The sequence below is a fragment of the Marmota monax genome, unplaced genomic scaffold (genome assembly GCF_021218885.2).
Source record: "Marmota monax isolate L192 unplaced genomic scaffold, Marmota_monax_Labrador192_F-V1.1 WCK01_AAM20220418_F8-fsc00011, whole genome shotgun sequence".
Taxonomy (NCBI): Eukaryota; Metazoa; Chordata; class Mammalia; order Rodentia; family Sciuridae; genus Marmota; species Marmota monax.
The window spans coordinates 24493616-24708791 of NW_026693082.1; the positions used below are offsets into that span (position 1 = coordinate 24493616).

Below are 215176 nucleotides of genomic sequence, written 5' to 3' on the forward strand. Positions count from 1 at the left end.
ACACCTGCATTAACCAAGTGAGCTATGACCAGAGATGAGGTGACTTGGGAATATATCATATGTGAAATTAAACACATTGTTATTTTTTAAAATTTGTTTAGATGTTGATTGGCCTTTTTTTATTCGTTTACTTATATACATTGCTAAGAATGAGACACAGTGCCTCATACATGCTAGACAAGTGCTGCGCCACTGAGCCACAACCCCAGGCCCAACCCATTGGTATTTAATCAAAAGAATGGAAGACTCAGAGTAACACCAAACTGAAATTCAAAGGCTTTCATATTTGAAATATTTTAGGACTCTCCCTTTATATTTCAGACGAAAGAGACACATTTTGGTTCAAATATAAGGGGGGAAATTAATAATTAGGATTGTCTTAAAATGTAATAGTTTTGTTGCAATACTGGAGACTAAACCCATGGGTACTCTACCACTGAGGTACCTCCCCAGCCTTTTAAATTAATTTACTTAGTTTTGAGATAGAGTGTTGCTAAATTGCTCAGGCTATCCTTGAATTTGGGATCCTCCTGCCACAGCTCCATCATCCAGTTGCTGGGATTGCAGACAAATACCATATACAGTTTATTTTAAAAATACCCTTTATTGATTGGCCTTATGGAGTCCAAATTTATAAGATCCTAATTTCTTATTCTGCTCTTATCTCTAAATTGATTTTATTTTTTTTCTTTTTAAGCATGCTCTTATCTTACTTTTATACAGGTTGCTATCCTCATCAGTTAGTATAAGATTCTTACAAAGTTCCTCTTATCTCCAAACATTAAGCCTGTAGCAGCGTATAATTGGTATAACATTATTCCTGCAGAGCTCTTCTTTAAGGTAAAATAGCCTGTAATTTTCTTTCTCCTTTTTAGATGGGTCAGTATCTATTCTGAAATTGCCATATAAACACCTGATGAAAGTGAGATCTGCAGTAAAATAAGGCCTGATAAAGTATCACACTAATTTTTATGTATGGTTGGAGAAAATGGCATTCTTTTATAGGAAAGAGAAATCACAAGATTTACAACATTTACAAGACTCCCTGCCCTTCAAACTTTAATGCTAGTCTATATTTTTTATAATTAAAAAAATTCTCACAAACATTTCTTGCTTACTTTACTCTTGATGTGATTCTAAGAATTGTCAACTATATTCCAGTGGGAAAATAAACTCCTCAATCACATTAGTCATACCGTTGTTACCTTTCCATATGTCATACGCTGAAATGCCTACATTTCTGCCTGTCTATAGCTAGACGGTTAGTGCTCCTTTCTGCTACAGCATCCACTCATTAACACATGACTAAATGATTCCATCTTACAGACAGGGAGTCCTTCCTGCAGAAATGACACTTGATTCTGAGATCCCATACTTAATCTATATGCCAGGTCCTTCTGCCAGGACATGCAAATTCTTTCTCTCCTGATTTCAATGATGTGATTTACCACCTCCATTGGGCACAAGGTTTTGTGACACCATAACGTTTATACTATGATTCAGCCTATATTGGACCTCTTGTCTCTCACCCAGGTATGGCAATAATATATTAAGAGACAAAGCTAATCCTCTGCTTGTCCTTGGAGAGAAGTCTTTTTCAAATAATCTATATGTCATAAAAGATTGTCATGAATCCTATTCTCTGTTCATTTGCTCACTTTGACCAATCTAAAGTCTACTTTCCTACTTTCCTTTGATAACTCCAGGTCGAAAACTGAAAGTAATGGAGTGTGATGATGTACAAGATATACACAAGAACAAACACCTGCTGGGAAAAGCCCCAGTTTTCTGTGCCCCCTGTCAAGCATCAAGTTTCACTACCTTCATAAGAGTCCTCACTAAGCTCCCTTCCCAGTGACATAACATTACCTTCACAGCTGTTCCGATAGCAAGTGGCTCACTGTCACTTATGCCAGAGAACCCCCACAGGAATCATTTGTATAGTCATTTGGACATCTTTTTAACTCCACAGAGATCAACATGATTACTCTGGTTTGAGGACCCCTCTATATTTATATTTTTGGTGACTTTACATCTTGTTTTGTCTGGTATGATCAGAATATTTTCCTATTGTGAGCACCCCTTTCTTTCTCAAAAGTATCTCAGTATGGAAAAAGATGTTTGCAGATGCCCTATTTATACTCTGCCTTAGGCAGAACCTCTTTGCCTGTCTGTCAAAATGTCCTTGGATACCACCCCCAGTCTGCTAATCAGACAGAAGTAACCAGTCAAACCCTAAAGCTGTATCTTCAGGGCCACCCTTCCTACCACCAAGATAACTAATTGATTATTTCTCCTTCCTACTATCAAAGTCACTTATTTAAAAATCACCCAACCTTATCTCCAATCACCAAATACCTATGAAATATATTTTCTAACCAAGAAATTTCATGGGCTAATTCTTCTGCTTTTAGCTATAGAATACTGTGAGGGATTCTAAGCCACAAAGGATAACTGAAAGGCATTTAAGACCTTCAAATGTCATGGTACCCAAAGCTAACCCTAAAGGCATGTTACTAGTCTCCATAACATCTTGATACTTCTCTCCCTTCAGCCCTTCACAAGGCTACACGGTAGGGTTCTCATCTTCTCATTATGACCTTCATATTGGTGATATACTTCTATAGCTCCTAATACTTTCAAATTCTACAGTGTACTTCATCAGTTGCTCCTTTATTCCAGACAATTCAACTCCAACTTTTCATACTAACAAAGGATATTTAGGAGTATGTAGTTACTATCATTCCAGATTATTGGCTCCACTGGAAACAAATTCAGTACTTCAACAAATGGTATAAAATACAAAGAACAATGCTGGGGACCTGCCTCCCCACCTCTGCTTGCTATTTAGGTCCTTGGCCACTGCCCTCCAGGGAAGATGCAGAGACCCATAGTACTGGGATTTCTACTGCATCTGGTCCCTAGAGAGCTCTTTAGTCTACTTGAAGAATAGCATCACCTCCTATCCTCAAGGGTCTAATTCTCCTTGAGAATGCCTGAAAAGATATTTGCCAGGAAGCCTACATGAGATAAATTTTCTGAGCCTGTGATTCTGGTCTGCCTCCTGCTTTACCCATTAGCTTTGCTTCTATGCTACCAATTCAATTTCTATGCCAGTTAAAGGCAGGCAGGGATTGTGCCTTAATTAGCAGATTCCCAATGGTCCATCACAAAATTGGGAATTGGGCAACAAGCATATCTTTTTACAATATCTTGTAACTCTCTCTTTTCATGTTTGCTTGAGGCTTGGCCTGAAAAATGTTGACAAATTGGGGTGGCAGTATGAGATTCAGAGTGAGGAGCCTTGAAGATAAGGAGTACTACAGGTTGGATGTGGTCTAGTTGCTAAAAAGGTTAAGTCATGTGGGTGTGAACTATCTCTTATAAGGCAATAAACAGAGGCATTTTGGAGAGAAGCAGGAAACTAGCCTAGTATAGAACCAGAGAGATATCTTCAGATAGCAAATCAGCCAAGTTGTTCAAATAAGAGCTCTTTAGGTGAAGGCAAAAGTGATGCTAAAAGATGCTGCATTTCATGAGGCAAAATTGGGGGCGTGCCTTAAAGGACATACATGCCCCTTTCATTTCAAGACAAAGGGTTATAGTTCCAAGAAGTATTTTAAGTCTGAAGAGTAAGGGAAGGTAGTGAAAGACAGCTGCGTCCTAATAAATTTTCTATTTTAAGGAACTGGCTCTCAAGAGTGATTCATTTGAAAGTCTGACACAGGTTAGGAAGGAAGTCAGAAAACTAAGCCAAGTGCTGAGAGCTATAAATTTTAATTACTCTTAACTGAGGCTCTCAATTTCACTCACATACTGGATTAGAACAAATCTTAGTCAACACAGCTAAGTAGAAATCCAGTCTGGAGCTCAAAGTTCCATATCCCAAAGATAGTTCATAAATGTAGCAAGTGTCAAAGGATTCAACATCTAGTATGGGAAGTGGTTCAAAAAGTAGTTTACCAAATTATTCATGCATGCATGAATATATCACAATTCATCCTAATTGTATGTATAACTATAATGCACCAATTTACAAAATAAATAAATAAATGGAAGACCAAAAGAGTAGAAGAAGAGGGTCAGGGGGAGGAAGGATGGGAGGGAAAGAGGAAGTACTGAAGATTGAACTGGAGCAAACTATGTTATATGCAGTTGTGAATGTCAAAATGAATCCCACTATTATGTATAACTATAATGCACTAATAAATATTTTTTAAATAATTTTTTTTTAAAAAAAGCAGACCGGGCTGGGGGTGTGGCTCAGTGGTAGAGCACTTGCCTGATGCATGCGAGGCCCTGGGTTCGATCCTCAGCACCACATAAAAATAAATAAAAATAAAGGCATTGTGTACAACTAAAAGAAATATATATATCAACTATAGCACCAGAGAATCTAGACTAAATAGATACTCAGAAATTCAGGCTGACAATCAGCAGGCACTTACAAAATATATCAACAAACAAAATGGCCTTGATTCTGGTGTGATGGCACAAATCTGTAATCCCTACAATTCAGGAGTATGAGGTAGGAGGGTCACAATTTCAAAGCCATCCTTATCAATTTATCAAGGCCCTAAGCAACCTAGCGAGATTCTATCTCAAAAAAATAAAAAAGGGCTGGGATGTAGCTCAACGGTTAAGCACCCCTGGGTTCAATCCCCCAAAATAAAATAAAATAGTCTCTATCCATATGAATACAGGAGGACACAACTGGGAAAAGTTATGACCAAAGCAAGGGAGGCCTGCAGTACTTGATCAACTCCTTAGTTCCAAGAAACTCAAGTTCAATGAAAAGAGCTACATGAAGTCTTATGAATCAGGGAAATGTATTATCAAATTAGAGGCATAAAATTAGAGACACTAGAATATTTTGTGTACCCTAATGAGTAAAGATAGGTCCTAGAGCCTGTCTCAGGGTTGTTTTGCAGGGAGAGATAGAGGCAGAAAGTGAAAACTAGGTAGGGTATCATTTTAAGTTATAAAATATATAAAATAAACTAAAAAAATAAGTTTTTTTTAAAAGAAGCAAAATGTTCCAGGTACTGTTAAAGCCCCATTCTCCAATCCCTTTTCCTTTCCTTTCTTTCCATGAGAAAGCACCATCTTGAAATTTACACACATCCTTACCATGAATATTTTTAGTTTTACTCTATGTGTATGAATCCTTGAACAATATATGCTATTGAGTGTTCAAATGTTTTACATAAACAGTATCATGTGGTACGTATTTGTAGAACCAGCTTATATTTTATTTAATATTGTTCTTGAGATTTAGCTATACTGATTTGTTATATTGATTTAATTCATCCAATTGAATTAATAAATAAGTTTATTTATTCTCCCTTCTATTAAATATTTCAATTTCATTAACACAATCTTAAGTATCCTTGCACATTATCTTTTTGCACCCACATATGTGTATACCACATACAAGTGGGATTCTTGGGTCATTGACTAGATGTGTCTTAAACTTATGAGGTATTACAAAATATGTCTCCAGATAGTTGTACTGATTTACAATCTCACCTCAGCATATATGAATTCCCATTTCCTCTCATCCCTGACAAAATCTATGTAGTTTTGACAGTGTGAGGAACAAAAACATCATTTTCCTTTATTTCCCTTGCTATGAGTACTATTAAGCATATTTTAGACATTTATTGACTATTCAGAATGCCACTACGGTTTATGTTTGTGCCTTCCAAAACATGTTGAAATTTAATTGCCATTTTAACAATGTTAAGAGGCAGGACCTTTGAGAGGTGATTAGGCCATGTGGAGTTCGTTCTCATTGGTGGGACTAATGATATTAAATAAGGATAAATTTTTCCCTTTTTCCTTTGTACCCTTCTGCTTTCTACCATGTAATGACGCAGCAGGAAGACCCTCTCTGGGTGACACCTTGACCTTCAATTTCCCATCCTCCAGAACAGCAAGAAAAAAGATTTCTATTCACTATAAATGACCCAGTCTCATATATCCTGTATAGCAGCACAAAATGGACTAAGACCATTCATTTTACAGGAATTGTTTATTCATATAATTTGTCCAGTTTTCTAATGGGTTGTTTTGTTTTAAAATATTTATTTTTAATAATATATAAAGATGGTAAAGAAGCACAAAAAATTATATTCAATGTCATTAGTCATTAAGGAAGAACAAAGTAAAACCTGAGGAAGATATCATTAATCTCCTATAAGAACAGCCTTAAAAAAAGAAAAAACGGACAGTACCAAGTGTTGTTGGCAAGGATGGGAGGAATGGAAACAAATACTCATACATCATTAGTGGTAATGCAAATTGCACAGTCACTTTGGAAAATAGTTTGACAGTTTATAAGAAACTGTACAGTACATACCTACCATATAATCTAGCAATCCCATGGTGTTTACTTTTGAGAAAGGAAAATAAATGGTCATACAAAATCTACACACAGCTGGCTACAGTGCTGCTACTCAGGAGGCTGAGCCAGGAGGTCCTAAGTTCAAGGTCAGCCTGGTCAATTTAGTGAGACCCTGTCCCAATAAAAATTAAAAGGGCTGGAGATATAGCTCGTGGTAGAATACTTGCCTAGCATGTGCAAGACTTTAGGCTCAGTTCTCAGTACTGCTAAAACAAACATAGAACAAACAAACAAAAAAACCTGCACACAAATTTTTATTGTGAAGTTTTTCATGATCACCCCAAATTGGGAACATCTCAATGTCCTTCAACTGATGAGTGAATAAGAAAACTAGTAGATCTATATAATTGAATACTATGCAACAACAAAGAGGAAAAACTACAGATATAAGCAATGATATGGATTATATCAAATTTTTTTATGCTAAGCTAAAGAAGCCAGACTCAAAAAGCTACATACACATAATTCCATGACATTTTAGAAAAGACAAAAATATACCAATAGTCAATAGAATGGTGATTGCCAGGGCCTGAGGCAAGGAGAGGAATTGATTATAATGAGGCCCCACAAAATTATTTTTAAATGAAATAAATATTTTATATATTAATTGTAGTGGTGTTTGTACAACTGAATGCATCCATCAGGATTAATTTATATACTAAAAAGAATTAGTTTTTGGTTTATAAATTGTACCTCAATAAACCTGACTTTAAAAATAAAAAGGCATTGTGTTGTATCCATCTACAAAACAGATTCTCTCTCTTTCTCTCTCCTTTAAAAAAAATCAAGTGAGTGGTTTGTATGAGATATGTGTATTTATTGAATACAAATCATGGTAACTTGTACATTTGACATTTTTTTCTAGTTTGTGGCCTGTAAACTTTCATATGTTGTTTATTATTACAGAGAAAATTTACATTTTTATTTAATCAAAATTACCAGTTTTCTCTTAAAATTGAGTGTGCTTTCTGTGTCTTACTTAAAATAATCCTTTCCTAGTCCAATGACATAAAAATATTCTATTGGTTTGGGGGGTATAGCTTAGCAGTAGAGTATGTGCTAAATAAGGTCAAGGCTAAGCTTAATCCTTAGCAGCCCCAAACATATTCTTTTGTGTTGTCTTCTGAAAGGTTTGAAGTTTTGCTTTTTACATGTTTTTTTTTATTTATCAGGAATTTGTTTGGTGTATTTTATGAGGAGGGACTTATTTTTTTTCTTTCTCTGAATATCTAATTATAGCAGCTTTTTTCTTTTTAAAAATTTATATATGACAGCAGAATGCATTACAATTCTTATTAAACATATAGAGCACAATTTTTCATATCTCTGGTTGTTTACAGCTTTTTTCCTTCCTTAATTTTTAAGCATCAGTTTTCTTAAAGCATAAGGAACATTCCTGAGATAACACTATCCAAATTTTTTTTTACCTTCATATTTGGTTCTCTAAACTAACATAATGACATTTTACAAGTCAAAAATCTTGTTACTTTACATCACAGAACACTTGACCAGATTAAGTGCAATGTTCTAATTCATTGTTTCTGCTACCTTCTGGGAAATAACATTTATAGCAAATCAATTGTTTATTATATGCTCTCTTTTGAAATAAAAATTCTAAACAGCAACTAGAATTTAAATCCCCCTGCAAGTTAGTTTTTAAAAGTTCTTATTCACTTGAAAACTAAAACCTCCATTCATACTCATAAAATATAAACAATTTAGTAAGCATTCTGTAATATATGTTGAGTATCCATAATGTAAAAAAGACTAATATCATGATTTTCAAAAGATACATTTCCAAAATAATATTCCACACAGGGTAATTTTGACCAGCATAGTCTGAAAGAAATACTGTGTAATGCAAGCCATGCATATGTTTTTTTTAAATTTGTAGTTGTGTATGGACATAATGCCTTTATTTTATTTGTTTATTTTTATGCAGTACTAATGATCGAGAACCTAGTACCTCACAATGCTAGGCAAGTGCTCTGCCATTGAGCTACAGCCCCCATGTGTATGCTTTTAAATTTTTTAATGGCTATATTAAAAAAGAGAAACATGCAAAAATAATGTTTTTTGCTACTAGGGATTGAACCCAGGGGCACTTAACCACTGAGCCACATCCCCAGCCCTTTTTGTATTTTATTTAGAGACAGGACCTGAGTTGCTTAAGTCCTCACCAAGTTGCTGAGGCTGGCTTTGAACTCATGATCCTCTTTGCCTCACCCTCCCAAGCTGATGGGATTACAGGCATGTACCACTACACCAGGCTCCAAATATAATATATTTTATTTCACCCAATACATATAAACTGTTTTAATTTTAGAAATATGTCAGTTTAAAAATTGAGACTTTTTATATTCTTTTTTCATACTGAGTTGCAAAGTTGAATGTGTATATTTAGAAAATTCAAACTAGTTACTTTTCAAATGTTCAGTAGCCATATGTAGTTAATGGCTACCATATTAAATAGTATAGATTTGGACCAACCTTCCTTTGTAAATAACTAAAAATGTCGGATAAATCTACATGAAGGCAAGAACCTAAGGAGTTAAGTTTATCACTAAATCAGATTTTATCTAAAGGACATTTCCCAAAAAAAGGCTCAGTTGAGTTGTGTTTTAATGACTCCTACCTAGGCTCTTAGGAGGAAGAGAGTCAAGCCAAGATCCACTCTAGGTGGGGAACATTACAGGAATCTACCACCACTCCTCTCTCCCAATAAAACACACAAAAGGGCAGCTCCCTAAGTGTCTTACTCCAGAGGCTATTGTAGCAAAATATTGGATGCCATAGACTGGGTAGCTAATAAACGAGAAACATTTCCCACAATTCTAGAGGTTGCAAAGTCCAAGATCAAGATCCTGGAAGATTTGTTGTCCAGTGAGGGTCTGCTTCCTGATTCATAAAAGGTCTCTTCTTGCTGTGTCTAATATGGTGGCAGGGTAAAGGAAGCTCTCTGAAACCTTTTAAGAGTACTGATCCAATTCGTGAGGACTTCATTCTCATGCACTAATCATATTCCAAAGTCCCTACTGCCAAATAACATCATTTTGGGTATTAGGTTTCAATAAATGAATTTGGTGTTACAAAATCATTTAGAGTATAACACACAGTGTAAAGATGAACCAGAAATTAGCCCATCACACACTTTCACCTCCAGGGAAAGAAGCTGTCTTTAATATATAGTTTTTTAATTTTGTAAATAAAAAATACACATCATTTTTCTTGCTAAGGATTGCTTTATCTATTCTGAGTCTCTTATTTTTCCAAATAAATTTCATGATGGCCTTTTCTATTTCTATGGATAATGTCATTGGGATTTTACTAGGAATTGCATTAAATCTGCATAATGCTTTTGGTAGTATGGCCATTTTGACAGTATTAATTCTGTCCAGGAGCATGGGAGATCTTTCCATTTTCTGAGGTTTTCTTCAGTTTCTTTCTTTAGTGTTCTGTAGTTTTCATTGTAGTGGTCTTTCACCTCTTTTGCTAGATTGATTACCAAGTATTCTTTTTTTTTGAGGCTATTGTGAATGGAGTAGTTTTCCTAATTTCTCTTTCAGTGGATTCAATGCTGATGTATAGGAATGTGTTTGATTTATGGGTGTTGATTTTATATCCTGCTACTTTGCTGAATTCATTTATTAGTTCTAGAAGTTTTCTGGTGGAATTCTTTGGATCTTCTACATATAGAATCATGTTATCAGCAAATAGTGCTGGTTTGAGTTCTTCTTTACCTATTTATATCCCTTTAATTTTTTTCTTTTGTCCAATTGCTCTGGCTAGAGTTTAAAGGATGACGTTTAATAGAAGTGATGAAAGAGGACATCCTTGTCTTGTTCCAGTTTTTAGCAGGAATGCTTTCAACTTTTCTCCATTTAGAATGATGTTGGCCTTGAGGTTAGCATATACAGCTTTTACAATGTTGAGGTATGTCCCTAATTTTTCTAATGTTTTGAACATGAAGTTGTGCTATATTTTGTAAAATGCTTTTTCTAAATCTATTGAGATGATCATATGATACTTGTTTTTAAGTCTATTAATATGATGAATTATGTTTATTGATTTCCGTATGTTGAACCAACCCTGCATTCCTGGGATGAATCCTACCATTTGACTCAGCTATCCCACACCTTGGTTTATACCCAAAGGACTTAAAACAAGCATAGCATAGTGAGGCAGCCACATCAATGTTTATAGCAGCTCAATTCACAACAGCTAGACTATGGAATCAACCTAGGTATCCCTCAATAGCGGAATGGATAAAGAAAATGTGGTATATATACTCAATGGAATATTGCTCATCTTTAAGGAAGAGAGAAATTATGGCATTTGCCAGTAAATGGTTGGTGTTGAAGAATATCATGCTAAGTGAAATATGCCAATCTCACAAAACCAAAGGCCAAATGTTTTCTCTAATATGTGGATGGTAATCCACAATAAGGAGGGGGGCACTAGGGAAGAATAGCATTACCTTAGATTAGGTAGAGGGAAGTGATGGGAGGGGAGGGGAGGGGATGTGGGGACAGAAAAGATAGTAGAATGAAACAGACATTATTACTGTATGTATATATGTGACTACATGACCAATATGATTCTGCAACATGTACACTCAGAAAAATGAGAAATTATATCCCATATATGTATGATATATCAAAGTGCATAAATGCTTTCTACTGTCATGTATAACTAATTAGAACAAATAAAAAATTTTAAATACACATCATAAAGGAAATTACTAAATGTTTAAAATGATATACTAATGAGACCACATATTAAAAGTTGTGGGGGACATGAGAACTTTTCTGAGAGGCTCACCCTCCACAAGGCTCTCTATCTAGGAGGTTAGCACATGTAATCGGTGTGTACTTGCAGATCTAGAAGGGCAGGGGGTGCTTTCAAGCCTGAACACCCAAGAAATCCCTGAACACTAACTCTGTCCTGATTCTACCATGCTAGTCTAGGATACCTGACCAGTTCTCTTGCTGGGATTAGAGGTGTGCAGAGTCTCAGTACATGGCCTTCACTTTAGTGACCGAACTTGGCTTTTGGATTCCTACACAAGCAGATGACTGTCTTGAAGTCATACATAGTTCCTAAAAAACAAAAACAAACAAACAAACAAAACAGAGAGCAAAAGCCTTGTGGGATGAAGCTAAAGTAGTTCTTGGAGGATAACTGATTATTTTCCCTATTTTACATCGGTAAAGATAAAATTTATATTAAGCATCCAACCCAAGAAGGTAGAAAGAAAAAAACCCAGATAATTCTATTCTTACACAATTTTTTTTCACTGATTAGAAAATGAGTAACTATTCTCTCAACTTAATTTATGAACTAAAATACCTAACTTCCAAACTAGGCAAAGGCAGTGTAATGTCACTCACAAGCATAGAGTTTCAAACAAAATATTCCAAATAAGATATTCTCTTTACCCGTCCAAAAGGCATTTATTGAAGATCAGTTAGGAGCCAAGTTCTGCAATATAATGGGGACAGGATGAATAATATATGCTCTCTACTCTCAAGTAAATGAAATTCAGTGGGAAGATAGCTATGCTAATAATTATGATGCAATATAATTGCTCTAGTGGAGGTGTATAATGGGAACAAAGTGTAATGGTAATAGAGATGAGAATATCTAACTTTTCAATGTTCTTGGTGAGTTTTAAAAGGTTCTACTGGAGGACCCCTTAAATGGAGACTTTGGATGAGCAGGTGGTAGTGGATGGAGGTGGAGAGTAGATTAGAGATGTTCAAATGTGCACATCTATGGGTAGTGAATACAGTGAAGAAGGAGAAGCAGACAAGGACGAGGAAAACCCCAGCTATTCAGAGGAGAATTTGGAAGGTTTGCTTTTCTTTTGACTCAATGCACAGAAGGAAGAAGTGAATGCAATTAATACTTAAAATATAAAGTTATCAGAGACTGAAGAATAAATGCATAGGTATAAAAGGAATGCAAAGTATGGATTTTTTTCTCTATCAAAACAAAAGAGAGATAAGTGGAGCTGAGGAAGGAAATTGAGGGAGAGAGGAGGGATGTGAAAAGGGAGGAACAGTGGAATGAAACTGACCAAATTATCTTAGGTACATATATGAAAATACCACAATGAATTTCACATTCAAAGAAAAAGGAATGCAGGTATGAAGTGTATATAAATATACAAATTCATAGAAATTTACAAAGAATTTTCATTAACCTCAGTTTTTAACTTTTCATTTTTGTGTCAATTTGTATGCATTTTGTGTTCACATTTTGAAATCTATATATAAAGTCTGTATAAAGATAAGTTCTATTCTGATGAAAACAGAGACGGGATTATACTTTTCAGAGTGCTTTATGCCAAAAAACATGAAACATATTTGTTAGGATTAATCACTTTCCAATCAGCTGGTATGCTTTAATAATTTGATTTCAAGTCGCAATTACATAGTTCTTTGAATCACAATTAAGCTATAAACATATTAGTGTTAATATATAAACATATTAGTGTTTTTTGTTAGTTGAAAATTGTCATCTTGGAGTAATGAACTTTTAGACATTCTAACTTTTTTGGCTGAATAACCTTTATAGTAGCTGCAGGATGCTAAATATTCTTATTATCAGTGTAGAGGGGATTGGCATCTGTTCTTTAATTGGTTAATCACTTTCTGCTGAACTGCTACAGGGATTCACATTGAATGAATGGTAAGAGGTGAGTTTTATGTTGTTTCTTGTTATTAATTCTAGTATAACTGCACTGTGTCAAAGTCTCCAGTTTGTATGTCCTAGGCTCTTAAACTTTTGGGACAATTGCTTATAACCTAGAATGCAGCCTTTCAGGGTCTCTGTTTATCTATAAAATGGGGGTCAGGGTTATTGAGGAGGTTAGATTAGTGATTTCCAAATGTAGCCACATGTAAGAATCACCAGGGTGTGTGTGGAGTGGGGGGAAAGAGTGATGAACATATTGGCATCCCAGACCTCCTCCCCAGAGATTCTAATTCCATAGGTTTATAGTAAGTCTTGAAAAATTTTAATGTCCTTTCAAAATGATTCTCAAATGGTTAGCTGAGCATTGGAAAACTATTGAACTGTGATTTAAATAGTACTGTGGGATAATGTGATAATGTATGCTTATCATGTTTGAGGCCCTAGGTATGAAACCCAGCACCCTACTACCACACACACACACACACACACACACACACACACTCTCACACACTAAGTTATTACTATGGGCTCCAATCTATTAGTGCAGAGGTTGTGTCAACATCTTGCTTTAAAAATAGTGCCCTTTGGTTTACACATTGTCTATGGCTGCTTTCCTGCCATAGGACAGACATTGAGTGATCCTAACAGAAAGCACATGGCCCACAGAACCAAAAGTATTTACTATCTGGCCCTTTACATAAAACATTTGCTGATCCTTTCGTTAGTGGGTTATAAAATCATTTTAAAAATTGCAATTGATATTTAAAAAAACCAGAAAATATTAAGGCATATTGCATGTAAATAAGTGCTATTATTAAACATGAATATGTAATCATGAATAAATATATGCTGTATATATGTGTCTGTATAGATACATAGACACACATAACCATATTTATGTACACTGAGGAAAAATGTATTTTTCACTATAGGTAGCAGTCAAAAAAGCCTGAAAAATTTGATGTAAGACCTCTTTCACTTGTGACTTCTCAGTTGCTGGGAGCTACCTGGCTGCAATTTGGGTGAGAGGGAGGCCTGTATGGAAGAAGAGATACACAGAGAACATTTTCTACCTGCTGTGGTTCTTAGGGCTGCTTGTTACTTGGTGAGTCATTATTGCTCTTCAAGGAAGGATAGTGCGCCAATGCCCACATTTATCAAAAATGTCATTGCTCGAAATGGAACCAATGCAAAGGGTATGAGGATGTTTCAAATGGGTCTAATACTGAACTCATGGCATCATGAAGGTTCACTGCAGAATATGGTGCCTTAAACTAAGAAATACTGTATACTGCTTGGATGCTATTTTTACTGTAGTGCCTCATTCTTGTGGCTAGTACAACCATATCAGTCTTGCTTTGAGATGAATGTTACTCACTATAGCACCAAGTGTCACATTTTGTGAATGCACCAGTGGTGGCACAAGGAGTAATAAACAGCAGGAGCAGAGCTAGGAAAGGAAAGTTCCTTGCACTCTTTGAAGGAGTCTCATTTTCCCACCTGAAAGCTCTAATGTATTTAGGTTTCCTGGTGAAAATTCCAGTCTGCTCGTGTGATAAACCATTTGCTGTCAAGATTAAGGGACTGGGCCTTATCAAGACTATAGCTAGGTAAACAGATTGCTACTTTAAGGAGAATTAGTATACAATAAAATATAATTTGCATTTTAAATTAAAAGTAATTTGATGATTCAGAAAGTCTGTCAGAATCAAGCAGTACTGAGTCATGATGTAAGTATATAAAAACATTGGTTAATAGCACTTTTGAAGGGAACTAGAGCTTAAATTTTGGTTCACTTATTTCTTAATACAGTTAGTACTGCATAGTTGGCCTTTATGTATGATCAGCTGCTGGACTGAGAGGTAATCTGGTCTTCTGATCTGATGCTTGGTTATTTCTGATTTATTCAACAAATACACATACCATATACATATGTTCGGCATATACATACATACCATATACATCCAACAGCCAAGCACTATTCCATGCACTGGGATACCATGGTGAAAACATTCTCTTTCCTCATGGAATTAATATTCTCATGGGAACCAGGTGATTGCCAGCTTCCGTTCTAACTCCTCTCTCAAGGGAACTCATTAGCCATCACATCTTTAGACATCGCAGTCTCTCCTGTCGATTTCACTTTCATATCTCATTTAGAATACAAACCCACTTTGTCACAACAGCCCCTTAAATATTTGAAGACAGTCCTTACATATATTACATATATCTAATCTCATTTCCTCTGGTCTACCTTCACTCCCCAACCCTGAGTGTTCTTTTCCAAGCTAAGACGCTGCCATTCCCTCAGCTATTCCTCCTGGGACAGCTTCTCGCCCCACTGTCCTCTGAATGTGATACAGGCTGTGTCTGATATAACTAATGAAGACTTGCTATTCTTATGATACTTAGTGGCCACTTAATAAACTTTTCTCTTATTTCCAAATAACATTTTTATACTCTGCTTTGTGATGCTGGGATTGGGACTCTGTAAGTGGCACTGGCTTTGGCAGCTGGTTTCCTGCCCAACAGAGATGTGAGAGGGAGACTAGAGGGCAGTAGAAGGAAGGTCCGGCTCTTCATGTTTTGCTGTAGTTACCAGTCTCCTGGTGGCATAAGTTCTCACTGTGGCTGAGGCACCTGGTTCTGTTCTCCACCTCCTTCCTTTGGCACTCCCCCAAGCACTATCAGGAGAACACCCTTTTCTCTGAGGTCTGAGTTCCAGATCTGTGGGATGACTTTTCCTTGTTCCTGAGGGTCTTTCAGAACAACTTCATCTTCTCTAGTGGCTTCAACCCATATAAGGATGACCTGTGAATCTATATTTCCTTCCCATACCTCTCTTCAATATTATGCATACAATGGACATCCTATACTTACCTTAAACCTGTGATATGAATCTGACCTTGATTTCCTTTTCAGTTAGTAGGAACGTGGGTTTCATCCAAAATCTCCAAGTTCAAGCCATTTACCCCTAACTATATGTCAGATTTGTTCCTTTCTTTCCATTTCCACTAAAATGCCCTTCAAAAGTTCCTCACTGTTCTATGCCCATCTGTAGCATAGTTCTTGCCCTCACCTACTCCAGGTCATCTTCTGTCTCTCCCTGCTCTCTTGCTGTTAGTCACACCCTCTCTGCTGCCTTGCTTCTTTTTCTTGCCATGTCCTTTCTGCCTTTCCCACACATTCACTTTGTCCAAGACACAACTTAAAGTCACCTATCCAGGAAGACACTCTTAAACCTCCTTGTTCTGTGTTCCACACATAACAGTTTGTGTGCTACACAGATCATTACCACTGCAGACACTTGCATATGTCAGGCTCTTAACTATATTTTGGTGAACTTCAAGGAAGCATGACTACAAAGGAAAGCTAGATTATAACTTTGCCATTAAGAATTCCAAGAGATGGAATACTACTCAGCAATGAAAAGACCCTAACCAATCAACCAAACAAAAAACTACTTATATATACAAAGATTTTGACAAATCTCCGTGGAATTATGCTGAGTGAAAAATTATGCTATATAATTCCATTAACATAACCTATTTGAAATAATATAATAATAAAAATAGAGATAGTAAGTGGTGGCCTAAGGTTAAGAAGTAGATTAGGACAGGAGGGTGGTAAATGTGCTCATAAAACAGCAAAATGAAGCTGGGCATGGTAGCACATGCCTGTAATCTAAGCAGGCCAGGAGGGGCAGACAAGAGGATCCCAGGTTGGAGGCAGCGTTGGCAACTCAGCAAGACCCTTCTCAAATAAAAATATAAAAAGGGCTGAGAATATAGGTCAGTGGTAAGGTACCTGCTGGGTTAAAAAAAAAAAAAAAGCAACATGGGTTGTGAGTCCTTATGGTGGTACAACTGTTCAGCATCTTGACCTTATCAATGTCAATACCATTCTGGGTTTGGTATTGTACACTGTACTGATCTTTTCCAAGATGTCACCACTGGGGGAAAATGGGCAAATGGTACAAAGAATCACTGTATATTATTTCTTACAACTGCATATGAATCTACAAAATAAAAAATTTAAAAATATTTCCCTCTAGGAATAAAATAAAACTCACACCTTCTTGAAATGCATTCTTTTATTGAGAAGAACAATCTCAAGGTAGTGCCCTTTGGGAAAGACATTTCTCATCATCATGTACATCAGGATCAACCATTACTCTCAGCAAAGTACAAAAATAAACACATCAGTGACTTCCATACAATAAATACATAATCATGCATCCCACAATAAAAGGCACCAAAAACTGGTCACTTAGTAGTCATAAAAATTACTAGCTACATTAACAAAGCCACCCAAATTATCTGTACAAGGAAATGTAACAATATATTCCAAAGGTGAAAACACATAAAACATCTTTAAAATAGTATGCAATAAATATCTCAATTGTTGAATATATTTTAAAAATTATGCCATTATAAACAGCATGTAAACAAACAAAACTCACGTTTTCTTATCATTATGAAAAGTAATAAGAGCCAAAGTTATAACCTCTGCTCTGTCAGGTATATTTCACTGGCAAGTGTGCTAAGCAGTTAAAAGTTTCACTCTTTTCTGCAGCAAACAGAGCCCACTGTGTAATAAATAGACATTACCTGAATCTTTCAGATATAAGTACTTAGTTTTAAAACAGACTACAAAAATGTAGTAAATGTTTACCAAGAAATAATATGGTAAGGCTAAATTAAAATTAACTTTTGCAATATAAGAAACAGAAGGAACTCTACTGTTAGGTTTTCGACCTGATGATAAATTGGAGGCAAATAATTTCATTTTATTTATTGAAAGGTGAAATGAATGTGCTGAACAGAAGGGCAAAGTGTCCAGCCTCCTGAGCCTCTTTCTTTTATAAATGTTTTAGAAAACCAAAGAGTAAATTTATTGAATTAAGGATTTTCTTTTGCTAGGGAACATAAAAAATAGCTGACATTTTATATTGATTAGAAACAGTGACTTAAAATATACCTATCAAAATGTGAATATACATAAAAGTAAGGTTTTTTCCATACTTCCTGACAGTAAAAATACAGTTTCTTTCTTCTCTAAAGGAACCTGATAGCTTAACCTTCAATAAATATTCAAAGATATTGTTTTATAACTCAAATATTTTTGGTTTTGTTTCATTTCTATCAGAGCTTTGTGGCACACACATACTAGTAGCACATTTACTATATGCTTAGATAAGTATGTTACCTGTTAAATATTATTATTCTCTACTCCCCACTAAAAACGACGGAGGTGAAAACATTAAACCACAACTTCAAATGAATCCTTTAATATCTATGGAAAAGCATTTACTATTTTTCTCCTGGGGTTTTATAACGTATGCCTCTTAGACATGTTGGTGTGTGTGTCACTAACACATGCCTTCCAAAAATGAACCTGAAGTTCAACTCATGTTCTACAAATATTTTAGTCACTTGGATCACATTTAGCACCTGCCATTCTACAGAATGATGAAACACATAATTGATTCAGATGGTCAAAATTACTTGTGGCTGACATGAAAATACAAAAATCATGGGCATAGGGCTGGGTTTTGTTTCAGCGGCAGAGCACTTGCCTAGCATGTACGAGGCACTGGGTTTGATTCTCAACACTGCACATAAATAAATTAATAAAATAAAGGCCCATCAACGTCTAAATTTTTGTTAATTATGGGCATAAAAATGAGATTACTTCTTTATGACAAACAATTTGATCAGTTGAAGAATACATCTCTGAAGTAAACTGGGAAACGTTTGGTTTAAAAAAGAATGTCCTCTGAATATCTTAAACAGACTCGAGAAAAATAATTGTGAAAACAAACTTGAACTAATCTATTGGACAGAAGCCATGTCTCATTTTAGTTGTATCCTTAACATCTAAATGAGTGCCAAGGATACAGCAGACAGAAAAACATCTATCAAGTGAGTGAAGGAAAAGAGCATTACATTTAATTAAATAAATTTTGACTAGTATTTGATTTTAGATTAACTCATCATTATTTGGGGACATGATAGAAAAGCTTTATAAAAGTCACAAAAGAAAAACAGGCCCATATTTAATGGTTTTAGTCTTTAGATTCTACCAAAGGTGATGACAGACACAAACCTACTTTACATTGATATTACAGTCATCATTAACTATTTGAAATCACACAAATCTTCCTGGTTAAATATATTAAAACATTTCACCTTCATTGCTTTTTTAAAAATTCCTTCTCAAGTCTCTTTTGTGTGTAGGTGATAAATGTATGTGTTTATGAAGATCATGTATACCTAATGTCTGTATGAGATAATCTTTAGGACATATTTATGAATCACAAACAAGAATTTCGCAGTTGTGTGATAAACCATAGGCTTACTTTAGAAATGAATATTCAGATTTGGTAGATCTTCCTGATGTACAGTCCTCAAGTAGTTACCCTTCATAAAACAACCACTTTTGCCTGTTCATCTCCTTTTGGTCTGACCTGAGTGCATGCACACTCATGAATGTATTCACCTTGTGGCTTTTCGGGGAGTTCTAATGTTTTATTTATAAAAGTACAAACATATAGAGATATTTGGATTTTATATCTCCTTCATCTAAAAACATTTCTCAGAGTTCAATTATGTGCTAGCAGACATTGCAACTACAAAGAGAAAAATTCAGGGGGAGAGGCAGGCATGTGTGTGTGTGTGTGTGTGTGTGTGTGTGTGGGTGTGTGTGTATGTTGTGTATTTCTAATTGAAATATAAATGTTTTTTAACATAAAAACTTTCAAAATACTATTGGCCATGGATGAAATAAATACATGCTTGGAGACATCAGGTAAGGCTTCACAGAAGATATGAACTGAGTCTTGAATAAATTGATCTATGGCATGGGATTATTCCAAAGCACTAAATTGTGAATATTTCCAAATGTCTGGATTACAAAAAGTCAATAGAGGGATGGTAGTGGAGGATGCTAAAAGTGTGGGGAGAAGAACAGTCACAGAGTATCTTATCTGTCCTGCTAAAGAGTTAGGCTGATATCCTATAAAGAAAAGGGTACTTAAGAATTTTAAGCAAAGAAATGAAAAAGCAAATTCAAGTCTTCTACTCTGGTGGGATAGAGTAAAATAGGAAAACGGGTTGTTGTAAAGCACAGGAAAGAAAAATGATGAGGCTTGTATTGATGAGGGCCTGAACCAAGGCAACAGAATTATCACTTTACTGCAACTAATTAGCAACAGAATAGAATGCCAATTCTGCTTTTGAGATGGTCAAAATGAAATATGCAATTGCCAAAATAATGAAAAAATATGATATATAAAATGCTTTTACTTGCACAATCCAAAACCAAGATTAGAATTATGCATTTGTTTTGTTCCATATTTTAGTTTATGAGTTTCTCAGCAGAAGAACATATCTACAAAATGTTGCCATAAAAACTGTGTCATCTTTCAAATGCCTTTCAAGTAAAAGGAAGAAAGGAAACAAAAGAACTATTTAAGTTCACAGCTTCCATTCTCATCATTATTTCTATTAAAACACTGCTACACAACTGAAATCTGCAAACAGGGCAGGTTCTAATTAAAATGAATTAGAATTAATTTCAATTATACTAAGTTCATCTGTATATATCAGGTCATTGAAGTAAAGCAAATTCCAGGGAAATAATTTTTTCCAGTCAACAAATCATTCTGGAATAATCATTTAGAGATCTGTTTTCATGAAAATTAAGTTGTATCATTAAGACAGATCAAAATACCATGTCGACAAATTCCAATCAGGTCTTTTCTTTTACGTCATACAGTTTATAGCCTCTTATAATCCCACATTTCTAGGGGAGAGGATTGCTACAGGAGCTTCAAGTTACCATATTGTGCTATAATAAATATTGTGCTATAATAAATATAATAATATACCAGATTTAGCAAAGAAAGCTTCACATTAAGAATCAGATAGTGACTGAATTCAAATGTCATGCAAAAATAAAGTCAGCATTCACTTATCCTTATATAATTACTTTAACCAAGTTATTTGAATTTTTCATTTATTTACCTTAAAATTGTGCACAGATTTCTATTGTGGCAATAATTAAGACAACCTCTGGCTTAGTTTCTCTATGGGAAGTTTAGGAGGTGTGCTGCATGAGAGAATACTATTCCACAGTCTGAGAATGCACTTAGTGACCTGTGCTATAGATCAAAGGCACCCTTCAGAATGGGCTTACCCTTGAGGAAGTAACATCACAGGAAAAAACCTAGGTAAGGAGACATTTCATTTTTTTAAACAACTAGTTTAAAGATAATTTTCTCCTTAAATAATTAAAGATAGGAAGATCTTAATTTTTTTAAAAAAATTATATTTACTCAAGTATGCCAGGTAAGTGCTCTACTACTGAGCTATGTGCCAGCCCTTTGCTTTCACATTTAAAAGACACACCAAGGGGTATAAATTTGACTTTTAATTTTCATGTTATATATCTTTCTTTAGATATAAACTATTTGTTTGGGGAAAGTATAGAAAAAATGAAATTACTCAAAATTTTTAAATTTTAGAAGTGAGTTTTTAGCCTATCCTAAAACGAATATGACCCTGTAGCATACAAATAAAAATTCCTACAACCCACAGATGGTACTAATTTAACTTTTTTCCCTTTAATCTTTTGCAGTACTGGGGACAGAATCCAGGACTCAAGTATGCCAGGTAAGTGCTCTACTACTGAGCTATGTGCCAGCCCTTTGCTTTCACATTTAAAAGACACACCAAGGGGTATAAATTTGACTTTTAATTTTCATGTTATATATCTTTCTTTAGATATAAATGATAGTGGAAAAGAAATGACAAATTTAAGTATGATTCACACTTAACATAGTTCCTTTTATAGCAGAAAAATTAACCAAGTACTTATAATTGGCAATATCATGTGGCATTTCTAATCGGGAAAACAGAGGCACCAAAACATATAGCTTATAGAAAAGGTCATGATGAGCCACTGCTGAAGTCAGTTATGGAATCAGGTAAACTGACAATATTCCCATCTCTAGAATTATAGAATGTAGATCTTTACAAAGATTTTAACTTTTAATGATTTTTTGCTCTTTTAAATGAAAACTCATTGCTAACAAATTTTAGGGCTTAACAACTGCATGAAAATCTCTTTGGTCTGCATGGTATAGGTCTGATTCACATTTACCCAGTGTTCTTTTATTAGGAAACAGCTAAGCCCTTTGGACTAGTTTCTCTGAGACTCTCACTAAGTTGAAAAAGCACAGACATCTGTCCCATGGAATAAACACTTGTGTGGACTATATCAAATGTCTTGAACAATTAGTCATCCTAACTACTTCCTTAAAAGTTCTAAATTTCACCAGTAAAATGGGATCCCTGAATTCACTAGCTATTTTGATAAAATCTAGATATAGTCTCTGATATCGTCAATGTGCCATTTTTTGGTTTTGTGGTATTATGCTCACCATACCATATATCTCTCATGTGCTTTGTGTTTCTATAAGCTGAAAAATAACTATATTCAAACTATTCCCAAATCTTTGTCAAACTATCAGCAGTTTCCTATCTCTTAAAATGTTTATATAATGTTTCTCACATATTTTCACTTTCCCACTTTTGATAATTGCTTGTGCAACTGTAAAATTAATATAAAACCCTGTCTTTAAAAATGATAATAAACTAATTCCTTAATCTTCTAATATAAATTCTTAAATATATCACAATTCATCTACCTTGCCCACTGTAAAATAGAATGAAACAGTGGAATTTAGGGGTTATTCAAGTGATTTCTTTGGCATACCACACGGCTTCACACTGAGGTTTTTTGGTTTTTCTTTTTCCCTTGTTTTTACTTCCTTGAAAACAGGTGATTTTATTCTGTGGGGTTAAGTTGTGCTATTGTGTTTTAAAAGTTGGATTTTTAAACAATGTAATTGAGAACACGTTTAAATAGAAATGATTCAAAACTCAATTAAAATCTCATTTATATATTTGACAGAAACAAATTAACCATTATCCATGGTTACTATTTGTAAAATAGTTCATAGTCCAATGCAAACATGTTAAAAAATATATACCAAGACCTGACTGCTAGAGGTATGTGATACTTTGGGGAATTCAAGATTCTCAATGTTCATTTAAATGTTGTATTGGCAGTATAATCTCTTATAACAAATACTGAAAATTCATCACAGGAAAAAAGTTATGAAGACGTATTATATATTGGTAAACTGTAGCATAATGAATCCCTTGGCTCTATTAAATTCTTAACATTGGTCATTTCCTTTGGCTTTATGCCCTTTGATATTTATTTTAGACATGAAAATCATTTTTTAAAAGTCCCTACTGTTCAATTATCTATTATGGTGAAGAATATCAGTTTTTACAAGAAAAAAATTGGGCATCTGTTTGACAGAAATGAGTACTTCAAGTATATAAGTAAATCATTAACAGAGCTATTACACTCTAGGCAACAGCACTAAAAAGGAAAAGAGCTAGAATATGCATTTTGTATAAAGATTACATTTCACAACATAATAAATAAATGCACTGATTTATACAACTTGTGAAAACCTTCCAATGGTTATAAGTAATACTGCCTATAATTGACGTTGCTATTGTCAGCACTGTCTCACATACAACAATTCAAAGGTAAAATTTTTGCCCTTAAAGCCACAAAATATACAGAGCTTTTATATTTGTTTATTATTAAATATCTTGTTTGCCAAAAGTCCTGCAAAATAAAATACACCCTGGCAGTTTGAATAACCAGCGTGATAATTATTTTGATATAAAAGGGTAAGAAACATTTTAGTATGAAAATTAATAACACCAGTAAAAGGAGGAACCTATTGTATAAATAGACGTGTTAACAAAAAGTAAGACTTTAACCTTGCATAAGAGAAAGAAAAAGTTTAATACAACTTATTAAAGATTTGAAAATAATTACCATATTTTACCAGCTCTAGATAAATATATTACTCCAATTAACTAGTCATCTTCAATATACAATATATAACTCACAAAACTGGGAATGTTACAATACCAAAACCTTTCATAGCACTAGTTACCAGTTACCAGAACTGCAAGCAATCTTTAGCTACATATTAGTTTAATACTTAGAGTATAGAAATAGATATGGCTAAGTTGTGTAAAACAATAGTGCAATCAAACATTAAGGGCCCCAAGATATAGTCTTTTTCCTTGTTAGCTTGTTTAATAGCATTATCAACTGAGTATGAAACCCCTTTATTTTAATGAATTTTAAAAGTAACTCTGTTCTGTTAAATTTGGTTAATTTACTCTTGAAATGCAGTTACTATGAAATACCCAGACTATAAATTCCTAAACAGTGAATAACTTGTTGCTAAAATGAAATATTTTATGTGTAGCTTTAAAAAGTTTTAAGTAGTGGTTTTGTTTTTATGTTTCCAACTAAAACTTGGAAGTGCGTAAGAAATTAGGAGAGTATATAAATAATGTAAATAGAATACTTAGTTACATAAAGGGAATTGTTAACTTACATACTGTAATATGGAGTTTATCTTAAACATTGTTACTGTTAATGCAGTCCCAGTTATTGTTAAACTTCTTTTCCTGAAATTGACAGAATTATACAAATAGGTACAGTCCAGCTGTCTTTAATCTCTCTTCTCTATAATGATAAACCTTTGTACTTCTTTTCTTCTGATATAAATATCTCTAAACAAAACTTGGAAAAATGAGAAAACAGTAATTAATAAAATTTAGGCTTTGCTTATTGTAGAAGCCAATAATCATCACCTTTTTAAAGTTTGGTTGCTTCCTTAGGGAGGCACCCTATTACTGATATGACATGGAGACTGTTATACAAAGGTCAGTCATGGGATGTCTCCTTGGCAACAGACAAGACATAGGCCTCATGGCACTTGGAGTGGAGCAGTGAGAGAAGTGTGGCAGCCACGTTATAGGAGCCACCAGGGAGGGTGAATCCAGTAGCTAATGGTTCTTACTGGAGGAATTTCTACGTCTCACTTTCCTCTTTCTGTCCTGGGGGAGAACTTGATGTTTTAAAACTGCCACTTGTATTATCCAACTCTAAATTCATTGTCTATCCAACTTCCATCTGAAAAAATGTAAAATTAGTTCATTGAGGTGGGGATGGTGGGAAGGATCCATGGCATCAAGGTGAAAGATGTATTGTTCTCATGGTTTAATTAAAAGATTCAAATCCTAACAACGTGAAAGTTCACTGCGTTGTTAGCCCAGGTGAATATAGTAGACTATTTACTTTAGAAGCATTGTATGGAGGGAGCTCCTATAATTGCTAAGTCATAACTTGTATTCCTGTCAAAAATAACCCATAGAGTCTAAAATAGTGCCATCATTATTTATAAAAAATTAGTTAAGAATCTCTAGGCAGTAGATGTATTTTGACATATTATTATACATTCTGTCATGTATATCTAAAAAAAAAAAAAACAAATAAAAAATAAAAAAAGTAATGACCAAAGACACACACACAAAAAGAATCTCTAGGCAGTTATGTTTTGTTAAGTTTTATGTGAATTATTAAGTGAAGGATTCCTGACAATAAGTCATTGGGAAAGATTTTATTTTAGAATTAAATAATTTGCATTTGGGGGCCGAGAATATATTATTTTCAGGCACCATTTTAAGAAATTATTAGCCATGTGAAAATCAAGATAAGTTAGCGTAAGAAAAACAGATCCAAATCTAGCAAGACATGCCTATTTTGAGGGAATAAATGACACATTTGTTTTACTTCTAATCATTTTGATCCTTTTTTTTTTTTTTGCATGCCTAATGATTCATTTAATGTGTGTGCTGCTATGTGTCTTCAAGCATGCACTATGGCAACAGGGTAATTTAATGATAAGAGAAAATGAAAATGTACAAGTTCAAGGACAGTGATCAGTGATCTTTACTTATCTCAGTACATATTCTTCTGAAATGTCCCTTGTGACTTGTCATGAATAAACAAACACGCCACAGGGGCAACAAACTAAGCAGATATGGATTGCTACTGGCTTACAGTACAGTGAGGGGCTGGAGAAAGTTCAGCTGTGCTGCTTAGCCAATCTCCTATGCTCCACCTTAGTTACCCAGATAAACCCATTAGGTAGGAAGACCCCATCTAGAACAGGGTTAAGAATAAGGATTGAGAAGAAAACTCTGCTATGGTGGTGAGAGAAAAGAGGTCATTTTGCATAGGGCAACTGACTGGCAAAGGATGGTGGGAAGGCAGTGAGACTTTGAGCAGCCATTACTATGTTAGGCATGGGAAAATGCAAAGCCAGAAAGTAGGAAAGAAACTGAGAAACGGAGGTGGAGAGACAATGAATGGGGAATACTGAGAAGTCTGGAATTTTACTTAGGACTGACCCTGTCCCTTTCCGTTTTGAAAAGCAATTTTCCTCAGAGAAAGTAAAAGTCAGAGAAAGTAGATTTGGGCTGTGATTCTCCCACCTACGCCCTAATTATCCAGGCGTGGGAGAACCTATGAGGAGGAGCAGTGACAGCTACAGCTGCAATCAGTGCACGGGTGAGCCTCTCAACGTAAGCGTGTGCATGGATCTAAGCAGAGAAGCCATCTGCACTCCTCAGGCTGTGATCCCAGGCTGTGATCCCAGGCTGTGATCCCATGCCAGGGAGAAGCAATTCCCACTTGATGGTTTTTAAACCCCAACTAGGATAAGAAGATGGTTTCTCTGTGATGTGACAGGAGGCTCTGACGGTGCCATGCTGGTGACAGGTGTCAGTGAAGTCATCTGAGTCCTGCATAGACATATGCAGACAAGCAGACTAACCTTACAGGGAAAATAGCTACCATTTAACAACAACAAAAAAAAAAAATAAAAAATCCAAATTGTCATTCTAAAGGATTTCCCTCATCCAAGAGCCATTTGCAGGAAAATTCTAGTTAATTAAAGATTCTAGTAACTGAGATTTTAAAGAAATTAAAAGATGTTACCTAAGCGAAATGGCCAAACAACAAGAAAAATTTCAATCCTTTACATCATACTCAAATTCAGAACATGTAATAGCTTATAAATCTTTTCTATTGGCAAAGAGGTATTCATTTTTTGGAGAGGGGATCAATAAAGATTTTTATATTTTATATTAGCACTGTCTTAATACTAGAGTTCCTCTCACCCCTCCTTTCTTGAGACCTGGACCAGGATCAGGGTCTCAAGAGAGTTCTGGGATCTGGCACCTGGTATTTTAGTTTCAAAGGGAGGAAGCACATGGAGCAGGGATAACATATGGGGGGGGGACTACAAAGAAGACTGGAAAAGGAGACCCCTGGCTTCAGAGGAGTGGATAAAATTAAAATTTAACCACCCCTCTGAACTACTTGACACAAATTCCCTTTGGAAAATTTCCATTTATCCACAACTTAGGTAAAAAGTCAGACATGGAACCCATTGGGTTTATTTATTTATTTGCAGTGATGGGGATTGAGCCTGCAGCCTGACACATGCTAGGCAAGTAAGTGTTCTACCACTGAGTTATGTTCCCAGCCCTCCCATTTTTTTTTTATTTCTAAGATATCCAAATTTTGTGACTTTACTACCAGTTAAATACCCAAGTTATAAATAAGTACAAACTATCACATAATTAAGTTCCTTTGAGATAAATTATATGTCTGTCAATAGTTCACTTTAAATACTCCTCAATCATTATTTCTCTTAAAACACTGGGCAATATTGTCTAGAAAATATCAATGATACTATGTCTCAAGATAATATGCATATGTGTGTAGGTGTATATACACAAATATGTGTATATGTACACTAGGGTGTATGTATAGCTATTGAGCACCTCCCAGGTTACTTTATGAAAACTGTCACACTGGGTCAGTACCCTGTTTATTTTTCTTACATAGAATATTAAAAATAGTATAATTAATTTCTTGGCATTATAATGGCTAAAGAAAGTTTATTTAAGAATATTTTTGTGGCTTCTTGATATGTATGCCTTTGGCTTTCAAATATTTGATAACTGTAATGTTGACTTCTAATGAGCAACTCTAATGTATAGTGGTTTAGAAAAAGGGAAAGAATATCAACCTGATAGGTTATATGAATTATGTGAAATAATAATAATTATTATTATTAATAAGAAGAATAAAGCCCTTAAGAAAAAATTTGAGTTTCTTCTGTTGGGAAGTTCATGTCATAAGTCACTGTAACTAGTGGGTGAGTCTGAGTGATCAAACAGTATAAAATTTCAGTTGAGACCTTGCAGAATTCCTAGATGTCAACAGTCTGCTATAAATTCAAACAAAATATTAGATGATTATTAAAATGAAATGAAAAAATAGGAACAAAATGTGGAAATTTTGCTTTGGAAAGTTGTAATAAGTTCTGTCAGATAACAGCATGTAAGTTTATAAAAATATCCAAACAATTTTCTTAATGTGCATACCTATGGTTTATGTATGATACGTTGAAATAAAATTGACTTGCATAAGATGTATATCATTTGTTGATTATGGCACAGACACATGTTCACAAAATCTTAGGTATAGAATATTTATATAAAATTCCACATTATAGAACAGAAAATTTCAGTCCCTTAACCAATAAAAAGGTACTTGGGTAGTCATAAATCAAATTCCACTAAAACTGAGATTAAGGCTACCAAAGTGTTACAATATGACATGCAAGAAAAAGAAAGACAATCCAGGCAGGAACTCCGTGCATTAAGATCTGCATTATTTGTAGTATTTGATAGGTTGGTTTAACCATATTCTTTGACCAGTGAATGCTATGAACCTATGGTAATACCAATCTAACATTCAAAACACAACTTAATGTATATCTTTGTCTCCTAACCAATGATTTGAAGAAAGAAGCCAATTCCTCCAACAATGAAACCCAAGAAGTTTTAGCCACACACCTTTATGTGATTGCACAGTAAGAACCCTCTATCAGACCAGATCTAAGGAAAGTAAGTGAGTAGCAATTCCACTTTTAGACAATGTAGCTATCTCGGATGCCTCCTACTTTTTTCCAACTATGAGCATATTTGAACATATCAGGTTTGCACAATAAGAAAATGGCTTAATGGAATGTATTTTTGGCACAAAAATATTTTCTAAAACCTCAAATCAAAAATTTCACCCATAATAAAATATCAAGCCATAGAGGTGCTTCAGTGGTGCTTACTTATCTATGCAGAAAACTACAAGAACAGCCAATTGCTTCCAAGAACTTTGTATTGAGTAGCAATTACTTCTCTTCCAAGGAATAGCACCAATATTACACCTCAGACTGGGAAGTGATCCTTCCAAGCTCTTTAATTCCCTGCAGAATTCGCTTCACATGGCCCACTTTCGGTATCCCCAGGTCCTATAAAAAAAAAAGAAGAAAAGAAAAGAAAGGAAAAAGGTAGAAAGAAAGAGTCAAGAAAGGAAGAAAGAAGACAGAGTTTATTGATGAAACTGTGGATAAAATTTTTAACCAGCAAGTAACATAATTAGCATTCAGTTCATCTATGTCAGTTTATATTCAATGATATAGGAAGTGATAGTTAGAAAAATAAGTTAATGAAACAAAAATAACAATGAAAAATGATCAATCAGTAAAAAAAAAAAAAAATCACATCCCATACAAACTCCTCTGAATTGCATACAAATTATATACAAGGGGGCAGTTCTTTAAGTGTCAAAATGATCATAGTTTTTCTTTCTCCCCTGCCTCCCAAACCTCTGTTTTTAAGACAGGCCCTTTTGGGATCTCTGGGGCGAATGAGGTAGGACACCAGAGCATCCACAATTAGTTCTAAGACAACTACACATTTCTTGTGTAACTTTTTTTTTTTTTTTTTTGAGCTGGGGTCTTGCTATGTTGCCCAGGCTAATGTTAAACTCCCAAGTTCAAGCCACCCTCCCACCTCAGCCTCCCAAGTACTCCAGGTGTGTACCACCACACCCAGCTCTTTCCAGTGAGGCCTAATCCTAGAGGAAGACAATAGTACCTGCTACCTATTTGGAATGCATTTGCAGTTGCATGGAGAGTCTTTGATTTGCATAGAATATCTAATTTAAATATTCTTTATTTTTTGTAATGTATATATGTGTAAAATTACTTAAATATAAGTATCTGTTGGTTGATGCTTTCCCTCAAAATACTAATAGTTTTGTATCTTGGAATTATTATTCTCCTTTCTTAAAGGACTGCCTTTCTATAAGTGCCAAGAATTGAATATTCATCTTTCAAGAATGAAGATGACTGATGGGTGCGTAGTAGGCACATGGCAAATGCTTATTGCAGGAGAAACATCCTAGAGACCCATAATATCTAGGATCCACAAAACTACAAGAGTTAAGGCCTCTAAACCCTACAGTTTCTGTAAGTGTAACATATAATCAGTTTGCTAATGTGTGAGGTCAAACAACCTCTTCACAAAATAGTGTGAGATGTCTGAAAATTAGTAAAAAGATGACTTACAAAGCAACTAAAAAACGGGATTACAAGGTACCACACATTGCTTGTCAGAAAAGGTGATTTCAAATACCCACCCTGTTCTGAAACTTAAGAGCATTATTTTTAAACGTTTAAATGGAGTAGATCAAACGTGTTTAAGTCTACACATGTACACATGCTCTCTCCCTACACTTGATGAGCTTTTTGAGCTCCATTGCTGCAAAGCTACTGGTGATTCTGATCCTTCTGGAAAACATTCTTTCTAAAGGTAGTGCTATTTTTGAGCTTGAGATAATTAAAAGGTGACATTTTTATCATATTTAATTGACCCAGAAAAAAATTTTTCATATGATATTAGGACATCCAAAAATTAGTCATAAGGTGACTATACATGTTCTGAGTATAAGATAAAGATCAGACTTAAAGCATGGCCATATCCTAGAGGAAGATACCAGTGTCTGTTATCTAGATTTAGAATGTAAGTGCATTTACAGTCTTAAGGGTTTTTTATTTGAATAGAATATTTAAGTATGCTTTATACTTGTGATAATGCAGATATCTACTTACAAAATATATTTAAATATTAATTAAATATTTTATTTTAGGCCATATACACACTGTATTCTCCAGAATAAAAACTTCTTTGTAATGAGGTAGACCGCTCTCAGAGTTAATCTTTTGGTATAATGAGATCAATGTTTTCCCTAATGTAACATAGAATGGCATAACCTTCTTAGCTATATTTTATTTCAGTTGGAATTCAGTACTTTAATGTCTCCTAGAAGCTAAACTGTGATAAAGTTATATTGTAACACTTCTTGTATTTTTTTATTTTTTTATATCACATATCATATATTGTTTGTCACATATTATTGTATGCTTTTTAAAAAATATTTGTTTTAGTTGTAGTTGGACACAATACTTTTGTTTTATTCATTCATTTTTATGTGGTGCTGAGGATCAAACCCAGAGCATCATACAAGCTAGGCGAATGCTCTACCGCTGAGCCACAAACTCAGCCCTTATTTTTTTATACTTATTTTTATACTTATTTTTATCATATTCTTTACTATTGGCTTTTTCATTCTTTGGATTAATAGTCCTAGTTTTGGAAAGCATATGTTTTCAGTTATCCTACATATACACAATTTACCAAGCAAAAAAATAAACAAAATTCCCTCTACCATTTTCTCTGACATTCCCCCACTTTCTCCTACTGTGTTCCAGCAGGGGAAATATTACAGCCAGTTTACTTCTTCATCTGTTAAAGCATTTTAGACATGTATTCTCTTTCCTAGCTTTCTTTTAATTATTTATTTATTCCTTATTATTCTTTACTTTTATATATTTTTTATTTTTTTGCAGTGCTAAGGAGAGAACCTAGGGCCTTGTGCATGCTAGGCAAGCAGGCTCCACTGAGCTACATCCCTGCCCGCTTTTCCCAACTTTAGATGGTCATACTGCCATCTCTAGTTGTTTTTGTTGATAAAGAAGTAACATTTAAGCCAGCCTCTCAGTAGGAGTTAGCCAAGTGGAGCGAAGGGGAGAAGCACAGCAAAAGAGGGTATCCCTAAGGTAAGAAGGCATGTTGCATTTTTAAGGCAGTGAGGGGTTACAGACTCTACAGGAGGTCATGTAAGTAGGAAGACTCTCAAAGGCCTCCATAACCATGTGAGTCTTTATTCTCATAGCAATGGAAAGTCACTGAAAGGTTTTAAACAGAGAACTCAATATACTAGATTGATGATATTAAAATATCACTCTGGTTGCAATGTGGATAATGGACTGGGGAGACAAAGTAGCAGTAAAAAAGCAAGTTAGGAAGCTACTGACTTTTCACAAACAACATGTGACAGTAGTGTGGAGCAGGATTATAAAAGATTAGAGTAAAGAATGCAGACTAGGATTAATGTGATGTGGTGAGAGGCTTGATAGGTTGTGAGGCGTGGATAAGGAAGAGAAAGGTGTTAACTTGGGACTCTGGATTTCTTGGCCTTTAGCACTTGGAGAGCCTGAGGCTTGATTTACTAAAATGCTCAACACTGACAAAGGGGCTCAATAGGAGTGGGATAGGAGATCAAGAGCCTGGTTTGGATGTGTCAAAATTATGTCCCTGTGTGATACTCAAGTATCAAGTGGACAGTTGGTGACATAATCCTGACGTTCACAAATGACATCAGGCAGGGATAGATATAACTTGTGTACCATTGATAAAATCACAAGTAGCATTTGAAGGAACGGGGATGGATGAGATAACTCAAGGGGCAGGTAATCCTTCACCAACATTGAGAGGCTGTTCTGTGCTCTGACAGCCACAACCATAGAATGTCAGGGGAGACTTCTCTAGCTTCATGGTTTTGTGCTACAGAAGGCTCTTTCTGTAAAAAAAAAAAAAAAAAAAAAAAAAAAATGTCCTTTCACCACCCCCCTACACCCTGTTTCACAACCAAAAGAGGTAAAAAGGCCAGTGTCAATACAAATTTCTAAAAAGTTTTCAGGGAGAAAATATAATTTGCATTAAAAATGAAAAACAAACAACATGAAAAGCTAAAGAGAAAGTTTACTAAAATAATTCTTAAACCATCTCTTTTCTACTCTTATTTTATTTTTTTCCTCAAACAGGTCCTATCACCCAAGTTTTCCTTAGTGTACATATGAGATTTGTTTTGTCATTCTGTAAATATGTGCTTCATTCAGTATGTGCATGTATGTTTCTCTGTGTTTTTGTGCCTGTATTTGTATAACATCTATGCATTTATATAGCACACAGCACACGCACATAGACCTATTTAAATATGTATTTTTTATATATACACAGAGGGTTTTCTTTGAATGTATGCTTACTTATGGTCAATGAGATGCAGGCCTCTAGAGGACACATATCACTTAGAGAAACTGCACAATACAGTAATACATTGAATAGCTACATTATAAGTACTGTAGCCTGCCCAGGGTAGCAGAAGCTATATGAATGTACTGAAAAGATCCCCTACGTTTATTATTTTTGTGCACTCACTCATTTCAAGTTTTGAAGTCAATCTTGGCTTCAACTCTACCATTGTATACTTTGTTCTGTTCCAGAATTAGATCTCTCAATCAAATTAATTACCTGTTATTTTATTATTATTCCAGCTAAAGATTTTTGGGTATAAATGGTATTCACCTTTTGATGTGCTAAACCATCTGACTACTCAATAAAGACCTATATTTTATACCACCATTATCTCTTCAAAGATTTCTGCTGACTTACACAGACAAAGCACAATAGCTTGTGGATGTGTTAGGAATTTACTGCCATAATTCTAGACATTGTAAAAATTGGTCTACGATAAAGGGATTGTTCCAACAATGTTACTTATTATAGTTTTTAAATGGCAGCATAGGGCAAGAAAATTTAACATGATAAAAATTTCACTCTTAGCAGACAAAACAGGCTACTTGGACGGTTTCTACTGTTGAGTTTCAACCCAAAGAAGAAAAGGGAATTGCTGCAGATAGTTGATAAATGATTTTCCTTCCCTGTCCCAAATAACAAATACACTCTGAACTGCTTTCTAGCATAGCTATATGTAATTTTTGCTTCAAGGGAGTTTGAATTAATTGGTCTAGTTGATGATGCGACCTATGAAAGGCCAATTTAGAATCAAACAAAATCACAGAACTCTAAGTAGCAATTGCTATAAGTCTCTCATAATATCCCACATAATAGAAAGGCTTTGTCTTTAGTTGTTAAGCTTATATTAGATTTTTTTGTTTTGTTTTTTCCCAGCAACAATTACCCACTTCCATGCTGATCCAGTCCAATGAGCTGATGGAAACATGACCCATTTGGAGATATTAGCACAGAAAGTCACAAAAGTGGATGCAGAGAAAAATAACTAAGCTCATGCAGTGTGTTAGCTATAATACAGAATGATTTTGACAAGAAAATATTGCTGACACGTTCTTGTTTAGAAAGCACACAAGGACCTCAGACCATAGGACAGGGAATATTAGATTACTGCACATTTGCATAACACAAGCCAAGCTGAAAGCACATAACATAAGAAGCACAGGAGAAAGAATTCTGTTTTGCAAGAAAAAATTTCAAGAGCAGAAGAATAGCACAAAGGAAATACCTTAAGATCTCGCCTTTCCAGATGCAAAAGTTCAGCCCCTCTGATGTCATGACGGATGAAGATTTCTTTGTACTCTCCCAAATTGAGCAGATCCAGCCAAGCAGCAACTTCCTCAGTGCCCCATTTCTGAACTACCAAAGTTAAGAGCAAAACCCCCTTAATTTCTACATGCTCAATGCATTACAAAGCAAAGGTTGGCCAAAGGAGATGCAAAACAGAGTGCAGCAGCAGTGCTAGCAAAGAAAAGGTCAAAGGTGTTGTTCAACAGAACTATAGTTCCATTTGTTTCCCATGCAGGTTACAGACTATCAATCAACACAAGGGTCTGACTATACAGACACTGGCTATCGTGCAGCACCATGCCTTCAGCTTTTGTTCAATTTCCTCATTAAAACTAACCACACCACACAACATACAGAAAATTTTATTTCGAATCATTAGGATTAGTGGTACAAGTCTGAATAAGCCCTGATAATTTCCTTAAGACAGTGGATGAAAACGGTTTTAGTTAGAAATGAGCTACAAATGCTAATTAGAATTTAAAATGTGTTATGGGGTACTCAATTTTACACTTTCATGTTTAAGGTCTTGCTGACTTCAAGTGTTGCCTTTATTGATTCTACTGCTATTGATAATTATGGCAATAAATGTGCTGTTAAATCAACTTCATGTCGTTTAAAAACTGTCAGTACTATTCTCTAAGATTAGTTGATCATGTTATTTTTCAGTATGTATAATCATTCTTGTACATGTTATTCAACATGGATTAGCTTAATAAAAGCCTACTTATTTGGTGTATTTTGTTTTTAAATGCCCTTCCTTAGCTGCTCTATGAATATCATAAGTAGGATTTTATATCATTATTTACAAATGAGATAGCTAACTCAGAAAAATTTATAAAATTCTTATAAGCTAAGGACTTATGAAAAAGATTTGCTCTCATGTGTACAGAACTTGAAGGTGCTTCAGACTAGAATAGCAGTAAGTTTCATCTTTAGAGAAGATGGAGAAGAAGCTAGAAAAACAGCAGCATAGAGAGGTTTAATTTTGCTTGAGAATGCAGATAGCACAGCTGATGGTCATTATCAACGGGTTAACATGATGTCCTTAAAACAGGAGAAAAGAAGATATAACTTTAGGTGGAAAAATACATTTAGCAACTTTATTTAGGAGTCAATGAAAGTTTCTGTGTTTCATTTATCACAGTGATCTCAATTTTGGGCTCTGAAGAAGAAAAACAAGTTACACACTGATAACTTGAGTTGCTGTTGAGAAAGATAAAGTCCCTTCTGGACAGACACAATGATATATACCAAACAGAGAAGCAAGCTAGCAGCCATTCATTTCCTTCTAAGCTTCATAACTACTTAGACATATTCTAGGTATGATGTGATTTTTATGGTAAAATTCACTATATCAACAATTTTAAAGTATACATTTCAATGATGTTTAGTACATTCATGACGGCAATGCTCATCACTATCTGGCTCTCAACATTTTCAACACTTCAATGATATTAATGTGTTATTTTTTTTCCCATCATGTGGACCACCTACCAGGCTGAGTACTTGTCTTCTGCTTTTGAACTTTTTCCTTTTTAAACTTTGGCACTATACGAAATACTGTGCTTCTGTTGTTCCTTTTGGTGCAATCCATTGGAGGCTCCTGTTCAAATAGAGCAAAAAGGAATTGCTGTAGGATATTAAGAGAAGAAAAGTCCACTTTTAACAGAGAGAATATAGGAACAGGTTATCAATACTACATATTGTAGAACAGTAGTGATTTCTTCAAAAAAAGCTCATGGCATAATGTATTTATGAAAATCTACCAATTCCCATATAATACTTGTGTTCACAAAAATACCTTTTCTTCCTTACTTAAGAACAGTACATTTGAGAATAGTGTTGGAAATCTATTTTCCCCTACATATCTTTTTCAAAGATAAGCTCGGATTCTATTGTCATATGGTCTATAATCATAAAGAAACAGACTGAATTTTACATACCTCCTCTTCATTGGGGTGTAAGATGTAATAAAGCCAGGGGATCTCTGTTAATTTCTGTAACTCCACCTCCACAGAATGTAAGGCACTAGCCACCCGTTCTTCATGTGGAGATTCCAACTGCTATTTACCAGCAGATTAAAAAGAAAACAAAACAGTACTCAGCAACCAACTTAAAAAGAACAACTAATTTATTTTGAAAGTGAACATCCTCATTTATTATGCTAATTTTTAAATGAGAGAACTTTTTAAAAAGAACAATTCTTTATATTTTCATTTAAAAATATCTGGATAGATTTATGCTAATTCTTAATTCCCAGAGATAATACATGTAGCTAATCTGACTTTAATAATATCACAGAGAAAGTACTGCTTTTAGTGTTTCTAAGTAAACCTTTCCCTCCCTCTGTTCCTCCTTCCTTCCTCCTTCCTCCATTCCAAGCATCTATCTACCCATTCTTAATGCTTATACTAGTGATCTGTTTCATTATTCTACTGATTTGTGCCACAAATTTTTCTGATTAATATAGATCGTCCTATGAATAAATAATATTTTTAACTAGTCATAAACTTATCATAAAAAGAAATGTATAAAAAATCTGCTCGAAAACTAAAAGAATGAGTTTAAGAGAAGAAAATAAATCTAAGAAAAATGTGTGATGAAAAGCTGTTGTAAAAATCAGGGCAAAACCAAAAAGCTAAGTGGTTATTAGTCTAGAATAGGGTTTGGATACATTTAGAGACTTTAACTGGTCACCTGTTATTCACCTTTAACCCATTCATAGCAGTTAGTGAAATGCATGTATGTAAATGACTAAAGATGAAGTAAACACTGCTATGCACAGAACAGGAGGGAAGCTGATTGGGTTCTAGTCCTGGCCTTGTGACTAATGAACTGTGCTACCAAGGGAGGGGTAATTGCTTTCAGGAGCCTTAGTTTTCTCTTTCAGAAATAGAACAAAAGGACATTATTTCTGAGGTCTCTTCTAGCTAACCAGTACTTTCAGAAATTACTTTAAAATTGTAGAGAACCTATATACATGCTCATATACTTTTAGAATTGAAAGTTCAGAGAGAATACTGCTATTATTTATTGTGAACATTCTTTTTTTGTTGTTTTTCCCCTAGGTTTTTAAAGGTGTCTACCTTTTCTAGTCATTCATAAAAATATGGAGATTCTCTACCCTAATGTATAACATTTAGCACTTTCATTTTAGTTTAAGGATATGTTTTATAAAATTGATTAAATGGCTAGTAAATATTCTTTCTAAAAGTAAAATAAAGAATAAACCTTAGTTATTTAAAATATGATCGAATATTTATTATGATTTCACTATTGTTAAGGGTGTTGGCAAAATTAACTACAATAAATTTTAAATCAAACATTTATATTTGACAATGACAGAAAATGAAATGTGTGTGTGCAAGTGTGTGTGTGTGGGGGGGTGGGGGGTGTGTTTCCATTTTCACATAATACAATTGATAGATAATTACAAAGTAGCACAAAGAGGGTACTTTTCGTATTGAGGACAAAGTCATGCTTCTAGTTCTTGTCAGAAATTATCTTAAATGTAATTCAAGTAAGAGAAAAAACACATATCCTCAAAATAAAAATTGGAACCCAAGTCACAACTCACAGGATTTCCTATAGGACTTATTTTAGAAAAGGAGAAGATTCTGTTTAACGGTAGGAGTGCCCAAAACAGCCAAGTGGATGTTTCCATTGATTTTATCAAGAGATAACTGAAGTTTCTCCCTAAGTTTTTCTGGAAGGCCATAGTAGAGACAGCTACCTTTTGTCCCATAGAAGCTGTATTTCTGTATCCCAAGGAGGATATAGAAAGGGCATTGGCCTTCATCCTGCCTTTAAGCTTCTCAGAGCAAAGGATGCTCCAAGAGTGGCACTTTTTTTTGGCCTACAGTTAAACAGAAATTTCAAGCATGATTACTTAGGCTGGCTATGGGAAGGACTTCCCATTCATACACTACCTAGCACAAATATTATGACTTTAATGATTTCTATGACTTTATTTAGGTGTATATTTACCCAAGCAGAGATGAAATTACTATCAAACAAAGTGTTCTGAGATCACCACTTATCAATTAGAACAGTTATGAGGCATGCCACATAGGGACCACAGCATATGTGAAAATGCCTCAAGTGAACTCTAGGTGGCGACAAGATCCAACATCCTAGAACATTTGACAATGGTGAGGTATTTTTAAAGAAAGACTGACTCTGGATTAGCATTTATGCTTTAGGTCAGTGGACTGTGTCAGATTTAGACTTACCTAAACTTGACTTACAGGATCAAACTGAGTTAAACTAGGGATATTTCCTGAAATTTAGTTCTTGAAATGCTGCATCTACACAGTGACTTCTTTAAATAAATCTGAAGAACCATGTCAATAATTTTTCAAATGTTAATTTGGGGCATTAAACCTATTATTCCCTCTACTTTTATGCATAAATGAGTGCTGAGGAATGACTACTACATTTTATAAAACTTGGGTCTTTCAAAGCTGACTGGGGGAGCGGGATGCTATATAAACACATAATGGCATCTATGAGGGGAATGTCTACTTCTGTTAGCCTAAATCATAACTTCCAAATTTAGCCCTATATTTTCTGGAAGGCAAAAGCCTGGCAAAAAGGAAGGTCCGAGAGTGAAGGCCGGAGGGCCTTAGGATCTACTGAATGCACATTCCCTAGTGAAGGTAAGGCCCAAATAATTATTTCATCATTGTGATATTATCAATCACTTCTTTTTCTTACCAAAGGAACCCTCCCAACTAGCAAAGATTCTGTTTCATTATACAACGCCTTCACATTGATGGCTATTTCAGTGGCAGTATCTCTTGTAAGATTCTAGAAAAGAAGAATATCAAAGACACATAATTCTGCATTAAACTAGGATTCCATTGTAAGTAAATACTTTAAATTACATTCATTCATGATTTAAATTCACATCACAGTTTTTAGAAAATCTATCAAAATTCTGTTATAGGCACAAATCTCCAATAAAAAGTTAAAATCCATCAAAAATGGAAACAAACCTTACATGATGCCATTCACTGTTGGGAGAAATGTAAACAGTATAAAATTAATCTTAGTAATACTGTCCTACTATAATAATTTCATAGCCACTTCCTATTGCAATTGCAGTAGGCTCAAGTGTTGATAATAGCCACTTAAAATGTCCCGTGACACTAATGACCTCCACCTGAGCATATATCTCTTCAGCAAATCATCACTCAAGTGATCTCTCATGGTTTGCATATTTCTAACTGTACACAATACATATAACATACAAATTATGGGTGAATTGGCTTTTGATGTAAGTCAACAGCAGGCTATTAAGAGGTAAGCTTTTAGGGAGTCAAAAATTAAACACAGAATTTTGACTGTGTATGGGAGTTGGTACCCTTCACCCTTCACCCATTTGCTGTTCAGTGTCAACTCTAGTTAGGTCTATTTACTGACTTTCACTTTCAATCAAATTGCTTTTTATATTTGTAATCTTGAGAACTAGCATTTACTTAAATGCTAATTTAAGAAATTTCAATTTACTTACAAGAATAACACTATCAGTTTTCTCTATACTATACCATTGTACTGTGTTTTACAATTTAAGATAGTTATGTTCTCTCTTCTATTATTTAACTTCTGCATTAAAAATTTTACATAAGTATCAACTTAAAATTCAGCAAAACAAAATGAAGTAGGAGTAATTTCAGTGCACAATTTCAAAAGTGAGCAAACATCTCTAACAGAATGCACACTGATTTTTAAGTCTGGCCTTGATTAAGGTGCAGGAGAGAAGATATGAAAGGACTAAGGAAAGATGATAGAAGTTAAAAGGAGAAACACTTGAAGGAAGGTGGCAAATGACTGAAAGTGAAATAGAAAAAAATGGGGAGAACTGAAGGACAGGAGTGAAAAACATGGGAGAAAAAGGAAAATAAAAAAATTTGTTGACAAATTTCCCAAAAGCTTCTGGTAGAAACTCATATGGACTACATCATTTTATTTCACAGGATGTGGCATATTTTACAGCATTAAGATCATATGTGTAATACCAAAAGAATCCATGGAATGAGAATTTACCATGAGATCCTCACCTCCGGGCACCTTGGGTTGGCTTTATTCAGTGCATGTGAGCATGCATTCACCGCATGGGCCAGTTCTTGTTCCAGAAGACAGTGAATTGTGGCTGCGTCACAAATCCTAAAAATGAAAACAAAACAAGTGAGCAAAAAACTTTGGGGGCATTGCTGATTTTTTTTTCCTGGAGTACAGAAGTAGTTGGGAAAAAAATAACCTATAAAGATCAGCAAGGAAAAAAAAAGTTTTAAATGGCTGCTTAATAATGAAGGGCACAGGATATATTTATAAAATGTAGACCTCATTGCAACAAAAAAATTAAAAACTCTTTATGTAAAATGTTAGGTTCATAATCAGAAATAAGCATTTTGAAGTGCTACTAACAAAATGGAGTGATACTTCATTTGGCAGTATCATTGGAAAGAGAGGAATCACAAATATAGAATAGAAACTTTTACTTATTGAAACTTCAAATTCAACATATATATCATCTGTATACAAATTAGGGGAACATATATATCATCTGTATACTAAGTGCTTTACAAGCATTATCTAATTTAATGTTCACAACTTTAAGGGGTAGCTATGGTTAGTTTTCTCCACTTCATGGATGAAGATGTTGAGGCTCAGAGAGATTGAGTGTATGTACAGAGCTAATAAGTGATAGAGCCAGGATCTACTTCCATTCAACTCCAAAGCCTGTTGTGCCACACTCCTCGAGTAGTCAAACCTCTAAGAATGGTTTCTGGAAAGCAAAAATCCTAGAAGTCCCCAAGGCAAAGAAAAGGAAGGAGGAAAAGTTTATCAGAAAATAATGCAAAGTTTGCAGATGAGAAAGAAGGCAAGAGTAGGCAAATACTTTTTGCTTCTGACATCTTCAAGGAGAAAGATCTTTAATCTAGAAAGAACAGAAAAATATCAGAAGTCCTACACACTTGAATCAGGAGTAAGAGAAGAATTTAATTCTTAAGGATCTTGCAATTGGTATACAAATTATAAAGGAACCTACAAATGAATCTCAGCATTATAGCATCAATAATGTTGAGCAACCATGGAGAATAGATAATTTATCAAAAGAACAGATTTGGGTAAATGTTTTCCTAATTTTCAAAGAATGGGAAAGAATTAATGTTCCGATGACCATTTCTACTTGGCAACTGAAATCTCTTCCTCAATATTTGTAATGTAATTTAAAATCTTTAGTCCAACTTGGAACCTGTCACATCCTCTAATTATATCATATTATAGATATCATATGATACCCCAAAAGTAGAGCTGGACATGATGTGCTTTACCTTTCAGGTATTATATAATCTTCACAGTAAAATAGCTCCATTTATATCCATGTGGTAGAGAAGATTTAGGTGAAGAGAAGTCAAGAAGTCTTTCTTCTCTGAAGCTCACTTCTGGTTCTAGTGATTTTCATGTATTTTATACTCAGTACCTATGTCTTATCTCTTCCCTTTCTGTCTACCAAAAATTAATTTTTGTGTGTTCTCTAAATTCTGTTGCATACTTGTTAGAAACTGGTTCTAGGGACTCTTTTCTTTTTATTTTAAATAATCTGACTCTCTTTGGGAATAGGGTTAATGTTTGGGCTTCTTTCTACGTTCCATGAACATTTAATTAATAATTATAAGGCAATATGCAAGTGAATAATAGAGTGTGAAGATCATATGTAAAAGAGAGTATTATGTGGCAGGGTAAATTAATCATGTTTTCAGAAGTATAAGATCTGGTCTGAGGACTTGATAAAGGAGAGTGGCAATTATAGAGGCAAACATGAGGCAGCAAATGCACCCCTTTTTGATTCTACAAGCAACTAAAACTACAAATTAAAAAACAAAACTTGCTAAGACTAGAGTTCTCATGGTCTGGAAAGCCGGCAGAACCTCCTACCTAGTAATAAGCTCTTCTGCAGCCTGGGAGCACAGCTGCATCTGCGACACCTCTTCTGTTGCCAGGTCAACGGCATGTTGGATGAACAAATGGGTTCGAAGAACTGTTTTACCAGTGTCACACTTCTGTTTATCTTCCCAAGATTTTAGAGTGCTTTCAAAGGCCTGTTTAAAAGTAGTATTGCAGTGAATGTTTTGTGTAACAGCCCTGAGACTCAGATAAATGTGTATTTAGACATTATATGAAAATCTTTGAAACTATGCTTTCTTTTTCTATAACACCTGACTCAATAAAACACAAACAGGAAACAAGACATTTTAAAGTTTTCCAATGTATCACACCAAAAAAAAGAGTAATGTGATCGATAAGGATAAATATATCACTGAACATAAAAAGACTTTAAGTTTCAATGTTTATTTCTTCAATTTATGCTTCAATCTTTACCATTTTATTTTACTTTGCTATTTTATCTTAACTATTTTACTAGATAGCATGAATATTGTCAGTCTTATTTGTTAAGGGTTGACCTTAATTAAAAATATATACTATAGGGAAGACAAAACTAATGGAGACAGTAAAAAGATCAGTGGTTTCCAGTAATAAGGGAGGACAGATGCATAGGTGGACCTAAGGGGTTTTAGGCTGTAAAACTATCTGCATGACACTATAATGGTGGATACAAGTCAAAACTCCTTGGTACACAACACAGAGTAATGTGAACTAGGATTTTAGTTAATAACATATTAATATTGGCTTATCAGTTGTAAAAAAAGTACCACACTAATGCAAAATATTAATAATAGGGGAATATGTGTGTAACAGGAAGAAAGATGTATGTGGGAATACAATTAGAGTCCTCTGTGTACTTTTGCTCAATATAAGCCTAAAGCTTTTAAAAAATATATTTAATTTAAAACAAAACTGAATATTTGTTCATATTTAAAATCACAATGATTTAAATGTCAGATTTAAGAGAATTTAAATCTTTCCCATTTCCTATTTTTCATGACAATTTAGAATTTAAAAAAAAAAACAATTTGATAAAATTCCAGAATAATTTTTTTTTTTTGTTACATACTCTGTCCCTTGTTAGCATCTGAGCTCTGTTTTTGTGCACAATTTTGATAATCCCTGGAGGCTGGACCCATGCTTCACCATCCACCTGCACTGGGACTCCCTCATCACCAAATATGGTGATTTTTACTGTGCGGCACTGAAATAAAACACATTGTTTTAGAATATAAGTCATCCTGAGAAATTGACCATCAATCTCTGCATGTGTTCAGGCTTGATATTTAGGCCATTCTGTGGGAATGGAATGCTATACTAAACCACTTATGATGACACAGTAAGAACTGACCTGACAGCAAAGTCAATATCATACAGAAGCATATTCAGGACAGCTGTCATTTGGAATAGCGGCCCCCAGCCCTCCATGGCCCAAGAAGCATAGTCAGAGAAACAAACCTGGGCTATTCGATGATGCTGCAGCTTAATAACCCTTGAAACTGCCATTTGCATGCTATCAAATATTGCAACAACTTCCAAGATCTTGTCATCAAATGATGGTGCAGTAAATATCTGAAAGGAAAAACTGTTTCATTTTCACTGAACATTTTGGTAAAGTGGTACATCAAATAACGTAAACCCTGCTATCTGTCTATATTTAGAAACATAAAAATAGTGAGCAACAAGCAAATAAACATTAGAAAATGATAATCCAAGAAAAAAAATCACTGAAGATGGCTTAAAATAAATGTAATTTTTAAAAAGGATTTTGCATAGGGATAGAAGACTCATTTACATAAAGCACTGTTTGGACTAATGCATTTTTAAATGATTCATCTTGGTATAAATGCAGCAAACATCTGCCATATATAATTCAGATGTTTTGCTAAGGTAATGTCTGTAATTTTTAGAAATCTAAGAAACCCAAAAGGTGAAACAGTTTCATCAGGTTAAAGCTAATGAACATGCAAATTATGATACAGTTCACTTGGTTATTCTAAGGGAGATCTTTCAAGGTATTATAAGCAGCATGCACGTGTGCCTTGTATCTTAATACAATAACTTTTTAGGGTATTGAACTATGGAAACAGAAACCTCAGGTGGTAAAATTCACGTAAACTTTCTTTTTCTTTATGTTAGATGCCTTTTCACAAAATTAATTACTTAAAAATTTAAATTTAGACTGTATGACTTTCCCTCTTTTGCCCCCTCTTTTTCTTTGTCATAAATAATTATTATTCTAAAAAAAAACAACATAAAGTAGTATCCAAATTGAGAACTTTCATTGAAAATATCAGGAAACAAACTTTCTTTTTTTTTTTTCATATTTCACACTTTTATTCAAGTGGGTTATGAGCTCCCATTTTTACCCCATATACAGATTGCAGAATTACATCAGTTACACATCCATTGATTTACATATTGCCATACTAGTGTCTGTTGTGTTCTGCTGCCTTTCCTATCCTCTACTATTCCCCCCTCCCCTCCCCTCCCCTCCCCTTTTCTCTCTCTGCCCCCTCTACTGGCATTCATTTGTCCCCCTTGTATTATTTTTCCCTTTCCCCTCACTTCCTCTTGTATGTACTTTTGTATAACTCTGAGGGTCTCCTTCCAAGGAAACAAACTTTCTAACTGATGATTAATTACGTGGCAAAAGTAATTTTGCTGATGTAATTAAATTATGGACCTTGAGATGGGGAAATTATCCTGATGCTCTGGGTAGACCCAAAGTCATCACAAGGCTCACTAAAAAATGGAAGAGGAAGGCAGAAAAGGTGACTAGAGTGAAGCAATGAAAATCCAACCTGAGGGAGGAACATGAGCAGCTTCTAAAAGCTGAAAGGACAGGAAACAGATTCTCCCTTACTGCTTCCAAAGTCACACAGCCCTCTGACATCTTGATTTTATTAGCCCAGGGAGACTTTGTCAGACTTATACCATATAGAAATGTAAGATGGTAAACCTGTGTTTTTACTAAATTGGTGTTAATTTGTTATAGCAGCAGTAGAAAACTAATACAGGTATAAAATTAAGAAGCAAGATCTTCCTTTCTTTATATCCTAAATTTACTTTCCTGAAGTAGATGCTTTTGCATTTACCCCCCAAATTGTAACCTACATCCCAGAATAAGGAATTTTAGAGTAAATCCATGAAAAATTATCTAAATAAAACCTTGAACAAATCTATTCTATCCCCATACCTTCTCTGTGTAAAACATTCTGACATTAAATTAATATTTAAAGTACATCTTTAAAATATATTACATGAATTGAATCATTGTTGAGGTAACAGACTCTATTTCTATTTTGCTACTTACATCATCCTCTTTGGTTCCACCCCAGAAGTTAGTGCCTCCTGCATAGCTAGGGATGTTTAACACTGCTATGCCTTGCAAACTGGGGAGAGGAATATACTGCCCATCGCACTGCAAAGTACAAAGCCTAGAGGTTAGACTTCAAGAGCAACACCATTAGTTTGGAGGATAGTAAAACACCAAAGTCAAAGAGTGAGGGAGCAAAATGTATTGGTTATGTTTGTTCTCTTGTAAGTACATTCCTACACATTACAAAGGCATTTATCTTATTTTTTTCTTAATTGAAAAAAAATTGAAAGTATAAATAAAAGCTGCTACAGAAAACTGCATTTAGAAATAAATGCTTTCCCTCTTCTTTCCCCTCAAATCAGGCAGTAACTTTCTTGAATCCTTTTCGGCCACTTGAGAGATTCTCACTTGCTTTATGAGTTTAGGCATCCTTTTGAAAGCAACTCTTTAAGGGCAGGTTCTGGTCCAGCCCACGTTGGTAACACCTCTCTAAAAGGAACTGGTTACTGGCTAAACTCTAAAGCTGAGTTTTTCAAGGAGTCAGAATCAAAGCCAAACAAAAAACATGCTTGTTGGAAAGCACCTGACACTCCTTGCCTTCTCATTACTCACTCAAATGAAAAGTACCACTTAAATGAAAACAACAATGACAAAAGTAATACCGTTGGTGAAGTAATTATATATGTGAATAAGTTTTACTGAGTAGAAACAGAATTGTTACCTTTTCACAAATGTTATTTATTAAATTAATGTTGTTTGCTTTACTCTATTAAGTCTTAGAGCCCAGCTATTAAGATGGAGATAATCAGTAAAGGGACTGAATGTTTTCACCACAAAGAAATGATACATGATTGAGGAAATCCATGTGCTTACCCTGTTTTGAACATTATTCAATATGTACATGTACCAAACTATAACATGGTACCCCATTAACATGTATAATTTTTATATATAAATTAAAAATATTTTAAATTACTCAAGAAAATGAGTATAATTATGTTACATAAATTTTATGATCACAATAATTTAATCAGTATTTGGGCTGGGGTTGCAGCTCAGTGGTAGAGCACCTGTCTAGCACATGTGAGGCACTGGGTTTGATGCTCAGTACCAAAAATAAATAAATAAAATAAAGGTATTGTGTCCATTTACAACTAAAAAAAAATTAATCAGTATTTAAACCGAGCCACCTAATGAAACTAAATGAACATTTGATTTAATGGAAAGATTTAAACCTTTTTTTTTTTTTTTATCTTTTAAGACTTCAAAATGGTTGGGCTGGGGATGTCGCTCAAGCAGTAATGCGCTCGCCTGGTATGCGCGGAGCGCTGGGTTCGATCCTCAGCACCACATAAAAGTAAAATAAAGATGGTGTGTCCAATCTCTCTTAAAAAAAAAATGGTGTGTGTGTGTGTGTGTGTGTGTGTGTGTGCGCGCGCGCGCGCGTGCCTACCTGCGCGTGCTCAGTTCTGGTAGTTGAACCCAGGGGCATTCTACCACCAAGGTACACCCACAGTCCATTTTATTTTGAGACAGAGCCTCACTTATTTTCCCAGATTGTCTTCAAACTTGCCACCTTCCTGCTTCAGTCTCCTGAGTTGCTAAGACTATAGGTCTGTGCCACCATGCCAGCTTAAGCTTTATTTAAAAAGAGAAGAGCTTACAAATGTCATATTTAAAATAGATTCTATACCTCCATTAAATAAGTCTCATATTAAAAATTATTAACATCATAAAAATGGCATTTTAATGCCCAATCAAAATTGCCTTTAACATTTAGAATAAATGAGAATCTAGTTTGAATCCATTTTCAACCACTGGTATAATTGAGACCTCATATGTTTTATTTACCTCTACATGAGATTTTCACAATTTCTTTTCCTTTCCCGAAGATACGGTGTTAACCAGTAGACAGGCTGAGTATTCAATATTTACAGGTCTACATTGTAACCCAGCACTCAGGGCCAATGCCTGGCATATAGCTAGTACTGAATATATACTTGTTAAATGAATATTAATTACTTAGTAGAATAATGAACTTTTTCTAAATTCAATACATTAAACTGGTATCTGTGTGCTTTAGAAAGAGCTGTTTTCATTAATATGACTAAGTTAAAGGAAATGGAAAAAATGCTGTCTCTGTAAATATAAAAGAAGTAATTTTAAAACTGTTTAATGGATGCACTTTATTTGCAAGCATGAATGGAATAAGATGAACATTTTCAGAAGGAAGTGCCATGTATACTGCCAAATGTAACCATTATGTATTAAGCAAAACACAAGTGAAGTACTTAATGTCTGTGTCATGGAGTCTCATAGGAAAAACACAAGCAGCACAGATTTGACAAATTAGCATCACATGACCGAAAACTTTCTTATATTCAGGAAGAACTTCGGGAGTATTATATCCTTTTATAATTGTCCCATTCATCCCACATTCCATTTGTGGTTCATGATGTTGCAAAATGCCATGAGACTCCAGATATACACATGCATATACATACCTGTCTCCATATGTGTGTGTATCTGCATATGTGTATATGCATGTGTGAATATATATATATATATATATATATATATATATATATGTATGTATATGTATAGAATAGGACAGATGTGTACGTGTGTGTGTGTGTGTGTGTGTTTGTCTGTAAATATATCTGTCCTGTTCTGTTACTCTGACCAAGCAATGTGAGATAGTGGAAAGATCCTGGGCTTGGTTTGAATTCTCTCACTGAGTATTTTGAGTAAGTCCCTTAAACTTTCAAAGCTTCATTTTGCTCAACTGTTAAATGGGTTAATAATTGCTAACACTTAGTGTGGCCAATGAAATGAGGTATAGGAAAGCACCTAGAACACATAATCAGAAGTCAGTGAATTTCCTTCTTTAGTCATGATTACATATTGTTTTATGGTAACAAAGCAGTGAATTTGAAGTGATGGCTCCTTCAGTTATCAGCTGTTTGACCTTAGGCAAGTTCCTCCTCTGAATTGAATAACAATACCTACCATGTAAAGTACCAGGATTGAACCCTGGGCACTTAACCATTGAGCCACATCCCCAGTCCTTTTTAAAATTTTTTCATTTTGAGACAGGGCCTTGCTAAGTTGCTGAAGCTGGCTCTGAACTTCTAATCCTCCTACCTCAGCCTCCCAAGTCACAGGGATTGCAGGCTTGGCCCTAACTCATAAAGTTCTAACAATTAAATGTGATGGTATAGGCAGAATTCAGTAAAATTCAACTAGTATAAAATAATTTAACCAGTAGTTATGACTAATTATTATTGAAGTAAACTAAACAAAGATAGAAATCACTATTTCTATCTAATAACCAAAATTTATTTAGGTTTTACAAAGTATAAACAGATTACAGAAATAGTTTAAGTAACCAAAAATGTGAAATAAACAAATATTTGTTCTCCAATACCTATTTCATTATAGCTTACAGATGGATCTTGTTTTTTAAAAATGACTTGTTTTTCTTCATTTTATCTTAGTATTTAAAGGATTCAAAACAGTATGCAATCATTATTTCAGTTAATAAATAGGAAAAGCTCCTTGACACATGTAAGTTAGGTATACTATAGGCAAAAAGTCAACCATTCTTAATCAAAATGTTTAAAAATTTAATGAGATTTTCCTATTTATAGCTGTAATCCCAACAGCTTGGGAGGCTGAGATAGGAATATCAAGGATTTCTCTATCATAAGAGTAGCAAGATGTGTTACTGTGATTTTATTTTATATTTTTGGCATTCCCAAAAGATTATAAATCTCAGTCAATGATTCTGAAAGTTGGGTGTATTTCAGAACCAAAATTGATGGCTTGGGAAACAAAATTTATACATGTAGAATTCTTTTCAGTTTACACTGTTATTTCTTATACCTTAGCTCACTGAATTATAATTTGCACAGAAGTATTATTTCATTTGTTGTGTAGACAGAGAAACCAAAGTCTTTCTTCCACACAAATTCAAAGTTGAGACTTGAAATCAGTCTCCTTTCATACCACAATATTCTGGACTGACACTGATGCAGAGATTTCTCTGGAAAGAGCTTCTAAAGATGGGGCTATCTCTTCGCCTTTATCTCAAGTGAACCATCATATCAGGGAAATTAATTTGTAGACAACAGGCCTTCCATGGTCTGTTATTTTTGGACACAGAAGGTGTTCCTTCATTTACTTTAAATGGCAAAGAATTCTCTACTTTTTTTTGGCGGGGGGGGGGGGTACTGAGGATTGAACTCAGAGGCATTTGATCACTGAGCCACATCCCCAGCACTATTTTGTATTTTATTTAGAGACAGGGACTGTGTTGCTCAGTGCCTCACCATTTGTGAGGCTGGTTTTGAACTTGTGATCCTCCTATCTCAGCCTCCTGAGCTGTTGGGATTACAGGCGTGTACCACTGGGCCCAGCGAATTCTCTACTTTTAATTTTTCTGTTTTTATATGTCTTGTTTTACTAATTTGTTTCTTCATGTATCATTTAACATACACTTCTATATCAAGGATCTTAACTTGAGGTACAGAAACCCAGGGTCCATGAATAGTTTCAGAGGGACTGTTAAACTTGATGATAAAAATAAAACTTTTATGTTCACTAACCTCTGGAATTTAGCATGGTCCTCAGTTATAAATGTAGACAATAAACAGGCATTAGCAATACCTGTAATTTCACTGTCAATAGAAATACAGTTTTTTTTTTGTATATTACAAATGTTTCAGATATCATTTATGTTCATCATTTCTTTAAAATTATAGTATTTATTAGACATGCCACTAGATTTTCACTTGATGTGGCAATGAAACATACATTACTTTTAAACAATTTAAAAATATTTTGGCCTGGCGTGGTGGTGCATGCCTGTAATCCCAGTGGCTCAGGAGGCTGAGACAGGAGGATCAAGAGTTCAAAGCCAGCCTCACAAATGGCGAGGTGCTAAGCAACTCAGTGAGACTCTATCTCTAAATAAAATACAAAATAGGGCTGGGATGTGACTCAGTGGTGGAGTGTCCCTGAGTTCAATCCCCAGTACTCCTCTTTCCAAATTTTTTTGTTAATTTATTTTAATATTATTGGTTTCTATGTATTTTATACAATGCACTTCAAAAAACATTTGTAGAAGGGGTCCAGAGTTTTACCAGAATGTCAAAGGGTCTACTGCTTCAGAACCTTTTTAAATGGAGTTCAAAAGCAGCTGTATAAGAGTAAGATATCCTGTTAATAACCTGGGCATCAAGTTGAAGTGGCAAATCTATGTTTGTAGAGCCAAGTTTCTTGCAGGAAATAAGACCCACCAGACATTCTGATTCCAGATAACTCTTTAAACTTTAAAGATGGTCAGTCATAGGGGTTGATCACAGAACAGTTTGTAAAAGTATACCTAATCATTCTGTTTTCCCCCTTTAGTATAGTACTGAATACATTACATCAGATAATCAACACTTTATATAAAGCAGGCTTTGTGCTATGTGATTTTGTCCAACTGTAGGTTAATGTAACATTTGAGGTAGGCAAACTTAAGCTATGATGCTTGGTAGGTTAGGGGTATTATATCATTTTTGAATTACAGTTTCAATTTATAATGAGTTTAATAACCCCATCTTATCAAATTACACTAAATCATCATTTACCTGTTCATTTACTCAAGAGAGGGCTAGGTGCTGTGCTAAGTACTGGAGAAAACAAACACAACTCCCTACCTGTTCTTATGGAGTGTGAACAACTAGAGACATAATTAGAAAAGGAAGGATTACAATACACAAGACACAGGAGGACATCTAAGTTGATCTGGTGATGAGGCTGTGAAAAATAGCATTTACAAAATGTGATCCTTCCTGATTTTTGCATCTTTTTTAAAAATTTTGATTTGTTAATATGACAGCCGAATATATAACAATTCATATTATACATAGAAAGCGCAATTTTTCATATCTCTGGTTGTACACAGCAGAATCACATCCTTTGTGTCTTCTTACATGTACTTAGGGTAATGATGACCATCACATTCCTCCATCTTTCCTACCCCTATTCCACCCCCCATTACCTCCCTCCCCCTTTCCCTTTTTGCCCTATGAAGAGTTCATTTAATCCCCCCACACACACTCACAGAATATTATAAATTAGCATCCTCAAATCAGAGAAATTATTCAGCATTTGGTTTTGGGGGATTGGCTAATTTCACTTAGCATTATATTCTCTAGCTTCATTCATTTACCTGCAAATGCCATGATTTTATTCTTTTAATGCTGAATAATATTCCATTATGTATATATACCACATTATTTTTATCCATTCATCTACTGAAGGGCATCTAGGTTGGTTCCACAGTTTAGCTATTGTGAATTGTGCTGCTATAAACATTGATATGGCTGTGTCCCTGTAGTATGCTGTTTTTATGTCCTTTGGGTATAAACCAAGGAGTGGGATAATTGAGTCAAATGGTGATTCCATACCCAGTTTTCCAAGGAATCTCCATACTGCTTTCCATATTGGCTGCACCAATTTGCAGTCCTACCAGCAATGTATGAGTGTGCCTTTTCATTTGGTTATCTCTACGTTAATTTAACAAGCATAGTTATAAGTTTAGAGTGGAAGTCTTTATCTTCACTATAACATTCAGTTGATAATAACTGAGCCATGTACCTCTTTAGTCCACATTCCAGTGTTAAGATAAACAACAACAACAAACCTCTCCTCCCCGCCCAAACCCAATGCTTTTAAAAGTATATCATACATACAGAAAAATATACAAATCTTAAGTATGAAATATTCTGATCAGTAAATCAAACCAAGCATTGTTATTTTAAGTGTTATCATAACAAGAATATGAACTAAAGAGGTGCCTGGCTCAATTGCTATCAACTAAATGATATATTTTAAAAATATCTGGTTATAAAAGGATACAAGATACAAAAGACACACCTGTCATCATAAACAGTGAGACTGAACCAAGGGTAGAAGAAAATGAAATTCACAGTTCAACTGACTTTGCTGAGCTATGTCCCCAACCTTTTTTATTTTTTTTCTGTGATCAAAGAAGACTTAAAATCTTTTAATTTCCTATTTAAATCAGTAAAAAATAGTGGAAAAAAAACCCTAATGCTCAAAATCTTTTTCTTTCACTGACTTGCTATTAGAAATAATTGGAACAAAAATAAATACATATTTTAAATTAAAAGACTGTACTTAGTATAAAAGTTATTTTAAGGGATTTGTGAAACTCTGGGTATTACAGAACTGAGTCAGAACTGGGAAACTGAAATGAGAAAGTCCACTAAAAACCCTATCCTATAAATGTACTCCCATGACTCCACATTTTCATGGGCACTGCGACTCCACTTTCAGGAGCTAATGACAACAATGGTGAAGTGTGGGTTCATGTCCAGTGTTTATACCTACGTTAGCAAAAAGTCACTCCCTTGATCTTTTTTCCTCCTGAACATTTAATCACTAATCAAGGGGAATTTAGGTCATATTAGCCCTACAGATGAAATTATTTTTCTAAATAAGATAATGTGAAATGTCTTTACTTTAACATGAACTTACCTCAAGTTGAACTCTTTGTTCTAAATTTTTGTATGATCTCTGTAATAATTCCCTGGTCCCAAGGACTCCATACCACATCAAGTTTTTAGTTCGGCTCCTAAAAATAAATATCCGTGGACATCTCAGGAAATTTTACTCCATGAAGGCAGAACAAGCAAAAGAAATGAATAAAATTAAAGTAAAAACCGCCTTCAGGTGATAACATTATTTTCAAAATTACCTGTATTTTTCAGGGTGCTCCTCTCTCTTATTATTAAATTCTAATGAAATTTTTGCATCCAATCCAATCCCAAAGTAATTGTTCATGACACATTTTTCTGAATATCCATCTCTGCGACAATAAGGAAAAGTACATAAAGGTTAATTTCAGGTTCATTACAACAATTAAATTTGTTCACAAAACAGCACTTAAAATCAGTTAAGCTTCTACTCCTTACAGAAGATTGTAAAGCTCGGTAGGAATTACTTCCTATATACATATGCCATGTGCATAGCCATAGTACATGTGTACAATTTTTGGTACATGTGATATAAAGGGCAAGGAAAAGCAGAGACAAAGTAATGGATTGTTTTCTATTAAATTTAACAAAGTCACAGTCCTTCTATTTTCTCTATAAGTCTCTTGCTACCAGATAGGTGAAGACGGTTATGGGAAGAGCCTGGTAGTTAGGTGGCCTTACTCCTCTTTTCAACCATTAGAAAGTCTTCTCCCCTTTGACTCTTAACAATGGGAAAATATTTGCATAAAAAGCTACTAGAGTCAATCCATTCTTCTAAGTACTGTTGGAAGTTCAAAATATGGTACTTTGAAGAATGTCATTATGGAGTGTGATATAACAAAGGCCAAATGGAAAGAAAAAATATATCTTTTGTAAAAAAATATTTTTTTAGTTGTATATGGACACAATACATTTATTTGTTTGTTTGTTTATTTATATGTGGTGCTGAGGATCAAACATGTGCCCCAGTGCCTCACACATGCCAGACGAGTGTGCTACCACTGAGTCACAACCCCCGCCCAAGAAAAGTATAACTTGAGTTGCTAAAAATATAGAAATGTTGAGAAGGGAAGAGGTCAGTATGTGATAAAAGCTCCCAAAATAAGAAAATCTAAGAGCTGGGTATGAAAAGATGGCAGATTTGGCAAGACTGAGAAGAAAGAAGGGAAAGGGAACAGCAGAAACACAGGTGTAAAGGCACCTGATAAGTGAGAGCCTCCAGAGAGAAGTGAGCAGACCTGTGCTTCCTCTGCCAGAACGTGCTCTGGAGGAGAACAGGTGGGAAAGTGACTGCCTCTGGACAGACCAGAGACATCACTGAATTTCCAAGGGCTTAATGTGCCTATTATTATCAACTTTCCAAATTTTCTGATCACTCTTTTTATATATGGAGCCACACATCACGATACATATATGCAATAATTCACATTATGAAGAAATAAGAAAAGCCAAAAGAAAAATAATTGCAAAAACATTTTCTTACACTGAATCTAGATCTGGGTCAATAAATGGCGTTGCACCAAAAGGATCGATATTTGCTAGTAACATTTTGTTGATAATGGAACTCCCAGCAATTGAAGCAGCTAGTCCTGCTCTTAAACCTGAACAGAAAATACATAAAGCATCACATGTTAAGGAAAAAGAGAAACAACCAGTCAATTCATGCCTAATCACAAACATCTTGCTCCTAGAATATGGTTTTCAGTGCCTATTCATCTTATTAACCCAAACTAAGAACTATGAAATTTATGACTATAAAGTTTTTGGTGCTTCCAAGTATCTATATGTTCTCATAAAGAATTGACGAGATGAGGATATTAACAAAAGTCTCTTCATGACATTTTCTCTTACCATCCTAGCAATTCTATAATTTCAACAAATAAATACATATTACTTCTCTATTATAGCAAATAATGTAATAAGTCTATGAGGAATTTAAAATAAAGCCTGAATTGCCCAAAATATCATGGAGTTACCACCTTTATACTCTCAAAAGTGTAGATAATAATAATTTAAAATGTTAGGAGGTGTATTAAAGTAAATAGTGTTACTGTCAAGAATAAGTAGTAAAATACGAAATGCAGGTATTTATGAATTTTAGAAGAATATAGTATTGAACATAAAAAATAAAGCACCTATCTTACCTCTGCATATTCAGAATATGCAAAAGCCCCAATTGATTTCAACATTCTTTCCACTAACTCATGGCATTCAAAGCTAATAAATTTTATGCTCTACTCAACCTAATATAAGGTTGGAAACACCAAAGTCTGCAGAGAAGACAAAGTAATATGGGCCAAGAGAACAAACAAGAAAGGACAGAAGGGTGAACAAAAACAAGAACCACTAGGAAATGAGAAAAACAAGTCCTTTCTTTGGCAAGCCTTCCTTCCCTCAACAGTGAGCTCTTCTTAGAGGATATTATTATTCATTATTTTAATTAGTAATTTTTTCCAGAGTATCAAATTATCAGGATGAGTTTTAATTTTCATAGTCTTGAATATTCTATGTGATGCTTTACTATATCATTTTCCTTTTATGTCTAAACATGGAAATAAAAAAACAACAAATATGGTGAGAGTAAAGAACAATCTAGAGAAGTTCTCACACCCCACAGGCAGGCGTAGTATTCTCTAAAATGTCTCAAGATAACATTAGAGCTCCAGCCCAGCAGGGCCATCCCTGTGTTCCTGGAGAGAATGAAAATATGACTTCTATGCCAAAGCCAGGCAAGTTCTGGAATTATCTTTCTTTCTTTCAATGTATTACGGTGATACAATTCATACATCATAAAATACACTCTTTGAAGTTTTTAAATAATTTAGCTGTTTGTAGCACATGCACAAAATCGTACAACCAACACTGCCATCTAGTTCTGTAACTTTTTTCATTATATGCAAAAGAAACCCTGTACCTTAGCCATCACTTTCCAGTTCCTAGACACCACTACTCTACTTTGTATACCTATGAGTTTGACTATTCTGCACATTTCATGTAAATAGAATCATGTAATATTTGGCCATGTTCATTTTTATTTTAAAGTCCAAATCCAGTGTATGACTTTACTACTTTTTGCTTATCCAATAACTGATGCTTTATATGTTGTTTCCAATTTGGGGATATTGTGAATGTGGCCAGAGGTAGTCATGTTCAAGTTTTTCAATTTTCTTAGGTATATGTACAGTAGTGGAATTGTTGGGTTATCTGGGTTATATATTAACTCAATGTTTAGTTTTAGGAGGAACTATCAAACTGTTTTTTGAAATGACTGCACTATCTTATGCATCTACCAGCAATGTACAAACATTTCAGTTTCTTTATATCTTTGCCGATATTCTTTATTGTCTGGTTTTTGTTGGTTTGTTTTCTGTTTTTAGGATATTTTCAGGAGTGGGGGACTGAACCCGGGGCCAAGCCAGGCAAGTGCTCCACAACTGAGTTTCACTATACTCCCTGCCCTTCAGCCTCTTTTGATCACAGCCACCTGAAGGGGATACCTCATTGTGGCATTTACTTACAATCCCCTGATGATTAATCACACTGAACATCCTCTCATGTGCTTATCGGTTATTCGTTATTTGTGTATTTTCTTTGGGAGACTATCTATTCAGATACCTGTCTCATTTTAAAATTGGGACATTTGTCTTTCATTGTTGAATTTTTAGATTTATTTATATATTGTGGATAATAGTCCCTTTTGATATATCATCTGTAAATGCCTGAGTTCTCACTTTACTCTCTTGGTAGTGTCCTTTGAATCACATTTTTTTTTTTCCTTTCTCCTCCCCCAGCTCTGTCCCAGGTCTGCAGAGTGAACCCAGGACCACTCTACCACTTAACTTCATCCTCAGCCCTTTTTATTTTAAGACAGGGTCTCATTAGTTGCCCAGGCTGGCCTTGAACGTGACCCTCATGCCTTAGCTTCCTGAGTCACTGGGATTACAGGTGACCAAAATACCTGACAAAAACAACTTAAAGATTACCTCTGCACCTGGCTAGCTTTTCCTTTTGCTACTTCTGCTTCTTGTTATATCCAAGAGACCATTATGTTATGAACATTTATGCCTTTGCTGTCTTTATCGTAGCTTTTTAGCCCTTGGGTCCAACTTCATCTTTACATGTAAAATCTAGTCATTCCCAATACCAATGGTGGAAAAGGCTATTCTTTCTCCATTGAATTGTCTTTCTACACTTGTTGAAATTAACATAAATATAGGAATTTATTTTTGGACTTTCAGATCTACTTCATTGATTTATATAATGCACTTATTCTAGTATGATGTAACTTTTTTTTAAAATTGGGAAATGTATCCCCTTCAACTTTGTTCTTTAAGATTATTTTGCCTAGTCTGGGTCTTTTACATTTCCATATGAATTTAAAAATTGGTTTGTCAGTTTCTTCAAATTAACAGTGGGGATTTTTGACAGCAATTGTGTTCAACCTGTAGTTGAACTGTGGTTGAACACAATATTGCCATCTCAATAATATTTAGTCTCCAACACATGAACTTAGATGTGAGTCCATTTAGTTAGGTCTTCTTTAAATTCTTTCAGCCATGCTTTCTAGCTTTCAGAGTTTGCGTCTTTTACTTTTTTGGTTAAATTTATTTTTGATGCAACTATAAATGAATTTTTCTTAATTTCATATTCAGGTTGCTCACTTACAGTATATAAAAATATAATTATAGAAATACAACTTTTGCATACTGATCTTTTTATCTTTTTATTGTTATATTTATTTATTAGCTTTCACTATTTTTTTGTGTGTGTGTATGTATGTGTGTGTTGTGTATCCCTTAGGATTTTCTATACGAAAGAGCAATTAATGAAGACATACAATTCTCCTTCTTCCTTTTAATCTGGATGCCTTGAATTCTTTTTATTTCGTCTAACTGCCAAGGCTAGAATCCCTGGTACGATATTGATGGCAGTGGCAAGACTGCACATTCTTATCTTATTCCTGATCTTTGGGAAGGCTTTCAGCTTTTCCCCATTAAGTAAGATGTCCATTGTGGGTTTTTCATAGATGCTACTTTACTAAGCTTTCGTGCTGTGACCAAAATACCTGACAAAAACAACTTAAAGGAGGAAAAGTTTTATTTAGAGCTCATGGTTTCAGAAGTCTCAGTCCACAGACTGCCAGCTCCATTGCTCTTGGCCTAAAATAAGGCAGAACATCATGGCAAAAGGGCTCAGCTGTGGAAAGCTTCTCTGGATCATGGCAGGGTGTGTGTGTGTGTGCGCGCGCAGAAGCAAAGATAGAAAGGGAGGAAGTGCTGCAGAGAAGAGGAACCCTTCCAAGGTATACCCCCCAGTGATCCACCTTCTCCAGGCACTTCCTACTTGCCTAGAGTCACCACCCAGTCATCCACCTAAACTAGGATGCACCAATTAGGTTACAGTTCTCACAGTCGAATCATTTTACACCTGAACTTTCCTGCATCAACACAAGCATAACAGATGCCCTTTACCATAAAGAAAGAAGTTTCCTCCTTTTCCTGGTTTTTCAAGCATTTTTACTTTGAGAGGATGTTGGATTTAAAAAAATTTTTTTCCAAGTCTATTGATATGACTATGTGGTTTTTGTCCTTTATTCCATTAATATGGTTTATTACATTTTATATTTTCATATATTGATTCGATCTCACATCAAAGGAATCATACTTGGTTATGGTGTATAAATCTTTTGATATGTTGTTGGATTTAGTTAGCTAGTATTTTTTTCAGATTTTTGTGTCAATATTCACAAGGGATATTGTTCTGCATTTTCTTGTGATGTCTTTGTTTTTTGGTATCAAGGTAATATGGGTCTCATAGAATGAGTTGGGAGGTATTCCTTTCTCTTCTATTTTTTGGAAGAGTTTGCAAAAGGCTGGTGTTTATTCATTTGAAAACATTTGGTAGGCTTCACCAGTGATGCAATTTGAGCTTGGCTTTTCTTTGTAGAATTTTTTTTTCCAAATTAGTACTGAGTAATTCATTATCTTGTTACGAGTTTAGTCAGATTTTCTATTTCATCTTAAATCAGTTTTGGTAGACATTTGTGTATTTCTATGCATTTATCTATTTTACCCAGGCTGTCTAATTTATAATCCTTTGGATTTCTACAATGTCTACTATGATGTTTCCTCTTTCATTCCTGATTTTTAGTAATTTCAATCTTGTCTCATTTTTGCTTTCACTTGGCTAAAGATATGTCTATTTTGTTGAACTTGTCACAGAACCAACTTTTAGTTTTGCTTATTTTCTGTACTGATTTTTCTATTTTCTAGTTTATTTCCACTATAGTCTTTATTACTTGCTGTCTCCTGTTTGCTTGGATTTAGTTTCCTCTTCTTTTTCCAAGTTATTAAGGTTATTGATTTGAGATAGTTCTACTTTTTCAATCTAGGCATATACAGCTCTAAATTTCACCTCTAAGTATGTTTAAGCTGTATCAAACAAGTTTTGGTATGGTATATTCTTGTTTTCACTCATCTAAAAAAATTTGGTCTAAATTTCCTTTGTAATTTTTTTTGACCTACATATTTCCACATATTAGTACATTTCCTAAATTTCATCTTCTCATCAATTTCCACTTTCATTTCATTGTGGCAGGAAAAATATTTTGTGTGTTTTAACCCTTTTTGTTTTATTGAGAAATATTTTATAGCCTAGTATGCAGTCTATCCTTGAGAATGTTCTACAAACACTTAAGAAGAATGTGTATTCTGCTGTAGTTAGGTAGAGTGTTCTTAGACATCTGTCAGGTCTATTTGTTTTATGTGTCAAGTATTCTATTTCCTTGTTGATCTTCTATCTAGTTCTACTCACTATTGGAAGTGAGGTGCCAAAGTCTTCAACTTTATTATTGAATTATGATTCATCTTTCAAAAGAACACGTTTGAGACTCTGGTTTTCAGAGTCTAACTTAGATTCCAACCTACTCTGAATGAAGCTGAAGAATGTTTATTAAGTCAAACAACTGGCATTTAAGGAGACCTTGGAAACACATATATTTTCCTCCATCTCTTACCTATAATCATTTGGTTTCTCTACTACTAGCCTAATCCAAGCAACTTTACTTCATCAGGGCTGAAATAGATGTTTCAGATGTTCAAAAACAAAGCAATTATCACTAGAATATATACTATAAACACTCTCCTAAAAGAACATTTACCTTTGAGAACACATTTCTATATTTCATGGAAATAAGTATTTACACAGCTTCACAGAAAAGCTTAAAAATGCACCACTTTCAGAATCTGTAATACCTGGGCAGATTATTCTAGTATTGAGCACAGGGAGATTTTCTTTGGTGGCTGTGACAGCTGGACCAGGGACAGAATCAGGTTGAGAATTGCCACGACATGCCCTGGCATCTGGAGACTGAGGTGAAGTTTTAACTGTTGGCAAGAAAGAAGTCCAGATTAAAAAGAGAAAATGACGAAGGCATAAAATTTAGCAAGACATGAAATAATCGAATCTCTCTTTAAATCAATCAGTGGAACAGAGAATATTAATTGTATTTAACTATTCTTTTACCATTTTAATTTTCTTGAAACAAAGAGGATATCTGTCAAGGTAGATGTCTTGATCTCTGATCTTAAATACATGGAGATCAATAGAAAATAGATATCTACTATAATTAAAATTCAGTAATACTCATAAATTGAATGTAACCTACACTTAAAGATAAGTAGAGAATTTGAAGACTGATGATTTTGAAAATGGAACATATGTGTTATAAAATAAGCTACCAACACCAACTTTTCTCATAAATACTGAGTATCTGATCACATTTAATTAATTTTCAGAACTAACGTGTGAAACACAAGTTAACATTGTCTTCTAAAAATGGAAGAAAAAATAGTAGTTTCAAATGAAATCAATATACTTTTTCCTGCCTCAATTATTTATTCAAAATGATGGATTTGTCCCAAATGGCTCTATTATATTCTCGTAAAAGCTCAAAACATTCCAAAAATTATTCCAAAACACAATTACTCTCAAAGAAAACAACAAAAGGGAAGATTTAATTCTATCTAAACTGAGGCAATTTAACAGAGAGCAAATGGTACCTTTAACTAATTTAGGGGCTTTTGGTTGGTATTTTTTCCTAAGGGGGGGGGAAACAGTACTCTGCAAATTCAATTTAAAAGTACTCTAAAACTTAATTATCTTCACTCTCTCTCAGACTAATTACAAATTAACTATATTAATCTTACACTCTATTCTATTCAAAACAGTCCAGCTGTACTAAAAGTAACAGAATAGTCACTCTTTTTTGTTTTAAACAGAACTCCTGAGGCTAATTTTTAATAAAAGAACTTTTTGATGTTCATTTCTGATAGAGAACAGACAGTGTACTAATGACTAAGACTGATGTTCCACTGCAGGTAATTAAATTAGTGATTCATAGTTCTTCTTAAATAAAGCATGTCATTGATTATATTAATATATTTCTTACATCTCAGACATATGAATTATTATATAATTTAATAACGATAAAATGAGAGTGCTTCAACAAAGATAATGATTACTGAATACAGAAACACTTCTCCTCCTGGGCTAGTTTCCAGTAAGTTGGGTCACTAGCCAAAATTAAGATCAAATGCTGCAACATTAAAGACTTTTCTAAATTTATGTTTATCTCAATATCAATATCTATAGCACTATAGTTGTATATTTTAGATTGCTTTAAGTACAATGAAAGTTTTGAGTTTATGATAATATGAAAAGGGGGGATGATGGCTGGCTAGAAGACCATTCATGACTGTTAACAAACCAATCCTCAGAGACAGATGTAATCTTGGGGAAAATTATTCAGTCTGACTGTCAATATGCCATTGCCAACCTGGCTTTAGTTGATACTTTTTAATAGATGATAATATCTATGGGCCTGCTTATCAAATTCACAGATGAGAAAAACCTGAGACGATAGAATCAACCTTCAAAACATTTTGACAGGATGAAATTATAGATCCAAAATAGGAATGAGTATAAACTACTATAATCTTTGTAAACACCCAAAGTGTACAGTTAGTAGTGTTTGAGTATCAACGTGCTATTACTTAACAGAAATTATCTAACATGCATCCATGTTAATGGATATAACCAAAAAAACAAGAGGATTGAAATTCTTAAGTTAAAATCTGGAAGAAAAACTTAGCACAGGTCATTTGCAAGAGGAAACATAAGATGTGACAAGGGGACATGGTGCCATAAAAGCTATTTTCAGTATCATTTAAGGGCTGCCACATGAAAGAAGAATAAGACATGGCTCTAGAAGGCAGATTCATCTCCAATACAGTGATATATCAAGTGTGATATTGCTTTTTAAAACAATCACAAAGCATTAGACAAATGCCAGTGGTTGTCATGGTCAACATCATCATACATAAAACCTAAGAACATCTATAATCATGGGTTGAAATTTAAGAGAGAAAACAGAAAGCTTCAAGTAAAGAATACAATTACAGCCAATCATAATCATAATTAAATAATTAACATGATTACATGATTTTTCTATTTAAGATAGAGTGATCCTCTGTCAAGAGAGTTCTAGAGTATGGATTGAGTTGTATATTCAACATCAGTGATTCAGAAAGTCAAATTTCAAAGTCCAAGTAGTTTAAGTACAATTAAAGAATGCTCTTTCAAAGTTAAAGTAATTAGCAGAAGCATCAATAAAAAATAAATAATAATGATGACAGCAAACATCCATACTGTGTACATAATGCTGGGCACTTTATATACAGTAACTTATTTAACCTTCACAACAACCCAATGAAACTGGCATGTTATTATCTTTATCTTACAGATGAAAAAGCGACAGAGAGGTTAATATGACCAAATTTATATATAAAGAAACTAAAATCAAAAAGTTAATAAATTTTTGAATGTAAATAGTTCTCACATAATTATGTTGACCTTTCATGAGTACATTAATATGTGCATCATCTTAATATCTTTATTATTATTATAATTTCTCTTTTGTATTATCTCAATAAATTAGAAACTTTTTGCTTTGGCAATGTAAAAGTATAAATTCATCCTCAATTAAATGCTAAAAGGCAGAGAAATTGTAATATTCTTAATTTCCTGGCAAAATGAATTTTGGTAAAGAAAGGGTTGTAACTAGATGTGCTGTGATTTTAAAGCTTAATTTAGTAATAAGGATTATCAAACTAGACGGTTGATCAATGATATTAGGAGACTGCTGAATAATTTAAAGGCTAAATTTTGTGCTTGTGAGGCCTGTGGCTTTCTTACAATTCTCAAAGGAATCTGAGAGCTAAAACAGCTTAAAGCTGAATGATTTAGGTGTTTCTTCCCTTTTCTTCAGGAAAACCAAGATATTTAATCATCTCTAGTTCTGTAATCCTTGGCTTATCTCTAGAATACATGATAAGAGAGGAATTTGGCAACAATTTAAGTAATCTATTACCTTTATTATTTTAGCATTCATGTATATCTAAGCTTAACTGCCAAAAAGCCTTTCAGAAATAAAAATGCAAATAGTTAAAAGAAAATTCACATATTATTTAATTCCAAATGATGTTATTGTTTTCTTACCAGTTAACAACTCTTTGGTATCATCATCAGTAGATTCACTTATTTCTGTATTGTTGCAGTCAGATAATTGATTAACTGGTTCACAGGAATGAACCATCTGCTCATCCATAACTAAGTAGAAAGAAGACAAACATGTTTGGATAATGAAAATAAAGTCTATCCTACATTAAAGATATGCATAGGAAAGTAAAACTGAAACATATACCAAAAGATACTTTGTACTCACAACTAAACACCATTTAGAAATAAGTTTGGGAGTGATGCCTGTAAGTACCAGAGATTATGAAACTAAATAAAGTTGCTAAAATTACATATTTACCAGAATTAAAAATATGTAAGAATTTCAGGGAAATACAAGTCCAATTACAAGTTACAACATGTAAATATGTAAATGGATTTTTGAACATTAATCATATTCAAATTAATTTTAATTAATTTTTAGTCTACTACTAAAATTCTAAAAGAATCGTATATATTAATATAAAAAATTGACGTATAGGCAGAGTTTTTATATATGCTTTATAAAGCAACAAACATTCAAACACTTAAGGAAATTAATGTTAAGAAGACATTTTCTACATATTCAAGTAGTTTACAGATTTGATTTTCTATAAGAATTTGATATATTCCAACTAAGTGAAAAATATTTAAAATTTTGGAAATGTTAATTAAATTATTTTTCTATTTAAGACAGTAATGTTTTAGCTTAATTTATTTCTGAGATTTTATGTTATACATCATTAATGTGCTGATCTTTATTACCAAAACAATAAACAGGACCAGTACAATTTCCTTTTAGTAGATTTATCTTCTATGGTGTCTTAAAAACATTTTTTTCAAAAAAAAATACAATTCTTTTTTCAAGTGCGTCCAATTTGACCGTTGTGAAAACTCCCTCACACATGCAATAGCTATGCTGCCAACTTCTTCTAATGCTAATTTTGTTATCATGTACCTTTTCCGGCTTCTTCAATGACTTGTCTCACTGCTTTCTTTAAACTGTTTGCCCGCAACATTATTTCCCTGGGTTTGATGGCTCCTTGTGAGGAAGGCTTTGTAATGTCATCTGAGAGCTGGTCCTTGCATTCGCCCAGGGATTCTTCACTTGAAGATTCCACAGTATCTTCTTCTATGACGACAGGGCTGACAGCGGAGAGGACAGGATCAGGCTGGGGCTCTGTGTGCAAAACTTGTAGCAGTTGTTCAAGCTTCTCATTTAGGACTGAACACTGAGAAAACAAAAAACAGGGAAAGGAGGGAGAAATTCAAATGGAAGTAACATCAGCAGACAAGATGGAAGAATTTTTTATGTAAGATGTTTTGAATGTTTAATCACTAGAGAGAAAAACTCTAAAATTCAATTGGCTATCATCTTTTATTCTGTAGATGTTTTGATTCAAGAAGCACCTAATTTAAATTTTAGTGGAGATGGAAAATAGATCAACAGACTGTAGCCATGAATGCTTTTCTCTCCACACAATTTCCAGTCCTTTTCCTCTCCATTGTTTATCTTTGGTGACATGCTGAGACAGAGCTCTGGTACAAAGAGTTTAGAGACAAAAATATGGCTAAGAAAGGATTCCCATTTTCTGAAACCCCATAGAGTAGGGAAAGTGGCTGAATGGTTCAAATGCATGTTTAGTTCCCTTTTCTTTTCCTTCTACCCAATTAAACTACCATCTAAAGCATGAATCTGGGAGAGTGAAGTCCTTTGCAAGCCCAAGATTTCCAATCCTTTTGTAAGAAGGTCCTCTGATGAACTTATAAAAGTAAAAACAGTGGCTTTTAAGATAATTAAACTATTGTTATTTTAGCATCAGAAAGCTAATGAAGCAGGGTGGAATCTGTAAAGAGAACAAGGTCTAGTGAATCCAAAGACCTGTGCTAGGAGAGTAATGGACCAGCCAAAGTTTGCTTGGAAATAGAAAACTGTTCCTCTACCCACTGGAACACCAGTTGTGCAGCATTCTTCCCTGTGGCCTGATTGCTGTACATCACCTGGCAAGATGTCAAACACTGGGAGAGGGATTTGAACTATAAAATTTGGTTTGATGATGGTTTGTTTCCAGGATGCAGCATTACAAGGTAACCATAAATTAGAGTATTTTAAAAATCCTCACAGCCTAATAAAAGTAATTTTTCTTTAGATGTTTTGGCAAAGAAACCATGGAATCCATTTAGTTTTAAAATACAATTCAATGTTAACATTGTCAGTAAATAACTTGCATGCCCTGATGTGTCCCTCTTACTTTACTGGCCACGGCGTCCGCTACAACTGCATTTTCCAATGATCTGTCATATGCCTTCTCTACTTTGGCAACGAAGTCCTTTACGGTTTCACATAATATCCTTTGAGGAAGAGAAATTATACAATACAATCAGAAAACTTAGTAGGTTTGTAATAGAAACTGTACAATTCAGTAAGTTTACTCTGATTTATAAACACATTTAAAAAGAAGCACAATTAAGCGAATTGTCAAAATATCCAGATAATTTGTATATAAATCCATACTTCTACCTACTGTGTAGTGTTTTAAATAACTCTAAAGCCTCCTACGTGGTAAATGGATACATTAACAAACCCTGTTCTCCATAATTTAGAGTACTGTTAAGGTTAGAGCACACCTTTCTCAAATACTCAAAGAAGAGTACTTTTAGGGTGAGGGATATGGCTCAGTGGTAGAGTGCTTGCTTAGCATGTGTGAAGCCTACGGTTTAATCCCTAGCACTGCTTTTCCCTCCCTGCCCCCCCCCCACAAAAAAAAGGAAAGTACTTTTAGATCTTCTTTAAACAATGCATTATCACCCACAGCTCATGTTTTCATAATGAAAACAGTGGTGTCAAACAAACTAGCATGGTTTGTCACTTGTGTTGTTCCTGTCCATCTAAAATTCATCACATGGGTATCTTGATACCACACTTTTCCTGCAGAGAAAAGATGTTGTGTATTACGTTGCAAACCAATCTGTCACTCGAATTGAGTTATATTCTCTGTAAATCTATTCATTTTTCCCCCTTAAGATAACCAATGCAATAACATACAAGACTAATTTAATTCAGGTCTCATTAGTGTTGGCGATATATGGTTTACTTGCTTATTTTAATTACATTTGGTTTCTTTGCAATAGAAATAAACTATAAGGAAAAATAACTTGAAACACAAAATCTGTCTTTCAGAAGCCTTTGGATATGGTATTGGATTAAAAACAACCACCAACAGAATGGTACATGATTAAGGTTTTTTGTTTTGTTTTGTTTTGTTTAATAAGAATTTATGCTGTTGGGAACATTATTTTAAAGCATGGTTTGCTTTCTATCATTGCTATACATTGAGGAATTTGAAGAAAATGAAAAAAAACCCAGAAGTTACTTTTTCTACTAAATTCACAATTTCTCTGTTAGGTGAGTGGCATTATAGATATTATGAAATTGACCCATTCAATGGATATAGAACACACATATATACGCCCACACGAACACACCAAATCTTCACATTTGTCATCTAGGAAATAAATACAGTATGCCTAATAATTTTTCTTTCATTTGTTGTTTTAGGGCAACCATTCCTATATTGACTTTGCTAGAAAATAATTATCTCCTAACCCCTTTAATCTGTTCGGTTGGCTTTTTCCTCCCAGTGCTGGGGATCAATTCCAGGGCCTTGTGCATATTAGACAAGCACTCTATTACTGAGCTACACCCCAGCTCCCTTGTTTGACTTTTTGAGCTCAAATTCTACAAAGAATCTAGCTTAACATTTACCAGAGATGGTTTTATGTCCTTCACATCAAATTTTTCTTCTTGATGTTTTATACTTTTATGACATTTCTTAAAATATTAAGTCAGACTATCATGATTTTCTTTTGGGGGCTTTACTGGCAATGTCTCTAAGTTGTGTTCCTTCTTGGGAGAGGAGATATTGGCATTCTCAACTCTTTTGTGTAACTCCAAAATGGAGGTTTGTTTTGCCATTATTCTAACACTGTCTTGATATATAATTTCTTATGGATTTAGGAAACTGCATATGCCAGAACATTATCATTGCTACTTTTGTTGTTATTTACTAACCCCTAGGGACAAGAGCCATCAGTCCACTAATCTAGGAGTGAAAGGGGCAGCAGAGTTCTCCTTCCTCAACTGCACCACATTCCCAAGGCAGACAGTAAGCAAAAGATGATCCTGTAATCATCACAGTATGAGCCCGTGAACCTGTGCCAAGAGAGGTAAGGAAGGGGAATATGAGTGAAGGTCAGAGGCTGCTTGCCACATAAATTGTGGGAAGAATCAGAAGAAAAACTCGGTCTTATGGTCCATAAGTTCCATATTCCAGAAGAAACAGAATATTTACATTTTGAATCATAGAGTTTTTAAAATAAAATGTACAATTAAAAATAGTGTGATTTCAAGGTCCTATCAAGTAGATATTTACAAATTGAGGAAAAAGAGTTTTAAGATGTGTTTACTATAGTAATGCAAAGACACTCTTTAACTATACCCACAGTTTTCTATTTTAATACCTAAAGTTCTCTAGAAAAAGTGCAAAAATTAAATCAATGAAAATGGAACATTGATTTTCTCAAAGAACAACAAAATTTTAATCCCTGCTTTTATCTTTAATGTTAGAACTTTAGATATTTCCAACATTTTGTTTCTTTAATTTTTTTGTCATCCTTCACAGTTAACTATGCTCCAAATAGTCACTTGAGGCTAATAACAGTCTACAATGATTATGCTTAATATTTTCCATCATTACCTCAATTCTGTTTTACAAGATGTATTGTCCTAATGAGTATCTGTGTCTTCATTTATCAGTTTTCAATTTACTTTTTAAAATAGGGGCAATGAACAATAAAATATTCAAATACTATATTAAGATAAATATGCCCATGATGCCCATATAGAATCACAGATCATAGAAAGGGACCTAAAAAATTTGTTTGTCATCTAATATAAAATGCTACAATCAGATATTAAAGGATATTTAGAAACATTAATGAATAATATCTAAAGACTCCTTGCAATCTATGTGCTTGAAGAAAGATGTTTAATAACTCTGCACCCCATCTCTTCATGCATGGAGGTTTACCTCAATTATCCTTAAAGTAGATTCCAAATCTAAATTCTACCATTCTATGACAATAGCTCCAATTCTATTGTTTTTTTTCCTGTCAGTTACCTCATTTTCTGAAAATTTCATATACAGACCAAATGCCATTCATTTTAATAATTAGGGTTAGTAGAGTTAGTCAACAAAAAACCCTAAGTAATGCCTACATACTGTTAACGTTAGTAAAGTTTAAAAACTACTGAGAATAAAACAAAACACATTTATGTTTCAGGTAAAGATTGTAATTTAATAACTTTTCTATTTTTAATTAATAAATGGCATCGATTGTTAATTAGAGCTTCTGGTTCTAAGATAACTCCTTATACTCTACTGAATTGATAAAATCCCAGGCAAAATCAAAGAAATAATGTTTGAGGTTCACCTATATTAGTTAACCTACACCTTAGCTATATCATTGAAATGTAGCTTCTCCATTAACATTTAAATATTTTTAAATAGTAAAAATAGCTATTTTATGAAATAACTATAATCACATAAGGAAGTTATTTTCCTTAATATTTATTCACTTTTTCATTTATTCAACACATACATGGTGTTAACATAAGAAGAATATTCTTTATTTTTGTCTAGGTGGTGGTTACATAGGTGCAGATATGTGAGGAATTTCTTTGTAATCATTGAGTTGTATCTTTGTGGTTTGGGTACTCTTTATATATCAAGAGTCAATAGGATTTTTTTGTTTTTGTTTTTTATAAGCAGAAGGAACTACTGCAGATTTATTTTATTGTATTTTTTATAGCTGGGGATTAAACCCAGGGCCTCATCCATGCTAAGCAAGCACTCTACCTCTCAGCTATATCTCCAGCCCCAATTATGGGTTTTTAAAGCCTTAAAGAAACATATAAACCAAATGAAACCTGTGAACCTTGTTTGGATTTTAATTTGAAGAAACTAACTATTTAAAACATTTTGAGGGGCTAGGGCTATAGCTCAGAGGCAAAGCACTTGCTAGCACATGTGAGGCACTGGGTTTGATTATTAACACCACATAAAAATAAACAAATAGAGGCATTATGTCCATCTACAACTGAGTAATAAATATAGAGCATATAAACTGTAACTGGAGGACATGGAAGATGGATCGAGTAATATTGATGGTACTAGAGAATTATTAAATTTATTGGATTTTTAAAAAAAGATTATATATATGTACATGTAATAAAAATAGAATAAAATTATTTCTCATATTTGCTTAAAGATACTATAGCAAAACTAGGGAGTAGATGGCAAAAATGCTGATAAACACTGAAGCTAAGTGATGGGCTTAGTGGGAAATTATCATACTTTTATGTAGTGTTTGAAAATGTCCATTAAAAAAACAAAATAAAAAATACATTGTATTAACTGGCATAATGTATTACATGTTGTCCTCTCTTTTCTCTCTTGAACTCTTTAGATCAAATCCACCCAATTTTAATCTGGGGTTGTGACAACAGGACAGTAGCAGGCCGCTGAGCACAGAGGAGTAACAAGGAGACCAGGGTGAAAATGGAATTGTTTAAAGGTAAGAGAGCTGTTTGGAGAGAAACCCCAAACTCAGGCTAGGAGCACAGCATAAACAAAGAGCCAGACCAAGGTCAGAAAACATTTGAAATGTAATTAGGGAAATGAGGTGATAATACCATAATTTAGTATACTATGATACTATAATTTAGTATATTTTTAGCACTCTGTAGTTTATATGCTCTATATTTATTACTCCACTTAATTCTCCTAAGAGTTCCATGAAGGGAAAATAATAGGCATTCCTTTCCCTTCTTACACTGGTAAAAACCAGACTCAGATCCCAAGGCTAGTGAATAAGTGTCAACTAGGACACAAATTTACTTGACCCATGATTTTCAAACTGTTCTCTAAATGCTTTCAGAATTCCATAAATGAGTGTTTCAAATTTCATTTAGAAATATAGCACATAGTATTTTTAAGGCCAAACGATTATTAGAAACATGACAGACAAATAAAATGTTAACATTTACTTTAGAATCAACTAGTTTTTGTGCAACTCTTGGACTAAAAAATTTTCTGCCATTTTTATTTAATCAAAGACAATGTCCTTATAACAGTATGAGCAAATTAGGTACAGAAATAATTGAAGGGCTGGGGATGTGGCTCAAGCGGTAGCACGCTCGCCTGGCATGCATGCAGCCTGGGTTCGATCCTCAGCACCACATACAAACAAGATGTTGTGTCCGCCGAGAACTAAAATAAACATTAAAAAAAAATTCTCTCTCTCTCTCTTTAAAAAGAAATAAATAAATAATTGAAAACTGCATCAAATATGAGATTATAACTCATCTATCACCTTATTGCTTACTCTTTCATAAATGTCTTTAATAATTTAAGCACATCCAATTAATATCAACAAAACAATTTTAATTTTTTAATACTGGAATGTTGTGTAAGATTTTATTTGAGAAAAGGTTTTCACTGATAAGAATGTTGTACTACACAGGTATTAAGATTAAGAATGATAAGGAAGAGCCAGGTGTGGTGGCACATGCCTATAATCCCAGCTGCTGAGGCTGAGGCAGGAGGATCACAAATTCAAAGCCAACCTCAGCAATTTAGCTAGGCCCTACACAACAGAGTGAGACCCTGTCTCAAAATAAAAAATAAAATGGGATGGGAATGTGATTCAGTGATTAAGCGCCTCTGGGTTCAATCCCTGGTATTAAAAAAAAAAAAAGAAGAAGAAGAAGAAGAAGAAGAAAGAGAAAGCAGTGGCCGCCATAATGATCATGTTTGTATATGTCCAAATTTCATGGCCTGAACTCCATTTAATTAAAAATACATAAAATGTATAGGACACAGTGATCAAACTTATCAAAACGTGAAGATCAATACAAAGGCTTTGCTAAAAGGTAGTCAGAGAAAATATTTAACTACAGTGGATTAAATAAGGAATCATTCTTTTATAATTTGTTACACCTTTTCAAAGCTTCCTTTCCAACTTGCCATCTTTTCTAGCAATGTTTTCTTAAATGTCCTATAAATAAGCATTTATTCATGAGACAAAGGTGGCAAAGTCAAATATCTATAGGGATCCAGATAGTAACAGATGTATGAATTGTGGCCAGAAAGAGAAAGGCATTAAGGAGTGTTGAGGCCTGGGACAAACTGGAAATTTACATATTTCACCATAAAGCAATACAATTCATTAAATAACAAATAAACATAAATCAACCAGCAGTACTGCCCACCAGTCTGCAGTCCTTTTCTGCTTACAACAACCACTTGCTTCCACTCCCTTAACCCACTGAGCTCTTTTTCTATTGTTCAGGGCTGTTTCCTGTTCCTGCATGAGATGTCATCAAAAGCAATTCTGACTACATTTGTACTTCTGTCACAAGTAAGTTTTCCCTAAAGATTTCTGTTCTCTTTCTTCTTCACTGCAAATGAAGTATGTGAGATACTAAAATTAGTGTATTTTTCCTTTACCTCTTTCCCACTCCCTTTCTCTCCTTCTACCCATTCTTTGTCTCCTCTCTTTCTGCATAATAGTAATGTCTGCTGCTAAGCTAGACTCTTTCAGCATTCTTTCACTTATCAGTTGAAAATTTGGGGTGGTTTCATCCCCTTCCTCTGGTCAGCCTTCCAGTTCTCATGACATCAGTATAGGATGCTTCCAAACTAAATTCTAAATTCCAGCCAGGCAGCATTTGGGATAATAACATCAAGTAGCTTTGGCTCCATGTATGCAATCAACTTAACTAAAATCTGATAACTTTGAATTAAAACATAATTATGCAATTTAAACATGCTGAGAAATGTCATTTTGAAAAATCTCATTGTTGTTTTCCTTTTACTGAGGTAAACAGTTCCTAAGCAGTAGTGTTTTTAGAAGTAAGAAGTTATAACAAAATGTGCTTTCCATGTTATAATTAATCATAATCTACCTTTAAATAGACATCAGATTGATTAACCTCTAAATACTTATTACAAGTTTTTGACAAAAAAATGTATCAAATTAAGCAGCAATATATATATCTAAATGTATTCCACTCCAAATAAAATGCTTAAGTGATTTTTTTAAAAAAATCAAATCAAATTCAGTACAGCTAATTTTGTGAATTTCATAGATATTTTTTGAAAAGAAAAATTTTCAAAAACGATATAAGCAGGAAGAAGCAGCTTTCCTTTAATTTTTACCATGTAACTATTTCATGACTCAAACTCCACAACTCACTTGGCAGATGATACAATCACCGTTTGTTCATCAGAATTGAGGATTTTTGTAAGATGAGCTGCAACGGAGTCTTCATAAATCGTCATCTGAAACAAGAAAATACCCTATGCTATATTATTATTGTTGGCATATATACAACTCCGTCATTACTGCTTCTAAAAGAGCTGTTCATGACACAAGCGAAACAGCAATTGCTACAATGAAAAAGGAGTCATGAAAAATAGATAAAAATTTCCTTTCTGTGACAGGCTTTCATCTTCTGGAATTCTTTAATGTATATTTTTAGAAGAGTCCATAAAAGGCTAGAAAGCAGGGGTGGCATGCCTATATTCCCAGTGACTCAGGAGGCTGAGGCAGGAGGATCACAAGTTCAAGACAGTCTCAAAAACTTAGTGTGACCCTGTTTTGAAATAAAAAATAAAAAGAGTTGGGGATGTAACTCAGGGGTAAAGTGCCCCTGGGGTTCAATCCCCATTACTAGGGAGCAAGTAGGAGAAAAACCCACAAAAAGCTCTTAAATTTAAAAAAAATATATTTTTTTTAATATGAGAAGAATTCTTAAAAGCCAGATAACCTAATTCAAATGGGCAAAAGTAATTTAAATAGGAGAGCTACTGATGATCCATAAACAGATGGAAAGGTGTTCAACCTCATCAGCCATCCACCAAGTGCAGACTAAGACCACAACACACTACCACCACATGTCTCCTGGAAAGGAGATGAAGACAGCAACAAGTGAAAACTGCCAGATGTTGGCAGGACAGTGGAGCTACAGAACTATCATAGGCTTCTGAGGAGAGTGCACATTGATACCAACACTCCAGAAAACTATTTGGTAATATCCATGAAAGCTGAATGTACGCTGGGCATTGTGGTGAATGCCTACAAACCCAGCGGCTCAGGAGGCTGAGGCAGGAGGATCACGAGTTCAAAGCCAGCCTCAGCAAAATCGAGGCACTAAGCAACTCAGTGAGACCCTGTCTCTAAATAAAATACAAAATAGGGCTGGGGATGTGGCTCAGTGGTCGAGCGCTCCTGAGTGCAATCCCTGGTACTCCAAAAAAAAAAAAAAAGCTGAATGTATGCACGATACCACAGGACTCAAGAGATTCAACTTCTACAACCAAAAAAAAAAAAAACCCAAAAAAACACAGGTGTGTGTTTAGCAAAAGACATGTACTAGAATTTTCATGCAGCATTCACCCAATAGTAGAGTGGATAACAAACTGTAGCATATCTGTGGAATGGGACACTGTGGAACAATGAGAGGGGAAGATGCTCAATTATCCCACAATGTGGCTGAATCTGACAAACATAATGTTGAGTGAAAGGATCCAGATACAAAAGGGAATATGCAACATGATTCTATTTTATAAAATACAAAAAAAGACGAAATGAATCTATGTTATTAGAAGCTAGGAGAGTGGTTACAGGGGGGAGGTGTGGGGTGGTAACTGAAAGAGCCGGGAGGGGAATTTGTGGGGTATTTGAATGTTGTCCTGTGATCTGAGTGCTGATTATATAAATTGGTTTAGTTTGTAAAAATGTACCAAGCTCTTTATCTATGATATGCATACTTTTCTACATGCCTGTTATGATCAAAAAAAAGTTTTAAAAAATGCGATCATGCAGTCGTATAGTCATGTATGTGATCAATCATGTAAACAAAGCTTTCTCTCAAATAACAACACACACACAAAAAAAATCAAAATGCCAAGTGCCCTATATCCCCTTTTCTATTTGACTCAAACTTTGACATCATGTTGAAAGAGCTCATCTTCCTGGTACATAAAAATATGCATAGTATTTAAACAATCTCACATTCACAGCCTCCCTTTAAATGTTTGCTTTAATATATTCCATAGCTCAAATTTTTTCAGTATAAACGACAGGTTCTATTCAAGCAGGCCTGATGCTGCCATACTCAGATCTTTTCATTGCTTTTCCCCAACCAGCATCAGTTTATTCAGACTTAACTGAAGATTAAGTTAATGCCTCTCCCCCTCCAAAAAAACTTCCTGACTAGCCTCTTCCCAAAGCAATGTCAGTTCTAATTTACAGTCAAGTGCACCGGTTACTCTTTTAAATTTCTATCTTAACCTACTTCAAAAGCAGGCCAAATAGAGAAAAGTTATTTTACATCAATGAAAAGGAGAAAGGGCAGGAACTTTAAATTTACACACATATTGTATTGACCGACCCACAAATCCACTTTACCAATCTCCTGATTTAAATGCCAGAAACTGCATTTTTAGAGATCAGAAAAACAGAAGTACCTCTTTTAAAACTATAAAATAAGGAAGCGCTTTTTAGAGATTAGTTTTCTCTTCCCTAATGGGTGGAAAATATTTTAAATGACCATTAATGCCACTGACTAATGAATTAATATCAGTTGATTAATTTATTGTCATTTGACAAATGACATTTGCAATTTACATCTTAAAAAAATCCAAGTTGTTATCCATTAGAGATATTCAAAGAAAACAATGCCAACCCTTTCAGAGTAAAATAAGATAAGCTTTATGTCCAAGGATAAAATTATATGTGTCACTCATTAATCACTTAGCATTAACAGTTAACATTGTGTGTGTGTATGTGTGTGTGTGTAGCAGGCATTAATGTTAAGTATTTTGTATACTTTTAGCCCTTTAACTATTCTATTTTACAGTCAAGGAACTTGAGAAAAAGGTAAGCTGAGTAACCAGCCTAATACCCATAGTCAATGAATTGCTCAGGAATTAAAAAACAAAGTATTTAGCTTACTTCTATTATAATTTTTAAGGTAAAAAATAAAATCACAGATAATAAAGTGTTTTCTTGATGTTAGCTGGAGGGTGTTCAGGCCTTGGTCTGAGCCAGACAGAATATCCACTTAATCTGTAATATTAAAGGATGCTATCTGTTTGTTAAGAAAATCAGTTTTAAAAAAAATTAGCTGAGCTTGGTGGCACAGGGCTATAGAGTGACTTGGGAGGCCAAAGCAGGAAGATCGCAAGTTAAAGGTCAGTCTGGGCAATTTAATGAGATCCTGTCTCAAAATAAAAAAGCACAAGGGCTAAAAAACAAAACAAAACAACAAAACAAAAAAAACCACAAGGGCTGAGGATGTAGCTCAGGGGTAGAGTATCCTCGGTTCAAACCCTAGTACTGCAAAAAAGTTTTAAAAAGATGACGTTTTCAAGCCCACCTGCACAAAAAAAAAAAAAAAAGGAAGAGATTTCCTTTATGTACTTAACACTTCATATTTAAGATATGATTACATAAAAATGATAGAAGGCAATTATCTATCTTTATTTTATATACTAGGAAACAGACATTTCTGAAGTAAGTAGAACAAAAGAATTTCCCTTTTTCTTTTTTTGGAAAGAAAACTAATAACATTTACAAAAATACTATTGAGAAAAGAATGGTTTCCATAAAAAACGTGTTTGATGGTTATAGCAGATGGAATAATATAACTAAAAATGTTCCTGGAAATGTGGTAGGACAATGAGTGACTTTTAGATTCTTTTTCATATAATTTTCTATTTAAAAATTTTTTAGATATAATGTTTTCTACTTTTATATCAGAAAATATTTTAAAAATACAATTAGCTTCTCTAAGGAATAGCCCTATTTTCCAGTTATCATCCCTTGCCCTAGTTTTGACAAGATCATAATTTTCTTAATGACAAAACAAAGGTTTCATTTGTAAAATAAACAGATAAATTTTCCTAGAGGGAAAAATAAGCTCTCGTAGATCAAATGGTCTTAATGAGTCAGAGAATAATCCTCTGAAAGTCAGGTTCTGTTTTAAATCTCTACTGCTTGGAGATTTAATCAGAATGCTGAGTCTTTTAAAATGTTGTCTAAAAACTTCAGGCAGTTGCGGTCTTTCTGGAATGAAGTGACCTATCTTAATTCCTTGGTTTTCTCTAGATCAACAGGCTTAACCCTGTCTTTTGCTCCCTTCAAAGAAGAGGCAAAGCTTAGGATCATTATACAATATTCTGGCTACAAGTACTGGTCTGTTTGGAGATTGTTTAAGGGAGCTGGGCTAATACCCGATAATCAAACGGGTGCTCATGAACAAGGCAGAAGATGAGTGGAAGCAAGCTGGAAGCTGGCCCCTTGAGCTCTGCTGGTAAAAAGGAAGCAGGAGGTAGAATAACCAGGGAGAACTACTGAGAGCTGAGAAAGGACCTTATATTCCTGGTGCAGATCACTGAATCCTCAACACTGCAGCCTCATGTCACAGTTAATGTTAATAAGGCCCACAGGGGCAAGTGACTCGGTCGGGTAAGGTCACACTCCCTATGGGGGTGGTCATGGAAGGAGTCTAACCTGGATCTTTAGGAATCTTTAATCTGAGGAAAGAACTAGAAGTAGTCAAGGAGGCAATAGTCCCCCAGATTAACATAAGATGAAGTAAGCATGCTACAGGTACCATTACGAGTAGGTTTTCTCTTTTCTCCCCAAGATGTCAACCCCCGTTTTAAATGATAAATAGGTAAAAGGTAAAGTCTTACATAAAATTCTTCAGGTGCTTCTGGAGGTCCTGGAAGTAGAGAAGCCTTTGGTGGCAATTTGAGTTCATATGTCATTATACTCCACCTGAAGGGAGAAAATCCTTTGGTCTAAAACGCCTTTAAAATTTAACAAACTGTTCTTATTTCATCATATATGTGTATTTGTGAACTTTGGCTTTATTGTATCTTAATCAAAAAAATGAGAAAGAGATATAATTTTGGTAATCTCATAAAATATTGGATTCATATTTATGATTTCAACATTTTACCATTTCTCCACAAAGTGACTTCTAAACGTTTTAAGAGCATGCCCATAGTAAGAAATGTTCAAACGTAACAAGACTTCTCATTCTTCATTAGGTGTAATGCATTGTGACTTTTTTATTCAGTTCTTTTAAAATTATGATTACTGTAAATTATTAAGTAGATTACAAGTTATTGATGCGTCGCAACCAAGAATTCCAAAACAATGTCCTAGATTAAATAAATGTATACCACCTATGAAAAACACAGTATATGTACCGACCATTCTTGCCCAAGCAACTTACACATACATACGTGAAACAAAATAGGTGAACTCCTAATTTAAGAAAGAATAAATTTAAGCATAGGATTGAGGGAGAAATGTTAATAGAAATGATACTTAATTCAAACAAATTTATTTCAACTAACTATTAATATTAATTTCAAAGCAAACATTGAATCATTGGTATTAGAGAAAATCAATCAACTTAGGATAATTCAAGCCTTCTAACTAAAATAATAATTTCCAAAACTGAAAAGAAATATTGGGTCATGGCATTATTGTAGACTACAAAATGTAAGATGAAGATTTTACACAGAAACAAAGCATTATAAAAATAGTGGTAAAATATATGACTTTTAAGAAAAATTGAATCCAATGATACAACTTAGAGGCAAATCCCAAGGTCAGTATTTAAACTGAGCTTGGTGTATCATTCAGACTAATGAGCATAAATCTTTGCATAAAAACCCAAATTCCCAGGAATTCCCCCAATAAACATATATTATGTGTTAGGATATATAAACTGAGTAGTTGTTTGAAGCTACTATTCTACTCTTAACATGAAAATATTATGAAGAAATGTAAATTTGAGTGCTGAAAGCCATTCATTCATTCATATAACCGTCTACCCATTCATTTGTGCAACAGATATATATTGAACATCTCAAAGTAACAGGGTCTAAAAACACAAGAGTGAAGAATGCTTTCCTAATATATATTCTACTTCAGAAAACAGGGATAGTATAAGTAAACAAAACAATTAAATTTGCAAGTATCTAACAGAGAAAACCACAATTGGAAACATAAAAGTCAAGTTCTGTATAGCTGGAAATACTTCTCTGGTCAAAAGAGCAATTAAAAAAAAGGGAAAGAAACCCATCCAGTGTCTACATCTTCCATGCCATACCTTCCTCCTACATAAGAAATGGTTGGAGCTGAAGAAGCAGGAGAAAGTGGCGGTAAGAGAGGAAAGAGTCAGGCAGAAGTAACAGCTAGCAGAGTCAGAGGCCAGAAAGCTAGAACTTCTCTGCTGACTATATGTTTAAGGACAGAAGAGTGCAATGTTGAAGAAAGACCCTAGGAACTACTGACGGAACTCTAAACTGCAAGTTCTAGTACTTTCTAGCTATGCAATTTTGATCATGTAAAAACCTTCGTTTTACCAGGAAAATGGAGATGACAATATTGGTTCTCTTTAGGAGCAGTGATGATTGAGGAGTAAAATGATTGGCAGTGCCAGGCAGACAGAAAATACTAGTTATTTTTATTACCATTGTCTGCAGAAGCCTCAATTTTACATTTTAATAAAATAGTCATCATAATGCTTCCCTAATCCATCCTATAAATTTATAATTGGAGCGAATAGATACATATGATTTGGAATACTAAACAGTGATTTTTTTTCTTTACATCTTTGCAAATAGTAAATTAGGGGAAAAAGGGAACAAAATATTCTTTTGTTTCTAGCAATAACATTGGATTCCATTTTTCTTATTTCCTAGGTTTTTGAGTCTCTTTTGATTTTTATTTTTTCCTTGTGTTTTCCCCAGGCTTGTTGGTATGAAGCAGGAGTTTCACTATAAAGATGCTATTTCTCAGCTAATTAAAAAGTGAATTTCTAGAATACCATGGAAAAGCACATATCCAGGGTAGAGGAAACACCCAATAACACTTCCTAGGATGCAACAGGAAGCAGTGCTCTTCAAATCTTTAACGAAGAAAGTATTTAAAATACTTCATGTTGTTTGGAAAGCACAGAATCAGACAGTTGTTCAGTAAATCACCTCCAAGCTCTTTTATAAATAATGGTGATTTTATTTATTTATTTATTTCCAATTCCCCCCAGGTATACCAACAAATAAAAACTATATGTATATATATTTAAGGTGTACAATTTGATATTTTGATTTATACATCAAGCCAATTAACTTTTCCATCTCCTCACATGGTTCCTATTATTATTTTTTTTAAAGAAAACCTCTAAGCTTTTTTAAGAATTGGAAACTGAATCCAGCTTCACCCTAGACTATGCAGTCAAACTATAGGAGTGTTTCTCATACAATTTTGGATAATATAGACAAATATTCTATTGTGCAGCTCTCTTTTCAAACAGTCTGTCAGCAAAAGAATCATGCATTACAGTATTACCTTATGACAGACAAGGTTACAATTAATTTGGTTACAGCTCATCTTAGAGTAATTACATTTTAGATTGGTGGCTCCCTGATGAGATTTGTTATTTTCGGGACGACTTCCACAGATGGCTAATCCTATCAATGTTGTTTTGAGTCATGCTACCTCACGTCTATAATGATATTTTGACATTTGTCTTCTACTCATGGGGGTGGGGTAATTGCTGCTTACTAAATCCTGTTATTCCCTATACCCAAATTCTAAACACCTTCTGCACACCACTCAGCTACATACTGTGATTTCTGTTTTACATGTGGTCTACTCAGAGAGAAAGTGGGTATGGGATATGAGCAGGGACAGCATAAATATAGTGATAAGCCCTTCATTCAAAGCTGTCTTCCTAACACTTCCCTGTTCCGGGGACAGGATGCTTTATCTTTTTTAAAAATTCAGTTCCTTGTTGGAACAATTTGTTTGTAATGTGTATAATTAAGAAGAGATATTCTAACAAACAAAAAGTTTGTCTTTGCTTTTCTGAAGTCACATGATGATGGGGGTCCTACTTTTCATACTCACCAACCCCCCACTACACACCAAATTAACTATTTTATTTATCCTACTTGAACAGTTATTAAAAGTAGTTATCATCCTATGTATCAATCTACTCTTTAGAACAATGGATTCATTGGAATGCGAGAAGAGGTGTTTCCCCTCAGTTTTACAAAAAATTCATTCATTCAGAAAATATCTTAATTGAGTGTCTACTCTGTTCAGGCCTGGTTCTCAATCTCAGGGAGCAAATGGTCGACAAGTCCAGGAAATCTCTGCCTTCATGGGTGTATAGTCAGTAAAATTTAAATTATCAAAAAAGTGATTTCTGTATGCCATTTTCAGTCTAAGATTAGTAGAGAATTTTCTCTTACCTGTCTAGCATTTTGGTACTGGCTCGTTCCAGTTTCTCTAGTATCTGAGGAAGTTGAGTGTCATCGTCATATGAACCTCCCCAGCCAAGAACTCGAGCCAGGTCATTGCCTGTTCCCAAGGGTAATACTCCCAGCTGACACTACGAGAGAGTGCAAGAGTGAGACTTTCAGAAAAGTTGAGAAATAAGGACCATTACATTTCTGCACCTCTCTGGAAAATAATGTTAGTATACATTCACGTCAACCAGCAAGGAAAAGAATTAGCACTTGCCTGTTTATTCAAGTTGAGCTTATCGATTTCTGACAAAACCCAACCTACACTTCCATCTCCTCCGCAGACAAGAATCCGGAAATTGTCAAACTTCTGAAATAATCTTAAACTAAAAGTAAAAATTATTTCATTTTAGTAAAAATAAATAAAAATCACTTTTTCTAATTCTTTGTCATTCTTGCATGCATTGGTATTCAAGTTCAGATAAAATATAAAAACTCGTATTTATCTACTAATTATACTATAAAAATTATTTTGAGTACAATTTTTAATTCAAGAAAATCTCCGAATCAAAAGAATGAAAGGGAATTACAAGCAGGAATGGAGGAAAAAGGAGCAAGAAATAAGGAAACAAAATCGAAGCAGAACCAGGAAAGAACTACAGGTAAACATGAAATTGTGAAAGTGGTGGCTTTTCTATTTTAACAAGAAGGATATATTATATCCTTAAGAATTATAAACCAGGGGAAATTGAGGATGGGATGCCAGTAAGTGGCACCGAAGCAATTCTTAAAGACACTTAGCAAACCTTGCCAACATGTGGCCATAAGTACAGTCAGCCCACCTTTTCTCCTCTCCTCTTAGTCTCAGGCCAATTCTTTCACTTCTATCTCCCTTCATCTCAACTTTTTTTTCCATTTGTGTGTGTGTGTGTGTGTGTGTGTCTGTCTGTCTGTCTGTAGATGGACAGAATGCCTTTATTTTATTTGTTTATTTATACGTGGTGCTGAGGATCAAACCCAGTGCCTCACACATGCTAGGCAAGCGCTCTGCCACTGAGCCACAACCCCAGCCTTTATATCAACTTTCCACACATTTCACCTCCTGAATGTACCTTTGTAAAACTCAAGTATAATGGGAAATCTGGAAAATATATCATAAGAACAACCCCAGGAAACTTCACAAAGAGAGATCCTTGGGGGCTTAAAGGATAAATGGGAAAAATAAATATCACGAGTATAAGAGAGCAGATGGAGCAGCAGTTTGGTGGTAGTGGACATGCTTCAAATGTATGAGGCCCTGGGCTCAATCCCTAGCACCAAAAATAAATATACACCTATACAAATTCCTAAATTAATTAATTAACAGAAGTATGGAGAGTTATAAAAAAACAGACATGTCAGAAAAGAGAATGAAATTATCAAAGAACAGAAGACACAAAGAAGGTGAGAGGACATCTGAGAAAATGCTGGGATCCAATCAGGGGCAAGAGAGAGATGTACAGTTAGGGAAGGGGTAGGGTATAAATGAAGATAACTAGTGTCCGTGTAGAACAGAGGAACTGAGACTCAGAAAGAGAAAGGCAGTGCAAAAAGGACAGAAGACCTTGAAGGGACAAATGTGACAAGAGACACAAAGAGAAACAGGAGAGAAACAGAGAAGACAGAGGAAAGTGTCAGTTTATATATGAGTGCTTCTCAGGCACTGGTATCTAAAATCCCAATTTCTGGCCTTGGGATCTAGCTTAATAGTAGAGTACTTGCCTAGTATGTACAAGGCCTTGGGTTCAATACCCAGGACTGCAGTAAAATAAAATAAAATTCCCATTGCTACTTCTGTGTTCATACTTAAAGGTCACAGGGAAATCCTCAGGAAAAGCTAAGTAACCTTTGCAAATCACATAGAGATTAAAGATCCCTCCATCAGAAGATACAGCATCCTCTTTAAGAAAAATCATATGCAAACACTGAAAATGTGTCTCAAGGCACATCGCCCCTCAGTAAAAATACTATTTAATTTTTTTCAGATTTTAAGTTGCATAACATACTAGAAAACTGGGAGGTGGGGGGGAGTCAGCCAAAGTATTTTGTTGTCATTTATGTGAAAGTCAAATTCTTTTTTTAAAAAATATTTTTAGTTGTAGATGAACACAATATATTTATTTTTGTTGATTTAGTTTTTTTATGTGGTGCTAGGGATTGAACCCAGTACCTCATTCATGCTAGGCAAGCACTCTACCACTGAGCCACCACCCTAGCCCCTAAGTCAAATTCTTGAGGAACTGTCCTTGAGATCCATGATAACATCTGTAACTTGGTGAAATCACTGATTATGTACATTATATATAAATTAATACTAGCCTTCCTTGAAAATAATTTTTCTAATATTAGCTTTTATTTTATATTTATGGAAATTGATCCTTCTTGGAGCTAAACAAATTGATAGTAGTGTTTGATATAAAATATATATAAAAATTTTTCTTAATAAATTTGAAATTTGGAAATTTTGGTAAAAAATAGGGAATTTATACAAGAGATTTATATAACTGTCAAAAAGCTTATATTAAAACTTTAAATAATGAAAGCTTTAAATAAGGGAGAAGGAGGGAAGACCAACACAGGAGATCAAGTGGAATCAATAATTTTCATGAGATGAAAAGCCAGGCACATTTCATGCCTAGTACTATATTTCATTCAAATAATATTTATCAATAACGAATTACCCCAAATGAGGACCTCCGTTCATTAAATCAAACACCTGAGCCGGATTTAGCAATTGTTTAAAACGACGAAGAAACTTGACTCCCTGATTATCTCCACTCTTAGAATTGACAAAAACCAATAAAGGACTAACACAGAATGAAAATGTTGCTCTACAGAAACCTGTAAAAAAAAAATACACATATAGCATAAGATCAATATGTATTATTTTCCTTTTTAAATTATACTGAACATTCACAGAAAGGAAGATAAATTCATAAAAATAAAAAATCTTGCTTATTACTAGAACATTCAGGTATAATGTAGACTCACAAGTGGAGGTTTACTATTTAAATACTAAGAATATAGGACTTCTCATTTAAAAATATGTTCTATAATGAAAAATGATAATAAAGACAAGAAAAGTATTAACCACAGATAATTTGAGATATACCATCTGTCTTAACAATATAATTATAAGAAAAACTAAGCAAAGTCCATAAATTCACATTTGTAAAGAATTCATATGATCATTTTTACTATTTTAAAATGATTTAACTGTTCTTTGATAAGATCTGAGAAAATATTAAAATTTATAATAAATAAAAGAACCTAGATATGTCAGAGATGGAGCAGGCAATCAATAGCACAAGTTTTAAAAATCATATTATTTAAGCTTTATATCTTTATATCTAAAATATTTATTGGCTTAATTTACTTAAAATTTCAGAAGGCATAAAGCACATTATAAATGCCAGACATTAACAACAGTACATAGTAAAAGCCTTTTATAATGTAACTTGCTTAGAAGGAAGTTATTAGTATGCTATCCTAAAACCAGTGTTGTGAAAAGTTTCCTCAGCACTTACAATTAAGTTGTAAGATTCTGGAAAAAGTGAATGCATTTATAGGATATAAATTTCTGCAATGAAATTATAAGAAAACAAATTTTAATAACAGCCATGCTAATGAGCAATTTCAATTATGGTGGAAAAACCACTTATAAAAATTAGCCTGTTCAGATTATGCTTCAGTACAGGATAATGATCTTATTTTATTTACTTAAATGTAAAATCTAAAAGTCTCATACATGGTAATTTTACCAATAAGATAATAGCTACGTTATAACTTTCATTTTAAAAGATTCTTTTACAAATTAAATATGCCATTCAGAAATTTAAATGGAATTATTATGTAAAAATTGACCAAAATAACCAACTTAAGTTCTATTTATTCTAGAAAAACAAATGTACATATAAATATTAAATATACCAGAAATACACATACTCACACTATTATTACATACCATCAGAATCAGTGCTATTTAGTGCAATTGGAGGTATGATAGATACTTTGCATTGGCCAAGTGGACATACAGGAAAATAATAATCTTTGCAGGCAGTATGTACCTAATGATAAACAAATAAAGCTTTGGGAATCATAAAAACAAAGCACTTTTCTATGTCATAAATTACATCTACAGAAATGATCATTTAGGATCAACATCATCACAAAATATTCAGTAATTCGCAAGTTACTTTAATGGCACAGTATTTATATTTCTTAAGGAATAGACCAAGCATCTTAGTGATGGGAATATAATTTTGGTCCATGTGGCCTATTTCTGTGATGGTCTCAAACAAGGGATATGGCCAATGAATGCTGAAGGCAAGGAGAGAGTAAGAAAAGGGAGGGAATGCAGAGGGAGAAAGGGAAGGAGGAAATGAAAAAGGGAAGAGAGGGAGAAAGGAGGAAAGAGTTCCAGTATGTCAATATTATACCCATAAAACAAATCGATGACCTCTACCATATAAAAATTCTTACAGACTTAATGAAAATGAAACCAGCCATGTGCCTGCTCTTCCTCCCGTGCTCCTACAACTTTCTATTCGCATTTCTTTTATCATGTGTTAAAATTATCATCACTATCAGCACATCCATGCCTACTTTCTCAGCTGGACTGCTAGCTAGATCTGCAAGGAAAAGGGAGAGGGATTCACATCACAAGCCTGTGGTAAATGCTTGCTGAAGAAACAAAGTTTCAAGGTCAGTCAAGATACTACTGAGAACAAAGCAGGCTAACTTAACAAGTAGGAGCCAGGCCACTTAGAATACTTTGTGTATTTAACCTAGGGACCCTTTAAAATATTTTGGCAGATGCTTCATAAACCATTTATTGAATGGGGCTTTATATCATTAGTGCTTTAAGAAAACTGGCACACTGACTAAACCTCTATGAACACTCTTGAGAAATAAGTGAGATTTAATAGCAGTTTTTAGCAAATTTAATAGCAACTGTTTTGGGACAGTTGATTAGGATTTATAATAATTAACAACCAAAATGCATTCTATAAAAACTAGTATACATGGATAGTTGTAAAAGGAATATAAAAATACATGAGAATCATGGAGCAAAACGGGAAGCTATTAATAATAATCTAAGTGAGAAAAGCAGGAGATAAAGTTGTATATTCACTGATTTTAAAATTATGACTTAAATCTTCAGGGTTATGGAACTATGGGCTTTGGGACTTGGCATGGTTTTGGGTTTTTTTTGCTTTGTTTTGTTCGCTTGTTTTCCCTACCTGATTATGTTTTCAGCCCTAGATAGCCTGCTGTTAGAAATTCACATTCTAGGGGCTGGGTTGTAGCTCGGTGGTAGAGCACTTGCCTAGCACATGTGAGACATTGGGTTCCATCCTCAGCATCACATAAAAATAAATAAAGGTATTGTGTCCATGTATAACTAAAAAATAGTTTTTTAAAAAAGAAAGAAATTCATATTTTACAGGTAAAGAAAAATATAAACAGATAAATGATAGTGCACAAGAAATTCGAGGCTAAGAGAGGCACTACAGAGGTGATGGTGCCAGAAACCAACAGGTGTAACTTACCCAGGGTGGGGCAGGAAAAAAGAAGAAAAAGACACTCTAGAATGGTTCCATTCCAGAATGGTCCCCATGCACCCCATTTAAAATTGCTATTAAATTTCAGTTGTTTTCCCAAGATAATGTTGCTCTTCTATTTGTGAAACTTTTTAAAGTTGGGGATGAGTAGAAGGAACAAGAATGAAACCTAATTAACTCCTACCATGAAGTAGGAAATTACTGACCAAATAAAAGTAAAGACATATATTCTGCAGGTAAAGACAATTTACACAAAACCCTTCTAAAATGATTCATCACACATGAGATGTGTTAGCAGGAAATACTATCAGTGATCATTCCCCCCAAAATAAATCTTATGTGGAATGATGATTTTAAATCTTTTTTATGGGTAGCACTCCTTTAAAATAAGGATGGCATAAGAGGGTCTTAGGGGGTCAGGGCTGTACTGAGAGTCCACAGAAAGGGACCCATCACAGTCTGTACGTTATATGAGAGTGAAGTAAGCGAAGTAAAAAAACAAAAATAAGCCTGTGGGCTGGGGATATATAGCTCAATTGGTAGAGTGCTTGCTTTGCACGCATAAGGCCCTGGGTTCGGTCCCCAGCACACACACACACACACACACACACACACACACACAAGCCTGTGGCTAATTAAAGAGGCAACTGATGAAAAATAACAAAAGGAAATGAGGACAAAGGAAATCTTAGTTGGTTTAAAAATTAAGAGGAATCACAGATTGCCTATGAGCCTGACTAAAAAGTCATAGGACTTTTTTTCCTCTGGGGCCTATGGAGTCAATCTCACAGGAAACCAGCACATATTATCACATCTTATGCTGATCTACACCAGACTTCCCAAAAGCAATGGATTTTCCACACTATAAAATTTGGGTCCAACTTCCAAATTTGGACCAGCAAGTTTTTTAAAAGACCATAAGAAGCAAATCACCAACAAATGAGTTAGCCCCAACACAAGGGACTATCATCCTGGGACAGCAGCACCCAGGGGTGAGAGAAGCATGCCCAGCTGTGGCTTCATGGTCCTGTGGTCTTTGAGCCCTATGTCGGCATGACTTCTCTTCTCTATGAATGTCCTCATTCAGTCCAGGAGCCCTGACTGTATGATATCTGGCATAAATGAGACTGTTCTTTGCTGATGATTCACACGATGCTGGGTGAACTTTTTACTTCTTTCCTGCACATGCAGAGAAGTTTAAAGCTATTTATTATATGACCTAAATTTATATCATTTAAATTACATCAGTGCATAGCCCATTGAACTTGGCATTCTGTCTTTCAGAGGACACACATGGTACTGCAGCAAAATCACACTTCGTATATTAACCCAAATCTGGCAGCACAGAAAAGGACTTTCTGTGTGCACCTGGTTATAACACAGAAAACAGCAGATCACTGTGCAGTGGAAGCAAAATGGAAAACAATAGATCTGCAGGAAAGAGATTCTGAGACATAGGAAATATATGAATAAGAGAAAATATTACAAATGGGGCATTTGAAAAATGACCAGGAATGGGGTTAGGGGGTGGAAAATATGGAACTGGAAGGAAAACACTATTTAACAAGCCATGAATGCCACAATGGGCTATGCTGTCAGGCTCTGCCATGAAGGTCTTTGCTTTGCTTCTGAACCACACAGATGTCCAAGGTAAGCAAATAAGACAGTGAAAAGGTATGAAATGTTTGCAAATCCTCACCATTGTTTTACACCAAAGACATTTCCAATCCTGTAGACGGAGAACACTGCCACACGTTTTGTCACAGACAGCACACTTGGCACTCACGGGCAAGTTGCCCTCAAGCCATTGGTGAGGCATAGCGAGCTGTGGGGCAGGAAGAAAGGGCAACCAAAAGTGAAGACTGTGGAGAACACTGTTCTTACCCTTGGGAAGGTACTGAATGATTTCTTACTCTATGGAGTCAATAACAGGCATCCTGCATGGCACTCATGTATCCCAGATTTATTGGGCATCTATTATGACTAAACCCTGTAGGGAGACAAAGTAAATAAGACAAAAGGCCTGCCGCTTTGGGATTCAGGTGCAAGTCTAGCTGAGGAGAAAAGACAAAGGGTCATGATACATGGCCCACTAAAGGCTGTCAGAGATTCACCTATGCGGTGCAATGCAGGAGACGTTTTTTAAGGGAGGGGTACTGCAAAGAGGAAACCCCAGAGTCTGCAGAACAAACCTCCTCTAAACCTTATAGATCACAGAGTGTGACCTTCTGTTACACCAGCCAGGTCCAGCAGTCATTCCTTAGCCCTAATCTTAACAGAGTTCCCTCAAAATCCAAGAGCGAGGGAAAGCTATAAAGCAATGAATTAAAAATAAAAACTCACAATCAACTAAAACCTATTTCATCCTGATAATTAAACACTCCCACTTAAACTATTAGTATTTCCCCCAAGACCAGAAAATAAGAGAGGAGGCACCAGGAAGAGACCAAGGGCAGACAGCGCTTACTCCGTCTTCGTCCTCTATGATGTCCTTTCCAATGGAGGCCAGGGTTGTCCATTTACAGTTATTAGTTGCCCTCACTGCACATCTTTTGTGAGCCTTGAATTTACACACTAAAAAGGAAAAGAAAATAAGTTAACCATTTTAAAGTACTTTTGCACCAGCACTAAAAGTCATCATAGCATGAAATTTTTAAAAGGGGTAGAAAGGAGAGAAAAAGAAAACAAAGATTTTTAAAAATTTAAACTAACCTCGAATGATACTAATTGTATTCTAAAAAACTAATACAGACTTGCATTTATGAATCACATATAGAATTACACATAGATTGCTACATGGATAAACAAAAATGAAATAAATAGAAAATAATTAGTTCTTGAGAAGGGAGACTGACACACACACATGCACAAGCAAATAAAATTCAGTAACAAGGATACTGATTACATCCTATTTCTTATTCGGAGTTCTAATTATATGAATGTATTTAAGAAAATTAATTGAGATGCACATTTCTGATATTTGCATTGTTCTGTGTACCTAATATATTTACTTATATTAATAGGTTTGAAAACATCAATAAGATCAAGAAAATTCAGAGGAGTTTTAAAATGCAAGTACAAGACAGGTGTGGTGGCACATGCCTGAAATCCCAGCAACTCAGGAGGCTGAAGCCGGAGGACCCCAACTTCAAGGCCAGCCTCAGCAACATAGTGAGACCCCATCTTGAAATTAAAAAAATAAACAAAAAAAGAACTGGGGGGGGGGTGGATGTGACTCAGTAGTAAAACATCCCTAAGTTCAATCCTTAGCGCACACACACACACACACACAAAAAAAATTGTAAGTACATCATGAAAATAAGAAGTCATCATGGGAAATAGGCTGAGAGGGTCATAAGATGTCACCATCTTTTAAAAATATTATGTTGGGATGACTATATTATAAATGTAGGAGAAAGGAATGATAAAATAATGTCACCACTACTCTTCATTAATTCTTCCCAGCTATATTATCATAAAGAAGTTTATAAAAGAAAATTAAGATAAAACAACTAGGAAAGAAGCAGCACATATTTGGTAAAACAAGTAAACCACAGGTTATTTGAAAAATGTGTTTGTGAAAATTGGAACTTGACTACTACAAAACACATTTATCTTTCCAGTAATACAAATTATCCAAGCACGTGTAGATGCCGATGGTATAACAGTTCCTAAGTTTTCAGATAACTAGTTAAAAGTAGAGATCATTTCAGTGGAAATTAATAAGGTGGCGGCCGCTAAATTTAAATGTAAGATGGCTTTTTCTCATATGATTTTTTCTTCACTTTCTATCAATCGTTAAACATTTGTAAATGTGTTACATACTACTTATTATCTTTGAACTGTCCTAATTTGATGTACATTGAAATGAAAGGTCCGGATAAAATACCCAAGATGTCTGTTATCAAATGTTCAACATGGAGCTGGGGTTATGGCTCAGAGGCAGAGTGCTCACCTAGCCCATGCAAGGCCCTGGGTTCAATTCTCAGCACCACATTTAAAAAATAAATAAATAAAATAAAGATATTGTGTCCAACTACAACTAAACAATAAATATTTTAAAACATGTTCAAAGTGATTCAGGCTTCAACAAGCCAATACATAAATGGCTACTTACTGATCTGTTCTTGAAAAACACTGGTCTACACATATTGGAGATGTTTCACTTACCTCCTCTTTTGTATACCCTGAAAAATTCTTTTTGGCAATAATACTATTATTGTTATAAGCGACTTCATATAGAATGCAATAATCTTTCAATTAAATTTTGTTGCTGATAGTAAGGGTGAAGACACAGAACCATAGGCAGTAACTACTTTGAACTAATTGTTTAGTACCTCCAGGTCTTTTCATCTGTAAGACTATTTCCCCAAAATGGGGTTCTAGCCAAGTGCAGCAGTACCCTTCTATCATGAATCCCTGCTATTTGGGAGCCTTCGGCAAGAGGATCAGAAGTCTTAGGTCAGCCTACGCAACTTAGTAAGACCTTGTCTCAAAATTAAAAAAAATAAAAAATAAAACAAAATAAAGTGAGGTCCTAAAATGGTCTATACCAGAGTCCTCAGGGTGCTTTATAAGCAAAAAACAGCACTTGATATTAATAGTCAATGCTTGCTTTTCAAGCAGGGAAAAGAAGAACATAAAAGAGAGTAATGGCACAACTTCATGGCTTTTTAAAATTTTTGCCATTAAAAATCAAGCAGTGGGGCTGAGGATGTGGCTCAAGTGGTAGTGCGCTCGCCTGGCATGCGCGGGGCACTGGGTTTGATCCTCAGCACCACATAAAAATAAAATAAAGATGTGGTGTCCACTGAAAACTAAAAAATAAATATTAAAAAAATTCTCTCTCTCTCTCTCTCTCTCTCTCTCTCTCTAAGAAAAATCAAGCAGTTCATTAAAAATAAAAATCAATGCCTGCCTTACACATGTGAGGCACTGGGTTCAATCCTCAGCACTACATAAAAATAAAATTGTGTCCATCTACAATTAAAAAACAATAAAAATCACACTTTTTATAATAACTGTTTCATACACTGAGCCTTGAGAATGACAAAGTTGCTTAATATAACATAGAACAATAGTAATAAACAAACCAGACTGTTGTTATGGTCACTAAGAAATGGAAATAATTAATGGGCACCTTAACTTTGTTAGGTGACAATTACATTTCTCCAAATTATTCTAGAATAAAGCACTTTCCCCTGACCTATAAAGCCATTCTTTAAAACCACAGAACTTAATAAATATACTGTCAGGTGGCAAAATTATTTTTACCGTAATATTTCATCTTTATCACACTGAATCTTTGTGGTAAACAATAGTTAAGATGAAATTTCATAAGTAGCCATGTTGACATATTTGATACTGTTGACTGAAAAGAAAATGACTGTTTAATATTTTTGGCCAAGTTACTATTGAAGTAACTATGAAGGACAATTATATTCTAAAATGATAATTTACACTTTCAAATAACTTAAGATTTTTTAATGAAAATTATTTGCTGTCTTCCATTTTTCATTCATATAGTATTTTACATGTGCAAGACTTTCAAACAATAAGTTTACTTATAATTCAATACAAGTCTAGAAGACAAATCAGTAGTCTCATTTTATGATGAAAAACAAGAACCTAAAGGTCAAGTGAATTTATTGATGGCTTCATACACCAAAAGCTGAATTTCACTCTAATACAAAGTTGTTAATCTTCACTATTAAACGAATTTTTATTGTATTTGCATCTCCATTATAACCTGTAAAGCCTGTTTATCCCTATGTTTTTAGGTTTAATATGTAAGTAGTATATTCACATTTAATGGGAGGAGGGGGTCTCAAAAGTTTAACTTTGAATATGCTAAAATATCCAGGATGGCCATATTCTCATAGAATAAAACATCTGGGATTTTGAAAGCTTCTCCTACGATTCTAAAAATATGAATAGACAAAATACTGCAGATTTAAATTTTTACCAGCAGAGAAAACGAATATTAATGCATAATCTTTTGAAGAAATTTTTAATCCAATAATTGAGACTTTTTTTGCTGGTTCTCTTTAGTTATAGCTGACAGTAGAATCCATTTTGACATAATTATATAAGCATGGAAGACTTTTTTTTTTAAAGGGTAGAAAGAGTGTGTCTTTTATAGAAGGATATAACAAATGTATTTAAAGACTTTAAAGTTTCTTATTCTCACCAACTGAAGTAATTTTCATTTTCTTTTAAAATGCTTAGAAAAATGTTCAATCATTCCATTATTGACTCAATTACTAAATAATCAATATGGGGTATCACAGAGTATCTTAAACCTGGTTATCGTTTTTAAGCCATTTGGGGAATAGAAACTTTCAGGTAACAGTTAAAGGATCTTCAGAACAGCACCACATAATATTACAGACCTAGTATGAGTTACTCAGACCCACATAAACCCTTCTGTATTAGTAAAGACAGAAAGGCCTATTATATCTTTGTCTGAAATTCTTTAAATCTAAAGAATAAAGTTTAATGGCTTCTCCAAATTTTTACCTTCATGAACTTGAATGTGTCAGTCCTCTGATCCAATCTGGAACTACTTACTGGATCAATTCATTATAGAGCACAGTGACAATTTCCTATGATGTATTTAATCAGAAAAGCAGTTTGCATGTATTCCCTCATTTAATCTTCACAGTGCTGAGGTATAAATGACTATTATCCCCATTTGACAGATGAGAACAATCTAACTGTGTTAAACTACTTCTGGTAACAGTTTGTAATGGTGGCTGTGGGAGGGGGTTTAATGGCTGAGCTCTATTCCTTACCATTATGTGTGTATTGCTATGCATCGTAGTAAATGGCTGAAACAAGAGTTATTGATATTTTTTAATATTTATTTATTTTAGTTGTAGTTGGACACAATATCTTTATTTTAATTATTTTATATGTGGGGCTGAGGATCAAACCCAGGGCCTCGCACGTGCTAGGCAAGCACTCTACCGCTGAGCCACCACCCAGCCCAAGAGTTATTGATCTTATTTATTTATTGTTAATCATAAATTTAACATCAATTAAAACTGTGGCTCTGTCATTATTTTATTATTTAATCATAATTAGCTATATTCAAAATTATCTGTGATAGTGTCTTATCAGAGAAAAACACTGGTATTGGCATTAGATATATTTCAAAAAGCAGTATAACACTTTTCATACCTCATCACTGAATTATGAAATTAAATCAGTCTAAAGATGTTATCAGTTCTCTCTTGGTAATGACTAAAATACTTGTTTCTGGTAATTGCTGTACTTAAATTAAAAATACTTCACATACTGCACTTGCCTAGCATGTGCGAAGCCCTGGTTCAATCCCCTGGCTCTGCAAACAACAATACCAAAAAGAGAACCTCACTAATCCTGTAATGAAAACAGTGGCATAGTCCTTATTTTTAGAAAACTTTAAAGAAGTTTAAAAAGATGACACAAACTACATGTATAAAGACATGTATTGGTGTGAACACACTTTATATACAAAGATATGAAAAATTGTGCTTTATATGTGTAATAAGAATTGTAATGCATCCCACTGTCGTGTATTTAAAAAATAAAATCAATTAAATTTTAAAAAAAAATGACATCGGGGTAACTGATGTAACTCAGAGGTAGAATGCTCACCTAGCATGCATGTGGCCCTGGGTTCAATCCCCAGCACCGCAAACATTAATCAATAAGTTAACTGAAAAATTAATTAACTAATAAAAATTAATTCCTAATAAATTACTTTAAAAATGTTTCATGGTACAGCACTTGCTTAACAATGCATGAAACCCTGGGTTCAATCCCTATTACTACAAATTTTTAAAAAAGTTTCAAGTAAGGCAATACTACTAACAATCAGGAATTCTGTCAAAGAATATATATTGTCCTGACAAAACGTTTTGTTTCATAATCAGAATTAAGAACACTAGAATGTTATACAAAGCTATGTTTTTAGATTCTAGTTCCTATATCCTTAAGAGTGAAATGCTATATTTTGATTTATGTTTCCTTTCAGACATTATTATGTTATCTTTTCCAGAGCAAGAATATTTCCCAAATTAGTACTATGAGTACAATGCTCAAGATTAAACTACAACCAACCTTAAACACTGTATTCCAGCTTAGATCTCCCCAGCTACAGCTTTCCCAGTGTGGTGTGTCTACTGTACCTTTACAATTGGGAGAGGACTGGGCTCAATGCTACAGTACCTTCACAGGACAGGCCATGGGAGGTAACTCCAGAAAGACTTTCTCTGCATACGTTACAGAAGGTGGGGCGGGCATGGGAGCAGGCGTACCAGTTATGCATCCCTGAGAAATGTTCCACGTTAAACTGGGCCACCTAGAAATGAGACATTTGAACAGATTTGCCAAATAAGAGAACAAGACTGCAGACACTGGACTACTTGGAAATGTACATACTGTAGTTCTGATCAAAATTTCAAATCTGTCACTTTTAACACTAAAGCACATTGCTTTAAGTTAAAAAAAAATCTGGCTTAAACAAGTTGCACAGCATAGCTTTAGCTCTTTAGTTAACATTCATGCTCTAAAAACACAAAATATCAGGGATGTGCTATTTTACCTCATAAGACTCTCTGGTTTGTACAGACTTCAGTGAACTGATCCAATCCTCCATCTCTTTTCTGTTCTCGGCACATAGCATTAGCCTTCTGAATGGAGTAATTATCTGAAAGGGATAATTCAATCTAATGATTGATAATAATCAACAAGAGGGATTATTGCAAAACCCAAATCTTAAGAGGCAATTCCATTTCTAAACTCAGTCTTTATTTCCATGATAAAGAAAATAAATCCCTGTAACACAGATGAGTTTTGTTCCCTGTGTATGACACAATGTGCCCCAGGACAAGACAATTCTCAGCAATCTTTTCTTGTCTTTGATCCTGCTGTTACATACTTATCAGACTTTTTTAGCACTTTTCTAAAGGCTATAAAATAAGCAATGAATTCTTATTTCTTATTTCACAGACTATATCTTAAAAACTGACTTTAAATATACTCCAAAGTAATTCAGAGTAAGTTTAGAACTAATAGATAGATGTTTTTCAATATGGAAAATATTTTTTAAATTAAAAATTGAAAAAATGTAATATTAAATGATTTCATCATTGATTCACTATGGTATCCAAAAAATTTTTGTTAACATTTAACAGAGTTTATATATCATTTCTACAGCCTGTTTGGATATCATTTATATGAGATATTTTTCCTGCCCATTGTGTAGAAATCCACTGTATTACTTTTTTGTCAGAGCAGAAAGGAAGAATTGGTATAAAAATCCATTAGTTGTCTTGAGGGAAAAAAATAAGTGACTTTCATCATCTTTTATGTCACTAAAAATAAAAGGCAATATTAATTGGCTGAGAATCTGATTCAAGTAGAATGAAAACTTCAAGCTGTTACATCATCAAAATGCTTCAAAGGAAGATTCTGAAATGATTGGGGGAAAAACCCTATTTGCACATGAATACAACATTATGGTTGCAATCTTAAAGCTACTAAATCCTAAGCATTTATTGCAAAGAAGGGACCACTTATGTACTTGCAGAAGAAGCAAAACACTGGAAACTATTTCTGAATAATATATTACAGATTTATTTGCATAGCAAATATGAAATTCTCCAGGTATAAATCTTTTGATTGAGTATTAAATCTAAAAGCAATACTGTATTATAGAACAGACTCCACAAGTAATAAAAAAAACATTATCTGAAAAGAAAAAAAAAAGGAATACTTCCCACAAGGAGGACACTAGTGAACCTAAATCATTATTACTGATTTTAGAAAACAAGCCTGTGATTCCAAACAATAGAGAGATCAACCCAATCTTAGCCACTCACCAGTCACTGTCTTCTCCTGTGTCACTGGCTTAAGCTACACTCTGCTTCCATAAGCCACAGAGTCTTTACTAGATCTGACAGGCACTCATATTTAAATACAGCCATCCAAGTCACATGGCACAAGGGCATCAACCACTCAGCTCTGGGTTTTTGTTAATTGCATATGAAATCGAAGAGAGCCTCACTTTTGCATTTTCTTCTGTTTTAAATGACCCTCTTTGGATAAAACTTATTAGCAGTTGGTCACTTCTCTTCCTGAATAAATAGTTAATGCAAAGAGCAATGCCTCCCTCATTACTTAGGAGCCAAATGGATGTGTTATTGCTTCAAAATGTTTTTCTAGGACAGCTCATCAAATGCAGCAGAGAGGTACCATTAAATCATAATATACTCTTGGCTCCAAAGGCCAGCACATTCCAGAAATCTCAGTTTCACTGACTTGCTGATGTTACCCAAATAAATATTATGTTGAGCATCTATTTATTCTTTTCTATTTGATTTATCTATAAAGATTCCTCTTTCATTATGATTTTACCGAGACAAGTATTATTCATACGAATAAAAATAAGCTTGCTATTTCATACTTTGATTTTGTTCTTTGTTGAATTCTCAGTAAAGAGACTGATGATGGTCGATTTTATCTATCTTTAATGCCTTTACATTAAAAGTGTTTAAAAGTCATCATGAATGCAACAAAAATGGGAGAATGAAGGATAGAGAATAGCATCTAATATTTCTTGGGGTTTTCGGAATCATACAAAAGCCTCAATTCTAAATTACAGAAAAACAATATAACATAGTTACACATGTACCTTATCCACTAATGAAGTTAAATGCATACATTAGCAATTTCTCCTAATAAAAACTTGTTTTAAAATTAACAATAGTGAGAAAGTAAAGATCACTAGCATATTTTTAATCAAAAGTTAAATTTATCAGAGGCTAAAAGAAATGGAAGTTATTTTGATGTTTGAACCTTATGATTAGTCACGATTAATATTTTACTGATTGTTAAGTCTGTAAGAAAAAAATCCTTCATAAGTCAATGCAAAGATGCCTGGCTTTGTAAGTACAGTGTCCAAAACACCTCTGGCTATCTGAACACAAGCCTCGCTCATCTAGAGAAACTTATGCAATTTCCCAAATTGGCCTTTTCCCTCCTAAGCCATCCCTGAGTAGGACTTTGGTGCTGAGTCCCCTCCTCATGACCTTTGTAGGAAAGAATCTGACATTCACAGTTGCTGACTGACAGACATACTCAACTGAACTCTGGCCATAAACAACTGAACTCCATTACACTACAGCAGTCTCTCATTCAAATTCTTATTAGGAAACAATTTGGGGAAGAGCAAATTCTGAAGATTCCTTGGTCCTTACTCTGAGAATATATCCGAAAATATATCTGAAAAAAATCTGCCTCTTTATTATTATGACATGAGTGGGGTGGAAAGATGAAAAGCTCAGATGAGTTTCTACACCAATATTGGGGGAGGGGAGGCTGATTCCCCAGGGAAAATGGAACCTTTTGGAGGCCAAGTCCAGGAAGTTTCTGAAACCAGAGGATTTGTTACCTTTCTTGAAGGATCTGAAGCTTACCGATGGTAAACTCCCTAGTCCCTGTCCATATCTAAACCCTCCTCTTACCTTCTTTTTCTATCATGCCAACAAATAATTTTTTTCAGGCACCTCTGAACTTACTTCAGTAGTTAATTTTTTTTTCAAACTATGTGTGTGCATGTGAATGCACACACACACCCCTCATTTCCTGGAATAAGCATTATTCAGACAAATAAGGGTCACCAACCATTCAGCTTTGGATCTTTGTTAATTGCACCTGAAATCTGTTCATGCATCCCAGCCTTTACTAAGCATCTGCTGAATGCCAGAGCTACAGGAAAACCATACTGGCTTTGCCTTAAGAATCTAAGGGGGCTGGGGATATGGCTCAAGAGGTAGTGCACTCGCCTGGCATGCGTGCGGCCTGGGTTCTATCCTCAGCACCACATACAAACAAAGATGTTGTGTCCGGCGAAAACTAAGAAATAAATATTTAAAAAATTCTCTCTCTCTCTGTCTTTAAAAAAAAAAGAATCTATAAGGGAGACAAGAAGCAGACCAAGAATTTACTTGTCTGGAAAACTGCCATATAAGACTAAGGTACAAAGAAGGGACATCCAACTCAGTTTCCTAATTCTAATGTCCAGGCTCCACATACCATGTACTCAGAACATCTGAGAACTCAGCCACAAATACTGTTGTTTTTTTTTTTTTAATCTACAGATGATTCCAAAGTGTAGCCAAGTTCAAGACCCAGTGTCAAATGATAATTTATTGCTACTCACAGCAATGTCAGAATTCAAAAAATAAAATGTTTCTAAAGAGAAGTCAATTTGAGAGAATTATCAGTCTAATAACAAAAGCAGAGTGATTCAGTGCCTAACTCTAGAGTCAAACTGACCTAGACCAAATCCCACCCTCATCCTTTGGTACCTACGCGATTGTGGACACATTTCCTAGGCTCTCTGAGCCTCAGTCTCTCCTCTGCTAAGGGGGGACAGAGCAATAATTCACAGCACTGTGAAGAGTGTTAATTTATAAGCCAGGTAAAGCAGTTAGCACAGTATGAAAGCTGGGTCAAAGCTTAGCCAGTATTAGCATCACAATTTTTCTTGGCCGTGACAGAAACTGCACATACATTTACACATTTCTTCTTTCATATATATACTTCTTATATAAAGTTGTGATCCAAGATGAAAGCATAATGAGCTAAAGTAAAAAACGGAGACAATTTGCCAAAAAAACAGTTAGTGACCAGGAAACTGCAAACAGAGGGATAATGATAATGACCTCCTGACTTCCTTCTTAAAAGATATTAGAAGAATATCAACCAACAAATTAGGAAACACAAATGACTCTCCCTAACTGGAAAGTTTCAGAGTCCCTGTACAGCTCTTGAAAGAATTCAGTGTGCCATTTCTTGTAGGCATGGTGCCTAAACTCTTCAAGATAGGGGGCTGTTTGTTTTAACTCAGATTTTTTGGTTGTGCAATGAAGGAAATTCTATAACTTTCTCTGGTTATTTTAAATGCCCAACAAGTTTTTCTATCAGGAGATTCTTATTTCTAACCTAAAGTTCTTTCTAACAAACCAATCACTTCTACCCCACTGCAGGACTCCCTGAGTCTTTAGTAAAAAGTCCTGAACTGCCCTCACTGAAGTAAAAATTCGTATGTAGTAAGAAGCCTTTATGGGAAAGTAGGATAAACAGGAAATATAATTGTGCTCTAGCAATTTGTATTACCTATGTTTATTAAAATTTAGGGTTCTAATTTGACTTTTATTATAAAAAGTATGAGTCTTTTTCATACTAACTTTGCTATTCCTTAAGTTGCCAACCGCTCAGTCTTAATCTACCTCTCCCATCTTTCCTTATAAAATCTATAGCCAACTCTTTAATTATGTATGTTGCTTTTTTCTCATTCTTTTTTTTTATGGAGTGAAATAATTCACTTTGACAACTTAAATGTGCCAAGCTGCAATGTAATCATGCATCTTAAGTGACTATTTGGGGAGCAGAGATACTCCCATACTTCAAAGAGTTAGCCGGGAACCTCTCCCACCCAAGAGCACAGATCTGCAACTGCACAAGCACACCCAAATCAAAACACTCCCAACAAAGCTCCAAACTGGACTTGCAAAACCCAAATCTTGGTTTTGGGGGAGGTGAGGATAATGTTGGATGTATTTTGGCAAAGTTACTCAGGGGATTCTGATGCACACTCCTGTTTATCAACCATAAAGGGTAATGTAAGTGTTTAACTACACTGTATATACAACGGAAGTATAATGTCACAACAAATGCATTTCTGGCACCATAACCAAAGAAAGCACCACAGATACTTTCAACAGATAGTATAATTTAAATGAATAGAAAAACAATTTTTTTTTTACTAAAAAGAGACTTTATCACGCTGTTGTAATACCATACATGTTCATTTTATAGATGCAAACTCTGTGGAATCTGCACTGAGTGCTCAAGAAGAAAGAAAGTGATAGTTCCATGAAGCCCTGGAATGCAAATTTTGCAATGACTAAGATGAGACAAAATAACTCATGTAATAGACTAATGATAAAACTGAAGTCATCCAGTAATTCACATACATACAAGGACTTCATTATTAATCTGAGCTGAAACTTACAAAGAAATTCTACTATGCAGACAGAATGCTAGGCAAACAGGATCCTTAATGGCATGGTCTGGTAGCTGGACTAATGTTTTTCCCATTCCTTTTACAAGATCTAAAAGTCTTCTGAAATGACTACATAGAATGTTTAGATTTGTACATAAACACACATACCCACCTTCCACTGAGAGTCAACTATGACTGTTAAAAGTCACCCTATGCTTTGGTTTTGGGCTGCCCATCCTTTTCACTGTTCAGCAACTTTGGCTGAATGACAACTTATTGACCTCAGGGGGCAACTGTGCATGTCAACTAGGAGGATCCAAACTTCAAAATGCCTGTCTAGGGACTCAAACTAATGAGGGAGGCAGTTGTCAGGAATATAAGGACAGTATACCAATGTTCTTGCCTATCAAAGCTATGTATTTGCTGAACATAACATTTACTTCAAAAATCAAATTACAAATCAAGTGTTACTTATATAAGTTGGCATAAATCATTGAGAAAATGAACTCCTTGCTCACTTGTGACAGGTTCTACAAAAGAGTCAAATATTCAAAAATATTTTCTGATGGAAAATTTGTGTAAGTACATAACACAATTTTTCTGAGAAATCAGTTAATGACAGAAAAGGAAGAGGAACTCTGGACAATAGGAGAACATCTCTGCCAAGAGAATGCCTTTCTCCTTTTCTGCAGGAATACTGGACCACTAACTTAGGACAAAAAGGCCATGCTCATTGATCCTTCCATTATCTCTATAAATTAAGAATGAGTTAATTTCATTACAACATATTGATGAGGAAAAAAAAACATAAACACTAAGTGACCTGTCTACAGTTTGTTAATACATTTCTTATATGATAAGTTAACAAAAACGTAATAGCATTGTTACAGAAAAGAAAAAAAAATATCATCCCTTCCCTGTAGTACACTGAGCTGCAACACTGCACTCAATTCAGTCAATCTTTCTCTTTCCCAGCTCACATGTACCTAAGCAGTATTTGAGAAGAGAGTGGGAAACAGAAAGAGTCAAAGCCTGGCCACTGTATTTTTTTAGGAATGCCTACTAAAGAATAAGGGATGAAGTGCAGTGATGTGAAAGATTTACTATCAAACACTGCAGATAAAATAGGGAAAAGAGAAAACAGGTAAAGCAAGAGTGACAAAATTTAGATAATACCAAGATCTGGGCAATGGGACTGTGGGGTCCATTACAGAGTTATCCTGAGTTTGTATATGCTTTAAATTTGTCCTAATTTTTTAAAAAAGGACCTACACATTTGAACCCATATTTTTTTTTTCTTTTTAACTTTCTGGGGTGCTGGGAATCAAACCCAAGGCCTCATGCATGCCAGAAAAGCACTCTACCACTGAGCCACATTCCCAACCTTTGACCTGTACATTTGAGAACCCTACCCAAGCAGGTGAGAGGCCTAGGTGTCCTAGTTTCCTTCTGCACAAGGACCAGTAAAGGGTTCAGCTCTTGGCACGGAACTCAGGTGGTTGAACACATCCACCAGGACCCAAGTCTCTGACCTCCCATCTCCCTCTCCCACATCCAACTCAAATTAGATAAATAATGCAATTTCCTTGCTCCCGTGGCCCATAATATCCACAGAAGTTAATGGATTTCTGATTGAGATGGGGTGGGATGGGCTGAGCTCAAGAGCTATCAGGTCTTACTTCCATCATTCTTGAGCCTCAAGCTTAAGATGAGGTCAGTTTAATTCCATACTCACAAAATTTGCTTCTGCACGAAGGGATCATAGCTTCATCACAATGTCATTTCCCACATTAATCTCACCCCTTTCTACACCCGAATGTTGGATTTTTTTTCACTGCCTTAAAATATATAACATAAATTTAAATTCTGTTGCCTGTTTCCATGAAAAAAAGAACCGTAGATTTCAGTGCTTACTACCAATATTCTCCCCACATATACAGTATTTCCACCAGACCTCAAATACTAAAAAGCAAATTTTTTCTTTAGTTAAAAAATTCAAATATACTATAAAATTAAAATTTTCTTGAAAAGCATTTAATAGAATAGTGCACTTTAATAAAATGAAGACATGTAAGATGGCAGAATCCAAAACTTTTCAAAGTAGCAATTGAATTTAATATGATTTATGTCTCTAAAAGAAAGCAGTCTATTTCACATCTTTCTGGGACTACCATGACTTTAAGGTTATGTTTCAGAGTCACAATCCTAACTGCTGCTTCCCAGAAGCCTCTGGTTCACCATAGAATCAAAAGTAGAAAGAGTAAAACTGTGGAGGTGAAGACAGTCTCTCTGCAGGGCATGCTCTATGCACTGCCCTCCCTGGGCAGGGGGCCTGGCAAGGGCCTCAGAGAATCAACCAAGAATACTGTTAAATGTTACTTGGTGGGATATCCTATTATATCACTTATATCTTCCTACCTACTTACCTAAATCACACATATAATAATAAAGACTAATTTGGGGGCTGGGGCTGTAGCTCAGTGGCAGAGCACTTGCCTAGCATGTGTGAGGCACTGGGTTTGATCCTCAGCACCACATTAAAAAATACATTAAATAAAGGCATACTGTCCATATTCAACTATAAAAAAAACTAATTCAGGTCAAAATCAGTATTAAAAGTCTCTCAGAATTCAAACAAATTGTAGTTAGTTATGTTTAGTCAATCCCCATTGTATTAGTTTCTTATGGTTGCTATAACAAATAGCACCATCTTAATGTTTTAGAATAACATGAATGTACTCAAGCAGTGATGGAGGTCAGAAGTTGAAAGTTAACTTGTTGGGAGAGCTGTGTTCCTTCTAGAGACTCCAAGGAGAGTCCATTTCCTTGCCTTTTTGTTTCCAAAGGCTGCTTGTATTCGTTGGCTCACAGCCACTTTATTATAACACTGAAGTCTCTTGCTTCCATAGCCACATCTTCTCTGATGCTGACTCCTTTTGTCTTCCTCTTACAAGGAGCCCAGTGATTATACTGGGTCCACACAAATAATCTCATTTCAAGATCACATGATCATAACCACAATATTCCTTTAGCAAGGTAAGGTTTCCTTCACAGGTTCCAGGGATTAGAATGTGAACAGCTTTGGAGGTCCCTACCACACTTCTCAAATAAACATAATTATAAATTTTGATACAATAATGAATTGTTAAATCAGAGATACCTGAAATCTATTTTCTTACTATAATCATAATCTTAGCTAATAGCTATGGATGCAAACAACTTTTCATGGAAGAAATTAATAATTAAATCATTTAAACATAGACCACTTAGGGAATTCTGATGTTGACAAATAAAAGGATTACTTCTGTAGCATCCTACATTTTCAAAGTGCTTTGCTGTCAGTAAGGATCCACCTATTATCTCATTTTAATCTTCCACATAACTGGCCTATGAGAGAGGTAAAAAGAAATTTGACCTTTTTTTTTTTTTTTAATCGTAAACTTTGTAAGTAGCAGATCCAGAGCATACAGTCAGGTTTTCTAGCTGAAGATCACAACCTCTTTATCCTGTTAGAACAGACAAGTAGGGTCTATGCCTGAAGTTCCTTTATATAGACTACAGAACACTGCCTACAGTACATTTTGCTATAATCTGATATATGTAGATATATGTAAGAAATTGAATGTTATCAAAACAATCATTTCAGTAGAAATGAACAGATTAAAAAGTTTCCAATTGCAATAACAACATTATTTTTCCTGTGAAAATTTTCAGAACACTTAAGCTATATTATATCTATATAAAAAATAGTTATAACTATGTCTTATTTTTAAAAATATACCTGGTTCACCAAAATTGGTAAAAAAAAAAGATACTAAAAATTACTTAACCTTCTAGAACAGGTAAAATCAATTAATATTTAGATTGCTAATATATAGTAAGCATATTCTACAACTATCAAAAGAAAATAAAAGAATTCAAACCGATACACAGATCAACTGTAAATTGTATGTAGTTTGCTTAGTGTTTGCAAACTTGCAAGCTTTCTTTGAGTTAAACACCCAGGTGGTAGAAAAACAGAATTTACTGGTTTCCCTAATAACCTTACCTAAGAAGAGGAGAGTCCATTTATTCTCTATCACAAAATGTTATTCTTAACTTTATAGCATTTTTCTCCAATTACATATTAACATATGATTATTGTCTGACTCTGTCCACTTTGTGTCTGTTTCATGAGTCCATTCTAAAAGCCAAACACAATTCTGGAATAAAAGTATATTAATGTTTCCAGTGATGGGCAAAGACGGTGGGTTAGATACGAGATTCTAAAGAACATACTGAAGGTGACCATTTATGATAGATTAAAACCTACTCTCTCCACTTGGATCCATCCTCTCATCCATTAGAATATAAAAAGCATACTTACTTTCTGCTAAGCAGTGTTGCAGCCCATGGTACAGAGAGGTGAAATACCCAGTCCTTTCACTGAAGGAGCTCAGAGTACAAGAGGAAATATAGGTACATAAACCTCATTTCTGGGCAGTAAGTTCCCATCACCTTCAATCACTTGGTACATCTTATATTTTGTGACATCCTTCAAGATGTGAACTTTGTCTATACTCTCAGTACTCTGGGTGCCAAGAGAACACAATGAACGTGCAACTAACCCAGACTAAAGGGTCAGGGGGTGCTTTGTAGGGGAAGATGAGATTCATGGAAGGACAAAGAGCAAGTATGATTTCAAACCAAAACTGAGGGGAAGGAGAAGGCATGGTTACTGCAAACTGAGAGACACACAATTGCATGGAAGAGAGGTTTAGAGGCAAGAGCTGGGTATCACAGAAAGTGCAATGTGACAACCACAGACTGAAAATGGAAAATAAAGCTATAGGGGAAATCATGAAAAACCTTTTAACTATGCCAAGGGGTATGGATTGACACGACTCTTTGAGAAAGAGTTAAGAACCAGATATCTGGCAGAGCATCAGTGTAGACAGCCTGAGGGAAGACCTGGTAGGAAACTCTTACTAAACTACAAGAATGCATGAGAGGACATGAAATGAGGTGTGGAGAGGCCACTGTGCATGGGGGCACTCAGTCCATGAGGATCTGAGCAGAAGACAGAGATGAAAAGGAATTAATAGCTTCATAGGAGGCAGATTCATGGGAACTGGTTGTGAGGAATTTAGATAACACCAGTATGCACCTTTGGAATTATAGTCATGTTAGAAGTTCAAATTCTATGAGCTACCATTTACGGAGTATTAGCAGACAGGGTATATAATCTCAATTTACCCATACAACTTTAAAAAGTAGTAATCTTATTTTTCCACAGAGGACCTTAAAGCTCAGAAATGTTTGTAACTTGTCCAAGGTCACAAAGCACAGTAGGATTTGGGATTAAAATTTTCCTGCCTTCCTAGCCATCAACTAGAGAAAATAATGTCAAAGAATTTCTGATATCATCCTGGAAGGGCAGGCAGAAAAGACTGCATGTGCTGCTCACTTAATTTTCCTTAAAAATAATAATTGGGTCCACTGCACAGTTATATCTCGATTCCATACCAACTTGTGTATTCTTTAAAGGTAAGAGAGGGAGGGGCTGCAAAGGTACTAATAAATAATAAAAATAATAATACTAACAATAATTTTATTTACTAACATGCATAGGTCTCAGCAAATCAGGCACCCTCAATGAACAAAATATTTATAAGCTGTACAACCATACATTGCATCAGATTGGAAGTATTACATTGTATACAAGAAATGGAGAAGTTTTTTAAAATTAATTAGAATAGCAAAAATCACAATGAGTTCAGAAATTATTTATGTAGGCTGTCACATACACTCCCACTGTAAATTAGCGGTATTAGTTAATGGACACATTAAAAGTTCTACCATTCATTTAATATTTCCAGGCTGTACCAGAGACTGCAACAATGCATTAGCCTCATTCCCTTGGCACAAGTGTGTTGGTTTATGACCGCAAATGCCTTTGTACAGGACACATATGTAATGAGAAACTTCAAAATAAAATATCTTGTTTTATATTGGTCTCTACGAAACTAAAATATTGCCAAAACCTAAATTTCCCACTATTCCATAGTCAAACATCAGGAGCAGAGAAAATACTTGAATATGCCCAAAACGTAGAGCTAAGAAAACACCACAAAAGTACTTTAAGCCATTTTTTAATAGTGAAAGCACCCCTCCCAATTGCCTGCTAACTATCCTCAGATTTTACCATCACTTTGCATTCCCAAGGTCCAGAAATGAAGTCTTGCCCTGCAGACCTGTTTTATTCCCATTTTTCTACCCTGAATTAAAGGCACCACTTGTATAACCCCCCTCCCAAACCAACAACTCTGCACTAGCTTCCTCTGCTCTTTCTCTCCTCCCCTTGGCCACAGTTCCCTGGTCTTTCTGGAGAAGGCCTCATATCCATTCCTTCCTTCCCTCTCATTGCACACAATCTCACTCCTTCCTTATTATGGTTTCCTGGGACACTGTGGCACTATCCAAGATGGTCTTCATGCCAAATCTGTCACTCTTGTCAAATGCATCTAATAAGAAGGTACCAGAAAGGGTTCCCATGGAGCATTTCAAAAATCTCTGAATAGGTAATACATATTTGTGATATGAAATTCAAAATGTATTTAGAGTTAAATGTATGTCTCCCTCTTAGACCTGCCCTCAGCTACCAACTTCCCTTCCTGAAGGCAAATTATCAGCTTCTTGTGTTCTCTCTAGAGATAGTCTACTTACATATAATAACTATGTGCATTCTTGAGGTTTAAAGACATAAAAATGTGTGTGCACACAGAGTAACATTTTATAAATGCAACTGTTCCACATATGAGTTTCCCACTAAATAAAACTTGAAGTCAAGTATGTATTGTCATACTTAGAACTGAATCATTCTTTTTCACGCCTGCATAGTATTACACTGTGTAATATATTTCATAATTCAGTCCAATTCAGCTGTAATTTGCACATTTGGGTTGTTTTGAATCATTTGCTATTATAATGTATACACAATACCCTTTTACATATGTCTTTGCACATATAAACAGGACATTTCAATACGCCCAACCCCAACTCTGGATCATGAGTGTAGTGAAGGCTCTGCTGAAGACTTGAAAATCTCTCTTTAAAACTTATTCTGTGAAGTGGGTAATTTGTTTACATTGTGTTAAGAGATTTTTTTCTATAATGGCTTTGAGGAGAGTAACATCAGTCCTTGCTGATGGGGATGCTTCTACGCATCCCCATAAGCCACTTATTCTCTAAAAACATATTTGTTTATATGAACACTTCATCTGGACAAACAAAACCAAACCACAATTCTTTCAAGGGCTCCAACGGAAGAAGCTGCTTTGACCTGACAGCTTTTCTCACACTGTAGGCCCAATAAACAGAGAAGATCTAGTAGTTTTGTTGAACAACTGGGAAAAATTATTAATTTTTATTTATTGGTAAGATTCCAGAAAAAAAAAGGGAATAAAAAGGCCTAACATTTGTGCAGAAACCAGATCACAGAGGCCAAAACCTCAGCCCATTATTCCTATAAACATGAGATCTACAATACATAGAGTGCTTTGACTCTTCCTGCTAAACATTAGTGGCAGGCCTATGTGACTTCTGGTTACTCATCCAGTAGTACCCACTGTCAGACCTTCGTACCAAATAGTACTATGCTAGATTATCATAGAGCATTAATAGAATGTGTAAAAAGGGTCCCGTCAGCAAAGGCAAGAATCCCTACCACCCAGACTATGTCACTGGGCAGTGCCTAGGGTCTGGAGCAATGCAAGCTATCACTCAGTCTTGCTGGAAGGGGTCATCAAGTCCTGATGTCAAGGGTCAGTGCCCTACCTTCTACTCACTACTCTCTTTAACCTCCGCATTGAGTTCCATACCAGTATGGGCAGCTTTCCAGATGCTTCTGAGAAAGATAGCTGGTTGACCCTCCTCTCAAACCCTGAGCTAACATAACCTGAGGTCCAGAACTGTCCAAAAGCCTTCATATCTGCTGCCAGCAAGTCTCAACCTGTGTAAACAGCTAGACTAAAAAGAAAATATATACAAATAAAAATATCCAACTGGATAACACTCAACTTACCTGCTGTCAATAAAAAGATCATGCTTCTGACTTCACCCATTTGCTGCAGACTACACTATAATTTGTTTTCTATAAGTACAAACCTAAATTTATCTTCATATATTGAGATTTGATCTAGGCCAAGTTTAAACTGGGTTCAGAGACTACAAAAATGTGTAAGACAGAAACTATTGAAATAAAAGCCTCTTTTTGCCAACAATTAACTTATAACTTTCTCATCAGGAAATTAAATTCTTACCTGACATCAAGGAAGACTACTGAGAAAGACTAAAATTGTTACATCTTTCTTGCTCCATAAAGATGATTAGCCTAATGACCATGAAAATCAATACTCTACAATAATCCTTGCTAGCTGTCACACTGTTCAACATAAACTTTCCTCTTGCTTGTAGGTAATGAGGATTCACCAGGATTGGCCAGACTACAACCCAACCTATTAAAAATGGTAGGCCCTCCCTTATCTGTTTACTGTGATTGTATTCTTAATCACGGGAGCCTGAAAATTCTAATATGCCACTCATTTTCATGGAAAGAGCACAGAGTTTAAAATATTAACTATGTTCCTTTACATAAGTTTACACAAATTAAGCTCTCTGAAAATCACCTCCTTCATCTGTTGAATGAAAGGAAAGATACTTCATTGGTTTATTGAGATAATGAAATAAGATATAAAATGTACTCATTACTCCTCATTATAGGCTATAACAAAGGATTTAGGAACAAATGAAGACTCATTTTTTTTCATCTAAATTTCAAGAACATCTTAATTCTTTAAAACCTTATAGAATAGTAGGCTTTCCTTGGTACTATTCTAATATTTATTAATATTCAAAGCTAACCTAAAATTATTTTAATGTCTTTTTTTAAGATGTTGATGCATTTACATTGCCCAATGAAGACAAAATCTGAGAGGTATAACAATGCATTCTCATTTTTAGAGTATCTCATATGGGAGGCAAGGCCCATATGAGAGTCACCAATGAGAACATGGTATGAGGGACACAGAGGCCCTTTCCTGGGAACACATAACTTAGGCCTCATCAGGTCATTTAAGACTCTACCAGGCTCAGATTGCTCACAAAACAGACGGTTGCAAACATCTTTGGGATTTTCTGGAGAATTTAAGCACTGTTGTTTTCTAATATTTCTAATTTCTTAACAGCGCACCAAAGATTCTGGCTTCTTAGAAGATTTGAAACTTCAAAATTCTTACGAAACAACACCATCATAGCTAATGCAGAATTCCAAGATACTAAACCCATTCTGAGCTTGTTCAGATGGTCGCTGGGATCAGATACTCTTTAGCTAATATTCATACAGTGTTTTATTTTAAAATTTTTTTATTATTGCCAGTAGCTCACTTTCATATATTAAGTCCCTATTCCAGGTACTTACGTAAGACAAGATTTTGTCTTTTATAGAGTCTGAAGCTTCAGTCTATACCACAAATGGTTATCAGAAATCAGGGTCACTCTAAATGAATGTGGGACTAAAAAGCCTTCACTAAAACTTCAACCATATAAAGACCACAATGAAGTTCAAGTAAATCCAGTAGGACTTCTTCAAGCGGTGCATGGTGCATCAGTGGATGAATCAGTCTGGTAATATGTGAATAAAATTTCACTATACTCTGCACAACTTAGAAGCCTGTGCCTGCCAGGATGGTTGGTGGGACTGGGGTTGCTGGTTCAAAATTTAAGACATGTTGGCCAGTTTTTCACATAGAATCTCTCAGGGACGAAATGGAAGTTTCAATGCCATATAGCTATAAGTACTGCAGGATCATGTTGACAGTGACAGCACCAGCTCAGAAATGTCTATTTGACACCTGTGAAAAGCCTTATACATTGAATCTATGCAGGAAATACAATTTATAACTTGTTCCAAGACCAGTAAGGCTGTGTGGCATGAGGCTGTTCATGTGGGAGTTGTAACATGCAGACGCACTAGAAAAGTCAATCCTCCAAGATACAAGGCTAACACTGGATCAACTTTTCATCTGGACAGCAGTTTTCCATTGGCCTTGCACAAGGGGCTTAAGGCTAAAAGTCTCGCAGGGAATCAACTCACCTCATCCAGGCCAGGGATAAGAAGTTCTGTCTGATTGCCATATTTTGGTCTCAGAAATACTGGTAAGGAGCATGTTTGTGAAGAACAGACAAAGAGGTCCCAAGGAGTCTGTCTATGGAGTCCTGAGTAGGCGGGGCCTCAGGTTTAGGAGACTATATAATTGCCTCTCTTTCCTATGGCATGAGTCCCTGTAATGTCAGTTTCCAGTACCAGTTGGGAGGTGACTCCTTGTCTATTGTATCCGAGGATACTTTATGGACAGGGACATGTTCCCAAAGGCAGGCACCATCTCCTTCTAAATTTATTTTCATTCAAGTTAAATCTTTTTTTAGAACTTGTTGCTCAATTGCCAGTTCTTTTTAATCACCACTGAATATTTAGAATCTAACACAATGTCTGAGACATACCGTAAATTCCCAATACATCTTTTCTAAACAAATGAGTTCTAAGAAAAGTCCTGAAAGTAGTGGAGGATGGGGTGGGAAATGCACCAGCCTGTGAAGATAGGAAAAGAGCTGGAGGCAGCAAGTTGAAGGTTCCTGATCAGGAGCACCATGTTCTTCCTTAGTCACAGACCTTTAGTGAGACCAGGCACAGCACAAGGGAAAAGTAATGCCAAGCAAAGCAACTTACAGTGATACCCTGCCCAGACCTCCAGTGACACAGCTCTTTAGCCCCCTCTGCCAACTTTTTCATAGTGTATAATCAGATCTGTCAGACCCTTTGATGAAGCTGATCTATATTCTGAGATTCATTACCATGATCTGACTTTTGCAAACAAGCCCAAGATTCCAAGAGCCCCAAAGTTGGCATAATTCTCAAGGCATGCTCATTGGGTCTTGCCTTACTTTACAGAAAGCCCATTTGGAAGATTTATGTTAGACTACTAGAGAGGTAGAGAATTCAGGAAATTACTGCCAAGATTTATGGATGGTTTCTAGTGAAGATGGAGACAAGGGCACTGTTCTTCCACCTATAACTTATCTTCACCCCAAAACTTCAGTCTAGCTAAAAAAGGACCAATGATTTCTTAATGCCCTGGGACTAAATGAAAAGACACATATGAGAAGCCCACAAAGAAAATGACAAGACATGTCATTTTTAAAAGTCCCTAATGTCTAAGATACAGAAATAGGAATACAAATTTCAAGTTAAACTCATAAATTATCAGCTTTCATAGTAGAAAGCCATCTGCATTGTATATAAATCAATTTTAAAAGGCAAAACAACAAGCACTTAAAATGCATCATATGGTATCATTTTAGGGTGTTATAAAATATTATAAGCAACATAGAGATAAAAATATGAGGTCTACTGCTACCAGGCATCTAATAAATATATAAGTAAAGGTGATGCCACAGCAATGATTAATGAGAGGCAGGAATGTGCTTTTTAAAGTCTTGTTGGCATAAAAATAGTCTGTGACATTATACAAAGACTTCAGGAGTATATTATGTAAAACCAATATCAAGGGAAAAGATGAGAAAACTGTGTTCTGGACTAAAACATGAAATGATACTGTTTGGTCCAAAGAAAAACTAGAGTTTACAAATATCACTCATTCACTCAACAAGAACTTCTTTCATTTATTCATCAAATAACAATTGGCTTTCTTCTGTGTTCCAAACACTGTGTTAGCCTTGGGGATCCGGTGAAGATACAGCCTTTGGATCTACAAGGAAATTTCAGTCTCTACCAACTCTTCTCACCATTCCCTCATACAAACCCCATGTCAAGATGTCTCTGACAGATCATGAAGAATGGTTATTTATCTCTTGCAAAGTAGTTTAGTGGGGCAGCCTGTGTAAAGTGTCTGGAATACTGCCCAGCAATCTCTAAACCTACTCCTCCTTGCCTACCCCAACAAACACCAAGAGCCTTCAATTTGGTATTAATTGTTCACAGCTATTAGCCATCCAACCTTGAGGAATTCATCTCAGCACTTTTGAACTTGAGCCTGCTCTCAGAGCTCTCCCGTGAAGTCCCTTTCAGCTGACAGAAAAGAAGATGACTAAAGATTTCTAATAATGGGCAGGGCCATTACCTCACAAGGGGCCTGTTCTATCAGATGGTGTAAGTTAGAAAGTTCTTTATGTTGAGCTGAAATTGTCCCTCTCGTGAATTCAACCACAGGTCTTTGTACTGCATGTGGCAGTAACACAAAACCAATCTACTGCTTCTCATACAAGGCAATTCCCCGAATATTAAAAAGATACTTGTCACATTTTCCCAAATCTTTAAAATAAAAAGTGTCCTATAATGCCAATGGATCCCATAATTCCCAGACCTTTTTATAATATTGGTTACCTTCCTCTGTGAGCTCTTTAGCCAATATTCTTCTATAAGATACAGTGCCAAGAATATAATATAATATTATAGATTTGTGGTCAGACCAGCGAGTGCTTTTGATACATCTGATAATGCAGTCTAAGATTATCATTGTTTTGAAGCAGAAAAGACAAAGAAGCCAGGAAAAAACAATTAATGCAATATTATCAGAACCACATTTATCTAAAGCTTCAGAATAAAGAGGCAGGGTTGCAAAGTGGTCAAAAATAAGGATTGAGGGCACATGACCTAGATTGGTCAGACTTCAGTTATTCCATATATTAGCTGTTAGCCTCTCTGTTTCAGAGTCCTCATCTACTGTTATGGTTTAGGTATTAGGTGTCCCTCAAAAACTCATGTGTAAGATAATGCAAGAACATTCAGAGGTGAAATGATTCGGTTATAAAAGCCTTCACCCAGTCAGTGAACTAATCCCCTAATGGGATTAACTGAAGGCAGGTAGAGTGTGGCTGGAGCAGGTGGGCACTGGAGGTGTGGCTTTGGGGTATATATTTTGTATTTGAGTGGAGTCTATGCTTCCTGGTGTGATGTCTTGAGCTGGTACCATCTGCCACACTCTTCCACCATGATGTTCTGTCTGACCTTGAGCCCCAAATGGAGACAGCTGTCTATTGATTGAGACCCCTGAAACTGCAAGCCCCCAAAGAAACTTTCCTCCTCTAAAATTGTTCTTGTCAGGTCTCTTGGTCACAACAGCAAAAACATCTATCAAATGGAAATTATAGTAGTTCTTACTTTATAGGACTGATAATAAAGCATTAGATTAATTATCAGGTATAAAGCAGTTAGAACAAGAACATGGTAGTTCCAACAAATATTACCAAATAAGATAGGCAACTTGTTATTCTAAGTAATTATTTATTTGGGTGACAAATACCTTTTGAGTGATGTGCAGTGACAAATAATATGAAAAGAAAATAACTTTTAGTTACTTCCTTTGAAACTAAATATTGAGCTATTAATGGATAAAAGCAAACTGACACTTTCTTGGGTTCAAAGGATTTGATGTCCCTCTTCAGAGAGATGAACTGAACTATGTCAACTGAGAGAAAACTAAAAGGAAAAATACAATAAACAGAAGTAACCATTAAAGAAACAAATTCTTAAGAACATTTTCTTCCCTCCCATTAATACCCAGCCTTTTCACTTAAACGATACTATGAATGCATGATTTCTGGCATGTTATGTGCGGGAAGAGTATGTTCTCTTTGCATTTTGGCTTCTTTTAAGTTCTTTTTAAAACCTCCCAGGAAGAATCATAATCAAATGCTAATCAATTTTCATTATATCTGTTGGGGCAAGTGACCCCTGAACTGAAATGGCTCTTGGTTCCAGTGCTCATTTAGATTTAAAAATAAGAACTCTCACATAGTGCCTGCATGTTACTGCACATCCCTCAGAGTGCAGATGTGCAGTAACTGTGAGATTTCACATATATACCCCTGCAGCCTGCACACTGAAAATACTAAGGATGGTTAAATAAATAAATGACCTATGATTCTTTCTTAGTTAAACAAACACACAAAATACATATGCTACTTTCTCTGCAAACTTCCATAAGAAGTTTTAACAATGCCAATACAATACTTCCTTTAAAATGACTCTTTTGTTTAAAGTTTAGTTTAATCTCCACTAAAAGTTAAGGGAAAAAATTTTTAAGGAAAACAGCTATTTGAATAGCAGGTTTTGAAGTTGAACACATAGCCTGTGGTGCCATTCAAATCATTGAAAAGCTCTTCTTTAACAAAAAACATTTACCTGATAAGGTACAATTATTTCACTCATTACTGAAGGATTGTTTTTCCCAATAATACTTTTTAAATAAGAGATGAACATGGAAATAGATCTTAACTGTGACTCTGAAAGACAGGCAAGATGAAATGTTTTCTCAAAAGGAAGTTCATCCAGTTTGCCTAGGTTGGTTCCACAATTTAGCTATTGTGAATCGTGCTGCTATAAACATTGATTGCCTGTGTCCCTGCTGTTTTTAAGTCCTTTGGGTATAGACCAAGGAGATGAATGGATTTTTTTAAATGTGGTATATATATACAATGGAATATTACTCAGCAATAAAAGAGAATAGAATCATGGCATTTGCAGGTAAATGGATAGAGTTGGAGAAGATAATGCTAAGTGAAGTTAGCCAATCCCGAAAAACCAAATGCTGAATATTTTCTCTGATATAAGGAGGCTCACTTATAGTGGGGTAGGGAGGGTGAGCATGGGAGGAATAGACAAACTCTAGATAGGGCAGAGGGGTGGGAGGGGAAGAGAGGGGGGATGGGTTAGAAATGATGGTGGAATGAGATGGACATTATTATCCAAAGTACATGTATGAAGACAGGAATGGTGTGAAGATACTTTGTATATAACCAGAGATATCAAAAATTGTGCTCTATATGTGTAATATGAATTGTAATGCATTCCGCTGTCATATATAACAAATTAGAATAAAAGAATTTTTAAAAAAGAAAGTTCATCCACACATTCCTTCAAAATTCCCAAACTTTTAGAATTTGGCAACATGGTGCCACTTGTGAAGGAAATAGAAGGATGACACAATCAGGATAGTAATAGCCACGAGCATTAGTTAAACTGCATGTGCTAATCACCGCACTAAGTAGTTTAGTGTGTTCTCACAACTGATTTGATCCTCATAACCCTAAGGAGCAGATACTATTGTTATCCTCAATACAGGTGAGAAACTTGAATTTAAAGTGCTACTAAATATGTACAAGGCCACAAAACTGGCTGAGCCAAGATCCAAATCGAGGTTATTTGACTTCATAATCTGAGCTCCTATCCTCTGCAATTTAATAAATTTAAAAAATGGGCATATACACTCCTGATTAGCAAGAAAAAGACAAAGAGAGCACAGGATATGGAAGGAAAGATGTTCAGTGGATTAAATAAAGGGTAATGAAAGGAAGAGATGGGGAACAGAATAGGAAAGATAGTGGAATGAATTGGACATAACTTTCCTATGTTCATATATGAATACACCACCAGTGAATCTCCACATCATGTACAACGACACGATGGGATCCTAAATAGAATAAGTTATACTCCATATATGTATACTATGTCAAAATATATTCTACCGTAATTGTATCTAAAAAGAACAAATAAAAATAAATAAAAGCCAATGAATTAAAAAGAGAGAGAGAGGAAGAAAAGAGAGAAAAAAGAAAAGCAGATGGTAAAAATCATAGTATAAGGTGGAAGGAATGCTGCGTGATAGGTAAGGGCCCTACATTGGCCATCGGGAAGTCTGGAGCCCTTTCCCAGGTGGCACCAGTGTGACCCAGGGGAAATCAATTCTTTTCAGGTGATTATAAAAGACAACATTCACATACAGCATAGAGGTGTTAATGAGAAAATGTTATAATGAAAACGAAAACTCCAAAACACCATATAGATATCATTCAACTAAAAGGAAAATAATTTGTAATGCGTAACAAAAAAGAATAATATATAAAGACCCTCACAATCATAGAAAATGTCATGGTAGAACTTAAACTACAAGTAAATTAATGAACATAAACCTAAATACTCGTAAAATGACCATAAGGAGAGTAGGGATTGTCCCTTTCTATTCCCTACTCCCATCAATGCCACCTAACTTCACAAATGCCTTAAATGTTAGCAGGTTTGTTGTTACCTACTGCAGAAGATCCTCAAAACCACAAAATTAAACTGTGATCAAAAGTAGCCCAATCGAAGACAATTAAAAACTGGTTTGTATTTGTGTGTGTGTGTACATGTTTGAATTTATTATATACAATTATTTCAATATTGTAAGATCTGGAGAAGAGAAACCTGACTATGCTGTGTAACCTACAGAAATTTTGAAATAAATGAGCTTTGTTATAAGCCACTATGTTTGTAGTAGTTTATTATAGTCATAGAAAACTAATACAATACCCAAGATGATTTAGACAACTGAAAAACAAGACAATTATTAACTCAAGTTGGGAGAGGGAGACTATGGAAGAAAGGAAAATAAGTCATGCTGTATATACATTTTAAATCATGCCTACAAATCCTGTGACACTACTGTCTTGTTGTCTAAGTCCCTTCCACTCGCAGTGGGACCAGCTTCAGTGATTTGCTCATACCAATCAAAAGCAGTAGATAATTCTGAGCAGCTACTGGGTTAGGCCAGTTGCTACCCTGCTCCCTGGAACCCATTTTATAGAGTTCAGCAGTGGATTTTCAGGCAAAACATAAGTTGTCTATTTTCTACTTACTATTTATAGATTTTTCACATCCTACTATCCTCATCAGTAGATCATCCTGAGGGACTTCAAGCAGAAGAGGGACAGCTATAAAGAAGCAGGATTTGGCCATCCCTGGATTCTTCAGACATGACACTATCACGCCTCAACATCAACCTCTGACCTACAATAGCTAAAATAACAGCACCATAATCTAGAAAGGCAGGATATTTAAATATTTAAAGACAGGGAAGATAGTCAATTATCAGTTGAGAACATGCCTTTTTCTCCATTTTACACCCTTGAATGTTTTATCAGATCCATTTGCTGTAAAAACCCTAAGCAATCTGCAAAAAGTATTAGTCCCTACATTTCTAGGAGGGCAAACTTCAGAAATAACATTTGGCTGAATGAAGAAACTTCTTGAAAACATTTCAACAAAACAAGTCTTCCCAAGCCTAAAAAAAGAACTCTCAACTTATTAATTAAAATCAACAATATTTATAAGGTCTAGCAGAGCTTGTAATAAAAATACATGCTTAGCTAAGCATAAAGCACAATATGTAGATTCTATAAGAAACATATAACAGGAGAGACCACACATAGTTGGAGGACAAGAAAGAGCTGTATGTAGAAAAAATATGAAAACCTCCCCAAACTCAGCTTCTTCAGTTCCCCTTGCCTTTAATCCAAGCCCTAGACCTTGTCTTCACCTAAAATTATCCCATTCTTCAAACTTGAAACCCTCTTTCAGATTAACTCTGGTTCCCTGTTAGGGGGAACCCTTGTCCCCACCTCCACAAGTCCCTATAGAGGACAGAACTACTGTTTCTTCCCCAGGGGAAACAAGTGGCTGATCTAGATGGTAGGGCTTCGAGGTTCTTTCCTCCACCCTCCCATTCCTTCACCGGGGAGGAAGGAGGAATGAGCCACATTTCCACCTTAGGCCTCCAACAATTTTTGAGAAGCCCTGAATTCAATAGGAACTGGAAACAACAAAGTAGTATCTGACTACCTTGCATTTTATTCTCCAAAGCTGAGAATGCAGAGGGGGGAAATATGGATGAATTATTCATTCCCCCAAACACCCAGCAATCCCTTTCTCTTTCTATCCAAAATGACCTATAAACCACCAACTTGGATCAATTCAGTTGTTCTCTAATGTCATTTAAAGAATATTTAATAAGCATAGGGATTAGGAACATTACAAAAAGGGTTCTTTAATCTTTGCAGGACTCTATTGACTACTTAGTAATCTCTGTTCATTTTCAATGCTCTGTAGAAGCCATTCCAAACCTTCCTGAACTCTCACAGCAGATACCCTTAGCCTTCAATTTCACTGAGAACAGGGTAGTATTTGGGATTGACGTACAAGAGCCTCAGGCCTCCAAAAGCCTTCCTGCCCTGTTCAGTGCTAGCTCTTAACCTGTGCTCTGAGGCTTGCGTCCTTCACCTTACTTGATGACTTTGCTCCATCAATTAATTAGTCTCTCTCTGTCCTGAGTCTTTGACACTTGGTTCCACCAGTTTTTTCCTCTCTTCAAAACCCTCTTTAAAAACAAAGCAAAAGAACAACAAAACCACAACTCTCTTCTACCCTAGACATTTTTCTAGCTGTACCTGTCATCCTTTTAACAGCCAAGCTTTAGAAAAAAGCTAGCTCTGTCTGCCTTTTTACTTTGCATTCCTAGAGTAGCCAAGTGGGTGCTACCCCTCCACCAAAGCAACTCATGTCAACAAGGCAAATGAGTTCACAAATTCAACCACCACTTTTCAGTTCTTTGACTTGACCCTCTACAACTTCCATCTTGAAACGGTCCCCCTTTGGGTTTTTATAACATCACTCCTTCCCAGCTCTCCTTTACTTAAGAAAGCTCTCAGTCTCCACTGCTCAGATCTTACATTTTAACATTTTCCCAGGATTCTATTCTGGGCTTTCCTCTTCTTAAACTAAACTCTCCCTGGGGAAGGGGGAGAGGGAGAGGAATATTTACACTATGAATTATCCCTCATGCCCATAAATCAATAAGACTAAATATGAATTTGTTTGCTTCCTCCCTTACCCTTCCCTCTACCAGCACTCACCTCCATCCCTCACTTCTCCCTCTACAGAGCTCTCTGTATTTGTTTATCTGGCTGTCCCCCCTGCCGTGGCATGCCCAGAGGATGGACATAGCCCACTAGTGTCAGTAGTGGTAGTGGCTTCTCGGGGTGGGGATTGGGAGTGTGACAGAAGCAAAGCATCTTAGGGGAGCTAAGGAATGTGCAGTTATAAATGGGACCCCACATGAGCTTCACTGAACTGTGAAGATCTGAAGGGAAATTATAGACAGACGCATATACATACATCTCTGAGTTTCTTGTGTTTAGCATTAGTGCCTGGCACACAGTAGCCACTCAATTTATATTTTTTTGAATTAAAGAAATAAAAGAAGAATAGGATACCTGGAATAAGTCTGAAGAACTGATAGGATTTCAACAGCTGCAGAAGGAGGAGGAATCATTCAAGTCAAGGGAACAGGAAAAGCTCAGGCAGAAGTTGCCCCAGGGGTGGGACGCATAAGGACCAATAATGTCAGGAACTCTGTGAGGCTGAGGCAGGATATTACAAGGCTTTCCCTCTGAGTTGGGGTTGTACTATACATGCAATGGGGAACAAGTTCGGTTTTTTTTAAAAAGAAGTCATTTGTGATCGGAAAAGAAGAAACTGGAACAGAAGACACCTCTTAAACAGCTCTTGAATGAATGAACTAAGTGAGAAGAAATGAAGGCCTGAACTGTGGCAACTTCCTGAACAACAGCAACAGGAGTAAAAACGGGAGAGAAGGAGAAAATATTATTTTTAAGACTGTTGATGAGTAACAAAGTTTTTACATATTCAAATGACAATGGAATTAATCAAAGTATTAATTTAAAGCACTAAAATTAAAATTAAAACAACAAAAAAAACACAATTAAACCCAAGTTTATTGGGCTAATTGATCATGAATAATACTGAGTATTAGAATGTACAATGATACTTGGTATTAGAATGTACAATGTACTTATCAGATTTTTCTTGTTTTAATAAAAAGCCCAACACACATAAGTTGACACACTGTTGATAACTGAACTGGGCATCTATATAAACTCAGGAAAGACCATTTTACACCCTTTGCATAGGGAGTTAATAGAATATGTCCATACCGTGAAGCTGTTGTTAGCATTTTTTGTGCTTGCTTCAGCTACACTGGCATCTGAGAGGTCAACTTCGTCAAATATCAGAGACTGTTAATGAAAAAAGAAGACAAACATATTAAGTAAAACTTAGCCCCATGCTCTCCCATACATTTTACTATGAAAGCTACGTCAAGAATAAGGACCAGAAAATGAAGAAAAAATTAAATGAGTGATATCTTACAATTTCTTCTAAGGATGGATGAATGAAACCATAAAGTATAACTGAGCCATAAATCCTAAACTGAAAAGAACTTTAGAGAACCCCCAGGACAATCTTCCAATGCAAATTCGCTGGACTCCCTGAAAGCACAATAGCTACCACTTATAGAGAACCTATGGAGTTTGCTGTGCATGCACACACAGACATATACTCACAAGCTTGTAACAACACTGCCAGGCAGGCAAAGGCCAAATCATTGCTCCCAGGTCTGCTAAGTGAGAATTGAGAATTAATTCTGGTTCGAGGTCATGGTGATTTACTGAACATTCTCAGTCTTATTTTCCTCATTTATAACGTGTGTCCAAATAAGACAGTGAATGTGCTCTGCAAGAAGATGTGTTTCTTTTACACTCTTAAACACCATTTTAACCAGTGTTAAGTGGCAAATGTTCCATAGAAAAGAGGAATGAACTGATTCAAAATGAGTTAGTCACTGTTCACACTCATTCTGTTTTTCAGAATGAAGAAGGATGGCATAACAGTGCACCTCTATTAACTGGGGAAAAAAAAGTACCTCCTAACCCTTTTTGTGGTGTTGGGGACTAAATCCAGGGCCTCATGCATCAGCAAAGCCCTCTACCACTGAGCTACACATACATGCAGCCCTAAGGGTCACTCTTCTCTGATAGCTTCCACTCCCCATCCCCAATTTCCACAGGGTTATATACTCTGCTCCCATTCAATCATTCTAATTCTAAGATGCTCACTGACTGGCAGACATTTACAATCTAGCACAGGAGACAAAACAGACAAAACCAATTATAATGTAAGAGACATTGTTAAAAGTGGAAGAGAAAAGACACAATAAAATTGGGTTCTCCAGGGAAAAAAAAAAACTGAATGAATGATGGGATAAGGCCTATTTGAGGGAGACAATAAAGAAAACAGAGGGTTTCATCAAGGGGAGCAAGGGGAGAATCATTCTGTAGATAGAAAACATAGGCCCAAAGGTTGAAGGCTGTCAAAGAGTGCCTCTAGAGACAAACAGGAAGTCAGAATGGAGCCAGGTCAGGGATGACCTTGAATATCCTGACTTTAAAAATAAGATTATTTTATTTGGTTAGTCCTACATAAGTATTTTTTTATTACTTCTATTATAGCTGCATAAGCTAAGTATTGGGTTTGTGTGTTTTTATCTCCTGGTATATAACTTTATCAGGAACATGTATTTTTTTTTTTAAATGGGATTATCCAACTGGCACAGTAGCAAAAAATCTTAATGTTTATTTTTTAAATAATACTATAATTTCAGTTTTAATGGGGACATTTTATTACAAATTTTTCTTCCAAGAATGCATTATTATTTAACTCAACTATTACATAAAATTTATGTTGTCTTGATTTTATTTCAATATGATTTTCATTCTTCTTGCTACTATAATAGAGTAATTATTTTGTGCCAAGTATTATATATGCACTCGATTTGCATTATCACCTTTATGCCTCTTCTCAACAATGAGAAGAAACTGTTAACAACTCCCTTCGTGGGCAGAAAAAGGTTTTTTTTTTTTTTTTTTAGAGAGAGAGAATTTAAATATTTATTTTTTAGTTTTCGGCGGACACAACATCTTTGTTTGTATGTGGTGCTGAGGATTGAACCCGGGCCGCACACACGCCAGGCGAGCGCGCTACCGCTTGAGCCACATCCCCAGCCCCCAGAAAAAGGTTTAAAAGTAAAAAGTAAAAGAAAATTAGAGAAACCAACAATTTGAGTTTATTATAGCTAATACATTATATTTAATATTTTACTTTAATTGGAAGGAAGGAATGGAAGGGCAAGGACAGATGAACTATAACTTTCCTATAAGATGATTCTCAGGGATATGTACAGGGCTGACTGAAATTGACCTCCTAGGGATGAGGTCCAAGATGGATCACATTTTTACCAACACCATACAAAAGTAGGCTCATGCTACCATGAGGCTACAAGACAAAAACAGCTTATACAATCAAATTTTTAAATATATCCACAATCTCAATTCCTTAAAACTAGTATTCACTTGAATTACCTTGGAGTCCTTTGCGTAATAAAGTGTCCGGCCTCGAAGTTTGAAGTAACGCTTTTTCCATCTTTGGAAAGAACTGGTTTGCTTCAATAGCTGTCCTTCTTTGATACTGGTCTGGGTGGAAAGAGAAACACAATGGCACAATTAAAATGAAAACTAAAACCAAATGCAATTCTGAATCAATGATGCAAAATCATTAACATTTTGAATAATATTTTTCATGTCTTACAAATTACAGGAGAATGTTTCTCTCATCACAGTTGAATCAAGGGAGCATGTGAGCAAAGTCCCAAAGAGCAATCATGAATTCAACATGGTTCTCTTCCCTCAAAGAATTCACAAACGGTAATGAAAGACACAGGCACACAAACTAACATTTGTAATACAGTGTGATACACATGTTGTCTAGTATATAGTAAATATGGTAGAGGTGCAGTATATATAATGATTAGGAAAGCACATGGGCTCTGGAGCCAGAAAACTTGTGTTTAATTCCTATCATCACAGGTAGCTGGATCTTGTTAGACAACTTACTAAACTTTTCCATGTTTATATTTACTCAGCGATAAAATAGGAATGTCATCAGGACATACCTTACAAGGTTGGCGCAGGAAATAAATAACTCACACGTAACACCTTAGTCCATGACATATAGTAAGTGTTCGTTAAATGTTAGTTATACAACAAATGTGCATATAAGAACTACGCATGGTGGCCCAGAGAGGGGAACATCAGCTCACCTCAGAGGGAGTCAAAGAGATCCTCCCAGAGCAAGGCTCCACCATGCATCTTGAAAGAGTGTGTCACAATAAAAATGGGAAAGGGAAGGGCATTTTAGGTGTGTGCAAAAGTAAAAAGTTTAAAACAGTATGGACATTGGTGATTCTTTAAGGAACTCCCTGTTAGAAATGCAGCCAAGTGTCTGCAGGGGGGAACAGCAGGAGATACTGCTCAAAGAGGTAGGCAGGGCTCTGTGACTAGACAGGGATCCTGCTAAGTGTTTTTAAAAATGTCAGTTCTCTTCATTGTCACCAATGAAATACGTGGAACTTCCCTGACATCATCCAGTCCCACCTTTTCTCAATCCTCTCCATCCAAAATGGCCACTTTGAAATGGGCATGCATGCTCTTCCTTAGACCTGGGCTCTAGGCCCTCTCTCCTCCTGTTCTGCTCTTCCCTCCAATATCTACCTAGCTAATTTCTTCACCTCCTTCCAGTCTGGACCTTCTCATTGAGACCCACCTCACTGACCGCCTGTTTAATGCTGCAATTGCTCTTGTGCTCCATATCTCCCCATCCTGATCTTATTATCCACCCCCACAAAGTACTTTCCATCTTCTGAAGTATAATGTAATTTACTCATTTATTATGTTTATTGAGCTACCCCTATTAGAATATAAAGTCCCTGAGTTTATTACATCTAATAAAGTTAAATTTAATGTTTCATTTTAATTGGAAGAAAAGGAGAAAGGGAGGAAGGAAGAAAGCGAACTACACTAGAGCCTTCCTGTAAGAGTGTCCTTAAGGGACGTGTCACAAGTCTAGCTCAAACATAGCCCATTTGGTTGGGGTCCAAGATGGCTCAGATTTATAGTGAATTCAATAAAAGAATAATAATGCTATAGTGAACCTCCAAGACCAAAACAGCTGATAGAAACAAAGTTTTAAATCATCCCAATGGATCGAGCACCGATGTACCTCAAGTGCCAAGAACATTGTCTAGCTAGCACATATGACGAGATCTAGATGAATGAATGGCAGATGCTGAGATTAAATGCCATCTGTTTGATTACAGAGTTTATTTGCAACTTTCACACCCTCCTGTCTCTTATTGTCAGTAAGACATAAAATATTGAGAAGTTTGTTGTCTCCAATAAAGTAATTAACTTATATTTTAAGGTTTCCTTCCAAATTCAATGAGAGATTTCTTCTAGAGCTTGCTCTAAGACTGTCCTCCAAGAATCGTGAAATCATTTCAAGTTTAATGGTAATAAAATACTTCTGACACTTCAGAACCAAAGAGCAATTTAGAATCAGATAGTCAGGCTTCCAGTCAGGCTCCCCCACATGCTAACAGTATGAACCTAGGCAAGTCACTCCAATTCTCTGCCCCAGTTTCCTCTCCAAAAATTGGGAACACAGATACCAACTTCACAAGCTTGTTGCATCTAATTTCATAATAAGATAATGTCTGTGGAGCACTTAGCACACTGTCTGGGTTACAGAAAACATTCAATAAGTGGCAGAGAGTGTTATTATTATGATATCATTATGCTATTAAGTTCAGGGAGTATTTCCCAAGCATCAAATTATAAGAGCTTTTGGAAGAAGTAAATAAGTGTTCACAGGCCACTGTCAAGGCAAATAACAGCTACAGTAGATGGAGAGTATCAAGAGATGATGTTATAGGAGACAAGAGCCAGGGTATGCTGGTCACGACAGGCGTCTGCTTTTTATCCTAAGTGCAAAAAGCTAGTGAAACATTTGAAGCAGGAGCAACAATGGGGAAATGGGTGTGAAAAGAAGTGGAAGAACAATTAGGAGTTTGCTATAGAAGGGCAGGGGAGAGACAACAGACACACATTGGGGTTGGGTGGTAGCATCATTCATTGAGATGGAGAGAAATAGAGGCAGCATCCACTTGGCATACCAATATACATGAAGGACAAAAGAGAGGAAGAAAAAAACAGAGAAAAAAATCCATATGCACTTGGCTGGAGCAACCAGGTGCAAAAGACTGGGTTGAGAAAGGGACTGATAAGGAAGGTAAACAGTTTGAGCAATAAAAATTCTGGTTCAAGATTCATGCTCCTTAAATAGTACAATGAGGAGGAAGACTGACATATACTAGAGCAAGCTGGTGAAAAAATGAGCCCATTTGCAGTGACAGCCTCCTGGGGAACACTTTTAACCCAATCACAGAAGCCCTCATTCTGAAATCCCAGGCAAGTGGGAACCATGCACTAACCTACTCAACTGCTACCAGCCCACATGTTAATATCTTCCCAGTGCTGTACCAGGGAGTGGGGGCTGAAGATCTAGGCCCCCAAGACTCCACCTCTAAAAACCCAGAGAGAAACACACAAGTGCTCCTAATTTCATTTTATGATGAAACTGTGCTGTCATATCTCAGATGCTGCCACATCAGAGCTATTTGTTTCCAAATAACTAATCATAGTGCAAAATGTTTTAAGAGAAGCATAAGTCAAAGGTTGCTGTGCATGTCCCTCCTTCCTGCCTTATGTGTGACTAGAAAATTCAGGAATACTTTTTAAGACGGTGGGGATGTCTAGAGTTAAATTACACAATGGGACTTAGGTTCTTGAAAAGTTTAAGGAAAGACAACAGGAAATTCCCCAGGGGAAAAGAACCTCGTCATGGATCTTCAAATTGTACCCATAAAAGAGATCAAGGCACAAGGAGTAAGAATAGACTGGGGCAGGGAACATTTTACTTACTGTAAATTCAAACTTATTCCCAAATTTATTCTCACCTTGAATATAAATCCAAATTATCATAAGTTTTAAAAGTACTGATTGCTGGGTGCCACTCCCAGAGATTCTGATTTGATTAGTCTGAGGTGCAAACCAGGTATCAGGAATTTCGGAATGCTCCAGGTAATTCTTATGTTTGCCATTATGGAGAACCACAGCTAGGGTAGAGTTTAACTGCACATCATCTCAATCAATTACAGTTGGAATCCTGTATTTATGAGTTACCTATCTTTGTATTCAACCAACCACAGATGGAAAGTATTTGGAAAAAACTGCACATATACTGAATATGTATAAACTTTCGCCATTATTCCTTTAAAAATACAACTATTTACATAGCATTTGCACTGTATTATATTGTGTAAGTGATCTAGACATGATTTAAAGTATGTGGGAGAATATGCATCCATTATATGCAAATATTATGCTATTTTATATGGTCTTGAGTCAGAGACATTTGAGTCAATCAAAAGATATCTTCCAAGAAATAAATAAAGATGCTATAAAAAACATATCTTTCAAAATTACTTGGCTAAAGTAATTATAATTCTTACTGTAAATTCAAATTTATTCCCAAAATATACTTAGTCTTTGTTATATTCTCTGAATTCAAAGTAACCCCTATTTATTTATCCTTATTAAAGTGGATGCAGCTAGGCATGGTGGCACATGCCTATAATCCCAGCAGCTCAGGAGGCTGAAGCAGGATGATTGCGAGTTCAAAGCCAGCCTCAGCAAATAGCAAGGCACTAAGTAACTAAGTAAGACCCTGTCTCTAAATAAAATACAAAATAGGGGTGGGGATGTGGCTCAGTGGTTGAGTGCCCCTGAGTCCAAACAGCAAGATACGCTAGTAGGCTAGTCTCCAAAGCTCTCCCTGGAGCTGGATGACATGTTAAGAATTATGGAAAAGGCTGGGGATGTGGCTCAAGCAGTAGCACGCTTGCCTGGCATGCACGGGCGCTGGGTTCAATCCTCAGCACCACATAAAAATAAAATAAAGATTTGTGTCTACCGAAAACTAAAAAATAAATATTAAAAAAATCTCTCTTTCTCTTTAAAAAAAAAGAATTATGGAAAAAGACAGTCTTTTTTGAAGTAGCATGATGAGATGCCGAATCTCACAGGATGACATCTTGAAGCACTCACCCCCCTCATTCTGCTTCCTGTTTTCTTCCATCACTTAGCTTCTCCCTTCAGTCAACAAAACAACATGAAATTTCTGCTAGAAATCATGCAGCCTAGCCAGAAAGAATTATCATGGCTCTCATCAAGAACCTAATTTTCATGCTATACCTCAGAAAGAAAAGTCTGATATATGAACACTTCAAACACACATGGTTGTCACCATAGAAAGGTCCTTATTCTGGCTATTCTGGCTACTTATGAAAAGGACTTCTCAGAGGTAGTGTCCCTGCTGTGGAATCTCCATTCATTGCCAGTCACAGAGGCCATTAATGAAGCTCTAAGGGCTGAAGTGCTGAGTCCCAGGAACCTGGGTACCAAGTAAGAACTAAGAGTACAGGCCAGGCAGGTGGCACATGCCTATAATCCCAGCAGCTCGGGAGGCTGAGGCAGGACGATTGTAAATTCAAAGCCAGCTTCAGCAACTTAGCAAGGGCCTAAGCAACTCAGCAAGACCCTGCCTCTAAATAAAATACTGTAGATGTGGCTTAGTGGTTAACCATCCTTGGGTTCAATCTCCAGTACACAAAAAAAAAAGAATTAGGAATACATTTTTACATGGAAACCACATCATATGCCAGCCATGGTGGCACATGCATGTAATCCCGGCAACTCCAGAGGTTGAAGCAGGAGGACAAAGCAGGTTCATGGCCGGCCTCAGAGCCTCAGCACCTCAGCAAAACAAGGTCTCAAAAAAAAAAAAAAAAAAAAAAGGTAAAAAGGTCTGGGATGTAGTTCGTTGGTACAGCACCCCTGAATTCAATTCCCAATACCAAAACTAGAAAAGAAAGATAGAAACCACATGATCAATATTTGTTCAAATTCTAATACCAGCCTCTCCATAGATGTCATGGTCATGCCTTCCTACTGAGAGAATACACTCTGTCCTCTTTCTTACTGAAACTCAGACAGCAAAGGGCTCCCTTCTCCCCCACTTGTAAACCGAAGCTGTAATGGCAAAAGGGAATTAATCCTGATACAGGTACAAAAAAATTAAATGAGAAGGTAATGGGTAAATTAGGAATTTACTCTCAATTGAGGATCAGTTATATATTGCCTTCACCCCAGACTGGATTGTAAACCACTTGCAGTCTGGATCTGCCTCATTTGCATTTCCATCATGAAGGTTCTATAATATTTAGAGACACTATTTGAACCCAAGGTACTTTCTATATTTCTTTCATGGAAAAAAAATGTGGTCTAAGTTCCAAATAACCAGGCCATAAACAAACTATTTCTGGAACAAAATCTAGCTGTGAGCTGGGGTCTGCATGCAAACAGGCAAAGTAACCTCTGAAACAATGGCTTGTAACTGTAGTTGGATCAAAAAGTCTTTTTAGGATCTAATGAAAGTTATGAAAACTACCTCTCCAGAATGCACACACGTACACACTACAAATTACATACAATTTTAAAGGTTTCATGAATTTTCTGAATTCACCATAACTAAAAATGATGACCTTCACACATCAGGCTGGATGACTTATTGGCTGTTTTTGTTTTTTTCTTTTTAATAAATCAGGCCTTAATATGGGTATGAGTAGCAAACACTAATTTCTTTAACTTTCTCTTCAGTTAGCTTAATAGTTTTTAATAGCATTTGAAACAGCAAGATTTAATATTCTTTAAGACATTAGAGAGCAACAACTAAAATGTTTGGGGTTCCAATTTTCTGTTGGGATCTTAGAAGTAGTTAATTATTACTTCTCATAATCAAACATATTCTAAAATACACAGGTATTATCTAACTTGAACATTTAAATATGCTTATTTATACATTTTGGAAATATGATATTTAAAGACATACTACCTAGTCATATGTATTTGTTGTTCTTCCCAGTAGCATTAAAGAAAAATGTTGTTTTATGACAATGAAAACCTTGCCCCAAGAAAAATTAATTTGAATTAAAATACTAATTCCTTCAACACATTTGAAAATATAATATTTTCATCCTGTGGCTTTGTTTTGTCCTAGTTTATCTTCCATGACTACAGATGTGCAAACCTCAGGGCGACATGTTATTTTCACTCTGTGACTGAGGAAGCTCTTATCACCTACACCTCGACTACCTCAAATAACCAAATGGCAGTTTAGTGTCTCCGTGTCCTATCTAGTTTCATGGTTTGTTGCTTCCTAAAGTGTACTCTTGTGATTCATAAAAGGGCAGTACGTAGAGAGGTTAAAAGAGAACATGGGAAGAAATACAAAGAAACTACAGTAGGAAGTATCAAAGATTGTATTATTAAAGTACCAATGAGTGCTTTCAGAGAGTTATTCTTTTTTAAAAGAAAAAAATCTTGATTTTAAAAAAAACCTTTTATGATTAAAAAGAGAATGTTGCAAGAAAATAAGAAAAGAGGTGTGAAAATCGAGACTTGATCCATTAAATAAAAATAATCATTCACCTGATCAGAAAGTAATACGAAATGTTAGTTTAAAAATAAAAAGATTAGCTGGATGCTGTGGAACACTCCTGTAATACCAGAAGCTCAGGAGGCTGAGACAGAAGGATCACAAGTTCAAGGTCAGCCTCAGCAGTTTATCGAGGCTCTAAGCAACTTAGTGAGACACTGTCTCACAATAAAAAAAAAAAGGGCTAGGGATGTGGTTCAGTGGCTAAATGCCCCTGGGTTAAATCCCTAGTACCTAGATAGACAGACAGATCGATCACATCAAAGAGCAAGGTAACTATACTTAACACTACTGAAATGTTCCTTTATAAATGCTTAGGATGGTGAATGTTATGTTTTAAACCACAATAAAAAGATAAAAAGATTTTAAGACACAGCTAAATAGTCCAGAAGGTCCTTGGAATAGAGGCTAAAAACTCTTTTAAAAGGGAGCAGTATCAGTACCATTTAATCTGGGGAAGTTAGTAACAAGAGAGAAAAGGAAACTACACTGAATATCCCAGAGGAACTGTCTTGCTAGGTTGAGAAGTGAACTTCCACCTGGCACCTACAGCAGGGCTGCTTTTTGGACCCAACTGTAGGTGATCACCAAGGTCATATGAAGGCTCACCTTGGCCTTGACTCAAGGAGCAACTTTGAACTTTGTCATGTTACACAGTACCAAGCTTTTGTTCCTATAAATCAGTTTCACTTCTGTCAAATATTTGCTCAGATTCATTCACACATGAATTCTTTATTTTCCCCCTGATAATGTTTAAGATATCCAAACAGACATGCCTGCTCAATATGGTTTTACTTCAAGACTCTTGGAGGAGAGATATAGGAAAATCCTCTTGTAACTGCCAGGGTGGCCTTGGAAGAGTCACACAGTGAGTGACATTGCCGAAGTGCTAGAGCATCTGAGGTTACCCAGAGTAGAGAACCTAGGATCCTTAAAGGCAGAGTGTTAAAATGTTGTGAAAACCTACTTACCCAGAGAAGAAATCATTTGGAAATTCAACCTATGGAAGTGTGTGTATTGAGATTTTTGTAAAGTTCTGTCTGAGGCAATGAAGTAGAAAAGTTAATGTTTGGTCTATGTATGTTATAGAAGCATTGTTAGGAGAAAGCACAAATAACCCACTTCATTCTCCATGTGGTTATTAAGGTAATTTTCTAAAATAAAAGCTTGATTATATTGTGCACTGCTCAAAGCCATTGGTTGGTTCTCTTTTGCTTTAAGCCTCAAGTCCCACTGGTATCACAGAAGAAGGAACAGGATGCTTTCCACTGCCTGCCTCTCTCCATGCTGCTTTCTCTGCCCCTTTCTCTCTCCTCAGTTTCTCTGTCTTGAAATCTCCTAGTCATCTCAACTCTTTTCCAGTACTACAGCCCTGTAAAGGGTCCCAGCTGAGCTCCAGGAAGAAGCAGCCCCTCTCACCTTCACCCCTCTAAAGCACTCCCTTCTGTATCTGTGGAATAGCACCTAAGACACCAAATGACATCCTTTTACATGTTTATGACTGCAGGAGGCTGTGGCCTTCATAAGGACTGTGTCCAACCCATTTTTAAACCAACACCATCTAACACATTAGGAGACACATCATAGGGCCTCCCTGAATAAAGCTGTGGAGTTGAACTTAACAACTTTGAGTGATAGTGTAAGATGATCTGTAAAGAAATTGAATTTTGGGGGGCTGGGGTTGTGGCTCAGTGGTAGAGCACTTACCTAGCCTGTGTGAGGCACTGGGTTCCATTATCAGCACCACATAAAAATAAATAAATAAAGGTCCATTGACAACTAAAAAAAATATATTTAAAAATTTTTTTAAAAAAACTGAATTTGAGGCTGGGATTATAGCCCAGTGGTAGAGTGCTCGCCTTGTGAAAGGCGCTGGGTTCCATCCTCAGCACCACATTAAAAAAAATAATAATAAAGGCACTGTGTTCATAAAAAAGAAAAAAAAGAAACTGGTTTTTTAAAAAAGGAAAAAATCAGAAAACAAGAAAGCATGGGCACCCGATTGAGGGGAAGTTTTATCAGTGAGTAAACAAGAAATGGTGACTAGAGGTAATATTAAGGTTTCTAGGTTCAGCAGTGGGGAGCAGGGAGCTTGCTTCTTTCCAGGTACAAAACAGTAGCTGAAGCAGTATACAATTTTGCATGTGCTCCTGGGGGGCGGGGGTGTCCTGGGGGAAAAGCTAGGGAAAGACAGACAAAGGGACAGAATATGTCTGTCTGCACTGATTTTAAGAGTATGGCTCATTCAGAGATGTCCCTTAAGTCGTCACTTTCAGGGCAAATAATTTGTTTTTTCCTACACAACTCTTAGGTTCCTTTTTCATCTTGTATAAGCATGGATCAATCTTCTGCAATGTGTGAAGATTGCATGGGGAATATGAAGATGTGCAAGACAGAGTCCTTGTCTTTGTGGGTTTACAAACTTCTCTGTGTTATAACATACAAACCATTAATCTTAAATGTTGAAAAAAAGAAAAGAAAAAGAGAAAAAATGTTCTTGCTTTCCTCTAAGGAATGTGATGTAAAAGATTCACATGAAAGTTAATCCTTAAAATAAAACTACTGTTTATAAATGGCTAAACAAATAGTTTTTTTAAATATAGTTTTTTTTAATATTCTTAGTTGTAGATAGACACATGCCTTTTATTTTATTCATTTATTTTTATGTGATGCTGAGGATTGAACCCAGGGCCTTACACGTGCTAGGCAAGCGCTCTACCACTGAGCCACAACCCCAGCTCTAAACAAATACTTTTTATAAAAGAAGCATAACAAAAATTATTAATTTGTCACAGCTCTAGCACATACAATCATGTAATTAAAGTGTGGTTAAGAAAAAAATGGGGAAAAATGGGGTTCCACAAATTTCAAAATAAGTACACCAAATGAAGAAACAGTGAATTATTGTTTTAAATCACAACATTATAGTCAACACTAGTGGTCAACAAGAATAACAAATTAGAGCTATTAACAAATTAAAGAAATAGTTATGATCAGGAAGTTATTATTTAGAATCTGTTAAAAAATAAGTCTTATATTTTAATTTTGTTTTCCTCACAATTTCCAGGATGATGGATAAATTCACCTCTCCCCTCACAAATGGGCTTAGAAACATTTACATGTAATGGACAATTAGTCATATAACCTGGAAGATATTGGCTTAGTACTATCTGATCCTTTCAAAAAAATCAATAAAGCCATAGAGATACTAACTGCAATCTAATAACTCAGTTTCCAAATGCTAAAAACAAAAAAAGTAAATAAATTTGGCTTTTTTTGCCCTCAAAAATTAAGCTTTAAGTGCTTAGTTTAAATAATAAACTTAAATGGCTTTAAAAGTTGAAAGAACTCATCAGCTACTTTTCTGAGACCATCTGTAGTTCAATGTCTTAAAGCTGTGAAATTGTTCACTTTATGGTCCTTGTTTAGAGCAAATAAAAGTAATTTCTCTTTTAAGTCACATATACATGAGCACTCAGGGATTTCATCTAAATTTTCAGAAATGCTTATGTATTACAGGTTGAAGTTGCTTAAATGGAATACTACTACTACTCTGAAGCCCCAAGGAGAATGAACTTTAAAAAGAGTCATTTGAAGCCTTTTGTATAGCTAAAAATCTTTGAAAAATCAGTTATTGTCTGATTTATCTAATTAGTGTAAATTTCAATTTATTGGCTTTGGATGAGAACATTAAATAGGTGTGGTAAAGTGCAACGATCAGTATGATTCATAATTTTTACAGATGCCTTCAAAAATTCCAGAAAAATCTTTAGCTCCCACTGGTCTTGCCCCAGCAGGACCTTTCACTTCTTTTTTAGGGAATGGAATTTGGTGTGATGAGAGCAATGGTCAGGGGATTTTCAATACTCTACATTTTACACATATCTCACTTTCTCCCTATCTTTTCTGACTATGGCCTATTCTATCCTCCCAGAGAATTTTTCTTTGCCCTATATGTTTCCTTATTCCTTTATCATATAAGCTCCAGGAAGGCTCTTATGCCTTCCTGGGAGTCTTACAGAACCTATTGACATCATGGGTCTGTTTGTCCATCTTTAATGGTGAACCTTTTAATCTCTGAAGTGGAAATGATATCTTGATAACTGCCTATCACTACATGTTATGATGATGTGTGAGGCAACAGATAAGAAAAAAGCCATAATTCTTTTAAAAGGTAGTATGTCACAAAATCATCATCCACACTGGTTCTCATCATAAGCCTTGCTTTATGGAACAGCATTTTTGTTTGTTTGTTTTGGTACCAGGGATTGAATCCAGGGGCACCTAACCACTGATCCATATTCCCATCCCTTTTTATTTTGAGATAGGCTCTTTCTAAGTTGCTTAGGGCCTCATAAATTGATGAGGCTGGCCTTGAACTTGCAAACTTCCTGCCTCAGCCTCCCAGCTGCTGTGATTACAGGTGTGCATCACTGAAAAGCTTTCATTTCTTAAATCTATCCTTTTCCACTCTTCCTGTCACTGCCCTAGACAAAGCTCCTGTAACGCCCTTGAACTCAGCACTCCCCTAAATGTTCTCCATGCTGTCGATTTTTCCCGCCATGAGTCCATTTTTCCCACTGTAGACAGAATTACTCAAATAAAGATGTGATTCCACCAAACTCTGGTTTAGTATGTTCAATGGTTTTCCAACACCCACAGTATAATACCAGGCTTCTTCTTCTTCTTCTTTTTTTTTTTTTTTTCAAAATGGCCTCTTCATTCAGCAAAAATATATTCTCAACATCTCTATAATTCCAGATTTCTAAGCTGGGTATACAAGATTTACTTCCACAATAACTCACCTTATTTAACAGCCTCATCATCAGCAATCTCCCTCTAAGTTCACCCAATGGAATAGTACTAGCTTGTCCCCAAATAAGCACACTTCCCAATGTCCAATCATGTTTATGAGCTCTTCTTTCTACTCCACATTGTCTTCTACTTCTCTTCTAAACCCCTTCCTCATCTATCATCTCTCCTTGGCTCAGGCCACCATCAGGTCCTTGGTGCACCCAGAGCACTAGGTTCATGCATAATTTACTGCATAAATCATGCTGCATAGGAACTTTTCAAATGTATGTTTCTCTCCTATAAGATGGAGACTTTTAAAGGACAGAAACTGTATCTCATTTATTTTTCCATCCCACATACTGCAATTATCTGATATTTAGAAAATAATTACTACATGTTAATTGATTCATCGAATACTCAGGAAAAAAAGTAATTCACAGATTTTATTTTGACTGACAGGAATTGAAGGAACCAAATGAGGGAATATATTTAAATTTTTCTTTCCATCCAAGTCAACATACTGGCAAAAAGTAAAAAAGAAATAGACCTGACTGCTGAAAATAGCCCTAGCTCTGTGACCTCAAATAAGTAATAGCAGCTTTGAACCTAAGTCTCCCCTTCTGGAAGGTGGGGATAAATATCATCTGCTCTGTATTACTCAGAGGTTTTAGGATCAAACAAAATGACATACAAATGCCTCATAAACTCTCAAATGCTATGTAAATACAAAGTATCGTAAGTGAGGTACTATTTTAGCATGTCATACTTTTGGGAAAGGGTGTTTTAAATAAAGAGATAACCATTCTGAACAAGGGCCTATTGCTTCTATTCAGAGAAAGTGTCACACAAAACCTGTGTTTAATCACACCAAGGATCCAATCCTCAAATGTACAAGGCTTCCTGGTTTAAGTATGAAAGTGGAAATCAATCATGAAATTGTATTTGACATAGTAATGGAGAAGAGTTTACAACATGCTACATTACTCTTTTACTTCTTAGAGCACTGATCTTATTTTTTTTAGTAAGAATTAGGAAATGACTAGTGCTGCTACTGCTCCACTGCACACCACTGGCTCTTCAAAAGTCAAGCAGCCCCAAACTGACATATCTGTCCCTCGCCCTGCCTGGGAGCTCAGCAAGAGCAGGGATCGTGCCCGCCTTGTTCACCACTGTAGAACCAGCACTCTTCACGGTTCTTGGCCCTGATAATACCTCTCAATCGTTATTTACTGAACAAGTGAATCAGTGAACACTGGCATGCAGATAAAGCCACTGAAATAGTCATTCGGTGGAATCTGGAACAGCAGACCAACTCTAAGAGCTCCTGAAGGGACAACCGAGGCAGGAAACCCAGCAGCATTCTGAGAACAAGATCCAGAGATGCCCTTGTGGCCAGCCATCTTACTTATCTGCAAATTCCCCCATGACAAATATAAACATTTGACTGTTGACTATTCCGGGATTGTTTTTTTCTTTTAACCCCCAAATTAAAAGTCATTTTCTTTTTATTCACTGTCATTTCATCATTATCAAGGGAGGTCATCTATCTTGTCAGCATTAATATTGTCTTCGTTCAGGTGGAATACAGAAGAGATCCATTTATATCAGTAGATAGTGAAATTAAAGGGATAGTAGGTTTTTCTGTCCTTCTGTATTTATCCAACAGTTAACACTTACATAATTTTGGTTGGCAGGCAGTCAAATGCAAACCACAGAGCCGCACATCTCTAAAACTAGGAGTCTGGCTTCATTTTAAGTTTGCACTTTAATGTACTAGGTCTTCTGTCATAATGTGGCTCTTTTTCTTTTCTGAGTCCTTATGGATTTTTTTTGTATGAATATAAAATAAGAACTATCTCCCGCTGCAACATGCCAGAGCTCGATTCTGGATGGGCAATGCTGCTCATGCTCTGGAAGGTGAGCCGTTGATTCTGATTCAGGCTGTCGACCTCTTTCATCAGCCACATGTGAAACTGCTTCAAGCCTGGCTTTTCTCTCAGCCTCCAAAACTTCCCACCCGTTCCTTCTGAATCCAGACCCTTTGTGCCTTCTATCACTCTTTCCTCTCCTAACTCGTACCCTGCTGGGGCTGGGATTGTGGCTCAGAGGTAGAGCATTCGCCTGGCACTCTCTCCATGTTCCCTTCCCTCTGTTCTACTGATATTTCTGCTTTCAGTAGCACTTTGAGTCCTTCTTTTCATTCTTCTTTAATTAACATCATTCAATATAGCCATTTACTCTTACTGGACTCTCAGAATTTAAAAAATCTGGTGTCGGAAACTTCCTAAAAGACACATATAGTAAAATATTGTATCTCTCCACTCAAAATGTTTCTTTCCTTTTGAGGGAGCTCCATTCCTATGCCCCCCCACCCAGAGTGGGGAGATGACTTGAGTTTAATAACTAAGCATGCTCATTCAAGCTCTTCCCATCTCCCTCTTGAGAGTCAGCTGCTCATAAGAAACCAAGTTACAATTGACTATAATTTAGATTTAAACCAGATTTCATAGCAGATGAACACTAGAATAAGATCTGTGACTGAGGAAATAAGAGCTGTAGTGGGAGCTAGCTGGCCACCATCAAGTGCTGGGACCTGCCGGCAGGGAGTGGAGAGGTGTGTCTCTGCTCCCTTATCCCCCTTTCCAAATATGTCTCTAGATCTATACTGCCACCCAAAGTCAGCACTGGCACCAGTCTATCCCAGCCAGGAAAGCAAAGGCTGGAGTGGAACTATCCAGGGGAAAAATGAGGACAAATTTAAGTGAGTGAATCCCTATTTATAGAAGAATGGAGATAAGAGAAGTTTCTGGAACCAATATTTATTGAAAATGCAATAATGGTGCTTTGTGACTTACAACATCACAAATAGTTCCCTTTATAAAAGCTGCCATTGGAGCCATGTTCTCAAGCACTTTTGTGTTTCAGAATAATCTGAGGAGGTTTTCCCAAATATATTCGACCAGGCACTTTGCAGAGGTAAATCCAGAACCTAACCAGCTCAGCCTCCCTACTAGAGGGTATTGGGGGAATTTTACAGCTCTGTGAAATCTAGTTCAAAAACCACGAGACATTTAATATTGCAGATATGTGATATTCTGGAAGTTTGTATAACAGTTTCATTTGTTCTCTTTCTCAGAAAAATAAGCAACCACTATTTATTTTATAGTTTTCCTAGAAGTAATTGCTCACTTTTACACATAAAGCACACACTCCCAGACAGACACTTTCTGGCCGTATTGTCTGAATATGTGATGACAGAACGCTGTCGTCTGACCACCCACTGTTCCCTGGCAGCTGGTCCCCTCTCACACCGCACATGCCAGTGGCTGTTAAGTCAGCCTATGAAACTCTGAATAGGTCTGTGGCTCTGCAGTTTTTCATCCAATTTTTCATACATAACCCAATAGCAGAAAAGCCTCAATACCACAATTCCCTATTTAAGAAGAAAAAAATTCAATTTTCCAAACAAAAGCCAGTGAAGCTGCATGCTCCATAACCCTGGTTAGGTCTACCCCTTGAGAAACTGGAGGAAACATATGAAATGTAATGAGGAAGCAATGGTTTCCCCATGCATACAGAACTATTCTAAAGACCTCTGGACATATTCACAATATCTTCATAATTTTGTTTAAAATACCATAAAATCCAATATCTAGGATACTTATGTTTAAGTATAAATTAATGCATTCTAAAGCAAAACAATGGAGATTATCCAACATATTCTGGTTACCCTTTATACCAATAAACTCTCCCATTGGAGAATACTTTGTCCATTGTAAAGGTTTATAGTTTTTCTTGAGAAAAGCTATTAAGATAAAATTACCTTTTGAGACTCTAGTCATTTTGTGAATATTTTTAATTCCTAAAAATAAACTCCCTCTCCATTTTTAATATGTACCTTCTTTACAGAGGTTTCTGAGTATAATTTTCTAATTAATATTAGAGAGAGAAAAATACATGGTTTTGTAAAGTGCTATTATACTAAGAAGGTTTAAAATATTAGCAGTATATAAATGTAATATCAGCCTTTTTTCATAAGTACAATAAACTACAATCTTTCCACAAGGTGGCAGTGGCGTTATACTAATGCTCAGGATTTTCTTCTAGTGCTGTGAACAGTTGGGCCTTTTTTTTTTTTTCCCCCAGAGTTACATAAATCCTTGCCCGTAATTCATGAGTGGCATATAAGTAACTATGTTGTAAAGAGGTTTAAAAAAAAAATAAAAAAACTATCCTTCCAATTCTGAATTAACTTCTTCCTTTATCAAACGCCCCAACTCCCAAGAATAATCTCTTTGCCCACACATGACATTTTGATGGAACCACTTTCCCACATGGCCAGAATGATACAACTATTTTGATGTAGGGGCATCTTGATGTGGCCCCAAATAACTACTAACCATTAAATTTATTATTTTTTTTATCCAGTAACTAAAGTGCAAAACAGATAAGCTCACACCATTCCTGAGACTCATGATGCTACCACACACCCAGTGCTCTCAATTTCAGGATGTAGGCCAGGGATAAGGGAGGAATTAGAGGGGGTAATTGTGTGGTCAAGGATGGGCAGGGAACTGACAGCATAATCACATAAATCCAAGAGTCATCATTACCTTGTATATTTTATCTCAGAACGGGCCATTAAAAGAATCAGCTTATTTTCTGTAATTTTAATCAAATTTTCAATATTTTGCTTCTCAAGTTTTATAGTTCTTCCCCCAGATACCACCTGGGTCCTGATTACATAGGAAATTCTCACTTAGAAATCAGCTGGGCACCTGATAGGCAGACTTACAAAGAGACACACATATACATTATTATTTAAAATCATAAATTCTACTCCAGTGATGGTTTTGATAAGCTGATACCCTTAAAAAGATAATCCAGGTTTTAAAAATATCTTAATTGTTCACCAAAAAAAAACAGAATAAAATTTGATGGTCTTCTGTGATTACGATGAAGCAGATGAAATGCAGTCAGAGATAAAGTCTGTGCAAATGGTTAGATAAAGCAGCAAAACACACACACACACACACACACACACACACACACCCCAACATGGGCTCTAGCCTCGGGTCCTGACAGTGTGTTGCTTCATCTGGATTCATCTCTAGTTTTCCATTTATTCCTTCTCTGAGATCTTCCCTATATAACTCCATCCCTGGCCAGAAAAATGTAACCCCTCACTCCCTCATGCTACTCCTGCACATTGTCCTTACTTCTGTGTTTGTATCATAGTGCAATAATTTGTCTACATAATGCACATGGGTACAGAGCTATGGCCTGGGTTCTAATCTTAGCCATGTGGCTGGCTAATTGTTGAAAACCTTGAGCAAATTATTGAATCTTCCTGTGTCTCAGTTTCTTCTTCTTTATGGATAACAACAACTAACAACTAGCTCACTGGGGTATTGTGAGGGCTATATGGGTCAATGCACATGAAGTATTTGCAACAGTTCTTGACACACAGTGCTCTGTGATTATTAGTTGCTCCTGTGTTATTCTTGCTTCTCTCCTTTACTGGACAAGCAACTTCCAGAGTGAGGATCTGGATGTTGAAACCATGTGATGTTTTAATACATGTAAACATACTAATGCTTAAATCACATGCTTCCTTCATCTTTGCATCCCCGGTCCTAGCACTATGTCTAGCACCTCAGTGGCACTTAAAACTTATTTGTCAAACTAAACAGAACTTTCCTGTCTTATCTAATTGTTCTCTCTCCATCTATTCTCCCCAGCCTTGGCATGAAGAGAGGTAAAAACTTTTTTTACTTCTTGACTACATCCCAGGCAACAAGCTATGCTTTCCTCCCCATGATTCCAAACTTCTTTTAAAACGTACCATACTCCTGCTGCCTCCTTCCTTGGCTTCTGCCTTACTGCTGCAAGACAGTTTTCCCTCTTTCCTTTTCAAGAAAACTGCCCCTTAGCTATTTCTAGTTATAGCCTGCATGCAAATCTCTGAGTGAACTCCTTTCCATAGTTCCAATTATTTCTCTCTCTCTCTCTCTCTCTCTCTCTCTCTCTCTCTCTCTCTCTATATATATATATATATATATATATATATATATATATATATATCTCCTAAAATAAATTTCTACATTTATTCTCAATTTTTCATTCCAGCTCCACTTACTACTATGTCCTCGACATCTCTACCTGGAGATGCTGTCAAAATATCTTAATTGTTCACCTGACACTCAACAAGGACATTTTATTTCATATAATATGCCCTCAGTGCAGCAGGAAAAAAAACACTGGCCTGGCTTCAGGAATCATAAATTCTAACTGTAAACTTCTAGTAAGTGACTCCAGGAAAAAGTCACTTGCTTTCTCTTACCCTGAATGGAACTTAAAATGAATTTCAGCACTTTCCCACTCCTCTTCCTGTGACTCTTCTGTTAGCAGTGGTAGCATTTTCCAAAGCACACAATACCAAAACTTCCAAACTACCTTTTATCTTTGCTTGTCACTTTACTTACTCTGCTATCAAAATGTTGCTTCTATTGCCAGTGCACCAACTCTTGTAGATTTCTTGTTTCTTACTTAGACTCTGGCCATGGCCTCCTTGCAGAGATGCTTCCAGAACCAGCACTCAAAGAAGAACTTCCTTATGGAGAGCAGAGAACAACCACTACCCATCCCACCACCAGCACTAACCCTTCATGGGGAGGATTCTGCTTCTCCTTAAACTTTGACCTAAAACTTTTACTTTTTTTTTAAGTGCGTTTTTAAACTGATACATAACATTTAAAATTTTATATATTTATGGGGTACCATGTGATGTTTCAATACATATATACATACTAATGCTTAAATCAGGTTAAACATATCTATCCCCTCACACATTTATTATTGTGAAAACATTCAAAATCCTTTCTTCTAGCTTTCTGAAATATTCACCCACTGTCATTATCTAGAGTCCCCTCACTGTGCAATAGCACTCAAGAGCTTCTTGCTCCTCTCCCACTGCAACTTAGAATCCACTGACCAATCTTTCCCCATTATTCCCTCCCCCTGCTCTCCTCAGCCTCTGGCAAACACCGTCCTACTGTCACCTTCTGCAAGATCAACTTTTTAAAATTCCGCAACGAGTGAGACCAAGGTACTAGTCTTTCTGTGCCTGGCTTATTTCACATAATGGAATGATCTGCAGTTCCATCCATGTTGTCAAAAATGCCAGGATTTCATACTTTTTGTGGCTTACTAGTTTCACACTGTGTACATAAGGAAAGACAAGACAGAATACAAACAAGATTTTACTCGAGGGCCATAGCTAAAGGAAGGTCACCAGAGAGCATCATTTTAGACAACAGGAAAAACAAAATCCCTCTTGTCAGCACCTGAGAGCACGAAGAAGGACCCCAGGGCCTTCCTTTCTCAGCCTCTCTGTCAGGCATACCAGATGTCCCCTACAGCTAAGGAGCACACCACACTCAAGGTTTTCACAGCAAACCCAGAGGCTGAACCCCCATGCTAAACCATTTACACTTGTCCTAGCAATTCCTGCTTTCACCCACAGGGACGCTGCCTTACTCAGGCAGGCCTCACTGGAATAGCACGACCCTACAAAAGCCACTATGCCTGTGGGCATAACATGAAAAAAAACTTAATTCTTCACACTAGCCCATTAGCCCCAGTCAGTCCTCCATATTCCCTCCCCCCAGAATTGTTTCCTAAAGACACAGGTCTTGGGGCTGGGGTTGTGGCTCAGTGGCAAGAGAACTTGCCTCGCACATGTGAGGCACTGGGTTTGATCCTCAGCACGACATAAAAAATAAACAAATTTTTTAAAAAAGGTAATGTGTCCATCTCCAACTAAAAATATTAAAAAAAAAAAAAGACAGATCTCATCTGGTCACTTCCATGTTCAGAATCTTTGTTGGTTGTACATAAGCCACACAATAAACCCAAACCCCTTCGTTCTGCACTGAAGGTCCTTGTCTCTACCTCCTTGGAGTCCCTCCAGCGGGAGCTTCCACCCCTACTCTCCCTGCAGTGTATGCTCCTGACCTTTCTCTCTAACTGCCACTGGCCAAGTGAGACATACATACTCCTATCTTGGACACTTGAAGTGTCTTTCTACACATCCAGAATACTCTTCCCCAAGACCTTCCATCCCATTGACTTGCCCTTAAATGCCCACTTTTCCAAATGTCACTCAAGCAGAGCTCGCTCATTTGCAATTCCATGCTCCTGGTCCTCACAGAGCCCAATTTGTAAAAAGTAACAGATTCCCACAGGTCAGTGATGTGCTAAGATTATGTTTACTCTAAAAAGCCCTCCCCTTTGTCTCTCCAATATTTTCTGTGGTACATGAATTCTGAAATCCATATCTATATTATGGTATAAAGAGAATATAAATCACAAACAGGTCGAGTTACACACCCAGTCTTTAGAAACTGGTTTAGCCTTTTCCCCCCCTAATCCCCCAGGATACAGATTATTTTATTTCTTCCTTATCCTACCCAGACTCCACTCCACTTGAAAACAGCTGCCTGGAAATAAGTGGGTGTTTTTGTTGTTCTTGGGAAGGAATGAAACATTTCCTTTCCGTCTCTCCAGTTCACAAATCCCTGCATATCACACATGGTTGCCGTCTGTGCAGTTTTCTGCACACACAGTACTTATCCGCTGGGGTTATATAGAGTCTACTGAGGTTATACAGGTCAAGGGAAATACTACACTTTTCCCCTGAAAGGTGAGGCAAATAAAGATTACTTCAACAGATGTCTAAAATATATAGATAGATAGATAGATAGATAGATAGATAGATAGATAGATCCATAAGTGCTAAGGTTAAAAAAATCATATTTGATTATTCACATTATTGTGTTTTACAGCTCTACTCATTCATTAAACACACATTTATTGATATCTACTACAAGCCAGAAACTGCAGTGAGCACTGGATCTACAACAGTAAAGCAAACAGATACAAATGCCTGTCTCCCACATTGAGCTAATGATATAGCAGAGGCCACAGTTAAGATTCTCGAAAGATTTAACATCTGATTTCATTTTACCTACATATAAAAGTATATGTCATCTACTTACAGGTCTTACTAGTTTGTAGGTATAACTAAAAAAAATTTAAAATAAATCTGAAAGTGGCAGGTAGTTTGGGACTTTGTAGGACTACTCCGAGAATGGTTTTCCAGATGAGAAAGCAAGGAGCTACATCAGAGTAGCAGAATCAAAATCCAAACAAGCTTTGAGAAGAGAATTATCACTCACTACCAAAAACATGTCTGTTTTTTTGTTTCTGGTTGATGTCTTTGTGTGTGTGTGTGTGTGTGTGTGTGTGTGTGTGTGTGTGGTGCTGGGGCTTGAACCCAGAGCCTTGTGCATGCAAGGCAAGCACTCTACTAACTGAGCTATATCCCAAGCACTGTTGATTTTTAGTCAAACCTTAGGTCATTGCTGTGGTTTGGAGGTGTCCCCCAAAGTTCATGTGCTAGAAACTTAATCCCCAATGTAGCAGTGTTAAGATGGGTGTGTTTAAAGGGAGAGTTTCCTACAAACAGACCATTTCGGGGCCCCTCTTGTATCTGTCTCTCTACCTCCCTCCTTCCTAGTCTTCTTCCCATCTCCCTTCCTCCTTCTGTCTGCCTTCTATCCTGGAATGATGTTACAGGCCCTCCTCCCAGATGCTGGCCTCTTGATCTTGAATTTGGCAACTCTAATATTCAAGCTATGTTTAAGCCACCCCCACTCACCCCAGACCACCTACCTCTGAACTATCTATCACTGGTGAGAAAGCAGCCCTTATATTATTTAAATCACTATACTTTGGGTTTTGTCACAGCAGGTTAATCTACATATACTATGTTCTTACCATCTAATCTATAGTTAGTCATTTTTTACTACATTAGTTATTATATATAATTCTAGGAATAGGTGCAAGACCACATAACATCCATGTCTTCTTTCCTCATTCCTAACAGAATCCCAAAACAGTATAGGTATCTACTCTTTCTCCATAAATCAGGTGCTTGGGACATGCTGACTCTATTCCTAGCTCTAGCACTTACACATTAACTAATTTAATAAATTGCTCAGGAGGATTCCTTTCCCCTTGCCATCAGCAATTAGTTCAGAGGTGAGAAGCTATCCAATTCCAGTCAAGAAGATGTGAATGGAGGTCTCCAAGAGAGACTGTTTTGGGTATGCCAGCAGAAAGAGCCTGTTTTCTGGCTCTTTCATGGCACCTGGAATTGATTCAGGTACTTTACAGAGGCTGTAGTTAAGCCAGAGAGGAGAGCAAGGCCTTGAGACTCACAGGGAGAGATGAGTAAGAGTCCATCCCTACTCCAAGTGTTCCCATCAATACAATTTAGGGTTTTGGTCACCCATAGTAGATAGCACCCTAACTAATGGAGTATGATAAGAGGCCTCATACAATGTACATAACAAATAAGCCAATTCTAGGGCAGGTACGATGACACACACCTGTAATCCCAGCGGTTCAGGATACTAAAGCAGGAGGATTGTGAGTTCAAAGCCAGCCTCGGCAAAAGCAAGGGGCTAAGCAACTCAGTGAGCCCGTCTCTAAATAAAATACAAAACAGGGCTGGGGATATGGTTCAGTGGTGGAGTGCCCCTGAGTTCAATTCCTGGTACTAAATAAATAAATAAATAAATAAGCTGTTTCTAGAAATGAAAATAATATACTACCCCATCTCAATCAGAATATACTACTCCCATATTAATCATTATAAAAATGGAAGAAACACCTGTAAGTACTATCATCCTAATGATATCCAAGGTCATTGGAACCACTACAGTGAAGAAACCCTATGTGAAAATAACATTCTCCATTTACTTTATTCTTACTTTATAATGGCAATCCACAGGACTAGGAGGCTTCAGATTTCCAAAACTATAAAATCAAGACAAATATGTAACAATCTACTTCTTATGTCAGGCTGTAGTTTATTCCTGGAGAGGAGGCCAAAGTCCCATTTACTTGGTCCACTTCACTTCTGCTGCTTCTCTGCAACTGGACACACTGTGGGTTGTTATTCTTTGACTTCTTAGTACTTAGTACTTAGAGCTTTTCTAGACATTCCATACTCTCATCATATTGTACAGCCACTTCACCAAAACATAGGACTCCACAGAGAACAAGTGGCAACAACCTTTATTGTTTCTCTAAGAGGCTTTAAACTCATTCAGAAGCCCATTCATTTCTAGTCCTGCAGGAAATCTTCTGTTCCAAGACTTTCCCATCATTCATTAAAAAAAAAAAATCAGAAGTCCTTTGGTCACCTTTAGTCATAAAAACAATTTGCATTTCAGCAAAAACATCCAGCCCCAAACTCCAAACTTTATTCTCCCCAACCCCCACCTCCAGGCTTCTCCAAGCACAGCCGGCTTCTCTTGGATCTGCCAGCTGCATCCTTCCATTCATAAGCCAGTGTTTCCTCAAATGGGAACTCTTCATCAGTTCTGCAGAGATTGTCTTACTGGAAACAGTCTTCTGCAGTTATTAGAGCTCAGGCAATCTCCTCTCCCAATGATCAGAATACTGCCTACCTGGGACATCTGCCTCTGGTGACATATCTTGTGCCTCTGCTGTGAAGGGCTCACTATCCCTAGCAGGAAGGACTCATGGGCACAGTCAAATTGTAAGACCATCTGGTCCTCTCCTGGTCCATGGAAGTCAGACCCAGTTGCCTTTTATGAATGAAAGCACAGCTCTGGGATCCCTGTGCAGCTGCCTCTCCTTGTTCTGAAGCCAGCCAGGCAGGTATAGCTTCAACAAGTGTTTGACCTCAAAATGTTTAAAGTCCAAGTTCAGTGTCTCCAAAGACTCCAGAGTACATAAACCAAGTCAAGACAGCCAAGGGGCCTTGTTCCAACCCCTTCACTCAGTTTGAGGTGAGATGGGATCATCTCTTTCCTTGCTGCCTTCTTGGGTCCTGTCTTGGCCTCTTCAGGCTTGATCATACCTTCAAGATGTCCAGCTAAGTGTTGCAAACCTTCACGAAGGAATGTGGGTGTTTTTGCCACTTATTGTTCTGTTTGCAGTGTGTTGGGACCTTGGCCAAAACTGAGACAGAATGAAACCTATTTCAACATCCTGTTTCACTTGTTTTTCCCAACATCCACTATGTCTACCTCCTCCTACATACCCTCCTCCAATAGCGAGGATGGCTTCAGTCTTTCCATCACCACAGCTTTTCTCTTTGCTTTCAAGAATGCTCTTTTTCCATTCTCTTTCTGAATGGTTCTGCCCCACCCATCCCCATCCCAGCTCTTTTTACTTGGGTATTATCTTTTTCTCCATGTCTCTTCTTCTTGCCACTGTCAGACCTCTAGAATCAATTGTCTGCAGTCATCACCTATTTCTTCATCAGAAATTCCTTCTGAACCATCTATCAATATATTTCTCTTCCAGAATCCCTGAAACAGAACTCTCAACTCACCTGTGATAAACACTTTCCAACAGATCTTTCTGCAGTGATGGAAATGTTCTATATCTGCACTGTCTGACCAAACAGCCACCGGCTACGTGTGAATAGTGAGACTGAGAGTCTGAATTTTCCTTGTATGTAATTTCAATTGATTTTCGTTTAAATAGCCACACATGGCCAGTGGCTACTGTTCTAACAACAAAGGTCTCCACAAATCAAATGGCTTGTTCCCCGTTCTCAACCTACCCTAATGCGCTATCACTTGCTACTGCTATTGTTCCTCCAAGAAATTTTCTTGACCCGCCAGTTTCAGAAGACTAGATTTAAAGAATGTGCAATATTAAATCAATGAGTAAAGAGGCCAGTCTGGGCTGAGAAAACAACATGGGCGTATGTAGCACAAAATTAACCAGCAAATGCTGTGTTTTATGGAAAAGGAGATGGAAGTGAAGACCATGATCAGCCCAGAGCAGAGGATAAGGGCAGGGATTAGTGAAGAAGAAAACTGGGTGAACAAGCTAGAGACAGAACACAAGAAATAGGAAGAGAGTTATAGGAGTTAAATAAATTTATAGTTATAGAAATTTATAGTTATAGAAATTTTTTATAGTTATAGAAATTTAGAGTAAAGAAGGTACTTAGAGGTGAAGAAACAAAGGCTTGTTTAATATCACAGATAACTTTGTGGCAAAGCTATATCTAATATCCAGTTCTACTTTCCCCTATAATAGGGTTAGGCCTTTAAAGATTTAGTCAGACTTCAGTGGTTTAAGAAAAGAACTCTGGCAATGTTATGCAAGAGAGTTTGGAAAGGTGAAAGTTAAAAGATGCTGAAAGCAACGATGGTGATCCAAGAGTCAGGGTGGGTTGAATTCCTACAAAGTGATTTTCAAGTAAGTTTAGCAGTGGATTCTCAATCTATAAAACATGTGAGATGTTTTATTAAAGTAAATTCATCTTTAGAGTTAAGTGGGATAAAATTATGTATTTTAAAGTCAATCAATACAAACAAAGTTGCATTTTGGCCTTTTCCCAAACATGAGCTACTGCGGGGAATGAGCAAATTCTTTGCGTTGGTGGTACCCAGTGTTGTGAGTTTTTATACGTGATGTATATGTTTGCCCATGCTGTGTTTCATTACTTTTTTAGAAATATTTTAAAGCATACTAAAACATAAGATTCAAAACAAATGCTTATAGATCCCCTACAGCAGACCTGCAGCCCCCAGAGTTCTGTAGAATGTAGGGTGAAAATCGTTCAATCCCAGATTAGGATACAAGATTCCCAATTCCATCACCCTGCTTTATCATTTTCCTGAGCACTGACCATCTTTGATTATACTACACAATCAACTTATTTATCATACTGTGGTCTCTGCCCACAAAGGCAGGGATTTTCATGTTTTGTTCATTGCTGCCTTCAGTTATTAAACACCTGCCTGGCATGTAGTTGGCACTCAATAAGTATTTATTTGTTGAATGAATAAAGTATCTTGAGTCTCCACCCTTGCCAACCAGTACTGCTTCACAAGCAATGAAATCGCCTTCAGCCCTGCCACTTAACATGTCAGCAACACTAAACCATGGCCAATCCCCTCTGCTATTTCAGGTCTTCTCCCTGGTGGGTTCAGCACTAATTTTCTAAGCTGCCATAAGATCCTTTGCAAACACCTTCCTAACATATCCCATTTCTCCCTGAAATTATCCTTGTCCATGTCTAATGTGCCCATGAAGAAATGTAGGCTCCTTCAGGGGCCTTACTTGCCCCAACACTCTGTGTGATACATGGCACATAGAAGGCACTTGAATAAAATGTTGAGATTCTAGAATTGAATGGACAAATTGGAAACATATTACAAAGGAAGAATCAATGAGCCCTAATTCTTGACTCATAAAGAAACATAGGCAGGATGGGATGAAATCAGCCAGAAGAAAAAACCTTTATGGTTACTTGCAAGCTTGTGACTCTATGAACTGAAGATAAGGAGCTCAATTTTATTTTTGATTTGCTTTTTTTCGCGGGGGGGGTGTTTCTGTTTGTTTGTTGTTATTTGTTTGTTTGGGTAACAAGTATTGAACCCAGAGGAGCTGAACCACTGAGCCACATCCCCAGACCTTTTTATTTTTTTATTTTGAGACAAGGTCTTGCTAAGTTGCTTAGGATCTCACTAAGTTGCTGAGGCTGGCTTTGAACTTACGATCTTCCTGCCTCAGCCTCCTGAGTTGCTAGGATTACAGGTGTGCACCATCATGCTTGGGGAGGAGCTCAATTTTAAATATACATTTGTGACTAAAGACTACCCCGGCAGAAAAAAAGCTATCCCGGCTCACAATGATCTTTATCTACAGTCAGCATCAGTAACACTTAAGACTAACATAAAATTTACCATGTAATCACGTTCCCTGTAAGTTTGTAATTCTTTCAACAACAACAACAAAAACCTCTTGTGTAACTCTACGCACTTTAGGACACTTCTGGGATGTGTCCTTTCACGTTAAGAACTATTTTTCAAGGAACAGTAAGCAGCTCTGACTCTCTACCTTAAGATTACAATGATCTAAAGCACCAGCACATATATGCACTCAAATACTTGTTAAATAAACAGATTTTTTACATAATTCACTTTAAGAACTACTAAAAAGGATTAGGAGTAAATTACACTGTTGAAGTCTTCACTGCAACATTTAGATCACAGAGAGAACAGCATCACACTGAAAATGTAAAGAAAATGAAAACTGCAAGAATCACACTTCAGAGTCTTGTGATATTTTGGGGGAGTGTCATCAAAAGGATCAGCTCTTAAGATTAAAGGCCACTATACATTAACAGGCTTTTAACTATCAATTTTTAAATATATTAATTTTTATCATGTATAAAGTTTTTAATTTCCCAAATTCCCAATTAAAAACAGCTGACTGAACACATGCTTTTTAGCTTATTTATTCCCATTATTTCAAAATTACAGTAAGGAGATTTCTAAAAAGGCAAAAAAAGATGAGGGGAGACATAATGGAAGAAGACAAACATTGCAAAACTCTGCATGCTATGAAGCAGACGGACAAATGAAGACTGACTTAGCGCACCCACAAGGCAACTGTGGGGAGTAGCTGAATATCAAGCTACTTGAACAAACAGTCCTCAAGTGGCTCAAGAACTCGCAATACCAGGCTCCTCTAGATACCAGTGTAAAGATGAAGCAAAAAAGAATTGGTTGCAAATCTGTTTTAAAATCACTAAGCTCCCTTTCCCTCCGCCCACTCTCAACTCCCCACTCTCAGTTTGTTCAACCTGGATGGCTTCCAACTGCCCTCCCAGCCCTGGAATAAAGCTGGGAGAAGGTCAAGTAGAGATTGTCTAGAATAAAAAACCAAGGAACAGAGGAGATCCAACATGGCGGCGGGCGCGGGAGAGATCAAGTCTCTGACCTCTTCAACTGCGCGGGCATAGGGAGTCATAAACTGTCTAAATGCTGTTTGCTCAGGATCACTAGGCAATGCTGAGCTGACGTGGATCTGGGGCGAACAGTCTAGGCCCCTCAGAACACACACACCGAGCCCGGATCGGCTGCATTCAACCTCCGGTTCGCCTGTTTCTCGTGACTCAGCACTAACGATCCCGCTGAAATAACTGGTCGGCCCTTCTGAACTTACAGAGGTAAAAGCCAACCGAGCCTTCATAGGCAGTGGCCACAGGATTGAAACGGGGCTTGGGAGAGACAGTCAGGACCCACCCGTTGCATTGGTCACCTGGCAAAGGGAACGAACGGTCACCATTTGCATGGGATACCACCATGTCAGAGAACTGATGTCACGGGCGGAGGAGATAACTTCATTGAAACCAGCGCGACAGGTGTGGAATCCCCTAGCCATCTCTCTCCACACAGCGGGGAAACCTTAAGGGCCCCTCCCAGCTCTCCCGTGAGCGCGATAGCCAGACTGAGGGAATCAGGAGTGGCGCAGGACTCGCGGCACGGAACTCCCGGCTACCGCTCCCACCAGTGCTGACAACTGAGGTCTCTTGCACCAGCTACCGGGGGCGTGGCTACAGGAGGGCAAGCAAATTCGCTGGGGGTTCTCAGCCCCAAGCTCTACAAACTTAGGGTCTGAGGGAGGCAAACAGGGAGAGTGTGCCCAGGCGTTCATGAAAACAGGGCTCCCAGGAGCAGCAGACCTAGCATGTAGCCAGTATTGTGGTGAGCATCACAGGTGAGCGGGGCCTGGCTTGAGGAAACACAAGAGAAGGCCCTAGGCACTCAGGATTGGAGACCTGCCCAGTCTGGGAGGAAGAGCGGCTGCACAGTGATTGGTTCCCACCTATTGAGAGGAGAAGCTTGGCCCAGTGGGCACAGCTCCACCTACTGGAAGAGAAGTTAATCGAACTCTATGACTGCATTTATTATTATTATTATTATTATTTTTAATTTGGGTTTTTTTTTGTTTTTTTTTTCCTCTTTTTCTTTCATTTTCATTTTGTTGTTGTTGTTGTTATTTAACTTTTTTTAATGTTTTTAATTTTTTTATTTTATTATTATTTTTTAAATTTTAATTTTCATTTTTTTATTATCATTATTATTTTTTTTTTAATTTTTCTTTCTTTATTTTCTACTTTTTTCTTTTCTCTTTTCATTTTTCTTATTCCCCCTTCCTTGAATTCTACCTGCCTACTCTCATTCTCTTTAGTGACTTCTTCCCTTCCCTTCTAATATCTTTCCTCCCAAGCATCAAATAAATTTATAAGAGTAAACAGTAACTCAGAAGTCAAACAGAACAAGAAGTAACATGAGCAGCATAAAAAAGCAAGGAAGAAAAGGAGTACAAACAATGCAGGACAGCCTAAATATTCAGGAGGACCTAGAGTCATCAGAAAAATGGTCATATAAAGAACTCAAGGAATACCTTAGACAGATGGAATGGAACCTTAAAGAGGATACGAGACAGCAAATCCAAACAGTGAAAGAACACATTGAAAATGAATTACATAAACAGATAAAAGAAGAAGTTAAGCATCTTTATCAGGAGATAGAGATTATAAAAAAAATCAAACAATAATTCTAGAAATGAAGGAAACGATAAACCAAATTAAAAACTCAATTGAGAGTATCACTAACAGAGTGGAGCAAGTAGAAGCCAGAATGTCAGATAATTAAGACAAAATATATCATCTTGAAAAGAGTCTAGCCAACTCAGAAAGGCTGGTAAAAAATCACGAGAAAAACATCCAAGAGATATGGGATAACATAAAAAAACCAAACTTACAAGTCATCGGGATAGAGGAAGGTACAAAGATTCAAACCAAGGGAATGAGTAATCTGCTGAATGAAATAATTACAGAAAACTTTCCAGAAATAAAAAAGGAAACGGATATACAAATTGTAGATGCATACAGGACACCGAGCACACAAAATCACAGTAGACCAACGCCAAGACACATCGTTATGAAGATATCCAATATATAGAACAAAGAGAAAATATTAAAAGCTACAAGAGAAAGGAGGCAGATTACATTCAGGGGTAAACCAATAAGGTTAACAACGGATTTTTTCATCACAGACGCTGAAAGCGAGAAGATCCTGGAACAATGTATTTCAAACACTGAAAGACAATGGATGCCAACCAAGAATTCTGTATCCAGCAAAATTAAGCTTCAGGTACGACAACGAAATAAAAATCTTTCATGATAAACAAAAGCTAAAAGAATTTGCAGCCAGAAAACCAGCATTGCAAAGCGTCTTGAGCAAAATACTACACGAGGAAGAAATGAAAAACAACAACCAAAACCATCAGTGGGAAGTGCCTCGGTAATGACAGAGGGCGGGGGGAAAGCTAATCATGGAGAAACAAACTAAATTAAAAAAAAAAGATAAATAATCAAACATGGCTGGCAGTACAAACCATATATCAATAGTAACTCTAAACGTTAATGGCGTAAACTCTCCAATAAAGCGACATAGGCTGGTAACTTGGATTAAAAAAACAAATCCAACAATATGTTGCCTCCAGAGACACATCTGAATGGAAAAGACATACACAGGCTGAAGGTGAAAGGTTGGGAAAAAATATACCACGCACATGGTCCTCATAAGCAAGCAGGGGTGGCCATCCTCATATCGAATAAAATCAACTTCAAGACTAAGGGATAAGGAAGGACATTATATACTGTTAAAAGGAACCATTCACCAACAAGACATAACAATTATCAATATTTATGCACCAAATAATGGTGCTGCGACGTTCATAAAACAAATTCTCCTCAAGTTCAAGAATCAAATAGACCACAACACAATAATTATGGGTGACTTCAACACACCTCTCTCACCATTGGACAGATCCTCCAAACAAAACTTGAATAAAGAAACTATAGAACTCAATATCACAATCAATAACCTAGACTTAACTGACATATATAGAATATATCAACCATCATCAAGTGGATATACTTTTTTCTCAGCAGCACATGGATCCTTCTCAAAAACAGACTATATATTATGCCATAGGGCAACCCTCAGTAAATATAAAGGGGTGGAGATAATACCATGCATTTTATCTGATCATAATGGAATGAAACTGGAAATCAATGATAAAAGAAGGAAGGAAAAATCCTACATCACGTGGAAAATGAACAATATGTTACTGAATGATCAATGGGTTACAGAAGACATAAAGGAGGAAATCAAAAAATTCTTAGAGATAAATAAAATACAGACACAACATATCGGAATCTATGCGACACAATGAAAGCAGTTTTAAGAGGGAAATTCATCGCCTGGAGGTCATTCCTCAAAAAAAGAAAAAACCAACAAATAAATGAGCTCACACTTCATCTCAAAGCCCTAGAAAAGGAAGAGCAAAACAACAGCAAATGTAGCAGAAGGCAGGAAATAATTAAAATCAGAGTGGAAATCAACGAAATTGAAACAAAAGAAACTATTGAAAAAATTAACAAAACTAAAAGTTGGTTCTTCGAAAAAATAAATAAGATCGACAGACCCTTAGCCATGCTAACGAAGAGAAGAAGAGAGAGAACTCAAATTACTAAAAGATGAAAAAGGCAATATCACAACTGATGCTACGGAAATACAGAAGACAATTAGAAATTATTTTGAAAACCTATATTCTAATAAAATAGAAGATAGTGAAGACATCGATCAATTTCTTAAGTCATATGATTTGCCCAGACTGAGTCAGGAGGATACACACAATTTAAACAGACCAATATCAATGGATGAAATATAAGAAGCAATCAAAAGACTACCAACCAAGAAAAGACCAGGACCGGATAGGTATACAGCGGAGTTTTACAAAACCTTTAAAGAAGAATTAATACCAATACTTTTCAAGTTGTTTCAGGAAATAGAAAACGAGGGAGCTCTGCCAAATTCATTCTATGAGGCCACCATCACCCTGATTCCGAAACCAGACAGACACCTCAAAGAAAGAAAACTACAGTCCAATATCTCTGATGAACCTAGATGCAAAAATCCTCAATAAAATTCTGGCGAATCGGATACAAAGGCACATCAAAAAAATTGTGCACCATGATCAAGGAGGATTCATCCCTGGGATGCAAGGATGGTTCAATATACGGAAATCAATAAATGTTATCCACCACATCAATAGACTTAAAGATAAGAACCATATGATCATCTCGATAGACGCAGAAAAAGCATTCGACAAAGTACAGCATCCCTTTATGTTCAAAACATTAGAAAAACTAGGGATAACAGGAACTTACCTCGACATTGTAAAAGCTATCTATGCTAAGCCTCAGGCTAGCATCATTCCAAATGGAGAAAAATTGAAGGCATTCCCTCTAAAATCTGGAACAAGACAGGGATGCCCTCTATCACCACTTCTATTCAATATGGTTCTCGAAACACTGGCCAGAGCAATTAGACAGATGAAAGAAATTAAAGGCATAAAAACAGGAAAGGAAGAACTTAAATTATCACTATTTGCGGATGACATGATTCTATACCTAGCAGACCCAAAAGGGTCTACACAGAAACTATTAGAGATAATCAATGAATTCAGCAAAGTGGCAGGATATAAAATCAACACGCATAAATCAAAGGCATTTCTGTATATCAGCGACAAAACTTCAGAAACGGAAATGAGGAAAAACACTCCATTCACAATATCCTTAAAAAAAATAAAATACTTGGGAATCAACCTAACAAAAGAGGTGAAAGATTTATACAATGAAAACTACAGAACCCTAAAAAGAGAAGTAGAAGAAGATCTTAGAAGATGGAAAAATGTACCCTGCTCATGGATAGGCAGAACTAACATCATCAAAATGGCGATATTACCAAAAGTTCTCTATAGGTTTAATGCAATGCCAATCAAAATCCCAACGGCATTTCTTGTAGAAATAGATAAAGCAATCATGAAATTCATATGGAAAAATAAAAGACCCAGAATAGCAAAAACAATGCTAAGCAGGAAGTGTGAATCAGGCGGTATAGTGATACCAGATTTCCAACTATATTACTGAGCAATAGTAACAAAAACAGCATGGTACTGGTACCAAAACAGGCGGGTGGACCAATGGTACAGAATAGAAGACACAAACACTAATCCACAAAGCTACAACTATCTTTTATTTGATAAAGGAGCTAAAAGCATGAAATGGAGGAAGGATAGCATCTTCAACAAATGGTGTTAGGAAAACTGGAAATCCATATGCAACAAAATGAAACTGAATCCCCTCCTCTCGGCATGCACAAAAGTTAACTCAAAGTGGATCAAGGAGCTAGATATCAAATCAGAGACTCTGCGTCTGATAGAAGAAAAAGTTGGCTCCGATCTACATATTGTGGGGTCGGGCTCCAAATTCCTTAATAGGATACCCATAGCACAAGACTTAATAACAAGAATCAACAAATGGGACTTACTTAAACTGAAAAGTTTTTTCTCAGCAAGAGAAACAATAAGAAAGGTAAATAGGGAGCCTACATCATGGGAACAAATTTTTACTCCTCACACTTCAGATAGAGCCCTAATATCCTGAGTATACAAAGAACTCAAAAAATTAGACAATAAGATAACAAATAACCCAATCAACAAATGGGCCAAGGACCTGAACAGACACTTCTCATAGGAGGACATACAATCAATCAACAAGTACATGAAAAAATGCTCACCATCTCTAGCAGTCAGAGAAATGCAAATCAAAACCACCCTAAGATACCATCTCACTCCAGTAAGATTGGCAGCCATTATGAAGTCAAACAACAACAAGTGCTGGCGAGGATGTGGGGAAAAGGGTACTCTTGTACATTGCTGGTGGGACTGCAAACTGGTGCGGCCAATTTGAAAAGCAGTATGGAGATTCCTGGGAAAGCTGGGAATGGAACCACCATTTGACCCAGCTATTGCCCTTCTCGGACTATTCCCTGAAGACCTTAAAAGAGCGTACTACAGGGATACTGCCACATCGATGTTCATAGCAGCACAATTCACAATTGCTAGACTGTGGAACCAACCCAGATGCCCTTCAATAGATGAATGGATAAAAAAAATGTGGCATTTATACACCATGGAGTATTATGCAGCACTAAAAAATGACAAAATCATGGAATTTGCTGGGAAACGGATGGCACTAGAGCAGATTATGCTTAGTGAAGCTAGCCAATCCCTAAAAAACAAATACCAAATGTCTTCTTTGATATAATGAGAGCAACTAAGAACAGAGCAGGGAGGAAGAGCAGGAAGAAAAGATTAACATTAAACAGAGACATGAGGTCGAGGGAAAGGGAGAGAAAGGGGAAATTGCATGGTAATGGAGGGAGACCCTCATTGTTATACAAAATTACATATAAAAGGTTGTGAGCGGAATGGGAAAATAAACAAGGAGAGAAATGAATTACAGTAGATGGGGTAGAGAGAGAAGATGGGAGGGGAGGGGAGGGGGGATAGTAGAGGATAGGAAAGGTAGCAGAATACAACAGTTACTAATAGGGCATTATGTAAAAATGTGGATGTGTAACCGATGTGATTCTGCAATCTGTATTTGGGGTAAAAATGGGAGTTCATAACCCACTTGAATCTAATGTATGAAATATGATATGTCAAGAGCTTTGTAATGTTTTGAACAACCAATAAAAAAAATAAAAAAGAAAAAAAAGAAAACCAAGGAACAACTGAATTACTGAAAAGAGAAGTACTGCACAAAGGTTTACAGGCCAAATACTGACAGCTTTCTAGATTTCCTGCCCAGTGGGCCTCTCAGCTGCTGATAGCCAGAGCTATACCTTTATAGTGGAAGGGTCTTCCCTAGGGATCCAACAAAGAGAAGTCTTAAAAGTACTGATAGCAACAAAACGGCTAGCTGGGTTAGGGCAATGCACATGGTTGACAAGTCCTAAACAGACACAGAGCTCCCACTCAGCTTCAGGGGGCTGTTGTTATCATGTGTGTGTGTGTGTGTGTGCATGTTTCGACCAACCTTGGATAGAAAGTACCTGGAAAAAAATTGCATCTGCACTGATCATAAACAGGTGCTTTTTGTTGTCCTCATTCTCTAAACAACACAGTATAATGACTATTTGCATAGCATTTACATTGTATTAGATATTATAAGTAATATAGAAATGCTTAAAAGTATACAGAAGTCTTTATATCTGTTACATGCAAACATATATACACTATATAAAGGACTTGAGCTTCTGCAGATTTTGGTATCCTCAAGGAATACCAGAACCAAACCCCCAGTGATACTGAAAGACAACTGTATACATAAATACACACACACACACACACACACGTATATATGTAATTATCTATGCATAAATAAATGAAAAATGAAATAGAAGAGGTAGAAAATAAACTTGAGAAGTCTCTCAGAACCCTGAATGCAAAGACAAAAAGATGGAAAAAGGGGAAGTTGAGATTAGGCAACTAGAGGAGGACCAACATCCAAAGAAAAATGATGCTAAAAAGAAAGAATGGAAAAACAGAAGGAAAAGATGATTCAAGACAATTTCCCAGCACTGAAGACTGAATGGGAATCTGTAAAGCCCACACAATGGATGAAAATAAACCCACACACATTTCACTGTGAAGTTTCATGTCCCAGAGGAAAAGAGAAGATACTGAAAGCTTCCAGAGAGAAGGGGGCGGGAAACGTATTATACAAAGGATCAAAGATCCAGATTGTAAAGAAATACTCAGTTCTGGAAGCGAGAAAACAGTGGAGTAACATCTTCAGTGGTCTGAAGGAAAATTGTTTTCTACCTCAAATTCTAAACCCAGGGAAAAACAGAAGAATAGAAGTGCAGTAGATTAGACAATGGGGAATGGAGGGAAGGGAGGGGGAATAAGCAAAGGAAAGACAGGGCAATGAATCTAACATAGTTTTCCCATGTACATATACGAAAACAACACAGTGAATCCCACCACCATGTCTATCCATAAGAATGGGACTCTAACTAGAGATATTCCATGCTTATATAATTATATCAAAATGGATTCTGCTGTCATACACAACTAAAAAGAACCAATAAAAAAAATGTTATTTAAAGAAAAAAATTCTAAGCCGGTGCAGTGGTGCACCTGTAATCCCAGCAGCTGAGGAGGCTGAGGCAGGAGGATAGCAAATTCAAAACCAGCCTCAGCAAAAGCAAGGCACTAAGGAATTCATTGAGACCTTGACTCTAGATAAAATACAAAATAGGGCTGGAGATGTGGCTCAGTGGTTTAGTGCCCCAGAGTTTAATCCCCGGTATGCAAAAAAAAGAAAAGAAAAAAATTCTAAACCCAATTGACATTAATCAGAGAGAAAAATAGAATTATCTTCAGACATTGAAGCCCACATATGTAGGACACGCTCTTCCTCCATGACAAAAATCATTGGTCCCTAAGTCATCTTTGCACATTTTCCTTTCTCACATAAGGTGGAAGTGGCACATGAGGGGAAGCTGAGGGAATCTCCGATGACATCTCCACCTTAAAACGATCCTCAGCCAGGTAACAGGAAAATTCTCTCCAAATAGGGCAGCAGTTTTCTTCATGTTTGCATATCCCACTCAGCCTTGCAGAAATGTGCAGTGCATGAGTAAAAGTTACTGAAATTCATCAATGGAAGGAACAGGAAGTCTAGAGTGACTGTGAAAAGTCTGCCACACAAATGGGATCTGAACTGAATTTAGAGCCCCTCAGAAATCACTTATGACCCCAAACTACTCAATTGACAAAAATAAAAACATAATCACAAAAGTCAAAATACTCTATCAAGGAAACAACAAGCAATACCATAGAAACCATATGAATTCAAAATAAACAGTTAGTCATTTGCAAGTATGTCTGTTCTCTAAATTTAGATAGAGATTTGATTCTATCAAACATGATGTTTTAAATCCAGAATACCAAAGATGCACAGTTCACTAACTAACCGGTCAGTTAGTGAAATGTCAAGTTATAGCCTTAATTAAACTTTGTTAACAATGGCAATATTAGGTTAATATTTATCCACAGATACCAAATCACATGCTGTATTATAGAAGAGGGATTTATAAATGTAAATGTGTGTGTGTGTGTGTGTGTATATATATATATATATATATCCATATACATTCATATATTTAAATAGAGATGGTAAATTTCTAATCACTTTAAAAACACAATAGGTTTCTTTATCTTTTCTCTGAAGGGAAGAAATAGAGAAGAAAATTGAGAGGAACAAAAACATTACTAATGATCATGTCTACTTCAAGTTAGAAGTTAATGAACAATGCTAAGAACACAATTCCTAACTCCAACATTTAATTTCTTCTTCCAACAGGTAATAAATGCTCATTGAAAGTGTCAAACATTTATTGAGTAGCTGCTATACTTAAGATAGCATTTTAACAATATCTTTCATAATTATAATAGGAAGACGTTGTAAAGCAGATAAAGTGTCTCAGGAGAGTCCACTTGTCCTTCCAGGGTCCCTTCCTGTCTAGTTCCCCAATCCTCTATTCCCTTCCCCATGTTACCAGATTTTCTGTTTTATTTCAAGGGTTTCTGTAGTCAGGGAACCAGATAATATGCATCAAATTCTCCATTTGTTTTCTCCTCCCTTTCTACATATTTTCTTTTAAAACACAATTATTAAAACCCTTGCAAGAAATGAGTGAGTGGTAACTATGATACATATGTACCCTGTGAGATACAGATGTAGGAATCTGTCAATTTGCATGTCTTTCTGAGACTGTACAAAACAACATATGGGCTTTGCATAAACAAAAACTAATTCTGAATCTCTCCCTTGGCAGAAAATTTGACTATACAAAAATTTGAATCATCTTTTCAAATAAAATTTGTAAATTGTGTAGTGTTGTACATTTGGCTCTTAACTCTATCCAACTGATAATGCTCAGTTCATTATGCATATCTATGTGAGCAATAGGAAGCTAAAAAATAGGATTATTCATGTGAAGCATGAAAAATCAAACAAAGCATGACTGCACAGATAACAAGACCAATCTCTTTGAACTTTCAGATGTTTTTTAACAGACCCACGCTAAATTCTAATATTTCCCCCAAACCCAATTCTAATTTATGATTGGAAAATGTATATTTAAAGATGAAAATCATGCTAATAATTCTGAGTCAAAGTGTGCTTTTTAAAGTTGTTTAAAAATCTAGAAGTATAAACAGATCTGATCAATAGTTGCCAAGGACTATTTTAACATCACCTTTGTAGAGTTTCTGCAAGTTTTTTTTAATGGTAAAATACATGAAACATAAAATTTGCCATCTTAACCAATTTTAGAGTTCAGTACTATTAAGTCCATTTACAATGTTGGACAACAATCTCCAGAATTCTTCATCTTGCAGAACTCTATACCTGTTGAACAACTCTTCCCTGAGTTCTTGGCAACCATGTTCTACTTTATGTCTCTATGAATTTGATCATTCTAGGTAGCTCATATAAATGGATTTATTTATTTATTTATCTATCTATCTATCTACCTATCTAACTATCTATCCTTTTGGTGCTGGCTTATTTTACTTATCACGATGTCCTCAAGATTCCATGTGGTAGCACATGTCAGAACTTACTTCCTACTTCAGGCTATTCAATAATATTTCACTATATTATTACACTCCATATTTTTTAAATATTTTCAGCCATTTGTTCACATTTGGGTTGTTTTCCACTCACTGCCTATTGTGAATAATAATGCTGTGATGTGGATATACAGATATTACTTTTAAGACCCTGAATTCAATTCTTTGGGTCACACACCTAGAAGTAGAATGCTGGATCATATGATAATTCTATTTTTAATTTTTTTGAGGAACCACCACACTATTTTCCATAGTATCTGCATTATTTTATATTCTCACCTTCAGTACACCAGGGTTAGAATCTTTCCATACCCTCATCAACACTTATGAAGCAGGTTTTATTTAGGATACCAGGATGTAGTCTCAGGACAGGGCAGTCTACTACCCATTACAACCTATATATATATGGAATTCAAAATGATCTGTATTTTTGTAATATCAACAATTACAGAAGACAACTACCCTAATGGTTGTGAGGGGATATCTTATTGTGGTTTTAATTTGCATTTCCCTAATGATCAATGATGTTGAACATCTTTCCATACGCTTGATGACAATTTGTACATCTCCTGTAGAAAAATCTTTCTGTTCAAGTCCTTTGCCCAAATTTCAATCAGTTTGTATTTTTGTTGTTGAGTCGTATGAATTTCTTATATATTCTGTGAGCTAACCCCTCATCAAATCTATGACTTACAAATATTCTCTCCCATTCTATGGTTGTTTTTTCACTCTGATGGTTGTATCTTTTGACAAAGTTTTTAATTTTGATGTAGTTTATCTCTTTTTACTTTTATTATCTGTGCTTTTGGTGTTATATTCATGAAATAAATGCCAAATTCAATGTCACGGGGCTTTTTACCTGTTTTCTTCCAAGAGTTTTATAGTTTTAGCTCTTACATTTAGGTCCTTTAGATTTTTAGTTAATTTTTAAATACTGTGTAAGGCAAGGCTACAACTTCATGCTTTGGTGTGTACATATCTTAGCTTTCTCAGCACGTTTTGTTGAGATGGTCTTGGCTATTGAATGGCCCTGGCAACCTTGGTAATCATCACTTGACTGTATATGTAGAGGTTCATTTCTGGGCTCTCTCTATTCTATGCCTGAGGTCTATATACCTGTTTTTATGCCAGTATTACACTGCTTTGATTACTGTGGCTTTATAATAAGTTTTAATATCTGAACGTATGAGACCTCTAGCAGCTTTGTTCTTCTTTTTCAAGATTATTATCTCTTCCAAGTCATTTATATATGTGTGTGTGTGTGTGTATTCATTCCCCGCCCCCTAGAACAGATTGTTGCATTTCTACTAAAGATGCCACTGGAATTTTGGACAGGGATTGTACTGAATGTGTAGGTCACTTAGTTTAGTGTTAACATCCCAACAATATTAACTTTCACGACCTATGAACACAAGATATCCTTCCATTTGTTTGTGTTCTATAATATTCAGTACACAGTTTTTCCATATAGTTTTTAAGTGTATCACTAGGTATTTCATAATTCTGATGCTATTTTTATGTAAAATTTTAGTTTTAATTTCCACTTGTTTCTCACTGACAAATAGGAATACTTTTGATTTTCGTGTACTTGACATTGAACTCTATGACCTTATTCAATGTACTAACTACTTCTGGTAAACAATTTTGCAGATTTTTCACATTTTCTATATAAATAATTGTCTCTGAATAAAGGTAACTTTATTTCTTACTTTGCATACTGCATGCCTTTTATTTCCTCTACACTGCAGTGGCTACAACCTCCAGTTTGATGTTGAATAAAAATAATAAGAATAGGCATCCTTGTCTTAATTCTGTCTCAGCGATTCATCATTTAAGCTCTCACCAATAAGTTAGCCTGTTAACTATTGCACAGATGCTGACAGAAGACAGAAGACTCCAGAGTCAGAGAAAAAGAACTTTATTACTCTTGACACAACAAGCAAAATGAGCATGACTGCATCTGTTTCTTTTGCCTCTAACTCTCCCAGGTGACACAGATCGGCACAGATAGATGCCTGTGCATGCAGAAGGTTGCATTACAACAGAACAAGGAGCTCTGGGAATCCACTGCTTTATAGCAAACAGTAAAGAAGCCTGTTCTATCCCAGAGAGAGACATTATCTTATCCCTCATGATGATTCCCTGCAAAAGCACTGAGAAATGGCCCAGAGAAGAAGTGTTCAGGGTACTGCATTCCTAGCATTCCAACAGGATATAAAAGATCACAGGAGACACATGGACTGTCTTTCTCAACAATTTACCCTCTTTTTTTTCCTTTAACCATCTTGATTTTTGGCAAATGTTCACATGAGCATGCCACTTGGCTGGCCATTCTAATTAATCTGATGGACAGAGGCTGGTACAAAATCTGTTTAATTTGCCTCATTTAATGAAAGCTACTATCAATGGGACTCCAAGCAGCAGGATGAGGCCAAATGCTCTATCAATCAGAGCTATACCTTCCAGGTTCCAAGACTGAGTCAAATGTGGGTAAGTCTTGGGGGAAGGGATGAGAAGCAGGTTTTATTTAGGATACCAGGATGTAGTCTCAGGACAGGGCAGTCTACTACCCATTACAACCTATATATATATGGAATTCAAAATGATCTGTATTTTTGTAATATCAACAATTACAGAAGACAATAGATGAGTCCAAAAGCAACCTCTGTACCCAAAGGAGAAACATTACATGGTCCGCTGTCCCCTACAGATAAACACAAAACATAAAGGAGCTCAACAAACTCCAGTTTGAGATTTATTGTTCAATTTGATTTGTATCACAGTGGCATTGGCTCACTTAAGCCTCATAGGCAGAGGAATACCTCAGACTCCTGGAACTACAAGAAAAGCAAATTAATTGTTATTAGATTAAAACAAAGTTATGCCAAACCGTGAGGTTTAAATGTAGGAGCACCTGTTATTAGCATTAGGCACAGAATAGCTCTGGACTCTCCATGTCCACATGACCTTCTCTAGACTTTATAGAATGGAGATGGAAATGACCAACCAAACAGTAGTTAGCTGCTATTTGAGAGGTAGATAAGGTGATTGTTTTTCCAGGTTGCAGTGGGGGAAATAAAATTATTGCCCCCACCCTGCATGTTCTCTGATGCCAAAACTGTATGCTTTTTTTTCCAATCATTTCCTCTGGGATTCTACCTCATTATTCCAAAAATCTTGAAATTAGGCTCATAATTTCCTCCTTGACCTTAGAAGTATGTTTGATTTGGGGTTTTCCAAATACTATTCTGATTTTTTCTTATATCTTTTTCTGGTCAGAGAATACACTTGTGATTTCAATCATTTTAAATCTAGACAGCAGGATAATGGGTCCACAAAGAGTCCATGTCTTAATTTTTATAACCTATGAGTATGTTTCCTTACAGGGAAAAGGGAAATCAGATTCCAGAAAGAATTGAGAGGGAGAAAGTATCTTGGATTACCCCAGTGGGACTGGTGAGAGAAAACAAAACCAATTGCTATGTGAGAAAAGCTCAGCCAGACATTGCTGCTATTGAAGATGGACGAATGATACTCCCGATCAGGAATGTGAGTGGCCCCCAGAGGCTGGAAAAGGCAAGGACACAGATTCCCTCCATAGAGCCTCCAGAAAGAAGTGTTTTGCTGATACCTTAATTTTAGCCCAATGAGGCCCACTCTAGGCTTCAGACCTCTAAAACTGTAAAATAAATAAATTTGTGTTGTGTTAAGTCAGTAACTTTGTGGTGATCCATTGCCACAGTCATAAAAAAAAAAGAAGACATTAAATTTATTGAGACATTTACTACACAGGATATAGTCTCTATTGGGTAATACACTTAAAGTGAATGTTGATTCTGCTATTAATGAGTGGAGTACTATGCAAATATCAATTAGGTCAAGTTGGTGAATAATGATATACAAGTCTTATTATCCTTACTGATTTTCTAACTTGATCAATTATTGGAAAGAGGCTGTTGAAATTTCAAAATATGATTGGAAATTTGTCTGTTTCTCCTTTCAGATCTATCAGTTTTTCTTCATGAATTTTAAAGTTGTTATAAGCTGCATGCACACTTAGGATTAATGGGTCTTCTTGATGAATGCCCTCTCTGTCATATGTAATATCCCTCATTTTCTCTGATAGCAGTCCTTGTTCTATTTTGTCTGATAGTAACATAACAACCTTAGCTTTCTTTTGATTAATATTTGCATAGTATATCTTTTCCTATCATTTTACATTTAACACATCTTTATCATTCTGTTTAAAATGGGTTTTTCACAGACAGCAAATAATTAGGTGTACTTACTCTCCCAGCCTAACAATTCATTCAAAAAGGAGTATTCTGACCACACACAATTGATGTGACTATCAATATAATTAGCTTTAAATCTACCATTTTGCTATTTGTTTTATATTGTTCTTACCTGTACTTTGTTCCTTTTTTTTTTTTTCTTACTTTCTTTTGAATCAACTCAGGGTTGTGATTTTTTTGTTAGTGTGTTTTTGAAGTACTAAGAATTGAAGGTAAGGCTGCTCTATCACTGAGCTACATCCCCAACTCTTTTTTATTTTTATTTTGAGATAGGGTCTAACTAAGTTGCCCAGGCTGTCCTCAAATTTGCAATCCTCCTGCCTTAGCCTCCCATGTTGCTGGGATTACAGGCATGCACCACTGCTCCCAGCTAACTCAATATGTTGGGGAATTCAATTTTATTCTCCATTACTGGCTTATTGGTTATGTTTCTGGTTAACTGGTTTCTGTATTTTAAAGTGGTTCCCCAATGTTTAACCAAACCCACTTTTAGTTTTCCCCACTGTATACTCAATAAACACTCTCTCGTCACAAACTGTGTAAGAATCTTACAATGATAAACATCCATTTCTCCAACTCCCCCATCCTTTGTTCTACTGCTATGTTCATTTTATTTCCACTTGTTTATAAGCCCTACATTATTAGTTTTGCTTAAAAAAGTTTATTATCCTTTAATTTTAAAAATAATCAGAGAAAGTCTCTTGTGTAACTACATTCTGATTATTTTTGATGTTCTGCATTCCTCTCTGTACTTCCAAATTTTCATCTGGTACTATGATTTTGGGGGGGAGGGGGAGGAAGCCGGGTACCAGGGATTAAACCCAGGGGCACTTGGCCACTGAGACACATCCCCAGCTCTATTTTGTATTTTATCTAGAGACAGGGTCTCACTGAGTTGCTTAGCACCTCACTTTTGCTGAGGCTGGCTTTGAACTTGCAATCCTCCTGCCTCAGCCTCCTATGCCACTGGGATTACAGGCACTCACACAGTGCCTGGCTCTGATTTTTTTTTTTTAACCTAAAGAATTTCCCTTAATATTTCTTTCATAGAAGATCTGCTGATGATGAATTCTCTCAGGTTTTGTTTAACTGAAAGCTCTCATTTTACTTCACTTTTGGAAGATATTTTTTGCTGGCCCTATATTTCTAGGTTAATGACATTTTTCTTTCAACAATTTAAATGGTCACTTCATTGTCTCCTGTCAAGCATACTTTCTTTCCCAAAGTCTGCTGTTATTCTTATCTTTGTTTTATATGAAATTTATCTTCATTTCTCCAGCTTCATTTAGAATTTTTTCCTTACTATTGGTTTTCAGCAAGTTGGGGTTCCTGCTGCATTTAGAGTTGTCATTAAATTTGGAAAATTTGTGGCCATTAGTTCTTCAAATACTTTTTCTATCTCTTCCTCTTCTTTGTCCTCTATTATATAAATATAAACATGTAAGAAGCTTAATATTATACCACAACTTTCTGAAGAAAATTAACATAGTATCAACTTTTTACTCTGTTTTATATTGGATATTTTAAAAGTAAATGTTCTCAAATTCTTATCTTTCCTTCTACAGAATCTAATCTGTTATATATCCATTCAGAGTATTTTTTCATATCAGATATTATACTTTTTATCATCAGAGTTGAATGGGAGTCCTTTTTTGAGTCTTGTCATATTCATGATTTCTTCTATCTTTTTGAGCAAATGGATGAGATTTATAATCAGTTTTCATCAAGTTCTATTATCTCCTTAATTTTTAGTGGTTTCTATTGATTATTTTTTTCTTCACCACACACTCCTGCCATGATGTGCTGCCTCATCATAGGGACAGAACAATGTGATCAACAAATATTTGACTAGAATCTCCAAAACTATAAGCCAAAATAAAACTCTTCTCTTTACAAGTTCATTATCTCAGGTACTTTGTAGTAGTAATGGGAAGCTTGCTAATACACATAATTGGTTTAAAGATTACTTTTAGGCTATGTTATGACATACCAAGACAGCTTTTAGGCTAGGGGTAATTTGTCTCCATTACTGAGGCAATGCCCTTAGCAGGATTCTACCTGATCTCTGTGTATTATGGGGTTTTTCCACTGTCTGGTGGTAACACAAACTATTCCTACCTTTGAGGATTGTTTTGCCTACTCCTTTCTGTAGCTTCATTTCCCCGTCCCCTATACTTCTTTCCTCTGATAATTTTCCCCCACACACCCATGCATATGCAGAACAGTTCTTGGCCAAAGACTGAAGGGACACAGCAGATCACACTAGAGCTTTCTCTGTGGGCATCTAACATCTGTTTGGCATTCTCCCCCACAAACTCTCACCTCCTCAAAATCTGAATTTTGTTTCTTCAACTCAGCAAGACACAGGACATTTATTGGGTTTCTCATCCAGCATTGTGGTCAGGAAATTCTCCAGGTAGTAAGTTAGGGTAGTAAGAGGGTTCACACTTGGTTGGTTGTTTTGGTTGGTTTTCTCTCTTTCTGTAAAGAATTATTGTCATGTGCTGCCTGTTGTCTAAAAAACATTATTTAACAGAAAGTCACTGTTACTCCATGATGGCCAGTGGTAAATTATTTTTTTATTATCAATTAAAACTTGTTTCATTTCTCTAAAAATCTATTTTATATCAGTTTAAGGAGAACCCACTGTAACAAATGCTTATTGTCTGTTAAAGGGAAAAAAATGTAGTTGAAAGTATGTATATTAGAATAATTTTAGCCACAGGGGACAAAATGATAGAAAAGAAAGTAAACAATCTCCAGGATGACTGTGTCAAACAATAAAAGTATTATAGTTTTCAGGCCTGTCCTTATATCAATATTGTGGAGACTGTGAAGCAAGAGATGGCAAAGGAGACTTGACTACTTCATTCATTAATAAACACTTATTGAAAATCTTTTTATATCTCAGGCAAGCTTTAGGCACCAAGATTGACTTTTTTTAAAGATGCATGAAAGATCTGTTCATATTGTTCTCACAAGAAATTTAAAGTCTAATAGGTGATATAAAAATATAGACATGACAGATACATATCAGCAGGTAGTAAATATCATTAGAAAGGTATTTCTTAAGTGTGACAAATTCACAGAGGAAAGAGATTACTCAGCCTAGGAACTTTAAATAGACCTGGATTATCCAAGAGCTGAAATAATTTTTTGAAGAGCCATTATTTAAATTTTAATATTCCAGCTACACTAGCCTCAAGCAAAAAGCTGAGATTCAAACTTGGGCCTTGTTTTGTTCTCTCTGAAAATTTTGGTTCTATTTCACACTTTCCCCCAGAACAATCCATTCCATACTTGTAAAAGACTTATTGTCCTTAAAAAAAAAAAAAAAAAAAAAAAAAAAAACACTATCTTGGATCATTTATTTTAACATTTCAAGATTACATGTGCTTTATTATAGTAGCCTTATTGCTTATATCTTGAGAACTGTCAAAGCTTTTGAACCACCTATTGTCATAAAGTCCAAATCACAATTACTCTACTTCTCCCTTTGTACCAATGTATCTCAAAGCATATCCCAGGCAGTTATGCCCATCTCAGATAGTTTATGAAGCTGTTCAAAGGCAAGACGGCCACTTTGGGGAGCTAAGATTGAAGGGAAGGGAGAGGGCAATCTCTAAAATTAGTTGTTCCCCTAAATTTGACAAATATGAAAAGTAATATTAATTATGATTAATATTATATTCTCAAAAATTCCACATACTTTATACTTATGCAGGTCAGCAGACCCCAGCTATTACTCAGTTAATAATCCAACGTGTCTCAGCTAACATTTTTACATCGTTTACATTAACATAAACTAAATGTATATTTTTTCTTATGCTGTATCATAACCTTAATTCATAAATGGACCAGTAGTTCAAAAAAGATGATTGCTTGATGTTTAAGATTGGGGATAAAGAATGGGGATGTGAGGGCCTGGGATTGTGGCTCAGTGGTAGAGCCCTAGCACGTGCCTAGCACGTGCGAGGCCCTGGGTTTGATCCTCAGCACGACATAAAAATAAATAAATAAAATGAAGATACTGTGTCCAGTTACAACCAAAAATAAATATTAAAAAAATTTTAGGGGGGCCGGGGTTGTGTCTCAGTAGTAGAGTGCTTGCTGAGCATGCGTGAGGCACTGGGTTTGATCCTGGCACCACAAAAAAATAAACAAAATAAAGGTATTGTGTCCATCTACAACTAAAAAAATATTAAAAAAAAAAAATTAGGGGCTGGGGTTGAGCGTCAGTGGTAGAGCGCTTGTCTCGCATGCATGAAGCCCTGGGTTTGATTCTCAGCACCACATAAGTAAATAAAACAAAGATATTGTGTCCATCTACAACTAAAAAAATATTTTAAAAAAAATTAAAAAGAATGGGGATGTGGCTTGGTGGTAGAGCACTTGCCTAGTATGCACAAGGCCCTGGGTTCAATCCACCATACTGCCAAAAAAAAAAAAAGTAGGAAAATAGCAATATAAATTACCATAAGCAAAAACAGTAAATAGTAATCTAGAGGTGCACACACAATATTCATTTATTGGATTAAGGATTCTTTTTAACTAGAAATAATCATTATAAAATTTTTCCTGAGTTAATAAAGCAAGATTAATTTAACCACTAACATCTGTTTTCCAAATTTGTTATATATCTCAGTTACACTCAGAACCTAGGCAACTACAAAGCCCTTGTCACTGTGCCAGAACACTGCCAACCCAAACTATTATAGTTATATTACAGGAAACAGAAATCTAGCACGTTTACACTACTAGTCTGGGGAAAAGAAATCCTAATCCTCAGCTAACCCCTACAACCTACACAGGATATAGTTAACTATAAAATCATATTCTAAAAATATAATGGCTGGGTAAAATATAATCACTGAGGCTATTTTAATATGTGTTCAGACTAAAAAGAATCAATGCTCTGTCATGTCAAAGCTTAAATACATTAAAATACATTTTTAGGTAACTGCTTCTTATGTTTATGTAAAGTTAACCTTAGTGTCAATTTTTAATTGTAAAACTCTTTAAGATGAATGAGGCTATTGTGAATAACTTCCTGAAAAAATCTAGTAGTTTTAAATATTTACACCTAAACTAAAAACACACAAGCACACTTATACACAACACTGAATAGCAAATGGGATCATTTCCTATGATGTAGTATCAAAGAAAAAAAAGAACAGATTGTACTATTTCTGTTTGGACAGCCATAACATGAACAGAAGGAACTTCCAAGAGATACCTGTGAATAAACATGGCAAGGATTTTTTTTTTAATTACTTTATGGGGAAACATCAGTAAACATGTAAGGTACACATATGTATACCCATCTATATTGTCCTTTATACTGAATATTTAATATTTACGTGAATATGGATGACTAGTAGCTCTTTTTAATTACATCTAGATTGTAAATAAAGTTTAGTTGGGCTGGGGTTGTAGCTCAGTGGTTGAGCGCTTGCCTCACATGTGTGAGGCACTGGATTCAATCCTGAACACCACATAAAAAAATAAATAAAATAAAATACTGTGTCCATTTACATCTAAAAAAAATTTTTTAAAAAGTTCAGTTTCTATTTATGGCTTCACCTTAATCTGTTATCATATTTGATTACTCTCTCCATCTGGAAAGCCCAGGGGGTCCCTCCTTTTCTCTCTCTAGCTTTTTAATACTGGGTTTATCACCAACTCCACTTACATTTGTAACTTTGTATAATTCTTAATATATATATGGTTGGTTTCTGGGGTACTTTCTTTTTCTTGGGGAGCAGGGAGGACTGGCGTTTTTTCAGTATATCTTCTAACCTTTTAAAGAGAGATGTCTTTAGTAGTTCAGACTCCCTGGAAAACAGAGCCCAAGGCAACGACAGGAGGAAAAGGATTAAATGAGGAAAGGAAATGGGGTCAGGAAATAAGAGGGGTGGGTTAGTGAGCCAGTCAAACAGTTCCCAGTTAAGCCACCCGCGCCCCATGCACAGCCCATGGTCTGGCTGCGCCATGCTCCCAGTTCTCCCCCCAAGGCGCCCCCTGCCAGCAGCGCCAGTGAGGTATCTCTGTGAATTCAGGGTGTACCCTTATCTCCCTGTAATTATAACAGTCAAGTAACTCAAACTGCATTTGCACAGCTTTTTGTGTTTTCTCCATTTGATTATCACATTTGAATAAACCAGAAAGGAAGAATGGCATGTCAGCATTTTACTAAAGGAAAAAAAGGTCAGTGACCTCTCCATGTCTTTCAGCTACTTCATGTAAATTGCAGGTTCTTTGGGGTAAGAAGAAAATCTCTCCATTATTGGTTGGTTGCTGTTTTTGCTGTTAATATTTTGGTTTGGGGCTTGGGGGATGTTTTGTTTTGTTTCTTTGCCTCTCAAACATTTTAAATGCTGACAACTATTGGGATACTTACTAATAGTGCCATCATTAAAATATAATGTTATTATTTACATTTTATTAATCTCTAAAATCCATATGATCTTAATAGTTCTTGTTTTTACAGAGTCCAGAAGTACTACATATTAAATTAATGGTAAGTGTAACTCTAGCTAACATAGAATTTCCTAAGCTCTTTTCCTAGAGATGAAAAATAGAGAATCTTAGCCAGGCACAGTGGCTCATGCTTGTAATCCCAGCAGCTTGGGAGGCTGAGGTGGGAGGATCTTGAGTTCAAAGCCAGCCTCAGCAAAGGTGAGCACTAAGCAACTCAGTGAGACCCTGTCTCTAAATAAAATACAAAAAGGGCTGGGGATATGGCTCAGTGGTCCAGTGCCCCTGAGTTCAATCCCTGGTACCAAAAAAGAGAGAGAGAGAGAGAGAATATGAATATCTTTGTGTAAGAGCTCTAACATAAACACTCTTGGCTCTATATTGTCCCAAAGCTCTAGAACTTACTACTCTGTCTAGGCACTTTATTTCAAAAAAAATTTAAGAAGCCTTGTGCTAGGCCACAAGGATATTGAAACCCAGCAAGCAAGGCTTGAAGGCTTTAGAGGAGAAACAAATATAAATTGACTATACAGTTTGTAAATGTGAAGAAAAGGAGAATACAAAGTTAGGTATTGATGTCCATAAGGAGGGGCATCTAACCCTAAGAGTCTTAAACGTGGAGTGTGCTCATCTCTCAATAAATTAAACAGAAAGCTTTCTAGAACCAGGTAAAAACCATTATTTGAAAATATTAATGACCGCTTGTTACAAACTAGCATTATATTATAAACAATAATTCTGCCACAGGACAATGAGATTCAATAATGCATGACCTCAAACAATGTCACTAAACCATAAAGTTTAAAAATTGGGCCTCTGCCTCAGAAATGTATTAACACTGGGGGAAAAAAGTACAATAAAAACAGGAACAATGGCTAAACATAATTTGAAATAATAAAGCAAATGATATGTGAATAAATACTAAGGAATGTGAAATCCTGAGAACATAAAAAATGTCAAAAAAATAAATTGGGATGTCCAGAAAAATGTTTCAAAAAGTAGCTTTACTACCAATAAAAAATGCAATGTTTTTTTCTTTCATTCTTTAATCATTTAGTCCAAAAGCCATTAGATGGGGCTGAGCGATGTAGGCAAATGTGGGGTATAAGAGGCCAAGAGAGGTAATGAAGGTTTCCATATGGCCCAGTGTGAATGCCAGAGGAATGCCAGAGGAATGAGGAGGGTATTGTAAAGCCCACCATGAAATGTGGAAGCTGAGTGGGGCAAGGATAGCAATTGTGGGGTTGGTTTCTCATGAGGGTAATTGATCTGTAAGTAAATATAGGGAGGATAAAGGAAGCCATATTTCTCATTGTCCTAAAAGAGAAAACGTGAATGAACCTTGTGGAGCTGGGTTGGAATCAAAGATCCCAGGGTGGACTCATGGTTTTTTAATAAGAATTGATGAAGAAATAGATATGCTACAGAAGTCAATGTCTGTACAACTCTGTTGACTGAGAGGGCCCAGAAACTGGGATACCTCAATAGCAATGAGCACACCTAATGCTTATATTCTAGTTTCTAAATACTATTACCCATGAAAAGGAAGCAGGGTTCCTTGGATAAAGGAGCTTATTACAAAGCTAGAGTGAAGGGGAAAAAAAAAAGAAAAAAGAAAATGAACTTGGGAATGTCTCATTTTACCAGAGTCGGGTATTCAAGAATGATAGGGATGTAGCAGAAGATATGAAAAACTAGTCTGAGGGGTCTCCTACTGATGGCCTGAGACAATTCAGGTATCCAAAGAAATAATTATATTAATGGCTTATAACTCACTGAATAAAAACAGGAATCCATAAGTCCATGATGCTCTGCACACACAAAAAAATTAAAATAGAAGAGAAAGCTTTCCTTAGTAGGATAGTAACTAAATAAACAAAAATATAGAAAAATGAAACTAGAAAATTCATTTGGCACCCATGATAGTAATTATTTAAAAGTTAGATTTATCTATAGTATTTACTCTTTATAGGACTGAGGGGTAGCTCAGTGGTAGAGTGATTCTCTAGCATACTTGAGGTCCTGGGTTCAATCCCTGGCATCACACACACAAAAAATTCCTTATGATATTTGATTGTTGCTCTATTTGTGATGATAGTGTCCACTGTCATTCACTGCCTAGAACCATTTATTCATTTATGATTACAAAATGGTGAAATTCCAATGTGGAAAGGTACTGAGGAATGAAATTGACATAATTGTTATGTATGTGTATGACTATGTCACAGTGGATCTCATTATCACGTATAATTACGATGCACAAATAAAAAAATTATAAAAAAATAAAAATCCCCCCTCGAAAATATTATATAAGATGGTAAATTCTGAATGTAAAATGATCCAAGTTTTTGTTTCCCAGCACTGTGTGGTTAAAAAACAAAAAAAAGCATAAAAATTAGGAATCAGAGTAGCTCTCTGACCTACTCTCAGGGCTGGGTCAGATCACTTATTTCTCTGATTCTTAGTTTTCTCACCTAAAAAAAACTGACATGAACTTAGATTCTTGATTCCAATGTGTTACATTCAATAAAGCTTTTTTTAAATCTTTTTTAAAATTGATTTAAAAAAAATAAACGAGCAGAATGCATTACAATTCTTATTACCCATATACAGCACAATTTTTCATATCTCTGGTTGCATATAAAGTATGTTGACACCAATTCGTGTCTTCATACATATACCTTGGATAATGATGTCTATCACATTCCACCATCCTTGCTAATCCCCTGCCCCCTCTCTTCCCTCTCACCCCTCTGCCTTATCTAGAATTCATCTATTCCTTCCATGCTCCCCCTCCCTACCCCACTATGAGATAGCCTCCTTATATTGAGAAAACTTTCGGCATTTGTTTTTTGGGGATTGGCTACTTCATTTAGCATTATTTTCTCCAATGCCTTTTCACCCAGCTATCCCTCTCCTTGGTCTATATCCAAAAGACTTAAAAAGGCATACTACAGGGACTCAGCCACATCAATGTTTATAGCAGCACAATTCACAATAGCTAAACTGTGGAGCCAATCTAGATGCCTTTCAGTGGATGCATGGATAAAAAAAAAATGTGGCATATATATATACACAATGGAATTTTACTCAGCAATAAAAGAGAACAAAATAAAGCTTTTTATTTAAACAAATAAAATCTTACACGAAGCTACACTATTTAAAAGTCAGATAAACAACCTTGGATAAAATTTTCTGAGGGAAAAATATTAACTAAAATGGGTATACTTACTGAAATTATTAAAACTGGAGCTTATGGATTTCAAGAAAATAAAGAAGAAAGTAGGATGGGAAAAGAAATGGTCGTAAAAGATTGTTATAACTTAATATTGTAGAGCTGCTTTTTCTTGATTTACAAATAGTCAAATTTAGAAATCTTCACAGAATCTAAAACTCTTAGAGGAAGACTTCTGAGAGATGAGTTTCAAGAGATCATTATCATGAAGTGGAAACTGTTCGTCCATATCATTACATCACATGTAATTATCTCTTAAAGGATTTCATTAGAATATTGCCTAAATGTGGGCTTATAATGGAAGTCACAGTATGCTCATTCTGGAGAACTAAGAGGTTCCTATTTCAACCCTCCATCCCAGAGGGCAAAAACCCATCTCATAAAGACAAGCACTCATCCACCGATATGGTAGGAAATTAGCACTTTGTAAGGTGCAGACATAGGTAGAACAACCTAGAACTGAAAACTTAAATACCTTCTGTGATGCTTTTACATTTGGTCTAAAAACCATGTGTTATTATACGCCATAACAAAAATAATAAAGCAAAAAGGCAGCAATATATGAGGATGGAGAAATTTAAATCATGGTGTTAAACAGGGATTTAATTTTCCTATTTGAGTATAATAAAAAGTAAGGCATTAAATTACTGAACTTCAAAGATAAAAGAAAGAATTCATGTATCCAGAGAGAAAAAGCAATGTGAGAAAATCAGGCTGACCTCAGGTTTTTCCACAATAAAAAAGTCAACGGATAATGGAACAAAATTCAAAAGGAAGAAAAACAGGACCCAAGAAGATTATATTCAGCCAAGTTATTATTCATGTATAAAGACATTAGGCAGACATTTTGAAACCCCAAAGAGCTTTAAAAATACCCATGAACCCTTCTTAAAAGTACTACTTGACAAGTAATTAAGAACTGAGTCAAAGTAACTCAGAAGTGTACAAACAGTGGGAAAATGACTTGGGAATACTGAATGAATTCAAACAAGTAATTTTAAAAAGCAAGCATGCATTACGGTTGCAACACAAAAGGTGGACACGATCAACATGCAAGCGTAGAAGTTAATGCAGTTGGTGGGGGGACAGGGTGAACTGGGACAGAGAAAAGAGTCCACCTTTCACAGCTGGAGGTCAAGGAAACACCTACACCTACAAGGGAATGGTGAGACAACATCACTGACCGAAGCAACTGAAATGCTTTTCTTACTTTTTTTTTTTTTTTGGTAAATTTTGAGGGTTCTTTAAGAATGTACCTCTTTTAGGGAAAAAAAAATGTGAAGTTCAAACATTCTGCCAGAATGTTAATTCAAGTGAAATGAATCACTTAATTTAAAATACTACCTCTTGTGTAACACCATTTATTAAACTGTTTTTGTCCATGTTTATATATGAAGAGAACATATGTCTGGAATGAGGTACCTAATGTTAATTATGGTTATTTCTATAGAGTGGATTTCAAGATTTTTTTGAATATCCGTTTTTATGCGTGAGTCAGGTGTTTTCTATTGGCAGATGGCATCCATGTGCACACCCTGCGTCCTCCTGACTCCTCAGGGCACAGGATCTGGAAAGCTAAAAACTACATCCCCAGACTCCTTTATGTTCAGGTGGTTTAGATTCTGCCAGTTTGATGTACTAGATTTGGAAGATGAATATAAAACAAAACTACCTTTTAGCTGTTAGGACAGCCAATAAGCACAGTCCAGAAGTATGTATCTGCAGTGAGAAGAATTCACAGTCTCCAGTCTAAACACTAGCCCCACAGAAATGAAATGAGACAGCTTTGGCAGTGGCAGGTGGTGCCCTAGCAACAGCAGCAGCTTCCTGATCTCTGCATGGCACCTGACCCAATGGTGACCTCTGATCTGTACTCATCACAACCCCTCAGAATTTTGTATGGACCCAATTGCCTGAGTTAAATCCCTTTCTGCTTAAAATACCTAAAATATTTCGGTTCCTGAAATGAAAGCCTCACCGATACAGTACTTTACTGCATTTATTTTGCTTCTTCACAATTGCATGTGTCATATTTACATTTGCAAAAACAGTAATTTCTGTTTAAGAAAATAAAAAAAAAGAATGGAAGCAAATATGACAAGATGTTCGTGGTGTTTAATTCTGGATGGTGGGGAAATGAAAGGCTATTATCTTCTTTTTACTTTCCTATACTTTTTTCCAAAAATATTTCTCTTCTAAAGAAATAAGAAGATCACTTTAGCTGTGGAGGACTGGAAGGAAGCATGGCTGGAATCAGGAAAAACACTCAGAATGCTGATGTTATAATCCCAAACTCCCCTTGCAGTCCACGTTTTAGTTGGATATTTTTATCCTAATTCTATTTGGCTGAAATGGAAGTGGACAACATTTAAATCCATATGGTCAGCACTACCTTCTATCTACTTTAGATGGAGAAGAAGAGGAGTGCCTTGAACCAAAAGCCAAACTAGTCTAAGACATCTCTAAATAGGCTGACTTAAATCACCCTAACATTTCCATTAAACAGATAAAAGGTCAAGGCCAGGGACAAGGACAGTAAAAGCTACTTTCTGGTTTCAATTTTATTTCACAGGAACAATATTCAGAACACTGTACTTGTCATTCCTTGCATGAACATATGATTAATCCTTTTTACATTTCTTGGGTAAATGACTTTATTTCTTGGTTTGCAGCTAAGCCAAGTTGCCACCAGCAAAGCCTCATGAAGCTTTCCAATACTCTTATAGCAGGCTTTCACTAATGATATATTTCTGCTCTGAAGTTTGCAACATCATCCTTTTAAGTATTAATAAGATGGAGATCTCAACCACATCAGGAAAAAAAAAAGAAGACTGATATTTTTAGAAATGTGGTTAAATTCATAATATGGACAGAATAATAAAGCATTTTTTAGCCTTTCTACATACTATCCATCACTCAGGGGCTATGCTACAGAATTTATTAAATGATCGAGTGGAGGGATTATTACAAATATGAGTGAGTCAAAAGCACCAAAAAGAATGTCTAAACCAAAAGAGAATGAATAAACATGAAGAAAAAGCAATGCGTGGTTTTATGTTCTATAAAAGTTAATAAAGAAAAACTTTGAGGACTCTTGTTTGAAAAGGATAGAAGTCTTAGTTACAAGCTACAAAAAGAAAAATATATACAGAGGGAAGGCATATTTTAAAACACATTAAAAAGATATTTAAGGGGCTGGGTTTGTAGTTCAGTGGTAAAGCTCTTGTCTAGAACATGTGAGGCACTGGGGTTCGATCCTCAGTACCACAAAAAAAATAAAAATAAAGGTATGGTGTCCATCTACAACTTAAAATTAAAAAAAAATTTGATAACCTATAATTTGTCTTTTCAATATTATAGAAATTGGAGTATATCAAATCACTTTAATTAGCAGCTACCCTTGGATAAACTGTGTGGTCAAATATGCAGGGGAAAAAAATCTAAACAGCTTGTTTTTTTTTCAAAAAAATCAATATTGTATTGCTAACATATTCTTGAAAAAGCCACAAATTACCTGTGGAAAAAAATAATTTAAGTTCTCAATATTATATGTGAAAACTTTATGGTCACAGAAAACAGAAACAAAATACAGACAACTATAAAGAAAAAATGGTTAACCTAGACTGGAATAGCTGTAAGACTTCTGCAAAATGGATAGTAAAATTGTCAGCAGGGGGTGGTTTATAATGTTTTCTCAGAAGACACTTTACTGAAATAAATATATTCTTTTCCAGCTTTATGTTGGAAATTGACTTTCTTTTCTCTCTCCAACTCGTCTTTGTCCTCAAGGCCAGCACAGAAGGTTCCCTTAAGTTGATCACCACATATGAAATTTTTTACATATATAAATTAAGCCAGTAAGAAATTGAACTGTTTTCTAACACGGCAGTCAGTTATACTGGCTATAAACAACACAAATAACAATTCTACTGGTCAAGTAATTTTTTAAAACTTATTTTAACTCTTGATGCCTAGAGACTTAGTTCTTTCAAAATCATACATTAAGTTTTGAAAATTTTATTTATAAGAGCCATTTATGCTATATTTGCAAACACCATTGGAAATTATCAGAAAAAGGCTCTAAGAGGCTTGCATGCCATGATTCAGAATGGAAGTTGGAAACACACTGAACCTGAGCTCTTATTAAGAGGAAAAGGCTGTTGACTGAGTGAGATTTTAAAGTGTTGTTTAAGATTGTTCCTAAGACATAGTTCCTTCAAAATAAAAATAAGAAGTATCAACTAAGAGCACAGAAATCAAGAATGGTATTAGAGAACACTGGTGGAATGGAGGTGATGCTGAGTTTGTGAAATGTAGACAGCAGTCTGAAAATAGGAAGGAGTAGGAGGAAGCTGCTGAAACAGGTAGCAGCCAGCGCTTGCCATGGTAACCAGGATAACCAGACGAACACCATAGCATGAGGTGGGAGAGTCCCTATCCGAACCTTCAGATTTTAGTTAGTGGGCCCAGCAACCCATAAACACTAATAAATTACATTTAAGTAGACTAAACAAGTAACAGAGACTACTCCACCAATCTGTTAAGGGCAAAACTCCGGAGAGACTTTTGAAAGATTTGCAAATTAGGGGAAGAGAAAGACAGCATTTCCTCTACAGATTAACAATGGTGCAAAAATAATGATGGTGGAAGTTGAGCCAAAGATGTATCACACTTTTACACTCAGTTCTCATATCTGTTCATGTCCTTGGTCCCAAAAGACACACTTTGACGATGAAGTAAATATTTTAGTTATAAAGTTCTTTCACTTTAGATCAGTTAGAAATTATGCAGCAGCATGTCCACCACAAATCTGCCTGCCCAAAATTAATATTCTAAACATACTGTCAAGTTGGAGGGATTAGTACACCTTCCAACACCACTAGTCAATTTATACATGAACTTAACAAATTGCAGAAACATAACCTAAAGCGGGAAAAAGTATGAAAAGAGACAGAAAGATTGAAGCTCCTTTGTACTTATCTTCTTTAATCTGCAAAACTATCCAACGAGATGAATCTAATCATCTCAACCTTAAAATTAGGAAACTGAAGCTTGAGGATGTTAAATAACTCACCTCCTACCATAAATTACTAAGTAGAAGAGGCAGAAAGGCCTATTTACCTTAAACACTCAAACACTATCTGTTACCACTGATTGCTGCTCTCCTGCTGAATGTGAGGCAAAGCACCAGCTAATACTCTATCCAGAGGGCTAATACTTTCAAATATTTGATTCTTCTAAAAAATTGTTTTGTTAAATAAAACTATACATTTATTAGAAGCACATCTCCTGTTTTTATACCATATCAGAGAGTAAGCAACTAAAATGTAGATGTGTTTTATTAATCTTTGTGATTTTAGCATATAAGTGAAACATATGTTCAAGATGTGAGTGACTGAATGGGGTGGGGGAGGGTAGACAAACCTGACAGTGGCCTGTGCTGAAACATCATCTGCATTAGTAAATATACAGATGTGTTTTGGCCCATGTGCCAAGATAGAGCAAGGACTCCATTTTTATAATGTGGATTGTTTCAAGTGATAACTTGATTATTTTAGTATGGCACTGATAAACAAAAACTTTGCAGATATTTCCCTAATTTATTCAAAAGAAAAAAGAAAGATGAACTCTGGGTGCTTTTCATATCTGATTTTGAGGGAAAGAACTGAACTTTCATCAACCTCAGGATAGAGATTTTGATAAGTGATGTGGAAACCTGACAGGATACATGAAACTATAATAATAATCATGTTTAAAGTTGCAAAAAAAAAACGTATTCTGAAGCATGACTTAATAGACCTATACTGTCACTTTTTACACACACATACACACACACATACACGCACCCAAAATTACCTGATAATAATCTATGCATCCAAAACACCAAAATGCCAAAAATCCCTTTCATTCAACTGCTACTGAGTTTTCTATTATGTATCTTAAGACCATGAGGACTACAATGAAAAAAAATCTTTAATTCAAAACACATATTCAATCATAATAAGAATGTAAACAGAACTCAGTTAATTTTCTAGTTCATCTTTCCTGTTGTAGACAGTCTCACAAAATCACCATGGAAATTTCTATGAGAACTTCTGAAAAAAGGGTTCATGAATTCAGTGGACACTAAATTAAGTGTGTGCAGATAAGGATAACAAAGTGCTCACAGCACAATACCAGAAGAAACAGCCATTTTGCAGTTCAGTCTTACTAGATGCCTTGATTTCTGTTACCCTTTAAGACTCAGTTCAGTATGACCTTCTCTGCCTCTGTTACAGCATGCATCCATTACCAAATATATTTGTATACATACCTTAGCCACTACAAGAAGGGACTGCATTCTGATTTTATATATTTCCAGCATAGAACAAACTTTTAATAAATGCCAGAAGAAAAGTTCTTAATATGCCGCATTCTATGCTATAATATACGGAACATGTACCAAGCAAGACACTAACATTTAGTTACTCTTTCCACATACATTACCAAAGAGAAAGGTGAACGTTACCACAAATGCTAAAACAAATAAAAAGAACTTCTCAAAACTAGAACTATTTTCTATTTGTTTAACTTTTTTTAAAGCAATTACTAAGTGGCAGGTAGTGTTGTAAGCATTGGAGATAGGGGGAAAAGTAAAGCAGGAAGGGAAGGTGGAGCATACCAGGTTGCAGGTTGGGGCTGAAACCGTGGTTGTACTGCCTGGGTAGGTCTCTCCTGAGGCAAGGGAAGGAGTTTTATTAGATGAACATAATTTTTCCTTTGTTTAAAAACTCATGGGTAAAACCATGTTCTACAAGACATTAATTATAAACAAAACTCCACTTGCATTTCTCTGCCTGACCTTCATAATGAGATTTCACAAACTAATAAATTTAGAAACTATCTAAAACAGAACTAATGGAATCTATTGTCTATTGACAATAGGCAGATCTATATTTCTTTTTTCTTTTTTCCTATGTGTGTTTTTGTCTTTTATATATTGGGGATTTAAGGGGTGCTTTACCACTGAGCCACACCCCCAGCACATTTTCCATTTTATTTTGAGACAGGGTCTCACTAAGTTGTAGAAGACCTTGGTAAGTTGCTGAGGCTGGCTTTGAACTTGTGATCCTCTGGCTTCAGCCTCCTGAGTGAATGGGATTACAGGGATGTGCCACCACACCCTGCTCAGATCTATATTCTTTGCAAGGTAACCATTTTTTTTTCTTGATAGTCACAATTAAAGTTTGTTTTAGATGCCAAGTAAATTTTAAACATCAAATTTACTGTAGTTTATCTTCTATATTCTCATAACAACATAATAACTGACCTGTTTTAAGTACCAAAGTATGTTCCGGACACTATTCTAAGTAGGCATGCTATCTCATTTAAATTCTCACAAAAACTCTTACAAGGCAGGTACACTTATGATCCCAATTTTAGAGATAAGCACGGTTTAGAGAGATTAAAACACTTTTCCAAAGTCACTTAGATGGAAAGTAAGACTGCTGGGATTTAAGATCAGGCCTTTCTCAAATAGCAGAGCCCATCCATTGAACCATAACCTTCTACTGCCTCAAAGGTTAAGAGCAGCAATGTCATACAGCATTTTAATATACCCACTTATTAACCATTGAAATACTTTATGTAGAAGGAGAACTCTTATAAGTTTTAACAAAAGTTTTTCTTATAGTACAAACATTAAGCAATCTGAACGGACAGAAGCAAAATACAGCCCTTACTTTTAAAGATCATCTAAGGAATCTATTATATAAGCACAACAAGTAGTGATGCCAGGAGGGGCATTAAGATAGGAAAAAGAAAATGAAATGTACCGATAAAAACAAAAGTAAACCACATCCTTCTGTCTCTAAGAATATCTCTAGTCTTACAGTCATTCCTTTAAAATTAAACCAACATAGAAGCTAGAAATGTATTATTGACCATAAGGTCAATTTTGTAGCAATAATTAAACTCAATGGCTAAGAACTAATGTAAAGTGTTAGTTAGTTAGCACACACAATGATATATACTTGTCATTTCAAGTTCAAGCCTTTATTATCTGAGATAGCAGCCATTTTTCTACAACATGAACAGATTACCTCAAAACAAAATATGTGTTTTATGTGGAGACAATGAGTAATTCTGTGTTCCATCTTCAAATTTTTTAAATGTTTAAAAATAATCAGTTATGAAAAGGCACCATTTCCCTAATATATTGATCTGGGTCATGTATTTTGTAAAGTCAAAAAATTTCTCTGGTTTGTGTATGTAAAGCATTCTTTCTACATTTACACTCTGCTGAAAAAAAGAATTTTTTACCAAAAAGTACATTTTATCAAATGAGTTACTATTAATATTCTGTCAATACATTATCATTCGCAAAGCATTTTTGTTCAGTTTTTTTTAAGTGTGACCAATAGCCACATCTGTCTATTATCAATCTTAAGAGTTCATATTGAATTATTTAAAAACCTAGGTCAATTAAAGTAAGTTCAGTTTACAAGTCAGATGATTTATATATATCTATCGGGAAAATTTTAACAATATCTTTGAAAGTCTATTGATTTTATCACAAATATTTAAGCCTTTGTTATAATAAAAGTTAGGCAATCCAGAATTTTAGCTTTTAATATCTCAACATCTTAATTGTAATGATGTTTTTAAGTATGGAGTCATACCCTGTGGGCTTTTTTGCTTTTTCTTATTTTTGCAGAAATTAAAAATTACTGAATTATTCAGTGGTTCCTTTATATAGGGAACAGAGAAATTAATGCATGCTGCTAGGTGAATAACATTAATCTTTGGTTATTCCAACAAAAATGTTTAGTCTACCTCTAGAAATAAGAAGTACTATGCCATCTATTTATTAGATGTGTTTTATTAATACAAACTGAATGGGTTTTGAATTCCTGAATGGAATATGAAAATTCCAAATTTCTATTTGCATTTTTATAATATAATGGAGTACATTCAAATTTTAAAAACTAAAGTTTTTCTTAATACAAAAGCAAACCTGTTACCTGTAAAGAAGTTTTAAAGTGAAAATAAGTAAATAATAAGCACTCATAAATCCATTATACAATGAGAGACCAGTCTCATCTACTATACCTTCTTTTGATGTCTATATATGTACAGATATACATGAATGCAACAAAAAGGAGATCAGAGTCTACACATAGTACTGTAATCACCTTCTATGCATAGCATAATTCATATAATATTTCATTATTAGATGTTTATGTCATAAATAAAAAATGAGAAATATCTTTCTGGTTAAACATTAGAGTACTTGGAAAATTGTTTACCTTGTAAGTCACCTCATAGTAAGCTTCAAAGTGTCAGGATCTAATAGTCACTTTGTTTTTCTTTTCTCTTCAGCATTATATCTTAAAATTCCCTCTAACCCTAAATTACGAAAATATTTATCTATATTTAGGCAAGTACTTTTATGATTTATTTATAATTTTGATCTTTAGCTCACCTGGAAATTATGCAGTATTTATGGCGAGATAGGGTTTGAGCTTCAAAATTTTTAACTAAATGGTAAGCCATTTGCCTCAAGAGGAATTATTGAGTAATCCATCTTTTTCCCCTCAGGTTTGAAATAATGTCTTTATTGCATTCTTGCATATATTTGTAGACACAGTTCTAACTTTTATTCTGTTGTATTGATCTTTCTGTTTATTTCCATATTTGGGCCAAATTAATTTTTTTGTAGTTTTGAAGCTAAATTTTACTACATCTGATTGGCTAAGGACTTCTTCATTATTCTTCTTTTTCAATATATAACTATTGTTTTCTAATCTTTCACATCATTTCCAATCACAGTTGTAATTATATTAAAATTACAGATGAACTGCACTATATATATATATATATATATATATATATATATACAGCAACCAAATTCTTTTTGTCCCTTAGCAAAATTTCATAGTTTTCGTGATATTCTGCACACTTCCTAAGTTTTTCACTTTTACCTTATATACTCAAAGATATTCTTGTAATATTATTTGAGTTCTTAGAGTTTATTTTTGAAAGTCTGTTTTATAGTGTCTTAAAAGTGATAAAGTACACATAAAATTTACCATCCTAACCATTCTTAAATGTCCAGTTTAGTGGTATTATGTACATCCACACTATTGTGCTACTACCACCATGATTCATCCAGAGAACTTTTTTATTCCCAGCAACTCATTATTTTATTAAATGCTGGCTTCAATCCCTCTTTGCTACATGGTCAGTTCTCCAAAGTGATTAAATAATTATCACTTCTCTTTGATCCAATGGCAGCTAGTTAAAATAGTCAACCTGGTGGCCCACTCCCATTTCCCTTCATTTTTCCAAGTCTGAATTAAACTTGTTTTTAAGCTTTTGCCAGTTCTGCACCAAACAATTGCGAATTTTCCATGTACAACAAGAGATGCTGACTTTCATTAACAAAAGCTTGTTTTAGGAACCTTTCATTTGCAGATTCATCCAACTAACTGGAGAGACCAAGAGTTTCTTTAGCTTTGCAAAATCAGTAAGTATCCATGCATGTCTAATGCATTATGGTGGTGCATTGATTTTCATGTTGTGAGCTCACAGAACTCTTTAAGTCTGAAAACTCCAAATCCATTCAACATAACTCCCCATTCTACCTTCTCCTGACAGGTGGCAACTACCATTCTTTGTCTCTATGAATTTGACTACTCTAGATACCTCAGACATGTTAAATAATAGAATAGTTGTCCTTTGATGTTGGATTATTTCACTTAGCATAATGTTCTCAAGATTCATCTACATTGTAACATGTGTCAAAATTTTCTTCCTATATGAGTCTGAATAATTTCTCATTATATGGATCCACCACATCTTGCTTATGTATTCATCCATCAAAGAGCGCTTGAATTGCTTCCATTTTTTGGCTCTTGTAAATAATGCTGTTGTGAGCATGACGTACAACTGCTTCATAATGTTTTGCAGATCATGTGCTCATGTTGTACCATATAGATGGTTAATGAAAAAGTACACCAAACTCCTCAGGCTTCATCAGCCTATATATAAACATGGGGTCATAATCATGACCATGATCCATGCTTTACTGGCTATTTCTCTGACCTACTAAGTATGGAACCCTAGTCCTCCTCCCTCGCCCAAATATTTCCCAGGGAATGGCTCACATAATACTCAGATTTGCCTGCCTTCTTATTGTACAGGAAAGTCAAGAACCTGAGTTGCCTGGTTATTCCAGCCTCTCAATTGCTCCATACCCACAGGGGCCTTAAGATAATAAGGCCACGGGATTGTTTTCTTCCCCATCCTTTCATGACATCCTTTTGCCTATCCATAACAAAGGAGAAGGAAAGAGTTGATCCACCAAGCAGAGTGCTTCTTCTTTAAGAGGAGGAGGAGCAAGAACATGAATACTCTTACGGTAGTAATTTAGAATTGTTGTGACATAAATGGATGATGATAAGGTAGAAGTGTTTATTACAGAAGGTTGGATCTCCTTCAACATTCTTCCCGTTCTACTGCAGAATCTTAACTAGATCTATGATAAAATTGCTGTCTACTTCTCAGATGAGACCCAATCTACAAAAAGTTTACAATCAAAAAGCTCTGGTTTCTGGCTTGCCAGAGGCAAGACAGGCATGGGAATTCTTTCCCTATGACTGCAAGATTTCATTAGCACCTTCCTGGCTTGCATCCTTTCAAGAACAGGCTACCCTATTGGAAAGACTGCCATTCTCCTCAAGATGGTCTTTATCTTCTTAATCCTCACAACAGCTTTCCAGGGTTTACCTAAGAGGAAACTGAGGCTTTCAGAAGTTTTGTAACTTACCCAATAAGAATTGTAATTGGGACTTGTGTTAGTTAACACATTTCAGGGCTTTCTGTATATGTGCTTTTTAAATTCCAAAATAGATTTATTTATCCATTTGGGGAACTTTCTTTTTCATGTTCTAAGTAAAATATTTGTATTTTACTAAAGGGGGGTGAGCAGCTGTGCATATATGATCTAGAGATTTTCCCAGCAACACCTATTATTAATGCCTCTCTAAAGCACATTTAAAAATAATTAAAAATATATAGTTTGTTTTCATAGTCTTTCTTTTCCTTCATTTTAAAATTTGAATAAAGTTTCATTCTTGGAGCTGATCTTTGTCAACCATCTTCTGCTCCATCCATCTTAGCTTCATGATCCCACGGTTATTCCCTAGACTCTGACTGAAGCCCAACATAAATTCCAGAGCTTGTCACTGTCACCTCCCCTTTGTATCCACCTCCCATCTCCTTGTCTCCTCTTGCCTGGCCATACTTAGACAAACTGCATCCATGGTTGAACCCAGTTCTCCACTTACTCCACCATGAATATGGTCCCACAACTAGGCTGACAGTGCTTACTTTAATTTCATGGTCACTGCCCTCAGCGGTGCCTTAAATGCAACTTGGTATTTATACTGCATTTCTCTGGCCCATTTTCTCATTCCCCTGCTCAAGAATGTTTTACTCTTCTTCTCTCCTCAGATCTCTAATACTTTCTCCTTCATCTTAATTCTCACCTGATGACCTAGCTTCCTAGTACATTGCAAAAATCAAAACAGTCAGAAAAGAACTTCCAGAAGTTTCTACCCATGCATCTATCACATTCTGTGGATGAACTGAGCTGCTCCAAGGGAAGACAGGCTTCTCATATTATCCTATCCTACCTCTCACATACAAGGACATGGCTCTTGCAATTTTTTTCTCTTTTCTGTATCTAATCTTCCCTTTCAACTGTATGACTTTCCTTAGGCCAAAAACATATTCTTTCCTCTTAAAATATTATTTCACTTTTTAAAAGCTCTCACTTGACCTCTGGATCCCTCTCCAGCTACAGCTTCATTTCTCTCCCATTTAAAAAAAAAAATTGTTTTAGATACTGGTTTTATTTTTAAGATTAAATCTATTCTGGGCCAGCAACCTTACTCCTTCCATATTGATATGATAAATAGCATCTATGTGCTAATTATGTGCTCACCAATATGGAAAATTGTCAGGCAATTGTTACAGCACCACTCGGCCCCACCCCCTGATCTCTGATTTTTTTCCCTCCTAGTCAGTCTCCCTTCACTCACTATGCTCCAGCCATCCGTAGCCTCCCAATGTTCTGGGAATATGTCAAGTGTGTCTACCTCAGGGCCTTTCCATTTGCTGTTCTTTTTGCTTGCTCTACCTCTTCATCCAGATACACTCATGGAACTCTCTTAAAATCAGTTAAGTCCAAATACACTCCACTAACACAGTTCTCTAAGTGTCCCTAAGAATTTATGTGGGGTCCATGGAGTCAACACTATTTTCAAAACAATCCTAAAATGTATACCCCTCTTAATAATCTGCAATGTGCTCATGAAACTCTACAAACATATTTTCTAAAATGTGGCTGTAGAATGATTTCATCATTTTTTGTTTGAGCATCATCAAGAAACACCAGATTTTCCTTTTCATACTAGCTGAGAACATGACACTCAACCTCTCTTTACAGTTGTACTTGAAAAAAATAAATAAAAAACGCAGATAACCTGAGATCTACAACACTTTAAAAGTATTCCAGCCAACATCCACTTTAATGGAAGGACTGTTTCAAGTTCATGACGTTTATTCAATCTTCAAAAATAATTTGGACTTTGTGCCTGGAGTTAGCCATAACTAAAAATGCCTTACTTAAATGCCCCAAAGAAATGCTGACACAAAACTGAAGTTTGGATGACATCTGGACCTTATGAGAGAGGATGGTATAACTCAGAAGGTTGCCTTCTGAGTTTGTGTTTTGATGTAGGTGATGGGAACAGCTACTTAGTCCCTCAGCACCATCAGTGAAAGTCCAATAGAACACATTTCTTGTCCTGCCAAGAAAAGCTGGAAAGCTCTCTTTCCCATTAAAATCTAGAGGGCATTTTTGCCACTGACAGGAAATTTCTGAAAGTGTTATTATTGCTTCAGCTGCCAGGAAGCTTGAGACCAAATTTGTAATTCATCTTTAAACCGAACATGACTCCCGCTCTATGTATTAACCTACTAACCTTCTTCTTACTCTAGTAGTCCTCTCTATTCATATTTTACCAAAGCTTGCTACACAGTACAGAATGTGAGAAAGTAACAGTATATAAAGAAAAATCAGAGAGAAATCAGGAAAGAGGGATATTTCAAGTGGACAAAATAACATATGCAAACAGCTGGAGAAAATGCCTGCCTTACATTGGGAGCAGAGGAGATCTTGGCATGACTGGCCAGAGGGTAACAGTGGCAGAAAACACAACTGGAATGTCAGGGCATTGACTCTGCCTGGAGTGCTGTGAGCCCAGGGTCTGTACAGTTCATGATACTTCATTGGGACCTCTGTTCAAGTATCACCTTATTAAGAAAATGCATCCTAGATGAATTCAACCAAAATACCCTCCGTGCACACAGACACACACACCACTCCATTGTTCTCTCTTTACCTTGTTTTATTTTCTTTCATTATGCTTATGAACACCTACCCTATGTGTTATATAAATTTGTCTGCTCCTTTGGTTATTAACTTCTCCCTCAATAAATACCAGTTCTACAACAGAACTTTTTATGTTATTTTACCAGCCCAGAACCTAGAATAAATAGTAGCCAAAAAATATTAATTGAATGAATAGTAAGGTAGTTTAGCATCAAATTGAAAAAAACCTATTAAACCATGCTAAGAAATTTAGACTTTATCCCACTAATAACAGGCAATGTCTAAGAGCTTCTACAAATGTATTATGCATCATACTTCTCTTTTATAAAGATAACTCTGGCAGTGGAGTAGAAAATACACCAGAAAGGAAATCCATGCAAAAAGAAAAAAAGGGATGGATTGTAAAAGTTAAATGAAGGCAGAAAAGAAAAGATGAATTCATGAGAGACACATACAGTGAAGAAGGAGATACTATATCATAATAATGAAAGCAGGAATCAAACAGATTACCTGACAGCTGCGTAACCTTGGGCAAGTTACTTTCTAATCCTTGGTTTCCCCATTTCTAAAATGGGAAGAATAATTGTACTTACCGCCCTCATAGTTTTATCATGAAGATTAAATGAGATAATGCATTAAAATAGGGAACGGATTAAATCGGGTGACCAGTGACAGGTGGTGAGTTCCATGAGGTCAGGAACTATGTTTCAGACACTGTTATATCACTGACACCTATGCTCTGCTGAATCATAGCTGGCACTGAATGCATATTTGTTGAAAGCAAAGGAATTAATGAAGATGACTAACCAGAAAAGAAGTTAACCACAGGGAAATGTCTTCTACAGGATAAAACAAGTAGTGAAGATAAATTTGGTCAGAGGTGGGGAGACTGTGTCCAAATCTGCTCAGTTGGAGGATCTTGAGGAGAAGCTGGTGGTGGGATCCACTACAGGGGATGTCTACTAGGTAAAAGAAAAAAAGAACCAGATGTCAAAAGAAGTATATGCTAGAGGAAGAACGATGGAGTTGAAGTCAAATCCTAACTTAGTTGAACAGGTCAACTAAGGAAGATGCAAATAGAGCTAAAATAGATCTCCTAGGAAATGAAAACACTTAGCAATAGGAAAAGGCATCACAGATAGAGACTGAGAAGCAGTAAAAAGATAGAGAAGAGAACTTGAAATTATGAAAGGAGAAGATGTGAGAAGAGAATGGTCAACAGCATCCAAATTTGGAAACAAATACAACTGAGTGAAAACTAAGGCAAGACCATTAGATTTGAGCAATTCAATTAAGGGGCCTTTGCAAAAGAAGTTTCATGAAGTAGTTGGTGGGCCAATGCTAGATGGCAGTGGGCTGAGGGGTAAACAGGAGTTGAGGAAGGAAGACAAGATTCAAAGATCAATACAAGATACAGTGGATCGGGCCATGGTACCACCGAAATCTGACCAGGCCACTAACTTCCACTATCACATCCAGGAGGTTGCTCCTATTAAACTTTCACCAGGCATGGTAGCTCAGCTACTATGGGGGTTGGGGGGCTGAGGAAGGATGGCAAGTTAGAGACCATCCTAGGCAACTTAATGTCTCAAAATAAAATAAAAGGGGTTGGGGATGTAGCTCAGTGGAGAGTGCTTGCCTAGCATGCATGAAGCCTTGGATTCCAATTCAACCGAAAAAAAAAAAAAATCAAAAAGTATTTTTTCATAAGATTCTTGTGATATACATTATTCCAGAAACAAGGTTGGCCCTAGCTAAACTCATCAAGTGGAGCAAGGCTATCTTCACTGCTCCTACAGTATGGATTGTTTTTATATCCCATGGGTCTTTCACCATAGAAAATATTTTTTAATTATTAAATAATGACCTGTAAAAAATATGACAGTTGTTTCAAGCCCTTTAAATAGTCAAACAAGACAGCAGTCAATATATTTTTATTGATCAAATTACTTCAAAGACATATATATCAGGAGTCATTGAGTTATTTAGATTTTATACCAATTTTTAAAAATAATTATAATTATGGGTACAAAAGCCCTGTATTTCTTTAGTCATAATTACTACCCTAAATAATATAAATCACTATATCCACCACTTTGCAAATAAGAAATCCACAATCCAGAGAAATGAAGAGTCCAGGTCAGAGTATGCTAGCTGCTAGAGCAAAGTCCAAATCTCAGAACTTTAACACAATAAAGGTACATTTCCCCCTTTTGATACAATCTACTGTAGCTAGTGGAAGTGGAATGAGTAGTAATACACAGGCCTCTGCTCCATTAAGTCATTCAGGAATTCAGGAAACTTCCACTAGATAATCAGTATCTATCTGGAAGATGAAGGAAGAATCAGTGCAGATTATCCCCCAAAGAGCTTTAGAGGCCTAGTGAGACATCATTCTCACCTGTATTGTACTGGCCAGAAACACAGTCACATAATCCACCAGTCTGCAAGTGAGAAACAAAGTCAAATGGTGGGTCTCAAAGAATAAGAGAAACACAGATATGGATGGGTACAGCATTCTTTGCCACAGTAGCATGTTCAAGTCACCTAACAATACATGACAGAGCTAAGGAGCAAACGCAGCACTTTCTAATTGTCCTGAAGAACCTTGATATTCTGTGTAGCTGCTCATTTGATTTCACTATATCCCCAGTTTTAGCATTTCTCCAAATGAAGATGACAACAGATGGTTTATATTCCAAGGGTTCAATCAATATTACCATAGACTAGTATTGTAGGTGTATAAATGTATGCTTTTTATCTTTTATTTTCTGCCCTACAATTTCCTTTTACAAATCAATAGTTTTAGCCTCCTGAGGTACATGCACATAGACATAAAACCCGAACTAGCTACTGATGCATGGGACTCTAAGAACTCTTTTCTCTAGTCTCTTACTTTTGATGCATTCCAGCATTCTACCTGCTTTCTTCATAGTCCTTTCAGCCCTACTGATCTCCTCCTTGTGGCTCTGGTCTCTTATCTTTGCAAGTGCTGTTTCATCTTAGACTGCTCTTCCCACAGAGGGCCAGCTAGCTCATTCCCTTGAGATTGTGGCTCAAATATCACCTTCTCAGGGACAGCTTCTCCTTTGCAACCCCTTCCCACTCCACCCTCACTGACATCCAAGCTTTGTTTTCTGGGATAGCACTTCTCACTTTTCTCGGATAGCACTTCTCACCTTCTCATATGCCACGCAATTTACATATTTATGAGTTCATAAATTTTCCCTGCATTAAAATGTGAGCTTCAGGAGAACAGAGGTTTTGTTTATTTTGCTTACTGTTCTATCTCTGGCACCCATAGGAGTGCTGGAAACACTATAAATATTTTTTGAATGTGTGAATTGAGGGGCAGCAAAGGAGTAAAATAAAGGAAAGCCCACACAGATAGATGTATACTATTGAAAGTGTTCTCACTCTGAAGCTGGATGCCTGGGTGTCCATTTCCCACTGTGCTTCACAAACTGCAGAGATAGCCTACATACTTAGGTATGTATCAAATACTATGATATTACACAATTTTAAAGTAATACAAGAGCTTGGGTGAATAATCCAAATCAAAATGGTATATCTGCTCAGGTATACATTCCTGCCATTTTCTTTTCTATGTAAAATAGATGGCTAGCTGGGTGTGGTGACACATGCCTATAATTCCAGCTACTGGGAGGCTAAAGGAAGAGGATGGCCAAGTTCAAGGCCAGTCTGGGCAACTTAGGGAGACCCTGTCTCAAAATAAAAAATTAAAATAAAAAGGGTTGGGGTATGGCTCAGTGGTAAAGCTTCCCTGGGTTCAATCCTCAAGATCCACCCCCCCCCAAAAAAAAATAGATAGATATAGAAAACTGGGCCAAAAAAGAAAAAAGAAAAAGAAATTGTCATTTTCATTTCTTCGCCAGTTAAAAATAAATTTTACTCACATTTGTTCCTCAAATCTCTCTTAATAAGTCAAATGGAAAATTACTTTTAAAGCTATATCATCATATTCTAGTTTCCCTTCAGATAATATAAATCTTTCCCCTTTTTAAAAGGTAGATCATGACCTTTTAAAAATACTATGTTACCTTATAAAAGTGAAACTGTTTTTTTCTGAAAACCCATCTGAAGAGTTAGGTACCAAGAAACATTTTCTTCTATATTAGTTCTTTTGAAGATATTTTTAAAAACAATATTTTTGTTCATTTTAGTTAAAATTAATGTACATTTCAGCTAAAACTTTTAATTCCAAAATTCTCATTTCAAATGTTTACTCTTAAGCTTGTCACTCAAAACACAGAATTCAAGAGCCAAAAGGCATTTTTGAAACCTAAAACATGGATAAGAGAGATGCTCACAGATTAAGCAAATTAAGAAACAGGGGCAAGAAGAAGGAAGAAGCAGAAGGGAGAGGAGAGGAATTTCAGGGAGAGGAGAGAGGAAAAGGAAGGAGAAGTAGAGGCCAGGAGAAACAATAGAGGCTGACTGCACACGTGTCTGCATGCTGTGGACCACAGTGGTGTACAAAAGGTCCCAGCTACTGGTGATGCTGAGGTAGGAGGACTGCTTGATCTCAGAAGTGTGGAATCAACCTGGTCCACACCACAAGACCCTGCCTCTTTAAAAATATATATTTTTAATAAAAAAAAAAGAAACAGGATATCTGAAATAAATACATCAAACTAACATTTAAAGAATTCATGATACCAAATTACATTCTGGTGGTTTGAAAAATTCCTGGTACTCAAATGGCTCCTGAGAAGGTTAAAGATTCCAGTTCCACACATGATAAAATTAATCATATTTCCTTGATGTAAAACAAGAGCCTAACAGTTCTCCAAATACCCGCATAACAAAAAGCAGAAAGGAGGGAGTTATTACTATCCATTTTCATTGGAGGAGGGGGGAGCAACTATATAAAAATGGAAACACACTGAATTCTAAATTAAAGCTGTTATCAATAATAGCCTTTAACCACATTAAGCCACTTCACCAAATCAAAAATATGAATGTATTTAAAGTGACTAAATAGTCACAGAGTCTAATTCTCAATACCCAACAAAACCAAACAAATTTGCCCAGGGAAACTGCAATGTACTAACATGTTACGGTCTTTTCCAAAGGTCTATTCTTATATGTAAAACAAACTCTCTTTAATTAAAACCTTTGCTTATAAACACATTTCCTGAGTAAGTAAAGCCTAACAAATCCAATAAGTGCAACCCTGCACCCTGGAAACAGAAAGAAACCCCAGGTCCTTTATAACAGTGGTTTCCTATAACCTTTCACCATTCCCACCAGGCAGTAAACACGCAACCTTAAACTTCGTGACAGCTTTCTATATTTAGATAGCCTCAAATAATGCATCTTAAGTCATATGTAAAGGTTTGGTAAATTATTTATCATGTCTCTTATCTTTAATAATGGGATATCATGTTTAACTTGTAATCAAAATGGAAAGAAAGCTGTTATACCATATATTACTGAACCGAGAGTCAGAGTTTCCAGTCTATATTTAGTTCACATTAAAATGGAAGCAAAGACGCAAACCAAGCTAAAAATAAAATGTTCTACAAAGATGAATTTTTAAAATGGATTGAAATCTAGCTTTATTTGGTTCCTTAAGTGCCGGTTGTATTTAGCAGAACCTTAACTCTGCAATGCTTTGCAAAGCCAACTATACCATTTTCCACCTTCTAGAACAGGTCAGTCAACTACAGCCCTCAGACTGTATTCATGGGCCACACCTGCTGATCACCTAATTTTATATAGTCAACAAGTGATTTTTATGTTTAACAGATTCATTTAAAAAGGAGAAAATTATGTAAAATTTGAATGCCACTGTTCTTAAATAAAGTTTAATTGGAACACAGTCACACGTAAGTATTGTCCATAGTTGCTTTACATTACAATGGCAGTTAGGTAAATATTTCTTTCTTTCTTTCTTTCTTTTTTAATTAAGGTAGAATTGACAAATAATAGTTGTCTATATTTCTAGTGTGTCACATCATATTTTGATATATGTATACATTATGAAATACTTAAAACAGACTAATTAGTATATTTATCACTTCTCATACTTTTCTATGGTGAGAACATTTGAGATCTCTCTTGGCAATTTTCAATACATTTTTTTAATACATTATTAAGGATGGTAAGCACTCTGTAGTTACAACAGAACTCAGCCTATTGTCCAGAATAAGGTCCTGAACCCATTTGTCCTGTCTATCTAATAATATACCTTTTGACCAACATCATTGCACCCCTCCTTCGGGCCCCTGCCTGGTAACCATCATTCTCAGAAATGAGTAATTTTGACAGAGATTTCATGGCCTACAAAATTTAAAATATTTACTATGTGGTCCCTTATAGAAAGTAGGCCAACTTTTGCCATAGATGAACATTGATTATTGTTTGAGATATCTTGCTGCTCAGCACTGATCAACATGTAAAAATTCCTACTTGCCATTCATTTAATATTCAGTTTCTGAACAATAAACCTGTCAGTATGACATTATTCTCTTTTCTCTTTTTGTTTGTTTGTTGTTTCTTAGTTGTAGATGGCCACAATACCTTTAATTTGTTTATTTATCTGTATGTGGTGCTGAGGATCAAACCCAGTGCCCTACACATGCTAGGTGAGTGCTCTACCACTGAGCCACACTCTCAGCCCTTATTCTCATTTCTTAACACTTTCTGGCCATGTTTCTGTTTCTCATCCTATTTGGATCATTGCCTAATTAAAATGTTTCCATCCAGAACTGCAGCTAATAGTTTTAAATAATATTTTCCAATTTATTCTGTTTGGGTTTTAAACACCGCATGTAAACCATCATGACCTACTAACATGCTGCCACCTACACTATGGAAAACACTGAGCAAGTCTTCCCTAGTCTACTCTACTGAGGGTGAATGGTAAAAAAAAATGATGTCTTAATTGCATAAATTACATTTCATAAAGCACAGAAAATTGTAAACAGCATTTTTATATTTTGCTTTATCATCAAAGTACAGAAGTTTATTTATACATCTTTTGTGTTAAATTAAAACCAACATACTAATTGAAGAATGTGACCATTATTCTTTTCCTACTAGGTGTAAAGAGATTTCTTAATCCACATATAACACTGTCCCAAAGTTCTGAATATCTTTACAGTGTTTAGTTATGTTTTCTCTAAATTTAAAGACTCAATTATGGCCATCCAAAATTAACCATAAAATGCTAGGCATGGTGGCCCATGTCTATAATCCCAGCAACTCAGGAGGATAAGGCAGGAGGACCACAAGTTCAAGGCCAGCCTCAGCAATTTAGCAAGACCCTGTCTCAAAACAAAAAGTTTTTTAAAAGGCCTGGGGATGTAGCTCAGTGGTAAAGTGCTCTTGGGTTCAATCCCCAGTGACCACCTCAAAAAAAATTAACCATAAAAATACATATAAATATCAAAAGTAATAAGAACACAATGAACCTAATCAGGAGGTATTTTTGACACACAAGTTTCATGACCTTAGCCAAGATGACTCAATGGCCGAAAAAGTCATTGAGATAGTTCCCATTTGTTTATGACAGTTGAACAATCTAGCCTGCAAGCTGTCTGAGATTCCTCTGGCCATTCCTGCAAAAATTAAAGATTACAGTATTCATGAACCAACAGAAAGCATGTAAAGCCTCCTTCACACTCCTGCTCAAAACCCAACTGGTAGGAGTTTGTGCTACTGTTCTTTCAAAATCTCATTCTCAGTATATACCTGAGTTATTCCTAGGTTGCAGAGAACAAAAAATCCACAAATTCAGGAATATTAGGGAAAGGCAAAGAAAAGGAAGTAAAAAGAGCAGTATTCTGCTCCCACTGGGCTTTCCACATCAGAACCATTTTCATTTTTGTATGACTTTTTGCCTCGGGGAAATAAAGGCAGCCCTAAAATTACCTAGTTTTTAACATGTGAAATTCCACTCAAAAGAAATTCCACAGAAAAGAAAAACAATGAAAAGAGAAAAAGGAAAAAAAATAGTAAAGAGGCAGCAAGACCTACAAAGAAACCAAGGGGGGAATGGAAAATGAAAAGGGAAACAAAAGTCTACAATGTAGGTAGGCATGGGAGGAGGGCAGTAAGACCTACATGAGGATTTTATTAAGCCACACTGATTTTTTTTAGAATTGTTTTTAGTTGCAGATGGACACAATATCTTTGTTTTATTTATTTATTTATTTCATGTGGTGCTGAGGATCGAACCCAGTTCCTCACATATGCAAGGCAAGCGCTCAACCACTGAGCTACAACCCCAGCCCCGCCACACTGATTTTGAAAGCATATCAGTCCTATTCTTTACTTTAAAAAGTCAACATGTCCACCACCCAAAAGCTGAGATTAATGTGTTGTCCTAGAATAACCCTTATTTCCTTCCATACAGAACTGACTCATTAAATAATGTGTCTTGTTAGGTTGAACCATATGAAATTCCATATTTTTCACCAATTTTGACCTGCCAATAAGGCAATTTCACATAGCTCAATCTAATATATTGGAATATATCTCCATCATGGAATGTATTTCCATCATTAAGAACAGTTATATACATATGAGGTATGTATAAAAGCCACTACAAAAATAATCTCCATATTATATCTCAAAGAAAACATGTTTATAAAACATTCCTATCGGTATTTTTAAGATAAGGATGTCCATATATACAATATGTATTTCTAAAATATATATATTTATATGTATAAAAATGTATATATGTATAATATATATTTTTCGATATATGTATTTGTATACACACACACACACACACACTCTTGTATGTACATAGAAATTTTCTGGAAGCACACCAAGAAAATGTCACCACTAGGGCTGGGGGTATAGCATATAGTGAGTGACAAAGAACTTGCCTAGCATTCCAAAGGTCCCAGGTTCAATTCTTAGCACCACCAAAAAAAAAAAAGAAAAGTGTCACCAATGTCTGCCTATGAAAGGGAGACCAGAGGTCTGGAGTAAGAGGGAAATTACTTTTTATTCAATACCTTTCTATTAACATGTAACATCTATCTCTACTACTGTCTGAACATTTTAACATACGCATGTATTACTTTTTCTGTTAAGCAAAAGTCTGAACATTTTTCAAATTCACCAGTAATTTAATGTCCTTCACTAATATCCAAACCATTTAAAATGTTACAAAGAACACTTTAAATAAGGTAATTTCTTCAGTTAGCAGCCTTTTTTCACCCTAAACTTGCTACTAAGTAGCTTTACAACCCTAATCTTAGAGGAAATTAAAATTACTGCACCTGTGTTAATAATATTCATATATCAGAAGCATTATATGTAAGTATGTAATATATAGTTATTCAAGAAATATTTTTGCCCTCTATGCACAATATACTCTTCTTTAAGCCCTGGGCTCATCTACAGATAAATGCTTGATAAAGAAAGCACATATACATAAGCATGTGCATATGTATGTATATAGTTTACATGTGTGTTCCCAGGATTGAAGCCACCACTAGTAAACGCAATCTGCCAGACCAAGTGGTCTTTTGGTGCATCTTCCAAATGTATAAGCAGGAACTACTAGTGTTATCTTACATGTGACTGGGCTTTGAGCTAGTCCTGGGGCCCCATGTCCACCAAGTTTTTTCATCTTACACACCAGCGGAAAGGATCAAGAGACTATCTTTTTCTAAATATTCTTCCCTTAATTCTTACCTGAATTAGAATTGAAGTCTGAGAATCAACAGTTAAACTTAGCAATTCTCAATCTATACATTCCCTCACCACCTTCACCTTCTTCCCTGAGAATCAACATATATGACGAGAGATACTTGGGTTGGGCACAGAGGTACAGGCCTGTAATCTCAATGACTTGGGAGACTAAGGCAAGTCAGATTAAAGCAGGAAGATTGCACAAGGCCAGGATCCACAGTTTAGCAAGACCCTACCTCAAAATAAAAAATACAAAGGGCTAAAGATACAGTTCCTTGTACAGTGTTCCTAGGTTCAATTCCCAGTAACACACACACATATGCACACAAAGCAAGAAAAGAAGGGCTGTAATTCATGAAGCTTGTAGAATATATAAACATTCTGGATTGTGAGATGTGGAATGTGAGATTGAGGCTCACTGGTCTCAGCAATCTAAGGTCCTGATCTAAGGTGTTCACTTATGAATAGCTGACGAATTCATGTGAACCCTAACATATACGAGCAAGTGTAAAATGTAGAATTTTTCATATTCAATACATTTTTTGAAATTCAAACATTTTATTCAATGATAATAATTATCTGTATTCATAGCAAAATATGCTCAATATTTTTATTAGAAAGTCAAACAGAAACCAAAAATAATTATGCTTTTTCACTTTAGTCTCCATAAACTTGCTTTACCCCAAACCATAGATAACAACAAAATTAAAGAGTATAATCTTAGCTATTACCACAAGTTCACTGACCTTAGGAAACCAATTCTCATGAAAATAGTTGTAGAATGACTTTTGCAATTTTTTTTTTAATTTTCACTTTTTGTATTGGGGATTGAACCCAAGGGCATTTACCACTGAGCTACATTCCCAGCCCTTTTTATTTTTTATTTTGAAACGAGGTTCACTAAGTTGCTTAGGGCCTCACAAAGTTGATGAAGCTAAACTTGAACATGTGATCCTCCTGCTCACCCCCAAATCTCTGGGATTACAGGCATGTGCTACTGCCCCTGGCGGCAAATTTATTTTTAAAGAGGACAGCCAAACCCAATAATTTTACTGGTTCCCTTTTCGAATTCCTCATGAAAGTTGTCCACTGACAACAAACTCTCACTGTGGATTTTTAAAGATGAACATTAAAATATACGAATAATCTTTTAATATCCATAATCTTTTGCTTTGTGTTCATGATCAAATTAAGACAACTTTGGAACCTTACAGGCCGGGACAGCACAAAGCTTCATAAACGAGTAACATAACCTCCACATAACAACATATATGTATATATGTAACATATATGCCACTTTTTAATTATCAAAAACAAGCGTGGATATATGGTCTCAACTCTAACTTCGCAGGAACTCGCAAAACGAAAACCTGGCCAGCTTTCTGTTGGATGCACGGTGAGTGCTCGAACAAGGAGCACCATCCATTTACCACTGGTGTAGGCTCATGGCTTCTGCTTACCAGACAGCCAAAGGAGGAGGACAGGATGCCAGGTATCACCTCCCACCAACCCTCCCAGATTGAGCCAAGAGAGGGGCAGCCTTCTGCCCACTGGAAGGAAAGCGGCAGACGCACCTTAGTCTGGCTGGTTGGCCTACACACGCAGCGCACATGCTACCGAACCATGCCATCACAAGGAGGAAAAAATAAAACACTTCTTTTAAGTTCCCTAACTGAAAAGGCTTTTCAGCTTTTCTCACGCTCCTGCCAAGCGGCTAGTTCCCAGTTCCTCGGGCCCGGCCTGACAGGGACTCAGGATCCCACCATGGAAGCCTTGGAGCTCCCAGGCCTGGAATCCCAGGCTGCGGGGTGGTCAGTCCGCACCCTTGGCCCCTCCCCTCCCCCAGACCCCGCCCCACACTCCAGGCCCCGCCCCCTCCCCTTTTCCCTCTAGTTCCTGGGATCACCCAGCGCGTTTGCTGCGCCCCAGGCGCCCTCTCCACCTCCCAACTCCTCCGCCTCCCAATCTCCATGCTCCCGCAGCCCTCCTTCCCGCCTCACCTTGGTCCGGATCTGCCCCGAGGTGGACACTTTTCGGATCAGTTTCTGGGGTCCCTCTTGTTCTACTTCGCTGTCAGACGAATCCTCTCCGGGCCCCGCTGAAGCAGCGGAGGGGGTGACCACAGTGCCAGTCCCGGCAGCTGCTCCTCCCACGGCACCCGGAGGGTGGTGCTGGCCACTGGCCCCTGCCATCCTCTCCGACTCCTGCAGGGACAGAGCACCGCCCGGCGTGGGGCGGTGGCAGAGATCAGAGGGTGGGCTCTACCCTGGCAGTGCCCCGGAACCCCGTGCCCAGCTGATGCCGCCATCTTCTGTTACCCTTACCCTAGCCACCCCCACGGGGAAAGGATCACTGGGGACCAGATGCCCGGCAGTCAGGGACTGGACAGGCTTTTCTGCTCCATTCCCGCCAGAATTTCTGTGTAATGAAGCACTGTAGACACAGAACCCTTTCCCGACTAGGACCCCTGTGTACCCAACCTCAGAATAAGACCAGCGCAGGTTGAGAGGACAGGATGACAAAGGGATAGGCCAAACACCCGCCTACTTCTTCTAGGGTCTGGGGTCCTCGGGATGAACTAGAAGGCAGGACGGCAGAAAACCTCGGTAGTAGTCAATCCCGCCACAGGTCAGGCAGGGGCGGTGCTCTCTCCCTTGGTTATGGGCAGCAAGGGTAAGAATGGCCCCTCTCAGGAAAGGTACTTGGATCTACCTCCCGACTCCCTAGAGGGCATCCCACCACCTGCTGGACCCCGAATCTCTGCAGACACTTGGGCCTTGTTGCATGGTTCCAGCAGAATAAAAGTCCCCTCTGCCCCGTGTTTGTCTCACGACCCTCAGCCCCACTCTGGGGACCATACCTCTCCCTCCTCCGCCTGGAAGTGCCGGCCCTTAGATCTCTCTCCACTGTGGTGGTGTTTAGGTTTTGGTCCACCCCCATCCCCATCAGGCGCACGAGGAAGTGAAGGGTATTTTCCGGGAGGTTTAGCTCTGCTCTGAGAACTTTTCGTTCAGAAAGAGGGATCCCCTTTGGCTAACAGGAAACTGGAAAGGGCGTAGAGAGAGCGCAGAAACCAGAGAGGACATGCAGCCCAAGACGACAGAGTGCGAAATAAATGTCTTAATTGAAGTGCTAACCGAGACTGCCTGAAAGAAAACAAGGCATTCAAGCTATGTGAACACCAGTACCCGAACACAGGGCGGTGGGGGCGGGGCGTTAAAAAGGAGAGGGGGGAAAAAAACCCCACACGTACACACACTGGGAAGTCCTGGGAGAGCCACTCCCTAACCAGGACTGGAGCGGGAGGAAATGGGATCAACAGGCTGTAGTCACCGCTCAAAACTCGCCCCTTGCAAGCTAGTTGTGTGGGTGCTTGAGAACAGGAGCCTTGCTGCAGGTCATGCACACTCAATATTCAAAGGTCCCTTGCAGGTCTGGAATAGTCTGAAGAGAAAATACTAAAATGACAGATTCTTCTTGTCATCCAAAGAGAACTTCAAACTATTGTTAGCTATTTTTTAAATAGGGTACAAAGTCCTTGACAGACCATAGGGTCTCTTCACCTGGATAAAGCATTCAGCCTCTGTAACATGTCCTTACCCATCTATACACATTCCTTTTTAATTTTATTTATTTATTTATTGGTTGACTTGACCTTTAACATTCCTCCATATAACAACATATATGTATATATGTAACTTATATATGCAACTTTTTAATATTAAAAACAACACATGCAACTTGTTAATTATAACTAAGATTCTGGGTTTTTCCCTCCTAGTTGCAATCCAACTTCCAACAATAATCTGATTTATGTGTTAGGGCTGACAGTTCTAACAAGTTTTAAGAAACAGTATGCAAATCCTAACACTGTAGATTAAATTCATGAAAATGTAAAATGCACTGACTAGTTTCTATCCTCCAAGACAAGGAGACTGCTGCCACATAATGCTTACAGAGATGATTTCTCTAGCTTCAGCTACTGCTTAGGAAAAGAAGGAGCCAGCAAAATGAACTTGAAGAGTTCTTCTGGCCCTATAAACACATAATTTTATATCTAGAAACACACATATCACTGGAAATTCTTTAAGAGAAAAATAAGCAAAATAATGGCCTTTATCCCCATCTGACATTTAGTCACTGACAAGTCTATGACTTAGCAACGTAGTAAAAGATACCCAGTAAAGGGTCTTTTGAAAGAATAAGTTTAATTCAGCCCTCTTTTAATGTAAAGAAACTGAGGTATAAAAGCACAAACTGGGACCAAAGTCAAAATTGTGATTACTATTCAAATGTTCTATTCACTTTATCATATTAAATAACAAAAATAAATTTGTCCTCTATCATTTACTTCTACTCACACATTATGCTTTCAAATTTTATATAGCAACATTTTCCAGAATTCAGGGAAGGGGTGGTTAAATGGAAAGTCTTTTTTAATGCTTATGCCTACTGTGTGATCCAAAAGGAATAGTATGGATTACATTTGGGGGGGAGTGACCAAGGATTGGACTCAGGGGACTTAATCACAGAGTGACATCCCAGCCTTTGTTTGTATTTAATTTAAAGACAGGGTCTCACCAAGTTGCTTAGGGCCTCGCTAAATTGCTGAGGCTGGCTTTGAACTCTTGATCCTCCTGCCTCAGTCTCCCAAACCACGGGGATTACAGGCATGCACCACCACACCCTGCTTGGATTACATTTTTATTCTTCGATTCAAACACTGATTGCTTAAAGATGCTTTAAAGCACTTTTACATCCAGGAACTGGGAAATTAATACCTCAAAGTAAATGTATTTCTTACTTATAAAGATTTAACCTCACAGTCAGCTCTATAATTTCTCTACCCTGTAGAAAATTCAGGGTGAGCCCAGTGTGGTGGTCTGCTGCCAGCAGTGGTCCACACCTATAATCCCAGACTGAGGCAGGAGGATCACAATTCCAAAGGCAGCCTCAGCAACTTAGCAAGGCCCTGAGCAACTGCAGGGAGACCCTATCTCTAAAAAGGCTGGGAACGTGACTCAGTGGTTAAGCACCCCTGGATTCAATCCCTGGTACCAAAAAAAAAAAACAAAAAACCTCAGAAAATATGGTGTAGGCAAATGAATAAATGCCACCTCACTTCCCAAGAAAGGAAGCTCATCAAAATTCTTTTCAACCATCTCTTCTGAGAGACTTTTGAGGAATCCCTAATTTAAGGTACTTTTATTATTGTTACTTTGAGATCTCTGAGGTTTCCTGCATCATTTATATATATATATATATATATATATATATATATATATGAAGATGCATAAATCATAGCCAAATATCATGCTCATACCAATTTTATGAATATTAACATACAACTATCTACAGATGTAATCTGAATTATATTCTTATCACTACTCATAACAAAACATAATACCATTAACAACTTTTAAATCCCATACATTCTGTGGTTTAATATTAAATATGATAGCATAAACAGGCTAAATGCTACATTTTATATCCTGAGGACAAGTGTGCACATTTGAAAATTCATATTCTAGGACTCCTGTTCCTGATCAGTAAGGAACACATGTTCAAGGAACTTTGCCAGTTGACCAAATACATGCCTAGAAGACTGTTTTCACTAAAACTTTAGAACAATTTCCATGGTACACTTTTCTTACATATTCATAATTTAACATTCAAAACTTTATCTTATTAAAATTTCCTTAGTTGTTATCTGAATGAAAAAGATTTGAGATCGATTGTGGTATCAATTGCACATACATGTGGTCACCCTTGTAACTAAGGCAAAAATCTTTCATTATCTAAATATAATGCAGTACTACATTAGTTATCTCTCATTTCTAGTCTGATCCTATTCCTTTGAAACTCTTTCCTTCCTAATTTTTTATAAATTTTGATTGTTTTACAGACACTAACTGGTATTATATCATTTGGAAATATAAACAAAATGTAGTAGGTGAAATGTACTCTAATATCCTTCCACTAAGAACTACTTTCTATATGCCTGTAATCCCAGTGGCTCCACAGGCTAAGGCAGGAGGATCAGGAGTTCAAAGTCAGCCTCAGCAACTTAGCAAGGTCCTACGTAACTCAGTGAGACCCTGTCTCTAAATAAAATACAAAAACTGGCTGGGGATGTGGCTCAGTGGTTAAGTGCCCCTGGATTCACTCCCCAGTACCAAAAGAAAGAAAAAAAAAAAAGAAAGAAAGAAAGAACTACTTTGTAAATAGTCCTACATTTTGTAAATTTTGGCTTGAATTCTACTTACCCCTCCTCCAAGATATTACTCTGAGTAAGTATTGCTTGGCTAAACATCTTCCTGACAATCCATACCCACAACCAAAATACTTTTTAATTGATTATAAATTTAGGTAATACCTATATTTCCACTGAGACCTGATTATATTCCAAAGCTAGCATTAATGAAAATACACAGAAACTTAAATGCTAACATTATCATCTTTAGGCCCAATGTCCCAGCCAGAGTAGAGGGACTACTAGCTAATTTAAATGTTCCCATTTAAAGAACAAAGAATGTCATGAAGTCCCAGCAACTGCTTGTCAGCTGCAGACATGGGTGCACTTTTGACAACTAGTACTGTTCTCTAGGCTGGGATATAGCTCAGTGGTAGAGCCCTTGTCTAGCAAGTTCGAGGCCTAGTTTTGATCCCCAACACAATATAAAAGAAACAAGAAAAAAGAAAAGAAATTATGATTCCTTTACAGTTAGCTAGCATCCATTCCTGATACTTCATTCACTCTTCTGCCCAAAGAGTAGACTCATTATCACATTTTAGATCACATCAAAAAAGAATGAGGGCTAGAACTGTGGCTCAGCGGTAGTGCACTTGCCTGACATGGGTGAGGCACTGGGTTCGATTCTCAGCACCACATATAAATAAATAGTATAAAGGCCCATCAACAACTAAAAATAATATTAACCAATAATAATAATAATAATAATAATAAGGCCAGGTGCCGTGGCGCACACCTGTAATCCCCATGATTCAGGAGGCTGAGGCAGGAGGATCACAAGTTCAAAGCCAGCCTCAGCAAAAGCAAGGCACTAAGTAACTCAGTAAGACCCTGTCTCTAAATAAAATACAAAATAGGGCTGGGGATGTAGCTCAGTATTCAAGTGCCCCTGAGTTGAATCCCCAGTGCACCCCCCCAAAAAAAAAATGAATGTGAATACTGCTTGTTATATGCCATAAGGGATAATGCAACAGGATAAGTGTAATATTAATATCATTTATTTGCTACTGGATAGTCCTTTTTTAAATATAAATGAGCATACTTTCATGGTAAAGCAAAGTTGCCAATATTTGAATTTTAAAAGTAGATTTTTAAATGACTTAAAAATGGAGTCCAAGTGAAAATAGGTGTTCTTAACTGAACTCTTTGAGGGTCCACGAATAGGTTTTCATAAATCTGATTCGCTTGAAATTGTGTTAAAATGTGTGTAAGAGGGTGGTTCCATAAGATTATATCCACTAGTGATGTTATAGCCATCTTAATTTGCATAAGTACACTCAACAATGTTTCCACAATGACAAATGCATTTCTCAAAATTTGTTCTATTGTTAAACAAATGACTGCAAAGACCATGACAGTATATTATTTAGGTGCATTTCTGAAGAAGAAAGTCCATTGCTTTAATCAGATTCTTAAAGAGATCACTGACCCAGACAAAGGTCAAGAATCCAATTTTGATGGATTTGTGTTCCTTCAATACATTTAGATTAAGCTGATTCTTCCCCTTTTGCTCCACAAGCCTGAAATATTTAACATTTAAACACTTTCTTTTCTAATAAATTCCTCCTTTTTATTGTATATGCCTCCCCCCTTTTTTAAATATTTTTTGTAGTTGTAGAAAGATATCTTTATTTAATTATTTATCTTTATGTGGTGCTGAGGATCCAACTCAGGGCCTCACATGTGCTAAGCAAGCCCTCTACTGCTGAGCTACAACTCCATCCCCATGTACATGCCCCTTTTAAGTAATTTGGATAACCTGAGGGGTTTTTTTTTTAAGAATTTAAATAAGAATTTCCTTTGTTAGTCCTAAAATAGACCTTTGTGGTCATAACATGTATGACCACAAAATTTCAAACTCATCAGAAATAACATTTATATCACAAATCTAAGCTTTCCTGAACATGTTTTTTGGACTCTCTGAATGGAAATCATTAACATACATGGAACCAAACATTCTGTTGAATTAAGAATGCAAGCTTTCTGAGGACAATGATTTGTGTCTGGGTTGTTAAACGCTATCCAACAGTTCCAGAACATGATAGGTGCTGGACCAAAACATTTGCTGAGCAAATACAAGGGCCTTTCATGTTTAAAGAAAATGAACCTAATTTTTAAAAGCGAGTTCTACATTCTGGATAGTGTCACAGTTCACGCACACATTTTTGTTAGGGCTCTAGTTTTAAAGATTCTGGTGGTGAAACTGATACTGAATATTTTCTGTAGAAAATAAATGAGTGGTTTTGTTCTTGTCACTTCTGAGAAGTAAAGAGGCTGGGCAAGGTGGCAAATGCCTGTAAATCCCTGCGATTTGGGAAGCTGAGGCAGGAGAATCCTAAATTCAAGACTAGGCTGAGCAATATAGCCAGTCCCCCTCTCAGAATACAAAATAAAAAGGGTTAAGGATATTGCTCAGTGGCAGAGCACTCCTGGGTTCAATCCCCAACACCTCAAAAAAGGAAAAGAAAGGGGGTTCTTTAATTTGCTGGGCGCAAAGTAGTTGACATCACTACCCTAAAGAAACACTACATATGACCAGGTGTTTCCCATTGTGAGTGGCATGGGCTTATAGTACCCAGGTTCTGAAAAGACTTCAAATACAAAAGTATAGGAGTAAATCAGGTCACTGAGAATTTAATTCTCCATGATCTTTAATTTAAACGTCAAAATTAAATTGTATTTTTAATTTCAAGTACAACTTACTCCCCAGTGATAACCACAATAGAAGAAATATGAGCAGATGGGCGACCTAACAACATGTTCAAATTCACAAAAGCAAAAACAGCTGCAGATGCAGATGGATCAGTCCAAGGACACTTTTGAAAGGTCAGGAAACAGGAGGCAGAGAAACGTACCCTGAGCAAGGGAGCTGGAGTGTACATATTAGAAAAGAAAAAGGAGAACCAACCCTGGCACCTGACCTAGAAGCTCTCAACAGGCTGAGGCCGGCCCGACCAAACTCGCGGAGTCCCGGGGAAAATAGCATCCGAACTTACAGTCCGCAACGCGGGTGAGAACAGAAGCTTTTCTGACCAGTTCAGAATTTCAACCGAGACGGAGTACCAAACATCCAGGCAGGGCGTCGAGAGTCAAAATTCGATGCCAAGGAAAAAGCAGCCCACACTCGATTACTGAGGTCTGGGTGGCACCGGGATTCCTAGGTAGAATCCCCGGAGGGATGCGAGATGGTTCTGTTTTGAGTTGTAAAAAATAAGTCGAAGGGGTCTGGGGAAATAAATCCAAAGACCCTTGGTCTTCTCTTCCTTATCCTCGCACAGCACACAAAAGACACATGCACACACTACTCTCGGCCCCTAAAATTACTCAACCTCCGTGTTGCGTGTGCAGCGAAATCCCAGGCGAAAGCGAAGTTAGCTTCTGGCTTCATCCCCGGCAAAACCCCTTGACCCCTGGAAAAGCCTGTGGCTGTAGCGGCCGACAAGAGTCGGAGGCGTGGTTCTGGGCTTCTAGCTGCGATCGGCCTCCCCAGGCGGCGGTCCTTAAAAACCTGTGCGCCCAGGTGATTGCGAGGGAGCAGTCTCAGGAGGGAAGACCCACCTCGTCCCAGCCCCACACGCTGACCGCACAGCCTTGCTTTCTCCTGTCCCTCTGCCTACACTCCACGCTCGAAAATCAAGTGAAAAGTTGGAAAGTCGATGAAGCACGGAAGCGGTCCTCTAAGGACCGTCACCAGTGGGTCGCCAATGGCCCCTCCGGGAAAGCCTCAGCCGACCGGACAAAGGCGATCCGGGCGGCGCGCGGGCGGCGGAGGAAGCGCTGCCCCGGCTGGGAAGCAGCTGGGGACCTCATCCCTGGCCATTTCCTGAACGGAACCCGGCCCGGGCGGGGGGGACAGAGTAGAAGCGGGAGGGGGTGGGCGCGGGCGCGGTACCCACCGGTTCCTCCCAGGTCGGGCTGCGGGCGCCACTCGCGGGGCGCACGTGCTGCGGCTCCATCGCGCTGGCCCGCGGCTGGCCACCCAGGCGCGCGGACCCCGGCCCCCACCGCCGCCGGGGCCGCTGGATGCGATTCCCTCGTCGCGGTCCCTCTCGGCCGCCGCCGCCGCCGCCGCCGCCCCGGCTCCCGCCCGGGGGCAGCCACCGGCCCTCCCGCCGTCTCTGGCTTCCGCCGCGCCGCTCTCTCCCGCCCCCGCGCCGGTCCCTTCCTCCGCCGCCGCCGCCGCCTCCTCCTTCTCCTCTTGGGTCCCGCTCCCTTGCGCGGCTCCGAGCGGTCCGCTCCCGGCTGCTGCCGCCGCCGCCGCCTCCCACGGCCGCAGAATCCGCCCCTCGCTCCTTCCTCCGCCCCCGGCTCCCTCCCCTTTTCCTCCCCGCTTCCCGCCTCTCCCCCCGCAGCCCCCTCCTCCCGGCGGGCGGCCCGGGACGCACGTGACCCCCTGTCGGGCCTTATAAGGCACGGAACCGAAAGCCGCCGCCGGGTGGTCACGGGCACCGGGCGACCGCGCTGAAAGGAGCGGCCTCCCCGGGGGCCCGGCGCGGAGCTGCCGGCGGGCGCTCAGGGAGCCGCCGGGAAAGCACGGGCCCGGCGGCCGCCGTGTTGGCGATCATAGCAGCGGTGGCCGCGAGTACTAGAGACGCCTGCCAGCGCCCCTCTCCCTCTTTCGCTGTCTACCGGGAGTCTGCAGCTCGCGCCCGCCTCTGTCCAAAAGCTGGCTGCCCGAGCTGTAGGCGCCTCCCCGCCTCTGGGTGCCGAGGCTTGAACGAAATCACATTGGACAGTAATCGGCTTCAACAGAGCGAGGAAGATCTTCGCACTCCCGAACCGCTCCAGAACACACGGAGCCAGGGATGGTTTCTTCTTTGTGATGTTAAGAAAGCTGCAGATGGGTTACCATCTGCAAGAGAGGTTAAGCTTGAGAAGTGCTGCTTTTACTCTTTTTTAATGATTACCGGTTTCGTGGAAAGAAAGTCGTGATGGGCTGAGACCATCTGCGCTCCGGTTTTAGCACCACACTGAAATTAGGGGAAGGGGCTGGCAAGCCGCGAGCGCTCATTAAGCAGCAAGTCGCCTCCTCCCGTCCTTTGTGGGAAGGAAAAAAAATGTTACAAATAGCATTTCAGATCATCTCCTTGGCACTGGATGTAGTTTCCATCTAGTTCTAATTCAAGAGTGACTGACTTTACACAGGTTGTTTCCTCTCCTGAACTTTCAGAAGCCTTCCATCTACATCTTCTCACGGCCTCTATATCAAATGCATTCACAGGTTTTCAAAACCGGAAAGTCAAAAACATTTACTTGATTCTGTTATGCCTGCCATTCCACTGAGACTACACTGACAAAGGTCACCCAATGGCTTTCAAGATTCCCCAAAACATTTGATGTTCTTCAATTCTCATCTTAATTGATTTTCCTGAAGCATTTGTCACTGTTGACTAGGTTTTGATTCTTGAGTCTATCCTTTCCCTTGGCTCCTTGATGATTGAGTAGTGATGCTGCCTGAGCATTTCTTGCTCAGCTACCTCTTATATGTTGGGGAACCTAAATACTTTGCCCTCGGACTGTTTTGCTACCCAGGAAACAATGAGCGGTCTTGATTTGAACGGCCAACTGCTGATAACTCTTAAATTACCATCCCTATCTCAGATCTCCAGTTCTAAAAAAAAGCCAACTTCTTACCAGAAAATCTCTACTCAGATGTCCCCCTTGAACTAGCCTAACACAGAAGTTAGCTTCCCTAACAGTGACTTTTCTCTCCTGTCTCATTCTCAGTAAATGCCATAATTTACCTAGACAACAAAAGGAGAAACCTGAAAATTATCCCAAGCCCCTCCTCCTTCCATTGTTCCCCACACCCCATGGTTCCTGTCCATCACCTTCCCTTCATTCACTGCCTTTCCCTGGTTTCAAGTCTTTTGTTTCAAGTTCCTGAAACTTTGCATTACTTTTCCTTATTAATTTAGCTGCCTCTAAGCTTGTTGCACCTCCACTGTTTATCTCTAGTACATTGACTTAAGCAAGCCCTGTAAAGTACAAAATTGAGCAAATCATTCCCTGGGTAACCCCTGCCAATAGCTCCCCCACCACCACCACCCCATAGCCTAGAGGGTAGAATTCCACTATCTTAGCCAGTGCCTACTTTGCCAATCTTGTCAAACACTTTGAGTTCCTTGCATTCAGTTCCCTATCAGGTCACTTATTTTTATGCTGTGCTCTCTTATGGAATGTCCTTCCTCTTATTCAGTCAGTCCAAACACCTGCTCATCTTTCACCATTCACCCAAAGAGTCACCTTTCTTATGAAATCATTCATTCCCAACTCTGCTGCAGGTTAAAACTAGCCTTTCTCTCTACACTGAGTGACTAAATATCTTCTGTCTCCATTCCCAACCATAATACTTAGCAGACTTTGCCTAACTCAGTTTTTACATTTAATCTCCCCAATGGCAAGTGTTATGATTGACTCATCTCCATTTTCCTAGTTCCCAGTTCAGTTCCTCACACATAGTAGGTGCTCAGTAAATGTTTGTTGAAAGAATTAATTATGTGACATAGTTCAAGACATGTTTTTATGGCTCTTGAAAATTAGTGTCTCATGCTTAGCTCATCTCATTCTTATAATTCTCCAAAAAATATATTATTGTCAGCTTTTATTGGACACTGAAGCTGGAAAAGGATAAAGTAATTTGCTCATGGTTCTGCTGTATAAATCACAGAGTAAGATAACCAAGTTTGCCTAGTTAAGTTCATTACATGTTTTCCTATTTCTGTGGTCTAAATGTGTATATCTTTCCCAAATCCATATGGTAAAATCCTCACCCTCCTCCACCAAATAATGGTGTTAGGAAGTAAGGACTTAGAAAGGTGATTAGGTCACTGATGCAGAGTTCTCATGAATGGGATTAGTGCATTATAAAAGAGTCCCCATCCCTTCTGCCATGTGAGGTTATAGCAAGAATAAGGCAGACTATGAGGAAGCAGGCCCTCACCAGATGCCAAATCTGCCAAAGTCTTGGACTGGATTTTCCAGCCTCTGAAACTGTTAGAAATAATTTTTTATTGTTTATAAACCAATAAACTATAATACTTTGTTATAGCAGACTGAACAGACTAAGATGCCTATCCATTCTCTTTTCACTTAATTCTGTTTTGTATGATATGATAGCTTTCTTTGCTTTTAATGATTGCCCAGGTTAGCCCCCTCTTTATTTTCAACCATTTTAAGTCATTCATTGCATTTTAAGTGTGTCTTGTAGATAAGAGTTGCATTTTGACATTACTGACCCATTGTAACAGTCTGCCTTTTAGGAGACTTTTAAAATCTGTTTTCATTTACCACATATATTAATCAGAGTTAAAACTTGTTGTAAGGAGCAGATCCTTCCTCCCGCCTTCCCACACCTAGTGTTTATTTCCTTTTCTTGGAGCAGTGCCGAATAAATGGTCTAGTTGCTGGGAAGGCTCCTTTGTACTGTATTGCAATTCCATCTTCTTAAATTTTTATCCACATGGTGGAAACTGGTAAGGGAGCTTCAGTTTATAGAAGGAAAAAGAGAATGTGAAGGAGCACTAACCTAAGTTCTGAAGGCCTACTGCAAGAAGTGATACACATGTCATCTGCTTATATACCATTGGCCAGAACTTATATGACCACACTTAGCAGCAAAAGAGCAGAAACATGACACCACTAGCTGTGTGGTCATAGACCAACCACAGCTACATTACTATGGAGGACAAACAGATTTTATTGAAAACAAGCACACTCTGTCACATTATGATGACTGTCTTTTGGATTTATTAGCACCATCTCATTTTTGTATTTATTTAACTTTCTTTTGCTTTTTCTTCCTTGTTTCTTGCCTTCTAGTGGTTTTTGTTGTTGTTGTTGTTTGTTTGTTTGTTTGTTTTGTTTTGTTTTGTTTTTAGTTGAATTTTCTTTAGTGTGTTCTCTTTCTCCAAATGTTTCTACTGATTTGAAATATATTCCTTCTACCCAGTTACAATGGAGCATGCCCGTAATCCCAGTGACTTGGGACGCTGAGACAGAAGAATGGCAAGTTTGAGGCCAGCCTCAGCAACTTATTGAGACCCTATCTCAATAAATAAATAAATATTTTGGGAATATGGTAAGTGCACCTGGGTTCAATCCCTAGTAAGCCATCCCCTACCCCCACAGAAAGAAAAAGAAAGAAAGAAAGAGAGAAAGAAAGAAAGAAAGAAATGTATACTTTCTAATTCAACTTTTTGAAGTTATCCTGAAAATATTAAAATATTAACATTTATATTTAAAATCCAAAGTTAGTCACTATCTGTACCTCCTCCTATCAATATAACCTTAAATTTTAAAAAAATAATAATAAAATGAATCACTCTGTCAAGTTCCCTTTCTATAAACTACACATTGATCTCTTGTGCTTTTTATTTCCCTCTTATTAATTAATTAGTTTATTTATTTTTCTCTTTTGCAGTGCCGAGGATGGAAACCAGGACCTTGCACATGCTAGGCAAGTGCTTTAGCACCAAGTTGTTCTCCTACCCCTAGCCATTACTTTTAAGTGCTCTAAATTCTCTACTCATCATTGTTACTACATTCATAGTTATCCCATTAAATTTACCAACATATCTTACCATAGTTTTTTCTTATTGTTTGTCTTTTGTATTCTGTTCTTTCCTTTTGGGATAAATTCCTGACTTAGTGAAGTGTGTTGTTTTTGGTTTCATTCACCAAAGGTCTGGGTGAAATTTTTTCTTTCTCTTTATATCTCTCATTCTATTTTCCCTCATACTCTTAAATCATAATTTCACTGGCTATGGAATTCTTTTTTTAATTTTTTTTATGTTTTAGTTGTAGGTAGACACAATTATCTTTATTTCATTTTTGTATGGTGCTGAGGATTGAACCCAGGGCTCACACATGCTAGGCAAGTATTCTACTACTAAGCCACAACCCCAGCCTCTGGCTATGGAATTCTAAGTTGACAATTATTGACACCAACACGTTGAAGTGACTATTGCATTACCTTTTGGCATTTACTGCTGGTTAATTAGAAGTCTGCCGTTGGTCTTATTATCACTATATAGATATTTTTCTCTCTACTAAATCTTAATATTTTCCTGTTTTGAGTTGATAATTGCATTATTGCTTTGTGTCGAGGTGGGGTTTGTATTTGGATATATTATTCAGGATGTAGTATGCAT

At 36.3% G+C, this 215176-nt stretch overlaps 1 protein-coding gene across 6 annotated transcripts; it reads right to left on the bottom strand.

The window, feature by feature from the left end:
• Positions 1-17180: 17180 nt before the first annotated feature.
• On the bottom strand, positions 17181-210049 carry Dgkh (diacylglycerol kinase eta). Of its 6 annotated transcripts, XR_009227786.1 has the most exons (32): positions 209921-210049; positions 201772-201975; positions 123288-123398; positions 121026-121106; positions 95673-95777; positions 95297-95429; positions 89550-89656; positions 88782-88907; positions 85483-85585; positions 84200-84359; positions 81757-81865; positions 81486-81625; positions 77904-77988; positions 73396-73481; positions 66330-66429; positions 65036-65309; positions 64081-64191; positions 60777-60908; positions 55007-55124; positions 53745-53855; positions 53525-53621; positions 45968-46075; positions 44110-44223; positions 43721-43855; positions 42643-42806; positions 40761-40866; positions 39415-39507; positions 36642-36761; positions 36193-36301; positions 34637-34767; positions 29259-29441; positions 17181-24796 (listed from the first exon to the last, which is right to left on the bottom strand). XR_009227786.1 is itself a non-coding variant. In XM_046454141.2 (31 exons), exons 1-31 carry the CDS (start codon positions 209978-209980, stop codon positions 29352-29354), a joined length of 3723 nt encoding a protein of 1240 aa, XP_046310097.1. In that variant the 5' UTR covers positions 209981-210049; the 3' UTR covers positions 17181-29351. The 6 variants fall into 6 exon arrangements, 4 of the variants coding, with proteins under 4 accessions (XP_046310097.1, XP_058438587.1, XP_046310098.1 ...); XM_046454141.2 differs by having other exon boundaries at positions 17181-29441; XM_058582604.1 differs by lacking the exon at positions 209921-210049 and adding an exon at positions 209021-209878 and having other exon boundaries at positions 17181-29441.
• Positions 210050-215176: the final 5127 nt, after the last annotated feature.

Excerpts from the sequence above, each read along its gene's own strand:
- Dgkh (XM_046454141.2), bottom strand. The coding sequence starts at position 209,980 with ATGGAGCCGCAGCACGTGCGCCCCGCGAGTGGCGCCCGCAGCCCGACC. Across the intron at positions 88,908-89,549 it reads TCATAGAGGACGAAGACGGA|CTCGCTATGCCTCACCAATG; the intron begins GTAAGCGCTGTC and ends CCTGCCCCACAG. Across the intron at positions 85,586-88,781 it reads GTCTTTGGTGTAAAACAATG|GTACATACTGCCTGCAAAGA; the intron begins GTGAGGATTTGC and ends GTTTATCATTAG.